The sequence below is a fragment of the Desmodus rotundus genome, chromosome 4 (genome assembly GCF_022682495.2).
Source record: "Desmodus rotundus isolate HL8 chromosome 4, HLdesRot8A.1, whole genome shotgun sequence".
Taxonomy (NCBI): domain Eukaryota; kingdom Metazoa; phylum Chordata; class Mammalia; order Chiroptera; family Phyllostomidae; genus Desmodus; species Desmodus rotundus.
In genome coordinates this window covers 27,498,860-27,787,217 of record NC_071390.1, presented here as the reverse complement: position 1 = coordinate 27,787,217, position 288,358 = coordinate 27,498,860, and the positions used below count along the sequence as shown (strand labels likewise).

Sequence of the window (288,358 nt, the reverse complement as noted above, 5' to 3'; positions counted from 1 at the left end):
CATTTGAAGGATATACATGTAACTTGATTTACAATTGAAGACAGGTTGTTTAATACAGGAGTGAGGATTTCAAAGGGATTTGGATGTGTGAGATGCACTGGTCAATAAAGAGATATGGCTCAGGAGAGCATGGGAGGGCTCATGGGAAATTTGGGTTGGCTTCTCAGCCCTAGTAAAGACCTAGGCTAGTCCTGGGCAAAGGTGTCAAGTAAGTGAGGGTTGTCTTCTGGGCCATGCCTTGCTTTTCACTGCCCCCAAGCATTTACAGGTCTCATGGGTTTCATGGGGATCTCTGGCTCCCATGGAGCCATCTGCTCAGGCTACCTTTTAGAGAAGGCCCTGTCGCAGGTTTTGCTCTCAGACAGCAGTCCGTAGGGACACTAAGGTTATTTTAAGGATAAAACACCTTCCTGGGACTAAAGCTGGTATTTGAGGCTACTTAGGGTGAGGAGTGGGTAGCAGGGTCACCAGAAGAGTGGCCAGTGAACTACAGGACACTCAGTTAAATTTTAGATAAACAACAAATAATTTTTGTAGTCTATGTGTGTACCTTGAGTACATAGTCTATCATTATATCTCTGATTTCTCTTATCTTTTGAGGTGTTTTTCTCACACCTAATTTCAAAGCTTTTTCATCTTGAATTTTTCCAAAGCATTGAAAGGAGATTCAAAGAAACAGTGACTCTCTCTTATCACCCCTATGTGTTTGCTGTACCTCACAGTTAATTAGAGCACACACTGTAACAGGGACAGCTGACCCTTGCACCAAACGGGTTTGAAGTACACAGGTCTACTTCTAGGCAAATGTTGCTGCTGTTGATAAATGCAGTTGGCCCTGTGTATTGGCAGGATTCAAATCTGAGGATTCAACCAACTAGGGGTCTATAACACTATTTTTGCATTCCCAACTGCAGATTCCCAACCATGGGTGGAAAATGACTGTTTTTGGTCCCAGGTTGTTGTGTTTGCTGATGGGGAGGGCCCACCATAGAGTCAAAATTAGTGGTGGTGGGGGCCGGTGCCACTAACCTCTATATTGTTCAAGGTCAAATGTACAGTGGACCCCAGCAGGCTGGGGACAAGCACATCTTACTTTGGAGGAGCACGGAACTCACTTGTAGGAACAGGATGCAGGAGTCTACTGGTGAGAGGCCAACTAGGCTGATGCTCAGCTTGCTGCAGGCAGGACGTTTGACAGTGAGGATGGGCTGTGGTCAGTCAGTGAGTTTGTTAACTGGGGACAAGCAAGTGAGTGACTGTCCTGCCAAGTTCTTGCCACCAGGTCCACTAAAGTGTTCAGTGAATGTTTTTGTCGTTATTATTATTAACTAATCTGTTGTTAGAGGCTTTATTTGTTTATAATTTATTAAGTTTATAAATAACAATGTGATGAGTACTCTTATAGTTTAATCTTTGCACAAATCCTTAGTTATTCCTTTATGATAATTCCTAAAATTTTGTAGATGAGAATAATGACATCCAGAGCAGCAGTGTTTTGCTGGGGCCACTCTCTTGTGAGAGTTGACTGCTAAGTGTTCAAGAATTTTGTATACTGCTTGTTAAACACAACCATTATTAAAAGTAAAATTGTGTGCACATAACTAAGTTATAGTTCAATAAATTATATATTAAATAAGAAAGTAAATAAAGATCATCAATACTCAAAACTCATCACTACCCAATTATTTTACTATAGTTTACCATTATTGAAGCTCTTATTAGCATCTGTTGTATGAGTGTGGTGGAAATTCTAGCAAATGATGGACTACTGCATGCTTCTTACCACTTTGTGTCCAAAGTGATTATCAACACAGGTATTAATGACAAAGTGATATCACGTTACCAAGAACTCAGCCACGTTAAGAGTATTTACACCACAGGAATAGGCAAGTGATACAAATTAGGGCCATATTTTACTGTTGTCAAGTATTTACACCACTGCATTTATACCACTGCAGAGAAATGAAATAGCTAAGTAGCTAATGACAGAAATGGAATTGAAATCCATTTTTCCTGACTCTATCAGTGCTTTTTGGGCCATGTTTCGGAAAGTTGGTGTTTTTTTAAATCCTTACTTTATGGGCATACTCTAACATCTATTAAGCAACTGTACAAAATCCTCATCTAAAATTATTACAGTGTTTACAGGCTGCTGGGAAAGTCATGGAACTTTGTTCAGCAAGCACTTACTGAGCACCCGCTGTGTGCTGAATACAAGACACAGATGAGTAAGATATGAACAGTGTTCTCCAATAGTGGTGCCCCAGGCTGTGGGTCACAAGAGTCAGTTAAAGCGCTTAGGTAAATTACCTTGTATTAAATTAAATAATATAGATCACAGGATATCTACATATATGATATGATATAAAATATTTTATTAATATATTATATAAACTATGAATATGGTAATATAAATTAAGCTATTACATACAGTTGTTTTACTATCATATAGTGGTCTACACTTTTAAAAAAAAATGTAAATAGGTTCCTATAGTAGAAAGAGTTAAGGGAAGCAAAAAAGTAACGAGAGCATGAGGTTTGAAGTCAAACTAACTTCAGTTCAAGCCCTGCTAGCTCTATGACCTTGGGCAAATTCACTTCTCTAAGCTTTGTTTCCTTGTGAGAATAAAACTAGTAATCCCCTTGTAAAGTTTATCTGAAGATTAAATAGTAATCTATGTAAAGTGCTCTATGACTAGTGTAGCACCAGCATTCAGTAAATATAAGCTTAAAATAAACCTGAAAGAAATAAATCTTAAAAGAGAAGAATTTAGTTCTTTGGAATTACAAACAATTCATGTATTTCTGAAGTTTGAATTTCTATCCCAGCTTACTATGGGAATGATCTCCTCCAAACTCAGAGTGCAGGCTTATATGAACCACATTTGCAGATGCACAAGGCACCCTTGGGCCTCTGTGCCTGTCCTGGTGCCCTGCCCACACCCTCTGGTGCACTGACCCCATGTCTCACGTCTCACTCATTGCTCACCTCCCCCTTGCTCCTTGCTGCCATCCCACTTCCAACCTCGGTGAGCCATCGAAAGATCTCTTACTCAGGCCACCGAAGACTTTCAAGCTGGTCTTTTTACGGTGTTTGACACTCTTTTGACTTCTTCCATCTTCACTCCTTCCATTGGTAAAGTTTGGCCAACTTAGCTTTTAACTATATGTTCCCAAAAGTGGAGAAAGTGAAGGAAGGGAGTCTTGAGGGAAGAAGTAAGAGGGGTAAAGATATTTGGGGAAACTGTCTTTCACTTTGTTTTTCTTTTGAAATTGTATTTTATTGAGTATGCTATTACAGTTGTCCCAATTGTTCTCCCTTTGCATCCCTCTGCCAAACACCCCCCACTCCCTCAGAATATCCGTACACCATTGCTCATGTCCAGAATCATGTGTACAACTTCTTTGGCTACTCCATTTCCTATACTGTACTCTACAGCCCCATTGCTCTTCTGTAACTACCTATTTGTACTTCTTAATCTGCTCACCTCTTCACCCATTCCTCCACAACGCCCTCCCATCTAGCAACCATCAAAATGCTCTCATTACCCATGATTCTGTCTCTGTTGTTCTTGTTTGCTTAGTTTCTTTTTTAAGATTTTATTTATTCATTTTTAGAAAGAGCGGCAGGGAGGGAGAAAGAGAGGGAGAGAAACATCAATGTGTGATTGCCTCTCACTTGCTCCCAGCTGGGTACCTGGCCTGCAGCCCAGGCATGTACCCCAACTGGGAATTGAACTGGTGACCCCTTGGTTCCCAAGCTGGCACTCAATCCACTGAGCCACACTAGTCAGGGCCTTAATTTGTTTTTTAGATTCAATTGTTGGTAGATATGCATTTATTGCTATTTCCTTGTTCATAGTTTTGATCTTCTTTTTCTTAAGTCCCTTTTAACATTTCATACAGTAATGGTTTGGTGATGATGACCTCCTTTCGTTTTTCCATGTCTGGGAACTCTTTATTTGCCCTTTGATTCCAAATTATATTTTTGCTGGGTAGAGCAATCTTTGCTGTAGGTCTCTGCTTTTCATGACTTTGAATATTTCTTGCCAATCCCTTCTAGCCTGCAAAGTTTCTTTTGAGAAATCAACTGACAACTTGTGGGAACTCCCCTGTAGGTAACTAACTGCTTTTTCTCTTGCTGCTTTTGAGATTCTCTCTTTATCTTTAACCTTTGGCATGTTAATTATGATATATCTTGGAGTGGGCCTTTTTGTATCCATCTTGTTTGGGACTCTCTGTGTTTCCTGGACTTGCATGTCTTTCCTTCACCAAATTAAGGAACTTTTCTTTTATTATTTTTTCAAATAGATTTCTAATTTCTTGCTCTTTCTCTTCTCTTTCTGGTACCCCTAGGATGTGAATGTTGGACTTCTTGAAGTTGTCCCAGAGGCTGCTTTCACTATTCTCACTCTTTTGGATTGTTTTTTCTTCTTGTTTTGATTGGTTGTTTTTTGCTTCTTTATGTTCCAAATCATTGATTTGATTTTCGGCTTCATGCACTCCACTGCTGTTTCCCTATAAATTGTTCTTTATTTCAGTTAGTGAATCTTTTGTTTTCAACTGGATATTTTTTTGTGCTGTCAAGTCCTAAGTTCATTGACCATCCTTATAACCAGTATCTTGAACTCTGCATCTGATAGATTGCTTATCTTCATTTTGTTTAGTTCTTTTTCTGGAGTTTTGATCTGTTCTGTCATTCGATCCATGTTTCTTTGTCTCCTCATTTTGGCAGCCTCCCTGTATTTGTTTCTATGTACTAGGTAGAGCTCTATAACTCCCTGTCTTGGCAGCATGGTTTAGTATAGTAGGTGTCTTGTAGGGTCCAGTGGCACAGCCTCCCCTATCACTCAAGCTGGGTTCTCGAGGTGTGCCCTTTGTGTGGGCTGAGTACACCATCCTCTTGTAATTGAGCCCCTTGGTTGCTGCTGGCAGGTCAATTGGAGATATTTACCCAGGCTAGTCAGCTGCAAAGATTGGCTGTGACCACTAACCACCAACCTCTACCTTCCATGAAGGATCAGCTGTGCAGGGGCAGGGCTGTGGTCTGTAGCTGTCCACTGGGTGTGTAGGCTCTGGGTTTTCCCTGGTGGGGCTGGCCACAGTTTGCCCGGGACCACCCTGCTGACCTATAAAGCAATCTGAGATGACTGCTACTTGTGCTGGGCTTGAAGATTCCTAGATAAAGCCACTGTGTGAATCTAGGCTGGATGCTGTTACTGCCAGGTGTGGGGCCACTGTGCAAGAGATATGGGGGTTGGGGGCTGGGTGATCACTGATGCTGGCTATTGCTTGAAGCATAAGCTAAGACCAGCCATTCATATGAAAAAACACTGTTAACAGCTGTAAGTTGGGTGGGTTGGATTCTCTGGGCATCTCCAGTGTGGGGCGAACAGTGTTAGCCAGGTTGATGGAGACTCAGTTATGGCACCATCCTGCTGTCTCTGTGGCTCTGTGTGGGGTAGGTTCAGAAAAGGGACATTGGTCTCTGCCTGACTTTCTGTCTGGGAGAAAGCTGTCCCTCAGCTTTTGCCTTGATGCCAGACACTTCAATTCCTCCCCGTATGCCACTGGTACCTTTCAAGGTGCTACCCCAGTGCTGGAGCTAAGAGGGAGTAAGTATGAGTAAGTCTGTGTGTGGATTCTTTAAGGGGAACTGCTTGGGACTCTCAGAAGTGTTTTGTACCAACTCAATCCCCTCTTGTTTTGCAGCCAGAAGTTATGAGGACTTATCTTCCTGGCCCTGGAACCCTGGGCTGGTGGGTCTGGTGTGGGCCTGGGACTCCTTGCTCCTGAGACATCCCTCCCAAATATTTATCCATCACACATGGATATGGAATCAGCCCATTCTGCACCTGTACCCCTCCTACCAGTCTGGATGGATGTGGTTTCTTTAACTCCGTAGTTGTCAGACTTCCATTCAACTTTATTTCTGATGGTTCTGAGTGATGGTTGTTCTATATTTTAGTTGTGATTTTGATGTGGTTGTGTAAGGAGGCAAACTGTGTTTACCAAATTCACCATCTTGATCAGAGTCCTTATCTTGTTATTTTAAGTGGGATTTCCATGTTTTGTCTAACATTTTAAGCTTTTTTGTTAGCCATAGTGTTTCAGGATACGCAGGCCCCTATTTTCCTGGAAATGAAGTGTGTGCATTTCTTTTGATTGCCGACATGGGGTGTGCTTGTATTATAACTTGTAGCTGTTATTGCTTGCTAACTCAAGCACAAGTAATTTCTAATACTGGAAACCAAGAGAATGGAATTCACTTAATGGACATTCACTTTCTAGGAAACTTGACTCTTTTGGTGAGCTGCAATCTAGCTAACTTACACAGCAGTCATTCAGCATGTATTTACTGAGCACCAAGGACTGCTAAGGGATGGCAGAGCTATCTAGGACACAGAGGGCAGCTCCTCCTCTTGATAAAAAATTCACCAACTAGCAGTATAGGTTCCCATGATGTTTGGATAGAAAGGGCGAAAAGGCTCCCTTGACTAGCTTCTCATTTTCAGATGGTGAATTGGTGGACAGAAAGAGCATTTCACTCAAGGTCACAGAGGCTGGTTGGCAGTGCCTGGGGCTTGTTTTTCTAATATTAATGCAGAAACTCATTATTATTTTTTGAAATTTTCTTGTGAATTCATTCCAAGTTTAGTTCACTGAACATTAATTGAACCCCTTCTCTGTGCCAGGTCCTAGAATGCCCTTCAGCTAGTAGCTACTCAGTAAATGGGTAATATATATACACATATTTGCCTATATGAAAAAGTAGACCCTTAACAGCTTATAAGTATCTCTCTCCCCACCTCTACCTCCTACTCCAACACTTTGCTACATACTTTCACATATAGGTGAGATGGTCTGTGGCTGGTGGGGAGGTGAATGATGGAACAGGAAAAGCCATTATAAAGCCTGTGGGACATGAGTAGGATTTGTTGAGGTCAAAGCCTTTATTCTTGGGACCATAAGCCAGGGAGGGAAAGAAATGAGTGAGAACTGGCCACTGGCATGTATTTGAGCCTTGACACTGCCACATACTAGCTGTTAGACTATCTCAGAGCCTCCGTTTCCTTTTCTTGTAGAATGGGAGTTACTACTACTGAGTGCTAAACACTTTAGTGACACTGTCCTTGCTGTTAAGTACACATGTGAAAAAGAGTCAAAAAAGGGATTTCCACAATGTCCTAAGTAACAAGAAAAAAATCATCTTCAGTCCATAATGCCAAGAAGTCCGTGTGGATCTATTTAGTGAGGACTGATGTTTAGCTATTTAGGATTGATGCTTCTACAGCCTGGCTTGCCCTGGCAAAGATCAACAGTCATTCCTGTGAGTCCAAGTCTTGTCTTTTGCTCTTGTTCCTCACATGGAGGCTACTATCTGGCCTACTAGGGGGCCAGACACATTCATAAAAAGCTGCACTTAGCAATGAAATCATAAAAATCTTAAAATATCTTGAAGTTAGGAAAACTGCTCCTGCAAAACTAAATCCTGTTTGAGTGTAGAAGCCAACAAAAATAAACAACAAGAACAACAAACTTCTTGACACCGCAGGATAAAGCCATAGCTCATTGTTTCATGAACAAATGGATCCAACTGTGCCCCCGAAGACAACTCTGCTCATTTAAAAACTGTCAAGGGTAATTTTTCATGACTTCAACGTTAGGTTTTAATCTCCTTTCCAGTTCCCCCTATGGAAGCTGGATTTCTGGACAGGTCTATTGAAACAGCCTAGGCATGAATTAAGTAGTTGACATAGGGCAGGGAGTTGGCTGGCTGGGAAGGGTATGTGTGTGAGGGTGGGATTTGGACACCTGTGGGCTACGGGTGGGGTGAGGTGAAGGGCTCTCCTGCAGTAAGAACCTCTTCTGCCTCGTGCATGGGGGTGGCATCCCAGCTGGACCTGTGCTTGGGCAAGCCTGTGAAATGGTTCAGCCTGATCTCTGCCCCACTCTGAGGCGAGGAAGAAAGTGTGCTTATTGAAGAGAGTGAATCAGATGCAGATGCTGCAAGCCATGGGCTTGCCCTGGCTTGCTTGTCTTCCTGGCAAGACAAGCAGTTATTAGAGGCTGGGACGACTCCCTGTGTCTGGGGATGAGCTGTCTGCATTTCTAGGAGCCAGCTCCTTCCAAGGGGAAAGAAAGGTGCCAGGCTGTGGGAGGGTCCAATTGTCGGTGGCTCGATTTTGTAGAATGATTGTCTTTGAGTGAAGTCCATGTTACGGAATCAAACTTGGCATTTCTTATTAACATAAAAGACTCTTGGTTCTTACATGCTGTGTACATGAATTAAAAAAGAGGAGTTCTTCACACACTTCTCAGGAAATGACTTCAGAGCTGCTTTGTTGCTCTGAGAGTCTCCTTGGACCATGACCCATGGGCAATTGCAAACACTGATTTCATAAATGGGGTTTTCTAATTCATTTGTCTTTTTAATGATACTTTTGTTCAACTTTTTAAGGATTTTAGTATATGTGCTGCTGAAGTGAGCACAGCTTTTTTAGGACTTTAAAAAATCTTTAATATTACTATCAAAGGTAGCTGTTTCTGATAACATTGTTGCAATCAGATCTGAGGGTCTGAATGAGCCGTGGGCATCTCACAAAGACCACACACCTGCGACTGTAGAGTTTTCCAGCATTACAAGCTGGAAAACTGGCACCCGCATTCCACAGTCTGAGAGTGGGTCTGTGTTTGGTGGCTAACAGTTCAGAGGACGATTCTGACATTGACCTTTGAGTCAGCCAGTGAGCTAATACCATTGACCTAGCGCTGTGACTGCAACAACAAGCAACTCTGGAGTTTGGAATCCCATTTGACTTTTTAAACCCTAGTTCTGCTACGTACAAACTGTGTGACCTTGTACAATCTAATGAACTTCTTTAAGCCTTGTAAAATGGAAAAATAACTTCTTCCTCACAGGACCGTGGGGAGGAGAATAAAATGAGATAATGTATGTAAATTATCAAATTTAAAACTTGTAAAAGGGACAGTCAATGACTGATAATGTTCCGATTACTTCCACCCCTTGAGGTCCGCCTCACTTTGAAAAAAGGGGCAATTCAGAAAGGCTTCGGGTTCTTTTTTTTTTCTTCTTGTTTTCTTCCTTTTATTCAAGGGCAGGGGAGGGTGGGCACAGAGAACAATTTGATCCTCTTGAATAGATGATGCCCAAATTTACACCCTAACCTTCATATCTCTGCCAGGCTTCAGGTTTATGTGGAATATTAAGCTCTATCATGTTAAATGCAAAGTGTCTAAATATAAAACTCATCTCTGCTTCTGTCACCTCAACCCCAACAAACACACACAAATCCTAACTAGCAAACATGGTTTTCCTTTCTTTTTTTTTCCCCTCAAAAATGACAACACCATGTTCAAGATCCAGACTTACATGTAGGGTCAGTTATCTCTGTCTCCTCTGTGACTTTTGTCCTTGTCCAATCAGCCTGTGATAGAATGCTTCTCACCCCATCCCAGATTATAAACTCAGAGCCTCCTCTGTCTCTGGCATTGGCCTGTCCCATCCACCCTGTCCCTGTCTGTCCTCAGCCTCCCACCCCTCCCCAATTCAGTGTCTCCTCAGCTTGCTTTAGGCCATTTTCCTGCTCATGATCCTTCAGAGGCTCTACTGGTCTACAAGAAAGATTCCTTGGTTTGACTGCCCCACTTTCTCTTTCTGACCCAACGTCTTACTTTCTCTGCTCCAGCTATAGATGCCCACTTCCTGGCACTGTCATTTCCTTTTCCAGACAAGCTCTTCCATCTTCCCGTCTACCCATCTCATCCTGTCGTTCCCACCTAGTCCAGGAAACCCCATAGACTTTTTATCAATTGCTTGGAACCATCATCCTTTCTGATGCTTGAATACTTCCTTTAATGTGCATTTCTTCATTCCATTCTTGGGGCTACTATCCTAGAGTCAAATAAGATATGACTTGTGAGGTACCTCAAATAACCACTCTGACACCTGGGAGGTAATGCAGTTTAGCAGTTAAGAATTAGCTGCTCTGAATGAACAAATTGAACTAACAAGCAAAATAGAAACAGACTCATAGATGGAGAGCAGGATGACAGCTGTGGTCGGGGGCGGGTAAAGGGGTGGAGGGATCGAGCCAACAGGAAAAAGAAGTCATGGGCATGGACAACAGTGTGGTAATTGGGGGAGAGGGTATTAGGGGGATACATGGTCATGGAAAGGATACAATAAAAATTAATTAATTAAGAATTTTTGTCGCTCTGGTGTCAGATAAATCTAGGTCCAGATGTTGGCTCCACTATTTACTAGTTGCATGACCTGCGCAAGTTCTTTAGCCTCTTTCAGTCTCTATCCCCTCAGCTGTAAAGCTGAGCAACAGTAGTGTCTGCTTCACATGGTTGGTGTATACGAAGGGGATAATGCACGATAAAGCGTTTAGCACAGTGGCTGGGACCTCACAAGTGTTCAGTAAATGCTATTATCTTTTAATCCTTGCTTCGTTTAACTTTCCATGGCTGGCTTGTCAGGAATGATGACTGATACCAAATTGCTTGTTCTAGGGCTGTGCAACATTTAAGATGGTGAGAAGAGTGCAAATGGAAGTCAGAGGAACGGAAGGGACACTTTACTGCTTTGTAAGATTGCCAAAGGGCCAGCATAATGTTACCTTCATCTCTGATGTCCAGCCCTAGCATGGGAATGTAGTGAGCATGAAAAAATATGCATTTGAGTCAACTAAATGTTGAGTTGCAACAACAATACTGCAATCACCTCTGGACAGTTTTCATTTCTGTCTCTATTTCTTATGGTTGTCAGACTGAACTTCCAGAGTGTTGGGATTCACTCTCAGACATTAAAAAAAGTGTGTGTGTGTGTGTGGTCTCTGTGTGTGTCTCTATGTATATGTATGGGCACATACATTTAAATTCTCACTATTCTAGTCTAGCTTCACTGGGTTTTAGAGTGTTTTTTTTCTCTCTCGCTTCTCATCCTAGACTTTTTGGGTTTGTGTTTATTTCTAGGTGTTACCATAAGTATGTTCTTGGATTATAACCAAACCAGAAGAGCCTTCCTGGCCGGAAAGCTTCCTGCATCTGACTTACCTGAGTTTGACCCTGGAGTTAAATCCTCAGGAATCCAGCTTTCACAGTAAGCTGGATGAGAAGCCCATTTGGGCTGAGGATTTACTGATGAGCTTTGCCATTTTCTTGAAAATCTACTACCTTCATTTCTGGGCCCTTACACTGGACTTGGCACAATGTGGTTCAGGTGCTGTGCGAGTTCCTAGTGTAGATCTATAGACGGGCATTCACAGTGCTTGCTTTGTTGGCACTTTTTAGGTTCTGGGAGCTTTAAACATAGATGTTTGATGTATACATTTTAATTCAATTCAAGACATTCATTGAGTTTTTATCATGTGCCAGGCTCTATGTTAGGTACATTTTCTGGAAGGATGAGACACTTAACATTTAAGTAGTTACTAGGGGGATGAGTGATTGTTCTTCCCCCTTCCTCTCCTTCTTTACTCTCCCTTCTCACCATTTCCAGCGTAGAAAAGGAGCCTTTGTAAGGAGGACAATACATCAGAGTTATGGCCGCTGTTACCAAGATCAGCAGTTTTCTGTGTTTTTACTGTGGAGAGAATGAAAGATCTGGTATCCCCTAGGGGTTGGAGGGCCTCAAGGACCTGCTTTACCCCTCCAAATGGAACTAAGACCTTGAGGGAGGACCAAGGTGATAGAAAAGACCCAGGCATTCATGAGGGTAGAGGAAGAAAAGTGACTAGTGAGGAAACAAAAGAATCCAGAGGAAGACCTCAGACTCTTCCTTCAGTCACCACCATCGGAGGGCTGGCCTCCTCGAGGGTTTGGGAAGGGGATGGTCAGAGAAGCATCTGTCGGTCTCATGGCCAGTACACTCCGGCCGCCATAGGAATGGGGCACACTCCTGCTCTTCACCTTCAGATAACACTTTACCAAGGTCTCATCGTGTCACTCTTTCCTGAGCCTCTCCCCCAGACTGTTGCTTTACGCCAGCTATAGGTTAACCTCGCTCTCGTTCTGCGGTTTTGGCTAAGCTGACATGGGTGTAACCTGTGAAGCTTTTGAACTTCCATGTCTGAATTTTGGGTCTGCAGGTTGACTGCTGACCTGGGTGGAGGGTTTCTGGAATGCAACCCCTCACTGCTCCTTGCCCTGCTGACTGCCTCCTTCCTACAGAGGGGGTGCATGAACTCCTGCGGGCCCATAGCTTCTCCTAGCCTTGTTAGGCAGAGCAGATTGGTCTTTTCAGAAGGATTTGTTTTGTGGAGAAGACTCCTCCTTCTTTGGTTGCAAGCTTAGCAGTTAGACAGTCCTGGGCCCTTGTCCGGGCCCTGTCAGCTATTGGCTTCATGGCTTGGAACCTCCCGCTTGGGGAAGAGTAGATGTCTCAGGACTGAACCTGGGAATGGAGCAGGCAAGGGGTATCCACCCAGTTACGTGTAGAAGAGGACAAGGAAGCAGCAAATGGGACTGAAACAATAACCAGAACTTCAATTGATTAAATAATAAGAATGAGAAAAGGAGTTAGGAGCATTTTACCATTTCTTAAGCCAAGGATGAGAAGAACTGCAGGGGTGTGAATCTCCTAGATTGTCCCATGGAGCCAAGTGGTCCAGAAGAAAGAGGGCCTGAGAGGGGTGCTGGGAGGCCACCAGAGACCACGGATGTGTGAGGATGCGGCACAGGGAAGAAAAGCACATATTAGCACTCAGTGGGGTGGGTGGATAAGAAGGCCTTTCCCAGGAAAACTCTGATGAAAAATTGAGTCCTTTCGCTAGGACTCATGCCCCTGAATTTACTAGCAAGGTCTGGAGCTCATTAACAAACCCATACAGACACATTTCAGGTCTGTCAAGGGGCGAGTCTGGAGCACGCAGAACGAGAATTCAGCTCCGAGAGAGACTACACATGTTTAAATTCTGACTCTGCCACTTGTTGGTTGTGCAACTTTTCCTAATCTTCTGACTGAAAAATGGATAGAATAATTGTACTCACTTATTATTGTTATTGGGACAATTAATGGCTTAGATTCTGTACACTGCTTGGCCTGGCAAGTGCTCCCCGAATGGCAGATGTTATATTCAGAACGCTAAAATTTCAGTATCATCCTGTACTTATCACCAGACACAGCTGGTTTAGCCATTATGTATTAGTCATTCCTGAGCATACTGAGCCCTTGCGCCCTGGCTCTGGAGTTAAAGCAGCATCCTGGGTGTGCTTGGATGGGTGAGGGCAGGAGGTACGCGCTCTGCTCGGGAGTGAGGCAGAGCTTCCTTTGTCCCCTCTCAGAGACGTCAGCACAGACCTAGGCCTCTAGGGACACTTCCGAACTATAGGCCTGTGGCTATTTCCACAGGGAGAGGGTGTCTGGGACTGGGGTGGAGATAACCATCTCCAAAGGGCTTCTGCATTCTCTGGGAGCAAGTGTCTCATCACAAAATGTGACGAAAACTTTTCTTTCATGGACTATTAGGAACACTAAACTAGAGGCCCAACTTCACCTTGTTTATTGGGACCTGGAGGGGAGGCTTGAACTTGGCTCATAATTTACCTTTGGTGGGTATGTTAAGTTCTGTCTGATAGCCTGGGGAGGGGAGTCTCCAAAGCGGGTCAGGCTTGAGAGAGGACCGTGGAGTCCCTAGAGAGAAGGTCACCTGGAGTGAAGAACTTTGGCAGAGACAGTCAGATTAAGCAGCGGGATGAAGAGGAATCAGGGGTCTCCAGGTATGCAGGGGCTCTATTTCCATGATTCCTCTCCCACCCTCTCCCCAAGGGGTGCTCGGGGAAAGGGGAGGGTGCTAAGGTAAGAACTGTCACTCAAGCCCAACACCTCTGCTGTGGGAACCCCAGGGGATGGGGGCAGTTCCTTGGAGGTGGGTGATGAGGAGGAGCGCTGTGGCAGTCAGGCACGGCCCTGTGGATGTTAGGACAGTAGCAGCCACAGCAATCACGGGGCAGGGAGGCACTGCAGCCCTGAGCGAGAGGCTGGACTCGTGGAGTCTGAGTTTCCTCCTCTCCATAAAGTACCTAGAGTGTGGAGAGCCTAGAACAGCACCAAGCATGTGGTAGGTGCTCGCTCAGTACATGTTAGCCATCGTTGTTGGAGTGCAGCCTCCCAGATGGAACTTCTGCGGGGAACAGCTGGGAGTGAAATCTTGGGGAAAGACGGGGCAGTTTGGAATGTGGCCATAAATGTGAGCCATTTGGGCTCACTGAGGGCCACAGCAGAGGGCATCTGAGTAATGTGCTCATAGGACCTGCTTCCCCACCACCTCTTCCCCATCAGCACTTTGGTCCCTGTGGTTCAGAGAAGACCCTGGTGTGTATAAAACTCATGGTCGATTCATCTGCATCGAACTGATGGCTCTGCTCCAGGCTTGTTCAAACAGCCTGATCTGGGGTGATGGAAACAGTATTACTAAAAAGCCCTGACTTCTCCTTGTGCTTTGCCTTTGGTGCAGGAGTATGTATGTTAGGACAAACCTTGCTTGGTTTCTTTTGGACTGTTCTAGCAGTGGGAAGCTTACTTGCTTCACTTCTTCACGACAGCAGCTCGTCTGCCTCCCCACCTGCTGATGTCCTCTGTGGGGATCCTCCTCATTTTTCAAGGCCCAGCTCATGTTGGGATAAATCATTCCTTGCTCCCAGAATTCTTTACTTACACATTACACTTGCTCATTATCCCATTTACTCTGCAATAATTCATGTGCCTCTGCTTCTCTTTGTGTTAAGTTTTTTGTAAGCACATATGCACCCGCGTGTGTCTTATTCATCACTTTATCCCCCAAAGTTCATGTCATATTTTATAAATTTAATACAAAGTTCCATGGAATAGGCAATATCATTATCCCCATTTTGCAGATGAGAAAACTGAGGCTTAGTGAAGGTAAGTGCCTTGCTCAGTGCCACCCAGCTCGTGGGTGAAGGAGCCAAGATCCAGGCGATGCATGGTGCTAGCCTTGCCCACTCCACCCTGCTGACTTTCATGAGAGGAACCTAAATATTCCATGAATGAACATGGTCTGCTTCACAGGCTTTGCTCTGAAGATGATCTACAATCCTTATTCCTGCCCTTTGGGGGGTGATAGACTATTTCTCCTTCTGAAAGAACTATGTCCAAAAGATTACCAAGATCAGAATCTTCTTGAATTGCCTGTCATTGCTTAAAAAAACAAACCAAAAATTTCTGCAAGATCAAAAAGAACAAGTCATACAGGGACAATGCTGCTTCATTGTTTAGCCCAGACAGGCCTCTGGGATTGCTGGATTCACGGGCAAAATTATCAGCCCTCCAGCTTGAAAGATTTTGAATGAGTTTGCTCGTGATCAGTATTTGGAATGTGTTTATTCTCTCTTCCCCCAGCTAACGCTGCAGTCCCTCTAGCTGTGTACTTTATCCTGGGGCATTAATATATTGGGTCTATTAATGTCTTAGAAAAATGTTCTAGTAAGTCATTTTCTCTTTTCTGTTAAAGTCATTGACTTCACTCCACCTTTCAATGAAACTCTTAAAGTTCTGTAATGAAAATGTTAGTACATTACCAGAGCACCATGATATCTATCTAGATTTGAATATTTATTAGGCAAACAGGAGAAATGATTAAATGCCCTTATGAAAATCAATCAAAATTGCCCCCTAAGCCTTGTCTTCTAAATAGTGTCACATACCAGCCACACTCACCCTCTCATCTGCTTTTTTGGCACTAAATTCAGTCAGCTGAGACCAAGCTACCATGTAAGAAACAGATTAAACTAACATCCATCAAGGTGAAAGATAATTATTACTTGTGTCAGACAACACCTGCTTTTGCCACATTCCTCAGCTTAGTTAAACTGGAGACAGGCTACACTTTCCACTGAATCTTCCATTTGACAGTTGCTCCAGGCAGTGTGTCTGCAGAACACCCTTGCTATGTTTACATTTTGAGGCAGATTAAAAATGTCACCCGTGAAATATAACCTGAAAATCTCAAACTGTAATATATTAACATATATAAATACAGGGGCGGAATGGGAAGCCGATTGAAAGAGAAGGCAAACCCTCAGCTGCTTCTCGAGCAGAAATCTTTCATCCTACATCTTTTATGATGTCAAAGACGCAGATTGGCCACAGGTCTTCATACTTCAAATCGCGGTGGCGGCGCTCACTCTTCACTTTACAGTTTGAGGTCTATTAATCATTTCTCTACGGCTTCTGGTGTTTTCTTACCCATGGAGAGCCAGAAGTCAGGTGCCATTTGGAATATGTGAGTTCTGGGTCTCCTTTTCACAGTCCCATTTCCATGCCTATGATGATATTTTTTACCTGAGAAAGGAATCTCTGACCTGGGGCAAAAATCTGAAATGAAGCTTTTTTTTAATTGAAAAGTGACACTGACATGGCTACTGCAGAAGTGCTAATGTCATTGCCAAGTACACTGTTCGGGTTGTCCCTTGATGGAAAACAGAACAAAAAAAGAAAGGAAAGGCCCTGGTGCACTTCCAGATGTTTAAGCTGGAACACGTTTTCGTACACGTCCAAGAGACAAAAAAAGAAAAAAGGAGACTCTGTTGGTTCCCTGCTCTGGGGGAAGTTTATGGACCCTGCAGCTTTTCTGGGCGTTAATCTTACTCTTAACATCTGGGTTGACTTCAATCACTGTTTCTTTCGACTCACTCTAAATATAGGCTACAGCCCAGCTGAAGGTGGAGGGGAAGGAGACTTGAAACTTCCCTTTAATACAGGTGTAAACATTAAAAGGCATCTAAAACACTTAATTCTTGGGATTACAGTAATGAGTATTGTTTTTAAACTCCTGTAGGCATCTCCAACTTCTCATCCTCAGCATGCACCCAGGTTCCCAGATCTCTGATGGGACCTGAATCTGGTCCCTCTTCAGTCTCCCCTTGCCCAGGTCTCCCCTGTTGCTTTGATGCAGACCTTCAGAATCCCACACCTGGACTGTTGTGGGAGCCCTCTGTTCTTCTCCAACCCAGTCTCTTCCCTGTCCCTGCTATCTTTTGTGCACCAGCAATCATTTATCTCTCACACAAGTTTGAAAGTCACTTCCCTGTTAAAAATGTCTATTCCCTCAAGCCCTGGCTGGTGTAGCTCAGGGGACTGAGCACCAGTCTGCGAACCAAAAGGTTGTTGGTTCGATTCCCACTCAGGGTACATGCCTGGGTTTTGGGCGAGGTTCCCAGTGGGAGGCATGCAAGAGGCAACCACACACTGATGTTTCCCTCCCTCTCTTTCTCCTTCCCTTCCACTGGCTCTCAAAATAAATAAAACTTTAAAAAAATGTCTAATCCCTCAGTGATAGTTGGCTGCATTTCTCAGCCCTTGTGGCCTTCAAGGCCTTTTGTAATCTGACCTCAAACTTTTAAATTTGCTGTACCAGTTAGGATGCTTTTGGCTGCAAGTGACAGAAACTGTGACTCAAGTGATACAAAAACTTATTATCTCACACTATAGGAAGTCCACTAGTAGGGCCAACTTCAGATTGTTTGTTTGAAGGACGCAGTGACATTGGTAAAGAGCCGGGTACTTTCTACCTCCCTTCCAGGCATCACAACCAGACCTAACAATGTACAGACGAAGAGAAGAGGAAACACTCCTCAGAGCCCCCATCCCTGATAGACTTCCCAGCGTCTCTACTCCCTGATCAGCCACTGGTGAGAGCCTGGCATTACTCCCAGGCCAACCAGTTCCTCCCCACCCCCAAGTGGGGAGTGGTGCCAGCTTCCCCTGAGGCATATGCCTTCATGGGGCAAGAGGGGGCACCTGACAAAGCCACAATTTTCTTAAGAGGAAATTAGGGGGAACTGATGCTGGACTGGCCACACACAGTGTCCACCACCAGGCTTTCTGGCACGTGGAGGAGTTTACTGTTTCCTCACACACCTCAGTCTGCCACAGCCTTTGTGTTTATTCTAAAAAATGTCTGGTTTCTCCACTTTTTTTTTCCTGGAAAATTCTTCATCCTTCATAACTGCATTAGATTCTTAATGTTGCTGTAACAAATTATGATAGACTTTGAGGCTTAAAACAACACAGATTTATCCTTGTACAGTTCTTGAGTTCAGCAGTCTGAGATGGGCTTTATGGGGCTGAAATGAAGGTGCTGGCAGAGCTATGTTCCTAGAGGTTGCCTGCATGCCTTGGCTCGTGGCCACGTCATTCTGACCACCGCTTCTGTCATCACATCTTCTCTCTTTCTGACCCTCCTGACTTTCTCTTAAAAGGGCCCTTGTGATTACATTGGGCCGACCCAGGTAATCCAGGATAATCTCCCATCTCAGCACCCTTCACTAAATTACACCTACATATTCCCTCGTGAGACAACATAGATACAGGTTCTGGGTATTAGGACATGGACATCTTTGGGAGGGAGGGACGTTACTTTGTTTACCACAATTACCTAGCACAAATGCCACCTTCTCTGCAATGTCCTTATCTCCATTCCAGAAAGGTCACTGTGATAGGAACATAAAGAAGAGATTGGAAAGAGGCAGGACATTCGCCAAACTTGAGGCACTTGTCTTGCTGCCACGTCTTCTGGTTGTCCAGGGAAGGCTGGATGGTGATATTCTCTGGCCATGGCTTCTCTTAAACCTGCTCTCTGGGCCTGTTCTCTCACCTCCCTTTCACTACTTTTTGACCTGTCATTGAACTTCCTTCAGGTATGAGTCAGAGATTTTATACCCAACACATTGTGGTTTGTGGAGGTGTTCACTAAAAGAAACAAAGAGGAATTCTACCCACAGGACAAAATATAGCCTTTATATGCTCCCAGGTTACAGTGATTTTTCTAGAGTGAGTTTTCTCTTCTGACCCTATGCTGTCCTGGCCTGTCTATGGACAAGAGTGGTTCAGGTCATACCAGAATTTCTCTCTCCCTGCCCCCACCCCCACAATTATTCATCATGCAACTACGTGCAGCATGGTGGTGGGCACCATTGTGGTGAGGCACGTGGTTCCCCAGAACAAACCCTGAGATGTGCAAGATCCTTCTCAAGTGATTTGTTCCCAGGGAAAGTCAGAGTGGAGTGGGGAATGGGGCACCGAGGGGAGGAAGGCCACCAAGGGCGCTCTATGAGGCACAGTCCCACAAAGAGTAAGTATGGGTCCACCCCCCAGGAGCTCTCTGAGACATGCAGGTCACTCCTGGATTGTCCTGATCATTGTTTAAGGGCTGCCTCCAGGGAGACACAAATTCCCAGGCACTTCTGTTTCTCCAGGGCGCCCAGGGAAAGCAATTCTGACTGAGGAGAGCCCTTCATCCAGCGAGGCACAGGTGCTGTTGGGAAGAAAAGCCCACTGGGAGCCAGTGTGCCTGGAGATGGCATTGGGATTCTCTGGGTCCCCTTGGATCAGCAGACATTCTCCTCTAGACCAAGGAAGGCCCTGTGCTCAGGCCTTTTCTCTTCATAGTTGTGCTAGTCATCCTCACCACCCCCTACCCCCTGCCAACTCATCATTTCAGCCACTCCCAGCCAGGACTTCTGTGACACCCTGGCCTCTGGAGAAAGCTGACCTTCCCGAGCTCACACACCCTGTGTGGGCTTCTGGTCACTCCATGCTTCTTCCCAGGCTGTCCAGGCCTCGGAATCCTGAAGGAAAAAGCCCATTTCCTTTCAGAATCCTAAAGTTTCTTGTGCCAGCTTCCCAGTCACTTCGGGAAAAGGCTGTCTCCACCAAAACTATGTCATTGCCTGAGGATGGTGCTTGTGTCCGTCTCTGAGAGAGGCCGGGGACCCACCCTCTCTGTCTGTCACTGTGAGCTGGCAGTTGGGCCAGCTGCCTCAGTGCCCAGGTAGTAGAGGAGCCCATTTTGTTCCTGTCTGGTCACCTTGTCTCCATTGAGGTTCTCCCTTTGCTCCCCCACCCTATGACTTAACCCCACTCTTGAGACTTCTCACATAATTTAGACTTCCCTACCACTCAGCACAGGCCAGTTCTGCATTTGAGGTAGAGAGTTTTACCCAAAGTTTCTAACTCCTTTTCTCTGAGGCTCTTCAGTCATTAGATGCCATAATATTGTGTTGGCCAAAAAGTCTGTCACATTTTTTCCTGTAAAATAAAAGGTGCATTTTTCATTTTTACCAATAATTTTGTTGATCTGGATATTTTGAATATGTCACCTGTCTCTTGCTATTGGCTTCTAGTGGATAGAGGCCAAGGGTGCTTCTAAATATCTTCCAATGCATAACATAGCCCACAGCAAAGAACCATTTGGCCAAATGTCATACCAAGAAACTTTGCAAACCACTTTTGACATGTTTGGTCACTCACAGCACCTTCTCCGTACCCTGCACAAATCTTTTGTGTGTGTGTGTGTGCTTGTGCTTCAGTTGTGTTTTTATCTTTCTTGAAATAATAAAAAGTAATACACCAAAAACATTGTGTATCTTCTCCCATTTTCAGTATTAAACTAGCTACACAAGAATTCACCAATTTTGATGGTTTTTTTTTAAATGCACACTGATTTGACAGCTGTCACAAACAACCTAACAAAATTGTTTCGAATGAAGTTAAAGACAACTAAGCACTATTAGAGCCATCCTATGGAAAAACCATAACAGACTTTTTGGCCAGCCAATACTTGCTTTGTTGACAAATGATGCTATCCACTCAGGTGACCCAAATAGAGAACTTCCCCAAAACTCCTCATTGTTTTTATGACATCATTGTTTTTAAAAATGCAATAGCGTATACCTGAAACCAGTATAATTTTATTAACCAATGCCACCCCAATAAATTCAATAAAAAATGCAATAACTACTTTAGTATAAGCCGATATATAAGTAATAATAATAAGTATAGCAATAGCTAATATTTGCATATTATGCTATATATTTTACATGTATCATTTTATTTTATTCTTTACCCTCCCCCCGCAACAATCCTACAAGGTGGGAACTGTCATTATCACCATTTTACTGGTGGGGAGATTGAGGCTCAGAGTGGTTAAGTCACGCCCCAGAGATTTCAGGGATGATACCAATGCTGTCCAGGTCTATCTGAATACTTAATGCCCACGCTCTGAATTATCACCCTCTATCGCCCCCTACCTTGTAGTGAGGAAGGCGTCTCCTGTTAGAGCTGAGGACAGCCAATAGGAATGACTCTGGCAAATGACAGTGTTTCTTCAGAACTTTGGATTCCACTGGTACTTAGTCATGCCATTTATTAGATTCCCTACCCAAGAATTAAGTAGAAAATAGGTTCTTTATCCCAAAATCCTTTTCAGATGTGTTGGCCACCAAAGCAGCCTCCATCACCCCAAATTGAGTCACTAGGCAAACCAATATTATTTCAATTGTGCTTTTCTGGAAGAGGGGCTTAGACCCTCCACATTAGTTTTTTTTTTAATTTTTATTTTTTAAGAGCTTTCCTGGAATCCCCACCCAGTAACTGCTGCTTTTGTCTGTTTGGCCAAAAGTGTCAAATGACTACTGACTCTTAGTTGCAAGGCAGGCTGAAAATAAGGTTGGTGTTTTGGTTGTTTTTTAAGCCTGGCTTCCTCCATGATATCAGTGTTTTATTGGGAAGAGGGGGATAATGGACATGGGGTAAACAACTCATAGCATGTGTTATTATGCCTTACTTTTACTGTCATTTCCTTTTTCTGATTGAGAGTTCATGGCCTATTTCAAAAAATCTTGGGTCAGTATTCTGAATTACCTGGTATGAACTCTTTCAACACATTTGGATGTCCCAAAGACATTCACACTCAATTTGTCCTCCAAAGAATTATCTTCTTCCCAAGTATGTTTCAACTCATCTGTGTGAATAGCAGCACTACTGTCAACCCAGTAATTCAAACCAGAAATTTAAGTGTCATCCTTATTTGTTCTTCACTCTTCATATTCAACCAGTCACCAATTTTGATTCCCGTTGATCTGATGTCTACTTCTGTATTCTTTTCTATCAATATCCAACAGTGTATGAAAAGCACAATGTGAGGTCTGTCCATAAAAGGTCCAGCCATTGTTAATATAATGATAACGGTTTGTGCAACATTGATTTAACCTGGCAGTCAAGGAGAGTGGACTGGAATGCACATGCATGTACAATGATGAGTTCACTGTACTAGTCAGTGGGGGTGGTAGACACCAAGTGAGCATGTGTACTGTGTGGCTGTTGTAGTCAAAATGACTGAATAGAGCAATGAATCTGCATCAGATTTTGCATTAATCTTGAAGGTTCCTCTGTGGGAACTATTTGGATGATTCAGAAGGTCACAGCTACGGGAAACTGGTGATTAGCAGTGATTGGCAGCTTCATCATAATATGCCCCCACCCACTCATGCATCATGTCTCGTGCAGAGTTTTTGAGAAACATCAAATCACCCAGGTGACTCTGCCCCATTACAGTCCAGATTTGGCACCCTGCAACTTCTGGCTTTTCCCCAAACTAAAATCACCTTTGAAAGGGAAGAGATTTCAGACCATTGATGATATTCAGTAAAATATGAAGGATGTAGCTGATGGCAATTGGGAGAACTGTGTGAAGTCCCAAGGTGCCTACTTTGAAGGGGACTGAGGTATCATTGTTCTATGTACAATGTTCCTTGTATCTTCTCCAATAAATGTCTGTTTCTCATAGTCCGTGGCTAGATACTTTCTGGACAGATTTCATATATCATGATCCATAATTGCCAGAATTACAAGGGTGGTTCAGTTTTAGGAAATCTACCAATGTAATTCACTAAATTAATGAATTAAAGGAAAAAACATAAAATCATAAACTGAGGAAAGCATTTAATAAAATTGACACCTGTTTCTGCAGATAAAACAAATAAGAACAAAATACATAGGAATTAATTTAGCTAAGAAGATGCAATACTTGTACACTAAAAACTATAAAACATTGCTGAAAGAAATTAAAGAGAATCTAAATACTTGGAAAAACATCCTTTGTTCATGAATTGGAGGGTTAATATTTTAAGATGGCAGTACTACCAAAAGAGATCTACAGATTCTATGCAATCATTATCAAAATTCCAGTGTCCTTTATTCATTTATTTATTGCAGAAATGGGAAAGCTGATCCTAAAATTCATATGAAATTGCAAAGAATTTTGAATAGTCAAAATTGAATAAGTAACAAAATTGAAGGGCTTACACTTTCCAATTTCAGGACGTACTTCCCAATTTCAAGGCTACAGTGACAAAAATCAGTGTAATCCTAGTATAAGGATGAAAATATAGATCAATGGAATAAAATTGAGAGTCTGGAAATAAATCCAACATCTATGACCAATTTACGTTTGACAATGATATCAAGATTATTCAGTGGAGGAAAATAGTCTTTCAACAAATGGTGCTGGGACAACTGGATATCAACAAGGAAAAGAAGAAAGTTGATCCATGCCTCACACCATATACAAAAATTAACTTAAAGTATGGATAAAAGACCAAAATATGACAGCTAAAACCATAAAATTCTGAGAAGAAAAAAGAGGACTAAATCTTCATTTTGTTGGATCTGGCTATGGTTTCTTAGATATGACATCAAGAAACACAAGCAACAAAAGAAACAACAGATAATTTGGACTTCATAAAAATTTAAAACTTTTATACATCAAAGGACAGTATCAAAAAAATGAAAACCTACAGAATGGGAGAAAATACTTATGCATTATATATCCGACAAGGGTCTAGTATCCAGAATATATATATTTAAAAACCTTGCAATTAAATAAGAAAAAGGAAAGGAACTCAGTTAAAAGCTGGGCAAGTGATTTGAATAGACATATCTCCAAAGAAGAAATACAAATAGCTAACAAGTGTGTGCAAAGACACTCAACATCATTAGTCATTGGGGAAGTGCAAATCAAAGCCATGATAAAATACCACTTCACATTTACTATGAGAGCTATAATAACAATAATAAAGGAAAATAACAAGTGGTGGTGAGAATATGGAGAAATTGGAATTCTTGTACACTTCTGGTGGGAATGTAAAATGGTACAAACACTGTGGAAAATATTTTGGCAGTTCCTCATTGAATTAAACATAGAATTGCCATATGACCCAATAATTCCATTTCTGGGTGTATACCCAAAAGAATTCAAAACAGGTGTTCAAACAAAAACTAGTACATGAATGTTCACAGCAGCACTATTCACAATGGCTAAAAGATGGGAACAACCCAAATGTCCATCAACTGACAATGGATAAGCAAAATGTGGAGCAAGAAAATACTATTTGAATAAAGAAATAAAGTACTGATGCATGCTACAACATAGGTGAACCTTAACATTATGCTACATAAGAGAAGCTAGACATAAAAGGCCATATTGTATGATTCATATGTATGAAAAGGAATATTTTATTTTTTAAATGTATTTTATTGATTGTGCAATTACATTTGTCCCAATTTTTTACCCTTTGGCCTCTCTACCCAGTAATCTCAAGCAATCCTCCTACCCGCTAATTCATGTCCATGGGTCATGCATATAAGCTCTTTGGCTTCTCCATTTCTTACATTATTCTTGACATACCCCTGTCTATTTTGTACCTACCAATTTGTACTCTTAATCCCTGTGCCTTTCCCCCACTCTCCTCCTTCCCCCTCCCAGCTGATAACCCTCCAAATGATCTCTATATCTATGATTCTATTCCTGTTCTGTTTGCTTAGTTTGTGGTTTTTTTAGATTCAATTGTTAATAGTTGTGAATTTGCTGCCCTTTTAATATTCATAGTTTTGATCTTCTTTTTCTTAAATAAGTCCCTTTAACGTTTCATGTAATAATGGTTTAGTAATGATGAACTCAAGCTTTCCCTTGTTTGGGAAGCACTTTATCTGCCCTTCCATTCTAAATGATAGTGTTGCTGGATAGGTTAATTTAGGTTGTAGGTCCTTGTGTTTCATCACTTTGAATACTTCTTGCCAATCTCTTCTTGCCTGCAAAGTCGCTTTTGAGAAATCAGCTGATAGTCTTTATGGGTTCTCCTTTGTAGGTAACTCTCTGCTTTCCTCTTGCTGCTTTTAAGATTCTCTCTTTATCTTTAAACTTTGGCATTTTTATTATGATATGCCTTGGCGTGGTTCCCTTTGGGTCCAACTTGTTTGGGATTCTCTGTGCTTCCTGGACTTGTATATCTATTTTCTGTGCCAAATTAGAGAAATTTCTTTCATTATTTTTTCAAAAAAGTTTTCAGTTTCTCGCTCTTCCTCTTCTCCTTCTGGCACCTCTATGATTTGGATGTTGTCCCAGAGGTTTCTAAGCTTATCCTCAAGTTTTGGGGTTTTTTAAAAAATTCTTTTTCTTACTTAAAGAAAAGTTACTTAAAGTTGTCCCAAAGGTTTCTAAGCCTATCCTCAAGGTTTTTTTTTTTTAATTCTTTTTCTTCCTGCTGTTCTGATTGAATACTTTTTCCTTCCTTGTGTTCCAAATCATTGGTTTGAGTCTCAGCTTCCTCCTCTCCACTGATGATTCCCTGTAGATTTTTCTTTATTTTGCTTAGTGTAACCTCCATTTCTTCTCTTATATTTTTGCCATACTCAATGAGTTCTTTGAGCATCCTGATCACCAGTGTTTGGAACTCAGCATTTGATACGTTGGTTATCTCCATTTTGTTTAGTTCTTTTTCTGGGTTTTATTCTATTCTTTCATTTGAGCCATATTATTTTGTCTCCTCAGTTTGGCAGCCTCCTTGTATTTGTTTCTGTGTATTAGGTAGAGCTGCTTTGACTCCCTGTAAAAGGCACCTTTCTGGATGAATGTGGCTTCTTTAAAGCCTTGGTTGTCAGACTTCCATATAGCTCAATTTTGTGATGGTTCTGGTTGTTATATATTTTGAGAAATAGTTACAATTCTCTCTGTGGTTGCGTAAGGAGGTGAAGCATGTCTACCTATGCCTCCGTCTTGACCATAAGTCCCAATATTTTATTTCCATATATATAAAGGAATATGATCCCACATATATGAAATATCCAGAATATGTAACTCCACAGAGACATAAAGCAGATGAATGGTTGCCAGGGGATAAGTGCGAGGCATCTACTTACTGGGCATGCATTTCCTTCTGGGGTAATAAGAATGTTCTGGCACTAAATGGTGGTGATCATCGCACAACATTGTAAATGTACTAAATGTCATCAATAGTAAATTTTATGTGTACTTTACCACACAAAAAGCAAAAAGTCCAAAAGCAATCAAAGAAATGTCAAACATTGAGTTAAATAATAACAGAGGCTAACTTCTTCAAACTTCTAGAAACCTATACTAATAATACTAAATGATAAAGCATTACAAGTCTTACCAGTATAGTTGGGAATATACAAGGATATCCATATTATTTCTACCACCAGCATTGGGCTAGAAATCTTAGGTAATGCACTAAGACAAGAAATAGAAAGTCCTTTGGATCTTTAAAACCATAAACGTTTTCAGTGCCCTCTGTATGAAGTTAATAATTAAAGCCAGCAGCACAGGGGAATCCCAAATAAGTTATTGAAGTGAAAGGATAACAAGAGGTGAAACTTTAACTTTTAAAAGTTCCCATGTGTGAGAGGGATAAGGCAGAGATTAAAGAATAAGAATCAGGAAAGAACAGAGAAAAAGAAACTAGCATAATACGTTACCATAGGAGCAAATGTTGGCAGTGCGAGAAGAGTTTCAGGAAAGTTGTACATTCTATGGTGAGGATGTAAATTCTGTGGAGAAGTTAGAGAGAACAAAAACTGAAAATGCCATTTACTTTGTTCAGTCTGCTTCAGTGCTGTGTTCCAATTTGTAGAATTCACTTGTAATCCTTTTGGTCCAAATGTTGATAATGATGTATGACCCCAAGAGAGCAGATTGTTGTAATCTCTTTTGGTAAAGAAATATTGTCCCTCATCATATATTTTACACAGCAGTTTCTGATTCTATTTATTTATGTATATATTTGGTACAGAATTCTGTAATGGATTCTGTAGGTGAAATAGCCCCAATCTCATTTCTCCTCAAGAAATGCTAAGAAATACATGAATATTTACCTTGTTGACTTTATGCAAAATTACTGTTGTGGAGTGTTCTCTCCACTGTTCTCTTCCTTACCCCATTCATCCACAGATTCATAATTATCCTGTTGTGCTCAAGTCATCCCTCTCCATGATGGTTTCTCTTACTTCTCCAAACTGTGTTCACCACTCTCTTCTTTGTGTATTTAACTTTTTTTGTAAATTGCATTTTACTTTTCTGGTATATGTGTTTGTGATAATGGCATTGGTGTTATTGCCTGCACTGGGCTGGGAGCTTCCTGAGAACAGAGACTCTGACTCTTTCATCTTCGTGGCCCCAATGCTATTTGCCCAGAACTTGGTTGCTCATAAAATATTCATCGAATAGGATTGCACTGAACCATTGTTATGGGGATACATGCAAAAAGCTCTGGGAGCACTGAGATAAGATAGGCAAGGCTTCAAATTCTCTAGGCATGGGGAAAGGGTTTTCTTGACAGAAGAAACAATAAGTGTAAAGGCACGCAACTATGAAAGACTATGCTTGTTCAGAAAAAGGTAGGAATTCAGTGTGATGAGAATGTAGAGATGAGACTGGTGAGGATGGTTTGATCCTGATCATGTGGACCATAAGATATGTGGACTTCACTAACAGGGGCCCCACCAGAGGTTTTTAAATAAGATAATGACGTGAGACTTGTTTTTTGTTTTTTGTTTTTGAAAGCTAACTCTAGGGCCCTAATGTAAACCATGGACTTTGGGCAATAATGATGTGTCAATGTAGGTTCATCACTTATAACAAATGCACCCCTCCTGTGGAGATGCTGATAGTTGGGGACGGCTATGCATGTGTGGGAGCAGAGGGTATATGGGAAATCTCTGTACTTTCTTCTAATTTTGCTGTGAACCTAAAACTGCTCTAAAGAATAAAGCCTACTTTTTTAAAAAGGTAATTTTAGCAATCGTGGGATTCTCATGGATGGCCTTTGTAGGTCACTTTCTTCATGTGTTCCAGAAGTAGGAAGAGCTGAATTTTTTTATTGGGCATACGGCTGTCAGTTGTCGCAGTCCTACAAATCACACTGAGTCTAGCCATGGTCTTCTGACCAGAAACCAGAAGTGAAAAGGAAGACCTTAGCAAAATGTCAGAAGTTTGAGCCTAGAAAAATAGGTCTCATGTTTTTCAGCAGGAAGTATTAAACTGAACAAGCAGAGGGCCAGAAGAACAAGGCTGTATCCAGAAGCCACCTGGCCAAGAGACAACAGAGAACTGGAAAGGAGGAGAACAAAGGCAAGAGTATCGTGAAGTTGGGAGGTTCCTCAAGTGGCCAGAAACAGTTTCTTTTAGGATTACAGATGTGGGTATGTTTAATGAATCTCTTTGTTGCTTCTGAGAGAATTCTTGAAAAAGCACTGTGGCAGGGCTTTAAAAGAACAAATACTCTTCATTTAACACTGTCCCCACCATGTCTAGTTGTGTTCTTTGGATGTGTTTCTTAATTTCTCCTGTCCCCTATCTCCTAATATGTAAAATTAGGGCAATGGTACCTCACACAATGACACATGATTACTTAATATGTGTGCAAACATTTAGTGAAATGCCTGAAAATAATATAGGAATTACTATTACTCTTAGCCTACGTTTAAACATTTTGACTTTCCCAAGGGAGGAAGATGTATTGAAGTCTCTTGTCTTTGGAGAATTGGCATGTTGCACAGTTAGGAAAAGCTATTCCTTTACCAATATGTTTCCTAGAGTGGGTGGGTCATGGTTCTCATGCTATATCTTGTCTGTAGAAGGTAGTGCTGATGGCTCTGCCCCCCACATGGGCTGCCCTGAGGGAAGAGGCCTCCACATAGTGTGACTGTGGGAGGCCTGGCCTTTGGTTTTGTGTGTGCCCAGTGTCTGCTGAAGCTGCTTCTGTTTGTGGTTTGGCCTCTCTGCTTCCTACTCCACCTATGAGGAGCCACACTGTCTGTTCTAGAAGCCAAGCCTGTCTGCTACTGCGGGTTCCTGGGAATCAGCCACTTCCCTCTTCTGGGGAAGCACATCATCACAGCATGGATGGCCACCACTGGGAAATCCACCCCAGCCTGAAATAAGACAGTTTCAAAGCAGTGACATGGAAAAACAAATTATGAACTGAACAAACTCTTGTGTGTTTATTGAGTGTGTCTTCCCAGCTCAGCTGTGGTGGATACCCACAGGTGGGCAGAGAGAGTGAGAGGACCTCAGATCACCATGAAGTCCTCCAAAGAGCCAGCTTATGGGCAGGGATAACACCCACCCTATAGGCTCATTATAATGCAGTGGTTCCTAGACTTAAAAGTTGCATGAATCATTAAACTTCAATATCATTTTGGGGTCTGATATCACACCAACATTAGTTTTTGTCAAAAGATATTAAAAATATACAACACCAAAACAAAACTTTCATACACTGTGATCACAATGAAAAAGGATTTTAATGCACAAGGAATTCTAGAAAGAGAACAATATAAAAATAAAGAATATTTTTTAAAAATTTGAAAACTTTCACTAGTGAGTCAATAATTGCAGACTAGGCAATTGGACCAACCCTCCTGTTGAGAATAACTAGAGAAGCTAAACAAAATATATTAAAAATCATTTTTAAGGTATCAAAGAGACAAAGAGCTACTGAGCAAACTACTGTTTCAAGATCCAAGAGAAGAAGTCCAGAAAAGGAGATCCTGACATTCAGGGTCTTTATGGGAGCAGGATGAGGTGGCTGAGAGGCTGACCAGCACTTTTAACAGTCTCACGTGGCTAAGGGAACAAAAGTTGGAATTCAAGACCTATGAAGGTGGTTGGCTGACCCCTCCCAACAGTGCCCCTTTGGTTGAGATCTTAAAAGGCTGCACCTTAAAAGTAAGAGTGAACTTTGGGTGTTCATAGCCCAGCTTTGAAGGGTACTAGTCCTTGAAATTGGATTAAGGTAAGCCTGGATTGCTAGTGCTCCTATGCACTCATAACAAACATGTGGAAACCTCTCTAGAGGAAAGTAATAGCCTAGGTCTCAAAATAATCCCACAAATAATTTCCCAAACACAACCTGTAGCACACAGTTGAAGATAACCAAGCACACATGGGGAAAAGATAACATGAACTAAAACCAGGGGAAACAACAGCTAGTTGAACTGACCCATATAGGCTCTAGATTCTCGAATTCCCAAGTACAGACTTTTAAAATAACTATGTTTAATATTTAAAGAAAAGAAAAGGACAAGATTGAGAATTTTGGCAGAGATCTGGGGACTATAATAAGGGACATAGTAGATTTGAAGAAGAATCAAATATAAAACCTAGAACTATAAAATACAATAACTCCAATTAAGAATACAATATGGGTGATAGTTTTACAGAAGATTAGACATAGGTGAAGAGAAAATTAGTGAAAAGGAAGATAGGTCAGTGGAGATGATCCAGAATAAAGCATAGAAAGACAAAAAGAATAAAAAACATAGAAGAGAGGGTAAAGGACCTCAAGGGTGAAAAGATCTAACATACATGAACTTGGAATCCCAGAAGTAGAGAGGGGAGAACATGGGGTAGAAGTTATATGTAAAGAGATAAAGGATAAGAATTTTCCTAAACTGATAAGATCATCAGGCCATAGATTCAAACCCAAATAAATTAAATATATAGAAACACACACCTGACTACATCACTGTAACACTGCTGTAAACCAAATATCAAATCTTGAAAACAGAGCAAAAGGATAGAAAAAAGGAGCAAAAAATAGACTAATATCAAATTTATCAAAAGATACAATGAATGACCTCTCAACAGAAGCAGTGGAAGCCAGAAAACAATTAAATGATATCTTTGATGTGCAAGAGAACTGCCAAGCTACTATTCTAAACCCAGGAACAGAAGTTTAAGAATAACAATTAAAAGTTAAGAAAATGTAGTATCAGCATACTGAAAAATGGAAATATGAAGGGTGTTTTTCAGGCAGAGAAAACATCATATCATATGGAAGCTCAGAGATGCAGGAAGACACGAGAGCAACAACAAAGGCAAATACATGGTAAATCTAAAGTAATATCAACTGTGACAAAATATAGGGAGAGTTAAAATAGATAATCTTGGCATAACATTGTGGAGGAGGAGTTCATAAAGAAGGGGTAAAAGTATCAAGTAACACTAGAACTTGATAAATCAAGGATGCATGTTATAATCTCTAGGGTAGCCCCTAAAATATACTCTAAGTGTATATTTCTAAGCAAATGATGGGATGGGTGGAGTAAAAAAACAATATTCCATTAATCGAAAAGAAGACATGAAAGGAGGCAAAAGGACCAAAGAACAGGTCAAACAACTTAGAAAGCAAATTATACAATCGTAGATTAAAACTCATATAAATCAGTGATTACATCCAATGTTAATGGATGAAATGTCCAATTAAAAGATAAAATCGTCAAATTAAAATTACAAAATCTATGTATTCTTTGCAAGAAGCACATATAAAATATGAGAGAGGAAGCCAGGTGGACTCCGTGTGTGTGTGTTTGTGTGTGTGTGCTTGGGTGCTTGGGTAAGGGCACCCATGTCCTTATTTTCGAAGCAGGGATAGTAAGTAAAAAGGCGGTAATAGATAATTTGGTTAAGTGTTTACCACAGGACTAGACTAAGCATTCTCTGCCATTCTCCTCAATTGTTAGTGTCTGGCAGACTGTCTCTGCTAGTCTTCCTAGGGGCAGCCACCCCCGAGGAGTGGTAGGGACATGGTGATAACAGGAGTTGGCACCACACCTCGGGAGTCTTCTCTGAGCACAGTTGCTCCCGAATCCAGGATGTGATGTTTTTGGTTTCAAAATAAAAACTCTGCAGAAAACAATTTGATATTCAGTCAAGCAAAACAAATCTTCCTTCTCCCCCACTCTGCCTGCCAACCCTTCTCTCATACTCAATCAGAAGTTGGGATGTGGAAGCACAGAAGCCGGAGTGGCATCACACTGACTTTGCAGTCAGGAGGTGGAAGAAGAAGAAGCTTTAAAATCAGAGATTTCACCCTAACTCTGCTCTTGGCAGCTGTGTGACCTTGGGCGAGTTAGTTAACGCACCTACATTCAATTTCTTCAGTACCGTGCGGGTAATCCCACCTGCCCCATAGGTTGTTAGGGTTAAATGAGATCCTGTAAATGAGAGTTTTTCTGTCTTCTGCACTGGACTTTCCCTCTCTAATTATCCCAGGTGTGTGGGCCAGCACCTACAATCTCAAATCTGAGGCCACCTTGTCCAACATTTTTTGCAGATGACAAAACTGAAGCACAGAGGGGTCAAATGCTAACTGTGTGATCTTGGGCAAATTGCTTAATCTCTCTGGTCCCAGTTTCCTCATCTATAAAATAAAGATGGTAATAGCAGCCTCATTGAGTTTTTGTGAAGATTGAATGAAAAAAATGTTTGTAAAGGACCTGGCGCTGGGTAGCCTTTTGGCACTTGGTAGAGCTACTATTTTTTAAAAACGAATACTGTTATTTTGTGTAGCACTCGAGAAGTCGTTCCACTCTGAGGTATTAAGAGCTGGCAGGCTGCAGCCTTTCGGTCACAAACCCTGGAGTTGGTGGGTTATCCTGGAGAGACCTTCCTCACGGGGTCAGGTAGAGTTCAGTGAACTCGAAGAGAAGCTTGATTTTAGACGCTCCAAGGTACATCCACTCATCTCCTCTCAACTCCCTCTGCCTGTTATTAAACTGGTAGTTTTTACAACATCAATAAAGAACTTTCCTACCCAATTACCCCAGACAATAGGCTGAAAAGCAGTTTCGACTATGAAAACTTCGTGTTGGGTTCATTTAGATTGTTTTGCTGTGTCAAATCCTCACTTGAGTTCAAAAGTTCAGCCGAACCATGAACTTTGTAATTTCACAGCAGGCAGTTCTACAAATATAGTGGAAAGTGAAAAAACATACACTATTTAAGGTGGGCTTGTCGAATTGTATATAATCTGGTTAGGAATGGGTGTACGTGAAATAACCCTTAATTTGCAGCGCATAGTAACACATCAAAAAGAAAGGGAAACAAAATTAAGCCAAACGGTTCCTTGAGTTACCTGACCTCCGAGGCTTCTGAGGCAACGCACATTTGTGACTAATCATTAGTGGACAAACTAAAGCCAGCTAATCTTGTTAATAAATTGTGAAGTCTTGTATACCTCCTGGCTTTAGTGGTGGCTCTCTGCCTGTCTGAAACAGGCAGCGTATCAAAACAAAAGGGTCATGACTTTATGTATTTGTTAAAGTTAGAATCCATGTTCTCATATAACTCAGGCTTGATTTGACCTGGTTACACAAGTGTAGGTGGAGCAAAAGTTTCACAGGAGTGAGATTAATGCTGGGCTTTCGTTTGTCTATTAATAAAGGCGCACACACACAAGTTCAAGAACCCTCATTTTGTAAGCCTTGTGTTTGTGCAGCTTACATTCAGGAGTAAAGCAAACAAGACAACAAACTCACTTGGGTTTGGGTGTCTTTCAGCTTGTTCCCAGCGAGTCCTCACTACCATGGACCGGGGTTTCCCATCGCATCAACATTTTCTGTCTTTGTTACACGGAATGGTGTTTCTCGTTGGTTTTTTAAGGTGCATGGAAACCTGAAAGGGCAACTTAAGGCAGAGAATTTGGGGGTGAGGGGGTCGGTCAGAGCAAGGCACATTTTTATATAGCAACTGTCTGTTCCCCTCTATTTACGAAAGGCTGGTCTGTGAGGTCACGAGAGGAAAGCTGTGCTTGGTCATTTGTGGAGGCAGAGAGGAAGAGAAGGGGTGAGAAGGTCAAGTCCTGTGACAGATGGCTCCTCATGAGTTAAATGGGGCTGGCTTTTTTTGAAAGCAGGTTCCCTTTTTCCTGACATTTATCTCAGAGTTGCCAGGATTTTAGCTCTAGCCAGCTCAGGACACTTTTTAGAAAAACCCTCCAGTGGAGAGAGTCCGGTGCCATCCTACTGTCTTTACTGGTGTTCATCTCCATGCAGGAATACCTTGTCCACCTCAGCCAGGAGTCAGTGAAACTTTCTGTTGTTTTTTTCCAGACGTAAATCATCACAATAAATGTAGTGCCTCCAACTGAGAACCACGATCATAAAGGGGGAGAGAGTGGAGAGAAGACTGTGAGTTTGGTTGACCTAGTTAAAGGTGGTCTGTCTTCCCGGGGTTGTAAGGCTGGGAGGAAAACCAAGGGTCACCGCCTTTGTGGCTGAGTGAACCGAGCTGCTCAGATTTTACAGCCCTGCCTCCGGCTGACCTACCCTCCAGAGCGGGGCTGGGTGTCTCCTGATGAGGCCAGGACAGGAGGGGAGTTGGTGGCATTCTTTTAAAGGGCTCATAACATATAAAGAGTGACAGGAGTTTTTGTTCATTCAGAAAACGTTTGTGAAGAATGCACGTCAGGGGAACAAGGGGGGTTGGTCAGGCAGAGGTCAGGTAGGAAGAGAGAGGCTTCTGTGGGGAGACACCAGGAGACGAACGCAGGGAATGGGAGCTGAAGTCAGGTCTGCACCCCTGGGTGCGTCTGCAGAACAGTGAGATGGGGATTTGAGCTCTCAAGGGGTAAAAGTGTGCATGGCAGTGACTCCAGAATAAAAGGGAAGCATGTGGGAACACAGAAAAGAAACAAGGCTTCTGGGGGGTCAGGCCGAGAAGGTCTGCGCAGGCTTTGGAAGGACTGAATTTAGGGTGTGTTTGCGGAGCAGAAATGAAGGTGACAGTCAGGAGGAGATGGCATCGCCTGCCCACCATGGCTCTCCGCTCTGTGCCTGTGACTTACCTGCCTACGTGCATCTCACGCTGCCGCAGTTTTTAGGACTCCTACAGGTGTCCAGAGGTCACCATAACTAGCAGTTACTTGTCATCTTCTCTGTATCAATATCTTTGTATATATTATCTGTAATCCATAAACAGTCCTGCATGGCATGTATTAGGATCTGTAGCTTATGACTGAGGAAACTGAGGCCCAGCTACAAAGTTGCTGGGATGGTCTAGAAGGCAACTCCCCTGACATTAGGCCTCAAGGGGAGGGGGGCCTCACTTGAGGCCTTGGGTGGTGGGGATAGAAATGGCTGCCTTTGTGGATGGCCATGGGCTACCAGCAGAATTACTTGGGTGTGAACTTCCATGCTCTGGAATGGATTTGAAAAGTCCCAGGCTGTCCCGGTGTGACATCCTTGGCCAGGAGGGTCCCAGCATCCCTTCTGTAGGCACAATAGGGCAAGGTTTTGAATCTGGATTCCTGTCCAACAGGAGTCTGTAAAACAGTATAAAGCTCTTTTTAAATGGACTCGCTAAGTCTAGTATAGTTTGTGAGACCTGTCAGTGATGAGAAACACAAAGGACAAAAAAACAGGTTCATCTGCTCTGCACTCTTCGACTCCGCTCCATTCCCAGGGTCGTTAGCCTGCCACTGCTGCACTGGAGGCACCCAGGTACCGTGTTTGGATTGTGTGACCCATCCTCCACTCCAGAGCTGATTGGACGGGAGGGCTGCCAAGCTCTGAACCTGGCTGGAAAAATAAGCTGTGCCCTTTGGGAGGGTTAGCTTTGGGAAACGGAGCAAAGAGTGAGTGTATAGGGGAAACTGAGGCTAAAAAGTCAGGATTTGGAAGAATTGAGAGAAAGGGGAATCCGTTCTAGATAATGAGAACAGCATGATCAAATTCACAAAGGTAATGGTCTCTCCGTCATCTTCGGGGGGCCGTCACTTGGCTACTTTGCCCAGAGTGGAAGGTTGGTGCAGGGGAGGGGTAGGAGATGGGGAGGAGTGTGTGGCCCACATTGAATGGTTGGGGCAGACCCTCAGATCCAGGCAAAGGACTTTGGTCCATGGACTACGTACGGGAAGCTATTGAAAATTAAGTATGGGGAGGGAGGCAGGAAGTATATTTTCAGAATATCAACCTAACAGCAATGTGCAGAATGGATGGAAGAACATGAATCTGGTAACTAATTAATGTCTGACAATAATCAACTGTCATAATCACAGTTTGGGCTGCCTCTTAAGCGAACACAAAGATGATCATTATATGAATAACTTGTGCGTCTGCAGCCTCCTCTATTCTCAAACTGATTACTGGTTTCTATGCACTCACTACATATTATTTAGCACTTCTATTCTAGCAGTGTGCTTGTCCCTCTGTTTAGCACTGACAGCCTCTGCTTCATATAGTTATTTATACGTCTGTCTCCACCACTCTAGCACCTCCCCGAGGAATCCAAATCTTCAATTTGAGTCTGTTTCCTAAAGCATGCCTGGACTAAGATTACTGGAGCCAAGGAGATCTCTATCAAAGAAATAGCAACCCTGCCTCCTAGTTCCTGAACTTGGCTTCCAGGGTGGAATCTATTATTAAATAAATAAGGTGGTACCCAAATCAAACAACTTTTAATGACCCAGAAAAAATAATTCAATTCACACACACACCAAAGTAAAGAGAAGATCAGACGTCTCAGCAGCCCAGATCACGGTGAAGTCCGAGGGGCTGGTAGCAATGTGATTTCACAGGTAATTTTGCAAGACACCCCTGCAGTTTCCTGGAGAAGGTGGACTCCTGCTCCCCAGACTTTGTTTACAAGTGCTCGTGGATGAGAAAGAAAGCTAGGGGTCATTCCCTCCTTCATTCATATGAATTGAACCTTTCTGGGTGCTGGGCACTGGGCTAGGCCCTGAGGCTGCAAAGACCAAGAGGACCTCTCTCAGCCCTTGGGATGTGGGAAGGTGAGATGTGCCAGCTAATCCAGTTCCGCAGAGGCCGGCTCACAGGAGTTTTTAGGAAAGAACCCTCAGTTCTGCCATTGGTGGAGTGCCGGAGCCTAGAAGCCTTCCTCGGGGAGATCAGTTCTGAACTATGCCTTTGAGGATGAGAAAGTTGGATGGGATGGAATGGAGGGACGTGAGGAGCATTTTAGGCAGGGAACATTGAAGGAACAAAGACAGAGGGGCTCAGGGTGTTTTAAGCAAAGCTGCTGTTGGCATTTTGGCAGGACTGTTACAGGACCCTGCCCAGTCCCCAGTAAAAATTTACATCCCTTCTCTACCTAGCACCCAGTAGTGACAACCAACGCTTTCCAAACACTTCCAAGGGCTCAAGGGGGAAGAGGGTGTGTTTGGGGGTGTGGGGGGTGTTCAGTGCCACCCTGCATGAAAACCACTGAAGGGAATGCTCAAGACCTGAGAGAGAGGGGCGCCATTCTGTACATAGGCCCTTGTTTGAAGGAGGTTGGACCTCTTCCTTGGAGTGTGGGGGACCAGTGCAAATTCTGGACAAGGGAACAATCTGGTCAGAGGGATCTGCGTTTATAAAGGTCACTCTGACCTCAGGGTGAGCATTAGATTGGAACAGGCAGTGGCTAAGTCCAAAGTAGATTTTCTCCCTCCCTTGCTCCCTCTCTTCTCCCCTCCCTCCCTTAACTTTTTCTCCCTTTCATTCTTCCTTTGGATCTATTCTTACCTACACACAATTAGTAAGTTAATTGTCCACTGCTTTTCTTTGGCCATTCACTTGGGAATCTCAAAAAATGGAGCCTCTTTCCCATGAACTGCCCTGCTTCCTGGAAAACCACTTTTCTGAAGTGGTTGTAATTTATCTCAGCTGCCACAGGCAGATCTTATGCTTTGGGTAATCTTTACGTTATGGGGCAGGAATGATTGCACCTATTATATGGATGAAGAAACGGAGGCTTAGATCTGAATCGAAATCTTAGGTGTTTAACCACTCTGCTATCGTGACTGTGGAGTTTTGCTGGCATTTCACTAATTAATTTTTTTTAAATCAGCAGTGAGGTACCCAAGGAAATATCTCTGAAAGTTGGGGACTGGTTCCTTTGCCTTGCTTTTCCATCAGCTTCTCGGGATACTGAAACCATTCCTGTAAGCCTCAGCAGGCCACCATGCTTTAGTTAGAGGCTTTGCTTGATATAAGAGACCTCAGGCCTTCAATTTCCCCTTTGGGGAAAAATTATTTTACTGAAAATCACACACTGCCCCCCACTCTCCCCACATCTTTAGCCAAGATGTTCTCATTTTCTTGGAGCCAGAATAAGCTGGCAGGGTGCTAGAGTCAACACCGGCTGGGACCCATGTGCGCTTCCGCTGGCTGCAGAGTGATAGACCAGGCAGCAGCATCCTTCAGCTCAGACGTTCTCCAGGCCTGATTTATTGCTCCCTGTCTCTTGCTCTGGCTTTTTGCTAAGATTGCCTTCCAAAATCTTCACTGCTAATCCAATATTGTCCATGTGCATTTTCGCTTTGCCCCTGTTGACAGAGAGCTCTGGGCTCACGCCCTGACACCACTCACTCCTGCCCTATCTGCAGGAGCCATCTTTTGTCTGTCAAAACCCAGATCTGTTCACATGCTACGAAGGTGGCTTCTATCCAAAGCCACTTCCGCCCCTTCCCCTCCTTCGGCCACATGGCGGCTGAGCACCTGGCTTCAGAGTCTTGAGGACTTGGCCCAGCATCTGTGAATCCTGACCCAGGTCTCCTAGTACGCTCCTTGGTCAATTGCATCAGAGATCTGTTGTGAAAAAAAGTGCAATAATGTTTTGTCAAGAGAACTAGAGTAGCCATTTATTTTGGCACTTCCATATCGATTCAAGGAAATCTCTTCCCTCTTCTTTAAATTGTTCCTGGAGTCGGCAGGGTTTTTGTGCTCAACCATTTGCCCAGGGCAAAACCCCTTCAATCCAGCCCTACTGGGTTGCGTTTGCCAAAGTGGGAAGATACTCAAGCAAAGTATCTTCCCCAGAATGAGTGAAAGACTCCTTTTAAGGATAGTTAATAAAAATCAGGCATCTCTTTCGGTGTAATTTTTCATTTCAGAAGCCAAAGTGTAGCCTGGCTTTGAAGACACGCAAGTAGCACAAGGCCTTCCGGAGATGGATCGGAGTCTCCTTCCCGGCGCCCGGAGCTCCGGAGCTCCGGCTCTGACAGGAGCTCGTCTGCGTGCGTGTCTGCCTCTCCCTCTTTCACATAGCTCACATTTTCCTGTCATTGGCATGTCACTCCAGCTGCCTTGCGTGAAACTAGTGTTTTCATTTTGACCTTTGGAATTTTTTTTTCTCCTACTGCCTAGAGATAGGAAAGCTGGACTATGAGTCTTCACTAGAAAAAAAAAATTCTATGTTTCTCCAAATTGTAGGGTGTCTAAGACTGATCTGAGGATCTGCTTATATCAGCAGCTGCCACTCAAGCCCTTTTCTTTAGGGTGGTGGAGAGGGCAGGTATGTGTGATTTGCCAGAATTCTCAAGATGATTCTGATAAACACCATTGCGCACCCATTGAGACTCTCAGATCTAAATAGAGGCACAACTATTTGGCTGCTTTGTCTAAACTCACAGGGCTCTTGGTCAAGGTTTCCATTCTGAAACATCAATTAAGCCATTTAATAGTTTTGATATGGTAAAAACGGTTGAACTGGTTATGCACAGATGTCTGAATATGGCTATATTTCCAAGTCTTCAGTCTTTCTGAGAATACTCTAAACTTTTGCACAATTCCTACAGTTTCTGCTCCATGGGGCCCACCCAGTCTACTCTCTACCCTTTTCCACCCTGTCCTGTGTCCTAGAAAGCAGACCCCTAGGAACTGTATCACCTGCCTGCTTTAACCTCTCCTTTGGCCCCCTCATTACTGGCCAGGTGTGGCCAGCAGAGATTAGCAGATAGGAGGAGACAGATGCTAGGGCATTTCTTCCCCATTCCCATTCTGCTTAAGCATTTCATTCTAGTAGAGGTTGCCTCCTTCAGAGACTCTGGCTCCCACAAGCTCCCTCTTCTAAGGCTCTGGCTCCTCCTGCCTCCCAGTAACACTTTTGCCCCTTCTGACCCAACGGTGGTAATGAATTCCCACTGTTGCTAGTTTTTAGTGCCTCAATTTCCCTTGTAGGTTCTCTCAACCCTGATTATAACTCTATATAAAGGGTCATTTCCCAGAAGTCTCCTAATTTGAACTATGTGGGGTTAATTCTGTTTCCTGCCTGAATCCTGAGAGGCCCTATACAAATTAGCGGGGGTTTTTTTTGTTTTTTTTTTAACATTGAAGAATGGCATCAAACACGAAAACCAACAGCTTTCCAAAGCATGGTCTTTTGGCCTTGGCCTGGTGGCTCAGTTGGTGGAGTGTTGTCCCGCATGCCAAAATATTGTGAGTTTGATCCCTGGTCAGGGCACGTGCCTAGATTGTGGGTTCAATCCCCAGCTGGGTTCTGTATGGGAGGCATGATCAATGTTTCTCTCTCATCTCTCTCTTTCTCTCTGTACCTTCCTCCCTCTCTCAAATCAATAAATATCCTCACGTGAGGATAAACAAACAAACAAAAAACACCATTTTGTCTATCTTTAATAAGTGAAAAGGCATTTTAAGCTCTCAAGAAATCTCAGAGTCATTGTGAATAGTGTTTACTCTTGTGGAGAACTGTGATCATTTCTGTGGCGAGGCATCTGGTGGTTTGGTTTCTGGAAAGACATGCCCTGGGATGTGACATTGATTAGGCCTCGTTGGGCAGGTTGTCTAGGAAGGGGCCTCAGTAGGAATATGCAGGTCTTCAGGGTGAGGGAAAGGAAGAGTTTGGTGGTAACTGGGGACAGGAGAGAATGGGTCTGGCTTCCTTCCCCCAGAGTCTCAGCAAGGAATGGAGAATGAGAAGAACCTTCAAGAACAGTATAGTGGGCAAAAGCGTGGTTAGAATTTCCTGTAAAGAGATTGAGTATGGTCCACACCGCAGATTCGCCAAAGCCCAATGTGGCTGCGGTAGCACTTACGTGTCAGCTCCTGTCTTCTCCTGTTGCTCTCCCCTGCTGGTATTGGCTACTCAACCATCTCAACCTTTACTTCTCAGTCATTGGATGCACCCAGTTGCTTACCCTCCTCCAGAAATATTTTTCCTTTCATTATCACCGCAAGGGCTAACAGACTTGAGTATTTTCTAGGGTTTTATTTCCAATCCAGCCTGTCTAAGGTGATAGATAGCGTGGTTGGTAGAATCAGAGGCAAGGCATAAACCAAACCACAGACTGGGGGCTAATTGGGATAGAAAGTCAGCATCCTGTCCCCAGGTGCAAGGCCTGGGGATAATGCATCCTGTCACCAGGGCAGGATAATGCATCCTGTCACCAGGGCAATGTGCTCTCTTACTGGTGGAAGTGAGTTCCCTGAGTGTAGGAAGCACATCTGTCATTCATTGCTGTATGCCAGCACAGAGCACGGTGCAGGGCACACGATAGATGCTCAATAAGTATTCATACAATGCATGATGGTGGCAGAAACATACTAATAGCTTATCCAAAACATCTTCGGGCTGAGTGAGGAACCTAAAGATCAGGTGGGCAGACTCTAATAAAAGGCATATTTTCCTAAATGTAAAGGACATTGTGACTCCAACGTGATCTACTTACATCTTAACTGGAAACACTTCACCAAAAACTAGAGCCTCCACTTAGGAAGTTCCTTGGACCTACAGAGGCTCATGTGTCCCCTCCTGCCCCACCTCCAGATGAAAGGGAGCCCATCTGGCTCATGCTACAAACCAGATGTGCTGTAGGAACCAGCATAAAGGTCTCCCTGTGCTCACAATTCCTGTCTAGGAAGTCAGAGAACTTTTGGGAAATGCAGAGAAATGGCCAAATTGGTTTGCCATGGAATGTATAAACCCAACTGACCCCATGATTGGATTTCATCCTCTGACCACAAGAGTGCCAGGCAAGGGAAATGACTGAAGTTTTTCCTCATCCAGGGCCCATGAAGACAAGCTGATTGACTTTAAACTTTCAGGTTTCAATTTGCCCTCTACCCAGATGGCCCCTCAGGATGCATGGAACAGCCCTTCCCCACCGAAAACTACTTGAACTTTTTCTCTTTGGTTTCTTTGAAGATGGTGTTATCTGATGGAATTTTTTAAAAAGTAATGCATACTATTTTTATAATTATAAAAGAAGTACATATTCACTGTAGAGAGTTCTGGAAGTCCCAAGAAAATATTAAAAATACCATTAAAAATCAACTGTAATCCCTCCAGCCAGAGATAACCTCACAGTGGATATTTTGGTATATTTTTTATTGGATTTTTTATAGGACTATATGTGAATATAGGTGTATATTTTTAAAAATCAGAACCAATATTTTTCTAGCATAAATGGCCCTGTTATAAATGAATATTCAGGAACATAAACATTCTCTCCACATTTTCCCAGGTTTGATGTCTACAAGAGGAATTAGTGAATAAAAGATGCAAATATTTTTGAAGCTCTTGTTGAAAATTGTCCAACTGCCCTCCAGAAAAATTGTACCAATTATTGCTCTACCTGTTGGATTGATTTCATTTTGGAAGGAAACTTGCTTCCTCCCCTCAGACTGTTCTCTGTGTTGAGGTTGTAGGGTAGGGCGAGGCTTTTTTGAGGGATGTGGTCCATCTGTGACAGTTGGTGGTGTTGCACAGGTACTTTTCTCCTCCAGAGAAGAGGTGGGTGAGATCAGTTCAGGAATGCTTTCCACCAAATATCCCATGACTCCTTGGGTCAAAGACTGCGTTCTCAGGGATGCTCAGCCTCCAGCTCTTCTTATGTATTTGAGTATCAAGGGTTTTTCTGGTGCTCTTAACATGTGTTTTGTTTATTACAAGCACCAATAAGTATACAGAACCAAATAAATACTGTATTTTGCCGTGTATAATGCACTTTTTTGTCCAAATGTTTAAGGGAAAAATAAGGATGCTCATTATATGTGGGTAATACCTGAAATACCTCATATCTGTTCTTGTGTTTTGTAATGATTTGTTACATAAAATTTCTGGTACCATAGCATGTTCAAAACTAAATGCTAAAATTCATTTATAATACCAAAAAATCAAGTATCTAAATGTAAATACATAAATAATTGAATTAAAAAATTAAAACAAAAGATTTTTTTTCCTGAAAGTTTGGGCCAAAAATGTGGGTGCACATTATATATAGCAAATATGGTACCTGTCGAAGGAAAAGTCTGGCAACAGAGAAATGTCTTCCATGAAGTCTGCTTCTGCTTAAATCAGTCTGCTTCCAGCCACCAGGAATGCTGACTGATACATCAATAGCCTCTTTAGACTCAGTGTGGTCATTTGTGAAATGGACTATCGGTGCCACCTCAGAGTGCAGACGTGAGGACTAATGAAAGAACATGAAGATACGTGACCCCCCACACCATGCATGGCACACAGTAGAAGCTCAGTACATAGTGGGTTGCCTCCCTTGTTTTGGGAGCCTTAGCTTACCTTGCCATCGAGATCCAGGTGTGTTGGAGAGAAAAAAAAAATCAAGCTGTTTTACTCTCAATTGTAAATATCCCTGTCATCACCTCAGTCAGCGATTTTCAACCGGTGCGCCACAAGAATTTTTAAACATACAATCAATATCTGACTGTTTAGTTAGGGGCACTGACCTCTTTTCCCGTAGACTGTCAAATTAAAAAATGACAACAGCTACCGCAACAATAACCATCTGGTGTGACTGAATCAAAATTATACCTACTTTTTGGTCAGATTGACAAAGATATATAATATACCTTTCATTTTACTTAAAAAGGGGTAGCTGGAATTCAGAGAATGGCCAGGATAGGCACTAAACGCTCTCATTCCCAATGTATGGGAAGTATGGAATCACTCAGAGCATTGTTCTCTGTAAGTCTTGCTAAATGCCATTTTATTGGTCAAACCTCCCAAGAATTGTAGGTTGGTGTTTTGTTTTCTGTTTTCCCTCCCACAAATGCTTTCTAAAAGTCATGGCTGGTTATCCCTGTAACATTACCATTTTTATTTACTCAAAAATATTTACTGGATACACACTATGTACCAGACACTATTAAAAATGGACCCATTTGCCCCCCACCCATCATTAGCAATCATGAGGATCATTTCACCTCCCATTTTTTTCAATGAAATTCTAAATAATTCTTACCCTTTGAACCAGTATTTATATAACCACATCCGCTTTACTTTTTGGTACATCTCAGTTTTGTTTAACTTGATAGTCTTTCCTGGCCAACTGAACGCCAAAGTCTCTAAGAAACTAACAGAAAGTTTACAGTTTTGTTTTTTGGACTAGAACTCAAGTTATTGATATATATATATCAGGGGTGGTGCTTTTGGTTCTGCAAAGAACTTCCAAAATAAAATTTGTTCTCAGTGAATGGAAATAATACCTCAACAAAAGTCCTTATTAAGAGCCTGCCTATATCAGTGACTTTCAAAATTTTCTACTGCAGCCCACAATAAATAATACACTTGATATCTTAACCCAGTTCCACAAAATAATACTCACCATTACCTTGTTTGAGGCATTCTGTTATTTTCCACTCCACTCCACTCCATTCCACTCCACTCCATCCCATTCTGTCTCTTTTTAAAAATGCTGAGAGTAACCCACTAAATTGGTTTTATACTGTATGAATGGGTTGTACTCTGAAGTTTGGAAAACATTGGCCTATATAATATCTTGAAACATTTAAAAATAGACCCAACACTAGAATCGATATTTGAAGGGTGGTTAAGATGTCCGAAATGTTTATTTTTTGGCCATCATCAAATGTGCCAGTCTCACCATTTTTCTTTCATTTTAAGAAAGCCAAACTGGTTTGACCAGTAGCTCTCCCAGATTCTCCCCTCACCTCTACCTCTGATCTGGCAGAGGGCCCTGCATTTATTGCCAGCTTGGCTCGTGGCTGGAACTGATTGGTAGCCAAGAGGGGCGGCTGTGGCTTACCAAACCATCTTCATAGACCTAACCAGTGTTATTTGTTTGTTTGTCTTAACCTGAAGAAACCGGCCTACGTTTGACTTACAGTTGTTGGGGAAAAGGTTTATTGCAAATATAGTGCAGGTGGTCCTCGGTAGGCACCTGACTCATTGCTGAGGGGTTGGGGAATTTCAGCGGGACTGGAATCTTGCCCCAGCCTGGAGACTACTTGGGAGGGGACGAGGGGGATGAAAATCACTGCTGCTATTCAGCAGGCACTTACCGTGTGTTACGGGCATTCTATAACTATCCAGTGAGTGGGGCATTGTGATCTTCATTTGAGGGTGGAAGGGAGTATTGCCACTTACATAGCAGGGAACAGGTTCCCAATGATCGAGCAGGAATGTGTAACAGAGCTAGAAATCAATTTTATCTCTTGCCCACAGTACTATAACATTCCCTCTTCTAGCTCTGGTCTGAAAAGAGGAGCAGGTAGATTTTTTTTTTTTTTTTTTTTTGGCTAGTGAGGCATTATGTGTGGGCTTTGAGGGATGGGAAAGTTGTTTCATAAGATTGCATTGGGAAAGATGCCATTCTTGTGTTCACATATCTCAGTTAAAATTTAAGATTCCAGGGGTGACACAAAGAAATAATTGGCAACTAGATGGCAACTAATATTATCATTCAGCTTGATAAAAACAACAGACTTCTAAGAACCACTTAGACTGTATTTGCTTCCTAACATGGTCTTTATGAAAAAAGAAGAAAGAAAAAAAATCAAGGTGCAAATTAAACATACTTTTGGAATACATTTAATTTGTGATCTGGTTAATGTGTGCATTTAATGTATGCGAAGTGTGATTCGGTGTCTGGGTGTTTTCTGCTCCCTCAAAGGGTAACGCGTTACATATTTACAAGGCTAGAGGAAGAGGGTACTAAGGCTACTGTGAAGACAAAGCAACATCCTAGGCTTGTACTATAAAGATTAGAGCAGATACAGAAATAAGAGGAGTGTGTGTGTGTGTGTGTGTGTGTGTGTGGAGTGCTTTGGGACCTTCCAAAAAAGACTCATGTGGAGGCCCAGAAAGAAAGAGGTTGGCAGAGACTCAACGCTGCGAACCAAGAAGGAATCAGCATGAATATTAAAGATATTGTGACTTTCAGCCATTTTATGGGTTACATAGGCTCAGTGTTAACATCTTGTAGTATGTTAATATGCTTTGTAAAGACCACCTCTTTTATTGAATAACAATAAAAAAAAAACACTTCTTTTGAAACTACTGAAAGGAGGCAAAGTAGTAGGTTTATAGTAAAGATCGGAGACCAAGTACATCTTTTTGGTATTGTACTGGACCTTTTTTTTTTATGTGATGTTGTTATAGTTATGTTTGATAAGTGAATTAACTAGAGATTTTTAGGCTGAATGGATGTTTCTCTGTCCTGTATAAACATTGGTGAAGTAGCTCTCTGGGCTTTAGCTTTCCAGGACTTAAATTGTCCATGAAATACTGTTTTGCTCATTACATTTGCCAAAAGGAAGTAAGATGAATCAGTTGATGGTTATAACTTGACATGAGAGTGAGAATAGGGCTCTTTTTGAGATATATCCCCCCAAATAACTAAATAATAAAGTTACAAAAATAGAAAAAGAAGACAAGAAAAAATTATATACAATTATCAAATGCCTACATTACTTAAGTAGTACAAGTTCTAAGGTTGTGAACCTCCAAAAATCAAATGCTAGTTGTACCTGGAAAGTAACATGTGTCATCAAAAATCCAATGGCTCTGGAAACTTCTTTCTGCGTTGCTACTCAGAGAGATGCCCCAAAGATTTGTGATTCCAACACTTGAGGCCATGGTTATATGCAAACGCTGCCTCTGAAAATTACTCATAGTGACTTTCTGCTTGGTTTTTGGCTTGGAAAACAAAGATGCCTCCATTAGATTTGACCCATTGAGGAGAAAGAAAAATGGTCAGCACCCTGGAGCCTCTCTCTCATGTCCAGCCCAGACATTCTGTCTTGGGGAGCAGACCATCATGGCTCTCTCTCTCTGCAAGCTGCTGCTTGGAAGCCAGAGACCCAGAAACCAATATTTATGTTCTCATCAAAGTTAATATTGAGGATTAAGTACCAATGTCTTGGGCAGCCCACAGTATCTGAGAGGTGGCTACTGGATTCCAAGCAAGTCCTATTTTCTTCCCTATCTGTGGTCTCGGTGCGTATGTATGAAAAAGGACAGAAAGCCAGGTTTGGGGCCAAAGTGAGGAAATGCTCTGTAGATACAAATGAATGAGTGATTAGAAGAGCCGTCTCTCATTAAACAGGATTTACTCTCTTCCAACTGGACATGCACAGGAGTTGTTTTTTTAAAAAGTATTAACTTATTTTTTTCCACCTTCAAGTTTAGCCAGAGACCTCACGGAGGTCTAAACCCCAGCCAAGCTTGATCTGTTTTAATTCAACCACTGTTGATTTATGGCTTAGCAAAAAAATGTCTGAGAATTTTTTTAAGCTAAAAAATTTTTTTTACCCTAACTTGACTCTCTCACATCTCAAATACAGCTGAAGGGATATTTCTCAGACTTTCAGAAGACAAAGCCATCTTTGGAATGGAAAGGAGCTCTGAAAGCTTCAAATCCCAGTGAGAAGCCCTGTGTTAGTTTATATACAAGTAAAAACAAATGCATTGAAAGGCCAACAGCACTTTAAATATGCTCATTTGATTCCTCTTGAATGGAGACTGGAACAGAATCAACACAAGGCCAAAGGGAAGGTGGGGGGGCGGGGGGGGGGTAGGTTGCGGGCACTCTCAGAATTTGCACTGGAAAAGGGGACACAAAAGTTCTCTCTGTTCTTTCTTTTATTCCCACTTTCCTCTTCTTACCACTTACCCCCCCATTTCAAAAACAAGATATACCCCCAAAACAAAAAAAAAATCCCCCTCCTTGTCCAGAAGAAAGCAATCATGGTGAGATTTCTTCTCTACCTGGCTCTGGAATGTATGTCATTTCGCAATATAAGCAGGAATCGGACATGTAAGAAATTACTAACCACAAGACGAGAACCAACCCAAGTTGCTTGTCCATTCCAGCTCCCACATTTTATGGGTCTCACCCAGTTCGCAAGGAGCAATTCTCTCTCTGGCCTCCTGCAGTATTCAGCCTGGATGGTGTCGTTTAACCATTTGTTAGCTGTGTGTGCATAGTTTGTACTTTGTTCTTTCCTGTGTGAGCATCCCTCTTTCCCTTAACATTGTAAGCTCACTGAGAGCAAGAAGTAATCATCTATTTTGTCTTATTTTGTCATATGTTTTGTGACCTCTGACCTCCCTCCCAAGCATTTACACATTAGCCCAATGACTGACAGAGTGCCTGGCTTCGAAAGAGCATGCAGTAGGAACAAAGATAAAGGTGTCTTTCTTCTGATGCTGAGGAAGAACCAGCCATATAGTTCGATCATTGCAATGCGCTCTTGTTTCCTGAGGCAGCTTTGAGAAGCAAAGGCCATCTCTGCCCTCATATATTTGTACGCTATGTGTTTCTCTGCTAAGTGCATCTCTTCACGAAAAAATTACTGCTTCTATAACAGCCCTGCTCATGAATATTATTACACTTCCACTATGTAGATTGCCTTGGCCCAAACCTAGAATTACTGATTTTACTTCTAATGTTTAAAATTTGTTTCACTGTTTTCGTTTTCCAATTTCATGACTGCCATTAACTCCTCCGAGACCAAGGCCACGTCTGTGCTGTGCATTCGCTTCCGTGTCTCAGACATCATCTTGGTTGCATATCAAGTAATGGATCACTGGGCAAAAAATAGATCTGATCATAAGAACAAGCAAGATAATGGACCAGAATCATGTTTTATTAAAAAAAAAGTCTGATTTTTGGCATATACACTTTTTGCCCAAACATGTTACCAGTGTTTATAAGTGAATTTATAAGAACAAAAAGCAGACATTTATTGACAATTTATATGGCTCTGTGTCCTGTGCAAAGCACTTCATAGGTATCATCTCCTTTACCCTTCACAACAACTCTAGGTGTTGTTACTATTTACAATTAGGCACAATTGTTGTTGAACCTCCAATATTCAGTATAATTCATTTGGTCCTTACATGAGTTGATGATGTTTTTGTGTGTGTTCATCTTGTACTATGTGAAGATTTTATAGTGTTTATTATACGTCTTATCTGTGTTTGTTATATTAGTTCCCAAGACCAGTTGCTTAAAAAGCAAAAACATTTACCTCTCATGTAGAAGTCCAGGAAGCAGGTTTCAGATTGACGGGTGGCTATACTCCACATGGTCATTCAGGGACTTTGGTTCCTTCCATATGTTTTCTCCACCAGCTCGCAGGTATGGCCTAGTGTTAGGGCATTGCACCAGAAGTGGCATATGACGTTGCTACTTACAACACTTTGAAGAAAGCTTAGTTACATGGCCATATCTAGCTTCGAAGGAGGCTGAGGAATGTGTCTGCTGGGCAGCCAGGTACCTAGCTTCAGTTCTCACTCTGAAAGAAGGAATGAATGGAATTCAACGAGTAGCTCGCTACGTCCATCACAATCTTCAATACATAGGTAGTGAACAATGGGAGAGCTAAGCCAATGTGTCATTCACATTTGTCCCTATCACAGGGTTAAGCACCTGACACAGAAATAACAAAAATAACAAATACTTGACCCATGTGACAGTACTCCCCACTCTGGTGTCTGGGGCAAACATCACTAATCAACCATGGCAATCTTTGTTGCAGAACCTGGATATGCTCCCAGAATCCCTTGCAACATGGTGTCCCCGGGAGCCACCAACAGTAAGTGGGAACTGATGCAGAATTTGCATTCTATTAACCCTCCCTAATTGTACGTATTCAAATATTGAATAAATGAAAGAAAGAACCATAGTATTTTCCCCTTCATTTCCACAGAAACAGATATGTTGGTTGCCGTGGTGATTTAAAAACATGTCTGCAAATTCTTTGATGCTCCTTTCTTCAAAAGGTACAGTTTAATTTCCTTCCCCTGGAATATGAGCTGCTGGTGACTCACTTCTAACAAACAGCATGCAGCAGAGATAATGCTGTGGCACTTTTGAGGCTATTATGAAGGAGATACAACTTCCACCTGACCCTCTCACCGTTGAAATGCTCACTCCGGAGGAAGCTAGCTACCTGTCACAAGGACACTCAGGCAGCCCTGTGGAGAGGCCCAGGTAGAGAGAAACTACCTTATTTTGCTGTGTGTAATATGCTCCTGTGTATAATACACCCTCATGGTTTGGGCCCAAACTTTCAGGAAGAAAATTTTTCGTTGTCATTTTTAAATTCAATTATTTGTTTATTTATATCTAGGAACAAAGCCAATGATCATATCCCAGGGCATTATTTTGCATACAGACATTGTTACTGCTTTCTAGAGTTACAGTTTTAATGCAGACGCATAAATAAAGAATTAAAAACACTTATAGAGATATGGAATTAGTACTACCCATATATAATACACATCCTTATTTTTCCCTCAAAAATTTGGGCAAAAACGTGCACATCATACACAGCAAAATGCAGTAAGTCCTCCAGGCAACAACCAGCGTCAACTTGCCAACCACGTGAGTGAGCCACCCAGGAACTGGGTCTTCCAGTCCCGGTCAAGCTTTCAGATGATGCGGCCACTTACTCTGGATCTCAGTATTATCTTTCTCTCCTACATCCACACTGTATTTCTGCCACACATCTCCCCTTCCAGTATGTGAGCCAAGTCTTCAAGAGTCATCCTCACTGCCCAAGGAAATCTTCCCGGGGCTGACCATCATTTCCCCCTGTCCCATCCAATTACTTTCCCTGTGTCCCATCCCATTACCCTTTCACCACACCTCAGGCTCTTGGGCCCCAAGACCCCCCCGTGCACCTGCTTCACCAGCCCCTGGATATGACTGAGAACATCAACATGGGGCACTGCAAGCATGTGATTTACAAAGATGGAGTAAAACTAGAACAATAAACAAAAAGATAGAAAGTAGATGCCTCTGGGATCAAGAATCGGCAGTGGGGAGAGATGGCACTGGTTTTTTATTATAAATCTATTTGACTTTTAAATTCATTTATTCAGTGTGATCCCAATCTTATTATATGTATACTAATATATATTACATACATATTATGTTGTTTATTTACATCTTTGTAAAATAATTAGCATTAAACATTAAAAAGTATAGAAGATAACATATAAAAGTCAACTGTGCATTCTCCTGGGAGGGGGAAGTTTAAGGCTGTTGGTCAGTTTTAGCTTTAGCTTTGACTGTTATCTCTATTTCCCAAGGTATGAAAAAGACACATTGGTTTATCATTACAAATGTTTTTAAGAGGGAGAGAAAGAGGAAACAGACAGGAAAGGGCCCCTTTCTGGGAACCGGAAGAGCTGCTTCAACCCCAGCTGTGCCCCTAATTCACTGTGATCCTGAGCGAACGGCCACCTCCTTGGGCCCCTGTGGATACGGCCATAAAAGCAGGATCCAAATGAGCTCTAAACAATATCAAGGCTAATAGTTGCCATTTATCGAGGACTTACTATGTTGCTGCCTCTCTGCTAGATGCTTTACGTACCAGTGATCCTCAAATTTCAGTGGCCATTAAACTCACCTGGAGGGCTTTTCAGAGTTTCTGGTTCAGTGGGCGGAGCTGCATCCTGATAATTTACATTTCTGACAAGTTGCCGGGTAATGCTGATGCTTTGGATGGTGAGCACACTTTGAGGACCACTGACTAAAACGAACTCATTTAAGACTTACAAAACCCCTGTGCAATATTAGATTCCCAGTTGTTTACATGGGGAAAGCTGAGGCTCAGAGAGGTCACTCACATAGTCAGACCTACAATTGGAATTCAAGAGTCTTTGGACCAGAGCTCCTGCTTGGACCACCGAGCCCAACTACTGCCTTCTTCTGAGGTTCCCTCCCAGTTTCAATTCCCTGTTTCTAGGCATGCAAGGCCAGACCACAGCTCTCCAGAAAATCCCAGGAGGAACCTGAGCATGGACAGCTTCTGCCTGAGGCAGGTGAATGGGTGCTGAACACAAGAGCGGCCCTGAGAAGGAGAGTGAGGGACTGCAGAGCCGTCTGGCCCGAGCAGGGCTCACCCAGGGCTTGCAGCCCCGTTAAGGCAGCCCCGCACTGCCTTGAACTTTCCTTTCCCTTTTCCAACAGTTTATTTGGCATTCTCTGAGTCTCTTGATGCACAGTCATTTGGGTGGCAAAAAAAAAAAAAAAAGTGGAAATGAGTTTTCTTCGGTGTTGACTTTTCTTTCAAATTCATGACAATGTGGTGTCCCCAGGAATGGTTATTTGCTTCCCTTTCTCCCTAGCGTGAATTCTCAAGTAAGTAGCAAACGATTTCAAATGCATGCCGACTACAGTGGACAGCTGCCAGGAGAGAAGTGAAAATAAACTGGTGACAGGAAGTGTCACAGTTCACGGAAAGGGCAGCGAGGACATCATGGAGCCAGCCCATGACACTTCTGGGTCCACATGCTGAAAGAGTTACCCCGACAGACTGGGCAGCCACAAATCTCCTAGTAATTCATTAAGTACGGGGAAACGCTCCCAGAAACATTTCTCTCTTTCCCGAACACCCTTTGTCTTTTAATTTCCAAACTGCGGGTTCATTCCTATGTCAAGCAAGCCTGGGTGAGCCTCTCTAAACAACGCCTTCAGTCCCTTCAGTCGTGACGGGGCGCACTGCAGCAAACCAGCGCTTTGACTCTAAGTGTTTTAACAGGCTGAGGCAGTTTCCAAGCTTTAGGATCACAAGATGGATATATCACAAGATGTGGTCGGTGAGAACTACAAAATAGCATCAAAAACAGCAGGAAGGACAGTGGAAACAAAGCAAACCACATGGAACTCTGCCCAGGAAAGGGATTACTCAGCCAGGAGGAAAGTTATACAGATAAAAAATTACATTAAAAGTTAGTCACAAGGTAAAATGACAGAGTTGAGATCGAGCACATCAATGAATATAAATGTGGGCTTAATTTACCAATTAACAATGATGTTCAGTGTGGCTAACAGAGCAAAATCCAACAGGCTGCTCTACACAAGAGATGCACCTAAAACGAGAGATCCCGGAAGGTTAACCATTAAAGGGTAGACAAAGATATTAAGGCAAACGCAAATTAAAACTTAAAAGCAGAGTTGCAATCTTGATATCAATCTTGACAAGATGAAATTCAAACCAAAAAGTGTTAAAGGAGACGAAGAAGGAGATGATGAGGCTGAAGGCGACAATTCACAATGAAGGTGTATTAGTTATTAATATTTATGCATGTAACAATAGGGGTTGCTGGGGAAATGGAAATCTGCTAATAATAGGTGGCTTTAATACATGTCTCTCATCCAAGACAGACCGAGTAGACAGTAAGGATACCAGGGGATTGAAATACATAACCAACAAGGTAGCTCTTATAGATCTATATGAGGTCTGTCTGGAAAAAGTCCAGCCATTGTTAATATAATGAGAACGGTTTGCACAACATCGATGTAACCTGGCGGCCAAGCAGAGTGGACTGGAATGTGCATGCATGAAAACTGCACTGGTCAGTGGGGGCAGTAGATGCAGCTGAGTGAGTATGTGTACTGTGTGGCCATCGTATTCAAAATGACTAAGTGAGTAGAGCAACGAATCTGCATCAAATTTTGCATTAAGCTTGAACATTCCTCTGTGGAAACTACTTGGATGATTCAGAAGGCCACGGCTATGGGAGCCTGGTGATTGGCAGCTTCATCACAACAATATGCCTGCTCATGCATCACGTCTTATGCAGACTTTTTTTGAGAAATATCAAATCACTCAGGTGACTCAGCACCCGCCCCCTACTCCCCCAGCAGCCCAGACTTGGCACCTGGCAACTTCTGGTTTTTCCCAAAACTAAAATCACCTTTGCAAGGGAAGAGATTTCAGATTATCAATGAGATTCAGGAAAATATATGGGGCAGCTGGTAGTGATTGTGAGAACTGTGTGATGTCCTAAGGTAACTAATTTGAAGCAGACTGAGGAGTCATTGTCTTATGTACAATGTTTCTTGTATCTTGTATCTTCTTTAATAAATGTCTCTATTTTTCATATCACATGGCTGGATACCTCTGGACAGACCTTGGATAGAAATCTGAACCCCAATACTGGAGAAATACCTTCTTCTCAAGTGACCGTACCATGGGCCATAAAGAAAACTTCAATAAATTCCAAAGAACAAAAAGAATGCTCTCTGGTCACAATACAATGAAACTAATAATTATTAACAAAAAGCCACAATCACCATTCCACTAAAAAAAAAAAAAACATGTTAATAAGCAGCTTTTGGTCAGCAGTAGAAGTGCAACATGTGATTATAGAATTTCTTTAAGCCCTGGCTGGTGTGGCTCAGTGAACTGAGCGCTGGCCTGCACACTGGTCCCTGGATTGATTCTGTCATGGCACATTCCTAGGTTGTGGGCCAGGTCCCCAGTTGGGGGTGTGAGAGATGTTTCTCTTGCACATTGATGTTTCCCCCTTTCTTGTTCTCCTTCCTCTCTCCAAAAACAAATAAATAAAATAAAATAAAGAATTTCTTTAAAATAATGATAATGGAAACACAAATAATCAAGTCTATAGTATTCAGCTAAAGGAGTTAATAGTGGAAGAACTTTAACATGAAATAGCTACATCAATAAAAATGAAAATGAATGAATCACTCGCTCCACTCAAAAAGCTAGAAAAAAACAATTAAGTAAGCCAAAAGAATCTAGGAAAAAGGAATCAATAAAGATGAAAACAGAAATTAATTTATTAGAAATAAAAAACAGTAGGGCTAATAAATGAACTCAGGACTGAAACATCAATGTGTGGTTGCCTCTTGTGTGCCCTCTACTGGGGACCTGGCCCGCAACCCAAGCATGTGCCTTATACTAGGAATCAAACCAGTGACCCTTTGGTTTGCAGGCTGGCACTCAATCCACTGAGCCACACCAGCTAGGGCTGAAACAGTCAATAAAATATATACAAACCACCAGCTAAATGCATTAAGAAAATAGATGGTAGAAAGTATAGACACACTAAGTTAGAAATAGTAGCAGTTGGTGGGTGGGGAAAAATCATTAAAGCAGGAGAAATATAAAATTAAAATGTAAGAGACTTTTTTCCAACTCTATGAAAAAATATTTTAAAACCTACATGAAATGGATACTTTTCTAGAAAAATACAACTTACTTAAATTGATCCTGGTGTAGACAAAAAGTCTTAATAGATCAATTTGCATAGAAGAAATACAGAAAATAATTAAAGAGCTCCCCTACACAAAAAGCATCAGGTCCAAATGGTTTTACAGTAGAACTCTACCAAACCTTTAAAAATAAGATAACCTCAGTGCTACTTAAGAGCAAAGAAAAAGAATGAAAACTTTCAGATAATTTGAGCATTAATAAGAATAATAACTAATAATAACTTCAATGGACTGAAACATATGTTCATTTCTGTCAGTTGATAATATATATACCAATGGGTAATGATATGAAAACAAAACAACAATAAAACTTGCTTGTCCCCTTTGGGGGATATTAGAGCTCTTTATAGAGCTAAAAAATGAAACACCTGACACTTTTTAGAGTATCACTATTTTCTACCTCTCACAAAATTCATGAGTCTGGTGTGTGATTATTAAAAACTACTCACTTCTCAAAAGGACAGATCAAGAGACGTTGTGTGTCTTCCAATGGAAGTTTCTGCACCATCCATAATGCATTCTTGGCCCCCAATCAAACCTAAATCTGACCAAACCTCTAGAAGTACTAATTTACAAGAAACCCAAAATCCAGAGGAACATGTGAAGCAATACCACAGGGATACAATCAGCAGAACCCAAAATATGGAGACTTTATAGGACAAGTAATTCAATTTCTTAAACAAATAGATTTCAAGGGGTAAGAAGGGATGGCAAGGGAATGCATAAATTATATTGAAGAAACATTCATTGATTCAACACATGGATGTAATTTGAATCCTGATTCAAACAAATTATGGAAGATATATATAAAATTGGGGGAAATTTAGACACTGACTGGTAGTATGATATTAAACACTGTTAGTTTTTTAAGGTGTGATATTGGTATTAGATCTCTAAAAAAGAAAGAGAGGGAATCCATATATTTCAGAGGCACATTCTGAAACATCTGAAGATGAAATGATATGATATCTGGAGTCTTCTCCAAAAGGTCGAAGGCAGGAGGGAAGAAAATTAGATGAGGCTGTCAATCAAACAAGACTGGACAGGAGTTGCTGTTTAAGGAAACTGGGTGATAGGACATGGAGGTTCACCACACTACCCTTTTTACATTTGTGTATATTTGAAACTTCACAAAAGAAAAGATTTTGTTGTTGTTGTTCTTAATTCTGGGTGATGGTTCTTTTCCCCTTACACTTTCCTGTCTTTTCTAAATTTTTCACACTGATAGTGATTTACTTTAAATAACAGCAACCATTCGTTTCTTGGAGGGTCTCTGCCCCATTATGCACCTAGGAGAGGTAGAAATGAGAGGGCCAATCAGAAACCCAGCGTAACCAAGGGGGACTAATGCAGCAGGACTTACTAGCAGGCCTATGACGCTGGGAGATTTAGACGGTGGCCAAGAGTCCAAGTGACCTAAACCGACATGGAGAACAGAGCAAAAGGAGAAAAGGAATTTGGACTGGGGTGGAGGTGGAGGTGTGGACACAAAAGGACAGTTTATGCCCTAGAACAGTGATTTCAACCAGCATGCTGCAAGAGGCACACTGGTGCGCCGCATTGATGTGAGAGAGAAACACTGACTGGTTACCTCTCGTAAGCGCCCTAAGCAGGGGCCAAACCCGTGTACCACCCAGGCACGTGTCCTGACCGGGAATTGGACACAGCATCTTTTGCCTTGCGGGACGATGCCAAACTGGCTGAGCCACACCTGTCAGGGCACTGCAAGAATTTTTGAAACATGCAGTCCCTGACTATTTAGTCAAGGACACTGACCTCTCTTCCTTTAGATGGTCAAATAAAAATATGACAGCAGCCAACACAACCATAGCTGTTCAGTGTTATTGAACCAAGATTATACCCATTTTTTGGTCAGATTGGCAAAAAAATTTGGGGGGCCATGCTGCAGAATTTTAGTAATTAGTTTATGTGTGTAGTGAGGTGAAAAGTGTCGAAAATTGCTGCCCTCGAACAATCTGCAATAGGAGCCCTGGGGGCTGGGGCAGACATCTGGGCAAACACACCAGTTACACTGACTGGGGTTTCCCGAAGTGGATGCTGTGGAGTATCAGCTCTTTAGGATATTAAATAGGTATTATGTGATGAAGAGTTTCTATAGCAAAATAAGCTTGGGAAGCAATATTAAACTGGATTTTATTTTTCACAGCAAGAACCTTCAATATACTAACATGGACTGTGCATTTTCAAGAATAGTAAATAGTAATGAGTATTCTTCAACTTGATTGGGCCCCAGAAACTTTTTTCTCAGGAGCATTTTGCAGGATGCATTTTGAGAAATGTTGAACTAGGTGACGGATCAGCCTGTTGGGAAGAAAACCACAGCGTTGGTGGATGCATTTCCATAACAGTACTGGAAAGTTCCTAACTTACATTGTTACCATCCTATAGTCCTCCTTCCTAGACCTTTCCTCTGTTGCTAGTATATTGGATTTCCTTGGTTTGTAGAACATATCTTGATGTTTATACCATTTCTTGAAAATGATTAATCAAATCCTCAACATCGATCACACAGCTGTTAGCAAAATTATTTCACATGATTCCACAGGCCTAGGACCATTTCTGGATACATATCCCACCTCTCTCAACCCCAGTCTTTCCCCAGCAGAGGCTCTTTTACCAAGTGTTTGTGACAGAGGCAGAGATGGAGTTACGCTGCCACACACCAAGGAAGGTCCAAAATTGCTGGCAGCCACCAGAAGCTGGAAGAGGCAAGGGAGGATCCTCCCTAGAGCCTCGGAGAGAGCATAGCTTGGCTGACACTTGATTTTGCACTTTATTGCCTCCAGAACTGTGAGAGAATAATATCTCATTGTTCTAAGCCACCCAGTTTGTGGTACTTTGTGAGGGCAGCCCCAGGAAACTAATACACCCCATAAGTTGTAAAGCCCCCAGAGCCCCCCAGATGCCCGAGAAAGCCTTCAGGCAGAGACATAGGTGCAGGTACCTGAGGTGGGATGCTCTCAGGGGTCTGAGACCACCCCAGCTATTGTGAGCTCAAGGATAGGGCATGGGGCAGGATATTAGTAGTGTCTGCTGCCATAAGTATTCTCATTTAAGGAGCAGAGGCATTATGTCATGGATAAATGTATGAGTTCAGAAGTCAGGTTCAAATCTCTGCCCTACCACCAGTTTCAAAACTTCGAGCATTACACGACCTCTGTGAGACTCAGTTTTCTCTCTTTGCACAAATGGGCATGAGGTCATTTCTACTTCATAGACATGTTGTGAATATCAATGAGTTCACTTTTGTAAAGCATCGAGCATGGTGCCAGGAACATGTCACCATTCAGTAAACATCACCTATTATTATTAAGTAGAAAGTGTGCAGGCTTCAGAGTCAAACAGACTTGAGTTTAAATTTCAGCTTTGTAGCTGCATGACCTTGAGTAATGACTTACTTAGTTTCATTTTTTCCATGAAGATAATAATACTATGTGTGAAACTTCTGCTAGTTTTAACTTTTCTCCACTGCTCCAGGAAACATCAAAGGACCGTCCTGGAGGTGCCATTCAAACTCACTGCGGGCCATGACATTCCAGGTATTTCTAAAATCCAGAGGCTCCCTGTCTCCAGTGGTAGAGCACAGAGCTGGAAGTGGATGTGTCCTCTTGACCTTGCTTTCTGAAGCAAATATTACTATTTCACCTGCTGTCCCTGGTATTTTGTCTTCACCACCTCCCCCACCCCTGGCCCCCATCACCCTGTGTCTGACTTGAGCTAATAAAGCCCACATCCCCGACATCACACGTAGAGTCTGGGCTGCAGCCCAGGCTGGCTGCCTGGCGGGCATTCCTTTGAGGAAGAAAAGGAAGCTCAGACGCCCGCCCGTGCCTTTGTGTCTGAGCTGGAAACGTGGCCTCCGCCTGTGGAAACGTTGGCAGCAGCTCCATGGAAAGGAGCTGGAGACTTTCTGTGGCCGAGGTAGGTCGGCTCCTTCTCTGGCTTCTTGGCACGCAGACAGTGAGATGGTGGGGCAGGTGATGATTGGGATGGCATTGGCTGTGACACCTTTCCACTCCCTGCCTCACTGTAAGCTAGCAGTTGGCCCAGTGCTCTGTGGGTGGGGGGTGAGCAGAGAGGAGGACACCACCCCCAGCAGCACCCTGTCCGCGCTCGCAGGGCCCAACCCCGCTGTCCAGCGGCCCCACACGGTAGCTACCAGCTGCATGGTGCTGTAGAACACTCGAAATGCGGCTGGTGCCACCGAAGACGGAAACCTCACATTTTATTCATTTTAATTTAAAAACAGATGCTCGATTCAGTTATTGGAAAATTTTAAAAAATATATTTGGAACAGCTTAGGTATGTGGATCATACCTTTCACTTTTACAATGGTAAATTTTTATGAAATCTAAAAACAGATTAAATTTTCCAATGAAAATCTAGCATTTGAACGGAGATGTGTTGTAAATGTAAAATACATACCAGATTTTGAAGACCTAGCACAAGAAAAGAATGTAAAATAAATCATTATAATTTTTCAAACACTGACTACTTGATGAGATGCTAATATTTTGGGTCTGTTGGGGTTAAATAAAATATATTATTAAAACTATTTCTCCTGACTTCTTTTGAAAATTTTTTTCTCTCTCTCTTTTTTTTAATGTGGCAAGTAGCAGATTTAAAATAATGTGTGTAGACTGCATTAAATTTCTACTGGACAGGGCCAGTCTAGATGCGTAGCAGCGTGAAACATGAGAGCCGGAAGGGGCCACAGGCATTGTCTGGCACATTCTCTCATTTTCGAAGTGAGAATCCGACACACGAGGAGTTTACGTGGCCTTCCCACGAACTAGAACCCAGACCTTTTTTGCTTCTGGCCAAGCCTGCACAGAAGCTGGGGCGTCACAAAGAAGCCAAGGTACATAAAATGAGACCGTGGATTGAAAGTACACGGTTAGAATAACATGGTGAAAATATAGGTGTTTCAAATGAGAAATGCTGTTTGCTCTTATTTTGGTCCTTCTCTGAGGAGCATAATGGACCCAGAAAGTATCCCCTGAGATTACTCAGAGGGGCAGGCTTTTTTTTCCCATTTGCTTAGAACCTGGAGGAACCTGGACACCTCAGGCTCCTTCCAGGAGTGAGGTGGCTGCTCCTGTGAGGGGCGTTCTCTTCTCCCAGGAGGACATTGAGGGAGCAGGCTCCGGGCAGGGAGGCCGTCCTGTTGCTTTGGGCTGAGTATCTCTGCTTCTTTCCTCGTCTCTCCTTCTTTCTCCCTTCCCCATCCCCCACGTTTGGGAGCAAGGGCATTTTTATTGGAATGCAGAGACCACTGTCTCAGTGCAACACACGGATACAGTGGAGCCTGGCCACCATTTGCTTCACTCCTTTGCTCAACTCGATGTTTGTACAGCAAATTGGAGGGAGCTTGGGAGTGCCATGGAGTTTGGAAGGTCGGGGGACACAGGGCGCTGTGGAGCGGGAGATCGGCAATGCCACCCTGACCCCAGCACGAACTCCTCTGTGAACTGCTTCTGAACCTCTCGGGCCGCAGGTTTCACATCTGCCAAAAGATAACAGCTTCTCAATGACTGTACAGGGTTTTCATTTAGGTGAAGTGAACTGGGCAATGTGAAAGGAGTTTGCAAAAGAACAAAAGGAAGGAAGGAGACAAAGGGCTCCTTGGCATGTACTGTATACCAGGAAGTGCATAGAGGGCAACTCAGTTTGGAGCCGGGCTCTGGAAACTGACAGGCTCCCCGACCCCCACCAGCCTCCTCTGCCTAAACAGTGCGTCTTATCTTTCCTCTTGATGTCAGTGATCCCCAAGGGGGGACCCAGCATCCAGTGAACATTTGTGCTAGAATATCAATAGTGGGCAGACAGCTCCTGGGAGTCTGGTATCCCGGGCCCCATTTCTGCTCCTGCTGCTCCCTGTGTGATTTGGGCAACACGCCCCAACCCTCTGAGCTTTCTGATCCCAAGCATGTCTCTGAGCCTGCAAGGCCCTCCCCTGCAGCCACACCTCCCAGGGTTCCCAAAGCCCAAATATGAAATCAGATTCCTTAACTTGGCATTCATCACCTCCATATTCTAGCCTCCATGTACCTTTCCCATTCTTGAGTTCCTCCTCCGGCCTGCCCTGGACTCGCCTTGTGCTCCCTGAGCCCTGCACTTTCCCCTCCACGTTGTCACTGCCCTCTGTGCGGTGCACCCAGAGGGCTCAGAGCAGTGCCCGCTGCAACTCTGTGCACCGCAAAGTGCAGCTTTTGATTACTTCTGCCTGGAGCACCGCTGCTGGACCCCAGTGCCTGCCGCATCCACAATAGCATCAGCCATGCAGTGGTCCAGACAAAAACATTAAACCAGACTAACAATCGAGCATATCTAGACTGAGGGACACTGGACAAGATCACTGGCCTGGGTCCTTCAAAGATATCCATGGCAGGGCAGACAGCAGAGAAAAGAATGGGGAAAACTGTTCTAGTTAATGAAGACATTCTGCACTGTTCTAGACTAGATTGACAACCAAATATAATGTGTGTCTTTGAGTGATTCCTGAATTTTAAAAATAGGTATAAAGAACATTATTGGGACAATTACAAAAATTTGATTATGTCTGTGGATTAGTCTGCTAGGGCTGCCATAATACAATACCACAGACTGGCTGGCTTGAACACAGAAACTTATTTTTCAGTTATGGAGGCTGCAAGTTCAGGATCAAAGTGTCTGCAGATTTGGTTTCTTCTGAGCCCTCTCTCCTTGGCTTGCAGACAGACGGCTGCCTTCCACCGCGTCCTCTCATGGTCTTTCCTTTATGGGCCCACACCTGTATCTTAATCTCCAGGTCTTATAGGAATGGAGCCCACCCATATGACCTCGTTTTCCCTTAATTAACTCTTTTTAGATTTGGTTCTATCTCCACAATCACATTCTGAGGTACTGAGGGTTAGGACTTCAACATGGGAATGCAGGTGGAGATACAATTCAGCCCATAAGAGTCTGACTATTGATATTATTGATCTTTAACTCATGGGTGTGGCAAGGCATTGGGGTTGAGTAGAATGTCCTTGTTCTTAGGATATTGATGCTGGAATATTTAGGAGTGAAGAGGTATAATATCTGCAACTTTCTCTCAAATGGTCCAGCAAAAAGAAAAGCGTGTGTAGAGAGAACAAATGTAATAAAATATTAACAATTGATGAATGTAGATAAAAGGTATAAGGCATTCCTTGTAATATGCTTGCAACTTTCCTATAGGTTTGAAATTTTCAAAACAAAAACTTAGGATGAAAGAACTCTATCTTATTCCCTAGGCCCCAGATCCCAAAAATACGATGCCAATTTTCCCCATTATATGCACAGAGAGTGACCCTTCTTTTCCACATTAGCATTATGTTCATTTTTTATTCTGTTTTTGTGTTTTGTTTATTTGGTCTTTGGGCTCCACAAAGGCAGGCATTGTCCTGCTTGGCTCATGTCTGCACCGTGAACAGGTCTGGCACTCAAACATATTGGTGAACTGAATGAATGAATGAATGAATGAACATACATGGGGCCCGATCAGAGACAGACCAGAAACATGGAGAGGACGGAGGAGATCCCAGACAGTGTCTCACAAGTTAACGGATGTGAGCCAATCCTTGCTCTCCAGTCTTCTCTGCCTCTTTTCCCACTTTCGCTTCCTTCTGTCTGTTGCTGTTGATTCCTGAGTTCCCCTCTCTTCCTCCCAGGCTTGTCTGCGCTGTCAACTTGGTTCTGGTTCTGGGGCTCCCTGGCCATCCCAGATCCTTGGGAGGGTAGCAAGTGGGAAGTGGGTGGCAGGAGGGAAGAGGGCAGTGGGTGAAGGTGCAGCTCCAGCAGGCATGGTGGCAAGTAGCTGGATTAGCACCACCAAAGGACATCTCATAGTGTGTCCTAAGCCTTGATCTTTTAAGGAGGAATTCTCTTTTTCAAAGGACTCTTAATTCCTCTCCCACAAAAGTATTACACCCCAAGGTATTTGGGCATTCCTTCCAAGTGCAGCCTGAATTCCTCTCTCCAGGTAATGATCCTGACCAGGTGGAGGCTCAAGGACACCCAGCTGGGTGGCTGCTTGCCCCTGGAAACTTGGGATCCTAGGATCCTGTGAATTGGGTGCACCTGGTATCCTTGAGGCTGCTGATTGGGTTCCTGTTGCCAGGGGAGGTGGGACCACCTGGGTCTCAGCGTTGCCCTGCCACTCCACAGCCTTAGTCTTAGGCAAGTGGTGGCCCCTCTCCCAGGCCTCAGTTTCCCCATTCCTGAGATGAGGCAACTGGATTTAACTGGGGACTCAAGCTGGGAGTGATGGTGTTGGAGGGGCTGCCATCCCCTAGAAGAATGTTAAAGTATGTGTGTGTGTAGGGGTACTTTTGGGTAAGAAAGCACCCAGCCCTGGCTGGTGTGGCTCAGTGGACTGAGTGTTGGCCTATAGACTGAAAGGTTGCTGGTTTGATTCCCAGTCAGGACATGTGCCTGGGTTGCCTGACAGGTCCTCATTTGGGGGCGCTCGAGAGGCAACCAATCGATGTATCTCTCACACATTGATGTTTCTCTTCCTCTATATCTCCCTTCCTTCCCCTCTTTGTAAAAGTAAATAAATAAAATCTTTTTTAAAAAGACAGCATCCATAGCTCCCCCAGGATTTTCAGACGAGATCGGGCACGTTCAGGGTGGTATGGCCGTAGACTCCCCCAGGATTTTCAAAGAGGTCGTCTTAGGGTCTCCCTACTTCACCCCTGTTCTCCCACAGCAGCCAGGGGATGCTTTTAAACCCGAAAGTCAGCCCATACTGCACCACCCCTACTGTAAATCCACCCGTGCTCCTCTGCATCCCCTCACCTCGTGGCACATTTGCTTTTTCTCATCACTCAAACCTCAGCTCAAAAGTCACCCCCTCAGAGAGGTGTTCCTGGACCTTCCTTTCTAATATCCACCCAATACCCTGTTCTCTATCATTTTTATCGCAACAATTTGAATTATGTATTTCTCTGCCTTCTGGGTTCTTGTCTTTCTCGCCTACTGTACTGTAAACCACATGAGGGTAGAGCCTTTGTGGGTCTACTATATGGCTTAACTCTTGTGACCGGCGGGGACATGGGAGGTGCCCAATCATTTTCTTGATTGAGTGGCACAATAAGTAGATAATTGTCTTGTGCACTTTCCCTGCCCCATCAGATTTAGAGCTGAGCAAACTGAAGCCCAGAGTGAAGGGTGGGGTGTGTGGAATGGGTTGTTTGCGCTCACCCCACACTGTCAGCCTGCTGGTGGCAGAGCCAGGTAGGTCTAGATCTCCCTCCACAGCTTTTTGGCATATGGCTGCCCTGCCAGGGATCCCCGAAGCTCTCAGATGTCCTGAGTTGTGGGTGACGGTTGGATGTTCCCATCATCCCAAGGAGACATGATCTGATGTCACATTCCAGACCCCTGACTTCCCTCTGAACTTGAACCTTTTAGGGAAATGAGTAAGAGAGCAAAACCACTGGGCATCAGGATCTAACTTCTTGCCAAACGCCACACCAAAGTCAGTCCTGATCTAGTTACTCTGACGGATTTGAGAAAATGCTAAAGTTACTAAAATCTTTTCAAATTAACTTTTTATCAAAATAATAATTGAACACAGTTTAAAAAGTCAAGTAATGCTAACAAGCTTGTAACTTTTAAAAAACCAAACACAGTTCATCTTGTTTAATGTTGAGCCAAGTGGTGTACTATTATGGTGGTTTTTTTCTTGTATAACTTTTTTAGTTTCCTGGGACTAATTACTGCCCACTTTTTTCTCTGTTTAGCTTTCTTTGAACCTTTGGCTAAGTCTTCCCACATCCTCTAATACAGCAAAAGTGTCTCCCAGTACAATTTTTTCCCATTAGGAAAACTGTCAGCTAGTCTCTCGGTTTCCTATTTTCCCAGAGATGGTGCTGCTGGAGCCTTCCCTTCTCTTGCTCTTCTCTAGGACCTCTGGCTCTCGGGGCCTCCTGGCCACAATTAAGGAAACCAGGGAGCTTAGAAGACAGTGCCAGCCCCATCTTCATTCTGCCCTGGGACTTTGGCTCCACACTCGTGTTCAGCCGCCTTCCCTTACCTGTCTCCTTAAAACAAACAGACAAACAAATAAAAAAACCCCGATGACAATATTTCACTGTCTATCAAAAAGCAAGTGTGGGTGGAGGGAAGAAGCGGGACATTATACTTTGCCTGGGCCCTACAAATACGTTGATCCGACGCTGTGATTAGAAGGAGTATCTTGAGTGTAATTGTGAAATTCTGATCTGACAGTTGCTGAAGTCAATTTCATGGTAGCCCCTGAATTTACTCAGGCCTTCAGGTTTTATGGTCGCTTCAAAGATTAAATTAACTAGGAAGAACCAGAGTCCTCCAGGCATCCCCCAAATTTGTCATTCCATCCAGAGCCAGACTTATACGTGGTCAGTGTCATGAGTTGAAGCAAGTCCTGAAAGTCTCCTGCCCCGAGTAGCAACCCTCCTGGGAAAAGCTGCCTGCATTTCCACCCTGACTGCTCTCACCTCTGCTGCCTGGGGGTCTGTTGTTGAAACACATGCTTCTCTTGGAGAGATCACACTGTAAATTACACCCGAGTCTTTACTTTAGAGAGAAAGTGTATTAACTATTCCAGCGAGCAGGTGGGTGGAGGGGAGTGAAGAGAGCTCTTCAGCCCACCAGATCTTGAAAGCTGATGAATGGCCCTCCCTTAGCGGGCTTGTCAGTGGAGAGCAGGACTGTGGAGGGTGGGGGAGGGGCATCTGCAGAACCGTGGAGCCTCAGCTGCTCTTGCTCCTTATCCCTCTCCCGGATTTCTCACTCTCAAGCCAGAGGTGGAATTTTGTGGCTTTCTTTGGGCCATGACAGCATAAAGTAGACATGGAAAGGATAGACTCAGCTCTTTTCCCTCTTCCCTGACTGTGGCATGACCCGTATAATTGAAGAGCCCTAGTTTGAGCTGACTCACACCCAGAAAACTAGGAAGTCTTACAGGGACGCCAGCACCACCCTGTGGCACCCGACAACATGGGCATCGGCCCTGACGCCCGCAGCTGCTGCTGCTCAGGTTTGTCCCACCGAGGTCAGACCACAGGCTTAGCTGATGTCTGCAACTGTGGAATACCAGAGCTTGCTGGGCTTCTCTCAACTGTCGAATTAGCCCAGACAGCAGGGCCAATCCTCCAGTTCAAACTCTCCACCTCCGTAAAGAGGAGGATTCAGGGAAGCTTCACCCAAGACTGATGCAGTTTGGGTTTTCAAGACCCTACACAGCTCTCGTTCTATGCCATTGTCTCCATCTCTGTTTTCTCTCTTTCTCTCCTCTGGCTTTTTCTCCCTCTCTCTTTAAGTCCCTTGTGCCCTGACTAGGAATCAAACCCAGTGACATTTTGCTTCATGGGACAACACCCAACCAACCGAGACACACCGATCAGAGCTGTCTTCTGATAGTTCTGAGTCACATGGAGAAGGAAGAAGGGTCTGGTTCATTTTCCTAGCAGGACATGGCCCACACTGCTCCCTTAGGAACTGAACGCTTTTTTGAGTTAGCCCTGAATTAGCAGCATGGGTCTTTGCCTTCTAATTTCTATAACCTTGAATTTGTTCTCAATATTTCTTTTTCTTTTTTGAAGATTTTATTTATTTATTTTTAGAGAGAGGGGAAGGGAAGGAGAAAGAGAGGGAGAGAAATATCAATGTGTGATTGCCTCTCATGTGCCCCTCACTGGACACCTTGCCAGCAACCCGGGCACGTGCCCTGACTGGGAATTGAACCAGTGACCCTTTGGTTCACAGCCTGTGCTCAGTCCACTGAGCTACACCAGCCAGGGCTCAATATTTCTTAAGAGCTTAGTTGAACCTATCTGTAGATCAAGGTGATAATATAACCATGCAGAGGAAAACAAAGAACCCATCCAAGAAACTTGTGAACACAGTTCTCTTACTGCACACACTTGGTGGGATGTAGGCCAAAGACTGCCGAACTGCATAAATCTCCTCTGTCAGTGGTTTGTGGCCAGTAGTGATTGTGGGGACATAGTTCCTAAATTATTTTGAGTATACTGTGGCAAATAAGTCAATACATTGGTATTTGGCGGAATGGGATTTTCCTGTGGGAGAAGGGAGATATGAATATGGAACGGGGGAAGGAGAGGAAGAGCTCTCAGTGTTGAATTAGAATTAGAAATATAAGTACACATGCACACTTTAAAAATAGATATGTACTTCTTGGTTCTGCTCACTCCAAAGGCCTAGACGCACTGACACGCCAGTGGTAACGAGCTCTGAATGGTACCAGAGCTCCTGGGAGAGATGGCTAATCCCAGGGCTATGGAAGAGAAAGTATGAACTGGGTCTGGATGCCTTGTTACTCCAAAAATAAGGAAGTGTTTGAAACTAGAGGAAATATTTTAAAAAGCATAGGAACTGTATGAAGGAGCTTACATTGGTTAAACTGGGTCAATTGAAGCATCAAAAGGAATAGTGAAAGTCATAAATAAATAAAATCAAATAAAAAAGATCAACTAGTCCACTGAGATACTAAATAATAATAACAATAAAGTGTGGACAGAATGGGAAAACTTTTTAATGAAATAATGCCACCAAATAAATGTAAAAGGAATGATGATATTAGGAAATCATCATTTTCCAACCATCACTTAATAACTGAGACAAGTAAACATTCAATGGATGCCCAACCACTGGGTAAGACCATTAGGGCCTAGAATAGTCACAGTCTCATCTTACAGATGTCCATTCATTAGAAGAAAGAATGATCACCTAAACTTAACATCACCTAAGAAGAGACCAACTGAATACATTGCCTTCTGGTTCAAGGCACTGGGGAAGACACAAGGTTACCTAAAGTATTCCCGCCAAAACGTTTGACTTGAATCTAATCAGGAAGAAACAATCAGACAAGCCTAAATCTAAGGACTATTCTACAAAATAACTGGCCTGTATGCTTAAAATATATCACTATCATGAAAGACAGAAAAATACGGAGGAAACTATATTACATGATAGTACTGTATTGATATTAAATTTCCCAAGTCTGATGGTAATACCATGTTCATGTAACTCGGGGCCCTGCTCTTCGGAAGTAAATGCAGACATAACTAGCGATAAAGTGTTATGAAATCTGCAACTTACTCCCAAATGATTTCTGAAAGGGAAAAATGTATTAATACATAGAAAATGGAGGATGAAAAGAAACAACCCAGCTCAAATATAATAAAAAGTTAACTGAATTTTCTAGACAAAAAGTGTATTGATATGCACTGCACTGCTGTATTCCACTTTTCTGTAGGTTTGAGAATTTTCAAAATAAAAGTTTGGGGAAAAGCAAGCTTATGGCTAGAAACAAATGCTTGGAGGCGTATTCAACACAATCCATGGAACCCATGTTTGAGTCTTGGTCCGTTTCGAGAGCCTCTGATAACCAGCCACACGTTCTGGGAACAGAAAAAGCAAAAGGATTCCAACCTTCCAGAAGACCCAGGCCTGACCACCGGTGGCCTCAGACTGAGTTCTCCCACCACACTGGGACCTGGTGGGGCGGGAAAGCCCACCCTGAGTGACAACAGCTCCAGCCCCTGCCCTGGAGTGGCTATTTCCATCTCCTCTAAAATGAGTTCTTCTAAATCAGGTCTCCGCTACACAGAGCACTGCGTTCCCACAGGAATATTCCAGAATTCCAAGATAAGGCTTATGGAAGTGTCTTATAAACCTACCTGCTCATTAGAGTCACCCACAGGGCTTGCTGAACCACAGATTGCTGGGCCCTACCCCCCAAGTTTCTGACTCAGTCAATCTGAAGCGTGCCCCAGAATTCAAATTTTTAGGGAAATGCCCAGGAGCATCTAATTTGGAAAGGGAGATAGAAACCTCAGGACAGGTGATCTTTTAGGAACTTTCCCACTCTAGCTGTATCTCGACTTAAAAATAGATAATAAAAATTAAAGAGACGCTTAAGAAACAGGAAGCAACTTTTCCTTGGTCAGTCTAGTCACACGATGGTAAATCTCTTCTGTCTGGTTGAAAGTCTGCAATGTAAGTAATACTGGCTGCATTGGAGTGGATTAAATAATCGAGCCACAGCTTGGGTCTTAAAAGTAGGAAAGGCACTTTCAAATGTCCCAGATGCTGGTGTCTGGGTCAGGAATGTGGTCTGGGTGCCTTCCAGGCAGAGCCTGCCTGTGCCAGGCTGGCAGGTTCTCCGCAGGGCCCAGCCCCTGTCTCCCCTGCTTCTGAGAGCTTTGTCTCTGCCATGTAGGAAGGAAACTGTCTAGGTCTAGAAATACAGCAAAGTACTGAATCCATTGGTGAAAGCTGCAAGTCTGGAATCAGCGGTGATTAGCTCTCAAAAGAAATTAGAGACTGTCCTGCCCCCTCTCTGACCGGTTTTAGAAGTGGGGGAGCTGAGACTCAAGCTTAGTCCCACGGCTGGGACGTGTCAGAGATGGGTCTCTCTACCAAGACTCAGAGTCTGGGGCTGCTACAGTGCACCCTCTTCAGATCATCCCTGTTTGGTCCAAACACCGGCCCCCAACCGCTTCATGCATTTGTGCAAATAATAAAAGTCAAGCATTGAGTAAAGTGGACACAGCTGAGGAAGCTAACTCAGAAAGTTTAGACCAAGTTCTCAATGGCAAAAATACACCTAATAAATTTTGGAATTTTTCCCTTCTTTATGTCTTACTTGGATCTTTCCTCCCCAATTAATGCCCTCAGTGTCTGCTTTTCCTTAAAAAACAATGATGTTTAGGACTCCATGATAATCGAATGATTTATTTTACTATCAGGCTTTGCCCAATTTGGGTAAACCAAGTACTAAAAAACAAAACAAAAACCACACATCTTATATGGAAAAATCCTTTAAAATTATTAACTTGTAACTCCATTTAAATATGGATATTTAAAATTTATAAATGAAATATTTATGTGCTGGTACTGGGGATACAGCAGTGAACAAAAATACTAAAAATCTAAAAGCTCTTTCTTCTTGGAAATTATCATTCAGTAGATAAAATACTAGAGGTGAGTCCAATTGGCAAGTTGTAGTGATTGCCTAAATAAATATAACTTTCATGTTAACTGTCAAACACAGTAATGTTAGGTGAAAACAATGCTACATTTTTGTTCTTAAACAAGACTGTATAATTATTATCCACTCTATAAATTATTGTATATATTTGCATGTCTGTGTTGTTTTTTAAAAGCTAAAACAAAACTGATTTTACTACTCTTAATGGGGCTTCCGGGATTTAAAAAAATTAGTGGCATTTTTGGGGGGCCAAACGCTCATGGGGCAGTAGACACTTGTCTTCAGAGTTTGGGGGATTCTACTCACAATCCTTTTGGCGTCAAAGAACAGAGACCAGCTGGAGTGTGCTCAAAAAAAGGGGCCTTACTTAGAGAACCCCAAAAGAAAACATAACAAATCTGTGGGCCAGACCCCAACACAGCCAGATCTCCCTGGGATGAGAACGGGAAACCGCAGAGTCATCAAGAACCGGGCTTTGTCTCTGAGAAGCATGTTTTCTCTTCTCTTCTCTTCTCTTCTCTTCTCTTCTCTTCTCTTCTCTTCTCTTCTCTTCTCTTCTCTTCTCTTCTCTTCTCTTCTCTTCTCTTCTCTTCTCTTCTCTTCTCTTCTCTTCCCTTCCCTTCCTTTCCCCTCCCCTCCCCTCCCCTCCCCTCCCCTCCCCTCCCCTCCCCTCCCCTCCCCTCTCCTCTCCTCTCCTCTCTTCTTTTCTCTCTCTCTCTCCTCCTTCTTTAAAGGCTTCTCAGCTTTTCTCAGGGCATCTACTCTTCCTCTCTCCTCTCCTTGGCTTTCTCTGTGTGGTCCCAATGTCTCCTCTCCCACAAATCTCATCTTGCACATGGGCCACCATGGCCACCCCCATCTCAGTTCTGCTTGGCTTTCCAAGGGGCGCTCCATCACCACTGTCCACTGACAATTTCCCTTGGAGCATCTCAGTTTAAAGTCTCAAGGGACAAACCTGACCAGTCTGACTTATTTTCTAAAGCCAGGCTGTAGGAGGTATAGCTTGCTGGCTGGATTATGGATGCTCTCATTGGGTCAGATGTCACTTCTGGTCCATTTGGTAGTGGCCAGCATCAGATGGTCTAGAAATGACCATTGGGAACAGCAGCACCTATGAATGAGGCAGACTCCTCCAGAAGGCAGAATTTGGGGACAAACACTCTGAAACTGTTTTACTATTGTGGTGATATTTCTACTCAGATCACAATCTTTGGGGAGACCTGTGGTTGCTCCTAACCCCCGTGGGTGTTGTGTCCTGGGTAAAGTGAGGAGATGGGGCAACCCTCAAGAAGCCAAAGCCGGATCCAGGAACTCAGCCTTAGTATTATTTTTTAAACTCCTCAGTGTCTGTGAACACAAATAAAAACAAAATAGGGAGGGGAGAACTACCCAGTTCAGATCTCCCGGCGTCCCTGACTGCCAAGTCCATATATAAACCCAAATACCTGGGTTTGGGGTAAGCTTGGGCCAGGTGGGCCATTGGTGGGTTGCATAATTTTCAGGCTGAGCTCATGGTGCAACATAAATCTGGTCAGCAGATTCATCAGAGGTCTGCTTAGAATGGAATCAAGGGAGTGAGTGAAGTGCAGATAGTAAGATTTGAGTTAATTGCTCTAGAGAGGACAGCCGAGACCACAGAAAAGCATAAGAGGCCAAACAATTAAGCCCAGCATGTTCTTCTTGTCAGCAAGAAGTTAGCTGAGAATTATGTCCTGAAATCCCAAGTGGGAGCAAGGAGATGGAACACTTAGTATTCCACGAATATAGGAGGGCCAATTCGACGGCTGCCGTGCTTTTGATTTCGGGGATGGTGGTGGTGGGGTGGTTTACATTCAGCAGGTTCTAAAGCCATAATTGACAAGGCCTGACCTTGACCATGAAGGCAGGTGAGCAAGGAGTTGAGTATGCAGACTTTGGGGTCAGACAGAAACTTCCAGAGCTGCATGATTTGGATAAGCCTCGGTTTCCTCATCAGTAATATGCAGATAATTGCTATTTCTCAAGGCTGTCAGGAGGTTAAATATCACGTTATCTGTAAAGTGGAAATGTTAGCTATTATTAAACGCACTACAGTCCTTGTCATCAGATTGTTTGCCATGACCGCTGACAAAACACCTCATTATGCAGTATTTCACTTGGTCTTAGCAATTGGACCTGCATCTCCTGACCGCGGCAGTGAGCGGAAGTGAGGAGAGAAGGAAAATGCTTTCAGTGCTTTTGTTGAAGTTATTTTTTCTTTCTGGAAGTCTTTTCAATCGCGGCTCAAGGCTTCTGTTCTGGGCTGAGAGCTAAAACTCCTAGGAAAGACCAGACTTGAATAAGAGTCCACACAAGTTTAAATGTCTGATAGAAATTTTTTTTCTGTGAGAAATGTTTCAGGTGGTAAAGGCAGGGGTGGGGAGGAGGAAGGCACAAAAATATTGACCGAGTCGATGAAAATAGGTCAAGGAAACCAAAGACCAGGTCACTGCTTTTTCTTAAGACCAGTTTGACCTAACTGTTTCTCAAAAGGTGCTCTGTGAAATTCTATGACCTCGCTCAGAAATTCATAGTGGGAACTACTTCTGAGAAGTCCTGCAGCCAAGAAAATGTCCTCACTTCAGTTAGCCCAGCATTCCCGAACTTATTGCCCACAGAACCGCTTTCAGAGTAGATCCCATCACGCCTCCCCAGGAACCAGGGAACTCTGCTCCCCAGCCAGCCCTGACTTCTCCGTCTTCTCACCTTGACTTCTCGAGGTATGTTGGAGAAATCAGGATTCCGCAGATCCGGTAATTGTCTTCAAATGTGTGGAGGGTTGGCATTTCAGACAGTGAGATTTAGATTTGCTCTGTTAGTGCCGAAAATAAAAAAAGTGAGAGTCAGTGGCTGGGTTCCAGGAAGGCAGACTTGACTTCTGAACGAGAGAGAAAGTTTTAAAATTGCCGAATTTTTGGAAAAGGTATTATAAGCACATAGTACAAAATGCAGAAGGTGCTAATATCAAGTTAGGATGTGGGTCCATAGAAATCCTTACACAGTGCCGGTGGCATAACCATTTGGAAAAAGTGACCATTTACATACTCCGTGACCTGGCCATCCACCTTGTACAATATGCCCCAGAGAAATTCTCACCCACGTACACCAGGAGATGTGTACAAGAATGCTCTGGGAAAGACGTAAGAGCCTTGAACTGGAAATGACCAAATGCCCACCAACGAGAGAATGGATAAATAAATTATCGTAGTTTCATACAGTGGAATAGTATATAGTGATGGGAGTGAAAAACTGCAGATATGTGCAACAGTGTGGAAACAGATCAGAAACTGAATGTCGATAAGGAAAAAGCAAGTTGTAGAAGACCATACATAGCATGCTACAGTTTCCTACATTCAAAATCAAGCCAGATAAAACAATATATTGCTTAAAGATATATCAATATAATAAAATTATTTTTAAAAGACAGTAAAAGAAACCCTGGCTGGTGTGGCTCAATGGATTGAGCACGAGCTGTGAACCGAAGGGTCGCCAGTTCCATTCCCAGTCAGGGCACATGCCTGGGTTGTGGGCCAGGTCTCCACTGGGGGCCACATGAGAGGCAACCACACATTGACGTTTCTCTCCCTCTCTTCCCCTCTCTCTAAAAATAAATATATAAAATCTTTTTTAAAAACCATTTTTAATTATTTTTAAAAAGATAGTAAAAGACAGCGTTATTCCTAATAGGCGGAAGTTGGAAACAACCTGACTCACTTTTGCCTGGTAAATGCGGTCTATCCATGCAATAAAATATTATTTGGTAGCAAAAATAAACAAAGCTCTGGTACCTGAAGCGACAGGGATGAATTTTGAATACATTATGCTAAGTGAAAGATGCTGGTTACAATAATTGCATCTAAAGGTAATTCCAGAATAAACAAATCCATGGAGACAAGAGGTAGATTTCTGGTTGCCTCGGACTGGGGTGGGGGACTCTTGAAAGAAATGGGGAGCAATGACTAATGAGTATAGAGCTTCTTTGGGGTAATAAAAATGTTCTAAAATTGATTATTGTGATAGTTGCACACTTCTACAAATATAGCAAAAACCATCAAACTGTATACTTTATGTGGGTGAATTGTATGGTGTGTGAATTATATCTCAATAAAGGTTGTATAAAAAGAGAATAAAGGTATTACAGCAAGAGAACAATAGGCATGAAATTCAGGAAGGTGGTACTTGGGGAAGTGGGGGGACACACGAGAATGGCGTGGAAGAATTTCCCACAGGGCCTCCGTGGAGCTGAGGACCGTCTAGCGGTGAGGTGCACTCTCTGGCAGGGTTGGTTGGTTGTTACTTTTGATTTCTAAAAATAATACTACATAACTTTCACATATGTTGCATGTATCCTTTTGAAGAAATAATCCATAATCAATTTTTTTTAAGATTTTATTATTTATTTTTAAAGAGAGAGGAAGGGAGGGAGAAAGAGAGGGAGAGAAACATCAGTGTGTGGTTGCTTCTAGAGCACCCCCTACTGGGGACCTGGACTACTACTCAGGCATGTGCCTGAACCAGTGACCCTTTGGTTCATAAACTGGCACTCAGTCTACTGAGCCACACCAGCCAGGGCCATAATAAAATGTTGATACAAAATGTACAAAAAGGCATATCATAAAAGTAGGTCTCACCCCCTCAGCCCAGGTTTGAAGGAAGCCTATATTCTGTTTCTTCTGCCAGAGAGAAAGATTGTCTGTCCAGAGAGTCTGCGTTTACAATTATGACATGTGTGTATATATCCAGAAGCCACTGTGTGCCGTCCACACCGTCTCACACAGACCTAATAGGTTTTGGAGAACTTTCCAAACCTGTGCACAGAGCAGCCTTGGCTGTGTTCACAGCTGAGAGACTTTCAGTCCTATTTGCAAAGAATGAATGTTCTGGATCCAAACTGCCCTTGGTTAGCTTGCAGCTTGCTCCTTTGCTGCACCCAGATCTGTGAAACAGAAAGGCCACCTTATCTAAAATGTCACCCCTTCATCATCCTCTGCCTCCCAACCTGCATTACCTCTCCCTAGCATAACCCAGCACAACATGTACACATTTGTTTTTCATTGTTCATTGCCCCCAGTGGAGCGCAAACTCTATGACAACAAAAACTTTGTTCTAGGGCCACAGGGGGTGCATTGCAGGAGGCACACAATACATGTTTGTTGAATGGTTGAATGAATGAGTGAATGCCTGGTTTGAAATGCCACCTCCATCATGTACTAGCTCTAAGATCTTGGGCAAGTTACTAAATCCCTCTGCCTCAGCCTTCTCATCTGCACGAGAGTATAGTAGACATAAGGATTAAATAAATTTATACATTCAAAAGATTCAGAACAGGGCCTGGCTCATTGTTATATTCATCATATGTTGGCTCTCACTGTTAGAGCACCCCAGTGCAGGGGTGTGCCATAACTTATTTAACTGGTCTTCTATTTAGATTGCTTCCAAAGAGAGCTGCGATGTAGAACCTTGTACATAAGGTTCTTTGCACATGGGCAAGTCCATCTGTTGATGAATTTCTAGAAATGGTATTTCTGGGGCCACAGATACATGTATTTTCTTTATTTTGAAAGATAATGTCAATTTGAAGAGACAAATAATGATGAGCAGAACTGGACCCACTGAAAGGTGCTGCCCCAACACTGGACATGCTTATTTAGCCACTGGTCTGTGTGACCGGCGTTCAGGGAGGTGGCGGCAGCGACCTCTTCTGTAGGTGGCAGGCTGGCCAAGCGACCTGCAAGGCCCCTGCAGATCTGGAACATAATGGCACAGGCCACACCATTGCTGGCTGAGTGCCAAGCGTGTTTACAACATAAATACGCAAGCGTAACTCGTTCCACTTTATGTCCAGTCGGGAATAAGGAGGAGACATACTCTTGTAATTTATTTTTAAACTAAGTCAATGTTTAGTTCACATTGTAGTGGGATCTTTTTGGTTTGTTTTTTGGGAATGGAGTTTATTTTATTTTTGGACTTTTTAAAAAGTATTTAGTGTAAAAAATTTTAAGCATCCAATGTACCATTTTTAAAAATGTGTGGTCAATTACTTGAACTCTCCCTATACAAATTAAATTTTTATATAATGATTAGGGTAGGGGTGGGTCAAGAAATATTATATTTCTTTTTTTAACTTTATTGGCTTTTTTTCCCCTGTTGAGTCTAGTCAATAATCCACATTCTACAGCCACTCAAATGTCAAAATGTTTCAAAAACATAAAAAAATAAAGAAATGAATAGAAGCGTCCTTGTTCTTTAAATTATTTCTGTGTTACCCTGAACTGTAAGTGAACCCTCCTTGCTTATAAAAGAAGCAGCTGTTCATGCAATTGAAACCATGGTTCATTACAAGCTGACCTCAGATTCAGGAGTAAAACTTCCTCTATTTTACTACGACTATTCAGACAGGGACTGGAGATAAACAATAATCAAAATCAGGATGGAACTTGACTGGGAAACCCTCTATGTTCTTTGGCAGAATTATAGCGGCTCTCGAATTGCCAGGAGTGAGGCAATGTGAAATGACCCTCAAACATTCCCCTCTGAAGTGCAGTGGGTCCAGGCTGCCAACTCCGAGCAGACAAAGGCTGATTGTAACGACTTCTTAAGCATATACTTATAGAAACATTAATTATCACCAACCCTATTTTAAACATTTATAGAAAGTCGAGATGAAAGGGCCCTTTCATATCCATTTTTATATTCCCCCATGCAAGAAACTATGATTACAGAGTATTTTATTTTTGTTTTTTTTTTTCTCCTTGGAATTCTTATTTCTGGTTCTTATTCTTAAAATACGAAGTCCGGTTTGAGGCTTGTGTGCTCAACAAGTCAGATATGGGACAATAACGGAAATGGAGTGGGCGAGTGGGTGTGATGATGGAGGTGTGAGAAGTACGGGCCCCTGAAGCATGAAAATGACCCACTTTGGAAAAGTGGGCATTTAGTGTGATGAGATGCCAAGGGGAACCAATTCTAAATTGAGGTGGCTTAACAGTAGAGTTCATCAGAATCTTGGGGTAGGGCTGTTTTAGCAATGACCCTCTGGGGTCCCACCCCAGAGAATTTGATGCACTGTGTCTAAGTAGCGTGTTAACCAACACTTCCGGAGATTCGGATGCAGGTGGCTTGAGGCCACGCTTTGAGGGGAAAGTGGCTTGCCGAGTAATTATTCCCAGCGAGAACCTTCAGCTGTGTGTCTACGCAACCTGCAGTCTCCCCTTCTGGAACTCAGCCCTACTGCCTCACTCCCAGGCCTCCTCCATGGCACACACTGCACCGTGGCTAAAGCTGGCCCCAAAAGGGTGTGGCAGGCCATGTGCCAGGCTGTTCTTGGCTGAGGCCATCCATGAAGAATGCTTTTGACCTCTTGAAGTGAACTGTAGTTCTTTATAGAGTCATGAAAAAGAAAAAAGAGGAGAGAGAAAAAGAGAGACCACAGGCCAACTATCTTCTGACAGGGAGTATGTATTATCGGCTTTCGGAGGCTGAACTGGGCATGGTGGGGTCGTGGAGAGACATGGGCTGGCCTGGTGGGGCTGGTAGCTCAATGGGCACAGTGCAGATGTGGGGACCGATGTAAAGAGCCAGGCCGCTTGTTTGAAGGATTCATGAGGCTGCACAGATTCCATTGAGCCTGCAGAAGGAGACTGGGCTCTGCTCCGGGCTCTGTCTTCTGCACTCCCATTACCAGGCCAAGAAAACGTGTCTGCTGGTACTTCACCTTCTCATCCTCTGTTCTGTGTCTGTGAACGCAAATAACTGCAAATCCCAAATAGGGTGTCAAGAGTCCAGAATTTGCTTTCCATCCGGTCCAATCTCTCTTCCATCCAATTCCGTAGTGTCTGAGAAGAGCCACTGGACCCAGGCCAGCACAGACTGTCGATCCCCCTCCTCACACCCCCACCCTTCTGCCTCCAGCTCTCTGCTGATACTGCGGGTGTTCCATTCAGAGTGATGTTCGCTCTGAAACAAATTTCTCTCCCAAGATGACCAAAGCCAAAGAGTCCTGGTTTAGGATTGGGAGGGAGGACTGTTATTTATTAGGTATGTACAATGTACCCAGTGTTTTGCATCTTTATTGCACTTACTCCTAACAATAATCCTACAGGATAGGCAACATTATCTCAGTTAAAGTGGGAAGAATGAGGCGGAGAATTTGACGGCTTGTCCAAGATAGTGCACGTAGGGCTAGAACATGAGATGAAGAGGGATTCGTGTTTTCTACGTCTTGTTGCTTTAATGACTTGTCTAACTCCCAACCATTTACTGTGGCTGCATTCATGCCCAGGTAGGAGGCAGCGGAAATGTTAAGAACTGGGCGGTGAAGGCAAACTGTCCAGAATCCTGCTGCTCATTAGCTGTGTTCTGTCCCTCATTTCTCTTGGGACAGCAAGAATAATGTTAATATAACACCTCTTAGAGTTTTGAAGATAAATAACAAGGGGCAATAAGTTGCTTAGCATGAGGTCTGATATAGTATCAGTGCCTCAACTAATATTAGCTAATTACTATCATTACCACCACCATCATCATCACTATCTTTGCAAACTGCCTTAAAATGCGGTATAAATGTATGCTGAAAAAATGGAGAAATGTGGCTGAGTGAGTGAACAAAGAATGAACCAGAGACAGTGCCAACTGGTAGGTCACAGAATTATGAAGGTGATGCCTCGACCCACTGATTTGATGACCTATTTGGTGGCTCCTGAGGACCTCCCCTTCCCCCTGAATGGCCCTGGCAAAACAGATCCAGGCTAGCACAGTTATGGTGGCCTCTAATTACCTCCCAGCTGTACGGCCAGCCTCTGGGTGGGGGACAGAGGGGTGTGATGAAAGAGCAGATATTTCTGACCCTGCCAAGCCTGTTGGGTCCTTGATTGGTTGTGGGTGTCCCAGCGCTGGCGCCAGCCAGAAGAGAGTTCACCCTGGCCTGGATACCCTGGGAAGGGAACCCAGGAGTGGGTGGAAGAGAGAGATCCTGAGTGGGTGTGCTTAGAGATCAGAGCAGATCAGGAAGGAGGAGGAGTTTCTGCCTGGGAGAGGAGTAGGGCAAGGGGGCAGCAAGAGACATTCATGATTGGTCTTCATTTCCCAGCTGGCACGTCAAGGATTAGAAAATTAAGTCATTTACAAGAGTATGAACTCAGAGAGGCTGAGTGGGGAACAGGACATTTAGAAGCTAGGCTCTGCCTCCACAACAGGGGAATCCTCATACCTGCTGAGCTCACCTTGCATGGTGGTATGAAGCCCACGAGTGATGATCTTGGACAAATAAATTGTAACAATATTTATCCAATATTTATCCAATCTTTATTATGAGCCTATGAGCCTGACACATTATTATTATGTCCAAGATTCTGTGAGGGATACACATTTTCCATCCATGTCCAAGAGTAATAACTATAATAAGAATAAAAGTGCTATCACTTGTTTAGTATCTACTATGTATCGGGCTTTTATGTTTATCTCTCTGAGTTGTTATAACAATTGCAGTGGAGAACCAAGATGGCGGCGTAGGTAGACACACTGCGCCTCCTTGCACAACCAGAACTGACAGAGAATCGAACAGCAAGGGGGACCAACACCAAGAAAATAGAAAATAACCATTCATCCAGACTGGTAGGAGGGGCGGAGACGGGCACCGGGGTGGAGAGGACTCGCGTGGCTGTGGCGGGACTGAGACTGGCGAAGTGTGGGACAAATGGCGCAGGCAGTCGGAGCACTAGCAGACCCTGCGGCCCCACATCTGCGCAGATAAACCGAGAGGGCCGGACTCAGAGTGGCGGAGAGTGGGGCAGGCAGAGCAGCGGGTAGCACCCCGCGGCACCAAATTCGCCCACAGATAAACCTGACTAACGGCGGGCAACGAAGCAGACCGTGCAACCCAGGGCTCCAGCTCCAGGAAATAAAGCCTCAAACCTCTGATTGAAAGCGCCCCTGGGGGTTGGGGAGGCAGCAGGAGAGACTCCCAGCCTCACAGAAGAGGTTGTTGGAGAGACCCACAGGGGCCTAGAGTGTGCACAGGCCCACTTACTCGGGAACCAGCACCAGAGTGGCCCAGTTTGATTGTGGGTAGCGGAGTGAAAGATTGAAAGCCGGAGGACAGTGAGGCGGGCGCCATTGCTCCCGCTCGGCCCCTCCCCCACGTACAGCGCTCGGCCCCTCCCCCACATACAGCGTCACAGCTCAGCGACCAGCGTTACCCCGCCCTGGTGAACACCTAAGGCTCCGCCCCTTAAAGTAACAGACGCGCCAAGACAAAAAAAAAAAAAAAAAAATGGCCCAAATGACAGAACACTTCAAAGCTCCAGAAAAAATACAACTAAGCGAGGAAGAGATAGCCAACCTATCGGATGCACAGTTCAAAGCACTGGTTATCAATATGCTCACAGACTTGGTTGAATCTATTCGAAAAACAGATGAAAAAATGAAGCCTATGCTAAGAGAAACAAAGGAAAATGTACAGGGAACCAATAGTGATGAGAAGGAAACTGGGACTCAAATCAATGGTGTGGACCAGAAGGAAGAAACAAACATCCAAACAGAAAAGAATGAAGAAACAAGAACTTGGAAAAATGAGGAGAGGCTTAGGAACCTCCCGGACGCCTTGAAACGTTCCCACATCCGAATTATAGGGGTGCCAGAAGGAGAAGAGGAAGAACAAAAAATTGAAAACTTATTTGAACAAATAATGAAGGAGAACTTCCCTAATCTGGCAAAGGAAATAGACTTCCGGGAAGTACTGGAAGCTCAGAGAGTCCCAAAGAAGCTGGACCCAAGGAGGAACACACCAAGGCACATTATAATTACATTACCCAAGATTAAACGCAAGGACCTACATCCAAGATTACTGTATCCAGCAAAGCTATCACTTAGAATGGAAGGGAAGATAAAGTGCTTCTCAGATAAGGTCAAGTTAAAGAAGCTCATCATCACCAAGCCCTTATTATATGAAATGTTAAAGGGAGTTACCTAAGAAAAAGAAGATCAAAAATTGGAACAGTAAAAATGACAGCAAACTCACAGTTATTAACGGCCACACATAAAACAAAAATGAGAGCAAACTAGGCAAACAACTAGAACATGAGGGGTGTCATTAAGGGAGTGGGAGGGGGAGAGAGGGGGAAAGGTACAGAGAATAAGTAGCATAGATGATAGGTGGAAAATAGACAGGGGGAGGGTAAAAATAGTGTAGGAAATGTAGAAGCCAAAGAACTTATAAGTATGACCTATGGACATGAACTATAGGGGGGGAATGTGGGAGGGAGGGGGGTGGGCAGGATGGAGTGGAGTGGGGGGGAAATGGGACAACTGTAATAGCATAATCAATAAATATATTTAAAAAAAAAAAAAAAACAATTGCAGTGAAGCAGCTATTATCAGCTTTTATAGATAAATAAACTGACGCTCAGGGAGGTTCAGCAACTTTCTCTGCACCCAGGACATACAGCTGTGGGTCAGCCCCAAAGCCGAGGTTCATGCCCGGACTCCAAACTCCAAAGCCCTTGCTCTTAATTGCTGGTCAAAGGGGGAGGGGAGAGGAGAGGATTTTTTACCTGCAGAAAATCACCCACTAATTGAAGGTGGATTTGGAGCCATCGCTTTCAGCCAGATCGGCCTGAGAAGGCTTTGCTTTGTCAAGGGCGGGATGCAGGAGGATTCCTCTGGCTGAGGGCGGAGGGCAGCCTTTCAGGCAGGGCAGCGGGGTCAGAGGAAAAACCTGGGCAAGGTAGACAGTGAGGATAGTCACAGATGCCGCTGCCTCCTGTGCCCCTCTCCAAAGTCCCAGGAGGGAGGAGGGGCCAGGGTGACACTTCCATTTGGAAAGGATGGATGCTCAAAGAGGTTATGTGACTTGCCCAAGGTCACCCCACAACTAAGTGGTAGAAATAGGCCCTCAGGTTCCTGGACTCCTTCCATGTTGCCAGCAGCAGGGAGCCATGAAAGCCGCGGGGGTGGCGTGTGGGAGATGGGGCACAGACCCTCTTGGATCCCTGACTGCGTGGTTTCCATTGTTTCCCAAAGAGCCACATTCTTAATTTCTCTTGTACCACAAGCGCCTTTGTCAGTCTGGTGTCTTCTGTGGATTCCTTCGCCAAATAACCTCTTTTTAAGTTTTGATTATGGTAAATACACATAACAAAATTTACCATCTCAACCTATTGTAATGTGGCATCAAATATACTTGCGCTGTTGAGCTACCACCCACAGAACTCTTCACCTTGCAGAACTGAAACTCTACCCTTAAACACTGATTCCCCGCTCCTCCTTGGCCCAGCCCCCGGCAACCACCGTTCTGCTTTCTGTCTCCGTGAGTCTGAGCACTCCCGGTACCTCTTGTACGTGAATCGTACAGTATCTGTCCTTTTGTGGCTGGCTTATTTCACCTGGTGTTATGTCCTTAAGGTTCATCCATGTGGTAGCATCTGTCAGAACTGCCTTCCTTTTAAAATCTGAATAACATTCTGTAATATGCTTATACTACATTTTGTTTATCCATCCATCTATCGATGGACACTTGGGTTGCTTCTGTCTTTTAGCTATTGGATATAATGTGCCAAATAATGTGTTAAAATGCACAAAAGTATATGTAGATGTATATATATGTGTATGTATGATGCATATAAGTGTGCATATTTAGACTAGATATAAATGACTACAAAGGAAAATAATTATGATACACAGTTATTATTATATATTTTAAAAACAAATTATGACATAAAAATATATCAGTTCTTTTACTAATGTAGATAATAAGGTCGAGGAGCAGGCCGAAAAAGTGCCTTAATTCTGAAACAATGATATGTATGAATGATATTTTGAGTCCTGTGCAGTAACTGGAATATGAATTGAAAATATTTGCAATCGCAGTAACAAAGTCCCAGGTTCTGCCAGCATTCCTGTAGTTTGTTGCCTACGTTGATAATTGAAAGAAACAATCAATTTTACTTAGAGAGTCACAGAAAGAGAGATGTAACTATTTTCCGCACACCTTCGTTCAGGAGGCCTGGCATTCTCTCGGCAGGCCCCAGGCTGTCACAGCAGCCTGGGCCATGAAGAACGGCCTGAGGAAAGGTTCTTCAGCCACCTGGCTGAAGTGAGGGCTCCGACTTTTAACTTTTTGGTTTGGAGTGATCTTTCCCTGGTGTGGTCCAGCTGTGTGAACTTGGGCCAGGTGTGTAGCCTCTCTGTGCCTCAGTTTCCCCACCTGTGGTAAGACACCAATATGCGCCCCTCAGAGGTTGTGTGGTTCCTTTAACAAGATGGATAAAATCAGATGAGCATTCTGGCCCAGGTTTATCTAAATCCCCAAATCCCCTCCTCCATCCAAGGCAGGAGGGCAGGTTTTTTTTACACCCATGTTTTCCAGAACCTCATTTTTCTTCCTGCCGTCCAGGGTAAACAACACAACTGAGCCAGACCCTGCCTTTCCCGACTGTCCTAGCCTTTTGGGAGCCAAGATTGGCTTCTGTTTTCACAGACCCTGAGTTGTCTAAAACTTTTACATACCAGGGGGTGGTCTGGGATCCTATCAGGGGCCATAAAAGACCATAGCCAGCACAGATAGGGGATCAGCAGAGATATTCTTGAACAATTAGCTAGAGAAAAGGAGCCACAAAGGGAGGTTGACATGCAGGTGTCCAGGCATCCCAGCAATGCGCCTTAAGATAACCAAGTCCCTGGCCAGGGATGATGGATGGGGACTTGCAAGATCTGTGCTTGCTGGATTGGCTTGGTTTGCTCTGTTTTAATAGTGACCGTCTCTTCCTTGCATACTTTTTAACTGTCTATGAAATGGGATGATGCCCGCTGGTTCACAGGGCTGCACCCTGATTGACGTGATGTTTGTGAGAGCTGCTGCCAAGCCGGCTGCGCTGGAGCTGAGACGCATCAGGGGCTGGGGGCATGTGGGTGGCCCTCCCCCCACCCCCCAGGTCCATTTGCATGAGTTGATGTGCACAGTGGTCTGGTTCTTGGTTGAGGGAGGAGGGTGAAGGGTTTTTCTTTTCCTCCTCAGGAGGGCTTGGGAAGGGGAAGGAGTGGAGGAAGTGACCACAGTTTCTGTCCCCATGTTGCAAATACTGGCCCTCTGCAGAGGGAAGGAGCTATGCTATAGGAGACTGTTTGAAACTGTGCCCAAGTGCTATTGGTTCAGACCCAAGAGACACAATGTTGCTTGAGTGTGGAGGGGGCTCCTCTCCCCTGCTACCCCAGCCCACTCTGCCTGTACTGCAGGCCCGAGCGAGCCACAAGCAGTGTCCCTGTGTAGGGCGGTGGCATGGTGAGGACGGGCAGTGGGGGGATCTGAGGGGGGGCAGGCAGGCAGAGGCAGCAGACCCAGGCAGACTCATTGTTGTGACATGAGACCAGACTGCCCTGGGAATTTTGGGAAATAAGAGTTGGGGGCCCCGGGGAGAGGTGAAGCAAAGCCTAATTTGATAAGCAGGTGGAGCTAGGAACTAGCAAGAGTCAACGATTAACATTACCTTGTTTGCACCCCTTTTATTCTGAGTCTGGGACAGAACAAGTAAATCCTTAGCCTTATATTAAAAAAAAAAAAAAAAACCCGCGAAGTTCCTCCTGTGTTTCTCACTCTGGGACTTTGTAAAGCACCCCACACAGAACTGCTTACTAGTGTTGCTGGCGGGGTCAAAGCATTGCTCTTCCAGGCCTGGGCAGGGGGAGGGTTAACAGTGCCAACCAGCTGCTTGTCAAAGACCTGGGATTCAGTCAGGTTTCTCTAGTCCAAAAGCTCATACTCTTTATTCCAAGGTAAATTTTGCTGAGATTTATCTTTGATAAAAATAAAACATCTTCAATAAATTCAACAGAACTACCACCTGCCCCAGCAATTCCACTCCTAGTCATGTACTTCAATGAATAGAAAATGGGCCCTGGCTGGTGTAGCTCAGTGGATTGAGCGTGGGCCTGTGAACCAAAGGGTTGCCAGTTGGATTCCCAGTCAGGGCACAAGCCTGGGTTGCAGGTCAGGTCCCCAGTGGGGGGTGTGCAAGAAGCAACCACACATTGATGTTTCTCTCCCTTTTCTCTCCCTCTCTTTTTCCTTCCCTTCCCTTCTCTAAAAATAAATAAAATCTTTTTTAAAAGATCTTTAAAAAAAAGAATAGAAAACGGTTCATCAGACAAATACTTGCACAGGAATGTCCATAGCAGCCAAAACGTGGAAGCCACCCAAATACCCACAAACTGATCAATAGGTTGTGGTATATCCCTGCAATGGAATCTTACTCAGTCGTGAAAAGAACGAAGACTTCATCCAGCACGGAGGAACCTTGAAAACACCATGCTAAATCAGTCACAAAAGACCACACATTGTAGGATTGCAAATATAAGTTATGTCAAAAATAGGCAAGCCCATAGAGACAAAAAGCAGATTAGCTGTTGCCGGTGGCTGGCAGGAGGGGGAAGTGGGGGGTCATTACTAATGGGCACGGGATTTCTTTGGGGGGGGTGGTAAAATGTCCTAGAATTCCACAGCAGTAGTGGTTACTCAACATCATGAGTGTACTAAATGCCATAGAATTGCACACTTTAAAATAGTTAAAGTGGTGAGTTTTATGTTATATTTATTTTACAATTTTTTAAAAAGAAAAGAGCAAGGAGAAAAAAATTTAATGGAAAACAGTAAACATACTTCAGGTGCTTTCTTTCTCAGCAACCTATTTTCTTGATTGTTAGTACAATACCCTCCCCTCCCCCGCCAGCCCTGGAACTTCATAGGCAACCTCACCCCTCAGAACACAGCTGAGACCTCCTGCAGTGCCTGTGAGCTGAGTCCGCCATGGGCCAGGCGCCTGGATCTCGGCGATTCCCTGAGATCGGGACAAGGGTAATTCCTCTCTGGGTTGCTGGAACTCAATACTAGGCCTCTTGATTTGATTTCTGCCTTGTTACATAGCGAAGTATATGTTCCTTGATCTGTTTCTGAGAACCTTGAAGAGTTTAAAGGAGGTTCAGCAACAGTTTTATTACTTTTGTGATAATAAATTCATGGTTTTTTGATTGCCTGATTAGGACAGAAGTCTGAACCTAGGACCGAGCATTGGAAGACCAGGGTTCCCGCTGTGAGTCACAACCTCTCCAATAGGATGCTGGCCCTCAGGTTCTTCAGCTGAGGGCAGGGTGGTCTCAGCACAGGGTCGTTAGGAAAGCCAAATGTGATAATGTGTGAAAAAGCATATTATGAATGACGAGATGTTATATAGACATAAGCTGCTAATTATTGTGCTGGCAGCAGGATCTCCCAGTCTAGCGCAATGCTAACGAGCAATACTAGCGCGTACTACGCACTGGGCAGAGCACTGAGGGTGTTCCCAGTTAGGCTCTTCCAGGCGGCGCTGCAGAACCCAGAGCTGCGCACTCCTGCCCAAGTGCATTCCTAGAGGGGAACTGCTGCGTCAACGACATTCTCATAAAGGCTCCATTTAAATAGCTCAAACATTAGCAAGTGCCCATGTGAAACCTCTGCTGATGACAGTTACCTCAGAGGCAAATACCTCAAGTACCTTTCCATGGACGTGTTATTTACCTGTTCTGCCTCAATACAAGCATTCACAATTCTTGTAACTCAGTTTTCCCTGAGATTGACATTGCAGTAAGCCCTAGGAATGGGGGAAAGGGGAAGACAAAGTCAAGGGCAGCCAGAAAAACAACACTGAAGAACCTGAAATAAAACAGATGGCTTGGGGCTGAAAGGAAGGTATGATAAAGTCAAAGAAAGAGGGGAAATACAACTAGTTTCTGCCTGAATAAGGATTTTGGAGTAGTTTTTCTGTGAAAAACCTAAAATGCCAGTACACGGCAAGCTTCTGGCAGGAAAAGCAAGGCTTTGGATTAGGAACAGATCCTCAGGGGCTGTCCCCTCGTGTTTGTAGATGAAGAAACAGGGCAGAGGGGCTCCCTGGCTCAAGGACACGCAGCTCGTTGGTGGCACTGCTAGGACCAGCACTCCTGCTTCTCGGCTGTGCCACATCGCAGCATTCATTTTTCCTTCCGTTTTTCTCCACTTATCCCTTTACAATGACTCCACTTAAGCAATATGGATTATGCATTCAGAGTCGAAACATTGTTTTCTCATTTCACTGAGTTTAAATAGAGATGACAAGGCCTGTTTTCAATGTTTAACAATCAAAACCAATTATGACTCTTTCCCTCATGCAAAAAACACACTGTCCTTTTCAGCATGTATTGTTTTTATTCTGTGGCATAAATAGACCAATGAGAACAATAAAAGGCAATAAAACCACCGGCGAAGACATATACTAAGTATAACTAAGTAAGCCCAGTCATTGAGGGTTGGAGAACTAATGCTATGGATACAAAATAAAGAATAAAAATAGCTCAAAGGACACAGTTCATGGGTATGAGTCAGGGCACACTCATGTGTGTTCAGCCCGGTAGTATGATCAGCTCCAACAAGCTCGATTTCCTTCTGTCTTTGCAGGGGACTACTAAGCGCCCAGACGCCTCCTGGGTATTGAACCCAAATTCCCCAAACAGCCCAAGCTCTGCTTGACTACTCCAGAAATTTCTCCCCCTTCGTCCCTGCTGCACAGGGAAGTTGAGTCAGGAGCTGCCCTAAGCTCTTCAGTTAGCTCTCCACCCATCTCGTCACCCACCCTTTCATTCATCTATCACACATTCGTTGAGCTCGCACCATGTTAAAGTTTAATTAGGGATTTGGAAATACTTCCTGACTGTGGAGAACAATCTCGACTTCTGGCTTTACAATGTCCCTGGGTATTTGTTCCTTGTTCATAGAAAGGGACAGCCAGTCCTCTGAGGCTTTTGTCCCTCTGTGGAATGTCTATGGACGTGGTTGCTCTTTTCTTTGTAACCCTGAGTAATAGAGCTAAAAAAAACGAAACAAGAAAAATAATTCAATATAGAAGGGAATCCTATTTTTCTTGAACTGCATCTTTAAAAGCCATTCTTTCAGAAACCCAAGGAGGAGGAGTACCAATGAGCCCTTCGATGAGGCAGAAAAAATTCCAGTTGTGTGGGCTGCCCCAGGAAGACAGCTCTTGTTGAAGAAAGAAATGCTCTTAGAAGTCCCTTCCTCACTTATTAATGCTCCTGGCCTAATTCAGCACTAGAGGCATTTGACTCCGGTGTCAGTGGGAAACTGCACCCTCAGGTGTCCGGGGCACTCCGGCCATGGCCCTGCCCTTGCTCTTCCTTGGCAAATTGCCTGTGCTTCAGGGACTAAGGAACCCAAACCAAGTACCTGCCCAAGCTCCTGGGATGTGTTCATAAAATACGACTATCTGAAATGAACATAAGTGACACAAAATGGCAAGATAAGCTACCCCCCTGACTGGGAACTCCGGGAGAACAGGGGATCTATTGATTACAATCATTGCTTTATCTCCAGTGCCTAGCTATATGATGTTCAGACTCAACAAAAAGTAGTTTAATTAAGAAATATCACTGTTGCAATCTTCCCAGAAAATATTGGAGCACTGAAACCACTAAGCAACAGAAAGTACATCAGCCATGGAGTAAGGAAGCCCCCTGAGTTCTCAAATCTTAAAAATGGGATCAGTAGCATGTAGCTCACAGAGCCCTTGGGAGGGTTAGATGGAACAGCATATTCAAAAGGCCGTGCCCCAAGGCTGGCATAGTGATATGTGCTTATGAAATGTGGAGTGTGCTGAATAAAACTGGAGGACTGCATACATCGTAGCAAGAGGGCTACAGTGACTCTGAAAGGGAGCACCTGTTTACAATGTAACCAATGGCTCTGGCTAGTGTGGTTCAGCTGGTTGGAGCGTCATCCTGTAGACTGAAAGGTCACCAGTTTGATTCCTAGACAGGGCACATACCTAAGTTGTGGGATCGACCCCCAGTTGGGGCACATGCGAGAAGGCAACCAATCACTGTTTCTTGCTCACTGTCTCTAAAAGCAATGAAGAAATCAATATCGTTGAGTGAGGATAAAAAAATGTATCCAATGAAAGAAAAGCTAAAATCATGACAATCCCAGCCTGTGCTAAGGAAGTGTTACAACAGCAGAAGCATTTGGTGATGGATATAGAGTCTATTTTAGAAGGGGAATCAGCGGAAAAAATTTTGCTAGTGTTCCTTTGGCAATTTTCAGTGCTAACTTTATTTTCATATGAACAAAGCAACTTTCCTGAGTTAGGAAGTGATAGTTTATTAAGATTTTCATTCAGAGTTCTTGTTAAGAAAAATTATCCAAAATTTGGAAATAAAGCAAAGAAGTTATTGCATGCTCTTGTTTTAACATCACACTAGAAAACCGTGTAACAAACTCGAGGATCACCTGTTGCTCTGAGGAGTTACTTTGTTTCACATACTATGTATTGTCTGTTACAGACTGTTTGTGGCACCCCCCCCCGAAATGTATATGTTAAAGCCCTAATCCCCGTTGTAGCTGTCTTTCGAGATGTGGTTTTAAGGAAGTGATTAAAAAATTCAGTGAGAGTGGGGCCCTGATCTGATAGGATTAGTGTGCTTATGAGAAAAGATGCCAAAAATAAATAAATAAATAAATAAATAAATAAATAATAAAGAAAAACTTTTTAAAAGCAGAGACACCAAAGAGCTTTTTCTCTTTTCCTGCCCCTCACCTCCTAGGTGCATGCACCAAAAAAAGGGCATGTGAGGCCATAGCATGAAGGTGGCCATCTACAAGCCAGGAAGAGAGCCCTCCCCAGAAAGCGAATTGGCCAGAACCTTAGTCTTGGACTTCGAGGCCTCAGACTGTGAAAAAACATTGTTTAAGCCACCCTATCTATGGTATTTTGTTGCAGCAGCCTGAACTGACTAAGACAACTATTGCTTAAGGTCCAGACTCTATAACTTTGGATATTAACTTGTAGAAAGTCGACAAGTTGTTTTTCCAGAAGGAGGTAAATGATTTCTGTTTGTAGAAGTAGGAGCCCCAAAGGTTACAGTTTTATTGACTTGTTGGACCTTAACTGTTTTTGTCTAATGTTGTAATCTGAGCCTCAATCCTCCTGCTCTGTAAAATGTCACTAATTGTAGTTTTTCCTTTATAGGGTTGCTGTAGGATTAAATATAAGGCATATAGTACTTGGGCACTGCCTCATGCATAGTAAGCTCTCAATTAAATTTATTCATTATAATTATTTACATCAGATGTCCACAGTTGTATTTTGTTGGGCTCGTATAGTATTAAAATATTAGTGGCCAACAGGTAAAAGTAAGGACATTTCACGTATTTTACATTTTGACTTCTCTGGAGAAATCAAAAGGTCAGGCAGCACAAGGCTTAATCTCCCACAAGGCATCCAACGGCTCTAAGTGGGTGGCATCTTCCCTTCGGGATGGGCAGGCACTGCCCCAATTTCCACAGGCACACCCAGGCCCCTTTGTTCCTTTACATTACCTGCCTGGCCCTTAAGGCTTCAATCTCTAGTTTAGATTGTAATTCCCTTACTCCCCAGTTAAAATAACCTTCGGTGCAACTTCCAGAGGCCCCAGAACCCAGGTTTCCACTCACTGGAAACCCAGTGGTGCTTTGGGGGAGACCATCAGGGGCTCATGGTCCAACCTGATGGTATGGGAGGTTTCCCTGGAGCATGGCCCCCTCCCTTCTCTCCCCAACCCTGCAGGAAGGGCATGACGTTCTCAGGGTGGGTGCTAGGGTAGGACATCTTCCTGAGGGTCTCTGAGATGGCCACACCCTGCCCGGATGTCCTCCATGACTCAGCAGCCTGTAGCACTGTGGCCAAGCAGTGAGCTAGGTGGTGACAACAATTAACTGTAGAATGGAGCTTCTACAAGTGCCAGTCACTTAATGTAGGCCATCTTGTGGAATCTTCCAAGCCATTGCAAGCAGGTATGGCAGGTTCATGATCTGCAATTTCAAAGCTCTAAAACCCAGACGTCTTAGCCAAATCTAAGGCTAGCAGTTTAGCAAAGTCTATCCTGCACCTGCATGACGCTGTGTACGTCTTTATTTCCCTCGCTTAGCGTAAATACTCTCAGGTCTCACTGCAGAAATACTAATGTGTTTGGTTACTGAGTTCTGCCCTAGATTCCCGCTGGAGACTGGTATTCACAGGAAGCTTTCTAAGGTTTGAATACATGGCTCCAAGGGTTTTAGATAAGGTATTGAGATATGTATTGTTCCCATTTAGTAAATGAGGAAACTGAGTCCTTGAGAATTTCTTTAAAAAATACAAATAAATGCTTAACCATGATGACCACCGGGCAGACCGTCCTTCCTGGGTGGTCTTGAGCAGTTCCTTCTCTGGACCTCAGCAACCCCGTTTGTAAAGTGAAGGGTAGCACTGCCAGCTAAGGGCCGTGAATTTAGTAGGCTTTAGGTCATTTCATTCTCTCCAAACCATCCTATAACATGGCTGTTATCATTGTTATTATCCCTATTTTGTTGATGAAGACACTGAAAATCAAAGGACTTACATTACTTACCAAGGTCACCCAGCCGGTCACGGGGCATGTGAACCAAGTCTGTCTGACTTCAACAGTCACACACGCTTTCTCGTGGGATCCAACGGTCCTCGAAGCTTTAGAAGGGGTCTCTCTCTCTCTTATATCCCTATCAGATTTCTTCACTGAAAAAATTCCTGGAGCATTTTATCTCTCAGTCTTCACATTCCAGCAGTCATCAGCTTGACAGGCCAGGAAAGCTTTGAAATGGTGTTTATGGTTCCCTACCCCTCACACCCCAGGGGAGGGTTCAAGCCACTTAAAAATGGCCACTTTCAGACTATTACAGGCATTTTCTGGGACTCAGGGGTCTGTCTCTCCCTCTTCCTGCTGTAAAGATTTCTGCAAGTAGGTGCAACATTTCTCTAGGGGCTTTTAGCCCCAGTAGGTCTGAGCCCACGAGGCCCAGTTCCTCAGCTCCTGTTAATGAGGTCTGTCCCTCCTCCTTCTTTCCATCTCTCCTGATGGCCGCTTGTCCTCTTATTCAGGGGACACAAGAAAAATCACAGGAGCTGCTGAGTCGCCTGGGCATGGGAGCCCTAGACTCATTGAAAGCGAGTCGGGGGCCCTGCTGGAGGGGCTGTCATCTTTCCACCGGTTCGAGTGACCAGGAAAGGTATGGCTCATCCGCATAATGTCTTGTTTTAAAACCCAATTGCTGGAAGGAAATGTCTTTTGGCAAGTAATGCAGTGGTTTGGGAAGTCAGCTGTCTGAAATGGGGGACTGGTAGATTCGCTATCCACCAATACAGAGATGCCACATGGGGGCAAAGAGCAACAGCGCCTGTTATCTCCCTCCCATTCTTTGCCCTTCTGGCTTTGAGCAGGACATGTGACCTCAACAAAACTGTGTCCCTATCTGGAAAATGAGGATAAGAACATCCAGTTCTGCCTATCTCAAAGGACTACAAAGAGAATCATCGTAGCATGGATGTGTCAACATTTACAAACATCACATACAATTATCACGTACTCCTCAGGGCAGCTGGTGACTTATGGCTAAGGATGAGGAAGAAAGGTCACAGGAAGTCAATGAGATGAGGTCAAAAGTGCAGTAGACTGAACCCTTGACAGATGACCTGGGCTAACATATATTTCCATCACGTATCCCCGCTTCCCCCCATTCAGATGATTAGGGATTACTTGGTTTAAAAATGATTGGGGAATTTTGTTTCTGTGTGTGATTTAAAGCATTTTTATCCCTTAAGATTGTGCTTAGCAGAAGGAATGCAAGAGAAGTGCAGCTCAAGAGAAACAACAGATAGCAGAAACAAACCTGCACCGGCTTTCAGTAGTCAAATGATCAGAGACAGATAATAAAACAAGTTTGTTTATTATGTAAATTATAAAATTGAACATATTTTCTGGGAATAACCTCTAGTAATGTAGTAGACATGAGAAGGAACCAAACAGAAGTTCCAGAAATAGAATATATAGAACCTTAAATTAAAAACACACCATCGACCTGGCTGGTGTGGCTCAGTGTATTGAGCACTGGACTGAGAACCAAAGGGTCACCTGTTCGATTCCCAGTCAGGGCACATGCCTGGGTTGTGGGCCAGGTCCCCATTAGGGGACTCCCGAGAAGCAACCACACATTGATGTTTCTCTCCCTCTCTTTCTCTCTCCCTTCCCCACTGTCTAAAAATAAATAAAATCTTAAAAAAAAAAAAAAAGAACACACCCTCATTCCGTGGACAAGTCTGAGGAGCGGAGAGGAAGTGCGAGGCAAGGACTTCCACGGAAAGGAACAGTAAGTTTGCTGTAATCAGAGCTGTGGGTGGTAGGGAAGGGAAACATAAAACAGCTCTGGCAACTGGACTTCTCAGGGCTTCAGGAATCTCCAAAGTGTTGAATTCTTTGACAACAATATGGCCCATTAGCATCAGGGCCAGAAAACCAGGCTGCAGAAGCCAGCAATTCTTTGGGGAAAATAGAAAAGGGATGGGAGAGGTAGGCATCACCAGCTCTTTCCACGTCATTCAGAAGCAGGGCGCTGTCTGTGCCTCATAAATTCCAACTATGATATAGAACAAGAAAGAATAATTAGCAAACTCAGAAATTATTCTTGAAAATCAGCTCTGATTTAATGAAGGCCATTTGTGTTTTCCAATTGCATAGTCTTAAATTGAAGCCAGGTTCATGCAATCTTTTTATTTATTTTTATTTATTTATTTTTAGAGAGAAGGGAAGGGAGGGAGGAAAAGAGGGAGAGAAACATTGATCGGTTGCCTCTCGTACATGCTCCAACCAGGGACCAAACCCGCAACCTAGCCATGTGCCCTGACCAGGATCAAACCAGCAACCTTTCACTTTGCAGGATGATGCCCAACCAACCTGAGCCACATTGGTCAGGGCCAGGTTCACGAAATCTTTTCAGGAAGTGAGACTTTTTATCAATATGAAAGGTTACATGAAATGAATGGATACATACATCCAAGCCCAGAACCATAAAACTTGGCAGCTGGAAGAAACCACAGAATAACTGTAGGGCCATCCCTTCACTTACAGAAAAGGGAACAAAGCCTGAGAAAGAGCAAGAGTGGCAGACACCGATCCTAACCTCCACTTTGAGACTAAAGCAGTAAACTAACCAAAGCAGTCGCCCTTGGCTCAGCTTTCCAAAAGAAAAAATATATATATTGTGGTTCATCTGGTGAATGGTTGGCAAAAATCTAAATATAAGGAGATGAGGGCTGGTCTGAGTAGAGGAGAGTGAGCCTGCCAGGACAGGCTTGGAGGAGATGAGCTTTGAAGCACTGTGGGAGGAAGGAAAAGGTGCTTCAGGCAGGAGAAATGTTAAGCAAAACCAGGTGGTGGGGGGGTGTGCAGATTGGCTCCGTTGATTCATTTACTCAACAGGCCTTTACTGAGAGTGGGTCATGTGTTGGGCACGTGTGTCCAGGCAAAGTGAACACGGTCTCTGCTCTCCTGCAGCTTATAGTCCAGTGGGCTGGGGAGGGGATGGAGGGAGATGGGACAGGTAGCAGGAGTCAACTGTTAAAGAAATTCTCGTAGATTCTTGGGGAAAGCGAAGAAACCAGCAAAAGGGTTGGCAGAGTAGGAACAGCAGCGACCTCTCCTGCAGGATGTGGACAACATCGGCTCTGGAGTGTTGGGGACGGGTGGGCCCTGCCCCTGTATTCCAGTCCCTGCCTGACGGCAAGGTCGTGTGCGGACTGCAGACAGCGCTTGCAGCAGCACCAGGCTCCCGCTGAGCGCTCACTTCCTCATTCCTACTGCTGCAGGAACCCCCTGCCGCTCAGGGCTCTGGCTGAACCCAGCTATTCTTTTAGGAAGGAGATCAGACTGGGAAGGTGGTATTTGGGGGTGCTTGGGATTGTGGGTGCTCCTGTTTCCTTCTTTATATGTTTATATGCTTACCAGATTTTTTACCTTAAATATGCATTGCCTTTAGGACCAGAAGAAAATAATTAAAGCAATTTTTTTAAAGCAGTTTTTTAGGCTACCGATATCATCCCTACGTATTAAATGCACAGATAGAGAAAGATATCTACAATATATTACCGAGTGGAGAAAGAGAGCAAGCAAATGTCATACAGGACAAAACATATAACACTATCTCATTATTGCAAAAAGCTCTGTGTATGTATTTGATTTTATATATATATGTATTTGAGATATATACACACACACACATATACACTTACAAAGTTTTGGAAAAAAACCTACACTAAACCCTGATGGGGGAGGGGGAGCTTTACTTTTATATGTTCTATAATGATTGAGTGTTTACAGTAAGTAGGTGTTACTCTTGCCATTACTAAGCCAAAAACCACATGGATACCAGGCATCACTGACTGGGTTTACTAGCTCTGGGTCCCCTGCCAGTGCCTTCCTTCTCACTTCTGGTGGCTTCCACTAGGCCGTGCTTGTGTCTGGGCAACAGGGAGCGAGACCCTTTAGCTTGCTCAGTCTGTGCCCATCCCACCCAGCTGGTAGACTCTTCAGACAAACCAACTTTTCAGACTGGGCTCCTCGGATCTTTCCTTCAGGGTTGAAGGTGCATGCCTCCAGGTCAGGTTTGTGGAGCAAAAGACCTGGGGTTGGTTATTTTTCTGTCTCCTCTGTGGCTCTCTGCCCATGTTTCTTTGCCTGGAGAAGTGCTTGTGTTGGAGATGGTGACAGGGGAGTGGGCTGCAGAGACCCTCCAGAGTGGGGATGGGGGACTCCCCTGGCTTGTCCTGCCAGTGGGAGGAGGGGGGCTAGGGAGATGTCCCCTTGGCCTCCACCTGTGGCCCACAGCCCCACCCAGGCTTTCTTCCTCTAACCCTGCCCAGCCCAGGAAGGAGGTGGAAATAATTAACACCTAAGTGGAAACTCTTTCACCAAAGATTGTGAACTCCTCTGTGAATTTGCATTTGCAACCTTCTGCCGCTGATTGTGGAATGTGAGCCTTTATCTCCTCTGAAAGGAAGGGCAGGCGGTGGAAATTAGGTGAAGCAAGGAGGGGGTCCTCTTTGTTAGGGTCTCCCAAACATTCTGCCTCCAGGCCTGGTGCAGATGAAAAACCTGCCTTGGGGCAGTGTCACCAGAACAGTTGGTTTCCTCCCCGCTCTCCACTAGGTTTCTGGAAGCGAGCTCTGTAACCCCTCTGAGATCGCTCTGTGACCTGGGGCCCTGCTGTCTCCTCCCGAAAGCAGGCACCCGAGGCCCAGCCTGGCACCTCACCCTCAGGATGGCTGGCCCGTGTGCCCTGGGGTTTGGGGACCCAGAAAAAGGTCTGAACCTGCCCGAGGGGGCAGAGCACTTCAGAGAGGGATGACCGGCATGAGTTGGAAGAACTTTTCAATGATTGATTAATTTTTTGAATGGATAGAACATTCACAAAAAAATTTCGAACGTTCAGAAGTGAAAAGCAAGAGTCCTTCTACCACTAGCTTCCAAGTCCCTCTCTGTGCCTGTGTGACTGTCTGTCTGTGTGTCTGTGTGTCTGTGTGTTTAGCTTTAATGGCAGCTACAGAACACATTCATCTTGCTTTTTTTTTCACAAGGCAGTACTTGCTGTGAGACTGGTTAATGTGATTCATTTTCTTGTGCTCAGTCTGATCTGTAACATGGGGAACAATAAAAATATTTAACTCATGGGGCTGTTGTGAGGATTACATGAATTAATTCAGGTAAAGTCATTAGACCAGTGCCCAGCACACAGAAAGCATTATGTTAGCGTTAGCTACTACTATTATTGTAAGCACCGAAAATTAATGAAGGGTTTTATGGTGTGTGAGGGGTGCATATGTGTGTGTTGAGAGGGCAGAGAGAGAGAGTGATGATTTAATATTATAAGAAAGAGGTGATTGATTCTGAGATTCTGATTGGGGAAGCTGGGAAAATAACAGGATAAAAATACAATTACAAAACAGCTTCTATTTATTAAATGTCAGCCGTGTGTCAGGTGCTCTTCAGGCCCCTGACCTGCCTTATTTAAGGTCTGCAGTGAAGCCTTGTGGACAGGTATTATTATTTTTAATGTACAGAATGAGGAGACTGAGGTCTTGATGAATGTGTCACAGGAAAGCAGAACAAGTAACATAAACTCGGCCCCTTGAGCGGCCTGTTGGCGCCGCCCTGAAGTGCAGTGGCCATCGGCTTTTGTGCGGGTCAGAGGTCAGTGCTGTGGGTTTTGTTCGATTCCACGCTGTGCGCTGAGGGTGGCTCCTCGGTTCTCACATTGTGCCAGTGGCACAGACTGTGCTTAAAACAAAAATCAGTAAATAGGGGAATTACGGACTGAGCCTCCCCAGTGCCTCATGTACTAAAATTCCACAGCGTGTGATTTTAAGGCGTTCATTGAGGCCAGTTCTCCCTCAGGGAAAGCATCATTTTATTTCTCAATGGGTGACACATTGTCTTGCCTCCTTAAACACAGCCTGGATGACCTCATTTGGCCTTTCCGTCTGTCCCTGAGTCATCACCTGAGTGGCGCCTTTGCTTTTTGCGCTTTTGAGGCCTTTGTGCCATCAGTGGGCTTACCACGACATACCCCCTCGTCCGCAGTGTTTGACATGCTGCCTCAGAGAAATCAGCAGGTGAGCAGTCTTGCTGGGCCTGTGCATAAAGCCCGAAGTGACAAGGACCACGGGAGAGTGGATCCTATGGGGTAGAGAGTGACAACCCTTGAAGAGGTGCCTTTTGCCTGTCCTCTGGGTTCTCTGCTTTCTGGGTGGCTGGAGTTGCAGGAACCTAAACTGGGATAAGTGCTTACAGTCAATTCTCTGTTCCTGGCTACGGTGGGGTCCAAGAGCAGGCGAAGGAGGTGGCATAAATGAATGTTTGGTGACTTTAAAATGTTGTGGATTCTGTCCCGTTCCTCAAGGGCAGGAGGCCAGCGAGGCACCTGCCTGGTGGTCTCCTCCTCCCCACCCCACCCCCGGCCCTCCAGCATGGAAGCTTGGCTACCAGTACCAGCAGGAAGGTTGGCACTGGTTGCGGGGACCGGCAGGCAGGGGCGGTGGCCCTTTGTGTTGTCCTAACTCCCAGGGCCGCGCCTGGGACTCTTCCCGTTGAAGAGCTGGTTCAGGGAGCAATAACAATCTTAAGCAAACACGCAGCTCAAGATCCCACTGATGGATTTTCTGATGAAGACAAGTCATAGGGAAGACTGTTCAATGAGCTGGAGCGGTGCCATCGTAAATTCTGCCAAGTTCCTCTGAATCTTCTGTTTTGTGAACTCCCTGTTCACCTCCTCTAGCTATTCTTCTACTGAGTTATCTTTGCCAATCTTGCCGATTGGGCTGCACTCCTTGCAAAACAGAAAACTAACCTTTTACCAGTCATCAACTTCAAACAGGGTCATCTTATTTCTTTAAGGCATTTATTTTTGCCATACAGAAGATACAGATTTTTATGTAGCCAAATGTATCAATTGCTAGGCTGCAAAGATCCTCTCCACTGAGATTATGCATTTCACTTGTTTGCTTTGAGACGGGCTTGAACAGCGTGGGTCCTCACGCAGGTCTTCTTTCAGTAGTTGCCTGTGCTGTCCTCTAGCTGCAGCTGGGGGTCGGAAAGGCAGAAGGACGGCTGTGTGCACTGTTCTATGGCATTTCATGTACAGACCCTGTTTCCTTTTAACAATTTAAATCTTTGATCCAACTACAGTTTATTTTAGTGATAAGGATTGACAGCTTCATGATCCCCCCCCAACTGATTAGCAATAGTCTGCAAATCATTTCCTGAACCATCTGCTTCCTCCCTAAATGGAAATGCCACTTTCATCATAAACTAAATTTCCACGTAATTTCACTCTGCTCATCGTCTCCTCCTCTTCTGTTACCCCATGTTTTTCTCCACTCTAAACCATTTTAATTATTGTTGTTTTGCCATGTGTTTTAAAACAAGCAGGGGTAGTGCTACCTCATTATTCTCCTTTGGACCTTGCCTAGCTGTTTCACATGTTTATTTTTTCAGATAAATTTTAATATCATTTTATCAACCCCCCATCCTCTTGGTATTTTAATAGATATTGAGCATATATGTTAATTTAGGGATAATAACATCCAAAACAGGGGGGGGGGGGCATGTCTTCCCATCTACTCTGGTTTTCTATATGACTCTCATTTGAGCATTAGAGCTTTCTTCTTATAGCTCCTATAAATTCTTCATTAAATTTATCCTTGTGAATTTTATCTTTTCAGCTGCTGGAGCAAATGAAATATGTGCTTCTCATATTTTCAATGGTCTGGGTGACTTTAGGCAAATCATACACCCTCTCTAGGCCTCAGTTTCCTCCCCTGTGGAGGGGGGAGAAGGCCCCTCGGACCACATCACCTCATGCCAGCTGAGCAGTTTGTGAAGCAGCCCTGAACTCTGTGCAAGATGCTGGCGCTGTCCTCATTGCATTTTCATGAGAAGGACACAGGGTCAGCTCAGTTTCTCTGGTCCCAGCTGTGCAAACATACCTGGGTCAACCCTAATTAATGCCTCTGTGCGTCCTCTGCCCCATCCAGTGACTCGCCAACAGTCAACTGCGCCCCGACTGCACTCTCCAGACAGGCAGGATGCTCCAGTAGGATGGGCGGAACCCCTACCCTCCCAGTCACCCTTTAGTGGGCATCTACCACGTGCCAGGAGCCGTGCTAGCCTCTGGATGGGGCCCTTGGCTGCTTATCTGACCAGGGTGGACAACCAAACGGCTTTGGATTTCATGCCTCCAAGAGCAATTTGAATTTCGGGGTTGATTCTGAGTCTGGTTTGGCCTCCACGGACGCTGAGCACGTGAACTAGTCAAGGGCCTTTTCTCCAGGGTGTGATGGAGAAACAGCCAGGTCGTGTTGGTAGTACTGGAGGGAGAGGATGCTCAGAGAGAGAACATTCTTGGAGAGACTACAACTCTGAGATGAGTCAGGGCTGGCCGAGCTGGGAAAGCCTGTTCAACCTCCCTCCTCCACCCTTTCCTGCTCCCCGGGCATCCCACTGTGTTGACCAAGGGTGACAGACTGCTACTCCCTGCTAATTCCAGGAGGGACACATGGAGGCATTTCTCGGTCAGCCTAATTGTTTCCTTAATTGAAAGTCAGCAGATAAGCACAGATTTCTTTCCCATGCAAAAGAGGCTTAGAATAGAAGAAATAAGCCACTGACATAGAAAAACAAATGCTAGCATTAGCCTGGCTTTGGAGGGAGGGCTTGGGGCCTGAGTTCTTGCATCATAATGTGTTTGAGTTAATTTGACTGGTGGGGGTGCTAAGTTAGCCACACACTTTAATAGGATTGAAGCAGGCTACTTGCAGGCCTTGTGAGGATGAGAATGGACTGGCTAAGCTCTCTTTTCTTTAAGGAAACAGCCCCCACTCTGGTACAGGCCAAAATAATTAAGTAATTAGCAAAGGCATTTGTCAAAATGCCCAGTGGGGCTGACGAAAATGACAGCTTTGAGAAGGATGAAGAGTTTGCAAATAGCATTTTCTTCAAGCTCTGGGCTGAGGTCAGGCCTGGAGCCTGCAAGGAAAAGGCCTGCCTGGGACTCCAGGGTCCCAGCTCAACCTTTGGGGTTCAAGTTCACTTCCCTGTGGCAAAAGCCAAGCTCCTATTTCTAAGGAGGCTTTCTTGAAAGGCCTTTGGAACATCAAAGGGATTTTAACGCACAGCAAGTAAGTGAAAAATAAGGGAATCATTTTCCTTTTCAAAGGACTGAAACCGTTCAACAGCCAAGTCTGTGGTGGAAAAAGCGTTTGAGGTTTATTGAAATTAAAAGGCTGGGGAAGTAGCTGGAAGTTATAAGGCAGTCATCACGGCTAGCAGTGAACTAATTCTGTACCTACTATGCACAATGCAAATTCCTGGGGTTTCCAGGGTCATCAGGATCTCTGCCCTTACGAGACTTACAGTGTTGGCTGTTGTAGGTGCATTAACAATTGGTGAGTCGAGCGGGTACTCTCATCTAAGAGCAAAGCAACACTAAGAGTAACAACCACTTAGGCCTCCCTTCAATATGTCAGGCACATGACGTTTCATTCAATGCCCTCAACCCTATGGTGTTGGCGTTCCCTTCTAGTGGACAGGGAAACTGAGGCTCAGAGAAGTCTGGAAACTTAGAGCTGATAGGCAGCGCAAAGGAAAGGTTAAGAACAGTAGAGTCAATAACCTGATTTGACAGCACGTTCTATTTGTTTACGTCAAAAGCAGTAAGAACCGAGGAAAGATATAAATCTAGAAACTAGAGGTTGTTGGTGGCCGGAGAGTGGCCTTTCTGTGAAGCAAAGTGGAAGGTCAGCCATCGTGAGAATAGGGCTTGAAAAGTCAGTCTTCCAAAGTCAGCGAAAGGGAGAAACATCACTATTAGAAACATCACTATGGTGTCCCCAGCCAGGGGGAGAAGCTCAAAGACAGGGAGACTTTGAAGAGGCCAGAAGGGAAGGAAATATTTGAGAAGTTCTCCTTAGAGGGGGCGGCCCTGAAAGTGACATGTGAAAAGGTAGCCTCGTTGGTGGTGGGGGATGGGGACAGGAGAGCCAGCAACCTCTCCTTCATTTTTTTCCTGAGAAGTGGGAAAAACGAAGGGGAGCTTGTGTAAGTTACTGTGGCATTTGACGTTGGAAAGGAGGGAGTTGATTCAGAGGTGCTTCTGGGAGCAGCGGAGGAGAGCTGAGAGGACTTAGGCTGAGGGGAAGTGGCTGGCATGGATGCTGTCCATAGAGGAAGTCAAGTTAGAACAAGAACCAGTGGGGCTGGGGTGAAGGTTGTTGGCTGATATGGGGCCTCGGAGCTCATGAATCTTGGGAGCAGAGAATTTCCACAGGTATTAGTGTGTCTGGGTGTGGAGGGGGGGTGCCGAGAGCGGGGCCAGGATTGAAAGTTACAGGATCTTAGAAGACCAGAGGTCGGGGGTCAGGAGACCTGTCCATGAGTATGGAATGAATGCTGGTGGGCAAGGTGTGTCAGGGACCATCATCTCCAGGAACAATGTCAAGGCGGGTAGATGAAGTGAGAACTGTGTAACTGGTCACAAGGGCTTCCAGAGGGAAGAGCTGGGGCAGCAGTGATGGCTTCACAGCCTGGAGGACAAAGAGCAAACCATCACCTCTTGTTTAAGAAATGGTGAGAACTATTGGGGCTTTCAGGACCAAGACCAACCTGGCTTCTAATCCTGACTCTCAACATACTAATTGTGAAGCCACCCAGCACATCTCTGAGTTTGAAACATCTACCCACTCATGGGATGTGTGTGAGCATTGAACAAGGCAATGATTCTAGAACAGCATCTGGCACACAGCTGGGGCTTGGTAAATGGCAGCTGTCAGAAGCGTCTGAACTGGAAGAGACCTCGGGCCATCTGGTCCAACAGAAGAGGAAAAGGAGGCCCAGCAAGGCCACAGGTTAGGGGAGATGATGGAGTGCCGAGCTCTGGTGGAAGCCGCATGAGTGTGGCAGTAGGGTGGGTGAGATTCCAGAATCTGCGAGGTGCCAGCTAGGCACTGGCTTGGGGACAACCCAGCTGCGACTGTGTTGGGGGAGCAGTGGTGTTGGCGGGGGTGCAGGTCACAGCTCTTCCCAGGGAGACAGTGCACCCGGGGACGGAAACCTTCCCTCCTAAGTACGTGTGACGTCTTCTAATCAGCAACCAAGTATGCTGTTTGTATGTGAAGGTGCTTGTCTGTTTGCTCTCAATCTAAACCCCAGGCATTGGCCTCCCGCTTTGGTGAGAGGAACATGCCAGGTCTGTTTACACCTCTGGTCTCTAAGCTTGGACTCATCACGGGGGCAAGTCCTCTTCTGGAGGTTAACTTGCTATTGACAGCGCTTGCCTTTGCAAGCCCAGTGTCTGGCACAGAGTGGGTGCTCACTGAATCAACAGGTGAGCAACTCCTCTTTGTTTTTGTTGGCAACACGTTTTTCCACCCACCTACACAGTTGGCTGTGGAGGGGTGAAGGATCTAGGTTCAGGAGTTTGACACGTGAGGGTTCAAAGTCCACCTTTGGAGAACCAGTGAGGTTCTCCAAACTGCTTAACTTCACGAGAGCCTCATTCCTCTTCTATAAAGTGAGGACAGCAATCCTTCTTTCACCTTCTTGGATGATTCGTTGGATGTGGCTAGGATGTCTTAGCATCCCATCTGCTTGGCACTCTCAGGATTAGCAGCTATTTTTTCCTGTCATTGTAGCATGGGGTAAGACAGCACACACAAGTTTACCTTCTCTTCCTTATTTAAAGCAGAGGGCCTTTCGCCTCTCACAGTCCAGAAAGTGGTATGAGGGACTAAAGACATATCCCTGTTTCCCACCTCCGAGCCCGACTCCATGCCCACTTGGTTTGGTGCTTTGGTGAAAGGAGAGCCAAGCAAACTATCTCCTAATCTCAACCCCGAGGCACCTTCATCCTCAGGTGTGTCTGCCTTAGTGGTGCAGCCAGGTAAATGCTTGCAGCAGAGAGCCCTGGCTTTTGGGGGTACTCACCGCCAGCAGGAAAAAACCTTTGCGTGGAAATTACTTTAATTTGCAGTTGACAAAAGGCAAATTGCTGGCATTTTTTGCTTGGAGCCTGGAATGTAACCTTGCACAGCTGCCCCAGACATTCCAGGTGACAGCTTCCATTAGCCCAGCCCAGATTTCTAGCTTAAAGGAGTGGGGAAAGGAACTGAAGTAATTTTACAGGGGGTGAACCCCCCACCCTGTTGTAATTCAATTCTATCAACTTCTATCACTTCAGATTCCCTCACTCCCATCAGCATACAAAGCAGAGTCACTGTGAATTTCCTATCACATAGGTTTTTCTTTGCTTAACCTTGAATCGTGTGTCACTACAGTCCACGGGCTTGTGATTTTTAGTTGGATGGAAGACTCCTTCCCGTGACCTACCAGCATTTGATTTGTGTGTGACTGGCCATGAGGTCTTGAGGGCAGGGCCTCCTTTGCTGTAGTCCTTTGCAGAATGCCTGGGATGCCCTAGGATCTCAGTTCATATTCATTGGAGGAATGAATGAGTGAATGAATGAATGCGTGATTTCTAGTGTTTCCCAAGGCCAGAGCGTCTTTGTATGCCCAGTCATAGACTTCTATGGTATTCCAGAAAAACGGCATCCTTTAGACGCGGTGCTGGTCGCCTTCCACTTAAAATATGTCTCTGAGATGCCTGTCTGGGGCGGGTTCCGTGGAATGCAGGCTGAATGGAATCTTTTAGCCTCAGTGAGAACCTGAGGCCGCTGCTGCCATCTTGTGGACAGTATTTGAAACACAGGAGAAGCGACAACAGCGGCTTTTACACCCTTTCACTTCTCAAAGAAATCTTCGCGGACTCTAGGACAGAATAGTTTTCTTTTCAATGTGTCAGGCCATATTTACAGGTCCATGCTTAAACTGTTTATATTTCTCTGTTAAAATCATAGTAATAACTCGCATTTATTGAGTTCTAGACACTAGGCTTTACATTGAAAAACCTTCTAATGTCCGTGCTATTATTATGGCCTGAACCATGGAGAAAGGAAGTTGAGGCTCAGGATGGCTGCGTGACTTGTACCTGGGGAGTAGAATGGAAGAGAACCGGGATTTGGCTCGAGCCCGGCTCAGAGCCAACTCTTGGGCGTTGTGCCACACTCTTTTCTACTGTTTGTTTTCTGGGGTTTTTTTTTTTTTTTAAGTTCTCATTCTTCCCTTTCCAACCCTCCGTTGTGACAGTGCATCCGCACCTGCGGCCACACCAGGTCGTAGTGACTTGTGTATGGGTTTGCTTCCCCAAGAAGACGCGCAGCACTGTGAGAGTTGATCAGAGCTGTTGAGTACGAGGAGTTATGTATCTCTGTGCAACCACTATTCACCGGGACTGCACTAGACTCGGACAACAGAAAGATCTGTTAAACGGCGGTGTGGGCATTCCGTATGTGTGTGTGCCAGGGGGTTGAAAAGCCACAGGAAAGTCAGGGGTATGTCCTTGGAATATAATTTGCAACAAAGATCTACAAAGGTGACGAGTGGAGGGATTAGGAATTTAACTAGTTATTTACACACTTATTTTTATATAAAGTGGCCTGCCCAGCAATGCTCAGGTGAACCTCAGCCGGTACTGAAGCCATTCGCACATGTTTTTCTTTGCTTCTTCCCCTGGAGCACTTGACACAGAGATGCCCCTGTGGGAAGCAGTTGACAGGCAGCTGGGGTGGGAGAGGGGAGGGGGAGTGACAGCCTCTCTCTTTGAGGGTCTCGGGATGGAAGGGGGTCCACAATGACAGGGGGTCATGCACTCCACACAGCCTAGACTTTGAGCTGGACTGCCCCAAACATGTCCTCTGGGTCTGGTGAGGCTTCATAAGTAGTTTTCATCTGATGCAGTACCAGACAGAGTCAAAATGTTAAACAAAATGATTGTGAAATGGAGAGCAAAAAGTAGAATAAATTTATAAATTAAAACTAGACTTTCAAAAAACTTCACACTCCCAAGTAAATCCCCAGGCTTTAAAGCCCATTTCCCTGTGTGTGAGGGTACTTTGGGGTAAAAGTCCGCAAAGTAGTACCATGTGTCACTCCTGTGTACAGATGCAGTGTCACACGGAGTGACTACCAGGACAGCTGTCCTTTTCACTTTATTCACGGACAGAGTAAGCATCACTCACGCTGGCCAGGCACCAGGCCAGGTGCTTCGCGGACATGCAGGTAGTGAGACAGGGTCTTTGCTCCTTTTGGGGCTGACAGATGTCTCAGGTCCGTGTACCAGTGGCCTGTGTAATAACACCTGCAGGGGCTAACGACATGCACAGAGAGCCAGGAGGCAGAGAGGGAAGGAGAGCCTAAGAGAGGAGACAGGAGGAGAGGAGGAACAAAGAGAAGAGACTTTAGAGGTGATAGAGCTGACTCCCCGAGGCCTTGAGTCCCTCCTGAAATGTCTACGTTCAGGCCTTGAACTCAGCTCCAACAAGCAAGTGCCTTCGCTTGGCCCTTCTGAACGCCTGGCAGCAACCGTCATCCACAGTTACCGCAAAGACATCTTACCAGCTTCCCGTGTGTCCCCAGCACCGGCATCTTTGTTCTGAGGTCAAGTGTTGCAAAGGAAGTGTGATCACTTTTATTAGTATCTTTAGGCCATCGTGAATGTGCCAGCCTTCAGGCCTGGAGTGAGAAGACGGTCTTCATGTGTCAACGTCAAGGAAGAGAAAACCACTGAGATGAGCACGGCTGTGAGGGACTGACCCATCACATGGCCGGGCCCTGGCTCAGCCTGCTTCTGCGCAGAGATGGCCGCGGCTTCCATCCAGGTGTGACTCCTGGATGCTATTTCACCTACCTGCAGGGCTCACAGGGACTTCTCAGCCCCAGTCAGCAAGGGGCCTGGAGGCCAGACCTCCCCAGACAACGTGGCTTTCATCTTTTCTTCATCTAGTTTGTTACCAAAAGTGTGGTGGGAAAGAAAAGTACTTGGGAAAGATTTTAAAAGCTATATTCTTCGTAATAGTTATGTATGTCAGCCATAACAGCAACATAGTCCTTTAAAGGACTATGTTGACCTAAAAAAAAAGGGGGGGGGGTAAAAACCAACAAAATGGCTTTATTCTGGAACAGCAAAGGAATGGATTTCAGAATACAAAAGCTATGGCAAAACCATAGGCAAATTGGGAGAACAAGGAAGAGGAGCATTCTTTTATAGAGGAAAGAGAGGAGTTGGGAGGGGCTGTTACAAACAGAGGCCATTGAAGGAAACTGGGAGTTCAAGTGTAGTGGCTTTTCATTGCCCGCCACCTCCCAACCCTACCCCACCTTGTGACAGTCTCTCATTGGCTGAGCTGTTACCTGTTAAGGAGAAAAATCTTCCTTCCTTCTGCTGGGTAGTAAAATAGTAAACCTGTTGGAGGTAAAAGGTATTTCTCTTCCCCTTTAGGGTAATTAAGGATGAGTGGTAGGGTGCGAGAGCTCCCCCTTCTGGCCTCCTGACTCCTTTTCAGTGAGGTTTCCCTTTATTAACTTTCATAGTATCATGCTCTGACTTTTATTAAAAGTTGTTACAAGAGGTATTTGTGCACTTCACAAATAATAACCAGCTGACATTTACTGGGGACTTAGCGAATGTCAGGAACTGTGCTAAGATCCCGGTGAGACCTTACTATCACCGTTTGGTGTAAGAATTAACTTCGCTTTTTTTCTGAGAACCTGGTATGTTTTTAACCAACCAGGTGAAAACAGTATGATATTTTCCTCCTCACCTTAGCTTCCTGGATGTTCAATTCACTTTTAAAACCTAAATAACAGCAACTAGATTGACTCATAGATTTGACATATTTCTTCTCTTCTCTTACCCTTGTCTTAACCTTGTGAAAATTCTATTTGATTGTTTGATTCTGCTTTTCATTTTTGGGGGGAACTAACTCAAAGCCCCTTCTTTTAAAAGAACATAGAGAAATGTTACTTAAAAGTTGGTGAGGTTTAAAGAGGGAATTAGATCTTAGTTTCCTGGTCGGGGACTCTTGCTTAGGTTATTTAAAGCACATTGAGAGTTCTTTAGCAGAATTCACATTTTCTAAGTGAAAAGAGTCCAAGTAGATGCTCTTTCTGGAGGGTGTTGGAGGATTTCTCTGCCTCTCCAGTCACAGAGGGGAGACTACTGTCCCCATAGGAGGTCCTTAGAACGGATGTATGGCAGCCTTATTATTAAGACCTGGCAGCCCCCGCTTCTCCCTGCACTTGCTCTTGGGGGTCCAGTAATCAGTGCTTGGGAAAGGCGCCCCATAGGGCTGGAGAGTGGCTGAGGCATGACCGTCAGTTCTGACTCGACCCCCCTCAGACTCTGTTGGGGGGTGGGTGTAAATTAGTACTACATTTCAGGAAAGCAGTTGGCAATTTTTCTCAAGGGCCTTAAATACATTCCTGCCCTTTCACTCAGAAACTTTTCTTCTAGAGACTTAACTTAAAGAACTAATGGGAAATTCATTTATGCAGTCAGTGCTGGCTGCTCTGTGTCATATACTAGGTTGGGTGACCATCACTGTTCTGCCTTTATAGAGTTAGAAGTTTAATAGATCTAGAGGCCCCCAAATGCAGGCAAGGACCTCTGTCCATGGATGTTTAAATAAAGCAGCATTATTTAAAATAGCAAAGAATTGGAAACAACATATGTCCAATAACAGGGGATTAGTTCATTAAAGCAAATACATATGATGGAATTTTAAGTGACTAGTATACGTTGGTTTCTTTCATGATGTAGACAAAGTGTTTATGAAGTACAATTTTAAGACGGAGAAGAAAAGCAAACGACAAAACTGGAGAGTTGTAAAGGCAAGGTCAGGGAGTTCTGAGGATGGGATCCCAATTTTACATCTCAGAAAAAAATAAAGACTAGAAGGAAGTATTGCAAAATGTTAACGGTAGTTAGCTCATGATAGTGAGATTGTGGGTTTTTTAAATTTTATTATTTATGCTTTTTTTTGCATTGTCCAAATTTTCTCTAATGAAGATAAATTAATTTTAAAATCTTAAAAGCAATAATGAGAAAAAAAAGGAAAAATTAGTAAGAAGTGTGTTCGGGCCTTCTATGCTGTAGTTACGTGTAAGGGGGGACTTATCCCTCAGATTCCTCCAATTTGCAACATGCCTTCTAGGATCTCCCCCCAGGGCTGCTGTGACCCTGTAGCCGGGGTCTGCACTGCACTCAGTGCATCAGCCCGTAGGAGCGAGGAGTGGAAACTCATCAAGGACCCAGCTGACCCAGGGCAACTGGGAGGGTGAGCAGGGTCAAGCTGGGAGAGAGGAGCTGCCCTAAGTCCAGAGGGGAGCAGGGCAGGGCTGTGGTGGCCGGGGTGGAGACAGGCTGGGATGACTACTCAGCAGGGGGCTTCCAGTTGCTTCTGTGCCTTGGTTAGAGACCCTCCTCTCTTGTTACTTGGACAACAAAATGTATCTGAGCCCATGCTCAGCATCTTGAAGAGTCGGGCAGGAAATGTCTGGGAAGCAGGGATGGGTGAACTGGCAGCACGTGGCTCCAGCCTGTTTATGTTCTGTGAAGTATTGACAGATCCTACAATTTGTCAAGGAAAGCTCAAAATATGACCCCCCTCCCAATTTCTAAACATCGTCAATTAATTATAAAAAGGAAATCTGGGCCAAACAAAGCATGTCTACAGGTGTGAATTTAGCCGCCAAGATGCCCCTTCGTGACCAGCGTTTGGTCAGGAGGCAGTGGGCAAGGGTCACCTGCCTCGCAGGGCCTGCGCTGGGCTCCCCAGCGAACGGCAGGGAAGCGGGTGCCCGACTTTGCAGAGGGGTCTGTCTGAGGGGAGGGACCTTTCGTTCTCTTAGCATTTTTATTTTTGTGGCAAAACATACATAACACAAAACTCACCGTTTCTAGGTGTCCAGCTCAGTGGCACTAGGCGCATTCACACCGTTATGCCCCCGTCCCCACCGCCCGCCCACGGAACTCCTCATCTTCCAGAGCCAAGACTCCGTGTCCATTAACCAGCCACCAATTCCTCCTTCTCCTCCCCAGCGGGCCGGGCTGCCTCCGTCATACTTTCTGTCTCCGTTGAGTCTGACCACCCCAGGTACCTCTTTTCAGCGGAATTCTATAGTGATTGTTCTTCCCCATCTGGCTTGTTTCACGTGGTATAATGTCTTAAGGTTGGTCCATGGCATCTGTCAGAATTTCTTTCCCTTTTAAGGCTGTAACATATTTCATGGTATATGTACATACCACATTTTTTTTTAGAATTTAATTCTTTATAATTAGAGAGAGGGGAAGGCAGGGAGGTATAGAGGGAGAGAAACATCAACATGTGGCCGGCTCTCAAGCGCCCATCACCGGGACCGGCGGAAACCCAGGCACGCCCTCGGACCGGGAATCGAACCAGTGACCCTCTACCATACAGTCCAGCTCTCAATCCACTGAGCCACACCAGCCAGGGCCATACCACATTTTTTTAATTTCATAAGTGAATTTTTAAGGGCTTTCAAATAAATTACATGCAGGAAATTGTTCATGTGAAGGAGAATTATATTCATGTTATAGAAAGTTTTAAAAAACTAGTTGTGCTCTTAAACCTGAGTAAAGGTAGTTTTCAATGGTCATAGTAATCAATGATGGTGATTGATGATGACAAAAATATTTCCCTGGCTGGTATAGCTCAGTGGATTGAGCCTGGGCCTGAGATCTAAAGGGTTGCCAGTTGGATTCCCAGTCAGGGCACAAGCCTGGGTTGTGGGCCAGGTCCCCAGTAGGGGGCACACGAGAGGCAACCACGCATTGATGTTTCTCTATTTCTCTCTCCCTTCCCCTCTGTCTAAAAATAAATAAATAAAATCTTTTTTAAAAAGTTAAAAAATACATTAGCCAATACTATGTGCTTGGCACAGCAACAGGAGCTTTATATGCACTACCATAATTAATTTTTAAAAATCTCATAAAGGATAGGTATCCCACTCTCCTCGATGAGGAAACTTGAGAAGAAATGGACACATAAAATATTGGGTTGGCCAAAAAGTCTGTTTAGTATTTTCAGTAAATGAAGACACATTTTTCATTTTCACCAATAACTTTATTGATTTGGATATTTTGAGTATGTCAGCTATCTTCCTGTATTGGCTTCTAGAGAGTAGAGGCCAGGGGTGCTGCTAAACATCTTCCAATGAGTAAGACAGCCCCACAGCAAAGAATTATTTTTTTAATTTAATCTTTATTGTATTTTTTTCCATTACCATTTAGCCCCCTCATACCTCCTTCTCCCCAGCAATCACCACACTGTGGTCCATGTCCATGAATTCTTTCTCCTTTTTGCTCAATCCCTCCACCCCCTACCCACCCCACCCAGCAGTCATCCTGTTCTCCATCTATGAGTCTCTCCCCCATAGCACATTTTCCTTATCCACTCATCTGCTGAGTCACTCTAACCTTTTGGCTATTGCGAATAATGCTGCCATGGGCTTGGGTGAGTCTCTGCTTTCAATTCTTTAGGATATGTATCCAAAAGTAAAATTGCTGGATCACATGGTAATTCTATGTTTAATTTTTTGTGTCACTGCCTTAGCACTTTTATCTGCTTTCACTAATTAGCGATGTACAGTTAGAACTTGTTGGGGCTGGGGGGAAGGGAGTCAGCATCGTTTTGGATAGCAGTGATTCCCATACTCTCAAAGGCTACATTTCAAAACGTGTCTGTCACTTTCTGACCTGTATCCATTTGGCTGTTCTTGTCTTACAGTGATGCTGCTGCTGCTGCTGATGATAATGTTTAGGATGATAAATAAAATACATGGAGTGCTACTTTGTCCCAAGCACTGTTGTAAACACTTTTGCAGTTTTTAAATCATTTTATCTTCATAATCATTCTTTGAAGATCTATGTCCCAATTTTATAGATGAGGAAACTGAGCTACAGACAAGCAGAACCATAACACAAAACAGATAAGATAATTCAATTCAGCACTGACTTTCACAAGGGAGAGGCAGGAAGCCAGAGAGGAGATGCCCGAAGTCACAGTGTTACACTGTGCCGGAGCTGGGGTAAGCTCACAGGCTTCCAGACGTCTGGAACCCCTGGCCCCGTGCTCTTGCCGCCTCTAAGACAGGATTCCATTCATTCATTTTGTTTATCCTGTTGACCCAGGTGAAACCTCATCTGAGAGGCTGCCGTGCCGCATCGGAATCCAGCTGGATATTCCTGGTCCTCCTCCTGATAATTGCTGGGGCAGGACTGAGCTGAAATATGACGGGGAGAGGATTACGGGTTTGGCTCTAGGATTTTGTGAAAACACATGGAAGTAGCACATTAATATTAGTCAAGGACTGAATGGGCCTTTTTAAGGAGTTGAGATAAATTTTGGCAAAATCAGGTTGCCTTGAGACGCATTCAGTTTATTCCATGGGAGTCAAAAAATATGATTTTTCTTTCTTGTTGTTTATTTAAATAGTGAAAATCCAGAGTCTACGTGTCCTACAAGGTTGCACTCCCGCAGTTACGAGTTTGGCCATACAGATGCTGGGCCTGTGTTTCCCATTATGTTCCCTTACCCGTTAGGTTTTGCCGTTAGTCTGCGCTACACGTTTCTCTTGTGTTTGTCTTGAACTTCATGAACTCTGGGCATGTATATCCAAAGGGAAAGCGGCCTTCCTTTGATCTTCCTCAGGACCCCATTATGTTTAACCTAAGAAAGATTCAACGCTAAACAAACACAAAACTCAGCTGCAAAGATGGCGGGTGCTTAATCTATTTACAACGTCGACTCCATTACGAACAAATTGCACATCAAGCCAACTTGGAAAAGCATCCTGGGGAATGGAATTCCCATCGGCCTGGGGAGGCCGCGTGCATATGGTCCAGACACTGAATGTGTTGGCCTCACAAAGAAACCTATTTAGCATGAAATATTTAAACTGTAGAGGGTTTTTAAACTTTGAAATTATTGTCAGGGTTGGTTCCCTATATGGTAGTCAAGTTGTACTTTCTCTGAACTGCACGGTCGTTTCTGGAAAGCCCCCTCGCCTTCTAGTTGTGTTTGTAATAACATCTGCTCAACAGTGTGAAACATGCAGCTCCAGGCTTTGGACAAACAACCCTCTGGGCCGGGGTGAACTCGGAGGGGCAGAGAGCCGCCGCTGGGCCAGCACCTGGAAAACCAGGCTGTGCAGCACCCCTCTGCTCTCTTTTCAAAATGGGTTTCAGAATGCCCACCTTTTAAATAGCTCTTGAAAGCAACATGCAGGTCTAATTGTGACATTTTTTTTTCTAGCCTTAAAAGGAGAAAGGAAGAACAAAACAAAATCAAGTGGGAGGCTGTCAGGGTTTTCAGTTTCCTGTCACCCTCGAGACATTGATGGAGATTTATTTTCCTAATGAAGGCTCCAGCATTAATGGTGGCACTTGCTAGAATCAGTTAGGACTAAGTGTCATTTAATTCAGAGTGAAGCGACAATCTGACTGGACTGTGATTAGTTCCAGCTTTTAGCTATCATTTATAGGTCACCAGGCGGCTAACAACCTCAAATGAGGGACCATTATCTTTTGACAAGACGGAGCTTTTCCTGGGGGGGATGGGAGGAGTATTACCCAGAAAGCCCAGCTCAATACTCTCTCTGGGAATTAGTTCATTCCTAATAGAGCTTTGCTGCCATTTACTCAAAGGAACTACACTGGCGGATTCCGGTTAGGAGTCCTGAAGAAAAAGGAGGAAAAGACTTTCTTTGTAGCCATTCATTTATCTGCTCAGCAACTCTAAGTTGAGTGAGGCACTATGGGAGAGGTCCCTCGAGGGTTAACACTCACGCTGCACCTCTTGGTATGGCTGTTTTAATTTAAAAAAAATTTTTTAAATCCTCACCTGAGGACACACTTACTGATTTCAGAAAGGGAAAGGGATGGAGAAAGAGAGGGGGAGAAACTTCCTTGCGAGAGAGGAGAAACATTGATGGGCTGCCTTTACACACACCCTCACTGGGACTGAACCTGCAACCCGGGCCTGTGCCCCGACAAGGAATCCAACCCTTGACCTTTTGTTTGCGGGATGACGTCCAACCCACTGAGTTACACCGGCCAGGGCCGTCTGAATTTTTTTAGAGCCCTTGTCCACTGTGACAGGGTGATGCATCTGTTCCGATCGGAGTGTCAACTCCATAATTATTGTTAAGTAGTCCAAAGAGCAACTTTGCCTGAAACAACTTTGCTTTTTTGTGGAGCTACTTTTTTTCTCCAAGAAAACACCATTCTAAATAAAACTGTCTCCCTTTCATCATTAGGTGCCCCTACATGAGATAAAAGCCATAGACCTTTGTTCATTACTAGCAAGATGGCATGACGTTGTTAGAGAGTAGTGGTTTGGTGTAGGTACAACGTGCCTTGAAAGGGTTGGAAGATTGCGTGGGACGTGACCTGAGCGGATAGGGAAGAGCCTACAAGGTGCCCGGGGGAGCAGCAGGTGCTCCAATTTAGCTAGTGCTGTGTCTCAACATTTTTACCTACGGAGCACCCTTTGAATGCGGGGATTTTTGGCAGAAGCTTGAAGGGAATTAAAACGTTCAAAATACGAAGCAACTCAGCAATAATGCCAAGACAGTCACCATTGTGGTATAACGTTGTGGAAATGCTCAAAAGCATCACCATTTTCACACCACTTCCTGTTCCCCTCAGTTCTGGGTTGCTCTTGGAACAGAACCTGCTGATGGTCCGGGACCGTAACAGGACAATGTCCTCGCTCGTTTTAGAAGACATGCTGTCTTTGGTGTTGGCACGGAGCCACACTGGGCTGCTGCTGTCGCTCGCTGTGTGACCATCTCAGCTCCAGGCTCCTCTTGACAGTCCTCCCCCAGGTGGTGTTGTATTGTGGTTAAAAGAAATTCAGAAGGAAAGAAGCCAGACTGCCTGGGTCCGAATTCCGGCTCTACCATGCATTGGTTGTGTGGCCTTGGGCAAGTTACTTAACTGCTTAACCTCTTTCTGCCTTAATTTCTTCAACTGCAAAATGGGGTTAATGATGTTACCTACCCTTATAGGGTTACCTTGAGGATTAAATGAGTTACACGTGCAGCATTTCAAACAATGTTGTGCATGGAATCAATATTTTTAGTAAGTGTTAGCTTTTCTTACTTATTATATTAGCCTCCGTGTGACCCGCTGGCCGTGATTCGGCAGCGCACGTACAGACGGTCTGTGGCCGAGTGCTGTGCTGCGGAGTCTCGTCCACTGAGACCCAGGAGACTAGAAACTGTCCCCTTCCCGAGTTAACACACAGCGAGGTGTTAAAAGTGAAATGCTTTTATTTGGGTTTATCAGAGAGGTTGGACAGATTCTCATGACATTTATCCTTATAAAATATAATAATGGTGGTTGCAAGCATAAATAAGAATGACTCTAACTATTCTATTTTTATAAGGCATAGTCCTTTTTGTTGAATACAAATGAGAAGAATATGAGGTCAAGATGCAGGAATCTTCAAATTCAATTTCAGCAATTTCCAAAAATTCAATTACAGAACTAAGGACACATACAAAAAAGATGATTTTTAAATGGAACCAGCCACCTTGAAAAATATTCTGAAAAACATGGTAAAAATTACAATACTTCAAAAGATAACAAGATAAAAGTGTTGCTAGCTGGCCTGACGTTCCCGGGCCTGGACCCTCCGGGAACTGCTGGGCCTCGGTGAAGGAGTGTGACCTTGCCCCTGGAATGTAGTCTCATATGCAAACAAAATCACTCTTGAGTTTGGTCCATAAACACAGACAGGATTCCCCCCTTGCTGATGCCTCTTGAAAAGAAGACTCTGCTTTCATTTTGCATTTGGCCTCACAATCTTCATGGACAAATAGTTCTGAAAAGGAAGCAAAACCAGTGTAAAAAATATGTATATTTAAGTTAGGGTTTCTCAACCTCGACACTATTGACACTTAGGACCAGATGACTGTTTCTTGTCGGGGGCCGTCCTGGGCCTTGCAGGCTGTCCAGCAGCGCCCTGGACTCTCCCCTACCCACCAATGCCAGCAGCACACCCTGGCTGTGGCCACCAAAGTGTCTCTGGATATTGCCCAATGCCCTCTGGGGGGCAAAATCTGCCCCCGCTGAGAACCACTAGTTTAAATCAATAGGATCTAAATCAAGAAAAACGAACTAACTATGAGGAATTTTTTAGATGGTCAAGACAGATTGGACTGCCTCTGGTTAGAAAATAGTGGGCGTGGCCTTGAGTTAACAAACTGAAAGTATCACGGGGGACAGCAAAGACACAAAATCTCCGCTAGCGTGGCTGTATGCCTATGCCACTCAACACAGACAAATCTCTATTATTATCCATATGAATCGAAATAAGAGCATTTGAATGCCTGGATTATCCCTTCCCCACTTGGCAAACTGGTCTGAAATGCCCCCTCCTTACTGAAACCATCCTCAGCAATAGGCTTATGATCATTTATTCCTATCTTTTTTTTTTCACTCTAATTTTATTGTTGTTCAAGTACAGTTCTCTGCCTTCTCCCCACCACCCCAGCCTAACCCCCAGCCCTCCCCACCTCCCTCCTGTTTCCATCTCCTTCCCCCCCCTCCCGTTATTGTCCATGTGTCCTTTATAATCGTTCCTACAAACCCTTCACCCTTTTCCCCTGAAATTCCCTCCCCTCTCCCCTCTGGTCACTGTCGGCCTTTTCTCAGTTTCAGTGTCTTTGGTTATCCCTTTGTTCCTATCTTTATAATAGCTTGCCTCTTGGAGAAGTTTACTTGTTCGTACGTCTGCTTGTGCCCGGGCTATAAACTGTGTAGGCAGAAATCACACCGTGGTCATGTGTACACCCCAGTTCCTAGCCTATAGTAGATGCTCAACAGATTTCTTCTTTTTTTTTAAACAAATTTCTTGAATGAGGGAATGAAAGCACTACTTCTAAGCCCACTGGCAAAATCCCCGTTTGGACTGGGATGATTAAGGGGAATTTAACGGGGAGGTTATGTGATGTGGATCTTAACGAATGAATATGTTGATAGGCAAAACATGGGTGAAGGAACGGCACTGGCAAAGACGTCCTAGCAGGTAAGGGCCATACTTGTTGGGGGAGGGGCAACTCTCTAGACTGGGTGGAGTTCAGTGTTGTATAGACCTATGAGAGCCCAGATTTGGGGATCTGTGAATAACAGGACAAAGAGTCCGAGAGCAGCAAGATCAGTTAGAAATGCTGGCTACAGTCCATTGATAAAGCCCTGAGAGAGTTCTCCTAGAATTCCTGACACCAAAGCGTTTTTCAGACCATAGAGTTTTGCCTGAAATTCCTGAAACCCTAAGAATGCCATTCTAACCACAGGACACATTACGGTAAATTTTCCAACGGCTGAAGGGTTGTGAGGCCACAACTCCTAAGTCAGTCACTCTTCTTAAGAGCAACAAAGGCAAGTACCAAGTTAGATGACCAAGCACAGTTCACAAAAACATGCGCAGACACACGCCCGCCCATGCGCACATACACAACCACCACAAGGGGCCCGGGACACGCACCGGTAAGGAGTAGAGGAGCACGGCCACGAAGAGCAGCAGGACCAGCAGGAGCAGCAGGCCGATGATGACCCACTTAAATCGGCGCCACACGATGAACTTCATGGTCTTACACGGGTTGGTGAACCAGAGGAAAGAGGTTTCTGGGCGGCTGCATTGCAAAGAAAGGGTTTACCTAGCCAGCTCATGAGGGACAGATATTTTACCGCAGGGCATAACACCATCTCAAGAATAATTGGTAACATTTATAAGTCAAGAAAAGATATTATTCCCCTTAATTGGCCAAGAAAGATTCTTGAACCTTCCATAGCTTCCTAAGATGTTAAAGGCACAATGGACTTTGGTTTCTTGAGAGAGGAGCGTGGATGAAATAGAGCCACATCACCAACCTCTCCACCCCCCACTATTAAGTACAAAATTAGAAGGACAAAAGCTAATCCAGTGTATTAAGCCAATTGGAAGGGGGGCTTTCTGACTGCAGGTGTCTGGGGATGAGACAAGGCTGAGAACAAAGAAGGCTCTCACTTTGGCGGGTCCAGCTTGGGGTTCATGTTGGGTTCATCCCGTCCCTTCCCGGCTGGCCTCTCGTCGGCCTCCTTCTCATTAAGGATTTCCAACGTCATCTCCACTTTCCCCTTCAGTAAAGCAGAACAGGTTAAACACATGACATCATGTTTCACAAATATTTTCAGTTCAGCCCAAGGAGTATTCCCTGAGCAATGATTTTTATTCTTGTAAAACAATCCCGCGATTGCCTTGAATTTTCCTCAAGAGATTTCATCACATTTCCTCTTCCGTGTGTTTCTGAACTGGCTCCTTGTGGGAACTCAAGAGGACAAATTGCTTCCCCTGCTCCCTGCTTGTCACTCTTGTTTCCCTGTCATTCTAGCTTTCTCACATCCATCTCCTTGCCTTTTCACACACCTTCCTTTGTAACTTTACTGGGACCCAGGCTAACCTAGGTACTGCTCATAACAATGCCTAATACTTAATGAGCATTAACTGTAGGCTCCCAGAGAGCCCCCACACTTCGTGCTTACTGTGGGCCCCCATGGCACAGCACAGTGCCAGCACTTAGTGGGTACTCAATGTACACCAGCTGAATAAATAAGTGAGCAAATGAATGAATGAATGCTGCCTCTCTGTTCACAGGTTCCTGAGTGATGCACTGGGCCCTGCTTAACCCCGACTCGTGGATAATCAATCGTGTGCAGTGCTCACCGCAACCCTGTACAGCAGGTACTGATATTACCCTCGTGTGCACACGAGGAAAACGGAGGCTGAAAGAGGTCTGGAAACTCACCCATCGGTATAGCTAGGCATAATGAAGGTTGCAATAGTCTTTCTAGAACCCCAAAGAGCCAGACTAAGCACCAGCCATTTGAGAGCCCCGCCCAGACATTCATGTACGTGGTGGGGCGCTGATGACTCCTGTGCTGACAAGTCAGACAAAGCTGGGTTCTGACTACGGCAAGATGCTCTGTCTCTCCAAGCCTGGTTTTTGAATCTTATAAAAAGGGAATAACGTCTACTTGGGGTTGTCAGCAGAACTAAGTGAGACGATGGGCAAACTCATCCGTAGAGACAGAAAGCAATGAAGTGATTTCCTGGGCCAGCTTGGGAGGGGTGATGGACTGCACAGGGCACAAGTAAACTTTTGGGGTGTGGGAATGTTCTAGATCTTGGTTACAGGAGTTTCACGAGTACATACATCTGTCAAAACACATCGAATTGTGCAATCTGAATGGGTGCAGCTTCTTTATATAAATTATACCTCAAAGTTGTTTTAAAAAGCAAAGTGATGAGTGTAAGGCATTTAGCACGTTGCCTGGTTTGTAATCAGTGATGCAGACTGTTAACTAAAATTAATAATACGTGATGAGTTAGGTAGTCTTTGTGGCATGGTTCTATATCAGAATATATCTTGAGTTCTCCAAACTTGCTTGTAAATTATGGTCTTCTTGCTCAGTGAATGTCTGAATCCCCACTTCCTCCATTCTTTCTTTTTTTTTTTTTTTTTTTTTTAATGAGAACAGCTCAAATTTGAAGTTTCCTTTTCTGTACTAAACTGTACTAGTAGCTCAGCATAAATATTAGCCTTCTTGGTAAAGGAGGGTCCTAAAGAAATACTGTACAACCTCTCTGGCGTCCGGATTTTTGGACAATTCTAGTGACTTCACCTTCCACTCAAACTCAAACATGTGCTCGTGGACACCTTCTCTTGTGATCCCAGGTACAAACTGTTCCCTTAACCTAAATCCCACCAATTTGGCACTTCCTTGTCTTATCTGGAGTAAATCTATTGATAAAGAGAAAACCTAAATGATGTAAGGCCCGAAGGACCCCCAGCCACAAAATGCTCGTACAGCTATCACCCGGGAGCCATCTTTGTCTGCGTAGCACGGCCACCATCCTCTCATGGACTTCTGTTCAAAGAGGGAGGCGGTTTTCACTTTAAGGGGGTCCATGGCTTTGAGGTCCGGAATCATGTCCAAGCTGCATTTCTCTGGTGATTTTGCTGGAATGATGGCGCGATGCAAATCAAGTTCCAGGAAACCTAGCCAGGGAAATATTAAATTCCAATAAGCTTCGACTGGATCGGCCGTTGTTTGCAAGGGAACAGAATGTTCCTGTCAGAAGGGAGGCAGACGGTGATTCTGACCAGGTGATGAGTGCGCATCAGAGAAAGGGACCCTGGGAGACGAGCAGAAGAAATCCCCGTCCACCTCTCTGCATCTCATGTGGGACTGCATGTTTCATTTCTCAACAACAGGAGCATAAACAGAATTCCTCTACAAGCTCAAACATCACTAAACCTCGATAGACAAAATTTCCACTGCCCCTGGATTTGAAATTCGCTCGTATTAGTTCTGAATTGCCCTGAACAGCTGTGTGGCTTTGGGCAAAGACACCTGGTACTTGGAACATGGAACCCTCCATGGAACAGTCATCTCCTAGTGAAACCTCACAAACAGGAGTTTGAGAAAGAACATTACAGATCAACAGAAAAGTCTTGCCAGGAACTAGGAAGGCCACTCGGGGTTCCTGGAGAGACACACTTTGTCTTCCGTGATGGGAGGCATTCGCGCGCTGGTAGCACTTTCACTGGCTTCCCTCTGGGCGCGGGACTCCCGTGAGCCCTCTCCTTAAGGGAACAGTGTACGTGCTGTGGGGTCAAGTCTATGGATTGCTGGGACAAGAGCTGGTCTTCAACAGTGACAGCGAAGAGCAAGAGGGGGACAGTGGCGGATTCTCTCTAAACTGTCTGGCTAGGAAATAGCCGTTCATCTTATGTGGACCCATAGCCTGCAATTTACTCAGCCCTTCTTGAGCTTATTCCTGCTTTTTTCTCAGCTCTCCTTTGGGAGATAATGCCAGTCCTTTGCCCACTAGCCATTTTAAAATACGTTCATTCTTTTTATGCGTTGTCAGACTATTTTGTTTAAATTCCAAGGAAAAACCCTCCACTATTCTGGAATTTACTGCCCATATGCTGTATAAGTTAGCATCCTAGCACGCTCAAATCTGTTTGTTCATCTCTTATAAGCACTAAGTCACAGCCACTGCTCTCAGGGCTGTGACAGGTAAAGGGACAAACAAGTCACAGCCATTGGCCACTGTGGGCTTTTCCTCTGCCAGGGACCTGACCTAGGGGCTGCTGTAACGGCTGGTCAAGAGAAAATGAGGTCTGAACTGGAGAGTGGCAGAGATTGTGGACATGAGAAAACAAAAGCACATGATAAAGCAGATTACTGCTAGCCCTGAGTTGGGGGAAGGGCAGAGGACACACAGAGGACTCCTTGTGGGACAGCGAGGGGCCCATGAGGAGAGCAGGGATGGGGTCTGGGAAGAAAGGCTGAGTTTGACTTTAGTCATGGTAAATCTGAGGTGCCAGCCAAACAAAAAGGTGAAAGTTTCTGGTGGAGAATTGGGGATAAGCATCATAATGAGTCTTTTTGAGGTATAACTGATGTATAAGACCGTGTGAGTTTAAGGAACAGGGCGTGTTGATTTGAGACATTCACATAGTGCAATGAGTCACTGCAGCGGTTTCTTCTCACCCTGTCGGGCACTGTGGGCGGTCAGGCTACGCCTCCTGGTTCAGAAGTCACACCTCGCTGAAAGGTGCCCACAGGAAAGGCACCGAGGGGCCCTGGGGAGAGCCAAAGACCCCAGGGAAGGCAAAGGGCTGCATTTAAGGAGCGGGAGGGAGAAACAGGGCCAGCCGACGAGACAGGCCCAAGGCCTGGGAGAGAGAAAATCAGAAGAGCGCTGTGCTTCAGGGTTGGGGGGGGGCGCTGTGTGCCAAGAAACCGAAAAGCCCAGGGTGTGTCTGGGGGAGGGGGTATTTAACAGGGGCTTTAGCCACAGAGGAGGATGAACCTGGGGGAAATAACAACGGGTAGGGACACTAGGGGACCTCAGCAGCGTTCGAAAGCAGCGTGGAAGAGGAGGGAGCCATGATGAAGTGCTGAGGAGAGAGAGAGAACAGATGGTTTGGAGGTAAAGGCAGAGGTGTGGCATTCTTTTGTGGAGACGGGCTTTGAGTCTTAATAGCAAGACAGAAGCTGGTACCAGGGCCTCCAGGAGGGCCCTCGAGCCACAGAAAGGAGTGACACTCACTGTGCCACGCTGTCCAGAGGACATGCAGGCTGTGGCTGTGCCCCACCCCCAATTCTCCACAGTACTGGAGATTTAAATAACTGACTCAAGTTTTAATTGATTTCACTAATTCCAAGTACAATTTCTTAGAGAAAAGTATCCGAAGGTAAGCCCTACCCAAGTAGTCATCCAGAGAAAACTTGTCATTATCCCATATCTGAACGATCAGTCGGGGTGGCACCCGGAATTCAGTTTGGTCAATGCTCCAGAAATGCTCCTAAAATGACAAGAGAAACAGACACACCAATGACAACGATGACTGGATTCTGAAACCCACCCCTTGGAAATCCCAGTATCAAGACGTGCGGCCTTTCCCTCCTGTGCACCCCTAACCTAAAACCCTCTCCCCTCAGCCCTACCCCGCCCCCACTGTGTATGCAGGACAGGTGGGCTCCCCAGGACATCTCAAGGCCACCAGCTGGGTGACAAAATGGATGTCCCAGGCAGTTCCCAAACAGAAGGCTTCCTGCCATGTTCCTATCAGTGTGACTTCCTGAGGCCACTCCTGGAGTTTAGGGAGTGATTGTATCTCCCCCTAGAAGACCACTGCTGCTTGCTTGGATTATCGTCCCAGAGCCAGGATGTCCTAGGCCAGCCCACAACATCACCTGCTGGGGCGTTATGCCTGCCCAGGCACCTTCCGCCCTGCCCACACAGACGGCTGGGCGGTCATTTCACTAGGGCACAGATGTTCCTTTTTCATCACTGCAGATTTAAATTGTCCCGGCAGGCTGACTTTTGAAAAATATTGCTGAGTTGTCCATGCTGTGGTCAATGAAGAACTCCCAGATTCCTCACACTAGTTAGGTGGGGGGAGGCCTGGTCCCTGCCTCTGTCTAGGCAATACTAGCCAAAAATAATCACACCCCCACGGCCTAATTACATCTAAGCTCCTCTAGCCCCAGAAGAAAGGGACATTCCCCAATGCTCCATGAATTTGAAGGATGATTGTTGGGTTGTTCCTCATTTTTCAGATGACATTCCAGGAATGTTCCCCCTGGCAGGACCCAGGGGGCCTGTCTGTGAAGGGCGTGGAAGCCCCCTCTGCTGTTGTCTGGCCCCTCCTGGTTGTCATGTGGGGGCTCAGGCTCCAAGTACCACTCAGGGCACTGGGAGGTCCAGCTGCAGATGTGGGCAAATGGGAAAGGAACCTTAACTAAAGGCCTAACTGACCCCAACTCCCTCACCTTCCTCACCCCAGTCTGCCTCTCCATCTGAAAGTGCGCATGATTTGACATCAGGTTGAGCACTGTGTCGCTAGAAAATGCCCTTTGAAAGCATTCATCTCACCTGGCGCAGAAGAGTGCTCACTATACATCAGCGCTGAGTAGGACTGGCAGGGGGTAGGGCCTGGCCAGATGGGACAGAGGCAGGTATGTTTTAATCAGGTGTTGGGGAGAGGACGTGCCTGGGAAGAGCTAGGGAAAGTTTATAGACTGTGGGGGTAGAAACAGGATGGAGGACCTACAGAAGGCATCTGTTGCTATTGCCTGCCCAGGTTTTGGGCCCCTGTTTTGGGATGAAAGCACCCAGACTTTTCTTGGAGTCCCGTCGTCTGGTCCATGCAGTTTGGGAAGAACTGTCTCCATCCTTTACTCCAGAGCCAGCTGGAGCACTGCATCCCCAGGGAGCACTGGCCGATTCAGGAATGGGCACGTGCCCCGAACAAGCAAACGCAGTGTGGTTGGCACCATAGGGGAGTTGTTCTCTTTCTGCTGAGGGTGCTGAGAGGGCAGGATATGAGCGGGGCCTCCACCAGGGACGGAGGCCCACAGAAGGCAGCGCAGAGGGGCAGAGCAGTGAGAGCCATTTCTAAAGACATCAGTCCAACCTGGGACCCAAGCATTGCTTAAAGCCAGCCAACCCTGGACTTTTTTAGTAATGTGAACCCACAAATCTCTTTTTTGGTATAAGCCAGTTTGAGTTGAGTTCTGTAACTGAGAATCTTACAAATTAAGACCTCCAGGGCCCTAAACCCTCACAAAAATTCTTCTGAAGGAAGGAAATTTTACCTACTTGAATATTTTGCCACTGTTTGGTTACTTAGTCAAACTGTTCTGCTTATCGTGGGGAGACATTGGTTTCCCAGGGACATAAACATACCCTTGGGTTGTTGTATATATCGTACAAGAACCCCACATCTACCCTTTACCAGATCCTTCCCACTGCGTCCAACGTGTTAGGGAAAGAAAAGTTGTATCCCATGTACTTCTCACTCCACAAAGAGCTCTCATAGCTGTGTGCCCCTGGGCAAGTGCCCACACCTCTGTGAGCCTCGTAGTCCCAGTCTGTACCAACAGGGAGCTGAACTCATGACCGCTGAGGTGCTGAGTGGCTCCAACATTCTGAGTGTCTGCGTTAAGAAAGACCCATGACATCCACTTCCCATTGGCATATTTCAGAGCTTACTTTTTTAGCAACAATACAGAGTTGTTCAGCTGGGAGGTAGTCAAACGGGAAAACAAATCTCCAGTTAAAATTCCCCTCGCCATCCAAGGACCTGTAATGGACATCTGTTTTCTGTTTGTTTTCCTCATTGCCAGGAATCCAGCTGAAAAGCAGAGGCAAACAGACTTAGCTTCGTGTGATTGACAGGTAATCTAGCCGCAAAATTGTGCAGTGATTAGGGGAGTGAAGGGCAGGAGAATTAATGCACTTTTCTTGGGCAGCTTCCAGTTATCTACGGAGCTGGGCGCTGATTTATGAAAGGGAGGTGCTCTGTTGCATCCAACACAGGTTGTAGCCAAATAAAATATAATTCCTCTAAAACCAAAGCAGGAAACCCTTTAGACTTCACTTAACAGGGATAAGGTGAAATTTTCTGGAAAATATCAACAACTAAGCTTCTATTTTGGGAACGTTGGAGCTGGCTATGATTTTAGTCTTCAACACTATAACTCATCATTATCTGTCATCACTGCTGATAGGCTCAATGAATATGACTTAGTTCTGAACTTTAGCATTTCCTTTTCCACATTTTACATAAGCAAACAAAACAGGCATGACTCCAGTAATCTTACAGCTTCCCTTCTTTATTATTCTTAGATTCACTGTGATCATATTAATGAGACTAGCAAGGGAGATTTGAGTGGTTATTTCTCAACTTTTGACATTTGAAAAGTTTTCTTGACTTGTGCCTGGCATGGAGCAGACACTAATTAAATACCTGTTGAAGGAATGAATGAATCTACTTGCCTGAGAAGCTGTCACATCTGCCTGCTACTGGGAAAACTGCTGGTTTGGAAGCCAGGAGAACACTGGATTTTAGGCTGGTAAAGTGGTTGAATGCATGATTCTCAACCCTGACTGCACATTAGAACTGCATCAGAATCAACTGGGGAGATTTTAAAACCATTGATGCCTGGACCCCACAGACAGAGATTCTTGGTGGGAGGCAGGCCTGGCTGTGAACTTGCTCTGCCACTGACTCTCTAAGCTTCATCTGCCATCGGTTAAATGAGGCTAATGATATGCACTCCCTTCACAAGGTCAACCTGAGGACAGATCGTGACTTGGAAGGGCCAGAATGGGTAGGGGGAAATCCTTAACTCAAGTTCACCATCATCTGCTCTGAACCAGGTACTTCTCATGCCTTTTTTTATTCTTCCCAACTCTCTACATATTTCCATTTCTCAGATGAAGAAGCTGAGGTTCAGAGAGGCTATCTAACCTGAATAAGCTCACACAGCCAGTAATGTGAAGAATTAGGTATAACTCCCAGTCTGTCTGTCTCAAAAGACCATGAAGATGACAAAGTGCCAATATGAGGTCCCATTATTAGTAGCCGTATTAACATCAATCAGTTACATTACTTTTACTTTTTGCTGCTCAATTAATTGACCAGATAAGTTAGTTGAAAAGTTCCTTTTGACAATTAACTTCTAAGCCTTTGAACTAATTCACCAAAGAGAGTGAACACTCTCTGGTTAGGACCTCAGTAGCTTCACACCTTGACCCCTCCCCAAGTGTCAGCATTATCTAATCCCAGACCACTCATCCACTGCAGCTCCCCCTTCTCTTCCATTATTCCTCCCTCCCTCCCTCCCTCCCTCCCTCTCTCTCTCTCTCTCTCTCTTTCTTTCTTTCTTTCTTTCTTTCTTTTTCCCCACTGTGCAGCCCGCTTCAGTGCCTGCAGCCGGCAGGCTGGGCCAGGGTGCTCTGCCATGGGGCGCTGTGAGAGTCCTCTCTCTTTTATTAGTGAATCTTTTCACATTTAATTTTATATAGGAATCTTTTCATATTTTAATTTTAAAACAACTACCCGAAGTTTTTGTATTTGTGTACATATATGTGTAACTTTGTAGGTAATACCCATATATAGGTATTAGTAGGCATATTATTTATCATTTCACATATAGTATTTAGATTTTAATTCCAACTATGACATAGTACTTTAGGGGGAGCTTTACTCTTTGATTAGAGGAGTTTTCTTTCGGTTCAGTATCACCTGAGTTGTTTTCCCTGATTGGAAAAAAAAAATGCTTATGATAATCAAATAAATTTGCATATATGCAATTAGCTGGGATTAGTTTTCCTTGGGGATTGGTAATAAGATTCTGAAATGAGAAAGAATAACAAATTTGATGAAACACTCCCTGTTTACAGCAAACCTAAATGAGAGTAATAGTGTTTTTAACAAAGTTTTGATTGAAGACCACTTGGGATCCTAAGTGAAACTTTGTTCTCATTTTATGAATACATTCAATTCAAAAGGTCTTATCTTTTTAAATATCAAGGAACCTAACTTGGTCTATGTGGGATATCAATAATACTAGTTAATACATAGTGTAATAGTTAATTTTATGTGCCACTGTGACTTGTTATGGGGTGCCCAGATTAAACAATCTTTGGGGGTATTTTTGGATGAGATTCGAATTTGAATCAGTGGACTTGGTGAAGTAGACTGCCTTCTCCAATGTGGGTGGGCCTTGTAAGGCAGATGGAGGAGGAATTCACCCCTTTTTCTGCCTCGTTGATTAAGCTGGGATCTCATTTTATCTTCTCCTGACCTGCAGATGGCAGATTGTGAGACTTCTCAGCCTCTGATAACCATGTGAGCCAATTCTTTACATTCTCTCCACATACACACACACACACACACCACACATCCTACTTGTTCTGTTTCTCTGGAGAACCCTAATATACATAGTTCTTACTGTCTGCCAGGCACTATCCTAAATGCTTTGAGTAACTCGGTCTTCTGAATATTCCCGAGCAGTGGGTACTCTCATTATCTCCGTGTCGGGAACGGCAAACTTACTAACTAGTCCAGCTAGTAGGGAGAGTACCAGGGTTTCAACCCAGTTAGTCCAACTCCAGAGTCTGGCTTCTTAATCACTTTGCCATTCTGTACTTAACATCTATGGTCAAGGCACAACACAAAACTAACACCACCATGAACTATGTGGAACTCAATTATGCACGTGACGGAAAAATGAACAACTATGACTCTTTACAGGTTGGATGCAGGCACTCAGTAAAGGTTGGTGGAATCAGTGGTTTTTAAAAATTCTGCTAATGCTTCCTCTTTTCTATGGACATCAGCTGCTGGTAATAAAATGTATAGCAAATAAAATCTTGGAAGATTTCCCTGTTTCTAAAGCCAGTTATTCCAGATATAAAGAAGTAATAAAAGTGAACTGCATGACTAAGAAGTCTCAGAAATAACAAATATGCTTAATGAACTCAATAAAATTCACTTTTAAAAAAGAGAAATAAGGATATAGGTATCAGCCCTGGCTGGTGTGGCTCAGTGGGTTAGAGCATCGTCCCATACCTGAAAGATTGTGGGTTCGATTCCCAGTCAGGGCACATACCTTGGTTGCAGGTTCATTCCCCGGTCCGGGCACGTACCATTCCCGGTCCAGGTGCATATGGATGGCAACCAATCAATGTTTCTCTCTCTCCCTCCCTCTCTCTCTAAAAGCAATGAAAAAATGTCCTTGGGTGAGGATATAAATAAATAAATAAATAAATAAATAAATAAATAAAATGTATCAGCTCTTATAGTCATTAGATGCCTCTGCTCGCAAACAAGATTCATACAGGTTTTCTTTTCCTTCTGTTCTCTCTGCCTTTGTCTCTGGAGCTCCCTAAGCAGGTTGCACTAATGAGATACTGTCAAGTAACCAAGAATCATATGGTGTACACCTTTAACAGTGAAAACTAATTACGGAGAGGGACATTCCCTGAGTTTGTCACAGGTGCTCCATGCTAGCCTTACCCTTTAACATAGATGTCACTCATTTCCTCTCCTGTGATGCTTTTCTCGTCCAAGATAACATCCTTGGTGTTCCAGATGATCACACGGAGGTAGAATCTAAAAATGAACACATGTTGAAGGGGCTTTTTGCTCTTGTCCTGCACCAAGGCCCAGGCCAAGACAGCAGGATCTCAAGATTACTTACTTTTTGGCTTTCCGGGGTTTGATGTTGAAAGGAGGGCCTGGTGGCCCCAAACTCTTGGGGAAAACATCCACCCACATCTGCAGTTTTCCCTAAGCCATTCCAAAATGAAAAGAGAAATAAAATTATATTACAGGGGATAGAGACTACAATTTTCATTCACATTTCCTAGGTGAAACTATTTCTTTGGGCCTAAAATTTCTTAGTCCATGTAGACAGCAAAAAACAAACAAACAAACAAAAAAAGAGTAGAAGAACAAATCAAGATGAATCTTGTGCATTCAACATCATTTAGGCCACCCACTCCCTACTCTACCCAGGAGTCTCTACTGGCTGCATGTGTCTGCCTGTATCACAGTCTGAGTCTTCCCTGGTCAACAAGATGAGGGGCTTCCCAACACTAACACCACCTCCAACACACGCATGCACACAAACACACGTGCACACACAGTTCCATTCACATACACACCCTCTCTTACAACCACTTAAAGTCGGGCCCTTATTCTCAGAATAGGTCTCAAGAGGTCACTCGATTCATCATCCCACTGTCTACTTGATATCAGCCTCAGTGTTTTGACACCCAAAGGTTGTTTGACACTTACCTCAAGGCAGAAAATCAAAATGATGTAAAATGGTATTTAATTTTGTAAAAGAAAGACTTACAACATGGCATTTCCAAAGCAGAGACTCAAACAGTGACAAGAACAGTACTGTTCCCCAAAGTTGAGGACTCCCTGACTTCGGCTCACTAGTGCCACAACCCAGGAAGAGGCTGCAGGAGGGGAGGGAGGAAGCTTCGCTGACACCATGGCGCCATCTTGGTGAGGCCCTGCCCAGGTCTTTGATGGCCACAGACGAGGCCCATCCATCTGACTGGAACGTTCTTCCAGACAGACGAGGAATGCCATTAACAAACTCTATCAACCATACGAACCGATTTAAATTCCCCAAACTGCTTTTGGAGGTTCTGTACACTCTGCCTTCATGACAAAAACAGACTGGTCTTTAAGAAGGTTGCCAAGGAAACCACTAGATTGGCTTCCTAATGCATTGTGAGCGAAATGAATTAACTAGAGCTCTTGAAATAAGCTATATTTCACTGTGATCCTGTCACTCTTCCAACTAATTTCTAGGGCTCAGGGTTTCACAATGCATCAAGCACACTGCAGAACATTAGGCACCCAGGTTTCTCCTAAGACCCAGCCGCAGTCTGCCCAACGCGTTAGGTAGAGGTGATGGGGCAGGGAGCAGGAGGGATGGGCTACTGGATTCCCTGGGAAAGATCTTCCTTGCTTTGTAATTTCTTAAGACTGTATTCAGTTGAGGGGTGGGAGGAAAGAGAGAAGGAGGAATGGAGTCTTTGGAGGAAAGAAGAAAAATAAGAGAAGAAATGAAATGTGAAACAGAATAAAAATGTCAAAGTAACCTAGTAAATCCCGGCCACTTGTGGCCACTTTTTAGAGACAAGCTTGTCCACAATTGTGCTGTCTGTGTCAATAATATTTGTATCCATTAGATTAATATTTCTGAAAGTGAGATTTCCTAGCCAGCTGCATCAGAATCCTTCCAGGTACTTGTTAAAATTCAGATTCCCGGCCTCACCCCCGACCTATTGAATCTGAATCTCTGCAGGCACAGCCCGGGAGTCTTCATTACAGAAAGCTTCCTCTTGGATTATTTTGTCATTTGCCGTGTCTCCCCTTGTTTTTCTGGAAACTGATCGTCCCCATCACTCTCCACACGGTCCTTATGATGAGCCACTTTGGGCCCCATGGCCCAGCTTTTTCCCTGCTTCTCCTGGATCCTTGTTCAGATGGCACCACCTCACCCAGACTGGGCTGAGCACAGTTGCTTTCCCAGGCCCAGCCCTCCTGGCTACAGCTGAGTGGCCCAAGGGTGGACATTTGGGCCAAGTTGGGGGAACCTCTCCTTTCCACATTTGGAAGTAGATGGGACCATAGAATAACCCAGAACACTCAGAGACTGTCTGCATTATTCTCACAACATGGGAAGGTACCACAGGAGGAGTGCTGACTGAAGCCGACTCAGAGAGAGGGAGACAAGAGGCAGGGAGAAGTCCTGGTCCCAGTTTATTCTGAGTCATAATCACTCTCCTGGCTGGATTTAGTGAGTTACCTGAAAATTCTTACAATAAATTCTTCTTTGGGATGAGTTTCATTTCTACTCCTTATGTATCTTACAGCATCCAAAAGAGAGAAAAGAAACAAGTCTGTGTCCACGCTGCCCCTACCCTTGGTGTTTGGATGATGGGTCTTCAGAGACAGGGAGCCCCTTTACCTGAGAGATGTTGGGCTGGAAGGTGCTGTGCAAAGTCCTTGTTTCCACGTGTTCGGGGACCAGCCCCTGAGTCCTGAGGATGTGAAGGGCAAGACGCTCTTCTGGGGCCCCAAGGTGCTGGTGCAGGGTCTTGTTGGCTTCTGGAATGGAAAGCGGCATTGAAACAGGGATGGGCCCCGGGAACAGCTCCGCCAGACTGCCTGAGGGGCTTCCAGCACTTCCTCCCAGATTCTGCAAAATGGTCAGGCAGTGCCCCTGTGCGAACTTTGAGTTGAGAAGGAGTCATTGACAGAAATAGCCCCTGACCAGGGGCCCGGCCCAACCAGGTTCACACCTGACTTGTAGGCTGCCAAGAGCAAAGGGACCAGAATACTCCCGGATGTGTAAGAGCAGCCCATGTTTACTTCGTGGCAGAGGCTCCCAGCCAGACTCTGTGTCCCTGTGCCTTGCTCCTCTGGATTCAGAAGAAAACCACCACTTGGACACCTGAGCTGAGGAATGGCTGGGCTGTAAGGTGGGAGGGACTAAGTGCATGAAATGCTGCTTAGGAGCGGGCCACTGACCTGTAGGAATGCCTGTTTTGAATTTATGAGAAATAAACTTTCATTGTGTTAAGCCACTAAAATTCGTAAGTTCAATTGTCACAGCAGGTCATGTCACTTTGGCATTTAAAATACACAGCCCCCAAATTTTCTGATACTTCTCCCATTGAGGAGGGGCATGTATATCCTCTCTTTGAGTCTGGGGACACATTTGACCACTAATGAAAAAATGCCGTATGACTTCCCAGGCTAGGCATAAAAGGCCACACTGATTCTGCCTGGTGCTCCTGAGGCGCTTGCTTTGGGGGTGCCACTCACCACGAAGGGAGCTTGGGCACCTAGAGGCTGTCCTACAGAAAAAGCCTGAGTAGGTAGGTGCTCTGATCGTCAGCCCCAGCTGAGCTCCTGGCCAAGAACCATCATCAACTGCCAGCCACGTGAGTGAGCATCCTGGACACGCAGCTCAGTCCAGCCTTGGCACAACTGTGGCCCCAGCTGACATCTGACAGCAACCAACTCATGAGCAGCTCAAGTGAGAACTGCATGGCTGAGCCCTTCCTGAATTCCTAACCCACGAAACAAATGGTTGTTTCCAGCGGCTAAGTTTTGGAGTAATTTGTTATGTAACAACAGTAACTGGAACGGTCCTTATGGCTGATACAGCTTTGGGGGGTTACTTTTTGATTGTTTGCAGGTACTCTCATACACGAGGCCATGCTGCTTGCCAGTTTATTCCCAGTCCCTTTTGCAAGTTCTCATGTTCACAGGAGCACCAACATTTCTTAAAAATCTAATTATCCCTGATATTGACTAAGTCTTCTTCAAAAGGAAAGACAAAATATAGTTTATCACAATGTCAAGAACAAGCAGTTGTGGTTCCGGAAGCACTTTCACTCCCATGTGTCTTTGCTCAGCTTTTTTTATTTTAGATTTTATTTATTTATTTTTAGACAGGGGGAAAGGGAGGGAGAAAGAGAGGGCGAGAAACATCAATGCATGGTTGCCTCTCATGCATCCTCCACTGGGGACCTGGCCAGTAACCCAGGCATGTGCCCTGACTGGGAATCGAACTGGCGACCTTTCAATTGGCAGGCTGGTGTTCAACCCACTGAACCACATCAGCCAGGGAACGCTCAGCTTTCTTTGAATATCCCACGAATCCTCAAGGCCAGTCCCACCACCACCGACTCTGGGAAGCCGTTCTTGCCTACACAACACTGAATTATACCACAGCCCTTGTGCTCACTTAAATTAAGCTACTTCAGTCTCTGTCAGAGTGCAGCTAGCTCTCCATGTGTCAGGACAGTTAGTTTTATAAATTACGGTTGCGAGAGAGCAAGACCCAAAGTTCGGACGTGAGCCAGATGTGAACTTAGCGGATTCTTCGAAGCAACCCCGTGCCATCCCTGAGCCTTCTCACAGAAGGGCTGGAAGAATGATGGAATAAACTTGGTAAAGAAATTCTTGAGTTACCATCTGAGCACTTTGCATTACATGAAAATTAGTTAATTACTACAACTTTGTGTTCAAAGCTTGAATGCCTATGACCTACAAAGGTCAAGTGAAACATAAGACAGACAAGAAAATGTGTCCACATTGACACTTGACATGACAGCAAACCCTAGCATAATGGGCTTTTGTTAGACAGTCGTGTGGGGAGTCCCCTGTGGTGTAATTAGGGCCCTGCTCTGCCGGAAACCCTCCCCTAAACAAACCCAGGAACAGAAATGGGTTGTTATCACTTTGTAACCAGCTTGCAATCTATGGCAACGTGCTTACCAAAGTCAGCCAAACTGTAGTCTCGTCCTCCGTATCTGATTCTACTTCCATCTTCGGAAAGGATGGGTGTTGAGAAGCCTTTGAATCTGGCTACATTATTAAGCAACTGTGTTGGTCTCAATTGATCTCGCCAGGTATTTACTCCAGAGCTGTGAATAACATCACACACCGAGTTACTTCAGGCCACACAGGTTCTCCCCAGATTCAACCACACACTCACATATTATAGGAGCCCCGTGTAAGGAGGGGGCTGGGAATGTGCTCTACAGTTTGGATTTGCCTAGAAATCTGTTTCAAAGACCTAAAATCCACAATTATTTTGGGCTCAACCAACTCACCCTCTTTCCCCTCTCAACTTCCTCTTCTGTAAAAATGAGTTTGACTGAGATTGCCATCATCGTAACTCAGAGGCAAACTCAGAAAGTAGAAATTGTGAGCTATATCCCAGTAGGTACTGCAGAAAAGCACTCAGCTAAAGAGGGAGATCACAAAATTGATCTCTTGGGGAGGAAGTGTCTGGGAATCCTTGGTTCCAAAGGGCAGGGAATTCCTGCCATCACACATTGCCCATTCTCAGTCCCTGGCATCACGGAGGGAGGTTCAAAGAATGGGACCAAGGGGGCTGGTTCTCCAAACACTGCTCCTCCTGCCATCGCCACAGAGCGGCGCTCAACTCCAAGGGCCAGTGTTTTACACAGACTCCCGTGTGAATGGCGCCCCGTGGAGATGGGAATGCTTTGGCCCTGACTCTCTGGAAGATAACCCTACCATGGAAACCAGTAGGTGTCTGACTCAAAGGAGCAGGAAGCCAAGCACCCAGGGAGACGGAAAAGCTTCCCGGGTGCTGACATTAGAAGGAGCAAACTGTCTACATGTGTGGCCAGCACAACTGTGGGACTGAACTCGTAGTTTTATTCATTCAACAATAACTTGATTCAGTTATTAGAAAACTTCTAAGTGCATGAGGCACTTCGGATGTGAATCTAGTTTTTGAACTGTCGATTTTATGAAAACCTAAACGCAGATCAGGTCTTTCTTGTGAAGACTGCTGTCCACACTGAGATGCCTGAGATTTGAGAATACAACATTGGGCGTGAAGACAATACCAAAAGTGTAAGAAGTAAAATACCTCACTGTTAAAAACAGTTACATGATGAAGTGGTAACATTCAGGGAATGATGGATTAAATAAAGTACTAAGGTTTGTGAAAACCAAGCTTACACACAGTACTGCTCAGGGATGCCGCAGTGGGACCCAAACCGGGAAAGGAACCGGTTTTCCAGATCGATTATCGTTTCCCCCACTTTTTCATCACGGGTGAAGGTGTCGTAATCGTAGACAGAAATTTTCAGGTCTTTTTCTTGAGGTAAGTAGCAGCTCAGTTCATACATCCTAAAAAGACAAATGCAAGGTTAGACTCTGCGTGGTCCACCCAAGTCATGTCTCAAACGCCCGGGCTCTGCGGAGAAGCCCCAGGCAGGGCTGTGCCTGCCGAAGAGGAACGTCCTGACTGGGTGACCGGACGAGGGGGAGCGGGTAGGGTACTTGGTAAGTAGTACGTCCTTCTAATGAGAACAAGAGATTATATACACCTGCTCAGGAGAAGATCACGGGCTTTAAGCACCTAAGTTCAAACCCCAGCTCTGCTGCTTACTAGCTGTGGGACCCTAGGCCACTTAACCTCTTCGTGCTTAGTTTTCTCATCTGTAGAATGGTGATGATACCTACCATGCAAGTCAAGTGCAAAAATGTTTAGAAAGCAGTTGGCATGTGTGCATTGCTCAAAACCCAAGGGCTGTAATAATAATTATTATTTTTTAAGATTTTATCTATTATTAGACAGAGGAGAAGGGAGGGAGAAAGAGAGGGAGAAAAACATCAATGTGTGGTTGCCTCTTGTGCGTCCTCCACTGGGGACCTGGCCCACAACCCAGGCATGTGCCCTGACTGGGAACCGAGCCAGCGACCCTTTGGTTCACAGGATGGCACTCAGTCCACTGAGCCACACCAGCCAGGGCATAATAACTATTATTAATTATAATATTAACACTACTAACACAAGCCTATCAAGTGGGGCACCCAGGCATCCATCTCTGCCTAGCTGGGATATTAGTAAGGTGCAGGCGCCCTGACTTACAGCCCCTGACCTGTGCCCCTGCTCTGCTCCCTCTTCTGCCTGAGCAGAGACCACCGCCCCATAGAGCACGGGGGAGGGGAGAGTGAGAGCGGAATCCACCAGCACCAGGCGAAGTGCAGGGTGCCGAGAAGGCTCCCACTCTCCTCCCAGGCCCTCTGATCCACCACTGGTTCTTAAAGCCTTTCCGTAGCATCCACATTAAAATGCAAACACTTCTATCTTTGGTCTCAGTGGCAGAAGCGAGATGACAAAAGGGACGTCATCATTCGGCAAGAGCTGCAACAAGATGCACACACTGGGCCACCGCTGTGGCCTGAAAGCCTACCACCTGCAGAAGTCCACCTGCGGCAAGTGCCAAGCAGAAGAAAGGCTAACCGACAAAACACTACTGGTACTGGTCACATGAGGCCCCTAAAAATCGTGCACTGCAGATTCAGGCATGGAGCCCCATGGATTCCGTGAAGGAACACCACCTAAACCCAGGAGGGCAGCTATCGCAGCAGCGTCCAGTTCATCTTAAGGATTTCACTGATTACTCCCGCAATAAATGTTCTGGTGCCCAAGAAAAAATGCAAACACTTCTGAGGTAAAAATAAAAATTAAACAGTGCTTTCTGTGGAAGGCGAGCAGCGTGGTACAGGTTCTGTGAGGGAGATAAACCCAATGGAATAAGCTCCAGGAGGACGGGTTTGCTTCTGTGTTTGCACCATCCACAGAGGTACGGGTCCCCTAGCAGGTGCCCAGTGAATTTTGTTGGCAGAAAATTGAGAGGCCTCTCCCCTCCTTTCTCCTTGGGCCTCCTCCCCTTCTCTTTGCGCTGGGGTGTGTAGACTGGTTCCTGCCCGAGGAGCCGGGATTGTTGATTAATCCGTATGAGCAGAAGGGTGTGTATCAATGGGGCTCTGGAGGAAAGCTTCCAGGACGTCTCCTGGATAAATCTCAGCGACTCCCCCAGACTGTGGCAGCCGAGCAGGCGCAGCAGGCACAGGAGAACAGGTGCTTGAATCCTGACCACACGTGAAGCACTGTGTCCACACGCACCCTAACACCACAGTCCCGACAGCGGATTCCCAGGGACAGGTAGTATGTGCCACTGGATTAAAAGAATTCTTGGGTTCAATGTAAGATTGAGAACCACTTCCTTTGACATCCCCCGAGCAAACAAAAGGCTCTGAGAGGTCCATCTTTGCCAGCCCAAGCTTCTTGGTTTGATAAAGAAATGCTTTTTTTCTTGGAACACACCAATTAACATTTTTATGGAAGACACTGACCTTCCATTGAATGTGAGCTGGTCATGATGTGGTTGGACACAATGAACAATGGCTAAGGACGGGAATTTTGTCTCTTCCCAAATTCCTGCCCCAGAGTCCCTGAGAGTCTTGCTGAGAAGACCCTCAGCCCCTAAGACTGAGGCCAGGGACCACAGTCGTCTGAGGGCTTGCAGAGCTGGCATCTCCTTGGCCCCACCTGGCTGGATGGGGAGAAGTCTGCAAGCCTGCCAGGCAGGGATTGGCTGAACGGAGCCTGACAGCATCACTTCCTCCCTGGGTGGCTTGGAGCAAGACTTTTCCTGTCACTTAATTAAGCTTGTGCTTGGCTCCTTTGAGACAAGCGATTCAGACAGGGCCGCCTTTCTCCCTCAAAAGCTGGCTTTCTCCGCTTCCCTGTCTCCCTCACACGGAGCCCTCCTTCCTGCCCTGCGTGCCTTTTCCTGTCTAGACCTCAGGGCTGGATCTGCAGGAGAAGAGGAAAACCATCACTTTGCCGTGCCAGAGGATTACTTCTACTCCCTGGCCCCGGCACGGGGCCTCGGGGTGTGCAGCACAGAGGGTGAGCGCGCATGCGCGTCCCGGAGCTGAGCGAGGGCAGGGTCACCTGTGCACGGGTATCACAGGGTGTGAGCGAGGGGACAGTGGTGTGTGCGCACCTGACTTTGAGTGACAAAGACTTCCTTGTGTGTGCACTCACGTGCACATTCAAATGCACACAGGGGAGACAGAGAGGGGATGCAAAGGGTGTAAACCAACAAACATGAGTGGGAAAGGAGAGGCTGGGTGAGAGGATAAAGCCAGAAATGAACAGGTAAGGCACACGTCAGACAAGACCGAAGTATTCTTCTGCTTGGCAAGATTCTTGGAAAATAACACTGTTTTCACAAATGTTTGGGTTGAGGAACATTTTTCTATAAGTAGTGGCTTTGCCATGAACACGAAACATTACCAAGGGTTTTGGAAAAATCTGGGGCTTGGAGTTGGGAATTTCTGCCTAAATCTCAGTCCCGTAACATACTGGGTCTGTGGACAGAGCTCTGGGGGTCTGTTTCCCTCACCTGTCAAGTGCGCCCCTCGTCCCTGACTGGACATGGGATGGCAGTCACACAGGGGCAGCCACAGAGAGCACGGCGGGGACACCGTGGGGATGCTGCAGTCAGATGCCCGGGTTTGAGTCCTGACTCTGCCTCTCACCAGCTGAGCACTTTAGACCCCGATTTTCTCTGTGCCTTTGTTTCCTCTGATGTAAAATGGGGCTAAACAACAACAACTCAGAGTTGTGAGATTTTTGAGATGGTTTATATGAACGGCTCAGCATGGTGTCTGCACACAGAAGTTAGCTAATAACAGCTATTATTAAATATGAACACAATTCATAACTGCAACGTGCCAGCCCTGTGTAGAGGTCACTTGCATTCGCCTTACCCTTGAGAAGGTTCTGATGAGAACTTCAGACAGCCCAGAAACAAGTCTAAAGTGGCAACGATGAAGAAAATGATGCTGTTTCAAGAATCTTTGGGGACAGAAGACAGAGGGGCAGGACAGTGTGACCCCACCACTTTCTGTCCCCTCCTTCGTCTTCATCGGGTCAATAACACAGGGGTGGGCAAAAGTAGGTTTACAGTTGTAACACAAATAAATGATACAAAAATTAAGGAATAATGACACAAAATTAACTCTGCGTAAGCCTCCTTTTGCCCAGCCCCGTATACTCACTGGATCACAATGGTGGAATTCACACATCCCAGAAATCAGGGCCCAAACTGGATTCAGGGAGCGAGAACCACATTGTCACCACAGGTAAGGCACCTGTTACCCAACTCTCCCTTCTTGTCTGGAACCCAAAGGTATCCGATTCCTGGGCCTTGCGCCTGCCCCTGCTCTGGCACCCGTGTCCCCAGGACTGACAGCAAAGCTCTCTCAGAGGAGTCCCTCTCATGACTTGCTTTATTTTCTTCCTGGCACTTTGCACTCCTGTGGAATTCTTCCATTTGCGCATTGTCACATTTATTACCTGCCCTAATGACTAGAATATGTGTCTAGTTCACGGTCACAGTTTCAGAGCCTAGACCAGAGCTCAGCACATACCACATTCTTAATACGATGCCACAAAGAAATGAAGTGTCTGCCGAAAGCAGAGAAAAGTGTCTTACCTGCCAAAAACCGGGTTGAGAGTGTTGGGTATGTAGTGGTCCCGATCCTCGATTACTTTTTTGCCCAGTGTTATTTTTATGTAAGGGTCACACTGTGAGGACAAAACAGATGGTGTGTTATGGCACCATGAGGGGCAAGCTCAAGTCACTTCCTGGGACAGGCTCAGGCGTGCCTCTGCAGCCACTCCCAAACTGCAGCGAGGGGGCGACGTGGCACCCATGCACCTCAGACAAGGTCTGAGCAATGTCTCCACTTGGGTGGCACACAGCCAGCACGCCTCTGAGAAGCAGAGTGGGGGAGGGGGCAGTGGCAGGGAGGAGTGACAAGCAAATCTCCTCCAAGGGCACATCTGTAAATAGAGAAGGAGGACCCAGAGGATGGAAGCCCCTTCAAGCTCTTAGAGAAATGCGCATTGGGACAATCCTCTCCTGAATACATTGTTTTGATAAAGTATCTTTCCCCCAGTGAGATAACAGACGCCCCAAAAGAAAGAACATGACAATTACTGTGGTTGATGACTGTAATTATTTTGCTGCTGGAGAAGAACCCACACCCAAACTCTTACCAGGCCATTGTTGTCCTGGGGCTGGAGATCTAAGCCTCGAACAATGTAAATCCTAACTGTGCATTCCTGCGGGATGCTGTCAGGTAATTCCCGAAACTGCCTGGGAGGGGCTGGCACGCTGGGGTCATCGGGCAGGGGGTAGATTCTAAAGGAGCCCTAGAAAAGAGACATACACAGATGTACTCACAGGGCCCTGGGCGACCTGGGCAGAGGGCTCTGGGCAGGGCCCTCCTCCACCAGGACACCCCAGGACAGCCACAAGGGTTGTGCAGTTGGGTGAGGATGGGCTGCCTTTTGTGAAAATGACAACATGTATTTGTACTTTGCACACTTCCAGTAGGGAAAGTGAAATGATAATGTAATTATTTAACAGATTACAGGGGAGAAGAAAGGACAGGGCAGAAGCAGGGAGACCAGGCAAAAGGTGGAGGTGGCTTGGACCAGTATGATGGCAAGGGAGGTGGTAAGAAGTGAAATTCTGCACATATTGGGAAGGTAGGAATAAAGGGATTTTTTTTTAAATCCCATAAAGTACTAGGGTGATTTTCCTTTTCTTGTGTCACCCCATTAGCGGCCCCCACTCCAAGGCAAACACCTGTTCATCCCTCAGGGCCCAGCTGAAAGGTGTCTCCTCTTCCAGGAAACCTCCCTGACTGCCCTGGGCTAGGTGTGTCTCCTGCATGCTCTCATCTAACGCTGCACTCACCCGTCTCAGCACCGCCCTCTGTGTGGTGATTGTCTATTTATTGTCTACACTCTTCACTAGGCTGCGAGCTTCCTGAGGTGAGCAGTATGTCTTTTCACCCCTCGATCTCCAGGACCTAACACAGGGCTGGGCATGCAGCTGGGGCACAAAGAATGTTTTTGGAATGAGTGAGCCACCAGGCCCACTTGAGACGCCACATATTTTGTCCTGAAACCAGTTTAACTACCAGAGAAAACACTAAAGTTGGATTCCGAGCACGTGGGTGTTAGTTCCAGCTTTGCTCACTCAGCAAAGAAGCCTGAAGGAAGCACCTAATATGTACCACACACTGGGAACCTGGAAATAAACTCAAGGAGCCCAGTCAGGTGCAGAGATAGCTCAGGTTTGACTCCCATGCCATCTTTGACTGCTTGGTGGGAAGTTGTAACCAGGACTTGGAGACCTCCTATAGGATTTAATGCTCCGATCAGTTAGCAGTGTCCGCTAGTGGAAAGGAATGGGGAGCAATGGCACAGCTGCCATGGATTTGCCAGCTGCCATGGATTTGCCAGCAGTGGTTGGAGGGAGGAGCCGTGGTGAAAGCAGAAACTTACAGAGTGAAAGATGCTTTCACAGGGGCGGGAACCCAGATCTAGGAGAGCCTGGAGCAGGAGTGAGTCACTCAGCCGGAAGCAGTCAGGGAACACTTCACAAAGAATGTGACATTTGAGCTAGCTTAAGAGAATGAATAGGAGTTTGTCAGACCATAAAGAGGGAAGAAAGGGCATCCAGAGAAGGAATCAGAGCCTGTCCTACATCTCGATTGTGAGAAGCAAGGTGTGTCTAGGGCTTGGGAGAGGTCCTCCTGAGCTGGAGGGTGTGGTGGCAGGGGAGACAAGTAGCTAAGTAGCTTGCGAAACACTGGCTCACCTTAGAAATGAGTTGGTCTGGTAGGAAACCACAAGGTGTCTTCAAGCAGACAAGAAACATGATCAGATTTGGTCACATGGGGGAATGGACTGGAGGGGACGAGAAAGGTGGCAAGGACGATCACTTGGGAAGTTGCCACATTGGTCCTGCCGAAAGCCTGGAAGGGCAGTGAGCCTGGGGAGGGGCACTAGAGAGGCTGAATCTATAGGATTCAAGGCTGCTTGGCATGAGCAGGGAGGAGAATGGCTTTGAGTGTTCTTTTCCCAACCCTGCCACCCTTTTTCTAGGTAGCACCTCCTAGCATGTTTCAGATGTCAGCGGACATGAGCCTACCCTGCAGGCTGGCTGTCCTTCAGCCTAGTCCTATAAAGAAAACAAAGGTGGATTTTAAGTAGGACAAACAAATACACATTTTACTCACCTTAAACTCTCCTACCACAGAAGGATCTTCATTCTCCTCTGATTTGCCCCGATACAGCTTGAAGGTATCTGAGAAGTCCGTCAGGCCCTCAAACTCTGCTACATTCTCGAGTTCACAATTATATATCTGAAAACCATCAACAGGTTCTTAATTTCTCATTAAAGTACAGGTGGAGTCTAAAAATCGAAAAAGACTGATAATACCAAATGGGCATGAGGATGTGGATGGAGCCATTGGGATTCTCATCTCCCTGGCAGGAGTGTGGAAAGACACAACCACCTGGAGCTAACTAGCCACCTAGTCTGTGATGCAGAAATTGCAATCCTACGTAATTGTCCACGAGAAATGAAAACAAGTCCACATGGGACGGGAATGTCCGTAGCAGGTTCAGCAGCAGCAGAATGGACAAAGTGGGGCATATCCACACAAGGACAAAAAGGGAAAATCACTGTGCACACAACAGGATGGATCCCAAAACCACTATGTTGGGCTAGAGAAGCCAGACACACACAGGATATGTATTGTATGAGTCCATTCATACGAAGTGTAAACACAGGGAAACTCATCTGTGGTGATGAGTTCAGATCTGTTGTCACTGGGAGGGACGAAATGTTGTGGGGAACTGACAGGAAAGGGGTACAAAGGAGTTTTCCATGGTGATCGAAATGTTCTTTGACCTGTTTTGGTGGTAGTTTACATAAAAGTATACAACAATCAAAACTCATTGAATGGATTACTTCATGTATGGAAATTATATCTCAAAAAAACTGGAGGAGGAGAACAGTGAGGGGAAAGGATCAGAAGGAGGGAAGAAGAAAGGGAAGGAGAAAGGAAAGAGGGAAAGAGGGAGTCTGGACTATGGGACAGATCCATCAGACCAGTTTGGCCATTTTTCTCAATTAGTGGTTCTTTACATGCTGGTGTTTCTTTTTTCTTTTCTTTTCTTTCATATTTTTTTTACTGTTGTTCAGTTACAGTTGTCCCCATTTTCCCCCCATTACTCTCCCCTGCCCTACCCACCCCCTAGATGCTGGTGTTTCTTAAGCTGCATTGAGATGTTATGACCATAACATGACAGAATACAGGTTTTTCTACTTTGATGGAAGCCCATCAAGTTTAAAAGTTTTTTTTTTCCTCCTATGCTTTGTTCTGGAAACTTTAGCATTTGCTCCTACTTCAGTGTATTATAGTCTGAAAAACTGAATGAAGAATTGGAAAACCCAAAACATTAACGGAAGAATCATAGTCAGACCTGCCTAGCTTAAGAGCTTCTCTTCCTCCTGGACACGCCCATCCATGGCTGGGACTGAATGTTGCATATGTGTAATTGAATCAATGTATTAGCTACTGAAACAGATGACTGTTTGGAGGACTGAATGAAGCATGTTGACATTTCATGCTGCTCTGCAAGAACACTGTGACTTTAGATCTCCCTGTGTCAAATGGATAATTGTGGGCCTAACTAGTGTGGTGTCAAGCCATTCCCAACCCTCTGCCAGATGCCCCAAAGTGGCACTCACATAAACATACATCAACCACTGTCCTCAAGCCCCTGGAATCCTGGAAAGCTGAAAACCATTGCAAGAGGACTCAAGAACAGGCCTGAGTTGCTCCTGGCCCCTCCCCCCATCAGCATCCACCATTGGACCTCCCAGTCTTCTGCTTAGCTCTGCCCGTGTCAGTTTTAGTGATGTTGTTCCCCACCCACAGCAGCACTGGCCCAGGTACCTTGAGCTTGGAATAGCCTTTCTGAATATATTGTCCACATTTTTCAAGTTCCCCTGTGGAAGCATAAAATTTACTCCACCAGTCAACAACTTCTTCCTCCTAAAGAAAGACACGTCAAGATGGAAACACCTTTAGTGATGACCTAGATTTCCAATCAATGCAGGAAAACCCATATGTAAGAGGTACTTCAGAACCCGAAACAGGCAAGATTCTCTGACTTTTGTTTACATGCACAATGGATAAAGCATTCATAATTCCACCCAGAAGCTGGAGGTGAAATGATACTTGGCCAATTAAATGTGTTTATCACTTGAAAAGCTCTTTCTCCTAATGATTTTATTTGATTTCCAAAATAAGCCTCTTGTCCATATAGCTGTGGGTTTTAATGCCCACAGCTATAATGGATAATTTTCTTGCATCCTATAGCCACAATCAATTCATTTGTCTGTTTTTACTTTTTTATCCCCTTACTTGATAGTTGCATATACAGATAATAGTTTAAAGTAAAACCTCCAATATACATTTTCTACTATTTCATGTCCTTAGCCTTTTAGCTGGCAATGCCTTGTAAAACAAAGCTCACTAAGTTAAGAGTCGGAGAAACTGGTCCTAATTCAAGTTCCACCCTTCACAGGATAAGCCATGTGCTTATGTGAGAAGCCACAGCAGCCTGAGCAAGTCGTTTAATGTCTGTAAGCATCACATTCTTCACCCACTGACTGGGGTAATAACACTACCTGTCTCCACCTACCTCAGAGGCTTGTTTTGGAAATCAAATAAGATCATTAGGAGAAAGAGCTTTGCAAGTGATAAAATGTGAAACAAAAGTAGGAAGGTGTTATGGTTCATTTAGACCAATGGCTCCCAGCTTATCCTGGGGGATTCTGATTCAGTCGGCCTGGGGTGAGACCTGGGCGCTCAGTGTGCTTTCCTAAGTCTCCAGGCGATTCCAATGTGCAGCCAGTGTGGAGAACCTCCGATTTAGCTGGGTGGTTCTTAATTGGGCAGAAGAGACAGTATATTAAGAGTCACTTGTGGAACATTTTCAAATGGCCAAAGGCTATAGTTTATAGAAGGCTGATATAATTTCCACTCAGATTTGTAACAAGAACAGATCCTCATCAGGCCCACCAATTGCTTATTTTAATCTACCTGGGAAAGAGTGCTGATGCCAAAAATACAGTGTCACCTGCAACACAGTTTCCTATTCAGTCTGGGGATGGGGGAGGTAGAAGGAACACTAAAGAAAGCTACTTCTTATCTGTGTAAAGTATGTGTATATATACACACACGTGCATAGTTACTTCCCCTTTACAGGTCAGTAACCTGACCCTGGATTTTCAAAAATTGCCGTTATATATCAGCTATAAGCAGAAAATATATGAATCTTAAGTCTAGCAAAATGTGCACAATAGTTACCTTTTCTGTCAGCTGCTCATCAGACGTGTGCGCAGGAAGAGGGCAAACCACGTAACAGGTCACACAGTGTGGAGACCCCGCGAGCATTAGGGTTAAAGAGAGAGGGAGAAGGAGAAATTATTTCTCATGTGTGCTTATATTATCAACATTTTGGTGGATCATTTAAATTATTCAATTCAAAGTCATCTCATAATTAAACAGACCTTAATGGTTTCTTCTCTGAAAATGTGCAGAAGGGTTACAAATAGTGTTAAAATGAAAGGCTCAGAAGGAGCCACCTACATCCCATGTTTTCAATGGAATTAGAGGGTCTCATTGTGGCCAGCAGTCGTCACACAGGAGGGGCCCTGCAGCTGCTCATCTCCCTGTCCCAAGCCTCTCATTCCATTCAGCCCCGGAAGAATGTTCCCAAAGTGGCCTAACTCGTATCCCTTCAAAAACTCCTGTCACAGGGTGTGGACGCCTAGCAGCTCCACAATATCATCCTGTAGGTACCTTTTCTTGGGTTCTTCCCGTGTCTATGCTATAGCACCAAATGTAGATCCATCTATTAAAATGACTCTAAGATGTCAAGTTTCTCATTGGCCAGACCCTTCCATCTGAGTTTTTGCATGGAGCATCCAACCCTGATCTCGGAGCCCATTCAGGAGATGAGAGAACGGGGAGCTGGGATGCTGGGGCTTGCGTTTTCACTTGGCACCTGCTGGAATATTAGCTAAGCTCACCCTTGGGGGCAGTTTGAAGAACTGCTATGCAGACCTCCTCTCTGAAAACCTAACTTCAAGTTCATTTCTTTTTTAAAAATTCTATTCATTTGTTTATCTTAGAGAGGGGGAGGGAGAAATGGAAGGAGAGAAACATCAATGTGTGGTTGCCTCTCGTGCGCCCCCCTACTGGGGACCTGGCCTGCAATCCAGACATATGCTCTAGACTGGGAATTGAACTGGCAACACTTTGGTTCACAGGCCAGCACTCAATCCACTAAGTCACACCAGCCAGGACTCAAGTTTATTTCTAATATGAGGAGAGAACAACCCCTCACAACAGACACTCCCTGCAGCTGTTGCGTGGGTTGGCCACAGGGCTGCTTCTTCTAAGTGCTCCTCACCATTTTCCAGATTGACTTGCATTCAGCACACAGAATTGCCAAGAGAGGCAGAGAGGGAGACAAATGGATGTAACAGTTCTTTCTATTAGATTCATACCAAAGCAGGGATTAAAGGTTAAATTATCACAGCCAAATTGAGATTTTGGAGAGAGGGATTTTATGCCAAAAGCGCTTTCATTTTCTGAACGGTTCCTGCATTTAGATTTTTAGTCTGCTTATTCACATCTATTTTCAGCTATTCAAAACCATTTCAAAGAAGAGAACAATTCATAACTGAAAAAGCATTCTTCAAAACAAACTGCTGATTTTAAAATTTAGGATTAACATGGGAGAATTCATTCATGCCGCTTGCTCATCAGTTCGTATGGAAAAGTAATGGAAGTAAGTAATTTGCTTTATCACATCCAAATGGCACAGAAGATTCCCCCTTTGGCTTAAAATGATCACATTTGTTTAAAAATCAACTTTCACTCCAAAATCTACTAATAGAAAGAATCCAAAAGGAGAATTCAAGCAGACGGAGGTCCCCACGGCCCCAGGCAGCCTCATGCATGTTCTTATCATACATACATGCACTGTCGTTGGAGAAACCATTTTGCCGAGTGCTGCTGACACACTGCTTAAGCACTGGAATTGGAAGGCAGCTGTTGAAACGGCCATGTAGGAATGTCCGTACTATCTGGCTGACACTTACCAACTGGCCCCAGACACTTATTTTTCACTTTTCCTGTGGTAATGCTGAGCCCCTTTGTTAGGAGCTCCCACAGTCATCACAGGGTGTGGGATTTTGCGGGGGCGAGACTGTCACCCAAAGCCACAGCCTCCAGCTTCCATCAGCGGCAGTTACTTTTGACCCATCCCCTCAGTTTACCCATATAAAGGGCCTGCACTGAGCTAGTGGTAGTAGATGTACATTACACACACATCACATGTACATGTAACTCACACATACCATACATACATGTACATGGCATGTATGCATGTATAAGGCTACATGGACATGTCATGTAGGACATCAGCAAGCTTGTTATCGGCTCTTCCAAAGCTCAACTTGACTCATTTGACTTTGCACAGATATGCACCTTCTTGTTTCCCTTATGAATGGGTAGACACAGTTTTTCAGATTCCGATCAGTCTTTTTTATCAACACAGTGCACCTCAACTAGGTGTTAGGAAAGCAAGCTGATCAAAGTCATGTACAATACAATGGGATACTACCCACCAGTGACTGCTACTATCATCCCAAAGCCAGCTAGCTGGGTCACCCCTGAAAATCTATGATGGAAACAGAACTTTCACAATGTGTTGCTATAGTAACCTAGTTATCTGTTAACTGTTTTAAAGAAATGAATGAGAATAGTGGCACGATTGGCTTTATTCTTCTTCTTGACTGCCCCCCTCCCCCAACACCTAGGGCTACTGACTACACAGCTGGCACAAATGGGAACTGATTGACAACGGGAGGTAAAAAAAACTTGCAGGCAGATTATAGAGCAGGATCTTAAACCACCTTTTTCCAGAGTATTGTAAAAATGTACATAAAGGATCTTAAGTGTATTATATTTAACTTCTCCCTGGGCTAAGACTGTTTCTGTTTTATTGGGAAAATTTGGGGTCGTTTACAAGTGGACACAATAGTTGTGCAAATTTGATGTCATTTGGGACCGTGGAGGAATCTCAGGGAATAGAATCTAGCACTCTGTTACACAGGGCTGGCTGTGGAGACCACATCTAACACAGTCTGATTGTTGGTGAGTTTAATGCAGTGGGAAGGAAGTTGACCTTTTTTTTAAGGCACTGTTTATGGACATAACACATTAAAATGCAATCATGTGCATTTTTTGGCCAGTTTGCACATTAAAACATGCTGTGAAAGTCCACCACAAATGCCAACAGAAACAGGGAGATATTTGATGTTTTCTTTTTTCTGGGCTGAGACCCCCCCTTCCTTTCCTTCTTGTACAATTGGCTGGAATAGTATAAAAATAGGGTCTGGAGTGAGCATTTCCACCAATTTCTTGACTTCAAAACCACAGTGAATATAAAAATCAGGGCTATCCCATACACTGATAAATAGGGTCGTTAAAAATCCATGACCCATCTGCTTCATGCAGGGAAGACACTGCTGTGCTACATGCATCCGCCTTCTGAATGTTGTCATGCTATTGATCTGCCCTTGAAAAGTCTTTCTCTAGCAACTGATGTCACTCAGACTGCCCACACCAATGGTTCTCAGGCCTGCCTGCAAATGAGAACCACTTGGGGAGATTTTAACCTCACACCGATGTCTACGTTCTTCTTGGAGGGTAGACTCTGGGTTTGGGGATTATTTTAAGTATCCTGAGTGACTGAGGGTAGAGAACATTAGTCTACTCAGCACCATCATAACTTTTGATGCGTGCAAGATTCAGATTCTTTACCTTGGAAAGTTGGTTTGATTATTATGATTTTAATTGCATTGAATGGTTGTTTGACTAAATGCACCTGAATACTTAGATATCTGGAACATAAAATTGACATTATTCAATGGTCAGTTCTGAAGCCTACCTTTGAAGCCAGTAATGGTTTGGTGTCTTCTATTTCGATAATGATGTCCCGGCAGGGTGGGGTAGACATAAAGGAGGCTGCAAGACAATTTCGTAATCTGAGATGCTACGAAAATACAGTGGCAAACGTTCTACTCCAAGTTCAACAGACACAGAGTGGATGGTAGAGTTTACTCCTGGATAAGACTACTGAATAGAGAGGACCACACCTGAGTGTAAAAAATAACCCACCAATTCATCTCTTTTACCAAAATATAATGAGATTTTAGACATTTTCAGGGACTATATGGCCCATTTTTCCTTTGCCCTGGATACTTAGGCCAATGCCTATACACAGGAAATGCTCCAAAAAGAATTATATCCATACATGTCTTTAGAGGATGCAGAAGTAGGGGCGGTGGTTCGGTAAATCTATATCTAAAGGAGCCTCCTTTTCATGGAATCTGTTCTCAGGCACAGAAAAGCAAAGCAGGGTGACCAGGTGCACATTTGGTGGCACATTCAGCCCTGGCTGTCATAGTGTACACAGAGGGAAAAGGCACACGCCCTGACTTTATGTAATTTCCAGAATATTTTGGGGGTGACAGCAAGGGCTCAGGAGCAGCTCCTGGGCTCACTAGGTTTTGTTCAGGTAACGGGGTGCCAAAGCCTCGGCCTAGAGCAGGGGTGAGGGTAGGAGGTACGTGTACCCTTTACAGGAGAAGCATTAAGCAGTCAGACATTCAACAGGAGGCCAGAACCCAGACAGAACGAACTCCACGAAGCCAAAAGAACTTTCTGTATAACTCGCCCAGCAACCGACAGAGAGAACATACAGGTGTGTAGGGGAGACACATTTTCCAGGTAAGTACCATGCGCCAGGCAGTGGACTAAGCCCTTTACAAACATGATCTCATTAATCCCTCAATAATACTGTAAAATATGTACCATTAGCCCCATTATAAAGATTAAAAAACAGAGGCTAAGAGAAAGCAAACCACTTGCTTTCAGGTTAAACAATCAGTGGTACTCAGAAATAACTAACCTCGGTCTGTCTGAACCACAGCTTGTGTTTTAACCATCAGACCAGAGCCCTGAGCAGAGTAAACACTCAATAAATGTCAGGGAAAGGGCCAAGGCGACACTGTGGTGGCAGGCGTCAGCCACCCCATTCACTGAGCGTCTGTGATACACCAGTTGCTATGCGAGGTCATTGTGTGTGCATGGGGCACCCCAGTTCTACCAGCAGTCTCTGCACTGCCGAGATAGCCCCCCACAACCCTGGATGGCTGCAACACAGAACACGTGAGCCAGATGGGTAGGCATGTGGGAACACAACTGTAGGCAAATTCCTTCCTAAACTATCAGTCCTCCACGCTACCACCCTGCAGTAAACAAAGCGTCAGGGGCAGGAGGAAAAAGTTATCCCATGTGCTTCCAACATGAGGCCAACCAGGTACTTCCTCAACTATTAACCTGGCATTGTTGGTTTTAAGAAAGTAACCAGATTGATGTAAAATAATAGACTCCAGTCTTGGGCACATCATGCTCCCCATGTTCCTTAAGGATTCTTCTCTGTGGGGCCTCTCTGAAGCCCTGAGCACACTTCACACTAATTGCACAGAATCACTCAACGCAGCCTTTCTGCCTGGAGTGCAGCCTTTCCCCAAGCGACGCACACACACAGGTCCACACGGGGGCTGGGGCCTGTGCAAGCCTGCAGCACTTGTTCCCTCCTAGCAATTTCACATACTTGTATCAGAGAACTTTCTCTCACGAGAACAGAAAAATGCAGGAAAATGGTCTTTCTCTATTTGGTAACCTCAGATAAAACAATGCCTGCAGTTACATTAATCCTTGCTGTTATAAAAATGTTGCTATTTCAGACGCCATCAATTCAGCACAAGATGCTTGGCCTGGGAAATTTATGGATAAACACATGTAGGGTTTTTGCTCAAGTGTGACTGTGGATTTTATTCTCTCCTCCTCTCTGAATCAGGGATACAGGATGCTCAGGCCCACACAGCAGATGAGTTTCAGAGGCTCTGTAATATCTTCACCAAAAGATTAAATAGAATTGGTTAGGGGCACAGCTGCTTAAACAGAAGACATCTGCTTCAGTCTTGAGGCTACCAATGATCAGCTAAGTGACTGCCAGTTCTCTGTGGAGTCTAATCCCACAAGGTTCGGGGCCCTGGGATCTTGTTCAGTGATAGAACCCAGTCCCGAGCCCAGCACAGTTCTTGGCACATGGTAAGGTAAGAACAAGTTATTACTGAAAGGACAATAGCAAAACACTATGCACTGACTATTTATCATGGAACTCTGAGATAAGTACCATGCCTGCTCTATCATTTCCTTACTAATTATGTAAGTCATATAGACTCAGTAGGGGTTATTTCTTCCTGATGGATAACAATGAGATAATATCTTTCAAATTATATCTCAACAATGCTGTGATGCATTAATGAGACAGAACAACAGATCGAAAGCAATTTAAAATAAAAATCCCCGCTCAGTGCCCACATGGGGGATGGAGAGGGCCCTGTATTTCCTCATGAAAACACGAGCCACAGTAGACTGCGAGCACCCATTTCCTTGTCTGTCTTCCCCGCTGCACTATATAAAAAGTTCGTAAAGCACTTCCATTGCCAGAAAAGCAGCTCTCCGTTCCCGCAGGAGCAGCATGCCTCCGAAGGTAATAGCTTGAGCGTTGGGCACCCCGAAGGCAAGGCCAGGATTCTAGTCCAGCTCTGCCACCCACTAACTGTATTACTTCGGGAAAGTTTCCTAGCTCACTCTAACTCAGACAGTGAATATACCTGAGAAGGTTTGTAAAGATGAAGTTGGATCATGCATGAAAAGTGCCCGGGTGCTATTTATAGACTTCATTTACCTTTGAGCTGTGGCACAATATCCTCCTTTCCTGCATACGGGTCACAGCGAAACCGGTCCAGGTGGTCAATGGTGCACTGGCCGACGACGGGCTTCCGTCCGAACTGCCTGTGGTCAATGACCTTGATCACCAGCGGAGGCATGTACAGTTCCTCTTTGGGCAAGAACTGGGGGGTCACAGAGGTAAACGTCACTTCTCTGTACAAGACCTGACAAGAACAGCTTTGCCAATAAACACCTCCTAAAGGACCAGCCCAAGATCTTTTTGCCCATTTGGCGCAGCCCCGGGGGACTCAAAGTCAAGTAGTTTGCTAAGTTACCTGCTATGCACGCAGAACTGCTGAAGGCAGGGGCTCTGCGCCAGACCACCTGGGATGGAATCCTGGCTCCGCCACTGGGAGCTGCATGACCTCAGGGAACTTTCTATGCCCCAACTACCTCCTCAATAACAGCAGGGTTGTTGAATCAGTACATGTGAAGTGCTTAAAATAGCACCTCACTACCTGGCTGCGCTCTGTGACAGGATGCAGAGTGAGCATTTGGTTGGAATTTAGAAATGATCACACGAAAACCGAACCTTCAAGGGAAATAACTGTGGCTTGGGAGTCTTTTAGCCCTGGAAGTTCAGTGTCAAAACGGGATGCTCGGTTTTCCTCAACCCCTCTTGGCTCACCCACGTGGAATTGGGTGGACTTGGTGACAGTGGCTAATGGGGAATCATGGGCTGATCTCAGGGGAACTTCTGCCTCTGGCCTGCCCCAGGAATAGAAGCAGCTGGGGTCAACTGCGTGGCTTTCCTCACCTTTGCCAACCAAGGCTAGATTCCAGACTAGAACTTGGGGGGCGGGGAGGGGCTGAGGAGTGGACACAGATGGGTGGAGTGGCCTGGCAGAGACCACTCTGGGATTCTGGTTCGGAGAATCCAGGTGGTTCTCCATCTACACTGTTGTAGGCAAAGAACATGGGCTTCGGAGTTGGTAAGACCTAAGTCCCAACTCTGGCTGCCCACTTGCTAGCTGTGTAAATCACCTAACCTCTCAGTTTTCCCCAAAGAGGGTGTAAGAGGGTTAGAGTGAAGACTGCAGGGGGTATGAAGGCAGCTAGCATAGAGCTGTAGCTTCTGCTGTTACAGTTTTGACACTCGGTACAGGGCCTAGGTAAGACATCTCCCCTCTCTCAGCCCCAGTTTCCTTGTCTGTGAAAGGAAGTTAATGCACAGAACCCCAGAGTTCAAGAGTGGGTGTGTGGGAGGCACCAAATGACTGGGCTGGGGAACAAGAAGGAACAAGAAGGTTATGGACCTTCTACCCATCAAACTGAAGATGGGCCTTTATTTTTATCTCTTTTTTAAAACAAAAAGATTCTTTTTAAAAAGTTGAGGACTATAGGAAGAACGGGTGATCTCTTCTTCCACAGCGTTCTGGGGTGCATGATGGAGCGCTGGGTACGGGGGCGGATGCTGTCACACTTCTAATAACTGGAGGACAACTTTGACACAACCAAGTAGATGCCATCGCAGGGGCCCCTGGAGGCAGGGCCCAGTCACAGCCCATACGGGCTCCTCTGTGACTGCCCCCTCCCCAGTCAGCCAGTCCCTCTCTGGAGGGTTCTGGTCCACAGACACCTGCGGGGCCACAAGGGCGGGCTCCTATTCTGCCCTCGGGGCACTGACCAAAAGCCTGCCGTAGAGAGCTGAACAGCTGGGAGGTTTTTTGGAGAAACACATTGGTATTGCCCATAGATATTTCTGTCAGTGGGGTTGCTTGAAGCTTTAAGACACCATCACAACAATGTACGAATCTAAGGGGGAAACGTCACTGACAAGCTGAATCCAAGACTGTTTTCCTGTTTGTTGTCAGACTTTGGAAATATATAAACCATGTGTAGGTGAGTGAGGTGAATATCTATCATAGCTCCAATAAAGTTCAGCTACTCAGCACTATTGAACTATTACATGAACTATTACAGAATCTTGATACTGTACCACTTTCATGAAGAGAACAGAACCCGGGAAGTTGGGGGTCTTCTTAAGGTTTTTGATGACCACTGACTCGACCCTCTCCCCACCGCACTCCACAATGAGACTGGGGGACGTGACAGAAGCCATCTGGTAGTTCTTCATGTTTCTTAAGCCCCAAGCTAGAATCTAAGAGAACGATGTAAAGAGAAGGGAGGGAAACCCAGCATATTAAAAATAATCTTCAACAGGAAAAATTCTCTCTTAATAACCAGTAAATTCTTTAAGTGTGACTTGTGCAGATTTGCTTAAAATCTCTGAGAGTATTATCCTAGAAAGCCTGTAGGTCACGCAAAGAAAGGCAAAGACTCGCGTCTTCGCTCTTCTGCCTGACCTGCTAAAACAGCAGAGCAGTTCGGAGTGTAGGAATCAAACCCTGGCTGTGCCGAGGGACAGCATGTGAACTCCTGCAAGTCAGTTAACCACTCTGTGTCGCATCCATAAACAGGACAGAGAGCATTATCTCTCACAGGGTTATTTTGAGGATCAAGTGTAAACTTCTTAACAGTGTCTGACAGGCAAGCAATGATAGCTGTTGCCTGAAGCCATCTGCTCAGTTTTCGAGGACTCCTAGCAAGACAGCCTGAGAACAGAACTCCCAAGGTAACAGCTGCTGGCTAAACGAAGGGGAGGAGGCCTGACACTGTCCATCGAGCTGCCTGGTGAGCTCCATCAGCCTGTACCTGCTCCATGGTGTGACGTGTCCCCATTTCCCATGTCCCCCTTCTCACGCCCCACCTCCGCCTCCCCCCTGGGCCCCTTCCTCTCTCTCCACATACACAGGCATGTTGTTCTGAGTCTGTCTTCCCCTCTCCCAGTTCTCCAGTTGACACAGGAAACTCAGAAATCCACTGGCTCCCATTTAATAAGATTCCCTCAGAATTGCTAGCATCCACCTGTTCCTATTGCTTTGACCAACCTTCTATTTCCCTATTTCAAAATTTTGGGCAAATTCTATAAGAAATTAGAGACAGCAAGATCTCATTTCCTATACGAAAGATTCCAATTCTATAGCCACATCCATTTGATTTGATCACAAAACATAGAGCGTAGCATACCTCAATAGCAGTGAGCTGAACCACAGGCCTGATCCCCTGGGGCACCATGTACAGATTTGGGGCCCTTTGTGAGGGAAGAATGGGAAGGTTGGAGCCATCCTGTGAAATAAACATGCAAATGTCAATGCCCCTCTTTAGCCCAGGTAGTGCCCAGAGTTACTCACAGGTTTTAAGCAGCTGCTCTGAAAGCATATGTGAGTGAGGACTCAGCAGGTACCTTGTGTCTCAGAATCAGCTCTGCAGTTACAAGGACGTCCCCACAGGCCTTGTCTCCATTCATTACCGGGTACCAGAGAAGTTTGGGCGTGATGTCTGTTTCTGAGTTTAGTTTCACCAGAGGAGAGCACGTGCTTCGGCCTAAAAATTCATCTTTGCCCTAGAGGAACAAACAATCCTTTAACTCCCCAAGCAACAACCTTATAAATCTCCACCCATCCCCCAAGCCATCTTAGAAATTCTAAAGTACCTACCACTTGGTCATTGTCAAAAATTTCGATGATAACTTTGGGTGGGTTCTGTAGGACTGTTTGGGGTTCCCCATAGATTTCAATTTCATCGAATATAATCGTTTGGTCCCATGTGGGGTTCAGAGTGGAGTGGATGATCTCAGTGGTTTTGCTTCGATGGAGGAAGGAGACATGAGCATACGGGTCTGAAACCGAAATAGAGGGTAACAGTGGGGACATGGCCAAAGTCAGAAGCCATAAAACTCCTAGAAAAAAACAGCTCCTTGACGCTGGCTGGGCCGTGATTTTTTTTTAGTTTGACACCAAAGCAAAGGCAACAAAAGCAAAAATAAACAACTGGGACAACAACAACTGAAAAGCTTCTGCACAACAAAGGAAACCATCAACAAAACGAACAGGCAACACATGGATGAAGGAATAAAGGAAATGTGGGAGATTCGTAGATATTGATACATATGCACATGCAACGAAATATAATTCAGCCTTTAATAAACAGTAAATCCTGCCACTTGCCACAGCATGGATACACCTTGAGGGCACTGTGCTAAGTGAAATAAACCAGACAGAGAAATACTACACGGTATCACTTAACTGTGGAATTCGCCCCCTACGCCCCCCACTGAAAAAGTCAAACTCATGGAAAAAGAGAGTAGAATGGTGGTTGCCAGGGGCAGATGGGGGCAGAGATGGGAGAAGTCAGTAAAAGGATGCAAGTTTCGTTATGAGATGAATAAGATCTGAGGCTCTCCTATACAGCGTGGTGATTATAGTTGATAGCAATGCATTGTGTAATTGAACTTTGCCACAAGAGTAGACTTTAAATGTTCTCACACATAAACAAAAGGTAGGTATGTGAGGTGGCAGATGCGTTCACTCAATTTGACACAATGCACACACATATCAAATCATCACACTGTACATTTTACATATAATTTATTCAATTATATCTCAATAAACCTGATAAAAGATAAGAAAAAGTCCATTTCTCCTCCGTGCTAAATAATTTCACCAAAACTTTTTGCAATTGCCTGGAGCTGACCTCTCTGAGCAATAACCTAATCTCTAACCTAAAGCTATTTTACATAAGCCAAAAGGGTGCCTGGTTTTTAGCATTGTAGCATCATCTGAATGGGACTCTTTGCTTTTGTTCCAATGATGTATCTTATATCTCCAACTGCAAAAAATGTACTTTGAGTTTTATACAACTTTAGTTGAGAAGATTCTCTTTGACTTTCAATGATTGAGTGCCCCCTGGTGGTGAATATTTGAAATGTCTTCAAAACCATTTTGCAGATGTGTATTATGGGAATAACTTTGAATATGCTCTAATTTGCAAGAAAAAGAAAGAATTTATATGTGCTTGGAAGGCACCTCACAACCGATGTGAGTACGCCAGAGTGTCAGGCAACTGCTTTAAGAGCTGCTTCCAAAGACAGCCCAGGGAAGCTCTGCTGGCCTGCAGGCCCTGAGGTGGAATTCAACCACAGAAATCCCCAGACCGGAGGTCCCCTGACTTTTCCCCTCCCCCACCCACAGCCTTCCTAGAGCCAGTCCAAAGGTGACCAAACTAACTGAGCCATCAGTGTGAAGGGTGATGAAGCCTCATGGGAATTTGGAGAGCAGGAGGTCAAGATGGACTTCAAACTCCTTCAAGCCTGTGCTGTCGGTAATAGGTGAATTTGTGATCTTTTTGTCAACTTGAAAGAACTACACATATATATATGATTTTAAATGCATGTATATGATCTTAACTTCCAATCAACCTAAGAATCCAGGGTATATGTATATAGCTATATGTATAAACAGAGAGCAGAAACTGCTTTTCTTCTTGGTGTTTTTCATTACATAATCAATTAATGATTATCAGTATTAAAAAGCCACATATGTCCTTTGTATCTCCAGCACCCAGCAGCAGTGCTCGGCATTGTAGTCGGTGCTTATTGATCCAGTGACTGAATAATTTCTGTCATGTACAGGGTCCGGCACAAATAACGCCCCTGTTTCTTACAAAATCTTTTATTACAAAATCGTAAGCATGTAATTCTGTAACATAACAATACTACACTCAAGCACACCATAGGACCTTTTAGGTGAAATGTTCAAATTAAAACTATAAATTATTAAACCCATATTATTACCCTACCGACCACATTCAAGCAGGCGTTAACTTCCGCTGGATGCTGCATGTCAAACTAATCTCAATATGGAAATGCTTTTTGTTGTTGGTAGAAATAACTGAAAGCATTCACTTGATGAAAAGTAGAATCACACCAGCCTGCTATGTAATAACACATGAGTTGGAGGGGTTTTTTTCTTTACCTGAAAAGCTATCCTTGTCTAAAGCCATGAGGTTTCTTGCTTGGTAGATATAGCAGCGCAGATGGTACATGTAGAGTCCTAAAAGGAACAGGATGGAGGTTACGTACAAGAAACATAATATTGCAAACTTCTATTTTCCTGGAATATGTGGGGATAATACACATTTCAGATAAATAAGCCAACCAAATCTACTTCTCCACAGTAAAGGACATATATAATGGTGATAGCATGTCCTCCCAAGTAGTTCTGTTTCCTGTAAAATGAAATGTGTTTTAAAAATACTACAGTAAGCCCTGGCCAGGCGGCTCAGTTTGTCGGGGCTTCATCCCATGCACCCAAAGGCTGCGGGATCAATCCCTGGTCAGGGCACATACCTAGGTTGTGGGTTCTATCCCAGGTTGGGGCATGACGGGAGGCAGCCGATCAATGTTTGTCTCTCACATCAGTGTTTCTCTCTCTCAAATCAATAAGCACATCCTCAGGTGAGGATTTAAACAACAGAACTACAGTAAGCTCAGTGCAAGTGTGTCAATCAGGAGATCACCACTCCTGGTGCCAGCTCCCTGGATTTAGGGCACTGCTTGTCATCACCAAACTTTAAAAGGAGACTGAGTGTCCACGAGTTACAGAAATAGGGCTTTCTATACTATGTCAGCACCAGATCTGGGAAACAATTATTTGCTAAAAGTTTCTTTGGTGGTTCAAAATCTTTATACTCCACATCCTTATTACAGTAATGCGTAGAGCCCCACCCCACTCAACATGCCCCCGCCCCCCTCCCCACACATAATTAAGAGATAATAGAGCACTGTGGCTCACTGCACAGATTCTGGGAGCCAGACTGCACGGGTTCAAATCTTGTCTCTACAAGATATAAGTGCTTACAAGCTGTAAGACCTTAGTCAAGTGATATAATCTTTTTGCACCTCAGCTTCCTCACCTGTAAAATGGGGACAATAATAGCACCTACTTTCTAAAGATTTATAATGACTTGCTATTATTATTAGAGAGTAGGTCTGCCTCATTCCAACTCCTGAAGGTTATCGTGGAAACCAACATTTACTTAAATTTTTGAATATTTTTTTCTCATTAAAGTCATCTTTTGGGGGGCTTAATAGTAGGACAAGTATGCATTGAACAGATTATGTTAAAATTAATGATTTGACCACCTTCTACCCCAAGTATAATTTTTAAAGCTGTATTTTAAAAAATCTTCCTCAAGTGATAAAAATGAAAGTATATTTTCATTATATTTGGTGATTTGAAGCATTTTCTTGAGATAAAAATCATAATGTCAGGACGCATGAACCCATGTGCAAGACTCACTGTCAAAACTACAGGAAACGATGGGAGTGTTAGCTCCAAACACGGTGGTGGCGCTGTGCTTCTGTTTCTCCTTGCCTGTTTCTTCTCCGTCCTCACTGGTGTCTGCACCCTAAGGAGGCAGAAAATCAATTAACGGTGCCTAAAAATGAAGAGGCAAGAATGACAACTATGGCGATAGTAGCAGTTAAAAGAGATTTTCCTCATCCAATCACTTCATTGTGAGAGATGAATACAGCCCGGGACAGTGGCTGTCACTTAGCCAGAAAGTGATAGAGCAGGAAGTTGAAGCCGAACCTTCTACCTCAAGTTCAGGCTTCCCAAACCCTGACACTGAAAGAGAAAAAGGAAAGGAAGAGTATAAAGGAATTAAAGTAAAGGAAGAAATAAGGGAATTAGAAGGATGGAAGGAGGAAGCGACAGCAGCGGAAGAAGAACACAGCTGGTCAGCGTGGAGAAACAGAACAGGCTGTTCCTGGTCACCACATAGTTTTTTAGATCAACCACCATCATTTTATTATTCATTCCTTCTGCTTTTTTTCTTCCTCACTGCCTTCTTTATTGCGCTTCCATATGAATTGCTCTCTATCCCGTCAGCCATCCTTCTCTCCCTCCCCCTCCCCCCACGTCTGCATATTTAATTTTCTTGGTTCATTGAACAGCTGCAGTTTACAAGCTACGATCCAAGACCCTGTGCCTTGGACGTTACTAGATGTCACCTGCAACAAGGGCGCGGGAACAGATACACTTGGAAAACGCCAGGTGAAACCACACTAAACAGGTGTGTCTGCAGCAGGGCTTCTCAGCACTTTCATATGTTAATGGTGTATTCATTCCTCAAAAATGTCTGAACACATAGCATGTGGAGCTTTCTCTCAAATTATATGCAGTCTCGCAGTACCGGAGGGACCTCTGTGAAATCAGTGGTACTGTATCCAACACCCACCTATTCTCCCTAGACCAATATTAGTTGAGATTCGGCTCCTTGGTACTTACAAGGGCACCTTCAAGTTTAAAGATGGCAGCTGAGCCGTGTGTTTCTGATGGAGCCATTTTTCTCCTCCAGCGTCTGCGGCGAAAAGTATCTGAACTCCGCTGTTTCCAGTGAAATTTCCAGCCAATTAAAGAAGCATATTCCCAGCCCTCCTGGTCTTTAAGTTCTTCCATGGCCTAAAGTGGGAGTAAAAGTTTTAATGATGATCACCATCATCCTGATCCTTACATTGATAAAGCAAGTTATTTGGTCAATCAACACATAAGTACTGAAAACCAATCTAGCACTGGGCTAGGGGCCCCAGACACGACAAACGACAGGACGGGCAGGCCGCCTGCCCTCGCAGAGCTGACCGGCCGTGGTACAGAGAGAGCTGGACAGTTACGGTGGGATGGGTGTTGCCAAGGTGGTGGCTGGCCGACCAGGAGAGGCACCTTATCAGACTTTCAGGGTGGGGTGGGTAGAGTAAATCACTTCTTTCTCAAGTTGCTTTCTGTGTTCTCACTTTATTAGCTCTTAAGAAAACATTGCTATTCTGATATAGTTTGGAAACCATTATTATCTCCATTTTATATATGGAGGAAAGAATTGATAACGCCCTCCCCAGGGTTTCAATGTCTTGTCTAAGCTAATAGCTGCCATAACTAATAATTACATGATAGATAATTACATGATAGATAGGTCAGGGTATATGACTTCTGTGATAATTAATAACTGAGTATAGCACTTTTTGTCTGAGAACTATTCATATGTAAATGATCTCAGTTTGCTACGTTCTATTCAATTCACTGACCAAATAGGAGTGTCTGCTATGCAATAGGGCTTGTGTTAAGAGCTGAGGAAGCAGGGAAGGGAAAGGCACAATGAGTCTTTGTCTTCATGTAGCTGACAGTTTAGTGGTGGAAATTTTATGGAAATATTTGAAAGGTATGACTAGGTTTAATAAATGTAGAATAATACTGAATAATGTATATCATAATATACTATTATGATTATAGAAACAAAAGCTTCCTCTAGGTTCTTATCATTGCAGGTGCTATTTTTTCAACTTTGAATTAACAGAAAATCCAGGTCGAGCGTGCTCTTATCATTGACCCTCCAGTAGTGTTGACAGTGGCACTGATATAGTTCCTGCAGCCAGGAGGTGAGGCAGGTTAGGGAATGTGATCAAAGTCTCGACAGTGCCCGTCGGTAGGACAGGGTCAAGTATCCAGTCTTCTGACTGGTGGCTCCGTATTCTCCCCACATCACCTTGGTGCTCTCACGTGGAAGGAGAGAGTCAAGTGCCTCTAGAAACTTCTCAACCCATCAGGACAGGGATAATTAAGTAACAAATACTCACTGATCAGCAATTTCAATCTGGGCTGGCAAGAAGGGCACAGAGATGACTATGGACCCATCTCTGTGCCTAAGAAGCTCACCATCTAATGCAAAGAAGCTTCATTCACACCACCTAGTGTGAGTAAGGAACGTTGTGGAATGGAAAGAGTTCTTGTTAGGATGAGCCTACCCTGGGCTCAGACACCGGCTGTATCAGTTACTAGACATACGGCCCAGAGCAAATCTATTTAATTTCTGTGAAATGGGGATAAAATGTTAACCGCGCAGATTGTAAATAATGCATATTCAGTATCTAGCATTATAAAAGACACACAAAACATGCCACTTATTACTGCAATTAGTATTATTGTTCCACTTAACTTATTATTATTGCATTTAAGCCCTAACGCTCCCTAATTAGAAGCAGGATATTGTACCCATTTTGCTGATGAGAAACAAAATGAAACCAGGATTTGAATCCTTGTATGTCTTATTCCAGGTCCTGAGCTACTATTCCATTATGCCACCATAATGCTGTTCCGCGACTACCTCTTGCGTGGTTCTCAGAATCACCCGGGGGACTTGCTCCTGGGTCCCCGGCCAGGGTTTCTAAATCAGTAGGGCATTTCTAACAAACTCCTGGTGTTGCCCCTGTGGGCGAGGAGCACACTTGGAGAGCCCTGGAGCAAGGCATTAGGTCCCTGGTTGGCAAACACCTTCTGTAGAATAAATAAGTGGAATTCTTTGTGGTCTGGAAGGCAGAGCCCCAGCCCAGCTCCCTCCCACTGCCCCCCTGACCTTGGCAGTACTTGACGTGGTTTGTGTTGAATCTCTCTTGCGTTTTCGGACCAGCCTTCGCCGTCTGTGAGTATGATACATTTTCTCTGCCGCAACCCAGGATTTGGGCTTGTTATCAGGAGGAATGGTAATTCCATACTCCCAGCCTAGAACAGTTTGTGAATGGTTATCCAGAGGAGATACACTTGTGCCAGATTGCCACATAAACTTCCCAGAAACATTCCGTCACTCTCTCTACCCCCCAAATACTCTCTGCGATCACAACTGAGTGCTCTTGCTCCTTTCACTTTGCTGCAATTCAGTCAAACTGAATCCAGCAGTATTCCCCTGGCTCGCTCCCCTAAAAGCTTCCTCTGTGGCCATGGGGATCCCACTCTCTTTTATACCTCCAGTCATTTATGGTCACTGAATGCATCTAAGAATAAAGCCTAATGCAAGAGGCAGGAGTCAATGGTTGTTAAAGGCGTGTGGCCTGTGTAGTCACACAGCTTGAGTTTAAATCCCAGCATCCCTATATACTCTCTGTGTACTAAAAAAGTTTCTTGCAAGTTAGTAAACCTGCCTATGGCCCAGCTTCTCCAGCATAGTGGTAAAATACACCTTTTAAAAAAAGAATGCAGGCAAATAATGCATGCAAAGCACTAGATCAGTGCTCAGCACGTAGTTTATGCTCAGTGTTAACCATCATTAGAAGGCCTGGTATGTGCATCGGGATTGGTGAGGGAACTTGAAATCTGCTTTACTCGGTGGGTGTGGGGCGGGGGGTGCAGAGTAGGGGGTATAATGGGGACAAATGGTAATGGAAAAAAATACAATAAAAATAAACTAAAAAAAGAAATGTTTATCAATGCTAGGTCTTTCTTTGTACTACTCCATCTTAGAAAAAAAAAATCAGATTTCCTATTTTGACAATTCCGAACGTTACAGTTCATTTAAACTTTAGATGAGTGTTCACGGAAAGGGATAGGCACCATTAGCAGAGGCCACGTCAACAGTCTGCACTATTGCGGAACAGGACTTTGAAGGTATTTTACAGTCTCCACGGAGGGTATGGGGTGTGGTTAGAAGAGAAAATGTACACTCCGGTTCCCTTCCACGTTCTCATCACAGATCCCCAGCATCTCAAAGTCCAGCTGCCCAGCCCCCTTGCCTCATATTTTTTACTCTTGACAGTCCCCCAACCCCGCACCTGTCCAGGCCCTGGCTTGTCCTTTTGATTTTGCATCTGAATCACTGCAAGTAAAATCCACATGACCTGGCTGTCACAGACCAACCAACAGGAGCAAGATGCCTCCCTCCCAAGGAAACGTCACTCTGACTAACCAGGGCAGCTGCAGAACCCGTGGTCAGGTAATAGATCTAAAATGTTACCTTCCTCTACAGGCCTATTGGGGTGATCAGTTTATAAGGCATATAAATGTCTAATCACTATTTTGTACACCTGAAACTAATGTCAACTGTAACCAAAAAATAAAAAATATTAAAATAAAATATAAAATGTTACCTTTCTCATCCACTGCACGATTTATGTCGTATCCCCATGCGTCATCTTCCCATTTCCAGCCTGGAGGGCAAGTGAGCTCACTGGGTGATGCTGCTTTGTCACCATTCTTTAAAGAAACAAAAAATGACAAGTTACCACTAAGCCATAATGTCAACTAAAACGCAAAGGCGAGATACGATTCCTCACACTTGGCTGTGGTATTCCCATGGCAACTGAGATACCATCTTAGATATCAGTCTTCCTCAGAAAAATCTGTATAATCTTTATTTAGACACAACTGCTATGTAAAAATTAGGCTTTTGTTTTGTTTTAGAATACCTTTGTTTACACCATTAGAGAGTGTATTAGGTTGAACCATGGGAAATTGTTTTTATAGGTCAAAAATGGTGAACTATCAGCAGTTTCACATGATTCAATTTAATATTATGAAATGGTGCTTTTTATGAGGAATTATATTGGAAAAGACTCATCAGAAATGGATAAAGCATGAAAAACACATGTTTTCAAGTATGGAATAATGGTGCTAGAGGTTGTAGATACTGATCATGTAAAACTGAAGAAAGTTTATGTTAAATACTGACTTCACTTCTGCACAAAAACTGAAGTGTTATGGAAAAACAGTTCATAGGAAAGGAAATGAAGGTGGTCCATAGACACATGGAAAAATACTCAGCTTCACTTTCAATTAAGAGTGTGAAAACTAAAATAGCAACAGAATACCATTTTTTCAAGTTGACAAAGATGTTAAAGGGGGATAGTGAGTGTTCAGAAAACAGCCCTCTGATATGCTGCTGACTGAACTATCAACTCACGCAACCCCTTTGAAAGCAGGGTGGCAATATTTATCAAAACTTTATGTGTGTGAAAACCTTGGCCAAGCCAATCCAGGGACCTCTCCTGCAGACGAACTTTCAAAAAATGTATGTCTAAGGACGTTCATTGTTACATCTTTTATAAAAACCAAGACTGGGGAAAAGAAACTATAAGTCCACCAAAAGAGGACCCGTTCAATTATAGTGGGTGCACGTAAGGAAATACCGCAGACACTTTCCAAGCTCGTTGGAGCAAGGGGACCCTAATAGGGTTGCACAGACCGAACACAGCCCATTTCTTTAACTTGTAATAAGACACCTTTTAAAGATTCCAAAATCGGATAAAAGCAAACTTAGATTTTAAAGAAGAAACGTCTTTTTTTTCATAAATATTTCAGAGCTACTTTTACAACTATCTTTTCTAATAAAGGCTAATTAATATATATTAATAGAAGAAAAAGCTTCATAATAACAGCATTGGATCTGGCAAAGAAAAATTTACAAAAGATCTATATGTACATAAAAGATGTCCAAGATATATTATGTGAAAATTACAAGTTGTAGAACTGTGCGTATAATTCATGTGTGGGGGGGTGGGGAGTGGAATTTATATGCTTGTATATAAACAGAAAACTTCTATCAATGGTTATCTCTGGGGGTTAGAATATAGATTATGGAAAATTACTTTTTATTTCTTTTTATGCTCTTTGAATATTCTAAAGACATGAACCTTCACTTGGTAATGACTTTTAACATTAATTAAATAATAAATATTTACACTTTTAAAAATTGTACAACTTTTACCATGTACCAACATCTAGTTAAATAGGTCCAATGTCTTGTATTTTCTTTTTTTTGTTTTTTAAAAATTTTATTTCTTTACTTTTAGAGAGAGGGGAAGAGAGGGAGAAAGCGCGGGAGAGAAACATCGATGTGTGAGAGAAACAGTGATCGGTTTCCTTTCATACGCCCCCTACTGGGGACCTGGCCCACAACCCAGGCATGTGCCCTGACTGGGAATCGAACTGGTGACCTTTGGTTCGCAGGCCAGTGCTGAATCCACTGAGCCACACCAGCCGGGGCCCAAGTGTCTTTTCTTCTATACAATTATTTACAGAAAATAATTATAGGTATACTTGTGTGGTTTGTTATGAATGAAGACTGTTCAGCATATGAGACAGAGCAGAAGAGAAGAGGAAGCTAGGCCTGAGGTTAGTGGATTTACAGACCATGGACCCGAAGAGCTAATGTGTAAGGCTCTGTCTTAGGAACGTGCCACTCACCGCATCAGTATAGGTGTCTTCGGCCGGCTTCCACTCGCCCCCAGGGTAGCGACTCTCATTCTGATATACTTCATCTGTGAACTCCGTGTGACCCGCATCTGCCTCTGTCAGCAAGCTGCAGGCAAAGCTCGTGTTACCAAGAGAGAAATGGTAGCCAACAACCCCAGCTCTTTCCAATGGTCCGGAACCATCTACAGCCTGGATGGCACCAGTTCCCTCCTCATTCTACCCTGTGTGTTGTCCACTCCAAACTCCTCTTTGTACTAACAGCATCCGGCATTCCTCTGATGAAGGGGCCTGCTGGAACGATGAGACCTGAATTATGAGACCTGCTACTCCTCAGACTAGCAGGGTTGCTACTCTCAGTCATTAGGGTGGGAACTGGGAAAAAGAAAAAAGGCAGCTTCTTTTGGGGACCTCATATTCCATATATCCATTTCAGCTGAGGGACGTCCAGCTTTTTCTCAGCAAAGCTCTTGGCTAGCAGTTCAAAAAGATGGGCAGTCATCCTTCTGCATTCACCCTGTTTTTAAAAACGGAGTGGAGACAGTCTCAAGAGGCCGACGTGGACATTTTTACTCATTGCTCGCTCAGTCTATGTATCACAAACTGAAGAGAGGAGTTTAAATTTTCTGTATAGTTCCTAGGTAGGCAGCCAAACCAGGCCATTTAAGAGTCCAGACTCCATGTGGGCACTTGAGAAATCTATACTGACTCTCTGCCATGCCAATTGTTCCCTTGGATATGGAGCTATTCTGACAACCCACAGAGGAAAGCACGGGGGTTCCAATGTTGACTCAAATCTTCTGCCAGGTAGCCACTCAAGTGAGGTTTCTTTTTCCTTTACCATTTCTACATCCTTTCCCTGACATATTCTCCCCTAGAATCAAGCACTGGAAACAAATCAGAAAACAAACAGTCCAAACCATTTGTATAAATTGGGCTCATCCATCACTTCTCTGGGCCCCAGAGGAGGGGACAGAGCACCTGGCTGCTGCCTGTGAGGTCCCATCCAGGCCTGACACGCTTTGGCCTTCCTGCTTTTCCAATCATAATGCTCCCTGCCTTCCCCTGTCCTCACTAACCTTCCTCCCGTCTGTCCAATTCAAATCTCATTTCCCTTCTCCCTACTAGCGACCCCAGTTGCATCCAAAGTAAGCTGCCATGGGTTAAAAGCACTCATGGGCAAACACTGGGTCTTAACCGACCAGACACAGCACACTCATGTCCCTCCTGCCCCAATGCCCGTGTGATGACAGGAAACAAATGTGGACAGAGATCGCAAACTACTTGGGGTCTTAAAATCCAAGTCCACAGCTCGTTTCCTCCAAACTCAAGTATGCTGTCAGGAAGTGGAGAGAAGGAGGACCTCCGGTCTGCTGCTGCTGGCAACACTCAGAGACCAGGCTCTGGTTTCTCCCAGACTCCAGGGAAAACACGTTTGCCGCTCTCAACTGTTTCTCCTTTCTTTCCTTTTTAATAACAGCTTTTGAGATATAATTTACATACCACACATTCACCCATTTAAATGGCTCCCTCTATTGTTTCTTACGGATGTTCCAGCATAACAGTTGAACGCTGGCTCTAATGCCCAGGCTAGACTTGTAACACAGCCTGAGTGTCTTTGGATAACTTAACGCCTTTAGGTTTCAGTAAAGAGCATATAATACTATTATTTGTTGGGAGATAAATCTTTGTGTGTGTGTGTCCTGAATTTCTGCACACAGGCCCCATAACTTTTGTTACAGGCTATCTTTTCAAGGATGTTTACATGGGAAATTTTGAAAGTCAGAGATGGTGTTTTTGTCTGGAGCAAAGAGCCAGCATGCTTACTACCCATTATAAAATATTTGGGTTCCCTAAAGTCAGGGTTCCTCTCTCGTTACATAATCCATTGCATATGCAAGGGTCATGTGACTGCCTTCTTGCCTCCCTGCGGGAACAGGGGCTCAGAGAGGTAGAGTAAACGTTCAGGCTCAGGAGCTGCCATTGCTGTGGGCAATAAAGTCCTTATTCTCTGGAGCAGGAATCCTGTGTCTCCTATCAGTATCCAGCAGGTGACGTTGTTAAACTTGCAAGAAGGTAAAAATCTCAGATCCTTGACAATTTTTGACACTACGTATCTTGTAGGGCTGTAGTCTGTATTCAATAAGAGGATGTCAGTGCTTAGCACACAGCTCGACACATTCACACATAGTAAGTTCTTCATAAATGTTAGTACCAGGGTCTTTTTATATTTGTTTGTCTTACAATAGAACAATGATGACATGTTTTACATTTCCATGAATTTCTATAGACTTACTCCTGTTTATTGGGTGTCACATAAATATTATCAAAAACAACAGAGAAGACTCATTTACCAATTTCTGGGAAAAGCTTCATTGCCATCATTTTTCTCAGAAAATGGAAAACTTACCTTCTTTCAGGATCAACTGTCCAGTTTCCTTCCCATTCCCAGCCTTTTGGAGGCAGAAAGTATTCCCTCTTGAGTTTTATTTTTCCTGTGACATCAGAAAATTTATGGCGACTCACTAATCCAGAGGTGCCCCATTTTCCAAACATAAGAGCTTGATTTTCATACTATTAAATAAAATAAAAATGGAGAAACACCATTAGGGAGCAAGAAACAGAACCAGTCCATGAATTTTCAAGTCTATCTAGGACTTGGGCTCAACAGCAATGGAAAGAGAAAAAGCTTTATACTCAGAAGGTATGGACCAAACTTGGTCTGTTACTGATTATGCAATTTAGGGTAAGTTTTTCATTTTTCTAAGACTCGGTGTTCCCATCTATAAACTGGGGATAATACAATACTATCTTCCTTATAAAGTTGTCCTGGAGTTCAAATGTGCACACAATTGTGAAAGTGCTTTGTAAGCAGTGGCACATCATGCTGGTTGTTTCCATTATTATTTTGGATGGCTCCCCATTGTTCTCTGAACCTCATCTTTTAGAGACCTGTAAGAAGTCCTCAGTTCATGAATATGCAGGCTTCTAAGTTTATTTGCAAGTCTACTGCCTAGAAGTTGGGGCACATTTCACCATAGAGACAATATTGTAACTGATGCCACATTTCCCAGGCAGCCCACACAGAACTCATATGAAACATGAAGGTTGTTTGGCACCTAAAAGTTCTGAGCCTTCATCCCCAGTGGTGGATAGACCGAGACCTTTTTGGAAGCAGGTTTGGTGGCAACAGCAGACTCTGGCTCACAGGGCACCTCTTTCTAAGTTAGAATTTAGAAATCTACAGTGATCTGCCCTTACCATGTCAGCTATCAGAAGAGTTGAGATTTGCCAGGGTGAGTGTACTTCTTTGGGTCCAAGCTAAAATTTTCATTTGTCTGCTGATGAGCTCATTGAAAAGATGATTTGTGTAAGTGATAGGGGAGTTTTGGCTGAAGGAGGAGGAGAGAAGTTTGAGTAAGGGGCTGATGGGGAAACTGGGTTCAAGGACACATTAGTACCTGCCTCAGATATTGACTCTGAGCCCTGAGAGGAGATGAGTGTGAGGAGCAGCGAAAGGAGCTGTTGTCACAGAGGCTGTCCGACTTGAGAGCATGTGCACAGCTTCTTTGGTTTCCAAGTGACAAAGACACAGAATGCAGGAACAAGGTGTTCCTGCCACTTCTGCTTGGAAGCCAGCATGGCTCTAGTAAAACCCAGGTAAGGAGCTTGGCACAGACAACAGGGCATCCGCAGCCGCGGAGATGGGAGCTTCACACGGCTTTAATGCTGTGGCCTTTAACCAGCAGTCTGTGTACCCAGATGCCCTCCACTTCACATTGCCCATCTGACTGGTCATCAACATCCGCCACTCAGGGCCACCTCTGCAACTTCCAGCACACCCTCTATTTACATCCAATTGCATTTCTAAGTCTGCACTGTAAGGACTTTCGTGTCTGTCATGTGTTTGTTTTTCAAAGTGGTCCACTGATGGTCCATATCCACTCACACTGGCATCATCTCTGGTGCTCATCCCTAACTCAGCTACAGAATGAGAATCCCTGGAGAGGCTCTGGCAGTGAGCGTGCTTAACAAGACACCCAGCTTTACAATCATTGCACTAGATAATGTGATCCGTGAGGACACATCAGCACCTGCCTCCGTGCCTGGTATAAAGCCCCCCACTGTTCCCTAAACACTTAGACGGAGAGACAGATGGATGGATGGGCGGATGGATGAATTCTGTTACCATGTATTTATTTATTCATTCAGTGAATATTTATGTGCCAGGTACTGCCAAATGAATAAAGAGCAAAAACAGAAGATGGCCGTGGGTTTCTTGCCCAGCAAACAGATCGGAACCCCAGTCCTGAAGCAGCTGTCAGGTATAATGTCAGGCAGCAAGAAACATGCACACATTAGCTACAAAGAAAACAGTCTCCCCACTTAACTGAGCATGAAGGCCCATCTGTAGAAGAACGGAGTTCATCCGAAAATCATCAGAAGAGACCCACCGAATCCATCTAATAAATTTACAGCGATAAGCACTTTGAGTTAAAAATAGTACATAAAAAACAAATCCAAATAACTCTGCCTTTAGCTGTGAAGTTTGTAAAAATTATTTTCATTGGTTTCATTGTAATGAGACTTTTAATAAGTAAGTATACTTTTACCTCGGCAAAGGTTGCACAGATTATCTCTATTGTCTCTGAAGTATTCAGGCAGCATTTTCTTTGCCCTCCAGCAAACCACCTGAGGCTCCCCTTCATGAGAAAGGGGGTTGCTGTGACTTAAAGACTCCTGACCCCAAACAGGCTCTCAAGCTCTGAACCTCTCCACTGCCCTCATTCCTGGGTTGTCGGAGTGTGAATCACTCTGCTGTGTCCCAGTGTTGACAATAAAAGCCCAAGTCAGTCTCTCCCTATCCCCTCAGATTCAGAACTGGGGTTAGGCAGTAATGATGAGGTTGGTGGTTTAGATATGTGAATGTTTTCCCTAAAGATGAAAAGTAAGCATACCCCTCCACACATACACACACACACACACACACAGGAGAAAAGAGCAATGACATTAAATGTACCATTTCAGCAAAGACGGTGAATGTTCCTTCTGCGAAGCTATTGAACTTCTTCTCGACAGCACTTAAGCCCAGCCAGATGTTCACTCGCAACTGCGCCGGCACCTTCAGTCCATTGTTTTTATCCTGTGGATACTGCGAGATGCACAATAACACCATACATTACGGTGGGCACAGCACAGGCTGGGACATTAAGTCCAAGCCAAAAGCAGACCCAACATCTAATCGTTGCTCTCACCGGTCTAATTGCATGTTTGCACAGTTAAAATATTTCCAAATGACCCTACAGCAGAGATTAAATAACAGCTACATCAGTGAATGGTCCTCTAACTGTGATCCACAGAACCCTGTGTGTCCCTGAGACCTTCTCAGGCCGGCCACGGGTCAAAACTGTTTTCCTGATCATGTTAAGATGTCACTCGTCTTTTTCACTGTATTGGCATTGGAATTGCTGGTGCAAAAGCCAGACACTGTGGCAGGAACCAAGGCGGAGAAGCCAAACTGTACTGGCAGTTAACAGTTTTCTTCATCACTCCCCATGAAGAAAAGAAAACGCCAGCATTACTCAAGAAGTTCCTTGATAAAGCAGTAAAAACACTAATGTTATCAAATCACGATTGGTGAGTGCATCTTTTTCAGATTTCGTGTGATGAAAGGGGAAGTACACACACAGTGTGCTATTAATAAATGTACTTCTTGAACAAAAGCTTGTGCAATTGCTGAACTGAATTAGCCTTTTAAAAAAAATGAAATACCTTTCTTACTTGAAACGGTGATTGACAAACAAATGTGGGTTTGAGGCAGACGTTTTCCTGAACATACACAAAGCAAGCCTTGTTATGTCAAGGACAACAACTGACTGTATTTTGTTGCCAATGATAAAATTCTGACTTTCAAGTAAAAATGAGAATTTTGGAAAACTTGTACCTGTCACAGTGAGCTTGATAGCTTCCCGACACATAAAGGCCTTTCTTATAAGTGATACTGATGGTGACTTTTTGACATTATATGATGAGATGTGTCAACATCAGGAAGATCAGCATACCTCAGTAAACCAGTATTTTCCAAATGCTCAGTGTCTGCTACAGAACCATGCATGCATAAAAGCACCATTCAAAGTACCAGATAGACACTGCATCTAAATGTAGCAGACAGTATGAGGTTCATTGATGTGGTTTCTGATTCCACATTGCAATTAACCTTTGTAAAGCTACCACTTGGGTTTGGTGCTGTATCAGAGATGAGTATCACAATTATCTGGAAAAGTTTCCTCCCTTTTTAAACTATATACTTATGTGAGGTCAGATTCTCTTTATATCCTTCATCCAAACAACTTATTCCATCAGAACAAATGTAGAAGCAGATATGAGAATCCAGTTACATTTCTGTGAAGGTAGACATTAAAGAAGTTTGCAAAAATGTAACACAGTATCACTTTGCTCTCTGATTTTTAAAGAAAGTACAGTTATATTTTATGAAAACATGGAAGTTACATTAACATGCAGTGGATTTATTATTGTTATTTTAAAATTAATTAATAAATATTTTTCAATGTCTGTTTTCATTTCTATTATAGTAAATATTAATAGATATAACCCACATAAACAAAAGCTCTCTGGGGTCTTCCAACAATTTTTGTAAAATTATTATTATTATTATTTTGTGGAAAGGGGTCCCAAGACCAAAAAGAACCCCACTGAATTAAATAATTCTCTAAACTAGATAATGAGTATTAACAAAATCAATAAATATATAAAACATTCTCTTAAAAGCACTTTGCTGTTTATCCACTGAGTTCTAAAATCTAACACAGAGAAAACCACTGTGCCTCCTCTCCCACCCCCTGTGAAATTTTATTTATTAATCAGTTTGCTTCCACCCACTGCTGAGGTCAATTATAATTGTGGTTCTATCTTAAGTAAAACTTATCCCACCAAGAGGTACTTGAAGGAAGATAATCACTCTGGTTCTATTTTCACTCTCCTGATTACAGGGCAATGAGTACATTTATTAAAAGTTAGCAGATATCTCCTTGCTTTAAGAGGACACTCTCCCCTGACTGTTATCATTTCTCCTCTTGCTCTGTATTCCTGTCCCCCAAATCCAAAGCACTCAGATGGGGTCAGCCGTGGAGAGGGATGCTAAACGTGCAAGTGGGACCATTCTGACCCCCGTTTCCAGCCCCGGGGCCTCCTTTGGTTTTGCCTATGCACACAGAGAGCAGTTCTTACTCCAGGATCCTGGGTTGGACCTGCACGTTCTGGGAAGCTCCTGAATCATATGCAAAACACAGGCATGAGAGATGTGCATTCTTCTACAGGACAGTACCAGTAGCTTTAATCAGGCAATTAAAGGATCCAGTGACTCTACAAATGTCCCCAATTCCTGCCCTAAAGTATGAGTAATTCTCAAAATTTTTCAACTTAAGGACCCATTTGGTTAGGGAATAGATTCCATGGACTATCTATATGATTTCCTTCCACCCCCCTCCCCCCGCCTATTTCCAATCACCCCCTAGAAGGGAAGGGAAGAAAGGCATTGCTTTGCATGGGACTTCAGACATTAGCGGAAAATTCAAGCCAGAATGCAAAGCATTCACAATGCCATGTTAATATCAGCGCCACAAAGACCTCTCCAAGAGTCCTTGATTGAATGCCAGCAAACCTCTCTGGGAATTACTGCCCCGGAGGAATGGCCAGAATGGGCTGGAATTGATCACATTCAAGCCATTCAATGACTGGCATATTATAAAGCAGCCCCTTCTCAGGGATATGGGTTTTGCATTTAACTAGTCCACACTGCACAGTGATGAAGCCATACCTTCAGAAAGATTGTCTGGATTTTCCCGCAGTATTTCCCACATGCACTCTCCCCGCTGGTGGAGTATAAAACCTGATGTGCAGGGATGCGCGCATAGGCCAGTCTTTTCTCTCCGCGGATCATCCAGATGATAATGTCAGGCATACTGTTCTGCGGCTGGTCGTGGGAGTGGGTGGAAAAGGAAGCAAAGCTGGAGTTAGTCTAAATGCAAAGGGACTTGCAGGCTGAACCCTCAGGGCTCCACTGGGCAAAGAAACACTGTGTTGGGGCTGTCTGTCCCACATTCCTGAGTCTCACATCTTCTAGGACCACACTGTGAGCCCACAGGGCTGGTAGCAGGCTGTGGCTGGCCCAAGGGCATGGAGGGAAGGGGGCTGCTTCACGCGCCAGAAGGCCCGCCTACTCAATGAGCTGACAGATATTTTAGGGAATACTCTCTCTTATCTCGCCATCATTTGAAGAAAGGCATCAACAGCAGTGACAGGGTTACAGGTGTCACATGTTTTCCAATATTTGCCAAATCTGAAATCCTCATTTAGTTTTTAAAAACCACTTTTTAAAAAACATAAAGGTGATTCAAGTTCACTACAGAAAATTTAAAAGCACCAAAGCACGGAAAGTAGAAAATACAAGTGACCTATAATCACATGTGTTTTTTAAAATGTATTTCTATTTACTAATACATTAGTCCCCCACCCACCCTCTGAAGGCCAGTAGGAGGGGTCTTCTACTCCCTTGTTCTTCTGGTCTGCAAAGGCTAATGGCAGTCAAAAGGTACTCAGCACTCACTGTGTGCCCTGCACTGTGCTGAGCCCTTTCCACTCATCCTCCTCTCTAATCTTTACAAAACGATGCTGGGAAGTGAGTACTACATCTACATCCATTTTTCATATGGGGAAACTGAGGCTGAGAGAGTTTGAATACTTTGTCCAAGGTTACACATGACAGATCCAGATTCAAAGCCAAGTCTTCCCAATTCTAACCAAAGATGGCATTTAATCCATATCTGCTATGTTATCACTCTACTTGAAATACTCTGACTGTATCATGATTATGATAATAATTTGTCCACTCTGAAGACCTTCCCAGGACAACCAACTCAAAATTTCCTCTTCTGCCCTGACTTCAGTGACATTCACCCCACAACCCATTAGCATCCCAGCCCAATAACTCCTTGATTTCATCATCCATCAGATCTGGTCAATATCCAAGGTAATGTACCAGATTTTCCAACTACTATCTCTATCCTTGCACCATTCTGCAGAATCCTTCTTTCATATCAAGTGATATTCATGTAGTTTAAAAGTCCTACCTCTTCGGTCATTTGCATTAATTTATCAAGCCAGTCTTCGATTTCCCCCAGGGTGGACTTCACCTCTGTGGCCTCAGACCTCATCCTCACAGCTGCCTCCTGAATCTGGGAAAGAGATCTGGACCGCAGCTTTCGGATCTGAGTATCTAGAATTGTGACATTAGCTTTTCCTTCCACGAGAGGCAATGTGTATCTAAAACAAAACAGAACAAAAACAGAAACAGAAAAATACAGAGTTTGCAGAATAGCTTTTTAGGCTTCAGAACCATTAAAGCCACTTATATTTGGTTGCCATCCTTCAAACCACACCAGTTTCCTAACTGACTCCACAGCATGAGCAGGTTTAAACTGACGTAGATTTGCATCTGGCATGGGTAGATCAGGTGTGCCAGCTGAGACTCTCCTCATTCTCAGGAAGAATGCAGAGCGATAAAATCTCAAAGCAACTCCTTGAGTTTGACCCAAGGCCCATGGCATCACTGGAAAGAAGACGGAAACAGCAGCAGCAGCTGGGAGCAACGGCCTTCCCTTCCTTTGCTTCCTGCAATCACTGTATGGACCCACAAAATGAAGGAGTGACATTAGAGACCATTTAGTCAAAGGGTTCTTAACTGAGGGACACCCCAGGTCATCTGTGAGTGGGCCTCCAGAGGGCTGTGAATCCCTGGAACTTTTAAAGAGAAGTGTGTATTTGTGTCGACATGCAGTGAGGTGTAATGATAAAGAACACAGGCTTTGGAGCCGACTATCTGGGTACGAATCCTGACTCCACCATTTACTAGTTCTATGATCTCAATAAAGTCTAAATAATGTTCCATCATCATCTCATTGTTGTCTTCTTCCTTGTCATTGTCTCCTTGTCATTCAAAGGGGCTCCCAAGAGGTTAAGAACCTCTTAAACCTCTTATATGGGGAAATTGTGCTGGCCTTGTTCCCATTCAAAATGAGAAGTCTGGACCAGCTGAGCTGGAGCCATGGCCTCCTTCTGCCAAGGCTTCCCTGTCACCATGGCAGCTGGCGGTGACACAGGGTGAAGTTGTCACCAATTCCAGGAAGTTCTCACAGTGTCTCTACCTGAAACTTCCACTGGTTTGAATTTCACCCAGCTTCTTAAATGAAGAAAATCCTAGCACGACTTCTCTTAAACACAAATTTCCTGCTACATGAAGTATAAGAGATTCCAATTGAATTCAAGAAATAGTTCACATGAATCTGATTTTTCAAAAACAATTTTTTAGCAAACCTTAAAATTCACATTTTCTACATGAAAGGTATTACCAAATGTTTCCGTTTGTTTGCATTAGTATATGACAATGTATTGGAAGGATTAAGTCCCAGGAATGATTCTTTGAGGCACAAATATATAGAGAAGCCAATAGCTCAAGTCACACGTAACGCTTTCAATAGTTAGATGTTGATGGTGTGAAACAAGGAGAGGGAAGAGGAGTTGCCCTCTGGGCATCGGATGCATCATTTCACCTCCTTGCGCCTGTTTTCTCATCTATAAAATACGGAGACTGGAAAAGATGACCTCTTAGGACCCTGACTGAGATTCTCTGAATACTAATAAACAGGGACCCAGCAGTACTTTCACCTCAGCTGCATGTCGATTACCTGCTTACGCCACTAGAAGGCACAAGGAGACAGGGAGACTCAGGGCATCAGCCCAGAGTGGGGAAAAATACCTCTGGTTCTCGCTGCTTGTGAGAAGTACTCAATAGGCTTTTCTTTTGGAACTTCCCTATCCTCTGCTTTATTAGCCAACATGTAAAATGAGTTTGGAAAGAATCACTTCCCCCTCTGGTTTCCAAATACCCAGAGATCTGAGCTGGCTCCCCAAGTCACAGTTATGAAATGTTCTCTAGCGCAAGTCAAATCCACTGGTTTTATATCAAGGAGGCTTGGCCAGAGTGTTGACTGGGCATTCAGTAAAAGAGTAACTAAAAAAGGCTGTTTCTGGAATGTGCTGGAATTACAATGTACTGAATGGTAAAACTGATGCCCGACCCCCAGATCCCATTCTCTGTGGGATTCCGGAGTCACCTTTTTTCGGAGATGGATGTGAGGCAGAGGCACAGCCCTGCGCCCTCCTCACCTCCCCGACCCCTTGCTGAGGTTGCCCTGGGATTGCCTCCTGGAGTTGGGCCTCAGCCTCTCTGGGCTGCTTTAGACTTGGCACCAACTCAGAAAGCAGAGCTCTTCCTGCTGGTGATTCAGAGACTCCTCCCAACTGAGAAGCTTGACTAATTCAGGTTTATTTTTCAGGTGAACACTGGGGACAACTCTAGAGGCTCTTCTGGTCTTACTGCTTAAGGGAGGGAAGCATGGCTGGGAATTCTGATACACACAAAATCAGTATACCTTGTGTCTTCTATAACTTCATCGATCAGCTTCAACCATATTTCAGCCAACTGGTTTGCGGGAATTTTACCTTGTATTCCTGATTTTAGAGCTTCTATGTTTGATTGCTGAAGAATTTGGAAAAAGAGGAAATAGTTGGTAATTGTGTTCTATGCCATTATATCCAGTAAAGGTTTAAGTTTAATTTTCAAGAAAAAAACCCCCAGAAAAACCTTTTTTTTTCTTTACTTTTAATAGTGCTCACTGTAGCTTATCACTATTTATTTTTTTTCAAAATACAGTCAACACTGATATGCTTAGGCAATAGGATGCCCTTTTCATATAGCTTTGACCTTTGAAGTGTGGATGAATAAGGGGCCAGATACTTAACCTGACAAGCTCAGGGGAGGCCTGCATGGTGGTCTCACGAACACAGAGACCTAAAGGAACCATATGGATGTTCTGAAATGAACACCTCCTAACAGAAAGCGGGTCATGGTGGTTGGTGTGTCCTAGGCTGGTATCTTCCTTGACAAAGGTCAATCTTTACCTTAACTGAGCCTGTCTAATGCCAAAGTAATTGCCCTTCTCAGACCCCTCTGGGCACTATCTCCCAGAACACAAGAACACAGAACCCCTCATTATTAACTTCTTTCCCTCATTCCACCTCTATGCAAATGTTCATTGTTAATGATCCTGTACCCACCAGTGTAAAATAAGTACCTGTCTTCTCATTTTACTTTTTGCCCAATCTCAGAGTTTTACCCCCACCCCTTTGCTTTCTCCAGTCTCCCCGATCTACCACCAGTGAATTTCAAGTAACTCTTCTTATTCCTCCTCCTTTGATTCTAATGTATAAAATAAGGTGCAAAACTGCCATTCTCTGGATTTTTCTTCCCAGCAATTGTATCACTTTGGTTCAAATAAACCCATAAAAATCCTTACAGGTTTGGGTGTTTCTGATATCAACAAAACAATGTAAATATTTTATGTATTCAAAAGGCAATAAAATAACACCAACAGAAGTAGGGGAAGGAACCCTAAAATGGAATATAAAATAGAAACAAATGACCTAACTGTATTTCATATGACTAAGATAACTACACTTAACTAACCAAAGTCACTTTTCAACACGATATTTTGACTCAGTTTAAAGGAAAGAAAAAAATCAAACATATCAAACTGTAATGAGGCTTTTTCCAAAATAACGGTTTATCTTTGGATTTCAGGGCTGAACAAATGACTAACGTGCTGAGGATAATGAAAGCCACGTTTCTCACTGTCGGAGAAGGGAGTTCTAAACACAAAGACAGGGAAGGCTAGAATGAAACCTGAGGCATTAGCAATGGAACTGGAGTTATCCTTACAAACTCATTGGATCCATTTACTTCTGTATTGACACGTACAGAAGTAAATATGTACATGTTTATACATGTGTGTGTGTGTAAGTTTGCTCACTTAGAAGGCCTGAAAGCAATGACATCTAAGTTAGCAGTGAGCACTCTTGTTTTTTACATGCCATCCCCAATACCAGGGACCAGGGCTCCCTGGAAAAATGGCGATTCCAGGGCTGGGGCAGCGACAGCACGAGATAAGCCCAGAGCATATTATGTCACCTTGAGTGTCTGCCAACAGACCGGTTGAGAGAACACACAGCGTGATTATCAAGAGTCCTAATCATGGAAAGCCACCATTCTGTCCAGATGAGCATGGAGTTAGAACACTGGTCAATGGAGAAAGCTGATGAGAAGAAATAGGGTAAAAAACGCCGAACACCTGTCAGGGAGGAAGAATCTCCCTCTACCCTTCAAGATTCTTCTGGCAGAACTAATAACCAAATTAGCACGAAACAGGTTAGCAGGAGACAAACATATTAAACTTTTTTAACATGTATACTTCTGTATACATGGGCAAGAGCCAGGAACACCGAGTAACTCTCTAAAACGATGGAAGACATCACCTTAAATGCCACCTTCAGCTGAAGAAGAAAGAGGATGTTGGGGGCGGAGAGTCAGTTATGGCGGGTCACCAGGAAAGGCACAGAAAACAAGGGCCAGATGGGCACGCAGACTGCAGCCCAGGCCTTCTCCACGGTGAAGGCCGACCTGACTGCTGGGAGGGAAGCGCCCTCACAGAGGGAGACTTCCTTACAAGTGTAAATGTTCTATTTCTACTTGGGTTTCAGAGCTTCTCCCAAATCTACTGCTTCTTAAAATTAACCAGCCCCAAACACTCAATACCCCAAAGAGGCATGTGTTGGGGTAGCAAACTCTGCTCCCCTTCATACTTAAAACATAACTAGATGGAGGTATGATCAATTCTCCACCAATCCCCTTGAGATAAGGGATTGGGAATTGATACCACAACTATAATGCATACCAAATGCAGCTTTATTATGTGAACAATTTACTTAACTTAAATCTAAAATTCTCCTTTAATATTATCTTTATACCATAAAACAATATTGTTAGATTTTCCCATGGAGTCTTAGATCAGGTATATTTCAGGACCCCCACGTGTCTTGTTCCAGCCCCGACAGAGGTTGACTCTCAGAAAAAATTAATACTAATGTAATTTGAAAATCAAAACCCTAATACCAGATGGATTTTATACTGATACTTGAGAGAAGTAACTTAGTATCTTTATCCCAACCACGTTCCATTTCTCCTCATCAATGTCAACTAGATGGATGATTTACAGATACCACAGTGAACCCCCACCCTCCAAAGGAGGAGAGTTCCTCTAGTCTACAGCAACAGGCTCTGGTTCCTCTGAGCCCGCCTCTTCCCACAGTAGAGATTTTTACTACTTTAACAGCAAAGCTGTAAGGGTCATATATTTCTATTGGAATGAACCATGGTCCACCCATATTCACATACAAATTGTGGCAGACACTGTGAGTTACCTTCCCCCCTCACCCCTTTCAATATCCACCTCCCTATTCCATCATAAGAGAAGTTTGATCTGGCCACCTGCCAGCCCAGACATAGACCGCATTTCCCAACTTCCCTGTGGTGAGATGTGATTGTAGGACTCAATTCCGGCCCATGGAAAGTGAATATAACAAACCAAGGTGTGGCTTCTGGGTCTTTTCCTTCAAAGGAAAGACCTGTGTCATCTTCGCCCCCTCTTCTCCCCTCCCTCAGACAATGACAACTCTTTAGGGATGGCAGAGCAACAAGAGGGAAAGGGCCTGGGGCCCTGATACCACTGAACCTCCACACCAGCCTTGCATCACCTACCTCTGCTACAACTAAGGAAACTGCTTTTACCTCGCTACAACTATCTTCTGAGGTCTGGTGTTATGGTGGCCTAGGCTGCATCCTAACTAATATATAGTTCACTGTCCGGTGAAGAGAAAATGTAGCAAAGATAAACTTACCAGCCGTTCTGCCATGACTAAGAGAGTGTTTACTGCATCCAGGCGATGACTAATATCCTCCCAATATGAAGTCAGGGTAACAACTGGCTTTGTGTGGGACCAAGGAAGGTAATAATAGTAGTTCCCTGGTGCAGAACATTGAGGGTCAGTGAACAATGGACACTTAAAATAAACATGTTCATTAAAGAGATGTGCAAACTGGGCTACTATTTAATTGTATGTTTGGGAAATGGTCTGGGTTGGTTGGGTTCTTTAATTTTATTCATTTAAGCAACTGAGAGACAGTTCTTATTCATTCAGCCTGTTTTGAAAAACTCCCTAAAATACTCAAGTAAACCAAACAAAACAGCCTTCAGGACTTTTAGTGGTTCAGGATCATGTGTCCAAACATCACTGATGATTACATAGCAGAGAGCACAGAGAGCACTGGACATTAGCGTGCGTGCGTTTGTCCCTGAAAGCTGCTATTCCAAATGAGTATTTTGTTGGAAGTGGGGCAAGAAAAAAGAAGTTTCTGTTTTTTAAAAGCTTTAGCTGGATAGATGGGATTTGGCATTACTTAGAATCTTAGAGTGATTAAGAATTATTAGCCGACATTTTGTAGCACATTTTATATTTAACACTGCTTTACGAAAATTAGGTAAAAACTAATTGTTGCAACATTTTATCAGAATTTCTCTCTCCCTTCTCTATACTCTTAAATCATTTGTCAACATTTTTATGACAGCATTCTCATACTCTGCCCTCCATTATCATTTATTTTATGCACTAGAATATAAGCTCCTTAAAAGCAGGGACTGTTTCTCATCCATCTTTGTTCAAACGCAGCTACATAATCCTCACAGCAACTGTGCAGAAGATGAGCAGACTGAGGGTTAGAATCCAGGGATGTGGCTGAGAGCATAGTGCTGGGGAGTGACAGAGCAAAGGCCAGAAGCTGGATTTTCCAGGCCCTGAGCCCAAGTCCCATACACTCCAACTACTCAGTCTGAGTGACGGGGGCCTGGGAGGGCAGAGGTGGGAACAGGCAGGAGATGCTTTCAGGCAGCTCAGCGTTTAGCAAGTTGCCATCTCGTGACTTTACAAAACAGACCCAGTGTTAAATTTGGGCATGGGATGGGGCGTGCAGGTTCAGCCCCTGGCACAGAGCACGTGGCTTCTTTGGTTTGACTAGTCTTAAAGGGGCCTGAGCTCCAGCCACCTCTCTTCCCCACTCAACCTTTTTTCCCCACTAAGCAAATGTTGGAGATAATGGCTGCCAGAGGCAGGATTCCTGGCATGCTCCTTGTCCTGTGGTGCACCCACTCTAAACATGTACAGGACAGAATGTCAGTCTTACCATCAAATATAGCACGGCTGTACTGAGTGGTTGATGCCAGAGGTTTACAGGTTGAGTCAAACTTGTTGCCATAGTTCCCGATGCTGACTTCAAACTGAATGGCCTCGCCAACGTCTTGCAACATGGTGGCCGAATGGAACACAGCACAGAGGCTGTACTTCCGCCGCCGCTGATATTTCTATAAAGTACAAGCAGACATAAGGCTCAAGGAAACTCCTTTTGCTCTAATTTGCATGCAGATTTCTAGCGAACATAACTCTAAACATAATAATTAGTGTTGAATTAAATCCAGTGAAGAATGTTCTGGAATCTAACAGTTGATAACCTTGTACTCATACAAACGGGCCAAGATAGAATGTTCACTGCAGCACTGATGGAAATAGAGAAAACAATGCAAACAACACAAATACCCATTGGCAAGCTCCTGGATAAACACATTGTGTTACAACCATATAAAGGAATGAAAGTTTATAAAATATTTAGGTAGATCCATATGTGCAAATATGGAAAAGGGGTATTTAAAAATGAACCCATTCAATATATATTTTAAAGATTTTATTTATTTATTTTTAGAGAGAGGGGAAAGGAGGGAGAAAGAGAGGGAGAGAAACATCAGTCTCTTGGTTGCCTCTCACGTGCCCCCACCCCAGGACCTGGCCTGCAACCCAGGCACATGCCCTGACTAGGAATCAACCAGCGACCTTTCAGTTTGCAGGCCAGCCCTCAATCCACTGAGCCACACTAGGCAAGGCCAATATATATTTAATACTGTCAAATGCATGAAGAAAGTCTGGATTAATATAAATCAAATTGTTAACAGTAATGGTGGGGCATATAAAAAGATTATGGTTAACTTTACTTTCTAAGTTATACATTTTTGATTCTTTGAACTGTTTAAGTATTAGTTTTCTAATCAGAAACAATAAAAACTTTTAATGTAGAATTTTAAAATAAATGAAATTAGGTGTATTTATTTTTCTGAATAAATATCAAACAACCTTTCTTCCTTTCCTTCCTTCCTCCCTTCCTTCCAATTACTGGTTTACTGAGTGTATGAACGTGTGAGGGAGTTGAACATATAGCCAACAATGACCACACTGAGTATCTGTCAGTCTAGGAGAAATGACCAGAAGTCCTTGAAGTTTTCCTTCACTTGGGCACATAAAATCTCTTCAATCCAAATCCGGTCCTAAACCCTTTGTTACTTACTTTTCTTACTTTTTTCCTTCTTTGTGGATCATATCCCTACTTTGCATTCTTTATTCTAACAGAGCAATACGATGGTTTAAATTGCTGTACTTGATTAAGTCCTGGGCATTCTGCCATTTAATACTGTCCACACCTAGAGTTTGTTCTGGATCCCTGTTGGCAGACCCAGTCTCCGTATACACTGGCCCAGCTTGGGAGTGGGACACCAGCGGTTACCATAGTGCAGCCGTATTGGCTATGGGCTCCACTGGTGAACTCCTGAGACCCATGAGTGACAGTATTCAAACTGCATGACAAATTTCTCACCACAGTAAGTTTAGTTCAAAAGCCTCTAGAGAAGGAACTCCCAGCTCTGTAGTCTTTCAACTTAAGATTTGGAGGCCACGTGGGTATCAAACTTTGGCATATGACGGCTTTTTTGGTGTTGTATTTGTTTTGTTTTTTTCGGTTGCTGCCTTGCTACTAATTGTGTACGATTATCTGAACAGTAAAGTAGTGATAACTTTCACTTCTAGGAGGCTAATAAAAATGACTTGATCCTTACAGGATATTTATAACTGATTTTTCTTTCCTTCCTTATTCATCCATACCGCAGCTTTATTCTACAAAATGAATCACAATCATGGCTGGGTCTTCTGACCTGTGTGATGCAAGAATGTGGTCATCCATTCACAGAAGTGCTCAGACAACTGTTCTGAAATTTATGTTATGCAGTAAAACACACATAGCATAAAATTCACTCATCTTAACCGTTTTTAAGTGTACATTTCAGGGGCATGAAGTACATTCACATTTTGTGCTACCATTGCCACCATCTATCCACAGACTTCTTTTTGACTTAAAAACTGAAACTCTGTACCCATCGTACACCAACTCCCCATTCCCACCTACTTTCTGTGTCTGTGGGTTTCGCTACTCTGGGCACCTCATGTAAGCGCAGTCAAGCACCATGTGTCCTTTCGTGACTTAGCATAATGACTTCAAGGCTTAGCCACATTGTAGCACATATCGGAATTTCCTTCCTTTTTAAGGCTGAACACTGCATTGTATTGTTCAAAGATAAACTGAGGCATATTAAAATGTTTCAGTTTATTTGATCCAACATCAATCAGAATCAGGCAGCAACAAGCCAGACGTGGTTAGGAATGCTCTACTGACAAGAGAAAGGGGAAAGGCTTTATAGAGCAGATGTAGAAGGAAATCATTCGATTGGTTACAGCTTAACTGGTTGCATTTTTGGAAAAGCCTCATTGGTTATTTGTGAGTTGCTGGGTTTTGGTTTCCGTGTCCTAACTGTGAGGCATTTACAGGCTTAGGTTTTGCTTGCTCATATAGGCTGCCAAGGCATTATGGCCACTCAGTGTGATGGCCCCCTTGTTTAATTAACTTAACAGTACGCACACACCACATTTTGTTCACCCATTCCTCTATCAGCAGATGCGTGGGTTGCTTCCATTGCCTGTTGTGAACAATGCTAATATGAACACAGGCGTACAAGTACCTACTTGAGTCCCTGCTTTCCATTCTTCGGGGTGTCTGCACAATAGTGGATCACTGGATCATATAGTGATTCTATTTTCAACTTCTTCAAGATCTTTAACTTTTAAGAATGTCTGACAGTGACTGCAGCGTGTTGTTTTGAAGAACCCTAGGACACCCCATGGTTACAAAATCTCAATTTTGGTGAAAGGAATTTTCAACCTGGTATAACTGAAACCTCCAGCAGGATTTCCTCAGAAACCCTTCTGAGTCACAATATTTTTTGGAAGTCTTTCTAAAACACTGGTTAGTAACCTTAGCTGCATGTTGGATCACCTGTAGAGCTTTAAAATATACTTATATCTGGGCCCCACTTCCCAAGGTCCTGCCAATTTTGTAAAGTTAAAAGAGTCCCTACCTTAGTCCACTGTCACTTTGGTAGAGAGAGGCTAGGGGGAGTTTTGTCACTTGTTAGGAGTCCCCTTAACACCCCACAGCCACACCCCCTAAACTATCCATGGTTCAGGAATGTTGTTGGAAATTCTGGATTTGGTTTGAATTGTTTTAAGAAAATAACAAAGTAGGAAATTATTTGTATTAGAACTTATATATACAGCATAACTTCTCTTTTTATAAATCATTTGGATGGCATCAGAGAAGGGAAGGAGCAAAAATATAAAACACAATTTGGGGCTGAGTCAGGGTCAAGGAAAAAAAGTGATCAGTTAATGGAACCGTCCGTTACTGCAGGGGCTGCAGGGCACGGGGATGGTGCGTGTGGGGCAGAGATGCTGCCTCCAGCTGGTTGGCTCTGTCCTGGTTGGCTCTGTCCGCACACCTCCACAGGGCCAGGATTCCATTAGAAAACTCTGGTTTTCCCCATGAATAACTTGAGGTACCTGCAGAAGTCCTGATAGGACCCTCACCTGAGAGGTTCTGGACCAAGACAATAATTCAGGCTCTGGCCATCACTACAACCCCAAAAAGAGTGGGTACACACTGTGAGCAAGTTGCTCAAGATGGAGCCGCTCCTGGGACCACTTTGCCAGTCCAGACTCCAAGAGGAGGGCCCCCTTCCATCTGCGTACCTGCCCCAAAGCAAGCTGTCCCAGAGTAGTGCACCTGAGAACTCTGCCCTGCCCCCCAGCTCTTTCCCACTTCCCCTGTGCCCTCAGGACCCAAGGGGTGAAGAGAAGAAGGAACAGTCAACACCATTTAGGGAAGTCTGGTGACTTAGCTTTTGTTAGGGCCCTCCCTTAGGAGCGCTGGGGCACAACTGCCTACAACGAAGCTAAAGCATGCAAATAAATCACTGTCTATTGGACACAGAGGGGTGTTCCTTCCTCTTTAGGGTCTTGGGGCTCTCTGGGTCATCAGTGACCATTGCACTTCACTTTGTAGGTGGAGTTGGTATAGGGAGGAGTTTCAGAAGTGAATTTAGGGAAGGGGGTGATTTTTGTCAAGCAGGATAAAGGGTAGCAGGTAACACCATAGTTCTTGAAGTTGGCTGCGAGCCAATACGGCATAGAACATTAAGGGTCAAGGAGGCTGTATGTCAAAGAAAATTGCCCAACTTGCCATCTTTGCTCTGTCTACTAAATATGGCTAACACCCTGTGATGAAACAAGTCTCATCACCTCCCCCTCCACCCCACAGTGGGCTGTTGTGGAAAGATCAGAGGGCGCTGAAGGGCACTTGCTGTGACTCAGGCCTCTCTCTAACTCTGCCACAGCTCACTCTTCAGTCCCTGGATGTCCCCTTCAGGCCCGCTGGCTCAGGCAGGCCAGACCCAGCCAGCCTACCACCAATCCTCTAATACACCCTTTTCTGTACCAAGCATTATCCTCACTCCAACATTTACCTCAACAACCAGCAGGTCATCGTTTGAAATGGGCTGAAGCTTTTTATCTGGTGGTGTCTTCTCAAGAAAAGTGCTCAGTTCCACCAAGATTCTGCCTCTGTAGGCAACTCCTTCTCCCTGAAAGGCAACAACACAAGATTATTCCTCTCCGCACAAACAATAGCAAAAAGAACAGTCTCTCCACTCCAGTAATCCAGCTACAAAAAGTTTCTCCTTCCAGAGCCCAAACTGCCAAAATGAATCAGTCAGCCACCCTCGAGGCTGGGTTTAGGTTTGGTATCTACAGAAAAAAAGAGCCAATGATTTCAGGGAGCATCCCAAAGAGAGCCAGGGGAGCCAGGACTAAAAGAGATCTTAGCCACACCTGAGGTCAGAGGCTTTTAAAGATCCAGAGGGGTTCCTGGGGGCTGGGGGTTGGCAGTGGAAGGAACTAAGGTCTCCCTCACCCCATGTCAGCAGAGCAGTTCTGTGTTTATCTACAGTAACGTGGCTCCTTTTCTTCTCTTCGCAGAATGAAAAGGCTGCTGTGTTGGAAACCACAGCAAGCCTCACAGTACCCAGGAAGTAAAGGAGCAAGGTGTTCTAGGTGCAGCCGAGTGTGAGGATGAATATCAGATACCCCACCCCCCACCCCCATACCCAGCAGCCCTGACAACGGAATCTTCCGGTGAGGAAGGGAGGTCTCCCACTCCCACAGCCGGTCCTCTGCCTTCCTCTTTCTGGGGCATTTTCTTTCTACCTCGGTCCCTTTCTGGGTTTTGGGAGCTGACTAAAAGATATTCTTCGGCTTCTAAGGTACCAGAAAGATCACTTCCCACCTCTGGGCCTCCATGTCCACACACACAGAATGAAGAGGTTGGATCAGATCAGAGGCAGCAAAGAGTTTCCTCAGGCCTGTCGCCTCCAATAACTTGGTGAATTCCTCGCACAAGGCATTGAACAGAACTCTGAGGCAGCACACTTGCTTCTTAGCAAAGAGAGCCAGCATTGCTTACGGACACCTGTTGTAGGAGTAGGGGATGGCCGCGCTAGGCATTGGCAATGACCAAATCAGGTGGCCTCCAGGATCCTTTCCTATTCTTCTTTTTAATAGATTTTATTTATTTATTTTTAGAGCAAGGAGAAGGGAAGGAGAAAGAGAGGGAGGAAAACAGGTTGCCTCTCGCACGCCCCCATCTGGGGGCAACGGGGTACCTGACAGGGAATCAAAGCAGGGACATTTCAGTTTGCAGGCATGTCAGTGCCCGACCCACTGAACCACGCGAGTCAGGGCCTCATTCTTGTATTCTAAGACTTGAGGCACGTGAGACTTCTGTCCTTCGACACTTGATCAGTTATGGGGTAGGTCTGTGTGTGTGTGTGTGTGTGTGTGTGTGTATGGAGGAAGGTCTCCTAAATATGAGACTTCACTACAACAATCATAAGAAGGAATCTCATTAACAGTGCTCATTAATAACAAACCTTAATTGAGACACTAACCTTCCCAGTATTTAGCTCCTCATAGGGGTCTGGGAATCCCGTGTACTCTCTGGGGCTTCCGTAAAGGTTCAGATAACAAGGTCCAAATGTGGGGATAAAGCCCACCTCTGTTTCTCCTGTATTTGCTGAGAGATAACATCATCATTAGATTTTAGGCTGTTTAACACTTAATCTGTTGAAATAAACATTAGTTATTAGTTAGCTGGGTGAGACTGTTTTCCTCCACACGGTGAGTTAGTTGTGTTAGTGGGAGTTATAAGCACTTGGGAGACGGGCCATGGTTCCCTTGCCTTACTGCTATAAAATGTTAAACTAGAATAATTGGGGAAAGTTCAAGTAAACATGTTATTCTTTAAAAAAGATAATGTTATTCAAATGAAAGAATAAAAAGACTTTTAAGATGATCTTCACATTTTTTGCAAGTTTATAATTGTCATCATTAAATATGTCATTGGCAATCGGGATAAAAATTATATAATTTTGGAAAGTCATTTAAATGATGTATGTCAGATTAACTTTGTCCCCCAAAAAATGTCATTTAGTCTCAAGTTAAAATATATAAGAGACTTAAAATCTGTACATGTAACAATGAACTGCCTGTAGCTATAACACCATAGGATATTCATAAGCAACATGAAGTCCCCGTTCACTACGTTCTGTCTCTGAGGAACAATCAATATGCTCCTCATTTCCGCTATCTGATCTTAGCAAGAGTACCCCCCAATGAGGGGCACTTAGGGCAATGCTAGAAAATAGCAGGGGTCAAAGGAGATTGTGGGTAAATATGGAAATGTAAGAGCTGCATGGGTTTGAGAGAAGGGAAACCTCTGGAAACCTCAGCAGCCTCATCTGTCAGAGGAACTACATCTGCCCCAGCGAGTTGTGAGGGTCAAGTGTGAAAGTATTGCGCAAACTTGCAAAGAATGGCGAGAGCTGCGAAAAACCAAAGGACAGGTTAGATCCCTCATATGTGGAAGATGAAGACCTTCAAGGTACAAAGGGGAAAACAGTATCTTTCAACCTAGAGAGCCATGGTGAAAGTGGGGGAAAGTTATTTCATACATTTCAACCAATTGATTTACTGCCCCCTATCTCAATGTATTGAATATAAACAATAACAAAAAAAGTTATATCTCACAAACAGTCATTTACAACGAAGCCAACTAGGGTGGTTTGCATCTAGGTGAAAATGCGAGACACGTAGCAATGCCTGGTTAGCACAGTTGTTTTAAGCTTAGTGATGCAGCACAACTACACAGCAGTAACACAAAAATTATTTTTAGGACAGCACAAGGTCAAAAAAAAAAAGGCTCTAAAGGCAACCAACTGATAAAAAAATCTTAACAAGACAATAGCAAATAGGAAGATTTAGAAGAGAACAAAATTACAAAGCATAAACCTGTATATGGCGCAGCCCCAGATCCCGAAGATGACAAATCTACATAGTAAAAATACAATTGGTTAACAACAAATGAAACACAGCATTATAAAAGAGATGTTGAAAACGTGAACCAAACCCAGTGCTTGGTAAGTGGTTTAGCAACACCAGAAAAATCCTGAATTCAGACCCAAGCCACAAGACCCTTCTGTAATTTACACAAATCTCACTGGTTAAATGCAAAATGGCTCAATACTTTGAGACAACATGAAATAACCCAATCCCTCCAGTCCCAGGACCACCAGGTGTCTGGGAAGAGTCAGCTTCTCACCCCTAAAGAAGGCCTGGTGATGGTGCCAACATTTCATGTTTTTAATAAAATATTTACTTGTCTTATGTCTGCCTTAGTTGGGACCAACACCAGAAAATATAAGTTAATGCAGTCTGAGGCTGTGTAAGCAAAGGCCTGTATTTTATGTTCATTATTTGTTTCTTTTGGGGAGATGCCTGCTGCTCGATGTTCTTTTGAGACCCTGTAACAGACAGTCCGCAGGGCTTGCAAGGAGAAAAGACCTCAGAGACAGCGGCTGAAACTGTAACAGTTTGTGTTTAATGGATGAATGGCTATTACTACCATACCACTAAGAAAAATGCTTGTTTCAATATTTCTTGAATAATTACCTTTAGGTAATTATTATAACTTCTTGCTAATCATAAATGAATTTAATAATTAACAGTTAATCTAGTCTTTAACCAATCTTTATCTAACCAATGCTTTCATCCAATCTTCATATTTGAATTCCTCACTTGATAAGGAGAGGCTATAAACCCACAGACGTTTTCCCTCCACTCCTCTTCCTTCTTTCACTTCTAATCTCTACCTTCTGAACTCTTACTTTTACATTGTAATGGGCGATGAAAGTTACATTCTGTTTAGAACTTTGACTATAGGCTTAATAAAAAATAAAAAATTAATAGTGCTTACATAACAACAACCATATAAACATTGTTCTCTGCAGAGAAAAGGAGACTTGCAATTACCTTTCCTTTGCTACTGTTCCAGCAGCATGGTCCCTTATGCCACTTGGCAGACAATGTTCAGATGAAATCTCTTAACTTCTACCATTTGCTTAAAATAATGACACAAGTGACTTTATAATTGGGCACCTTCTTCATTCAGCTCTTTGTTTTTTCTCAGAATTTCTAAAGGCCTTTTTTTTTCTCTTGAGAGAGGAATTCTATAGCCTCCTCACCACATGTCTATTATCTTCCAGATTCTTATTCCCGCTGTCTACTGCTTGGTTTAACAATATTAAAAAAATAAAGTCCTCTCTTGAACAAGATAAGGATGAGAGTCATCTTAGGTTTCCCAAGACAAGATTGTGCCTCAAATGCTCTCACTTTACTCAATATGTTCGATCTATTAGCAGATATAAGAATTGTTATTATTTTTATTTAGGCAACAAAAAATAAGATGCTGATATTATTAATGTATTTCATTATTCTTTTCTCTTACAATCTCATTTATTCCGTATTACAATCCCTGACATATGCACAGAACCGTAATGCCAGATAGAGGCAATTAGTCCTCAGTATGGAAAACAATAAAAAGCGTATTGGTTATTGATGACTGTTAGCATGAAAACAAAATACACATTATGTTAGGGAGCAGAAATTACATGGTTCATTGTCATTTGACCTCCTTGTTCCTTCCAAGGGAGTCAATTAAGAAAGGGACTATTATGGTGGAATTGTTTCAACGCCACTCTAAAAAAATAAGGTGTTAAGCAGTCTATATTGACACTGAAAATTTTATAAAACAGCTACTGGGAAAGAATTTTTGGATGGAATCAAGAAAGTTAAAATCTTCAAACTGTTAGCTGCCTTAATTACTAATTAGTTGCTTTGCTGGTCATCCCGAAAACATCCCTGAAATGGTTCACTAAGCTTGCTCATCACATTTGGCTTTTAAGAAACCAAGTCCATTGCAAGATGGCTACCCCAGTTTATTCCTTCTCTGGAAGTTCTGCACCCTGTCCTGTTCCAGCTGTGCTGTGTGACTTACCTTCCACCTCCCCACCAGAGGCAGCAATTTTCGAGAGGTGAAGAAACGTTGTTCCAACGACATCATTTTTGGTAAGACGGTCCCTGTGTAAGAGAACAGGTTACAGCCTCCACCTGTGAGGATGTATCTTCAGTTCAACAACAGTAAGACAGAGTTGGAAAAGACCCTCGATCTCGGAAATCACCCTGTCCAGTGGGCCTCAAGCTTTACTATACTTCAAATAAAAAAAATCACTCAGAACCCCCCCACACTCACCTCCCATTCAAGCTTTTGATTCACTAAAAGCAGGGGCAAAGAACAAATCTGCATATATAACAAGTGTCGCGTTGGCCAAAAAGTCTGTTTAGTTTTTTCTGTAAAAGACACATTTTTCACTTTCACCAATAACTTAATTTTTTAAATATGTATATATATTTTAAAGATTTTATCTATTTATTTTTATAGAGAGAGGAAGGGAGGGAGAAAGAGAGGGAAAGAAACATCAATGTGTGGTTGCCTCTCACATGGCCCCCCACTTGGGACCTGGCCCACAACCCAGGCATGTGTCCTGACTGGGAATCAAACTAGCAACCCTTTGGTTTGCAGCCCATGCTCAATCCACTGAGCTACACCAGCCAGGACACCAATAACTTTATTGATTTGGGTATTTTGAGTATGTTGGCTACCTCCTACTATTGGCTTCTAGTGGATATAGGTTAGAGGGATGGGGGGGGGGGGCTGCTAAACATCTTCCAATGCATAAAACAGCCCCACAGCAAAGAATTATTTGACCAAAATGTCAATAGTAACAAGAAACTTCGCAAACCACTTTTAACAAGTTCCATCAGTCACAGCACCTTCTCCATACCCTGCACAAATCTTTTTTTGCATTTCAGTTATATCTTTATGTCTGAAATAATAAAGCTGAAAATGTTACATATTTTTTCCATCTTCAATATTAAAATGGCTACACAAAAATTCACCAATTTTGGTAAGTTTTTTTTAAATGCACACTGATATGACAGCTGTCACAATACAATCTAACAAAATTGTTCAAAAGAAGTTAAAGAAACTAAGCACTACTAGAACCATCGTAAGAAAAAAACTAAATAAACTTTTTAGCCAACCCAATATATTTCCTAATGGATTCTGATGCAGATGGTCCTCCAGACATCCTTTAAGAAACAATGATCTAGTCGGACAACTAATTTCAGTTATGGAAACTGAGATTTTTACAGAGGTTATGAGATTGCCTATGGGCACATTCAATACTGTTGTCATAAAACGGATGAATCAATTACAGGCACATTACAAATGAGTATAATATAATCATACTACATAGAATAAGTACATACCTTATTTTATCATGTTCATACTAATTATTCAACACCATGATGCTTTAATAACTACAATGGGCTACATCTAAGGGTTATTTTCAATTCAATTCAAATATTTATTGAGCACTACTGTTTGATCAATGCTTTTTTTTCTGACGACAGTTGCTTGCCTGGAACCTAAATCTTATTATCTGTATGGTAGGGTCGGATTTGCCCTCTATAAGTATGTATAACTTTGTGTATATTTTGTGGGCATCTTATCTTCGAGCCTAACTCATGAGTCTCTGGCTGGACACATAGTAGGTGTAAAAAATAAGGTTTATATTACTAACATCCTCTCTATTTAATTCTTCCTCTTCTTTGTTCTATCTAGTAGTGCACACACACTCTGAAGTTTAGGAGCCCATGGTAGGGAGGAAACATTCAACTATAGCATGATATTATATATTATAGTAATATATTGTATGTGATATACAAGATCAGGCAAAGATAGGTTAACAGTTGTTCGTATGAAAAAAAATACAATAATTAATAAATAATAGTGTAAGAATAAGCCCTGTGTTTCACAAACCTACTTTTGCCTCATTCTGTATATTTATAATATATAATATAATATATAGTATATGATAATATTAGGTTATAGAAAGTGACTAATTAAACGCAGTTGGCATGAGAGCTTGCATTTTTATCTCCAGCCAGAAGGGTTAAATTTAAAGCCTCCTTAGCTTTCACTCAAGGTATTGTGCAAATATCCTGCAGGGTATGCACCCTAAGACCTGGATCCCAGAGTCCCCAGTTAGGCAGGGTCCCTCTGGGCACTCTAGCCTGCACTGTGGCTTTGGAGAGGGCAGGCTAGGTCCAGACAAACCATACACTCGCAGTGGTCACAGGCAACTCCGAGACGGCTCGGACAGCAGTAAGCCTGCAGCAGAGCCTGTGGCCAGATGCTCACCTGAGCTACGCAGGGTTCAAACCCACACTCTTGAGGGCTCCCGAGGCTCCTGAAGTATCTTCAAAATGTCACCTGAGGGCCATAAGGGCCTTAAACTCACTGGAAAGGACATTTTGTCCTCGGGTCCTTTTATGGCTCTCAATTAACTGAATAAATTAATTAACTGAACAAAACAAAGCCTCCTTTCCTCCTCCCAAACTGCATTGTTGCCATAGTACCAAGAGAGTATTAACACAAAAGTCAAATACACTTGGCTAAGGAAAAACTAAGGCCAGACAGTAGGAGGCCCAACTGAGTAACTATCTGAGTGACTGTGGGCAAGTCACCTGACCTCTCTGAGCTTCAGTGTCTCCATGTGGAAAACAAACTAACAATAGAAGTCTCTATGCAATAGGGTTACTCTAAAGACTAACTGGAATGAGGTAGGTTAAGGCATGAGGCACAGCACCTGACACTTGGTAGCGCTCAGAAAACAGTAGCCAACATAATAAACACTGATAATGAGGATGAGGATGATGAGGATGATGATATTTGCCATTTCCACCCTCAGGGAGCTAAAGGCTGCAATTGAATGCCTCATCAAACTAGAACACACCCAAGAATGGAGGTTGGTCTAGTAAAAATTCCATCAGCACCTTTCAAACAATTTACTGCATTCAAATAGGTAGCTGTGTCCATTTTTCCTTTCTAACAACAATCATAAAATGTTGTAGTGATTCTTCCCAAACATGGTTTACTCCATTTCTGAGGCCTATTTTGAATGGCCTAATGGTATTACATTCCTTATCTTGGGGCATTTTCAGATAATTTATTCCTTCTTTGTTTATGAGCAGTTGAACTAAGATATTCAAAACTTTTATGCAACAACACTATTATTATATTTAAAAGAAAGCATCCAATTCCAAGAACAGTTTATTCCTTCCCTCTGGCAGAAAAGAAAATGTACTGAAATGTAAGAGATGATCTAGAGTAATGTCCCTTAATATCCAAATGTTTAATTCTTTAATTTTGAATTAGACACAAGTCCATTTTTTTAACTCACCAGTCATAGACTGTTAGTTTTATTTTTTCACACACTGAAGGAAACTGTTAAAATAAAACAGAAAAAAGTAGTTATTTCTCAATTTATATAGTAACTGTTAAAGAAAATATTCTTACTTTTTCTGAAAGAAAAGAAAGTCAAACCTTGATCTGAAGATTGACAACTTGATTCCACATGGGGTTTGCATTTTTCTCAATTATATTTGTGCAAACCTGTAAAATCATCAAAGCAAAACAGTAGGTATTCAAGCTTCTGATTTCTAAGTTTGGAATATAGGCATACTAGGTTATGCCTCTAGCAGTTTACTTACAACTTATATACTTAGTACCCTGGGTAAAGTTTATTTTTCTTGATAATGATTTAGTGAAATACGACATGGGTTTAATAACGATCTTTGCTTCCTCTATACACTAAAAGTTTGTTTTTAATTGCCAGATTTCTGACATTGTGCTAGTGTAATGGTGCCAAGATTAATGTTTATAGTATAGAGCATTTATTACATACTGCCTATTATAAGCATCTCTTCATTAACACGTCCAAACGGGTCTTTTGATCCTGCCCACTAACCCCTCTCCCAGTCTTTCCATCATCATTCACCAGGTGGCTCAGGCTTACCACAAAGTCAGCCATCCATCTCTCTCTCTGTCTCCCTCTCTCTCCCCATCACATGCTTCATCCAATCCATGAGTAGATCCTGCCACCCTTATCTTCCTGTGGATCCTGATCTTCCCCAGGGTCCTGTAGTTGGCTCCTATCTGGATCTTCACGTCCTCTCCTGCCTCTTCACATTCAGGTCACTCCACTGGGTAGTGTCTGCTGTGAGCTCCCAAGTTACGCTTAGAATAAAGTCCAGATCCTTCCTCTGGTTGATAAAGCCCTACTCCCCAGCCCCCACCCCCACATCTCTCTGACCTCACCTCTTTGTTTTCCCCTTTGCTCCCTCCACTCCAGCCACCTGGATGTTCTTTGGCTGCAAACATGTCTCCTCCTTGCGGCCTTTACATCAGCTATTCCTCTGTCTGGAAGCTCCCCTGCCCCAGCCCCCACATTACCACCCCAGGTCTCTGCACCATCCAGGCCTCTGCTCAAATGTCACTTCCTCAAAGGTATCCCCATGGTATCCTACCTAGCTAAATACCCCTTCAACTTCCCACGCCAATCACTTCTTGTTCCCTGCTTTATCTTCTGTGTCGTACTTAGCACTACCTGAAATTATTCAATTACTTGTTAGCTTGTTTCCTGCTGTTCTTCTGTTACAAAGCAAGCTCCACGAGAGCAATGGCTGACTGTCTTCCTCAATTCTACTTCCCAGCACATGGGACAGTAATCTGATATTAAATAGGCTCCCAATAATTACTTCTCAAATTAATGACCCTTTCAACACTCCTATGAGATTATTATTATCCCAGAGTGGGGTGATATCTGAATTTAAATCAGGCCTCATCTCACTTCAGAACTCAGGGCTTTTCTGCTGCTCTCCATTGACTCCCCTAGGAAATAACACTCAGTCCACGTGTGTGTCATTTGCCAAATCTCTTTCATAAATAAATGGTTCAACTACATAGAAGATACTAGTTTTTCATGTTTACATTTGTCCATGGTGGGGTGTTATGCTTCTAGGGAATCCCACTCTCAAATCTTTGACCATCTCTATAGGTAAAAGTGTTGTTTATAGGTGTTCCTATACTGAGTCCCCCAGTTTTCCCCAGAGGGCCAGGACGGGGTTCCCCTGCCTGACTCTCCAGCTCCAGCAGCTCACTGGGGAGTGGGAGAGGAGACCCGTGACAAGAGTGAGTTGCTGGGTATTGGGGGGCTAGATTCTAGGACATTCACCAGGGAGTATGACTGCTGGCTAGGGAGCTTGCCTAAGATTAAGATAATCTTGGACCTGGGAAATAATCCAAATAATTCAGTGGTAGCTTTCACTATTTTAATTTTTCAAAAAGAATGAATTTTCCAATTTGAGCCCTGCATACTTTCCACTCTAAGTTAACCGGGGGAGAAGTCTGGCACATTCAGACCCAGATAATCTGTGTCCCTGCAGAGTGCCTGGCTCACCAGGGGGCCGCTTCAACACAGAAGTAGCAGGGATTCACTCCAAGGAAAGCACAGTGGTTTGTATGTTAATTTCTAGAGGAATCCGCATTTAGATCACATACAAACCTTTTTTCCAGCAAAGGAAACTTCTACAAAGGGATCCACTAGGTTCTTCTTATCTGCGTCGCCTCCAAATATTTCCTTTATCGTCTGAGAGAAGGCATCGTCCACTGGAAAATAACACGCCACACGGCAGAAATTAAATCTAATTCTCTTAAAGGAATAGAAATTACTCAACAAAATTAAAAAATGTTCTCCTCTGCATGAACACAGGTGTCCCCAACAAAAATTATTCTCAAAAGCAGCACTGAGCCCTGGCTGGTGTAGCTCAGAGGACTGAGCGTGGGCCTGCGAACCAAAGCATCACCAGTTCGATCCCAGTCAGAGCACATGCTTGGGTTGCAGGCCATGCCCCCAGTATGGAGTGTGCCAGAGGCAACCACACATTGGTGTTTCACTCCTTCTCTTTCTCCCTCCCTTCCCCTCTCTCTAAAAATAACAAGTAAATAAAATCTTTTAAAAAAAAGTGGCATTGTATTGTAGAAACCCTTTGTGTCTTAGCTGAGAGAGAAAATGTTTTTTCCCCAACAGAGTTTTAAAACCATCAGGAGCACCTTGAAAGTTAAACTGATAAATTATTATGTTGAGAATCAATCATTTATTGAGGAAAAAGTAGAAATAAAAAGTTCATTCAGAGACTAAGAGACAATTCTTAGAGTCAGGCCTGGTTTCAATTTGGAAAAGGTAATTTAGGTCAAAAACGATATAGCCCTAGTCTGAGTTTTTCGGAGAAGTTCATGAAAATTTGACAATCATAAATCATTTATTCAATTATGAACAGCAGGTCGTTGTTTTAACAAACTTAAAAGTAAATACAGATCAACTAAACAGGAATTTTGATGTGAGCTTTAATTTATTTACTTCATCTAAGATATTTCTGAGGAAAAGTTGGTATAGGGAGGCATTTTAGGGTCTTTAAAAAGGGAGGGGTGTCCCCGGGAAAAGGAGCCAATCCTGAAGAGATCCATGGCCCTCAGTGGGTGCTGCCCCCTGGGGACTTGGAGAGGAGACCTTTGTCGTAGGGTCCAACAGGAGGCACACCGGTGGGCCAGGCAGGCAGGATGCTGGGTCCTGGGCACTGACAGGACTAACTGGACTAGTCTCTATGCACCTTAAATGCATCCAACCTCTTAATACACACATCTCATAAGACAGACTTCTAGCTATTGGCACTTAACCACCCTTTGCTCAGCCATTTTTCATAATCCAATAGCCAACACATTCATTTGTCTATAAAATTTCACATTTTCCTTTGGGATGAAAGGAGTTGGAAGTGCTGACTGCCAACCTCTCTTTAGTATTCTCTAGAGCAAAGAGGAGGTATGGAACGTTGATGAAAGAAGGGATGGAGCAGAAGGGTCAAAAGGCTCAACAAAAACCACATATCAGTGACCAACTGGCTACCTCGTGAACCAGCTCAGGTAGCTTGCAGTGGGGCCAGAATGAATGAAAATAAGTTCATGAAGGTCTTTAAGAATGCAAATAAAAACATGTGATAGGGAGCACCAATCCCTATTGGGAGCATGATTTTAAACAACACACCTAATCACGCAAACAACTGATTGCCCCGGGGCAGGGTGAAGTCAGTACGTACTCTGGGGGATATCCTCTGCTCGGTAGATTTTCAGCATGAAGGTCACCCAGCGGAGGGCGATGCCAGCAGGGAGTAACAAATTGCTCTCCACATCGTCGCTGTCATTGTCATAGTCTTGTTTCTCAGGCTGTTGGTGACACACAATAGCAAATTACACACACAGAAAAGCAGTGCTTCTGAGAACCCAGGCTGAAGCTTCTGAAACCCCACTGATCACAGCTGTTTCAGGCTTCAGAGTTCAGCCGTCAATCCAGGAAAACTGCTCTACGAAATCCACGTGCATGTTTCTTCAATCAGTACACCATGAGCAAATAATGTGTTCTGTGATTTTATGAGCACTAAATAGTAAAGAGAGAGATTCTGAAATTCTCCCAATTTCCCTCTGGCCTCTCACTAGTCCACTATTCCTGGCTTTGCTACCCGGTTTCTTAGAAGGACAACTGTCCTTTTAAAAAGCAATGTCTGATTCTGCAAGTGAGCCATGCTCTGTAGATAAAATCGTGCAAAAATGTCTTAAAAACACAGACATATCTATACGGATTGAAAACCCCACTCAGAGACACCAGGAAGTGTCTGAGTGAGCTAGAAAATAATTCTGCAATGAAGGAAAAAAGAGCTTTTGAAAAATAGGAGAAATTGGAGGTTTGGGGTTATTAATAGAAGCTGTGCTCCATTCCTCAGTCCTGGTGCCCATTTGCTCAACCCTTGGTCCTAGTTTCTGTGAAAAAATGTAGATGGTAGCAAATGGAGGGGCTCACAGGAGGCTCATCTCCGGTTCCCAGGACAAACATGCTGACTTTCATGTAACCTTTAGCACCCGAGCTGGTGTCTTCAGGGTCATTGAGAAGAAGCCATTTTCTCATGACCGCGTGACCTAAAATAAAAAAGGAGTAAAAGGACAAGGACACTTTAAAGAGAAGCTGACGAGCCTGCAATTCCATCTGCTGTAAGATAAACAAAAACATTTCCTTTAAAGTGCCATCATGGCACGCCAGCCACCCCAGATGAGTGTCTCCATTAATGCCTTCCACTTTGCACTGCCTCCACCCCATCCTGTGACCCAAACAAGACCCTCTAAGCTCTATTAATGGGTTTTATAATTTGATCATGATAATATCAAGATATATGCACAAAACAGAGAAATTACCTAATTATGAATGTTAAGATAGTCACCATTAGGTTAAAAAAATTAAATCTATGTCCTAAGCTGGTGTGGCTCAGTGGATTGAGTGCCAGCCTGTAAACCGTAAGGCTGCCGGTTCAATTCCTGGTTGGGGCACATGCCTGGGTTACAGGCCAGGTCCCCAGTTGGGGGCGTGTGAGAGGCAACCAGTTGATGTGTCTTTCACACATTGATGTTTCTCTCCCTCTCTTTTCCTCCCCTTCCCCTCCCTCTAAAAAATAAATAAGTAAAATTTTTTTAAAAATGAAATCTATACTAAGCTACTGCTATTCATTCTTACTAAGCATTCTTCCCCCTTCTTAATCAAGAAAAAAATATTTTTGATTTCCTCAATCTTCCAAATTTTCTTGATTCCCAGAATCTTCCAGTTGATGGAAAGAACATTACTTACCAGGTTCATCATACACGAATCCAACATCAATCTGGGAGAAAAATAATTACAGGAGTTTAAATAGATTTCAAAATCCGTATAGTCACTTCAAAGAAACCATCAATATATTTTTTTAATTTTTATTGTTATTCAATTACAGTTGTCTGCCTTTTCTCACCATCCCTCCACCCCACCCCAGCCAAACCCATCTCCCTCCTCCACCTCCACCCTCCCCCTTGATTTTGTCCATGTGTCCTTTATAGTAGCTCCTGTAATCCCCTCTCCCCACTGTCCCCTCCCCACTCCCCCCTGGCTATTGTTAGATTGTTCTTAACTTCAATGTCTCTGGTTATATTTTGTTTGCTTTTTGTTGTTGTTGATTATAAAGAAACCATCATTATTAAATTTAAATATAATGCTCCTAACCAAACTAAAATTTCTTTGGGACTCAACATTTCTACTCCGCCCTCGCTGTCATCACCAATGCTTTGCCTGATGTGAGACATGTAGAATAGAAGAACTTCATCACTCTGAATGAATTAGCTAGTCTTAGAGCCAGAAGGGACCAATAGTGTAACCAGTGGATCCCTGTTTGCTTGGGACCTTCCTGGTAGCACAGAAAGTTTCATTGTGTGAAACCCCTCAGCCCCAGGCAAACTTGGACTGGTAGTTACCCTAAGGAGATCACCTGGCCCAACTGCCTATGCAATACTCTTCTCCAACTAACATTAATATAATCATTGATTGGACACTTTAATGTGCCAGGTGCTGTGCTAGATGCTATATATTCTATCTCAGTTAGTCTCCATAGTGACCCCATGTTACAGATGAAGAAACTAAGGATCAGAGAAGTTGACATGTGGCTAGTTAGTGGCAGGAAGGGCATGAACTAGGTCTACCTGACCCAGATCATCCTCCAGGACTTCTCATGCCTATAAGTTCCTTCCTTCGAGATGTGGCCCATTCCATGCAGAATAGCTGGGAAGGCACCAAGTATGTGTCCTTAATTCCAATGTTTGGCTTGTCTTTCATACTCCAGCTTTACAATAACTGGCCTTGCAGATGGTGCCCTGGGGCCACTGGTGAGTGGAGCTGTGTGATGGGCTTCTTGCCATAAAGCACCCCTTCCCTTTGTAGCAGTGGGTCGGCCTCCACCCACAGCTAGAGAGCTGGGATGGGCCCTGACACGGCAGATTCAAGTTATCTTGTTTCAGGATGCCACTAAGGGTCGTACTTTGGAAGTCGATGAGACTCAGAGGATACTCAGCTGGTTTTTGACCCCTGGGGCATTCATATCCTGCTGGTACTCCAGCCCTCAGCAAGGATTATGGCATCAACCCCTTACATATAACACTGAGATGTCACTAAGATGGGCATCCTGAGACCTGGACAGGAACCTGATCCCTACTGATGAAAGTGCCCATCTTTGGTGTAAGTTGAATGAAACTGATAGTAGACACTCACCTTAAATTCCCCCATCAGACAATCTGCCCTCAGAGAATGGGAATTATAAACCTGGAAGAAAGAAGAGAGGTGAAAAGATCATTGGCTTTATCTGGCAGATCGGGGGCATGACCTTCCTCCTCTGTGGTCCCCTTACCCGAATGCTGATGATCTCATCCATCAATTCAGAAGGGGTTATGTGGACATTGTAGAAAAACAACTGTCGAAACAAACAGTAAATTATTTGAATATTAGCAGGAGTGGACTCAGGTTTGGTGCGTATTACCAAAATTTTGAGGACCCTCCCCAAAAGTATAACACACAAACCCCAAATTAGACTTAATCATGTAAGCACATTGCAGGACCTTAGAAAAGTCCCCAAATCTTAAGCTTCATGAGCTTATGGTAAACTCACCTCTGCATGTTGGAAAAAGGAAAAAAAAGTAACAACTATAGTGTTTATTTAAGTAAATAAAATTTTACTTTTGGGACCAGATATCTACCAGCTTAATTAAATAAAGATTTAAGGTTACATGATATGCTTAGGGCTTGCAAGACCTGGAAAACTGAGTTTAATTCTACAGTTTTTAGCTCTATCAGTTGTGTCTACTGACTCTCATCCTCTTCTTTCTAACAAAACACCTTCAAAGCCACCTTTGCTCATTAGGTAATGTTAGCGCCTCAGTAGTCAGTATTGACCACGTTTTAACTTATGGTAACTTATGGTAAGTTTAAGAAGGTTGATTCTTGGGATAAATACTGGGTACCTCGAGGTTGTACTGTAAAACCAGATTTATGTGCCACTAAACTTTACTCCTAAGAGAGAAATATGAAGCATTTATTTAAATTGAGACTTTTTCTCCTACTTTTTATTTACTTAAAAATATTTCAAACCTACAAAGAAATTGAAATTTAAAAAACAATAAAATAAACACCCTCTCCCACCTACGTTCACTAATTGTTATCACTTTGGGACATTTGAGGTTTAGTGAGAATGTCCCCCTTTTTTTAACTAAATTATTTGGAAGTTCTAGATTCTATAACACTTTACCCCTCCAAATAGATCCTCATGCATCTCCTAAGAGCAAGGACATCTTTGTACACAATCACAACACTGTTATCATACCCAAGAAATACAACATCTAACAGACAGCCAATATTCAAACTTCTACAATTGTCCTGAAAAGGTTTTTTTTTTTTAATTAATTTTTTAGAGAGAGAGGGGAAGAGAAACATCGCTTTGTTGTTCTACTTATTTATGCATTCATTAGCTGATTCTTGTACGTGCCCTGACCAGGCATCGAACATGCAACCTTGGCATATCAGACAATGCTCTAACCAACTGAGCTACCCCACCAGGGCTGAAAAAAGTTTTTTAAAATCTAGGAACCACTCAAGAATCACACATTGCATTTGGTTGCTTTGTCTAGTTGGTCTCCTTTTACCTAGGCTCCTGCCAATTTTTGTTGTTTGTTTTTTTCAATCATGACTGGCTGTTTTGGAGAACATCCCACAATCTGGATTTGTGTGGACGGGATCAGAAAAGACACAGGTGATGTTGACTACTTCCATTAGATCACACCAGGACAATAGTGGGACGTAAGTTTGTCCCACTATTGGTGATACCACATTTAATCACTTGGCTAGGAAGATGTTTGTAAACTAGGGATGTTTCAGTAAAAGTCTTTTCTTGATTTATGAATTGACTCAATTAGTTGACTCTTCCCTTTTGCCAAAAGATCTAATCTCAAAAAAAAAAAAATCATTAAATTGGGAAAATTCTGAGGTGGTTCCTGAGAATGTAGTAGAGTAAATATTTATCCTGCATCATAAATGCATTGATAGGCCTCATGCCTTAGGCATCCAGTATCTTTCCCTCCCTGTCATCCAGGCTTGTCCTGCAACATAAGTCTCCCAGACTTTCCCGAAGTCCATTCAAGGGCCCCATCTCAGTGCCCACCCACCTACCTCTTAAATTAACTCTGACACTCCTTATCTGCATGCTGTTGTTTGCCAGTCATCTATGGAGAAGTTAGAGGTGAAAAGGAAATGAGGCCTCTGGGAAGCTGGGGGCCAGCTTGTACAAAGGGGAAGAAATAGGAACACCAAACAGAAGAAGCCAGTTCTTTTGTGAATAGAGGTAGGAAAAAAGAACCAAAGTCAGAGCTGGGGCTGGGATCAGAAACTGTAGGGAACTAAGAGGAACTGAGATAAGAAAAGGATCCAGGGTGGGTGGTGGGGATGGGTGGTGGGGAGTGGTGGGGGGGGAAAGGGAGACAAGTGTATTTGAACAATAAAAAAAGAAAGAAAGGGAAAGAAATCTCCTTGCAAATTATGGAACAAAATAAAAATAAAAAACATATACATATAAAGGAAAACAAAAGCAGCTGTGGTAGAAAAGGCCTGGGCTCAGGGAAGAAAGCATGAGATAGAGGCTGGAGGAATCTCAGAAATGCATCCATCTCCTCAGTAGAGCAAGTCTGGACGACAAAAATCCCCCAGACTTATCATTTCTCCTCACAGTCCTCATTGTGGAGTGTTGTGGCCTTTGACAGGACTGTCAAGATATTCAGTATTTTTGAGAAACGTATTCAGTAGTTTTGAGGAGTGTTACAGAAGAGGCCAATATAGGGAGGGGGAAAAAACATTTTTACTCATAATTGCTTTCCTTTAGCATGTATTATTTCTGCAGCAAAGTAAATTTTGACACCATTAAAAAGTGAGGTTACTTAGTCACACAGAGTCCTTCCTCAGAGCATCCTGCTAATTAGAAAGACCAAAGGCAGAGGTAGGCCACGTCATGGACTCCATCACAGGGGTACAAAGACCCATTAGGAAGGGCTCTGTCAGGAAGTTGTTGCAAAAATACCACAAAGACCCCAGCAGCCTTGGGAAGCAGTGAGGAAGCAGGCCCTGTGATTTCAAAACCCAGTGGTTCTTCCATTTAACTCTGGAACATTGTGTTGTCTTTACCACTTGAGTCTGTACCTGTGCTCCCCTCCCACATGGGACACTGGAGAGCGGGTAGAAGGCAGGAAAGTGCATATAAACAGAAGAGACTCGCCGATCCCATTTACCTCATCAAAAAACGGATTGTTCCCTCGCTTGATTCTCGTTCGGTGTGTCTGGCCACAGATGTGGACTTTGACTACAGGTTTTATGTTGTTGCCACTTAACTGCCGACCCTCGATCACTCGGACCCGGATCTGCAAGCACAGAAGGGGTGGTGTTACAGATCCTTTCCCAGAACGTGGAGTAAGAGAATCCTCAGGTGTTTCCTCACCTCGTTCACCTGTGAGGATGGTGGAAACCCAGCCAGGGTAGCTTTGCAATGTACGGGTCCTAAGGGATTGGTGCAGCCACCTGTGCTCACCCCCAGGGTGGGGACCGGAGGTGGGCTGCAGAAACCAACAGCAAGAGTGGGGTTGAAACAGTTGAGAGCTGGCCTGGAAAAAGGGCAGGCAGGGCTGAGGCCACTGCTCAGACCCCAGCCTCTTTCCTGGTCTCCCGAGCCCTGGGGTGTACTAACTCACTCCATAGCCGTCTCTGAGACTGAGGCAGTGCCCAGAGCTATGAAAACTCAATGCCTATGCTTCTGTTACTCAAGTAGCTCTTTCCTGCCACTGAAGGGAAGGAAAGGGATGGTTTTATTTCTCTGAAGAGCCTCATCTAGCTTCACATCTATTCCTCCACGCAGAAGAAAAATGGAGAGCTCTTCTTATTGGGCTTATGACCTGATGTCCTATTTTTACTAACTGAGCCACTGCCAATAGGAACAGGTCCTTTCCGACAACACTGTAACTGCCAGAAGCTGAACAACATGGTAGTAAGACAAGGATATGGGGCACTTGGGCTCTTCCTACTTGGAAGTCCTGTGGCTTGTTGGACAGCATCCTTCGGGTATTCTTCCCTTTCGTGAGTCTTCGGGCAAGCTGAGCTTCCGACGCCATCCCACCTGGCACCTTGGGACCAGGGCCCCTGACCATTCGGTCCAAGCCATCTTCCTCACCTCCGTCTTCTTCCTCCTCTCCTAAAACACCCAAAAGAAACCCAGTCAGAGCTGGCCCTCCCTCTGCAAATGTCTGAACACTCTGGTTTCCTGGACACTGAGAGTTTTCAGTGTTCCTGAGGTGTCAGGTGAAGGAGATGCTTCTTGGTCACACTGACTTGGGCCTGTTTTGACTCGGATAATGACTCCTTAGGAAGCTTTGTTTGTGGTGCATTAGGGCGCTTATTTAGGCTGTCTTCAAAAGTGAGAAGGAGACTGCCAGAGCCCATGGGAGAGGGGGAGATGGCTCAGTCAGACCCAGGCGGACATCACCCAGTTCTGATCTCGGAGCCCAGCCTGGCATTAAGGGGCCTTTCTGTGGTGAGGACGGAGGAAGGAGGACACGCCGTGGGAAACTGGAGCCTTGCAGAGGGGGCTTCAATTCCACCCTTCCCACTGTAGGTCTCTTCTCTCGAGATGCGCTCCTGAGGTTTGTACTATCTCCTTTCTGCCTGAGTCTCCTGATTCACACCCTCATGGCAGATAAGAAGCTCATCCCCAGTTTGCTTGCCAAACAGACCATGGTGATCATCCTCCTGTCCCTTTGTCCTGGTTTGTCATTTCTACACGCCTCTGTCCCTGCACGTATCCCCCTAGCTTCCCTTCACATTCAGGGGACCACAGCTTTTCCTGCTTGTTAAAGTGACCCCTCCAAATACATATCTCTCTCCCTCACCTCCCATGGCTCCTTCTCCATGGCAGCCTTCCCTCTGCCTTCACATATGCACAAATCTTTCACTCCTTAAAAAAACAAAAGTCAACTCTACCTCTGTGTCTGCCCTTCTTTACATCCACTGACAAATAGACAAAAAGTTTGAATTCCTAGTAATCTGTGCAATATAATTTAAGAGAGACTAGAAAAATACTTGCATTCCTACTCCTTACTTTGGATTCTAAAACTCCTCCTTCACAATGCAAAATCATGTAGGAGATTTAATTTCCACATGGAGTCATCTATCAGTCACTCAGTATAGTATGAATTAGCTTAGTGAGCTTATGATGTAGCACAGCTGTTAAAGCTTAGGCTCTGGAGTCATACTGCCTGGGTTCAAATCCTAGCATTGAGCCATGTGAGTCTGAGTAAGTTTCTTACTTTCTGTTTGTTTCCTCATTTGCAAAAAGGGGAAAATTACTGTACTCACCAGACTATTGTAATGATAAATTTAATCTATATGCGAAGCCTTCAACACAGTGCCTGGCACAGAGCAGCACCCAATACATTAATCTTATGTATGTATGTATGTATGTAAGTTTTGCTGAGAAATCAGTTTTGGTTGGAGCACAGAATGCTAGAACATTCTTGGAGAGCAGCAGTGGGTGGGGGTGGGGTCTAAGCAGTCAGTGGCAGCATGGGGGCAGGAGGCACAGAGTGAGGAAGGAGCGACCATGAGGAAGTAAAAGGCCTCCCTGAGGTACTGCTTTAGAGTCTGGCCCAGCGTGAACCCTCCTCCTCAGCACCCTTCCATTCGTGCTCAGCCTGTCCAGCCTGGCATTTGTTCTGTAAAGGTCAACCATGACCTCTTCTTGTTAATTCAGGCACCTTTTCTGAATTCTCATGCTTGATCTCCCATGGCATTGGACGCTGGGGCCCAGACATACTTCTCTGAATCATGCCGCTCTCTTCCTGGGGCTCTGACTAAACCTTTTCAGGCTCTTCCGGGGGCCCCTCTTTTTGTCTCCCACTCACCAAGTGTGACCGCCCACCCTGTTCCTCGGTGCTCTGCTCCTTTGACCTGACACTCTGGATCCACACATCATTGTCCTTCAAGGAGTCCCAGACCCATACAATCATAGACTTGAGGGGACCTTAGAGATCCTTGGTCCAGCCTGCCCCTCACCCCATTTTACAGATAGAAAAACTGAGGTGCAGAAAGCTGAAGCAAACTGTTTGGTTACTAGGAGCTGAGCTGAAACCAGGGCCAAGTCTTTCCCCTACCTCACTGGTGCAAGAGTGGATCTAAAACCAGGCTAAAGATGAAGGAGATGCTGTCCTCCCGATCCTGGGCAATCCCATAAAAGCCAAAGGTAGGGAATAGCTACCTGTGCCCTTTGAGAGATAACCTGCTTCTCTTCTTCCTTATTCTTGAGGAAGCTTCAAAAGAAGGGCTTTCCTGCTACCCATAATGGGGCACATGGGTCTTAGAATGTCCTTCCTCCTACTTTCCACCAGGTGAGCTCCTCAACTGCCTCAACTTCCAGATGAAATGTACTGTCTTGGGACAGGCCCTTCCCGCCTCTCCCAGAGGGAGTGAGTCACCCTTCTCGTGTCTTCCACACATTGTTCCACCCAGTTCTCACCACAGAGACTTGCATCTATTGTTAACCCGTAGGCCTCCCCACTACCATCCACTCTCAGAGGCAGGAGGCTCGTCCTTTTCTTCACTGTATCCGCCCCAGTGCCCGACACAAAGTATACAGCAGGGGTTCGATGAATGCAGAATGAGTAATAAACGAGGGCATCCTGACCCCTACTCCTGCCTTCTCAAGTTCTTCAGCCATTTGGCAAAACTCCTGCCCAGGTCTCAGGAAAGAGCACCCAGACACTAGGGGGGCTGCCCCTCCCAACCTTGGCACCAGCCTCAGGGGAGCAGAGGGTCAGGCTTGCCTTCTGCAAATCTGGTCCAGGCTGGGCAATGCACGGCTTTAAGCTCCTGCACCAACTAAGACTAACTTCCTGGGCTGCTGTGGATTGTTCCGTTTGGGGTTGGCGGTTGATTAGGGCGGCAAGCAGGAGAAAGAGGAGGGTAAAGTGTACCCCTCTGTGGTGCCGGCCTCTGAACAAGCCCACATTAAACTCTTGATGGACGCTCCAGAAACAGACTGCAGGTAATGAAGAGCCAGTTTCTTCTGGAAACAGCTCCTGTCATCCAGACTTCAGGCTGAAGGGATGGATCAGAGGAAACCAGCCTAAGTCATGAAGATCGTCAGCATCTCTGCCTAGCAGTGGAAGGATATTTGAACAGGAAATCACCCTTTTATGTAGCAGGAAGCTGCAGAGGGTTAAACAATGCTACCCTAAGTGCTCCGCAAAGAATGAGGGGGGCCCTCGCATTGGCAAGCATGCCCTTCTGCACAAGCTGTTTTGTTACTTGGATGTTAGTGGTTGTGCTGGCATGCCCTGTTAATGAGACCCAGGCATGAATCTGAACAGCAGCCACTTGGATCTCCAAACAATGACTCTTTCATGACCACAGAGGGCAAATAAGTCTGGAGCCCCTGACTGAGTAGGAAGTTGCTGGTTATACAACTGTGTTTGCTTTGTAAGGCCACTGTAACAAAGTACCGCAAACGGAGTGGCTTAAACAATAGAAACCAATTCTCTGACAGTCCCAAACCCCAGAAGTCCAAAATCAAGGCATTGGCAAAGCCATGCTCTCTTGGGAGCCTCAAGGAAAAGATCTTTTCTTGACTCTCAGTAGCTGGAGGCTCCTGGAAATGCTTGGTGTTCCCTTGGTCTGCAGCTGCATCACTCCGGTCTCAGTCTCTATTGTCACACGGCCTGCTCCCCTGTGTGTCCGTGTGTGCTCGCCTCTTCTCATAAGGATACCAGTCACTGGATTTCCGGCCTTCCCTAACCCAGTACAACCTCATCTTAACTGATTACATCTATAAAGACCCTATTTCCAAGGAAGATCACATTCTGCGGTTCCATGCAGACAGGAATTTGGTAGTGGGGGGGGGGGACACTATTCAACCCACTGCAGAGAACATCCTTTGTGTCTTTCTGGTCTGTCCCATTTATGACTCCACTCCACAAGTCTGCAGCCACAAAGGCAGCCCCAGCCTATTGCCTGCTTCACTTCTGTGCCCCCCACCTCTTCATGCCCCTCCTTTTCTCCTAACCTGTGCTAGATTCTCTGATCTAACACTGCCCTTGCTCCTCTGTGTGCCCTGCAGCCCCTCCCTGCTCTCACTTCTTTGACCCACCTGCTTCATTCACTCCCTCCACTCCTTCGTCCAGGTAGCTGGACTTGCCTGAGAAAACCACACACCTTACTGACTAGTCTCACTTTAATTTCATGATCACAAACCTCAAGTGCATTACAGGGCTGCCCAGCCATCCTACCGCACTTGTAAGGCATCTCCTTCAAAGTTTTCCTGGATCCTGGTCTAAGATGGCCACTGATTAGCCAACAAGGTCAAATCACTTTCCTTTTCTCAACTCCCACCTATTCTGCACCTTCAAAGCTTCCCATACCCTCTCTATCCCCCTCACTGTCAACAAATGACCTTACTTCTTATATCACTGAGAAAACGGACAATCACAAGAGAATTTCCACATCATCCCAACTCCAAATCTACCACGCTACCTGCATCTGCTGTCTGCCTTCCCTCCTGCTACAATCCCTGAACTGCCTGTGCTCCCCAACCTGAGGCCAACCCTTCCACTTGTGCATGAATCCCATCTCCTTTTGTTACTCGAGGACTTTGTTTCCGCAACTTCTGCCTCTGCATCTGCTCATTCAGTTCCCCCTCTCTGCTGGACCATTCCCATCAAGATATAAACACGTTGCACAGTGAAGGAAACCATCAACAAACTAAAAGGCAACCTACTGGATGGGAGAAGATATTTGCCAATGAAACATCCAATAAGGGGTTACTATCCAAAATACATAAATAACTCATATAATGTAACACCAAAAAAATCAAACATTAAAAAAGGGGCAGAGGACCAGAATAGACATTTCTCTAAAGAGGACCTACAGATGGCCAAGAGACATGTGAAAAGATGCTCAATATCACTAATCATCAGGGAAATGCAAATTAAAACTATACTGAGATATCACCTCACACTTCTCAGAGTGGCTATTATTAATAAATCAACAAACAAGTGTTGGCAAGGATGTGGAAAAAAGGAAACTTCATGTATTGTTTATAGGAATGCAGATTGGTGTAGCTACTATGGAACACAGTACGGAGATTCCTCAAAAAGTTCAAAGTAGAACTACAACATGAACCAACAATTCATATTCAAATTCAACAATCCAAAACACTAATTCGACAAGACATATGCACACCTATGTTCACTGCAGCGGTACTTAAAATAGCCAAGCTATGGAAGCAACCTAAGTGCCCATCAACAGACAAATGGATAAAGAAGTTGTGGTACAGATACACAATGGAATATTATTACTCTGCCATAAAACAGATGAAATCTTGCCATTTGCAGCAACATGGATGGACCTGGATGCTATTACACTAATTGAAATAAGTGAGACAGAAGATGACTACCATTTGATTTCACTTACATTGAATATGTAAAATACAAAAAGCAAAATAAATGAACAAAAGAGAAAAAAACTCATAAATACAGAGAACATTTTGATGGGTTGGGGAGATGGGTGAAAAGGGCGAAGGGATTAAGATGTATAAATGGCCAGTTATAAAAATAGCCATAAGGATGTGAAGCATAGCATAGAGAATATAGTCAGTAATATTGCAATAACCAAGCATGGTGTCAGATGGGGACTAGATTTATCAAGGTGATCGCTTTTGAAGTTATGTTAACGTCTAATCACTATGTTGTATGCCAGAAACTAATACAATACTGTATGTAAGCTGCAAATGAAAAAAATTGTTTTAAAGATATAAACATGTGGAAATATGGCCCACAATTTTTTAAAAAATCTCCTGCACTCCAGAGTGCCCCCCCCAGAGCTACTGCCCCATTTTTCTGCTCCTCTCCACTATCCCTCTCCAGCTGCAGAGTCCTTCACAGACCCTTTGTATGAGTGCCACCTGCCTTCCCAGCAATGACCATGTCACGCAGTCAAATCCTACCAAGCCTTTGCCCGCAGCCAACACTGACCTGTCTTCCTTCCGAATGTCAGTAACTCCCTATGTGACCCACACTTGCTCACAGAGATGTTTTAATTCACTTAGGAACGGCTCTCCATCACAACTCCAGCAACTTAACCTCACAAGTCTTCATAATTCCTGAGCTGTACTGTTGGCCCCTCTCCACGAGCTCAATGGCAATATTCCTGCAGACTGCCCCGGTGTGCAGTCACTTGTGACAATGACTTCCCTACATGGCTGCTGTTTGCCCACCCAGTGCTAAAGAGTTGGTGGCCTGCCCTGGCCATGCGTGGCTAAGTTGGCTGGATCATCATCCCAAAAAACAAAAGGTCACAGGGTCAATTCTTGGTCAGGGCAGAAGCCTAGCTTACAGGTTTGGTCCCTGGTCGGGGTGTGTACAGGATATATCTTTTTCACATTAATGTTTCTCTCTCTCCTCCTCCCTCCCCCTCTCTCTAAAATCAATAAGCGTGTCCTTGGGTGAGGATAAAAAATAAAAATAAAAAGAGCTGGTGACCTTATCCTACAGTCAAGTTTACCTTTGGCACGCTCAGCAGTGCCTTTCCCCAATGGGTGTCAACCTCTCTCTTTCCTCCAGTCTCCCACACTCTCCTCATCTAGCATTTCTTCTCCCTATCAAGCAGGAGCCACCAGATCTGCAAGCCATTCCTTCCCTATATCCCACACCCCCATCTAACCAGAGGAATGTCCTGTTAGAACTTCCCAATGACGAACCAGCCTAGGAATGGACGAGGAAGAGCCCAGTCACCACAGGCCTAGAATACAGGCACTCCCCTCCAAGCTCCACCCCGCCCCTGGCCAGCAGGCACCTTTATCCAAACACTCTTCCCACTCATTTTTTAGATCCTAGAATGCCAACCTCAGCCTGTAATATTCAGTTTGCTTCTCATGACAAAGTTTCATTAAGGGGTGATACCGGCTAAGGCAGAATTTAATTACCTTGGGCCAAAGGTCATGGGAAAATCAGAACGAAGGGCTAGTATAATATATTCAGTGTAAGTTAAAAACTACAAAGCAGAATAGGAGAGTGTAAGTTTCTAAGCATGAAAACATTTTGGAGATAACAGCTGATTTAGCTGGAATATTGAATAATAACTTTCTAGGTTTCTAACATGCTAGAAGTATATAAATAAATGTCTGTGTTCAACCACGAGCTGATGTATGAGGGAAGAGGAACAACAACAACAAAAATAACACAAGCAATTCACTAAACTTCCCCCAGACTCTTGGGTAGATGATACCCGTGTGTGCCCTAAGAATCTTCTGACACAGTTCCAAATCAGAGAGCAGAACGAAAGCACCCTTGCGAGCCTCTAACCGACAGCACTGCAAACGCCCGTCTAGGGGATTTGCCCAGAGAGCTCGGTCTGAGTCTGGGCAAGATAATGCTGATGAGGCAAACGCTCAACTCCACTGCTTCTCAGACTGAGCTCTAAAATCTACCTTCATCAGGATCTCCTGGAAGTTCCTGTTAACCATACAGATTCGGGGCGGGGGGGGGGGGGGGGGGAGCACATTCCCCTTAGATCAGCTAAATTAGACTTTCCAGAGGCAGGTGACTGAAGTCTGCACATTTAAAGATCTCCCTTGATAATTTTGCTGTGTCTAAAATTTAAGAACCCCTTGTCTATTATGATCACTTTGATTTTCCTAAATATCTGGGGGGAAATCGGCCTAATACAATCAGTTTGTTGCACATAGTCCGTTGGAGGCTCGATCCTGGAAACTGTGGCTGTGGCCGTTTTCTAGCACACGGATCGTTTTCCAGTTCAGCTCTGACCACGTCAGTCTCTGTTCAGAAAACGAACAAGGGTGTCTATCAAAGACATGTCCCAGCCTCGCAGCCCCCAGGAACATGCTTCCCTTTTATCACACCTCTGAATGAACCAGTCACTTCTGTCTACTTATTAGTGTTCCCCAAAATGACTTTCTTGAAAAAAAAAATAATTAAACCATATCCATTGCACTCCCCCCATCCATTCATTCATGCATTCACTCAACCAGCCAGGCATTTATTGAACAGTTAGGACTTTCTAAGTACTGCTCTAGGCACTGAGAATCCACAATTGAGCCCTGGCTGGTGTGGCTCAGTGGGCTAACACCAGCCTGTGAATGGAAAGGTTGCCAGTTCCATTCCTGGTCACGGCACATGCCTGGGTTCTGGGCCAGGTCCCCAGTTCGGGGTGTGTGAGAGGCAAGCAATTGAGATGTTTCTCTCACACATCAATGTTTCTCTCTCTCTCTTTCTCCTCCCTGCTCCCTCTCTCTAAAAATAAAATAAATAAATAAATAAAATATTTTTTAAAAATCCACAGTTGAAATAGATAGCTGAAAAAGTACTTTCTCTAAAAAATTATTTCCCATGTAATAATTTGCTTAGTCTTCCTTTTGAGGAATTTATTATATTCAGTTCTGACCTATAGTTATTCATTTTGATACCTTCCCTTTCTCATGAAATGCAAGCTCTGTGGTGGCAAACAGTGCCTTTCTCACCTCTGCGTGCCCCCCAAACAGGTGTCAGTAAACGCTTTCTGAACTGGATTGAATTTGATTTCAAGCAAAGTGACTTCAGTGTTTGTGGAATGAAATAAATTTGAAGCACCAAGTCTGGCTATGCAGGAATTTTTGCATTTCTATCATTGGACAAAGCACAGTTTTAACAGATGGTTCTTTAAAAATAGATATGAGACTTTAAAAATAGTTTAAGCTGAGCATGGGAACGTGGACTCCAGTCAAGCTAACTGACATCTAGTGAATCAAGTTGACAGGGTAACAGGTTTTCAGGAGGCCAGGCCTGCAGTCTGAGTCAGCCCACCTGTCTGTCACAGGAACGGTCTCAGGTGTAGGACAAAGCAAGGGGTACCTTTAACACCACACTTTTAGTCAACCCACCAATGCCCTAGCCATTTGTGACCTTTGTTATTTTGATAAAAGAGCCCCAGGAAAATATTCCTTAAAAATGAACCCCTTAGATAGGACACCAGCGACGCAATCCATGAAATAATTAGCACTGGCTGGTGACTCAGTAGACTGAGCGCCAGCCTGAGGACCAGAGGGTTACTGGTTCGGTTCCCAGTCAGGGCACATGCCTGGGTTATGGATCAGGTCCCCAGGTGGGGGGTTGTGAGAGGCAACCAATCAATGTATCTCTCACACACTGATGTTTCTCCCCATCTCTTTCTCCCTCCCTTCCTGTCTCTCTAAAATAACTTTTTTAAAAATCTTTTAAAAAATAATTGATAAACTAGACTTCATCAAAATTAAAAATTCCTGCTCTGCAGATGACAAGCCAAAAGAATTTGAAAACAAGTGATAAACTGAGAGAAAATATTTACAAAAAAACACATCTGATAAAGAACTGCTATTTAAAATATTCCAAGAACTCTTAAAACTTAACCATCAGAAAACAAAGAGATTAAAATGTACCAGAGACCTTAACACACCTCACAAAAAACATATACAAATGGCAAGTAAGCATATGAAAAGATCCTCCACACCTGTGTCACCAGGGAAATGCAAATTAAAACGAATTACCATTACGTTCGCATTTGAAAGGCTCAAATCTGGAACACTGACAAAACCAAATGCTGGTGAGGATGCTGAGCAATAGGAAGTCATTTGTTGTTGGTGGCAATGCAAATGGTACATACAGATGCTTTGGAACACAGTTTGGAAGTTTCTTACAAAACTAACATATTCCAGCAATCACCATACAATCCAGCAATCACATTCCTTGGTATTTTACCCAAAGGAATTGAAAATGTATGTCCAAAAAACAAACAAAACAAAAAAAAATGCACATGGATATTTATAGCAGCTTTATTCATAATTGCCAAATTTGGAAGCAACCAGTATGTCCTTCAGTAGGGGAATGGATAAATAAATTGTGGTACATCCAAACAATAGAATACTATTTAGCACTTAAAAAATAAGCTAGCAAGCCATGAAAAGACATGGAGGAATCTTAAATGTATACTACTAAGTAAAAGAAACCAATCTTAAAAGGCTACATGCCGCATGGTTACAACTCTAGGACACTCTGGAAAAAGGAAAACTTCGGAGACAGTTAAACAATCAGTGGTTACCAAAGGCTGGGGTGGGAAAAGATGAATATGCAAAGTACATGGGATCTTTAGGGCTCTCAAAATACTCCATGTCATATTATAATGACAGATACATGTCATCATATGTTAGATATTTGTCCAAACCCATAGAACTACAGAGATTATATTATGTCAAAGTAACTTCATCCTTCATAAAAAATGTACCCTTTTGGTTAGTGATACTGATCATTGGAAGGGGGGGCTCTGTACGTGTGAGGGCAGGGGTGTATGGGAAATCTCTGTACCTTCCTCTCAATTTTGTGGTAAACCTAAAACTGGTCTAAAATTGTCTTTAAAAAAACTCACATGAACCCCAGAGGTATTCAATACCTGTGCCCCATGGTCATATGTTTGTCCTACTTGTAGGCGTGAATTTTCCTGAAAATCTTCACTTCTACAACTTGTTCTATCATTAGTACTTCAAATTTCTTCTTTGCAGGACCCACCATGTGGATGATAACCTTTAAAAATTAATACCGGTAGCTGTGAACAATCATTATCGGAGAAAAATGAGACTGTGAGTGATTTGAACTTTCTGTGTCTTACATGTCCGTGATATTTATATTTTTACAAGCAGCTATTGCTTTTGTACTCAAGATCAACAAGCTCAATTTTTTTTTAAATTTGAAAAGATCTATATAAATTAGACAAAGCATACTCATTACCTTTGTATTGAATGGTGAAGGTTTTTTTGTTTCTTATTTTTAAGGGTTGACTGTAAGGAAGGGAAAAATATTCTGGGCCAGATGTCCCATTTAGTCGTTAAGGTATGCGACAGCAGGAGGTGTGGCTGTCTTGCTACTATTTCTGTCTCAGGTTTGTTGGTCTTACCTTCTCCTAAGACTGTAAGTTGTGTTGTGGGGGGTGTGTTCCCTAGCATGTGATTGTAGCAAGTACTCAAAGGTGTCTCTGATTAGTTTAATTGAATTGTCATATTAAGACAAAAAGTGTTTTCCCCTGAAACATCCATATAATCTAGGATATTGAAAGATTTTTTTTTAATGCTTAAGAAAAGTTTCCTTTAGCCAGATTATGAAGCCAACATTCAGAATGTTACCGTTGACACAGCCTTGGTGAATACTCACAGAACAAAAAAAAAACACTTCCAAATCAAAGAACCCTGCTCATTTTTTAAATAAGGAAATTTCACTATGTCATCTCACACAGCTCGTTGGGAGGCCAGGACTTGGTAAAATTCTTTGTTTGAAACCCAAACAAAAGGAACGTAAGTTCGGGTTCATTTCCTATCTCCATCCCGCAGTATCAGGAATTCTAAAGAGCTGAGGAAGACCTTGGCCAACGGCCATCATGGAGCCTGCTGGGAGTCAGCTTCCTGAGAGGATGGGTGACTCTCAGTCCCCAAACACTGCTGGGAAATTGGTGGCGATCCAGGAAGTGAGAAGGAGCCTCAGGCAAAGGAAGCCCAGATGGCAAGGATTTTCTCCCCAGTGGGTTAGAAGTTCAAGAGTTGGTGCTTTTCTCATTTCTAAGGAGGCAGCCTTTGCTCCAGGGAAATTGTGTGCTTTCTGAGCTTGGGTTTGCACAGGAACCTCCCCTACACTCCCAGAAATATCATAAATTGGTTATTCTCAAAGTCTTTTGGGTCCATTAGGGCACAACCTTTTTTTTCTTTAAGAAAACTTTAAAATAAAGCATTTAGTCATTTCAACACAACACTGAGCCAAAACAGATCATTCTTTTCTAATAGTTCTGCTTTTTATTTTTTTTTTAAGATTTTATTTATTTTTAGAGAGAAGGGAAGGGAAGAAGAAAGAGAGGGAAAGAAACATCAATGTATGGTTGCCTCTCACATACCCAGTACTGGGGACCTGGCCCGCAACCCAGGCATGTGCCCTGACTGGGAATTGAACCAGTGACCCCTTGGTTTGTAGGCCCATGCCCAATCCACTGAGCTACACCAGCCAGGGCTAATAGCTCTGCTTTTTAGAGGAAGCAATTTGAATGTTCATACAGAGCATGTAGGCCACCTGACCTCAAACTGCAAGCCACCTGGAGGGTTTTTTTTTTTGTAATAATAATAATAATAATAATAATAATAATAATAATAATAGCCACCATTAAGGTAGTGCTCACTGTATGCCAGACAGTGGCTGAGTACTTTCTATTCATTATTTCATTTACTCCTTGCAAAAACTTTATGATGTAAATGCTGCCATTATGTCCCCACATCACAGGAAAGAAAGCTGAGATTCAGAGAGGTTAAGTGACTTACACAAAGTCACACGGCTTATGAACCTTAGACACAGAATCCAACCTGGGCCAGTCTGACCCCAAAGCTCCTGGTCTTATCCCTAATGGTGCACCCTCAGGATAAAAACGTCTTGTATCGAAACCTGTGAAGCATTTATCACCCCCAGCACTGCAGCATCGGACAATGGGTTAAGAAACCCAACAACTGTACTCCATAAATACGAAGAAATGACATAGCACCAATTTACTATAAAGCACAAGTTTACTCTTTTCATTTGAATGAACCACAGTGTTATTTGTTCACTAAAGGCCTGGCTGAACAGGTGACACAAAAAGGCCCATTTAACATTTTGGCTTTTGAAATGGGATACACATAACGAAACTGCCCTTTATCTACCAGTGCACTGGGTTGAATGGTGTCCCAAAAGGCATGCCCATCCGTAACCTCAGAAGGTGACCTTATTTGGAAATAGGGTCTTCGTAGATGTGATCAAGTTAAGGCGAGGTCATACTGGATGAGGATGGGCCTGTTGCAAGGACTGGTGTCTTTAAGAGGTGAGAAATGTGGACACAGACACCGGAGACTGGGACACCATGAGAAGGCAGACACACAGGAGAGCACACTGTGTGATGACAGACACAGGGACTGCAGGGATGGCCCGACTGCCACGGGACACAAAGGACGGCCAGCCCCCACCAGAAGCTCAGAGAGAGGCAGGAAACAGATCCTCCCTCTAAGTTCCCAGAAGGACCCAACCCTGCTGACACCCTGATTTCAGACTCATAGTCTACAGAAGCATGAGAGGATACATTTCCATTGTTTAAGTCACTCAGGTTGTGGTCCTTTATCACAGCTGCCTTAGGAAACGAAGACACAAGGTCCAGCTTAGGAAAATGTCATTGTGAAGAGAGGTACCCTGATCCTCCCCATGCAGAGGTGACTCCAGATATCCCACCAGTTGGGGCTGCCTTTTGTGGGCCAGAAAGTACCTGTGACCCTCCCAGGCCGATGCCATGATCAGTGAAGGCGGTGGGGAGGAAGTGGACAGAGCCACACAGCTCAGCCCCTGAAGGCGTGCTGTTCAAGACCAGCAGGTTTCCTCTGCATTTCATGTGTGATTACTGCTGTGGCAGCAAAAGGGAGCCACCACAGAGCTCTTGTGGGACTGAGAGTGTCTGAGGACCCAGCAATAGCCCATGGTGCTGCTGGGCACAGGGTGACTGCAAAACATGTTGCTGATTTGCTGGGGCTATGCCAGCCCCAGCTGTCCCCAAAGAAGGAGCCAGCTGACCGAGGCTGGACACTCACAACTACTTGGTCAATAAATGGGTTAAAAGCTGAATACTGGGCCATCGGTGGGGTGTGAGTGAGTGGGGCAGTGGCTGGGGTCAGGCTGCCATGAGACAAGAAGCCAGGAAGGCGCAGGGCAGCGATGCTACAGGGCAGAAAGGGAGGTGCTGCTGCGGATGCTGAGCAGACCACTCAGGCGAGTTCAGAACCAACAGAAACGAAAAGAAAATAGAATCTGAAAAGCCAGTCCCAGCAAGGAAAATTACCAGGGTGCCCTCCCAGGAAGGAGTATTTCAAGGCTGCAAGTGAGTGTGTGGGACAGGGGCCCCTTCCTTCCTGGGGCACATGCCAAGGCTGGGGAAACAGGGAGGGGTTTGGTGACGCAGCTCAGGACAGAGGAAGGGACACAGACACTTTAGCATCACATCACCCTGGAAAGACTAAGAGGAGTTCGAACTCGGCTGTGTGAAAGGCCTGATTGTCCTGTAGATTTCCTTCCACCTGTGAGACCCAAAGCCCTCTCTCAAGCTCCCAATGCCAACTCCAACCCCATCCAGAGCAGCACCTTGATGGCCCCAAATGACTGACAACTCATGTCAGAGAACAAGGAGAGGAAGGTGGGTTATGCAAAATTTCAGTTGTTTGAAGGACTGAGTGGCTGTATTGGGGGGCCGGGAGGAGTCAAGGCCAAGGGCACTGACCAGGAGACTGGTGGCTGAGAGCACAATCTGGTGACTGCACACTTGGAGGTGAAGAGACACATGAAGAGAGTAGAGGCCACTACTGGAGCCTCATAGCCATGGGACATTGTATGAGGTGGAAGCTACAAACCCTTGTAGCAAAGCCTTGCTTAGAACCATCTATTGGCATCCGTAAATACTGGATCAAATCACACTGAGGCTGGTCAGTAAGGGGCTTTCTCACCCTTCTTGCCCTGGAAGATCATTTTGCTAACAGTTGTAATGTCCCTATTCAGGGCGGCTCCTCCTGCCTCACAGGGCTCTGTCTAGGTGGGCGGAGCTACAGACAGTGTAAGCTCTCTGCCCACCTTCTGTATCCTTCTGAAAGGATACAGAAGGCTTTCTTGGAGACTCCTTATGTGTCTTTAGTAGAATCCCCTGGGGTAAGCTAGGCCTTCGGCAGGGTCAACTTACCTCCCATGCCTGACACACTGGTCCCACTAGAGTCATTTGGATGTGGAGTTGAAGGTGGATCGTAGCCAATCACCAAGTCAATGGTGGCCTGGGTAGAAAAATGCATTGCAGACAGAGTCAGTGCAGGGCATTGGAATGCTATGGACCCAGCACAAACCAATTCAGCAGGAGTAAAAGTTCTAGGCGGGGTAAGCAGGGGGATGGGAAAGTGAGAAGAGAAAGAAGGACGACACACCCACTGTCCATGTCTTCTCACATGTGAGCCCAGGGGGAGAGGGAAAGCCTGGGAAAGGAGTTGCCTGTTATAGGTTGCCAAGAGTCTCGTTGCTACAGGGCAACCTCATAAACTGGAAGTTGGGACAGGCAAGCAGGAACTTGTAATTAAACTCCAATCACAGAATTACAGCCACAGAGGCTCCATTTAAATGATTATGTTATTTGTTTGCTCATTGACTTCTTCATTATTTGCTGAAATTTATTTTCATACTTCTCTCTAAAAAAGAACTTTGAATGACTAATAAAAGATTATATAATAATGTGATTCATAAAATAGAATTAAAAAAGGAACCAAGTCTGATTAAAGAGGAAACAAATATGCAAATCATGAAGTTCTAGATAATCAACTCTTGCATAAAATATGACCCCAAGATAGCTAGGAGCCAAAGCAAGACTGGAGAACTGAAAACGTTATGTAACTTGCATTACCAAAAAAAAGAAAACATGCTAATTCCTTATAGGAGATAAAATTATTCCTACTTTTAAAATCTGAAATAAATATCTCACATGGGGTATTATTTTATGGAAAAGTTTCCTATACTTTTATATTTCATTGACATGCAAAATTTCAAAAAACTTTGCTAGGGGGAATCACCATATAGGTGTGAACACATGCCCACAGTTACTATCAACCAAAAAGAAATAAATTTTAACACCAAAAATTGAAAAGTACAAACCTCAGAATAAAGAAATGCCTTCGCAAATAAAAATTGTGTGGGCGCACACTCATACCCCACACCCAGGTTACCAGTTAAAACGCAGACAAAATCTTTAGGATATACTTATACTAAAAAACCATTTATTGTTTGTCTGAAATTCAAGTGTAAAAGGGCATCCTATACTTTCATTTGCTACTTGGCTACATCTGATTCCCCCTCCCTCCTTTGTTTTTTATCTGTCTGCTCTCCCGTGAGTATTCCCGCATTGATCAGCACGTTCTGTGGCCAACTAGGACCTATGATCCAGGAGACACTGAACAGGATAATAAATGGCGCCCCCAACAACAGTTCAATGGCAAATAAAGACTCGTAGGAGGAGCATCTTATGCTAAAGACCCAGGCCACAACAAGAAGACCAAATGCAGGGAGCATTGAGGGGCTCAGTTGCTAAACTTAATCAAAGAATCAAACTTTCAAAACCTAGAAGAGTATGAATGGCTCAACCTTGCGATCAGTGGTTTCCCAATAACCTCAGGATTCCCAGAGGTGCTCCAGGGACCTCTAACAGGGATGAGAGGATACCAGGGAAGCCAGACTTGAGGCCTCTGATCTCCCTTACTCTATTCAATCACCATAGTTCTGCCTTTGCAGGGTTCAACCTACGCTTTCTTCTCTGCTTACAGGAAAAAGGTAGCCAGCAAAAAATCACTGACTTGTAGTATGTTTCCTAAGTATCATTTCGCTCAGTCAGGTTTCAGGTAGACAGATGATAGCTGACATTCTGAATTTATGTTTTATGGTTAGAATGCTGATTCATAGAAAACCCGGAAGTTTGGGCGACTAGATCAGCAAAATCGACATTCTCAGTGGATGTTCAGAAGCCTAACCTCTGTTCTTTCCCACAGAGATGCCCGCTTTTAGTATAAAATTTTCTTCCTTTGCCAGGTTCCCAAGCAAAATGAATTGATTGGAAAATGAAGGTGTCAGAGGTTAATGACATCGAATGGTAGCTTCATGAAAGCTTGTTAGCAATCATGTTATATCTGAGAGCTATGATGCTTGAGTCAATTTCTTTAAGCCCACTGGAGAAAGAGAATTCTGGCCTCATATCAGACAATATCAACATGGACTTATTTAGAGAGATTGTGATCAGAAAACATACAGCTGCTTATGCAATGATAAAGATCGTGCTATTAACACCTTGATATTCCAAGGTAATTAAGTTACCTTCCATAGACTGTTTCAAAGAGCGTCGAATACACTGAGCTACACTCGCCACACAAATGTGAACACCCACGTGAACGTGCACAGGGCTGCACCGAGAGAGGGTATCACTTGCTCTTTAGCATTCTGCTGTAAGAAATCAAGTTTACCTAATTTGCTAGTTCTGTGATTGCGAGTACAGGATAAGGCGATATTATCTGCAAATGGACTAGTTTATCTCAAAATCAGTAGGTCTGTGTGTTTGTGTGTAGTGAGCTAATTATAATTTCACATTCTTTTCTTAATAAACTTCTGCTTAATCATCTCACTATAAAGCCATTCATCAAGAAGGCGAATGCTTACCCCAGTGTCCTGCCCCCTTTCATTTAGCAGGGAGATCAGTTTGTAGGGCAGCGATCTGCTCTGCTCGCCAATCAGGTCCTTCAGGGACACAGTGGCTGTGCCAATTAATCTGCAGAGGAAATGAGAAACAGTAACCTGAGTATGAGGCATGCCTCCGTTTACTCATCAGACCTCCCAATTCCCTTCCTATCCACCTGTTATCAATAAAATCACTCATAATAAACCGTGGGCCATTTTGCTCTCACCCCAGTAGAGTATTTTGGCAGTCAACACTGCATGCATATCAGCCATCACTTCTCCATAGCAAGCAGTCATTTCAAGAATCTCACTATGGTGCCTATGAAATATTAAATCATGAATGAGATGGATGGGTGAGAGGCAAAGACTGAATTCAGCCCTCTCTCCCCCCAGAATGCAAGAAGAGAGAAAAGCAAGACAAAATTCAAGCGTTCTTCTGTAATGAAAATTTAAAAAGACCCACAAAATATTGCCCACTGTAAAAGCATTCACCCAAGTAGACACTGAAGTGTAAACAGGTTGCCAGTTTACTGACGGGGCCACCTTGCTATCCTATATACTCTGGAGCAGCATTCAAAAGGCGGATGTGTATGCTTCTCTGTCTTCCCGGAGGAAGGGATTGCATTTTGCCTCTAGCACCCGTCTACCTCTGAGTGCACTCGACACTGGTACACAGGTGTCCTGGCTCACTGAGTAAAGCTCCTTCATGTCAGGAATTGCTGCCTGGTCTGTCCACTACTCTAACCCCAGTGCCTTGAACATGGTACATTTCTTAATAGAGATTAACTAAATGAAGGAAAGAATTAACTCATTTGAGTCTACATATATTGAGAATAAGACCCAAAATATTTTTTGTAGTTAGGTCACATGATCAAAAACATTTACTGGACACACATCCCCAGCGAGTTAGTCAGTATAAAAATGTAACCCACAGACCAGTCTGTAAACTGAGGGTTCTAACACACGACACAACCTGAGGCTGGGTGGATTGAAAAAGCTCCCTTTGTGAAAGCAAAGAGAGCCTGGAGGTGAGCTCTCAGTATGGATACTGAAAATGGGAAAGAGAAATAGTAAGAATTTTTAAATGTTATTTACTTACACCTTGCCTACATTTGCAGTGACTTATACCGATAAATAGCAGAGATGATAGCACAGAATATCACTAGCATAAAAATAGAACACTAAGCATCAACTCCTCAAAGTGACAGAAGAGATTCCTTGCATCAAAAAACTCAGGGTGAAGAAACTGTAGTTCAGTATAACATAACTCTAGGCTTTCCAGCAAAAATAATAATCAGAAAAATTCACCTTATGGAGAAATATTCACTTTATTTTTAAATGTGGTACATTTTCTTTAAAAATCAGGAAGTGAAAGTTTATGTCAACACAGGCACATCATTTTTGAAGAGACATATATTCATATCCCCTCCCCCGTCAGATCTCAGGAATAGGGCCACTTGTAGGTCTGGGGTCTGTCACTCAACCACATACATCCAGTGTGACTCAGCAATATTAATACTATTAATTAATATTTTATCACACAAGACCAGAATGTTGCCATGGCACCCTGTTTCACCGAATTACCCAGTGATGTGAACTATGTGCATATGGTTTCTTGGAAGAGTACACCTTCTTGGACAGCACCCAAGACAAGACACTCGACAACCATGATGGACTCTAATCTCTCCTAATGACACATGTAGAGTCGGTTATTGTCAATGGAAAAGGAAAGTTCTGCCTCCAGAGAGATAAGAGTGAATTTTTCAGTCCTTTTAGCTCAATACAGAAATTAGATCTCTCAGTCAATGCTGAGAATTGGTGGGACCTTTACGGGATAATTTTTCAGAGGAGTACATTCACTCAGTATGATTGTCAGATTTTACATGAGTACGGTTTCTCCTCACTTGGATTTTTATTCCCCTGACATATTGAGGACAAGAGTCTACACACAACTCCACCTCCGCCAGAGGAAACAGGTAAATCCCCACACCAGGTGAGAACCCCTGGCAAAACCTCTTCCACGTCTCCCTCAGCGCCACACGGTGTGAGCCTGAGGAAAACTTTCCATGTTTTGAAAATAGAACAATAGGCCAAAGGGTTGTCTAGTTGAGTTTTTAAGAACAAAATGTGAAAACTGCAGTTTTAAAAGTCATCTGACTAGTGTTGAATGTCTAAATGAGGTACTCTTCTTAAAAGACATGGAAACACACTGGATTTTATTCCTGACAGTTCAGTGATTCATAAGCTAACTTTGTGATTTAAGTAATGACACTGCACCCTTAAACGTGTACTGATCTGCTTTTGCTAACACCAGGATGACTTGAATCTCCACCTGCAATAAATAATCCTTGGAACAAAACAGGAAGCACAGCATGCTGGGACAATGCTGACGTGGAAGAAGACTGGCCTGGGCTGGACCAGCATTTATCAATCTCAGCACTCCTAACATTTTGAATTAGACAACTCTTGGTTTGGGGGCTGTCCTAGGCTTTGTCAGATGTTCAGCAGCATCCCTGGCCTCTACCCACTGACAACTCTACATATTGCCAATTGTCCCCTGGTGAGCAAAATCACCACAAGTTGAGAACCATCGGTTAGAGGATGCCTGTTCTAGCCTTAACACTGTGTCCCAACTTCCTTCAAGTCCTTGGCTAAGTCACCTAACTCTCTGAACCCAACTCATTATCTAAAAACAAGTAGATTGAAACAAATAATCCCTCAGACCCTTTCCAGCTCTAAAAATCTGCCACTAGGCCTATATATGTAACGTCTTCTACATATATCTTGGTTTTTAGAAAACCATCTTATGTTAAATTTTTCTTTTCTCTTCTCTTAAAGTCTGTTCATTGATTGGGGGTAGGGGGAATAACCTAGATGTGTCCATAAAGGACAATCCAGAACATTAGGCAAAGTTTCTGCCTTCAAAGGTAGTTTGAAATCAAATTTCAGTTTACACAGGGTGTCAGGAGGAAAGGTTAGGCCAATAACAGAAACGTGAAACACAGTGAGTGGCAGGTAATACAATAGGGAGTGGTGGGACTTGTGGCTAACTGGAGAGAACAGGCTTGCCTAAAACACAAAGCCCATCTGTTGGCCTTTTATGGCCCTGAGTGGTTTTACAACTCCATTGTGACTCAACCACTATCTGATGCTTTCCTTTCCCCAGGATAGGGTGTGAGAGAGTGATAAAAGATAACTGGCCAGAAATGGAATAAAATAAATGAAGCCAATTAAAAAGTCTTGCCTCAATCCCTTCTTTAAGAAACCTTTAGTCTCATTGCTTTTTTTTTTTTTAAGATTTTATTTATTTACTTTTTAGAGAGAGAGGGAGGGAAGGAGAAAGAGAGGGAACCATCAATGTGTGGTTGGTTCATGCGCCCCCTAATGGGGACCTGGCCCACAACCTAGGCTTGTGCCCTGACTGGGAATCGAACCTGTGACCCTTTGTTTCACAGGCTGGCACTCAATCCACTGAACCACACCAGTGTGGGCTAGTCCCATTTCTTAAGATTCATTTTTTCATCACAAATCTCTGATGCTTTTGTGTGTTGGAGGAGGGGTATGGGGACTGTAAAAGAAACTTGAATTTTTTTTTTCTGAAGTAAAGATAAGTATGTTTAAATGAAATCACCAAAATACTTTTAACAGCTAGGTTGAGCTGAAGACAAATGCAGTTACGACTTCTAAGAGCTTTCACTATAAGTTGCAGAAAACAGCCTCTATGGGGAAGTCCTAGCCTGGAAAGCATGCCTGCCAGGCAGGGCCTATTTTCTATGAGGTTGCCTGGATACAAAATACTGTGAGTCCACAAAATGATGACTTGGCCTCCTACACAGGGGATAGGAACAGTTCAGTCAGATCACAAACCAAATTCCTTTAAAGGATGTGACACTAAACCAAGAACCCTTTTTCTTTCAGATTACTAACACCATAAATATGTTAAAATGTGACAGCAATAGAGAGACTTTGCCCTGTATTTTCATGGAAAAATAAGAGTCTCCCCATGAACTCCACCCACCACTAAAACAGATGGACCACGTCTCAAATGAAACTTTATAGTGAAAGAATCTCAAGGCCCTTTGGCTCTCCAGCTTTACTTGTGGAATTAATAAGACACAGATGTATTCTGACACACAGAAAAAGCCAGTTTTGCTCCTGTTGCATGAATGTCCACAGTTTTGGGTTGGGTCTCTATGTGACACCCAACTAGTTCTAAGCAGTAGAATTAACTACTTGAAAATTAGCTGTTCTGATTGGGGGAACAAAAGAGTTTAGTTGTAAACTAGTCAGCTTAGTCACGCAAGTGTTTGTTAAGAACTTCTTCAACTGTTTCCTTCTTGCTAAAACAGATTCTAGTGTGTTTGAAAAAGAACATTAGCTTGGACGCAAATGTTAACAGCCACATGCCTCTATGGTGAGTAAGGGCTTTGCTGGCTGAGGTCTTAACCCAGGGAGTTCAAGGCTATGGAGTTGTCTGCACAGCATGGCTGGGCGCACAAGGATTACAGGAGGAGGGATTACTGGAAATGCCTTCATGGGAGAGTGGGGGGCGGGGAAACTATGTCAGAGGCTGGTCAGTAATCACATGTCCCACTGTTTCTGCCCCCAGGGATGTCTCAACTTCCCATCTTCTGAGAAGGAATAACAGTCCCCAGCCGGGCTGGGGACAAATACTTTTTTAAGCTGCTCCAATGTCCCCTGTAGAAAACCTGAAAGGACCATTACCTACCCACTCTTTGAAGCACTGGGCTCCGAGCCAACTGAGTCTTGCCAGGCTAGTGCAGGAAGGTGGGGAGCTGTCGCCCTTCCCCAGTGCCCCTTCCCTGGGCCAGCCAGTATCCTGCAAGCTCCTCCCCTGGCCCCAAGGCAGAAAGTGGAGAGCCAAGCAAAATACCCTCCAAGGGTGCTCCCTGGGTTGCCTGTCCACTCCACCAGTGGGACATTCTCCGGAGTCTCCGCCCAGCCCATCTGAATTAGCTCATTGCTCACAAACCCTTCCTCAGAATGCGCCCCCCCACCCTCCCCCAACTGCCTTGTAGCAGAATCACCAAGGTGGTTGGTTACAGACCTCCAGGATGCTGAGTTAAACTTTTCCTTTAGTTAATTCTTATACCCAGGAAGTTTGAGAAACAATGGTCTTAATGGGGCAGGGAAAGGTGGAGGACTGGGGGGTGGAAAGGCCACTGGCAAAGATCTGGACAGAAGGGATGTGCATAGTTTTGAAAAAGTACATTCAGTATGACAATATAGGTTCATATTTGAAAAATGGGCATAGATATTCAATTGTTTAATTGAACAAAGCAGTAAGCAAATCTCCATTAAAATCTATTTAGCAGGCCTAGTCACATGCACCCTTCCTATGGCTTCCTCTCCTAACTTCACACCAGGGTGGTGAGAAAGCCTTGAGACCTTTCTCCTGTTCTTTGAAAGGGGGCAGGGGTTTCAGAAATCTTGTCAACACTGGTCTACGAATCGGTTCCCAAACCTGGCTGTGTACAGCCCCCCTGGGGGTGGGGCTGAGCCCTGTACTTTTTACAAACTTCATTCCCAGGTTTTGGAATCACCTACCTAGCCTGGAGGCTGTGGCAGGGTTTGCAGGATTCAGGGCCAGCAACAGCTCCCTTTTTGCCAGGCCTTCCCTACTCTGTCACCCTGCTGCAAATGGTGGTCACTTGGACAAGGAAAGGAGCCCAGTGGAAGCCCAGGTCTGCATCAAAGCCTTGCTGGCCAGTGAGGCACAGAGGCCAGAGTCAGTTACTTTGTGGCTGCAGAGGGGCAGGTTAACTAGCCTAATGCCTGGTGTATATGAGATGCTCAGTAATTGTTTCTTGAATAGATGAATGTAACCTGCTATTTTGCTATTTGCACCTGACAATCTCTCGCTCACTCAGTCCTCAAAGATATGAACCTGTGCTTGCCTGTTGGGATGGTTTAGCAGAGCTCCTAAGCTCTGTCTCTGTCTAATCCCTTCTCCATTAAAATCAACGTAGTAGTTGTCATTCATTCACTCATTCATTCATTCATTCATTCACTCACTCACTCTCCCATCCATCCATCCATCCATGTAGCACTTGGACCTTATAAGGTAAGGAGGACAGAGTGACATAGTGATAAGAACTTGGAGCTAGGCAGAACTGGTTAATTTGTACTCCTCCTTGTACTGCAGGTTAAATTCTCTGAGTCTCAGTTTCCTCACTGGTAAAATGGGCATGATGAAAACTCCTACCTAATGGTGTTGTTGTGTGAACGAAAAGGGAGGCACATACTAAACCTGACAAGCTCAGGGAGGCCTGGGTGGCAGGCCTTACAAACTTGGAGACAGAAAATAACCACATTGAATGGTATGAACATAAAAACTCCTGACCAAAAGTGAGTCTTAGGACATAGAGGGAAGTCATGTCCTCGGCTGGTAGATTCCTTGACAAAGGTCAATCTTTACCTAAGATGAGCCTGTCTGTTTGGTTTTGTTTGTTTTTTGCATCTAAGATAACATGCCTTTTAAATGTCATAGTCTTTTCTCGACCCCTCAGGGCATCCCCACCTCACCAGAGCAGGAGGAGATCACAGAACCCCTCACTGTTATCTCGTTTTTCAAATACCATCTCTGCCGTGCTGTAAATGTTAATTATTAACTATCCTGTACCCACCAGTGTAAAAGAAGTGTGTGTCTTTTTGTTTTACTTTTTATCCAATCCCAGATATTTCCCAGCTTTGCTTTCTCCTGCCTCCTTAATCTACCACCAGTGAATTTCATGTACCTCTCCTTCTGTCTCCGTCTTTTATTCTAATGTATAAAATAAGCTGCATTCTCCAGAACATGTTCCCAGTCCCTTGAGATTTTGCTTCCCAGCAATTGTTGTCAGTTTGGCTCACATAAACTCATAAAAATTCTGTACAGGTCTGGATGTTTCTTACCTGGACAGTTGTAAGGATTAAAAGGATGATGTGGTAAGGGCTTAAAAGTCACTTTTTATAGTTATTTCAGAACCTGCTCTAGAAAAAGGAACCTAAAAAAAGGCAGGTGACTCCAGGCCAGGACTTGCAGGGAAAGCTGGCCTGAACTCATGCACAGCCTAAATCACAGGGTCTGGGCCTGGGGAGGTGGGCATGAATGAATAGATAAGAACCTCTTGTGACTACCCACATCCATTTCTATTCAGTCACTGTGCGAAGTTCTTCACACCAGTCCTTTCTTTTACATACATCAAATAGTTCCCTTCCTCCCCTCAATGTTATATATACATACCAGGAATCTGTTCAGAAATAATTCCTATTTTCAAGGTTAGATCAGAAGTAAACTTCAAGCTGTAGCTTGAATAAACTCCAATTTTAGTGGAACCTGAATGAAGTTTTTAAAGATTTTATTTATTTTTAGAGAGAGGGGAAGGGAGGGAGAAAGAGAGGGAGAGAAACATCAATGTGTGGTTGCTTCTCTCCTGCCCCCTACTGAGGACCTGGCTTGCAACCCAGGTATGTACCCTGACTGGGAATCGAACCAGCAACCCTTGGGTTCACCGCCTGCTCTCAATCCACTGAGCTATACCAGCCAGGGCTGAATGAAGTTTTTAAAGCCATATGTCTCATAAGATGTTTCATTATAAAACAGACCCCAAAACAAAAACCCTATCTAAACCAGACACCCCTCACCTTGTCATTTTCTTGTGTTCCTTGTTTTATTTTTCTTCGTCATACTTATCATCATCCAATATACTATACATGGATTTACATTTATTATCTGTTCCCTCCACTCAGATGATAGCCCCATGTGAGCCCCATGAAAGGCATGGAGGGAGTACCCCCAGTACCTAGAACAATATCTGGCACACAGTAGACATTAGCAAATATTTGCCAAATAAATAAATTAGCTGATATATCATTGAAGATAGACCAACGACCTTACAGATGATTTACAGGTTATAAAGCTTCCTCTTCTAAGTGAGGGTCTTCCAAGTACAATTAGAAGATAATTATAAAACCCCTTTCTCTTGTGGTCTGTCTGGGTGTCTTTGACCAGGGCTATGGCCCACATTTACTTAAGAAATGTTAGCAGATGCCGGCTGGACTGCAAAGCTACTTAATTGGCCTCCACAAACAGTGGGCTTCAGCCTCTCCCACAGCCCAAGACGGCCAGCCCAAACCAGCTCTGATCTTTGCATAGCTTTGCCGCTCTACTGAAAGTATGGAACTAAAAAGAACTCACAACTGAGAATCCTACTCTACAGTGACATCTGCTTCTTGTTTAGACTTCCACGCAGCCTGACAAGCTACTCCAGTTGGAATACCTGCCTCAACCGTGGGCTGTCCTCCCCTCCTCGCCTGCCACATCAGGAAAAGGAAAGGTCGGGGGGCCACCTCAACAAAAGTGATCCTGCTCTCAAGTTTACACCCAGCAATGCCAGAAGTGAGTCCCATCGCTAGGAGAGATGAAAATAGTAAATGCTTGGAACTGAGGTCTTTTGTGTACATACCAGGACATAAAAATTTCTCATAAGCAACACCACACTATTGCCCACCAAATTAACTCCATTCAAATCAGTCTTTCTGTTTTCTCTAATTAAAAAATAAATAAAACCTTGGCCTGGGGAGTTGGTATTTTCACCGTCCAAGTGTGTCCCTTTTCTTTTTCTAGTTCTGTAGCCCCCAGTATCACCATGTGTATATGTCTATGTGTTCTGTTACCTTCTCACTTTCACATCCTGACTCACTGACCTCAACCCCCCCCCCCCCCCACACACACACACACACACAAGTGGAATAAATCTTGGGTGCTCCGAGCTCTGTGTGAAAGGACTTTAACATAACTAGGTTAAATACATAAGCTTCCACCTAAAGAGCTGGGTGATTTTCAGCAGTTTGGTGAACCTCTCTGAACCACATTTTTCTCATCCATTAGTTGGGAATAAGTCTGTCTCACCATCATTATCAAAATTAAATGCAATTATGTGTATAAGAGCATTAACACAACACCCAGTACACAGTAAGTTCACTATAGATACTGCCTGATATATTGTTCCTCAGAAAACTTAAGTAATGTTTTCATTACTTATATTAAATTTGCCCTTACGTCTACTGTTTACTGAGGAAGTATTAAAGTCCCCTGATCAAAAGGAATAGACTTGCCAAGAGTCACCCAATCAGTAAGAGCCAAGATCCAAACTAATGTCACGATCATACAGCTGGCCACTTGCCCAGACTTCCTCTTACGCAGGAGCTTGGGCAAATCTCTTCGGAGGTATGTCGGTAGGTCTTAGGCAGCTCCCTCGTACTCACTGTACAGCAGAACAGATGCCTCGCTCAGTGGTTTATACCCAGATGATGCTTCTAACTGTGCTCTGCATTTATGTGGGGGTGTGACGGTGGTTTTGAATGCACAAGTAGACTCATATGGAGGGGAAAATATGAGTACTAGAAATACAAACTCTTAGATAATTATGGTCATTTTGTCTCAGACATTGTAATTTGCATCTCTAGATGTTTAATTTGGATCTTTTTTATATCTTCCATGTCTCTGCTTAACATGCTCAAGCATTCTTCTACCTTCTTGAACCACAGAAATAATTATAATACGTGTTTCATAGTCTATGCCTACTATTATCTATAGTTCTTTATCTATATTACCTATTAATATTAGCATTAATATTATCTATTAATAGTACATCTGTTTTTTTCTTCACATTACTAGAGTAAAATCCTTCTGGGTACTCTACCCAATGCTCATAAATTAGGTTTTTCCACTCTGGCTGGTGGGAGCATTAACGATGCTCAGCCCTGTGTGTGTTGCAAGGACTATTCTGTCTGCTCCTTTCAGATGGTTCTTTTCCCTGCCTCAGTTTCTGCACTAACACTCAGCTGAAGAATCAGGAGAACCCTCTGTAATCAGGAGCTGGCGCTCTCTCTCTCTCTCTCTCTCTCTCTCTCTCTCTCTCTCTCTCTCTCTCTCTTTCTCTCTGTATCCCTCTAGACCCCTGCCTGCACCTGCCCAACTCTGGGAGATGACCAGGAGGGATCTGCCGGTTCCTTCTCCCTGCACTGCAGCCTGGAAACGCTCTATAGGCATTAAGTTGGGCTCACACAGGGCTCATCTCAGTTATCTCCCCCTCTCTGGGGATCACTGCCCCGTGCTGCTGATGTCCAATATCTGGAACCATTGTTACATATGTTTTATCTAGTTTTTGGTTGAGTCAGACAGAAGCTCCACATCTCCCTACAAAAGGGCATGAGCTTTGGGGCAGGTGTTTGTTTCTCTTGTGATTCAACTCCTTTGTATTCTGACTCCTTTGCAGCTTAAACCCAAGTTGGAACCAGAAAGCTATTCCAGAGGGCTGAGCTGGACAGAATTCACATAAATGGCCCAATATCAATGGGCTAATTGCCAGGTGCAAGGTGCTTTGAAAATGTTAAATTTCATTCATGTGGTTGTATCATAAACACACTTATTCATTCATTCATTCATTCAACAAACATTTACTAAGAGCCTACTATGAGCCAGGCTAAGTGCTGGTGTTAGAGCATGCAACACAATAGCTGTGGACCTTCCTGTCTGGTAGGGGAAGGTCAAATGAGTAAACAAATTGATAAGAACATTTTAGATGGTGGTAAATGCTGAACTAGTTGAAGCAGATGCATGGACCAACACATACCCTTGAGTACTTGTCTGAAACCTGACCCAAATATCCCCATACCTAGGTGGACCTGCTCCACCATTTCCTCAGAGGAAAGAAGACAGAGCAGTGAGATAGAGAGTGATGGCAGGGTGGGTGGTCAGAGATGCTGAGGCAGAATGACGAGAGTCTACATCTGTTGCAGTCGGAGGGAAAGCGCTTTCCAAGCAGAGGAAACAGCAAATACAAAAGCCCTACTTCAGTATCTCCCTTTCCTCCCTGGCACCCGTGCATGCACCCACACACACCTGAACACTTGTTAACACTTTTCATTCCTACCTTTCCAGGCTCCTGAAGATGGTCCTTGTTTAGGAACTCAAATGGAGTTCAACAGGGCCAGGATGCCAAGGGATCAGGGTCCCAGCCTCAACCCTTCTGAGGCTCATGTCTCATCTCTACTTCTCAAGGTCAGTGTGAAGATGAGATATACTCTCTGAATTTATCTCGCCCACTGTGGAGCAGGAGCGTAAGTGGTTTACTATTCAATAGTATTAAAATGCCAGCTTAAAATGTTTACCTAGGATGGTGATTGCTGGGGGGAGGGGAGTATAAGGGAACTAAATGGTAATGGAAACAAACACAATAAAGATTATTTTTAAGAATGTTTACCTAGGGAGGAGCGACCAATTGACAGTGAGTAATCTTTATTTTTTTCAAAATTAGAAAAATTACTTCCATTTTAGCAAAAAGATAATCATTCCACCTACATTTGGGTTCCTGTAGCTGGTTTGAGGTTATCAATGTAATGGAAAGGTCAAAAGTACAGGCCTGGATGTAAATGCTGTCTTTGACCCATATCTGCCTTGTGACCTTGAGCAGATTGCTCTCTGAGGAAAACCTGGACCTGCCTCTTTGGGTGTCTGAGCATTAGGTGGAATAATGCCTCCAAAGGGCTCAGCGTAGCCCTAGGCATCCCTGAGTCCCCACTGAATGATAGTCACCGCCTGTCTGCAAAGGGAACTCTCAGTCACTGAGAAAACCCTTCCACTCTGACGTTTCAGCTAAAAATATCATTTCATGTTCATCATGTGACCAAGAGGCTCCTCTGGCTCTTCTCTCTCCAGTCTGCATGGCTGGCTGGACGACTAGAAAGTGAGGAAGAACAGTCCACACTGAACGCCCAGCCCACTCCCAGTGCCCGAGGAGGGACGCTGCTGACGCACCAGCGCTGTGCCTGCCTGGCTCGGATGTGGGCAGTCGCTGTGGGTGCCAGCATGGATGCATAGGCCCCAGAGGAGCAGACACGAGAGCCATATGTGCACAGCCAGTCTCCACAGCAACAGGAAAGTCAAGGGGCAAGACATTCCTTAAACTGGTAGAAAAATCCTCTGCCCCCACCCTGTGCTTTCAGTGAGGAAAACATTTCGATACTGAGCAGTGAGGAGGTCCTCAAACGTCAGACTTTAGTAGAAAAGCCAACCAGAAAATCTAAGGCCAAAACACACATAGTTTGAACAATACAGCTATGAGTGTGACTTTTTTTCCTGCAGATAATGTGACCAAGGTCTGTGCATTGTTTAGTTGGTGGAAACAAAGCCAAAGATCATCCTTTCTGGCTGGTGGCAAAGAAGCATGCAGCTGAGGACAGTAAGGGGACAGGCAACACAGAGCATTGTCATCCACACTGTTCACTCCAGAGCAGCTGGGGTTGGCCTTACCCTGGAAGACGGTAAACAACTCCTCAGGGAAATCTGCAGGGCAGAGAACTAACCTCCTAATTAGTAAAAAGACCAAAGACCTCCCCCAATGATCCTGTCACAGAGCCCGAAATTCCCATGCTGTCCACTCCTTCAGATAAGTCACCAGTGGTCTCAGTCCCAAAGTCATTGTTCCTAGAAGTTACCACAGTGAACTACTAGGAGCCATCACACCACCACTCGGATCTGTCTCTTGGAAGCTCCTTCCAACCAGCAGGACCTTGAAGACTGAGACACAGGACAGATGAGTTCTGCTGGGGAAAAGAACTGGCACACGCAGCTCCCAGGGCAGGCCCAGGGGGAGCCGGGAGCTTCAGTAAGGACACTGGGTGCCTGGGAGAAGCCGGGGGGAGGAAGACTTCCCAGAAGAAGGGGAGGGAAAGGTTGAAAGCATAGTGAAGACCAACTTCCTGTTTTGCCTAGAATCTACCTTTTTTTGTTAGGCCTAAAAATTCCTGTCATAATAACGCCATAGTAACAGCTGCTCACTTTGTCTTTCTGCTCAGCAGATACCACGACACCAAGTGCAATATATCTCAGCAAGATGCATGGAGGCCCCCAACTTCAGAAAGACCCTTATTCAAAGTTGCAAAGAAAAATGTCCCGGACCAGACAGACTACACATTAACCCTCTCTCCAGAAATACACACCAAATGCCCAAGGTAAGTGCCAAGGGGAGTCTTAGGGTGGGGATTCGTCCCCTTCCTTCACTGCTGTAATCCAAGGACCCAACTGAGTTTTCACCAAATGTAAACATACAACAGTCACCAGCATTGTTTTCTTGCTTCCTAACTGGTGTCTACATCCAGTCTTCACATAGAAAGCATGAGATTCTTTAAAAATATAAGTCAGATGACATTCAAAACCCTCTAATGGATTTCCATTCCACTAGGAATGAAAGCCAAAGCTTGTGTGGTGGCTCACAAACCATGTGTGGTGTGGCTCTGCAGTTCTCTCTCCTCCCCCCATCCCAGCCTCTCCTGCTCTCTGTGCTCCATCCTGACTGGCCTCTCCAGTGTGTCTCCATCACCCCAAGTATACTCCTGCCTCAGGGCATTTGCACTTGCTGTCCTCTGTGCCTGAAATAATCTTTCCCCCCCGACAGCTGCACGGCTGTCTTTATTTAGGTCTCTATTCAACTATAGCCTTATCACCATGTCATATAAGACTGGATCTTCCCCCCACCATCAATCCCTCTCTAGCATTTTACTCTGCTTTATTTTTCTTAACAGTTTCCTCCTTAGCTTATGACACTTCATAGTACCTGACCCATTAAATATTTCTTCATGTACTTGTTCATTTTCTGACCCTTCCTCAACCATGTAACCTTTAGGAAAGCGAGGGCTTTGTGTGAAACATAGATGAGATCTCTCAGGCCAGCCTGCCAGGCGTTGTCATCTTGTTATGTTAGATGCGGCACAAAGTGATAAAGGCCGGCGCCAAGCTGGTGGCTGTGGCCATGAGTGAGAAACACAGGACGCAAACAATGGAAAGGAAGAAAAAGGAGGTTTTGGCAAAAGGCTGGATAGGATGTGAAAGGGAGAAGATCCAGAGAGAACGGAGGCGGTGAGCCCAGTGGTCTGGAACTGTGAGTGCTCTCCAGCACGGTGACACCAGCCACGTGTGGCTGGGGAGCACTTCAATGTGGCTAACCTGGATGAGACGGGCTGAAAGTGCGAAATGCACACTGGATTTCAAAACAAAAATGCATGTAGAATGTCTCAATGATTTTTAAAATATTGATCACATGTTGAAATGATAACATGCTGGATATACTAAATAAAATATATTACTAAAATTTCTTTCACCTGTTTCTTTTCGTTTCTTAGCTACCAGGAAATTTCAAATCACATGTGTAGCCTGCACTGTATTTCTGCTGGAGAAGGCTGGTCTAGAATACAAATAGTGGTGCCATTTGCAGAAAGAGGAGAGCAGAGACGAGAGGGAATATTATTAGTAACAACATGAGGCTATAGTGAGGCTTGACCACCAGCTTTCCAAGAACTTAGAAACATGGGAAATAGAGCTGTCCTTGGGGAATGGGGGTGGGGGACAGACTACCATCCAATTGGTTCAAAGCTGAGATACGCAGCATAGCCTTCAGAAACTAGAATGGTTTTCAGTCCGAGAGAGTGGGACCAGAACTTGCCGTAATGTATTTATACAGCTCGAGAAAAAAATGCACCAGTCACAAGGAGCATTTGTTAGCAGTGGGTCTTGAGAAAAGTGATCTTATCAAAGGTGAACGTGGGCGCTACCTATCAAAGCACTGCCCAGGGGACAGATGTCGGTCCAGGCTTTCTTAGTCTGGAGCCATTAAGCAGAAGACCCCAGTGATTAGGGGACCATCTAATTTACTGGCCAAACCAAGCCACTGTTGACAGCAAAAGGGGCACTACTAATTATTGTGCTGGGACAATACAGCAGACTGTCCCAAGCAAATCTGAGCATATGGTCACCCTACCTCAACTTATTGCTTTCATTGCAGCCTTCTGATTATGTACCAAGTGTGCCTAGGACTAAGACATATATTTTTTAATCTATTTTTTAGAGAGAGGGAATGGGAAGGAGAAAGAGAAGGAGAGAAACATCAATGTGTGAGAGGCATATCAATCCGTTGCCTTTGGCATGCACCCTGACCAGGGACCGAACCTTCAACTTGGGCATGTACCCTGACTGGGAATCGAACCAGTGGTCTTCTGCTTTGCGGGACGATTCCCAACCAACTGAGCCATATTAGTCAGGGCCATTTTTAAATGTATTGACATTACTGAATATTGGGATGCTTCTTACAGTTGATATGGGCACTTAATATGAGGTTTCTTTCTCTCCCCAAACCTGTTAATTTAATAGTATATCTTATGGTCAATGACATCTTACAATCAAGGTTACAGAGTAATTTGGTTTCCAATGTGGAATGACATAAAGGAGAATTCACTGATCAGAGAGTAGGAATGCCCTCCCCCAAGCATTTATTTCCAATGGAAAATAACACGCGCTGGTTTCTTGTGAGCTAGGTTGGTTTGAACTGTTTACTAAGACTGGGTTCTGAGTCTGTGTAAAGCCCAAGGCCAGGTCAGGGACCGGGGAGAATTTACTGAGGTCGTGCTGTCCCATGGAGACTATTTGGGAAAACCCCAGCTTTACCTAGGGGACAATCCTCGGTGCCACCATCATGTACCATCATAACCCTGCCCAATGGACATTAGTAGAGGCAGTAAGACAAGGAAACTGGTTTAGATCTGTTGGGTTTAAAAGGCCAGTAAGACATTAAAATGGAAGTGGGGCTGGAGGTATAACTCGCATGAGATGTGTACAGGTTACACATAATCAGGAAGAGAAATTATTTTGCTTGTGTCCAACACAGCCGCAGTTCAGATAAACCACCAGAGGGAGGAAATGACTGCATGCAATTAACAAAGAAGTTTCCGGGGTGCAAACAGGCTTCACCCTACAGGCCATATTGGATAGACTAGTGTTGACTTAGTGTTTTCAGCCTCTTGGGAATATAGAAGTCTGGGTAAAAGCACTATGATTGATTAGCCACATTTGATATTGGCTCAGAAGGGGGGCATGACATGGAATTAAAGGATAATTATATTGAAAGGATTATAAAATGTTATTAAAGATGCATTCCTTCAACAAAATAAATAGTATGATAATATGTAAAATGAGAAAAACAGTTGAAATCAACTTACTTATTTTGTCCTATTGTCTCAAAATCTTTCACAACAATTCCGAGGGAAGACGAAAAGTCCAGTGGCACACCTCTCAAGTCAAACTCCAGAATCTGTCCAAAGAAAGGTTATAAAAACAAAACAAACCAAAAAAGAAAACTGTTAAAAGGATCAGGAAATACAATGAAATGTACCAACACTGAAAGCTGGGTCATCATCTTCACCAATGACAACCCTTCAAATCACTCAATTCTAAAGTTAGATGGAAGTGATTAAATGATAAATTAAACTCTAAACCGGGAGGCTGCTGAGGGTTGTGGGAAAGTAAACCAGACTTAGCCTCAAAGGACCTGGAGGCAGCTCCTAGCTTCCCATGTTCCAAGCTCTGTGGCGTTGGGCTGGTCACCAACCTCTCTCCCGCATTAGAGAGCCGAGTGCCTACCACGATTGTAGCAAGAATAAAATAAAACATATGCATGAAAACGTTTTCTTCAATGGTTATTTTTAAATTACTTGCTCTTCTTAAACATATTATTATCCAAGAGATGAATAATCTAGAAAACACTTTCCAAAATGCACCAGTCCCTCATTTGAGGTCCCGCAGTGGTCAGTGCTAGAGTCAGATGGGACCTTCATCTTAACGCAGCAAATTGCTGTCTAATGACAAATGTAAAAAAAAAAAATCAACATAGCACCATTGACGCCTTTGACTGACTATGTAATAAATGACTTAAAGCAGTGTCTACTGACGACTTAATTCTCTTTGTAATGGGTCTGGAACAGATGAAGAATTGTCTCATAGTTCATGTTAGAACACACCCACTAATCCTAATGGGTTTGGGGTTGGCACTTCATTTGGTTAGATTTCAGTTGTAAAAGTGCAGTTGGAAAGTTTACCTGGTAAATACTTTTGCAGTATGAGAGGTGAAACCTGATGGAAACAAGATGGGGTGAGAAGATGATGCCCAGCAAGGACACGCCTGCTCACGTGATCACACACCTCTCTGCCGTCAGCCACGTGGACTGACCTCTGATAGAAAGAGGCATGCTAGGATTCCCCAAAACCCGAAGCGCTAAACACGCATGTTCATGTACTTTTGGTTATTTCCTCCTCGGAGCTCTGTGTGAGGGCTTTTCAGAGAGGCATTAAGAAGTTTTTTGTCTTAACCTTAAGTGAGAAGGTGTGGTCTTTATCTTTTAGAGATTTTGAAACTAGTTGGGAGAGGTCTTCACAGTCTCCAGACTTAGTGCAAATATCAAAGACATTTATCACTGCACTTATCCAGGGAGGCGTGGCTGGCTTTTGGAAAAAATAATGGGCCTGATGACCAACTTTTCAAAACTTAGCACAAGAAAGTCCTACTCAGTGGAAAGAATTCAAATTTTCACATGTCTATAAATATATTAAACACCGGCGGAGGTGGTAAATAAATTTCATTATATCCCTTCAATACCATATTATATCATATTAAAAATGCTTTTGAATGAAATGATATGGGTATGTGCTCAGGATATAATAGCAAAAAAAAATAGAATAGGAGACTGTACTTGCTTTATATAGCTAATTTGATAATTTTAAGGCATCAAATTTTATTAAACATATTCACTCAATAAACATTTCTTCATATACCCCAGATGTTAACAGTAGTTGCTTCTGGATAGTGGGACCAAAGGTAATTTATTATGCTGATCTAAAGTTTTCAAAATTTCTACGTTAAATATGTATTATTTTATCAACGTAAAAACAATAAATGTCTTGACTCAGCCAGACACCCAAATTATCATGTGATACACTCTTGGTTAGTCACATGCAGACATGTTCTTAACTATGGAGCTTCCCCTGTGGGACTCCGGAGATGATCTAATACCACCACTTGCTCTACAGATGTGCCTGCGTTGGCAACAGGACTAGACCAAGGTCACAGCGCAAGCTCAAGGTCGCTGCAGGCTAGAATCCAACCCTCTTCACCGCCATCCAGGCTCCGCTCACCACACCTCTACTGTACAGGAGATGTCACTGTGTTTACATCTCCTTGAACTGCATTGCAGGCTCCATGGCCACAGAGGGACACATAGGGGTGGGGGTGAAATGCAGCTATTCTCCTTCCAAAGGGAAGAGTTCACCTCTCACCAAAGATGGGACAATCAGATGTAGCTTATCCATTGAAACAAAGTTAAAAAATAAAAATGAAATCACCTCATTCCAGACAGGATTGAGTTCACTATCAACTTTTTTTGTTTTCTTTTTCTCATCTGCAAATAAAAAATAAGAGATATCAATCAATTAGAAATATTTATAGAGAATGTACCATTCCGTAGTTCAAAGAGCATTTCCCCGAGGGCCCACAATCTGCCTGCATTTCCCTGTCCTCTGCCTAGGTAGGGGCTGTCTGAATCAAAGTGTCCCAAACTGAACAGCATTTTTTGGTCTAAAACGTTTTTCCCACACTCAAGTCTAGGGATGGGGGTCTCAAAATTATGTAAATACCACGATCCCCTGACCCGCCCTCCCCAACTCCTTCAGACCAAGATTACCCAGGGCCTCCACGTCTCCAGCTTTTTTGTAGAAAGAAGCCAACAAAGCTAACCTTAGCGTGCAGGTGGTGCCATTTTACAAGTGAGGACGGCGAGACCCAAAGGAGTTAAGAAATGTGTCCGAGCTTGCCGGCAGCAGGAGTGCCCCAGTAGGGCCTGGAATTTCAGCTCTGATGCCCATGCTGCCTCTGCCTGTGATAAGACCCCAACACAGTTTACGGATTAAGCTAGACTCCCTCCTACAGGCCTCTGCACAAGGTAATTCATACATAAACTCTTTCTAGGAGCCACAGAGAGCTGGGGGTTTGCTTTACTCCTGGCCCACCTTTTCTGAAGACACGAGGTCTTCTTTCTCTGTGTCGAAGACTACTGTCTAGTACACCCTCCTGAGTCCACCTGGTGTTTACGTTTTCTTGGATCAAAGGTCACAGAGCCGGGGCTTCCATTAGGCCTCTGAGTCTCCAGATCCTTACCAAAATAAAAGCTAATGTTTGAGCACAGAATGCTTTAGCATTAGCTCATCTGTTTTCAGAAAATCAAACTTTTTTCTCTTGTGTGTCTCTTTTACTATTACACAAAACACCACATGCATGGGTGGGGGTGGGGGCGAGGGGAGTCCCCCACCAAGCAATTTTCTGTGACACCAGATAAGTGTTGTAAAATTGAACTCCATTGTGACACTAAGATAGTATCGGGTTTCACTGGTTAAGGGCTCAATCCCACAAGGATGCTGCCTCTCCAAGGTCAGACACCAAAAGCAAAGCCAGGTTGACACCTATTGCTTCTGACATTCTGACAGTCTGGCAATCAATCTGAGGTTTTTATGACCCTTTCTTGGGTTCGATTACTTTTCTAGAGCACCCCATAGAACTCAGGAAAACACTCATGTTTACCAGTGTATTAAAGGCTGTGATAAAGGATACAGATCAACAGCCAGATGAGAAACATAGATAGAGCAAGGTCTGGGGGGTCCAGAGCTTCTGCCCGCATGGAGTTAGGGTGCACCACCCTCCCAATGCGTGGATGTGTTCCCCTACCCGGAAGCTCTCCGAACCCCATACTTTTGGGACTTTATGAAGGCTTCATCACGTAAGCATGATCAATTATTAACTCCATTTTCATCCCCTCTCTCCAACCGCAGGAGTGCGGGGTGGGGGTGAACATTCCAGGCTTCTAATTCCGGCTGGGTCTTTCTGGCGACCAGCCCTCCCCCAGGAGTCCACCCAAGTTGCCTCATGAGAACAAAAGATGCTCCTAGTGCTTTTTAGGAATTTGCAGGGGTTCAGGAGTCCTGTGTCAGGACAGGGTCAAAGACCAGCTGTCAGGACAAGATATGCTTTACGCTTTAATCGCCTAGGGAATCACAAGGGTTTTTGGAGCTCTGTGCCAGGGATGGTGTTGCAGTAGGAGACCAACATATGTATTTTCTACTGCTCACTATTCTTCTTTAGAACCCTAGGAGGTACGTATAATCATTTTAATCCCCCTTTCACAGCCAAGGAGACTGAGAAGCTGAGTAACGCATTCAAAGTCACCCAGTTAGGAAGTAGCAGGGCTGTTTTGAACCCAGGTAGTCTCCCGTTGGTGGCCACACTTTGAACTATTCCTCAGCTTCCCCTCTACTAACATGAAACGTAGGAGGTGGCGTGTTTAGTTAAGCCAAATGTCACATTGCTAAGGCTCCCAACACACACCAGCAGTGGGACTAACCACCTCATTCTCCCAAGACCTCAGCATAGCAAAGCCATGAATCATCACCCTCCCTCTGCTATGCATGAGTTTTTCCACTTGAGTGGGCTCCCACAGCCTCACTGGCTTCCCTTTTCAAACTGCAGCGTGACCCCACTCATCGGCTTGTGCCTGGACCTACACAAGTGAGCTCTGACTGTGTCCTTTCTACGCGGCCTCCACAGCCCCTCACTGGATCTGACTCTGACATCGCCCGGCAGCTGTCCTGAAATCCTCTCCCACACTTCCACACTGAGCCCACTCACCCCTCCCTTCATCCGACAGAAACCTCTCAATCTTCCTCTCTGGTTACAGTACCAGAGTGTACTTGAGAGAAACAGGATCCATGCAAAGGATTTTTAACCTGACGGAGCTGGACAAAATGGCTTCTTATCCACAACTACAGCAGCTTCCTCCAAATAACCACCGACAGGTGCCAGGCTGTGCGTCCTATTGCATGTCTCTAAATCCTTAAGATGACCCTGCAAGGTCCGCGTTTTACAGACGAGGAATTGAGAAGCTGGTTTACTCATCTAAGGTCACACAGCAAATAAGAAAACAAAGCAGAATCTAAGTCTAAATCTTTTTAGCTCCAGACCTGAGGGTGTGTTTGCTCCCACATCACAGTGACTCACTGGAAGCTGCCAGAAACATCGGATAAAGACGACGCATAAGATGAAACATTCATTCAAAGTACTGATTTTAATGTCTAGTTTAATATCCATTACTGTAATTACTTAATTAATGACTGTGCTATAAACTCAGTAAAGAATTGTATTTTTTTAAAATCACTGTTTTATCCTCAGTACAAAAAGTGATGGCTGGTATAAAATAGTTTCTCAATAAACTATTGGTAAATGAATTACTGAGTGAATTGTCACATAGTAAGAACTCAATAAACTCATAATAAGAACTATGGAAGGGAAGAAGATACATAAATATCATATGTGTGATGGGCTTGGTATCCTGGGCAATGGCCAAACTGAAGTCCAAGGTCAGGTTTCAGGGCATTCTGAGACTCTCTAAGACTTTTTGCTCCAACACACAAAATATTAATTACACCTGTAAGTTTTGGGGGGAGAGAGTTTATTGCTCTCATCAGATTCTCAAATGAGGTAGTGACCTTGACAAAGGCTAGGAATTCCTGCTTTCTACACTATGAAATGATACCATTAATCTCCCTCCACTCACCACTGCCCTTGCTGCCATAACCAGGGCTGGGTGGTTAGAGAATCATGTCAGGAGGGAGTGAATCTGGACCCTGAGACCATGGCAGACCTTTAAGAGAAAAGACGGGCTACTGAAAGAGATCCCAAGTAAGTAAAGCAAGGAGAAGACAGCAAATAATTTTTAGAAATTGGGCACAGGGGCTCGTGGTGCTGCTCAAGTCACTGAAGGATGGTACTGAAACTAAATTTCACTCCCCAAGAATCCAGACAGGGAGCTAAGGCAGGGGCAAAGTTGCCAGAGTGGTTGTGGAACGAGGCAGCACTTGATCATCTGAACTGAATCCCAAGCCGGTACTGACCTGGGAATCACAGTAGGAGAAACACCGCAAGGCTATCTTGATGCAAAGGCTGGTATTACTGACCCTCCCACCCTCTGTAGGGACAGGCGTAGTCCAGAGTCAGCAGTTGAAGAGTATGAAAAAGGTTCCTTGTTTATTCACTCATTTTTGAAATACTTATTAAGCACCTACTGTGTGCTAGTAACTGGGGAAACAGAAGAGTGTAAGATAATTCCTGGTCTTGAAATGGTCGACAGATGGAGTGGATGACCTACAGAACAGGGGAACCACACAAATCCTTATACATGTTTTCACCAACGAGCAAAAAGCCCCACTGCGCTCTTGCCTGTTTCATTCTCTTATTGGAGTTTCCAACATTTCCAACATTTCCCATGACCCTCTTACACGAGGGTCAGTAATGGGAATAATGGCTGGCCAAGTCAGGCTAAGGGACCTCATAGCTCAGCCCATCGGAATGGTCCAGTGAGTGAGTTCTTACAAACCTTAATTCACATCTTCATTCTTCCATCCAACAAATATCTTTGAAATATCACTTGCCACGTGACAAGTAAGCTGGACACTGTGGGAGATATGAAGATACCCAAGACACGGCTTCTGCCCTCAGGTGGTCTAGTAGGGCCGTAGTTGTGGCCAGGTGACTGATATAGACAAAAGGCTTCAGTTGTCATCAGAGGGATACAGATGAAAACACAAATTCAGAAGAAGGGGAGGTGAAGTTAAGCTGTGGGCACCAGGAAAGGCCTCCCAGAGAAAGCAAAGGCTGAGCTGGGGATCAAAGGACAAGGACCAATTAAATGTGGAGCTGGGAAGAAAAGGTCACTCCAGGTGAGGGGAAATAGCAGGGGCGGGTCAGCCATGGAGGTGGAGAGAATAGGTCACGTCTGGGTGCACAGCCCAGTTGGCTGGAACCAAGGGATGTGGAGGGGAGTAAAGGTAACCAGGCTGTGTGGAAAGGTTATGGTCACACTGTGAAGCTGTGAATGCCAGGCTAAGCTTCATTTGGCTGGTACAAGCCACTTAGGAAGGAGGGTGTTAGAAACCAGACTTTATAACATCAAAAAGTTCATAATCCAGCAAGAAAAAAAAATCAAGCTGCCCAACAACTCCAACATATGTTCCCAAACATGTGACTCGGTAGTACACTGAGAACAAAGGGGACCGTCTGAGTCCAGGCAGATGTAGGTTGACCACAGACAAGGTGAGACTAGTCAAGCTGAACTTCCTACCACTTGCACACAGTGTTCATGCTAATGGCGCTGCCCTATAGGGGGCGCTCACTCCCAGCCAGACATGCAGTAAATCCTTCACTTCATTTAATCCTCCTAACAAGCCTAAGTGGTAAGCTCTGTTATTATCTGCAGTTTGCAGATGAGCAAAGCAAGCCCAAAATGATTAGGTGAATTGCCTAATGTCACAGAGCTAGGAGGTGTTAAAGAGGAAAACCACAGGTCCAAAATGGCATCACTCAGGCTAAAACCCCCTGATACCAAACCTAGATTTAATACCTGATGGAACTGCAGTTTCAACCTCTTCCAGAACCATATGCTTAATCAACCAGTCTGGCATGCCTGGTCAAGCACCAGCAATCTGTCACGTGGGCCCCAGAAAAGATCCAGCCCCCGCTTCTCCCCAAAGAAGAGGCAATCTTCCTGTCAAAACACTCTGCTTCTCTTATCTCAAAGAAAAGATTTCTGTGCCTCAAAATAATCTTTTCTTTCTTGTTGTTAATAGCTCCCTTACACCCTTCTTCCTATAAATACATCCTATTTTGCACAGCTCCTCAGACAGCCCTTCTGTATAGTTGCTAGATGCGCTGTCTGATTCCTGAATCACTTAATAAAGCCAATTAGATCGTCAGATTTACTCACTTCAATTCACTTTTTTAAAAGATGAAATGATCTAACTCGGGACTAGTCTGCTTGTGGACTCCATGCACTGAACCACTGTATCTCTTATCTCCCTAGCTAACAGGGGAAGATTAGGTCTCTGGCATTAGCTCCTATCCTTCTGGAAAAAAACCAGTTCTCCCTTCTGGAGAATCCCTTCCAAGAAGGAGACTGATTTTTATCAAAGTGTGCACTCATTGCATTTTTGTTGAAAGCCTAGTCTTACAAATAAACACGTCAGCCAAAAAAAAAAGAAATGTAGATGAAAATTCCCTTTCTTTTTAAAGTAGATAAATTCCTTTCTTAGCAGCCAGAAAATCACACATGTATGTTATTCAATTATTCAATCCCACCTCTTTAAAAAAAGGTTGGAATAGCAGGGACTAGACATCAGATTAAATGATGGAAGACTCCCCTTCTCCATCTCCCATGTCCTCCTGCTCCCACTCTAATTTCATTCGGATGACTGTTTCTTCCTAAAAGGAATTAAATACTTTCAACCCAGAACATAATAACAGACTCTAATCCAGAATACACCCTAGACCAGCACTCAAAGCATTCTTTGGGACATTTCCTGTTTTCTGATTAGCTATGCCTGCTTCTCTCTCAGCTCTGTGAAGGTCACCATCACAGTAATTGACCTGCATGCCAACTTCTGAGTAACGTTTCCCTGAGCACTGAACAAGCTCTCTTTGCCAAGCCACCGTGCACCCTCTTGCACGGAACCATTTCCTTTGCTATTCACTTACCAGACAGAGTGTTGGACTCACACTGAAAAGACTCAGGAGAAAGAGACACCGTGACTCCTAAGCCTGGGTTACTGTGAGGACCAGTGTGAGGGGTACTTTTATGTGTCAACTTGGCTAAGCTGTGAGATCAGCTGTTTGGTTAAACACTAGTCTAGATGTTGCTATGAAGTCATTTTATAAATGTGATTAATACTTATAATCAAACTGTCTTCAAGTAAAACAGGTAACTTTTCATAATGTGAGTGGGCCTCGTCACAATAGTTGAAGGCCTTAAGATCAAAAACTGAGGTTCCCTGGAGAAGGAATTCTGCGTCAGGACCGTAAGGGGGGAAATCCTGCCAGAGTTTTCAGCCTGCTAGACTGCCCCACAATTTTCAGACTTGCCAGCCCCCTACGATCGCATGAGCTATCTCCTTATCTCTCTCTTCTTCTCTGTCTCTGTCTCTGTCTCTCTCTCTTTAGGTTCCCAGGTCACACACATACACAAAGTCACCCACTATTTGGCTAGAATTTCACAGGCCTCCTCCCCAACCCCCACTCCTGAAGCTCATTTATGTGTGGTTAACAGTTATTAAGTATTGCCCTGGCTGGTGTGGCTCAGTTGGTTGGGCATCATCCCACAAAACTAAAGGTCACTGGTTCGATTACAGGTCAGGGCATGTGCCTGGGTTTCAGGCCTGGTTCCTGGTTGGGGTGCTTGCAAAAGACAACCAATCAATGTTTCTCACACATCCATGCTTCTCTCCCTCTCTTTCTCCCTGCCTTCTCTTCTTTCTAAAATAAATAAATAAAATCTTCAAAAAACCCAAAAGGTTATTAAGTACTCTGAACTAGTCACTGTTCCCAGTGTCTTCCAGGGACTGTCTCATTTAATCTTTACAACAATCCTAAAAAGGTAAATTCTGTTATGATCATCCCCAGTTGCAAAAGAGGAAACCAAGACACAGAGAGGTTAAGCAATTTATCAGAGGTCACACAGCTAGTAAGTGGTAGAGCTCGGATCCAGACTGGCAGAGAGAGACACAGAGCCATCTCCAAAGTTGGAAGATTAAGACTAGTGACTCCTTGAAGACTGAAGTTGTATTTTATTAATATTGTTATTCTCTCCAAAGTGCCTACTACATAATAATTCCTCCATGATTTGAGTGCACTGGACTTCATAAGCTCATATAAGTATTATTACTAGAGTTGCTTTAATGATTAAGTGAGAGGATGAATACCAACTGCTTAGCACAGGGCCCAGCAGGCTCAAAACCAATGCGGGCTACAATTTCTTATTGCAGTACCTGGGCAGCACCCCTTGCGGACCCCAGGGGATTTACCAGGTGGTGGAGCCCTTCCTGCAGGGCAGGGCCCCAGAGGAAGTGCTCAGTGGCACTGGGCACAGCCCTGGTGGAGCACTTCTCTCCCATGGCTTCGCTCCAGACCTCTGAGGCCTGCCTGAGGCAGCTGGCATGTGGGCAGTGACTGCTTCTCCTTGGCAGTCAGCCTGGCAGCCACCAGCATCTAGGATAATTTCCATAAGAACCAGGAAGGCTCTGGGAAGGAAGGGCCTGTAGGAGAGTCCTCTGTCCTCAGGACTTAGAAGGACCTGGGGGAGCTCGAAGACATGCAGCCCACCCAGGTCAAGCTGGCTACCACCGTATCTCTGCCTTTTTGTTTCCTAAACCTGGCTGCCCTCCTGCCCCAGGAAAGGTTGCCAAACGAGTTCTACGGTAAAGGCATTTTGGCCAAAAGGCAACTGTGATACAAAGCAAGGCTGTTTTTTATACATTTCTGAAGCAGTCACTGATACTGCTGATAAACAGGGACACCCAGGCAAAAAGGCAGGCAGGGCCACTGCTCTGCTTTCCGCACCCAGTGCCCCAGTGGCCTCTGGAGGTGCCCTTTCAGGTGTACAAACTCTTGAATCAAAACAAAATCCTCCAGAAGAACTGTGGTCAAGCCCAATAGATCTGAGCAACCCGTACAGAATCTTCTTCCTAAAAGCTGACCCTGGGGAACGGTCATGTTCCAGTTCTGCCTCCTGCCCAGCTGCAGGTGGAGGAAGCCCAGGTAGGCCAGGCACTCGGATTGGCTGCCTCGATGGAGAACTGAACCACGTGCCTCTTTGGTTTGTTCATTTATTTTGCATGTGAGCATCCACTCTGTGTGGGGCGTGCTAAACACATTCACATCTAATCCTTACAAAGGAGCTATTAAAAATCCCCATTTGACAGATGAGGAAACTGAGGTTCTGTGATGTTAACTGACTTGCCCAAGATCCTGGAGCTAGTAAGTGGCAGAGCTGAGCTGCAGCCCCCAATCAGTTTCATTTCCAAACCTGTGCTTTTCACCACCTCCGAGAGCAACATTCCAGGCAGTGAATTCCAACAGTGGGGAGAGATAAGCAAAAGGGAAATTTATTTTTTTAGTTACAAAAGAGAGAGAAAGGAAAAGATTTTTTAAAACTTATTTGTTGTTTTATCGGGATATAAAAAGTGAGGACGGTTATAAACCAGAGAACTGAAGTGAGGTGGAAAATACCCCTGCCAGGCAAATATTACATTTTTAACCCTTTACATATATAGTAATAAGTTAAGAGTTTTAGTCACCACTAACGAAAAGGCTCCAACTTGGTTTTCAGAGGAACTGATTCACTGCTAAGCTATGTCAGCTCCAAACTCCTCGGGCACAGCATGTCACAAAGGCTTTCCTTGCCCTGTGGAAACTTACCCCAGGAGGGCTGGGTTTTCTTTCTCTCTTTTTTTTAAAGTGCTTTTGTTATTGGTACACATTCTTCCTGTTTCAAACTGGGTCCAAATGACCCCAACACACTGAACAACTCAATCCTTTCAGAGCAGGGAGGAAGCATTAATAATTTGACTTGGTTGTTTCAGGCACAGGTTGTATCTCTTCTCCATCGTGACCTCGGGGGATACACGAAGAGGTGGGAGTCAGCCAGTCCTGAGTCAAATCCTGAACTGTCTCTGCCTCAGTTTCCCCATGGGTAAAATAAAGATGATAAAATACCTACTTCCTAACAGTGATGGGAGGATTACCTAAGATCACATACACAGGTTGGGGCATAGTGTAAGAATTTAATAAAGGGCAGCACAGGCACATAGTATGTGGTGGTCACTCAAGCTGTCCACCCGTGCCAGAATCCCATGCACTTTCTTGTTACTCCTCCTCATTGTGGGACTACTGTTCTCTCCATTTTGCAGATGAGACAAGTAAGGTATGGAGACGCTGGGCAGCTGGGAGTGAGAGGAAGCTGAACCCTTAACGGTTGTGGCTGTTCTCCGGCTATGCGTGCTGTCCAATACGGTCATCAATAACCACATGTGGCTTTGCATGTTTAAAGTAACTGAAATCAAATACCATGTTTTGCCATATATAATGAGCTTTTCTTTGCCCAAATTTTTGCAGGAAAAATAAGGATGCACATTATATATGGGCAGTACTAATTCCGTACCTGTATAACTGTTTGTAATTCTTTTATTTATGCTTATATGCTAAAAGCATAACTCTAGAAGGCAATAGAGATATCTGTATGCAAAACAATACTCTGGAATGCAATAATCAGTTTTGTTTCTAAATATAAGTAAATAAATAATTGAATTAAAAAATTAAAACAAAAGTTTTTTTTCCCTGAAAGTTTGAGCCAAAAACGTGCGTGCACATTATACACAGGAGTGCAGTACACACGGCAAAGTACAGTAATATACATCATCCAATAATCCCTCAGTCAGAAACACCGAGGCAGAAGCTGATGTAGTCAAACCAAGTCACCTTCGTGGTGAACCAAAGCCCCACGCAAGCTGCCAACGGCAGCAGAGGAGGAGGCCCCACTGAGCAGCCCACGTGCAGGATACCCGAGCAGGGAGCAGCAGAGGCAGGAGGCCACACTGTCCCGCGGGCAGAGACCATAGATGCCTCCCTGCCTGATGCGATTCTGGCTCTTGGGAGGCCCATAACTCAGATTCTGGGAGATTTCTCTTTAGCTTTAAGTGTGTGTGTGGAGGAGGCAGGGGACGGGGACAAAATAAAAACCCACATTTTACTGGAGCAAGCTTGAGGGAGTATGTGCTCCTTGCAATTAAACAATTCCTGACCAGGACACCTTACCCTTCAGGTGGGACAATGGGGTAGGAAGAGAAGGGCCTTCCCTGAATGAACCACAATTCAGCTGGGTTGAGGAAATGCCCCCTTTTGACCTTTGGGGAAACAGTCAACTTGTCTTTCTTATCACTTTCTATTTCTATGCCTTCCCTCTAGCTCTCGGTGGCCTCCCTCCCTCTATCTCTCGGTCGCCCCTCTGGTCTCAGGTCCTGATGCCTCCTCACTGGCCTCTTGCAGAGCCACCCCACCCAGCCCACCCTGTACTCACCCTGAGGGTAAATACTCTGGTTGGGAGGAAGGCAGTCTGATGTCCCCATTCACCAAAGGGTGGGAGGAAGGGTTGCCCGATTAGCCACCCAGGGCCCTTTTCTTATCAACGTAATTCAATCAGGCTGCTTCCTTGGAATCTCATATTTGTTCTTCCTTCTGATCCTAGTCTGGAATGAGCTCCCTCTGCCCTGGAACGCATGTGCCTCACCAGTGAACCCTCTGATTAGTCTCTCTGACTGGTACAGCTGACCCCTGAACAACACAGGGATTAGGGGCACCGACCCCAGGCTGTCAAAAATCCACCTGTAACTTTTCATTCCCCTGAAACTTAACTACAGCCAGCTCTTTGCATCCGCAGTTTCAACAGTATTTTCGACCTGTAATTGGGAATCTGTGGTTGAGAATGCGAAAATACTGTTTTCACTCATTCAGTGGATCAGGTGAATCCATGGGTAAGAAACACAGCTACAAAAGGCCAACTGTACTTACTGAAAGCAATCCAGGTATGTCTATTGTAGTTTGTGAAAGGACAAAGGCAGCGCCACTTGCTACTGTGGCACCATTTGCCTAGCAGGCCTATGACCCTGTTAACCATGACTGCCATCTTCCTCTTCTGAGCTTGTGTCTTTAGGACTGGAAATTACTGGAAAGCAAGAACAGAACTAACAGCTCCCTACAGCCACAGGCAGAAGATAACATCGGAACAAACTGCAGCCTTGCGTTACAACACCCCCAACAGCCCAGGGGCCACACAATAGCACACCCTCCACCCTTCTTAATCCAATTATAACTCAATAAAAGGTCAAGCCCCGCCCCTCAATGCTGGTGTATCTCTCCACACCCTGCCCCTCTCCTTTCTTGGAGAGTGAATAAAAACTTTACTCTCCACTTTCTTCTCTGTGTGAATTCTTTCACAGCCCGTGTCACCAACCACCTTAACAGTTTGTATCTCATTGCTGTGTTCTAACTTGTTGGGTTCCTAGGCCTAGACAACCAAAGGATGTTATGTATACTTTTCTAGACCTGATTCCTCACATGCTATCTAGTGCATTACAGGGCCCCCTTAAAGTAAACAAGATCAAAAAGGAGGAAATTTAGGGATTCCCATGTGCAATTTCACATATATATTCATTTAATCCTCAAATGACCCTGCGAGGTAGGTTATTAAGAACGTTGAAGCTGAAGATGTTCATTCATTTCCTCGTGAGTACATAGGGAGTAACGGGTAGGAACTGGGGTTCTCATTCAGGCACTCCTGGCTCCCAAGCCCAGGGCCTTTGCACCTTCATACCATGAGGTCTTGCACTCATGCCCAATGCTCAGTCAGCTAATAAGGCTTAAAGTGCCAGATACCCAAGCAGTTACTTATTTTTCTTTTAAAAAAAATGTTGATACTTTTTTAAAAATCCTCACCCAGGAATATATTTTTATTGATTTTAGAGAGGAAGAGAAAGAGAGAAGGAGAAACATTGAGGTGAGAGAGAAACATCACTGATCAGCTGCCTCTCACATGCACCCCGATCTGGGATCGAACCTACAACCTAGGTATGTGCCCTGACCGAGGACAGAACCCATATCCTTTTGGTGCATGAGATGATGCTCCAACCAACTGAGACACCCAGCCGGGGCCCAAGCAGTTATTTCTGACTGAAAACTGCTCAGACCCACTCAAAACACACCCCTACTCACCAAAACAGCTGTTCAATAGAAACTACTACACAGTGGGGAAGGTAACCATCGCCTTGTCATGGCATATCAGCATGGACCGCTGAACGTTTCATGCACGAATTTTCAACATAAAAACTGGCAGCTTCCTTGCAAAGATCAAGCATGCAAACAGTTCTATGACACATACTTGCCCCTGGGTAGCACATACTAGATTTTTACATTCAGTGCTCAGGAATGTGTGAAGTGGCCCTTGGCCAAGCCCCATCCGCAAAGTACCTGAGAGGATATTAAGTGTAATTTTTCCTGAAAGAAGGGAGGTTGGCTGATTTCTGATGGTCCTGTTCAGAACCAAGAATTAGTGACTTCATGCACTAAGACGTCTCAAATCTCTTGTCGGCTTCTTTCTTCCATGGTCAACATTTAAAGTGTATATTCGACAATTGTATGGTAAAGGATGGAAACTGGGCTTTTGTGGCGGTGAGCACAATATAGCATATACAGATCTCAAATTATAATGCTGGTCACCAGAAAGTGTCGTGTTACAAACAAATGTTACCTTCACAACAAAAATAAACTAAACTAAATTTAAATTAAATGTATATCCAACATCAGTGATGTGCTAGGTGTTACAGAGGATATAAAAGTCCCATGCCTCTGGAATAAATCACTAGTAAACCCAAACCAGACAAGCACCGGCACCCCTGGACTAGCCTTAAGGGCATGTGCAGAGGACACATAGAGGAGGGGAAGAAAAACCAAGCCACATTGGTCGGCTTTGGAAAGGCAGCCGTGGCTTTATAAATGACTGAGAGCCTGTAAAATGTGCCTTTGAGAAATGTACCTTTGAGAGTTCCCAGGCTTCAACAGGGCGGGGCCACTCTCCTTAGGCCGTGAGTCTCTAAAGCCAGTTCTCCCGGAATTGATGGGAGTGACTCAGTAGATTAAACACTTTTGCCTTCTGGACTGTTTTGTAAATACGTGCATATCTGGGGTTTGCTTCCAGACCATAAGTATCACAGGAAAGAGAGTCATAATCTTGTTGGTGGAGGGCCTTGCCTTTAATTTGTAAAAGAAAAGCTAACTATGTAAAGCACAATGAAGCAAAGCACAGTAAGATGAGGTATGCCTGTACAATGCAGTGGTTCTATGAAAGTACCAACTCGGCAAGGCTGTCAGTTTGAGCCAGCGGGAATCTTCGTGACTAGTCAGTGCTGTGGTGCACCCTGGGTAAAGTAGGGTGCCCTGTGGGCCATTCACCGGGTGCCTTCATAGATGATGGTGGGTGAGGCCCCTGGATCTCTCTCCTGTCGTCACTTCACCATTCTTGAAGGAAATCTGATAGATTCTCTGCTTATTTAAAATGTTATTTTTAAAAATTCAACTTTTCAAATAGCAAAGTAGACTTTGCTAAGAATAATCAGAAAAGTATCTATTGCATAAATCACAGCCTTTGGGGATCTCTACAGATCTACTCCCTTTCAGATGTGGGGGAGGAACAAAATTTCCTCTGCCCCCAAGGTCCTTCTGGCTGGTCTAATAATCAAATAGAGATGAGACAGACTAGCAAGAGAAAATAATCAAATGTAACACACATATATGGATGGGAAGCCTTCCTACATGTGAGAGTCAGAGACCCCACAAGCAGGAGAAGTTCGGAGACAGAAAGGGGGACTGAGGTGTGAGACATCCTGAGCCAGGGATGAGGTAAGGCACTTTGGGGGTTTCCAAGGGTCATTGCGGGGTGATGAGGGCAGACCTGCAGTAAAAACAAGTTTGCCTGCCATATAGGTCAAAAGAAGTTATCTCTGATAATAGTTTATTATGGGCAAGGTCCCTAATTCAAATTCTTCCAGGTAGTTGAGGTGGAAGGATGGGGGCAGAAGTTTCTTTTGAGCCTGTGGCTAAAGTTGCCTTTAGCTCAAAGTAATCTGCATACCACTGAGGCAGATCTTGGGGTGACTTGTTCTGGACCCCCACATCAATGAGTCATCATAGCTCCATTTTTCAAAAGAAGATAAGTAAGATTTTCAGACAGGTGAAGTGGTTTGCTCAAGACTACAAAGTTGATAAGCTCATTGCTGGGGGCTAGTCCTAGAAATACCTAGGGTTTCACTCCAAAAACATGTCCAAATGAAATAAGAGTTACTGGAAAAATAAGTAATAACATGACAATTATTTGACGACCATCTGGACAATAGCAGTAGCCATGCCACAAGGCAAAGATCGGCACAAGACCAGAAGTGACAGAAAATTCCACCTGATCAAATGGATAATATTATAAGGATGGAATGAGAAAATTGCTATAGTTGCAACAAGATACTTCCTAGGAGTTGGATGTTTCATAAAATGCAATGCTGCCACATTGTAAAAGCACAACTTTATAAACATGTGCAAGAAAATTTCCTCTCAATCTTTTCAAGAGTTTTGACACAGAAGCAAGAGCAAAAGGAAAATAGAACTCAATGGCAATATTCAGCAAGCCCATCTTTTAAAGAAAAGACAAGGAGGGGAACCCACAAAAAGACCAGGGAATCTGACTTCAGAAAGACTCACAAAAGCATGTGTTATAAGGATGTCATCCGCTGCAGCATTGAAGTAGCAGGAACTAGTTGGAACCACTCACAGCTCTGTACTAGAAAGTCAGCAACAATTCAAATCAAACTGTTCAGAGCGGTTACCCTCAGGTAGTAAGCATGGGCAGAGAAAAAGAATGGGAGAGAAGTGATGAGAATTTTCACTCTGTAGTTGTATCATCCCTTCTAGATTTTAACTTTTCTTGTTGTTTGTACATTTTAGATTTAAAATGACAATTATATATTGGCTATTGTGATATATATGTATGTATGTATATGCATATATATATTACATATATGTCCTCTCTATATGCATTTTCTTAAAAGTCATTGCAATTTATGATTGTTGTTATATTGTAGAAATGACCTCTTGTGTTTCAAGAGGACTTAAAGCCCAGAAGAACTTAATATTAGCTAATTTTACACAGGGGTCCAATTGGGAGGCACACCTGGAAAGGGTTAGCCATCACCAGAGTTTTAAAAAATTGGAATAGTTAGAAAGCAAGAAAAACATTATTCATTACTGTATCTGCTCTAACGTGTAAGGCTGTGCCTTGCATAGCTTGCTGAGAGCAGGTATTCAGTACAGCACTGTAAAATGACAGAATCTTAAAGCCAGAAAGAACCTCTATGAGATCAGTTCCCGTGATTCCACAGCTGAGAAATTTAAGAACTAGGCAGTCAAACATGGGTTATCAGATATTTAGTTTATACCAGCTATAGTCCAGATGTTCCTACTCTGAGTTCACAGTTGTTTCTTCTGCCAGGTTGCTTGTCAGATGAATTAATGAATGAAGCAATGAATGACTTTACCATTCGGTTTGTACAACCAAAGGAGACTGGAAAAGAGACTAGAGTTAAGTAATGTAGTACATGTAATTGTTTGGAGAGCCTATATTTGCCCAGTTTTAATGAAGTTTTCTACTTTCAATTGAATGGTTATAGCCTTAGACATGTTTTTAGTCATTTAACACTTTTAACCAGTGCAATATATACCCTAGACAAATTACAAGTCAAATTTTAGTATATTGTTACACTCTAATTCCTTTATAATCCATATAACTTGCCTCAAATAATGACATCACCAGGTTGAATCCAATGTGTTCACATGTCTTTACATGTCAATGGTAAAGGATCAAACTTTTCATGTTATGCCCTATTATGTAATAGCTTCAAGGAAAAAATTTTAACCTAATGCATGTCAATGAACTCTGACATAACATGACTACATGATATTTACTAACCAGATTCTCAAAATACCTTGTCCTTTAAGAACACAACTTTTGCCCTTCAATTTTTTTTTTTTTTTTTTTTGTAACTAAACAACCATTTGGCAGGTTTGGGTTTCGTTTCTTTCATTTTGTTGCTCATCCTCAGAAGAGATTTGAGAAGAAAACTAGTGAGATAAAGCACACAAAGGAAAGGGGAAAGGCACAGATCGCCCAGAAACGGGAAGGGAGAAGTCACCAGGTTCCTGGAGGAAGAGAGAAATGGGCCCGGTGTGGTCAGGAAACCAGGGCCCATTAGGCTCCCACTCTTTCCACCCTCCCCTCTCACGCTCTCCCCTCTGCCAAGAAGTGAGCTGAAAGTCCTACCAATGATCTTGGGCAAACAGCAAACGATAAGGCTCTTAAACTTAGATTTAGACACATCAATCCAGCCAAAACTGGAACCCATTTTACAATGCCAGGGACAGTACCATCACACCAACCATTCCTGTCCCACTCCACTGCAATTCACTGCCATTGAATAGTAGCCCATGAGAATGACAATGGGCCTTTTAAAGATGATCTAGTCTCCAACCTCCTCACCCATTTTACAGAGAGGAAACTGACATCCAGAGACATGAGGTCACTGGCCCAAGGCCATTCAAACTACAAGTAGATCCCCACACTGTGGGCTTGCTTTAGTCATAGTTCTTTACTCTATGAGCAATTTAAGAGCTACTAAACATATTTTAAAAATCCCAGCTTTGGAGAGATGAAGAGCAAAGAGGCAGAAAATAACAGAAAAACAAACTAATCCAAAATAACCACTTTACCCCACCTATCCGGAGGCCAGGGACAGCGTGGAGTGATGGTACCTCAGACAATTTAATTGCACTTTTTCCTCCTTTGTCCATTTCTCACTATCACAGACTAAAAAAATGCACATTACTCTTACTTTGAACCAACACAGACCTTTTTGATACCTGAAATCTGGGGATTAACAAATACATTTTTTCCCTCCAAGGGTTTACAAAAATCACCGTATTAGAATTAAAGTAACTGGCCACTCAGGGAGTCTCAAAGACTTGGGGAAAATCAAATACCTTCCACAAAAATCAGCCCTCTCGCCTGACCAGCATAGGTAACCAACCCCAGCTAAAGCCGCAGAGACTGGGCTTTATCAGTCGCCTAAACGCAGACTTTGAAAGAACGTGATTCCGTAAAACTAACATTCCCAAACAGGACTTGAGAAAAAGAAGAAAACTTTTCCTTACCCTTAAAAATAACAGAAACAATAGGATCCGGTTTCCCAAATTTCGTTTTAGGAATATTGCTGGCAGATTCCACAACCACACGAAGCATGGCTCTGAATGGGGAGAAAGCAAGTTGCAGCAAGAGAAGTTTGGCGACGCGGGCGCCGGAGCTACGAGCAGCACCGCCCGGGGAGAGGAGGCTCCAGAGGACTTCAGAGCGGAGGGAAGGGGAAAGGCGATGGGTGGATCTCCGACGGGTTATTTACTGAAGGCTGGTGTAAACTGATATCCACACTCCCCAGCCTCCGCAGTGCCGCGGGCACCCACTTATGAATTCGGGAAATGTGGAAGTGAAAAGGACCAAACCCCAACTAAAAATAGTTACGTGTAACAAATGAAACTGTAATGGACTTGGAGCTAATAAATGTTGGCAGGTCAGACCACTAAAACAGCTGCTGCCTTTTACCAACGATTCGTGAAATCGAATTAACTGGTTTTCTGTCACTGCTTTTATTCTTCTCTGAGCCTCACGGAGTTTTAAAACTTTACTTCGTCGTGTTCTAAAATTTTTTACTTTCGCTGTTTCTTCTCTTATGCTTTGAACACACCCACTCAGCAACCACAGACAAAATTTATAATCAGTTAACGGGCGCCCCCTCCTGTATAGCAGAGGAATAACAGTCTATTTGAAGGGAGCGACTGAAATATACCACCCTCTCTCTAATACTCCACTAGAGCCAGTTCTGTGACCACATCTGCCATTAATCTGGAGGCAGTAGTAATATAATATAATGGGTTTACAAAATTGGTGTGTTGGGGGCTGATCCTTTGCTTTCCAAAAGGATTCACTATAGGATTTCTTTAAGAATTCTTAAAAGATGAGAGTTGGGCACCTAAGTTTTCCTGGTGCATCATATGCTGCTAAAAGTGTTCAATAAAAATGAAAAGCAGCTCTCCACTCTTTCAGGATTTAAAGCCGAGCAATGTCTTCCCTTGTTGAAGGAAAAAATATGTAGTCAACGACACTTGTTAAAGCTCAGTAAGAAAGACTTCATTCAAGGGAAGGAGGACTGTCGAGATTCATATAGGGACCACTGCAAAGCGATTTCGCAGTGGAGGGCAGAGATTAGGCTCAATTCCAAACAGAGCATGCGCAAGTGGGAATTTATAGCCAAGGAGCAGGGTGAGGGTCCGTGGACAGAAAATTACTGTAAGGAAGCATCAGGGAGAAAGGGGATTCTGGCTAAACCAACCTAAAAGGATTCTTGCTGAACATGGGTCAAGGTGACCAGAAATCACCTTGGGGATGGTAGCAGATGAGAAATGCCATCACATAGCAAGGGTGATCAGATGTGGAGGGTGTATGTGTCCGCTCGGGGATATTCTGGTTAAACTGACTTAGTAGGGTTCTTGCTCAAACTCAATTTTACAAGAAAGCGCACAGATGGGTCTAGGAGAAGTTTCAGGAGTCTGGCTAACATTCAGTCAAGCCAAGAATCTTTGTCACCTGGAGGTCACGGTAGCCTGTGGACCTAGTGATTAAGATCACTAGAGGAGACCTGTGGTTAGTAGTCAACCAGACCTGAGTGTGGGTCCCTGCTTCACCACTTTTGATTAACTGAATGTTCGCATTTCTTAACCTCTCATTTCTGCAGTTATTTTATCTGTAAAATGAAGGTAAATGCAATCCCATAAATTTGTTTAGGACAAATGTTTACATGATTGTGACTATATGAACACTATTTACAAATGGGCCATAAGATATACTATGATGTACTTTATACATTTTGATTTTTTTTCTTTTGTGTGTGTGTGTGTGTGTGAGTTAATACCTCATGGTTGCCTTTTCTACCTTAAACGCTCCTCAAATTGTGTAAATCCCTCAATATGTTCAAACACATTAGGTATTATGTCAATTTCATCTTCTTGAAGAAACCGCTCCCGGAGTCTTCTGAATGGCTCTGATCTGAGATGATTTTGCTGTAGAGCTACTGCTCAGCTGCTCTCCTGGGACTTCGCTTCCCATCATCTCCCCCTTTGCATCTCTTATTAGAAACCCCATGTCCTCCTCTTTTTTAGTTTACTTCCTGTATTGGTGGAGCATATACCTTCCTTCTCTGAATGACTTTATTCTACTGTCATACTTAATTGGCAGTTTGGCTGATATAGAATTCCAAGCTCAAAGTATTTTCTCTCATAAAGTATTTTTCTTCTATCTGCTGGCTTCCACGAAGCACCCCCTTCTCTGGGTGAGTACATTGCCAGGTGACTTGCAGTGCTTTTCTATGAAGAGTATTTCTGCTCTACCCCACTAATGGCAGATGTGGCCATGGAACTGGCTTTAGTGGAATATAAGAGGGCGGTGTATGCTGCAATATATTATCTAGACCGCCCTCCAGGAGTGAAGAACTTATGACCCACAGCTGCTGGAAAAGCTGCCAGAAAAGTCTGCCCATGCTGAAGTAAACTGCCTTAACCAAGGTCACAGTGTCTTTCAAGAGCAGCCTACGTCCAATGACTGATCAATGCAGGAGTATAAAGTCCTGGCCCTCTTGCCCCAAGTGGTGACAATCTACAGGGCCATCCGAGCACCTGGGCTCCCCATTGGGTCAGCTGAGGCTGGTGTTGGGACTGCATCACTGCAAATCCTGCTTCCTTCTCCTCCCTTCTGTGGTGTTGCTCTCAAGAATATTTCCTAACAATTAACCTTCACACCTAACACCCATCTCGGGATTTTTCCCTGGAGAACACAATTTGCCACAGTTGCTGCCAGGAGTGGTCCAAGAAAGCAGATGCCAAGATGGGATTTGTGGCTCAATCATTCACGACCTAGCTAGTAATGAGGTTCCCATCACTGGCCATGAGTGGAGCACTGATGGCCCCTGGCACAATGCAGTTGTAAACAGGGTCACCAGTGGGGAACTGGGCTGGTATATGAATGGTAGGGAACGATTAGTTGGTGCAATATGCCAGGTAGTTGAGATATATGGAGGAAATAGTAACTCTAAGGCTTGGGTGGCTATTGCTAAACTCAGTTGACACTCTGGAAAAGCATAACAAAGAGTTGAGAGTGTTAATCAGGAATAAAAAGCTAAGAATGAAAGCCAGAGGGCCTCCTTGGTAGCATACTCAGAAGCCCACTCTCCTGCAGCAGGAAGGTGTAGAAAGCTCAGGATCAGGACTAGGACTTTGTCATAAAAGAAGCCAAACTCCAAAGATTGAACCCCTAACCAACACAGCTCTCCTATGACAAGGTCAAGGCCATACTTGGGGAGGAATGGGACCCTGATATATCAGATGGGAATGTCTGGGTTGATGCCCTTGAAAATCTTAAATCCCCAGATTCCCTGAACCCTCTGAACCTGCAGGAGTGGCATTCTTCTCCCTCTTAAGGACCAACACCCTGCCACCTGATCTGGAGATGATGCAGAGGCCTCTCTCCTGCAGGAAAACTTGTTCTCCCTCAGGATCTTCCTTTACTTCCCCTCCCGGCAACTAGGACAGTATGAAGGGTTAAATCCTAACATAATTCTGCCATGGACATGCTAGGCCTGCTGAAGACAGAAAGGCACTACAGCCTGAATAAACTACGGTGCACAGCCACTGTGTCCTGGCAGGTGATGGAAGAATACACATGGGACTGGTTCTAAGGGTGCAGGATCCAGGGGCAGAGCAGGACATACACTTGGATAAGAGGGAGCTTGTCAACATGCGTATGCTCTCCCAGGATACTGGGTTTTACATGCTGCAAGACCCCCTAAAGTGGTGTGGACACACTGTACAAGGGCTCCTAGAAGCGTGGAAAAAGTGATGGCCCACCTTAAGTATGGGGGAAATACCTGGCTTGTTCTAGAAGATAGTGGAAAGGAGGGATTAAAATGCCCACAGATTGGGTGTGATAGAGTGAATATACTATGTAGGACCAGAACACCCAGTACATGACTCTGTCCTGCAGAGGCCTGGAAACCACAGCATTTACCGAGACAATCAGTTTTTACACGTAAATCTACAAGATTCCAACAAACACTATGAAAAACACTTAAGCCCTGATCAGTGTGGCTCAGTTGGTTGAGTGTCATCCCAGAAAGCAAAGGGTCACTGGTTCGATTCTCAGTCAGGGCACATGTCTGGGTTGCAAGGTTAGTCCTATCAGGGCCCATGAGAGACAACCAATTGACGTTTCTCTCTCACATCAGTGTTTCTCTCCCTGTCTTTCTACCTCTTCTCCCCTCTCTCTAAAAATAAATAAATAAAATCTTAAGCCTTGGCTGGTGCGGCTCAGTGGATTGAGTACCAACCTGAGAACCAAAAGGTTGCCAATTCAATTCCTGGTTGGGGCACATGCCTGGGTTGCAAGCCAGGTCCCCAGTTGTCAGCATGAGAGAGGCAACCAATAGATGTATCTCTCACATCAATATACTCCCCTTCTCTTTCTCCCTTCCTTTCCCTTCTCTAAAAATAAATAAACAAAGTCTTTTTTTTAAAAATCTTTAAGAACCTGGTGAATACCTAAGTCTCTACCCCTTACTACGTGACAGGTGCACCGAGACAAAAAAAAAATGGCCCAAATGAAAGAACAGATTGAAGCTCCAGAAAAAATATAAGTAATTGATGAAAAGATAGCCAACCTATCAGATGCACAGTTCAAAACACTGGTAATCAGGATGCTCACAGAATTGGTTGAGTTTGGTTGCAAAATAGAGGAAAAAATGAAAGCTATGAAACGTGAAATAAAGGAAAATGCACAGGGAATCAACAGTGAAGGGAAGGAAACTGGGACTGAAATCAAAGATTTGGACCAGAAGGAAGAAATAAACAGTCAACTGGAACAGAATGAAGAAGCAAGAATGCAAAAAAATGAGGAGAGGCTTAGGAACCTCCAGGACAACTTTAAACATTCCGACATCAAATCATAGGGGTGCCAGAGGAGAAGAGAGCAAGAAATCAAAAACTTATCTGAAAAAATAACGAAGGAGAACTTCCCCAATCTGGTGAAGGAAATAGACTTCCAGGAAGCTCAGAGAGTCCCAAAGAATTTGAACCCAAGGAAGCAGACACCAAGGTACATCATAATTACATTTCCCAAGATTAAAAATAAGGAGAGAATCTTAAAAGCAGCAAGAGAAAAAGAGTTACCTATAAAGGAGTTCCCATAAGACTGTCAGCTGATTTCTCAAAAGAAACCCTGCAGGAAAGAAGGGGCTGGAAAGAAGTATTCCAAGTCACGAAAAGCAAGGACCTACATCCCAGATTACTCTATCCAGCAAAGCTATCATTTGGAATGGAAGGGCAGATAAAGTGCTTCCCAGATAAGGTCAAGTGAAAGGAGTTCATCATCACCAAGCCCTTATTCTATGAAACGTTAAAGGGACTTATCTAAGAAAAAGAAGATCAAAAATATGAACAGTAAAATGACAACAAACTCACAGTGATTAACAACCACACCTAAAACAAAAACAAAACAAACTAAGCAAACAACTAGAACAGGAACAGAATCACAGAAATGGAGATCACATGGAGGGTTATCAGTGGGGGAGTGGGTGGAGGAGAGAGGGGAAAAGATACAAGGAATAAGCATAAATGGTAAGTAGAAAATAGACGGGGTGGTTAAGAATAGTATAAGAAATGGAGAAACCAAAGAACTTACATGTTCGACCCATGGACATGAACTAAATAGGGGGACTGCAGGTGGGAGGGGGTGTGCAGGGCGGAGGGGAGTGAAGGGGGGAAAATGGGACAACTGTAATAGCATAATCAATAAAATATATTTAAAAAATTAAAATAATAAATAAAAATTAAAATCTTTTAAAAAAAGAAAACCACCTAAGGAAAAACATATTTTGGGAAAATCATGTAAGAGTAAGAGTTAGAGATGAATAAATTAACACAGTGATCAGCCATTTATTCATTACTAATATATTTGTTTAACAAATACTTGAGAGTCTGCACCTACCAAGTGTTGGGTGCTGGGGCTTCAGTGGAGAAGCCAAAGTTCTGACCTGATGGAAGTCCCTAGCTAGTGGGGACTGCATGCCGGGTGTCACAAGGCTATCATTCACTGCTTTCACCAACTTTGGGAGCTCAGAATCCTGGGTTCAACTTTCCAGCTGACGAAGCTGAGGCTCAAAAGAGTAAAACACTCGAGCCAAGTTTCAAACCTGCTGTTTCCTGAGTCCTATTCCCTTTCTAACATTACATCAGTTCAGATCTCATACTTTGCTGTTTCACTATTCCTCACCTTTTTTGTCAAATAAACTCATGCATTAATGTAGGTGAGTGGACTTAAGCTTGTCCTGGAGCATTGAGGCAAAAGGGACAGAGAAAGAAATATTTAGAGGAGAGGCGAGATGTAGCAAAAAATCTAGACATGAGGAGCAAAATAATCGAGGTAGCAAAGAAGATTTAGCAGAAGAGAAATGGAGATAAATTTATATCTATTCCAATTCCAGTTTTACAGAATCTTAGGTATTACTTAACAGCAATTTTCCAACTGGCACACACAGAGGGTCTCTTGTTATAAGATCTGTTTGATGAAATACTTTTTTAAGAATTATTTTGGTTGATAGTTAAACTGATTTTTAGAACTAAAAAACTATTTTAGTAGCTTAATTATAGGGTTTTGCATAGCTGTAGATGCTATTTTGAAATAACTTAATATATAGTATATTTAAATTTCATCATTTTGAAAAAGTACCTGGCAGTGACTAAGGGTACATGGGGGGGGGGGGGTGGGCAGGAAGCAATAGAGTATTTTATGGCACTTGGCACCAGCATATTGTCACTATTCAAAGCAACTGAAAGAGCAATAGAAGACAGGAATGAATCTGAGCTTCTCCAAGTAGTATAAACATATTTTCTAAAATAAAGCTGGAAAAATGAAACAGGAAACAGTAGAGTAATTTCAAGCTCTGAGCTCACTTTTAATTCCTCATCAGAATGTCTGGTAGACAAATGTGCGGTCTTCATTCATTCCTGTGCACGTGCCTTTCTCCAGCAAACACTTACTGAAAGTGCGCTTGGTCCCAGGCCCAATGCTAATTACAAAGATGAGTAAGATACATTTCCTCTCTGCTAGAAGCTCACAGATAGGACAACACGATGGAGTGCGTGTAATGATGGAGGAGACAAAGACAGAGCAGGGGTAGGAAAGCAGGGTAGGCTCCTGTGTGTGTGTAAGTGTGTGTGATCTCAAATGGAGTTAAACAAATACGCGTAGTGATCATGCGGAACCTTAAGACAGTTGATTTTGGTGGACTATCATGTGAGAGGTGAAACAGTCCATCAGTGAGCCTAGGCAAGCAGGCAGGCAACAGCCCAAACCCTAACAATTAACATCTACCCAGTGCTCGCTACATGCCAGATGCTATCCTAAGCATTTTATTTTGTCTCATTTAATTCGTCCACTGTCCTATCCTATGAAGTAAGTACTATTTTTTCATTCCCATATTACGGATGAAAAAAACTGAGGCACAGGTTGGTCAAGCAGCTTACCCAAGTTCTCACAGAAAGTGGGGCCAGGACCTGAACACAGACAGGCTTCCTCTTGAGTCAATGCTTCTAAACTGCTTAAACCATGCTTCACTGGCAGTGGTGACTTATCAGAGATGCATTTTCAGCACGATAGCAAAATGATTGCATTGCATACCAATACTCTGAATACAAATAAAACATTCTGTGGGTGCAAAGGGGCTCTGTAATAAATCTAACCAAAAATAACCTCACAAGGTGATCTGATTATAAATTCTTAACTGGGATAGTCATGATGAGTAGTCAAGCCTCAGGCCTATAACTTCCCTAGTAGAAGGTTATCTTTGCCTTAAGCAAACACTGTCTATTTGTGTGTGTGTCTGTTAAAGCACCTTTAAAATGCCTCTTTTTCAGACTCCTCAAAAGCTGAACCACCCTCAAGAGAGCACATAATCTTAACTATCCTGTTATCCAATCAGAGGGATTTCCCTGCCTTGCTTTCTAATCCTTCTTCATTTCAAATGTATAAAAGAAACTACAAAATATCATTTGGAAGAGCATTTTTCTCTGTCTGTTGAGATCTTGCTTCCAGGAGTGTCTTCTGTTTGGCTCAGATAAACTCATAAAAATTCTCTATGGGCTTGGATGTTCTTACTTTGATAATTTTAATAACCCCACAGACTTTAAATTTTAAAAGGAGCTAAAACAAGCAGAGCAGTCAGTGCCCAGAGTGCCACCCTCTCCAAAGAGAATGCACCCTGAATTGAGGACCAAGTCAGGAAGCATCACTTACGGGCTAGGCTAATCAGAATTCTCCCCTGTGAGATCAGTCAGCAAGAGAAAATATCTAGTCTGTTTGGCTGTTACATATCTCTCTGTAAATGAAGAAAGATGAATTGTGAAGCCTTGCCTAGGATTCCTCAGAGGGGACTCCAACATCAAAGTACTATCACTTTGTGAGGTCTTGTGCAAACTACTACTCCTCACTCGTCATGCCTGGCAGCACCCATCTGCAAAGGGCAAACGTCAATTTTCAGGCCTAAGAATGACAATTACAGAATTAAGTAAGTTACCAGCTCAATGAGCCTCCTGCCTGCTCCTCTTCCTCAGGGGTCCCCAGTCACACGTGTTGACATAGGAAACATGGAAATCTGTAGAGAATTTTTGTAAGTTTATTTGAGTAAACTGACAACATTGCTGGGAAACAAGATCTCAAATGATCTGGAGAATGATAGCTTTTCCAGTTTCTTTTAGACATTCAGAATTAAAGAAGGAACATAAGAAAGACTGCATGAAGGTGGGAGAAAGCAAGGTACAGGACAGTTAACAAGATTATTGTTATTATTTTAAAATTTACTTTTAGAGAGGGTGGAATGGAAGGAGAAAGAGAGGGAGAGAAAAATCGACCACAGCTGCCTCTCCCACACCCCCAACTGGGGACTGGACCTGCAACCCAGGCATGCGCCCTGACAGGGAATCAGACTGGCAGTCTTTCAGTTCGCAAGCCAGTGCTCAATCCACTAAGCCACACCAGCCAGGGCCCAAATTATTTATTTGCTGTCTTGAGGGTGGTTGTGACTTATGCATAATTTATGGTTAACACCTAGATGCAAAAGGACGATGGATAGGGCTTCCTTAAGGCAAAGATAAGCCTTTTACTAAAGAAGTTATATGCCTACGATGAGACTACCCACCATGACCTGCTCAGTTATGAATTTATGATCAGATCACCCTGTGAGGTTACTTACCAGATTTAAATCTGGACTTATCAGATTTATTATAGAGCCCCCCCCTTGTTTTTTGTCCACACAGGAGCTCCCACCAGAAGAGAGAAACCTGGGGAACAGATGTATAATTGGGGTGTCTGGCCCAGCAGGCCCAGGCACCAGGACCCCGGGTGCCGGGTGCCAGGTGCCACACTTCTGTACACAGCCTCTCCCTCTCCCTCTTTTCTCTGTGTCCCATTTGGCTCAAAATTGAGCAGGGAGATTTCTCTCTATATGTCATTCTAAAAATCTTTGTAAATTTCTATGGAAAGTAATTTTGCCCTTGTTCTCAACACAGGGCAATGAATAACATTCACAACCTCACTTCCTTTTGCCCCAATTTCCTCCCACCTCAATCCCATTTCTACACAACAGACATGAGACAGCCCAATTCTTTTCGTCTTTTCATGTGATGTCTTTGGAAGCAGGGACCAAACATTATCTCCTAACATTATATATATGAAAAAATTATTTTAAATTCTCTACATGGTTTCTCATCTATTCTATTCAGTAACACAGGAGTTTGTTGCTTTATGTGTAGTAATGGTTAACATCAATTGAGCATTTACTAAATGCCAAGCATTTTGCATGGATTTTCTCATTTAATTCTCACAACCACCCTATTTAGTTGATATTATTTGCATCCTTTTACAGATCAGAAAACAAAATATCAGAGAGGTTAGATAACTTATTCAAGATCAAATAGATAATTAGAGGCAGTCAGGAGCTAAACTCGGTCCTAATCTAGAATTTAACCAGTGAGCCACATTGCTTTTCTAGGATGCTTTGTTCCTGCTTCCTTTATCTATTGTTTTAAATCTCTGGTGTGTTTAATGCTTGGTCTGAAAAGTAGGCCTGGCCAAACAACGCCTAACCATGACCCAGACTTGGCCAACAGATACATCTCAAGCCAGAGGGCAGCAATCTGGAGCAAAGGCCTGACTCCCTTCCTCCAGGGCCCATAAACTGTTTTCAACCTGAGCGTAGCTGTCCTGCTATACTTACTCCCCACTGCTGCACCCTGACAAGAATCAGCCCAAGAGGAAGATTGGCAGGCTGTGCTCCTTTGTAGAATCCACTTTTCTCATTTTATACAGGGCGAATTATGCTCAAGGACACAGAATGAATTAGTTCCAGTTCAGTCACTGGGTTTACCTCAGTGAGCACAGGAATTTGCTTCATCCTCAAAGCCGATAAACACAAATCAGCCCTTCACAAAGTAATACCGAATCTGAGGTCTGAGCCATCAGGAAAACCCAGAGACAGCCCCAGAATACCCTGGCGAACCTGGGAGAAGGCGTTTCCATCCTCCACCCACCCCGCCCCACCTCCGGCTCGCCCACCCCCTGCACTCAGGTTCCAGGCCCCGCCCCTCGAAGGTCCGAGCGAATCCGGGAGCAGCGGCCCCACTGTCCCTCCTCCCGCCGGCTGCGTCCCCGCCGGCAGTGACGTGCTCCGCCCCGCAGCCGCGGGATTCAAACTCCCGGAAGCGGCGTTGTCACCGGAGGTGTAGCTGGGCACACGCGAGCTCCATTTTTCACCTCAGGTGCTGGCAGCCTGCTGGGAAGCGACCACGGAGGTTGGCGACGCGCAGCCAGGTGCCCCAGCCCCGGGACAGGGCCGGACAAGCGGGCGGTGGGATCAGTGAGCAGATCACGTCCGCCGGGACTCAATCTCTGCCCCCCTGATTTAAGCCGGCTTTTCCTGGCACCGGGCTTGGCGCCTCACGACCGTTGTGGTTTCCATTCCTCCTTTCAGCTTTGCGGTGGGTATTATCACCCTCTCACAGACGGGCGCAGTGAGACCAAGTGACTTGCCAGGGTCTTTCCTTAGTTGAGCATTTTGTTGATTAGCAAGCATTTCCATGACTTGAGAGAGAGAAAGAAAGTGCCTCTATTTGCAGTTTCATCTTGCCTGTCTGCCTCCCCCGTGAAGTCTTTAGGTGAGGGCTTTGTAAGATTTGCCTCCACTTGTAGATGATGTAGCCTGTAATCGATGCCGTTTGCAGTTTGCTGGGTCAATTTAAATGTTTCTTTGGTCACCTGTCCAGCATGTCCTAGATCACTTCCGCACATCTGGAAGTATTTTGTGAGCACCTGCTCTTAGGCACTGTGGGTGACGAAAATAGTTCAAGATTCGGTCCCCATTTCCTCTCCCAACCCTAGTGGTTTGGACACATCACTTATTTTCATAGGAAGGTTCTTCCATTTAGCAAACAGGTTATTAGACCTTTTCAAACTTGAGCTTTGACCTTGTAAACTCAGATTTATAAGCTATAATTTTTATTTTTATGGTTTCAGAGATGTCCTCCAGAAGTCCCAAAGATTTAATTAAATGTAAATGGGGATCAAAGTCTAGTAGCTCCAAATCAGAAACTGCATTAGAAAAATTTAGGGGAAAAACTACAGCCTTGCAAACATCAGTGGATGAAATCACAAGCGGAAGAGGAAAGCTGACTGATCAAGAGAGACACAGGCTTTTGGAGGTAAATGACCTTAAAACCCTTTCGATTGTAGTCAGCTTTATGGTAGGAAATGAGACAGTATTTCCCCATTAATGATATAACCTAGCTTTTCTGTTAGTTTACGAAATGTAAAATATCAAATGTAATTATTTCAAAGGGTTAAATGGAGTTCAGATTTTAATATGAATGTTTAGAAATCTATTTTATTGTGTGTATTGGCTGCTTTCCAAGTAATCTTTGTTTTCAGGTTCTTTTGAGATAAAATCATTACATATATTGACATTTTGCATTCTTTCAAACTATATTTCAGGTTCTCCAATTTTCAGTTTGTTGTGTCATAGTAAAGCAGTTGGGAATTTATTAGAACTGGAAAAATTAAAAAATTTAATCATTAATTTGTTTTAATATATTTTATAATAGTACTTTTATTATTAAAGTTAGAAAATAAGTGACCGGTATTAAATAGCGTCATTGGATTTCTTTAAATTCTATTTTATAGGCATATCATAAAACCCAATGACTTATTATTTTTAACAACATATATTGAGGTAAATACTTATACAAGCATTGAAAAGTGATCTATCACCAATTCTTAGCTATAAAGGTTATTTTGCAATCTGGTGAAGGAATCTGATGGCTTCCCTGAAAGATCTCTTTCCAGTTCATTCCACATTTGCCAAGCACCAGTTATCGAATCTCTACTCCTTTATAATCAGTTGAAACTAAACTTCCTGTAACTTCTACCCATTTGTTCTAATTGTGCCCATTAAAGCTTCACAGAACAAGTATGTTTTTAATTCAATTGACAACTTTTCCGATATTTAAGAAAAACTTGCTTCCTCTTACTTTTTGGTAGACCATCCCCATAGTCTTCAGCTTTTCTGGCTTCATATCATCCTGGTCACTTTCCTGAATAGTTGGTGGTGTGTCGCGTCCTTTCTGAATTCTGCACCCAGTACTGTTCACAGTGGCACACACAGGTGGAAAAGGTACCCTTATTTCCAGGTGGGATGCTGTCCTCCACGAAAACCTCAAATCGTACTGGCTTCTTTGATAACTGCAGCATACGGCTGCCTTCTCTTAAGCTTGTAGTTGACTGAAATCCCTCATCATTTCCACACAACCATCCAACTCAATTTTCCCTATTTTACATTTGAACAATTGCCACTGCCCTGATCCCATGCCACCCCCCTCCGCCAAACAAATGCAAGTTTTCAGTTTTATGATGTTTTTACCTTGTTAGCATGTAAAGTCAGCCTGCTGCCTTTTCCTGTCCTCTCCATTGGTGCTTTCTCCCTTACGCCAGCAGCAGTACACCAAGCATGCCTTCTTTATCTTCCAAGTACTTGAAAATGTTGAACACTCCTTTGAAGACCACCTTCTAGATTGGATACCAAATCATTTATTAACAAAAAGCAAGTTAATGAATGCATTTTTATCCAGCTGTAAACGTTCTGTAATTTTTAAGTTCTGTTGTTTCAAGTTCATCAGTGAGCATGCATCTCATATGAGTGTTAGCCCTCAAGATTATTAGCACTGGTATGATGAAGGGATGATGATCAGATGCTCATGTGAGAACGCCAACTTTTCTGTACCTTTCTCTCGCCACTCTTGACAAAGTTGGTTTCTCCTTTCTGAGTCCATGTCCCATCCATTTTATTCATATCTTAACTACAGCACTTAATCATATTGTATTAATGTATTAGTTTACCTCACTGAGCTCTCTGATCATAAGACCTTGGCTTCATCATCTTTTTGGCCCTGGTATCTAGTACAGTGCTGACTTGATAGATAGTAAACACTTCATAAATGTTTGTTGTAGTATATCATTTACTTTCATGTTTGACCTGGCTCTGCTCTAAGATTCTTCTTAGTTTATATCTAGAAAATTCAGTTCCTTGAAGCTGAGAGGGAGAAGGATGCTTATCATCTCACAGAGAAGGACAAAGAGATACAGAGACTCAGAGACCAGCTGAAAACCAAATATAGCACTTCCGTATTGCTGGAACAGCTGGAGGAGAAAACAAAGGAAGGTGAAAGGAGGGAACAACTGTTGAAATCCTTGTCTGAAGAGACAGATCTATTGAAAAAACAGCTGTCTACTACAACTGCAAGACTCGCTGAACTTGAAACCAAAGCAAGTCATTCATCACAGGTACTAATCATTTCTTTAAACCCAGGTATTTTCCCTTTCTGACACAATAAAATCTTTAAAGAAAATAATTGTGTGGGCTATCCACTATTAATTTCTTTTTAAAAATTTTTCCTTACTGATTTTAAAAAAGGTTTTATTTATATTTTAGAGATTAAAGGAGGGAGAAGGAAAGGGAGAGAAAGATTGATATGTGAGAAAAACATCGATCAGTTGCCTCTCGCGTCCCCCCAGCCAGGAACCTGGCCTGCAACCTCAGCATGTGCCCTGACTGGGAATCGAACTGGTGACCTTTCAGTTTGTAGGCCGTTACTCATCCCCCTGAGCCACACCAGCCAGATTATATTTATTGATTGTTTTTAAAGAGAGATACATCAATTTGTTGTTCCATTCACTATGCCTTTATTGGTTGAGTCTTCTATGTGCCTTGACTGGAGATCGAACCTGCAACCATGTCATATCAGGTCAATGTTCTAACCAACTGAGCTATCTGGCCAGGGCTTCACTATTAATTTCTATATTAGTCAGCATGTCTAATTGCTATAACAAACCACCTCCAAATATCAGTCTTCTACAACAAATGTTTATTTTTCCCTCAGGTCACAGTCTAGTGCAGGCTGAAGTGGAGGAGGCTTTGCTCCACAAAGTCATTCAGAGATCCAGATTATTTCTTTTCCCCCACCCCTCCCATCCCTTACAGTGGAGTCTTCCACCAGATCCTTTTTACACAGCTGTGAGCTAGAGAGAGCCTGTGGAGAACTGGGGAGGGTTTGGAGCCAGGCATGGTTTTGGCATATATCACTTCTGCCCACATTCCACTGGACAGAATTCAGTTTCAGGGCCTCACTAACCACAGGGAAGGCTGGGAAACATTGTCTACAGTGTGCCCAGGGAAAAAGGGAAAGAGATTTGGTGACCTATCTCTGTTATAATTTCCACCCAGACAACTAAATTCAGAGGGAGAAAGGGCTACATATTAGGATGAGTGTCTAGAGCACCTTTGGAGAAAAGAAATATTTTGAATTTCCTTGCCAGCATTCACGTAAGGACTGGAATACTGCTTCTGGGAGTTTTGTTGGCCAGCCTAGATACCTAACTATCTAGTTCCCCTCTTTTCTTCCTTTATGAGAAAATGAAGGAAAAAGAAGTTATGTTTTAAGTTCTACATAATCTATATGAACTAGTAATGATACTGTTACTAATATAAACATAATTCTTAGAAAACAACTTTTACCTTTTGTTTGACAATTTACTGTTTTCCAGATTTCGTTTAAGTAGCCCAGTTTTGTCTCCTTTTGGTGACAAAACACTGAGCTACTCATATGCCCTGAGGGCTCTTTGGCGATCCTAGAGTCTAGACGCCCTCCAAAGTCACATTATATATGAAATCTCAAGGTTTCCAGTCCACTTAGGGCACTTCTAGAAAATCTTAATTCTGCTGTGTACCCTTCACCTGGCATGAGGTTCACAGGCACGTATAAGGTCTGGATTTTGGGAAGCCCCTGTGAAGTAGAATGAGGAAGCTTCTATTATTAAATTTGTGATATTAACTAACACTGGTTTATTTACAGACTGAGACAACAAACTGCTTCAACTCATCAATGAATAATATTCATGAAACAGAACTACAGCTGAGAGATGTAAGTTCCTTTTCCTCTCATTAAGTTATGGCTAAAGAGGACTAATTTCACTCATAAATTTCATGGGATTTGATAGCATTGATGCTGTGAGTTGAAAAAAACCTGTTGATGGAGAACCGAGTGGTTTGAGATCATCTCTCTAGATGACTGACTACCTTCAGTCTCCAGGTACTCAAGAGGACCGGTTCCTCTATTCACAGTTTCATTGGCTAGAAAGCCCTAGAAGTCACCCATCACCTCAACGACACCCTTCTCCACTTAAATCTAATTTGCCCAGCTATTCTGTTACTATAATGTAATAGTTTGAAAAGGAAAATACATTCTTTGTATACTCAATACTTCTTTTCTCTAGAACTTGATATGGAGTTATGTTCAATATATGGTAAAGCCATATTATTTTAAACTTATATCTTAAATGGATTGGTAGGTTTCATTGGGAATTAAATTGAGGGCACAGGACTACTATTCAAAGTGTATTTTTTCAAGTTTTAGGATTAGATATACAAAGTATGAAATTCTTGACTTAATTATTACACCATTAGGTATTTTATACCATTATTACACCATTTAATTATTACACCATTAAGTATTTTGATTCTAGAAATATTACTGGTATGTCTACCCTGACCTAAGTATGCTCTTAAGATTCCTGTTTTATTTTATCTAGCAAGTGTACTTTGTGGTCTATTTGATCTTCAAAAGAAGAATTTAAATCCGTTGAGTGTCTGTATAGTGGAGTCCTGTAGTACCCTTATCAAAATACTTTACTTAGAGGTATCTAAAATAAAGAAGAAACATAGTTTTTAAAGAACTATTAAATACGTTTTTTATCTGGTATATCATCCCCAGCATCTAGAACAGTTGAAAGAATGACCAAATGGAAACTTGTGTGAATTTTACTGGTGTCTCCTTTAGCAAAGTACCTGAAAATATATGCTATTTTCTTAAACTCATATGTAATTTTTAGGCTTCTCAGCACTATCTGCTTCAAATATAAACAAAAGTTATTTTTAGATAATGGTTCTTTTTATGAAATTCTTTTTAAAAATGTTACATGCTTATACTCAGTTTTTTGCTCTTTTTTATGAAATTCTTTTTAAAAATGTTACATGCTTATACTCAGTTTTTTGCTCTATCTTCATAGATTATTAAAGGAATACATTGTACTTCTCTGCTCTATTTACCTCAGAAAGGCTTTTAGACAAAGGGAGTAAAATTAACCCAACTCACCTTCAAATGGTGATGTAGACTGAGCAATGGCTCTCCAACTCCAAAGTGCACATGAATCTAGGGGACGGTCATAAAATGCAGATTCTGATTTCCTTGGTCTGGGGTAGGACCCAAGATTCTGGACTTCCAACGAGCTCCCGCAGCTGCTGCTGCTGCTCTTGTTGGTGGTTCAAGGGCCATCCTTTGAGAACCAACAGCTTACCTCTAATAAGCAAGAGGTGGTTTAGCTCTGGCTGTCACTTTGCAATCTCTGCAGACCTTTAAAACAGGGAGGAAAATTGTAATTGGAGGACTTATGGGAGGAGAATAGAGAAATCTCAGTTCCGATAGTCCACACATACTTACATTATTCGGCTTTTGAGAGCTCAGCAATTCTAGTCCCATACCCCTCCTCAACGCTCCCACAAAACTTCCTGTGGGAGTTTGCCTACCTATTTTAAGATCAGTGTTTGTTATACTAAAAGAAACCCCAAAATCCTGTTTGCCTTCCTTAAGGCTACTTGTATCACTCCTCAGCTACATTTAGGTCTGGCCAACATTTTGAAATAATTACATTAATGATGTGAGCGTCTGGCATCGGCAACTTTTGAACTAAATCAAACCAAATAACTAAAAGCCAGTTTTCATAGGCATGTCTTGCTCTTCATTTTTTTAAAAATCTCATTTTCAAATACAGACTTTAGGGAAGATAAGTAATTATTTTCACATCTTTTATTTGGAAAAAATTCAAATTTATAGAAAAGTGACAAGAATGAAAATGGTACATGACATGCCCACTTTCCAAGTATACCAAATTCTATCGCTGTTAATGTTTTACCCTGCTCTGCGCTTTCTTTCAGTCCCCACCCCCCGCACGCACACTTTATTTTTATCTAAGCCATTTGAGAGTGAGTTGCATATGGGTATGAAGAGTAAAACTAATAATATTGACATTTACTGATAGCTAGCAAATCCATTTATTGATGCTATTAAAGAGAAGAACGCGGATGGACAGGGTCGGTGAAAAGAGACCGGGTGTGAAGTGTTTGCTACTTTAAGGGACGTCACCATCATGTGACCTTTCAGAGTGGTGCCCCTCAAATCTTACTATCTTATGTCATCCTATAGTTTTGTTTCTCACACTTAACTAATATATGGACAGTTGTCTTTAAAAGAAGAAAATGTGCATGACCATCCAATGTTGACTTGCCATATTTTTTGGACTATAAGACGTACTTCCTCCCCCAAATTTGGGAGGAAAATGGGGTGCGTCTTATAGTCCGAATGTAGCTTACCTGGCTCACTTATGGTCCGGTGCATCTTATAATCTGAAAAAATATGGTAAATTATTTATATTAAAATATTTCTTAAATATGGAAAGGCTAAAATTTGGTATAAAATTAGGTATTTTTCCCCTCAAACATAGGATTTGTAAGTATTTGGATAAGTGTGGGCTTTTTGAGTTATACAGCGCTACATCTCTTTATCAACTAAATTTGAGTATCCTGTATAATGTAGAGTGAATATACAGTATCTTCGCTTGATAAATGAACTTTAAAGTCGTACGAGAAGAACAAATATAACTGCCTGACGGGTGCGGAGAGAAAAGTGGTCGAGTGGCTGGAGGGCCCTGGACTAGGTCTTTGATTCCAGAAGTTGCCTCTGTCGTCCTGATCCATTTCCTAACTGTATGGAAAACAGTCACTGGAAATCCCGCAAGCCCCACCCCTAGAAGCTTTGCTCAGGACTTTGTAGGATGGTCGTGAACGGAGCCTAGCAAAGGTTGGAGGAACTCTCTAGCCTTAGAGTTTTCATACATATAGATCTTTTTTGGACATGCAGTTCAACTCCCTGTGTCTTTAAAGAGTAGAAAGTCTTACCTGAAAGAAGATGCCTTGATATACAACCAGAACCTTCCACTATATTTCTTACGACTTATCCCATCTCACCCCTGTAGAGTGAGATGCCAGCTTGTGGAGGAAGGGAGCCCTCCTTTTACAATACACCTACAACAAGTGTAGGGTGATTCAAAAAGAATCGAACACCTTGGAAAATATATTCCACTTGGTTTGTTTTACTTCAATCAGGCTTTACCATGCAACGTGTGTTAAGAACTCTGTGCTTGTACCAGCTCTTTCTGGTAGCCCTGAAGCCTATGAAGTTAGGCATCCTGGCTGCCATTTCAGCCACTGATAACAATAAATTACAACAGGTCGGCGATGAACTGTGACATCAGGGGTACATGTTAAGAACTTGTGAGATTACAGAAATAGCTATGATAGTTTTATTACAAAGGGTTTGTCAATGTAAGAAACATCCAAACCTGTAGAGAATTTTTATAATAGTTTCTTTGAGCCAAACTGTCGACATGCCAGGAAGCAAGATCTCACATTAACTGCAGATGACAGTTTTGCAGTTTATACATTTAACTGTTTATACATTTGGAACTAATGAGGGAATTCTGTGAGCCATAAGAATTTCTGTGTGTTAGAGAAGACTACATCACTTGGGCTTCCTTGCCCATTTTCAGATTTTGCTTTTTTAATTTCTATTTTGCTATTATTGTAACAATGTTTATAATTGATTTTCGTACACTTTCACATTGAGGCTCTAGAGAAAAATCAGCAATGGCTTGTGTATGATCAGCAGCGAGAGGTCTACGTAAAAGGACTTCTAGCAAAAATCCATGAGTTACAACAGAAATCGGAAACAGCTGCTCATTCACTCCCACAGCAGACAAAAAGGAATGAAGGTACTGGTATAAGTATGGTCTTTTGGGATATTTCTGCATGACATTTTCCAAAAGGGAGAGATTCCTCAATTTTAGATTTTATATGTGTGTTAGAAAGAAAAATAAGCTACCTGGCCAGGTAGCTCAGTTGGTAAGAGCATTGTCTCCATATACCAAGGTCATGGGTTTGATCCCCCGTCAGGGCACATACAAGAATCAACCGATGAGGGCATAAATAAGAGGGGCAACAAATTTCTCTCTCTCTCTCCCCCTCTTCCTTCCTCTTTCTAAAATCAATATATTTTTTTTTAATTTTTAAAAGAAAGGAAAATGAGAGCAAGTCTTATTAAAATGGTTTTCTGAAGAAATACCATTTTGGCCAGTCTGTTTTATTTCCCATTGTTTTCTGATAAAAGAAGGCAAAAGGCACCAGGGTAAAAGGGATCTTCAGCAGCTCTGAAGACACATTACATTTTCTCCACTGTGCATGTCCTCCCCTCCCTCAAAGCACTTCTCCAACTTTATTGCCCCCAGAGCTGCCTTGTCATCAATGATCATACCAGTCCCAGGAGAAAACGCATATTATAGGTGACACTTCAATCATTTGAATCTCACCACAGAATTGAGATGAAGTTTCTTGTTAATGATGTGTGTGTTTTGGGGGGGGTTTTTTTGCCAAGTGCTTTGCAGTTTCCCTAACATTGCTCTCAGCTGAGTTTCACAAGAAGCCTAGGAGATGGGGCAGAGAGTCATTACTCATCTTACAGGTGACAATCTAGGAACAGAAGAGAAACCCCATGCAAATCAATCACTAAAGGCCTGAGCACCCTAACAGGAAGGAAGCCTTGAATTACACAGAGAGAAGGCTAAAGAAAGGCGAGCAAGGCTCTTGAATATTTAAAATGAAGCCAATGCTAGAAAGACACTATAAAAGGAATGTGCCTGGAGATAATTCAAAGCTGTTTATCCCTAAGGGACAAAGTTACTACTGTAATGCCTTTACAAGGTTACTACACATGAAAGTAGGATTTTAATTATGGACTAAGTCTAATTTTTTGTTGGTAACCTAGGGGTGTGTTTGTGTTATCAAAGTAATAATTGTTTGCTGAAATATTTAATAGTACAGAAGGGTCCTGCTCTGCCTTTCCCATCTCATTCCTGGTCTCTGTTTCCTCCTATCAGGGCAGCTGCTGTTAACATTGCTGTTTTTTAATTTTGGTAATAATCTCACCTATAAATAATGAGCTAATATCCCTATTTGTTGATTTATCTTCTTTAAACATTAGTGACTTTCCCTCTCCATAGAATAGTGATGTGAACTGTTTTTAGTCCTTTTAGTTATTAGTGTCGTAATTTCAAACGACGTACCTGGACTTGTGTTTTTGTCCCATCAAATATCAACCCTACCTCTTGACCCTCCATTTTGTAAGGTGAGGAAATAATGTGACCTTGTTTGTAGAGCCGGGTTTACCTTTATCTTTTCAGGAGTATTAGATATTTCATAAAGTGAATCTTGCCCTGCTGTGTTTGTCACAGGTCATCTTCAAGAAGAAAAGCAAAGACATTACCACTCCCTCTTGGCAAGTGCGAAAAAAGATCTTGAGGTTGAACGACAAACCATAACTCAGTTGAATTTTGAACTTAGTGAATTTCAAAGAAAATATGAAGAAACTCAGAAAGAAATTCAAGATTTAAATAAACTGTTATGTTCACAAAGAAAGGCAAATATACAACATCTGGAAGATGACAGGCATAAAACAGAGAAAATACAAAGGCTCCAGGATGAGAATGATGCTGCCAGGAGAAGACTCGAAGCAGAGAAGACGAGATCTGAAGAGCTCTTATCTCAGGTGAGCCCAGCCAGTAAGGGTTCCCATGATTCATAATTCAGGTTTTTCATTGTACTTACTAAGTGGCAGGGCCTACTTTAACCACTTGGGAACCAGCAAGGAACAAAACAGTGCTGTCCCCTTTGCGGGTGTTCATATTTAGAATGGAAATAGGCCATAAACAAGAAACTAAAGAAAGTAACACTGGATAATCTGACAAAGAGGAATTGGGGGCCAGTGAAGGACTCACAGAGGAGATGGTATTTGGACAAAAAGACCTGATGACAAGAAGGGACCAGCATGGTGAGTGGCTCTCCAGCCAGAGAAGCTCACATACACTTTAAAGGCCCTGAGAGAGGAGGTAAGTATGTGTGAGAAGCCCAAAGATTTACAGAGAGGAATCAAGGCTGACTCCTAGGCCTTGACCGTGGCACTGCTTACGTGCCATTCATGTGGTCCCTTCTGTGTTCTCACCCTCCCAGCTTTACATCAGGATGTTGAAGTCCCTGAGTCTGGATTTTGAGAACGGTATTTGGAGTCTATACCTGGGCTCTAGTCTAGGATGTGTGTGACCTTAGGCAAATCCCCCAACTTCTCTGACCTGCAGGTTAATCATGTGTCAAATTAATAATTTCTTCTCATCTCACAGGGTTTTTGTGAGGGGCAACTGAGAGAATGTAGAAGAGCTTTGTAAACCAAAGGGACATGTTAGTGATTGCTACTGTTAGAACAGTAATTTTAAAAATCCTTAAAGTTGAGGGGGTGGGAAATAATCTGTGACATGTGCCCTCTTAGTCTTCACCACGCTCACTTCTGCCTACAGGTAAGCAGTGATATTTGTGAAAGATTATGCATAAATGACTGAGAATTTTGTTCCGACTCTGTGGCAAGGAAGCGAGGCCCTGCCAGCTGTGATTCTACTCAGAGATATTAGTAGATTAGATGTCAGAACCTCCAGAACAGTGGGCGTGGCCACTGCAGAGTTTGTGCTGTTCCTCTGCTTTCAGTCTGTGCCTGGGGGAGCTCGCAGCCCATGTGGCACTGCTCAGCTGCTGGCATAGATAGCCATCAGCCCCCAGATGGAGTGACTCACTGAGACTGGCAGGTGGTGTTCTGGTTAGAGATGTGAGACTCCAGAGTGCTCATGCCTCCGGGTCAAGCAACAGAAAGGCTGGATGTGACCACACTGTTTCTGTTTACACCCTGCAGGTCCAGGTTCTTTACACGTCTTTGATAAAGCAGCAAGAGGAACAAACAAGGGTAGCTCTGTTGGAACAACAGGTACTCACTGGGGTTGCTTCTAAATCTGATATCACTCATTAGAAAATGGAATTTTCCCTCATGTTTACACTGTCCTGTGAAGAGCCATTTGAAGTTGTGAGAAACGTTTTTTTTAAAAAAAAAACTATCTGTGCTACCATATATTCCTGTTACTGTTGTTAGGCTAAAACAGATTTGCTGAGCTGAGGTAGCAGTTTTCTTGATGGGTAGATGTTCACCTTGGCAAATGTTATCCTTCCCCAAACAGCTTTTCTAGTTCCTACTCTAGCCTAACAGGGTCTCCTTAACAGGGCTGCCTCATCACTTCAAGCAGAACTCAGAGACACCATGTAGTCTGAGAATAGAGACTAGAGATCTTTAGTACATTCCAAACCTGGGAGTGGCCACCTCTGGCCTTCTCTCCCTTCCACATCAAAAACAGTGGTGGGGGAGACACCTACACCTCAGACACTGGCTTTTTGCTCCTTGGATCAACCAAGTCCTCAACCATAAACTTCTTTTTTATTTTAATTTTTTAATTGAATTTATTGGGGTGATATTGGTTCACAACACCACACAGGTTTCAAGTATACAACTCAATAAAACATCACCTGCACACTGCCCTGTGCGCTTACCACCCAAAGTCAAGCCCTTTCCACCCCCCTTATCCCTCCTTTACCACTTCCACCTCCTGCTCCCTCCCTTCCCAGCCAGAGCTGTCACCATGCTGTTGTCCACGTCTGTGCGTCACGCACATGCATTTTTCCTTAACATCTTCCCCTTTTTTTACCCAGCCTCCCAAACCCTTTCCCCTCTGACAGCTGTTGGTCTGTTCTATGTATCTATACTTCTGTTTCTATTTTGTTTAATTTGTTGCTAAGATCATATTTATCAGTATCTCACTGTGCTCAGTTGACTTCTTGCTCTGATAGTACAACAACTGTTTGCTTCTTGTGCTAATTTAAAAAATGCAAGTATCCAGTCAAGAAAACTGGACAGTTTATACCAGCTGTAACTATCTTGTCCTGGGCATTTCTCCAGATTCAGGCATGTACTTTAGACTTCGAAAATGAAAAACTTGACCGTCAAAATATGCAGCATCAATTGCATGTAATTCTTACGGAGCTTCAAAAAGCAAGAAATCAAATAACACAGTTGGAATCCTTGGTGAGTCTAGAATGGTTAAAGGTTAAACTTAAAGCTTTTTTTCTTCTTTCTCTTTCTGCCTTCTTTCCATTTATACACCCACCCCGTTCCTGCACTGGGAGGGTATCACTTAAAGAACAGCCGCTCCTCCATCAGCAGGCAGAGCCCCTGCCCCACTTGAAGCAGCTGCCCTTGGAGCATCAGTTCAGAGCAAGAGAAGGGGACATTGCGTAGCTCTTGGTAATCATTAGATTACCGGTGCCTCTAGGGTTATCCCCACCCCCCGGGCTGTGACTCGAGAGGCACAGAAAAGTGCCTGGCCTGAAGGAGGGAGTGGGACAAGGGAGGGAATTATATTGTTCTATTTAAAAAGGAAGAAAGAAAGAAAGAAACGCTGTTTTTTAGGATAGTGGACTATTACTGTTAATACACTGTTTTAAACATATTGAGTTAAGCACATTTTGTGGGTTACCCGGAACACATAATCAATATTTTTTTGGAACTCTTAATCTTTTGTCTTCACTTTTTTTACCGAATTAATTGGAGATGACATTGGTTAATAAAATTATATAGGCTTCAGGTGTACAATTCTATAATACATCATCTATATTTATTGTATTGTGTGTTCACCACCCCAAGTCAGTTCCTCCATCACTATGTCTCCCCTCTTTACCTTCTTCTACACCCCCTTTCCTTCTGATAATCAGCATGCTGTTGTCTGGGAATACATAGTCTTTAAAAACACAAGCCTTTTACATAACATTGGTTCTCTGGGGAAATGGTTTTTGACTTGCCTATTGTCATGTTGCTTAGGACCAGACCTGTGTGTGTGTGTGTCACATAGCACATACTTTACATGTCATCCTCGTACTGCAGAGTGTTTGCAGATGGTAAAATGTTACAAATAGAATTACTCAGTTTTCAAAAAAGAAAAAAGCAATTGTTTTTTAAAAAATCATTTGTGACTTCTTTATACATATAAAGAAAATATATTTTTGGCTCTGTCCTTTAGTGTGTTACTGATTCTGACCATTTGTAATATTTGAAATTGAAATTTTTCATTTCTGTTAATGACTGTTTTTCAAAGTATAGGAAGCTGGAGGGCTTACATTTTCCTGTACTTTCATTCTGTTCCTACCATCTATCTTCACAGGATGTTGTAAAATACTCATTTTTTAGCTTTATTCTAAGTTCCTCAGAAAACATGAAAAAGGAAAGTCTCACAGGTATTATTACACAATTAGTCATTTCTGTGTTTAACTTGTTTGGTCTGCTAAAATTCTGTGCTGCTCTTAATCCCATGTAGTTCTTTACTGCAGCAGTGCTCCTGTTCACTAGCAAATTCTGTCCGCCTGCACACAGGCCGGCCTTTACACTCGGCTCTAAGCATTTTAATAAAACCTACTCACTTCAGCACCCGACCCCAGTTCTTCCTGGGTAATCTGGGCAATTTATAACTACATCATATGTTAGCACCGTGATACCCACGAGCAGAGATTCAAAAGAAAATCTGTCTGCAGGGCTGAAGCGGCTGGGCCACCTGTGGAGCAGGTACAATTTACATATAAATGGTGTTCATTTGACATTTATTTTTCAGAAGCAGCTTCCTGAATTGGCCTTCACAGAGCCATTAGTCACTTTCCAAGGAGAGACTGGAAACAAAGTAAAAGCTGCCTCACCAAAAAGCCCCACAACTGCACTGAATGAAAGCCTGGTGGAGTGCCCCAAGTGCAGTGCCCAGTATCCAGCCACCGAACATCGAGACCTCCTTGTCCATGTTGAATACTGTTCAGAATAGCAAGATAATTGTTCTTTATTTTTGCCGAAAGATTCAATACTGTATCTTACATCAGTAAATGAACATTTTGAATTCCTTATTTTACCTCTTATATAGGAAACTGCCTATCTATCTACCTTGGAGACTCTGGTATAGAAGTTTATCACTGTATTTTGGGGGCTGCTTTGCATTTTCCTTGGCAGGGAATACCTCACTGAGATGGTTCCTGTTCAAGCTTCAGCACGTGCTGAGACAGCTGACAGGTTGCACTGTTAAAGTACTTGATGGAGGAAAGACAGTTCAGGTTATTGTTTGTGAATTAAATCTAAACACAGACAAGCAAATATTCTGTATGTTGTGGGTCTTTAAAAATCAAAGGTAATTAACCAAGTATCTTACTGTATGAGCACTTTTTATCTAAGCACTTGATATACAAAAATAAATGTACCTTCAATTGAGTCCACTGTTAACAGATGGTGATACTTTAATTTTTTTCCTTGTTATTATAGAGAGGTTATTAGACAAGTTGGGAATTTTCTTCATCTTTATTGCTGCCTACTGTTGAAACTGTAAACCTAGCAATGTTCTAAGCACAAAGTAGGTTCTGCTTCAGGAATACTCCCAAGTAGCCACACACACAGTGTTTTCTGTTGTGTTAACTGGCCATCACTTTAAGTTCAATTTCAACAGCACGACGTATTGGTCAGTTAAAAATGTTAAAATCTAGCACTCTCATTTTAATTTACAGGTATTTTATTTACTATTTACTTTTTTTTTGGCATTCTTAAAGCTGGGCAATGTTATGAGCAGATATTTGCTTATCTGAATATATATTTTTATACGTGTGTGTAAACCAAAAACATATTTATTTCTTCAGGTTTTATAAAATGCTTAACATTAGGCTACTGTTAGTAATATAAAGAAGGAAGAAATAAAATGATTTAATAATTTTTAATATGTCTAGCATGTATGTATATAAATGGGTATTCTAAGATTTCTACCCAGAGAGAAGTGCCAGAGAGTTACAGATTAACAGACAGTGTAAAATAAGGTAGTTAAGGGCACACTGGAATCAAAAACTACATGAAGGTCAGAAAAGTTAGGCAAAATACCCACAATCATTTTTTTTTTTTTTTGAAGATATTCTTGGGTTTCAAACCCCAGGTCAACTTCAACACCCATGTTCTCTCCACCATGCCAGAAGCCCTTATGAATTCTCCACACACGATATGCTGAATTAAGTGATATCAAACTGGAATCGTGGGATGTTTTTTGCGTGGGAGAGAAAAATGGCAGAACACACTACCTGGTTTCCTGCATCCCTCTGGTCTGAGAAGTTCTGCCTTTTCAAATCCCTCCACCTATTACATGGATCCTTGCTCTGCCAGTTCTCTACACCATCTTTAACTTCAACTCCAAATATGTATTAAATGCTAACTATATGTGAGGCTCTGGCCTAGGTATTAGTAACACAGTGATAATAAAATACAGTCTAGTAGAAGGGGAACAATAAACAGGTAAGTATAATACATTGTAGAAAGTGCTATAATGAAGTTATACATAGGGTGAAGGACCTTATTCATTTAAACATTGCATTATTCTAATACAGGTTGACAGTCTGACTCTTTAAAGATAAAAATCTTATACTAAAATACAAGTGAAAAGAAGTAGGCAAAAGCAATAGGAGAACGAGAATAAGAAGTAAAATGGAGTCACTCATTAGGATAGCTCCAAGGCAGGCCATGAACTGCTTCTGACAGGTGAGCCCTGAATTGGGTGCTGAGCTTTCTAGATGTTTGCACAAAAACAATTCTGTATACATTCACATGACTTAGAAATACAGCTGATCTTCAAGAGAAATGCTACTATAATGATCCTGGTACTTAGACCTTAAAGATTCCTCCAATGTGCCTTCATAGAGAAACCATGTAATGCAAAGGTCGATAGACTCAACAACAATCTGATAAACCCAGCAGTGAGTTCCACTCTGGTTTCTTAATGTTCTCATGCATAGGTGAAAAATTTGTACAGAATCATGCCCATAATCCTCAAGTGCAGTCAATTCCATACTCCCAATACGTAGCTCTCTGCTGATACTCCAGAGCAAGTTTTAGAGCTAGGAGAGCCAACTCAAAACCCTCTCACAGCCAACCGGGTGGACTGTGGAGACTGGGAAATGCATGCCTTCGCCCAAAGGGGGCGCAGCTGCTCAGCTCCAGCCAATGTCCTATGTGGATGAGTCCAGTATGGCTGATCTTTCAGATTTTCCAAGACCAATCTGGTTTTCAATGTGACATCTCCCAACTTCTAAATGTTGAGGAAAATTACCACTGTGTGCACCAAACACATTCCCAGTTTGTGACCTTTGCAGGGCTGTGCAAGATGCAGCCTGTGGGCCACATGCGGCCCAGGATGGAGATGAATGTGGCCCAACACAAAATCGGAAATGTACTTAAAACATGAGACTTTTTTAAAATTTGTTTTTGTTAGCGTTTGTGTATTTAATGTGTGGCCCAAGACAACTCTTCTTTTTCTTGGTCCAGAGACGCCAAAATTTTGGACACCCCTGGAGATCATCCGAGTGGGGCAAAAGGACTGGGTAGTTCAGCCTGAGATGGCAGAAAGCTGGGGCAGGCTCAATCCTGCCTGCGGTCTTAGGACTGAGGTCTCAAATCTGGTTCAAACACACCTGTCTAAGGGACAAAGTGAATATGACCCTCCTGAACGTCCCATCCACCTGCCATCTTCATTCTTGGCTACACTTCCCAAACAGATCTGGCTGGCTGCTAGCACTTCCTCACTACCCTCTACTCCCCAATCCAACAAGAGAAGGAATGTCACACCTGGAAAGGAACTAGGGAGTCATCTACCCTATCATCTTTGGTCCAGGAAGTCTGCCTCACCTTTGGAGTGTGTTGAAAATGTTGATTCCTTGGCCTCCCCCAGACCTCCTAAACTGGAATGTCAGGGTAGAGAACATGGAATCTGCATTATTAACAAGCTTTTCAGGGCATTCTGGTGGTTTACTGAAGATTGAGACCCACAGAGCTAGTCCAACCTTGACTTCCTGATGAAACAGAGTCCCAGAGAGAGGAGTGTCTTATCCAAGGTCACATAGTGGGTTGGCAAGAGAGTAAGGGAGGCGCAGGCTCCCAGAGGCAGTGGTTGTGAGAGCCCCTGTACTTCAGCTTGTGTGCCATGTTCCAGCAAAAAGTACTCTTTCCAAGACCCCCAGTGGTCTAAGGTAGGTCCCCAGTGGCTCATTGGCCTGGTTCTCTTTATTTTTCCTTATCTTCTGTGATGTGCTCTCAGCTTTAAATCTAATGATATTCTGACTTTAGATGGTCAAGTGGGAAAGATTAGTAAGACGTCCAAGGGGCAAATGTAGTAGTGGCACCCAAACAAGGGTGAAAGGTCAAGACCAAGCTAGGGGTTTGCATAGAATCTGGAGAAATGACAAAGAAAGGAGCAGAAAAGACTGAGCCTGGGAAGCATCTCATGGTCCAGAAGTAGGTAGGAGCACTCAGCGAATCAAATGAAAGTTGTGCTGCAATCAATGCAATGAAACCAGAGAAAAAAAGGAATGACATGTACCCAAGAGAATGAGTTTGCATCTGATAATAATCTTCACCTTCTTGCCTGCAAGACTCACTATATTGATTTAACCGCAGGACCAAGCACAATTTCTACCAAAATGTTTTAACAGGCATTACAGGTAACTCTCCTGAAGAAATCTCACCCACTGCAGGGGACTGTACCAACCACTGATCGCATTACTTGATTCAGCACACGTGTAGCTCATCTGCAACAGGCGAGGTGCCATGCCAGGCACTAGAGGTGGACAGGAGCATACAGCTGAGCCCTCCTTTAGCAGAGGCTAGGGAAGGTGGACATCAGTGCAGATCAATGACTGCACAGTGACGTAAGTGCCCCATTAGAAGGCACCCCTCAGTCAAGAAAGGAGAGGCTTTCCAAAGGAGGTGATGACTGAGCGAGGTTTAGGAAAGCAAATAATATTTGAATTTTAATAGTATTTGTTCCTGGACTTATGTTGAAAGTGAACCATTAAAAAGTCATTAAGGAAAAACATGGCCTGAGTAATACTGGTCACTTTCTGATAACAAAGGATGATGATGGTATAGAGATAGGGCAGGAGCAAGGGTCAGATTGTCAAAGGCGTTCCTTCACACCCCATTAATGACGTTGAAAGTCATGTAACTACGATACAGAAAGCAAACTGTTTTGAATGCAAAAACATCAAAGGAGATAATAAACTAAGGTTTTAATGAAGAAGAAAATGACTTAGAAAAACAGCAACTTTGCTGCTCGATTCATAGATTTTGCAGAATGGAACCCATGCCACCTTGCATGGGTTTGAAGGTGTGCATTTTCACTCAACTTTTATAAAGTAGAGGTAAGGGGGGTGGGGCCAGTAGTAGCAGATTAAGAGATAACTTACAGAAAATATTATTTTCAGGATAAATGTAACAATCTCTCATATTTGTTCATGTTATATAAATGATTCCCTTCTCATGGAGTGAACTTTATGGAAATCACTGTTCATTGGAGATCAAAAAGGAAGCATCTCAAAATTTGAATTTTATTTTGTTTTGCTTCTTTGGCAAATTCAGGGGAGCATGTTACTGTGGAAACAGCCCTGGAATGGGAACCACATGACCCCAGTTTAAATTCTACTTCTGACTTTGAGCAAGTCACCAACCTCCCTAAGCCTCAGCTTCCCCCACTCTATAAATAGACATGTTAATGCCTTCCCCAACTATCTTCCCAGGATGTCATGAAAACAAAAATCCAATTTACTTAGGAGCCCCTATATGTTAAGTATTTTTAGTATACCAACCAATATGCTAAATACTTTACAACTATCGTGTCATTTTGTCCACACAGTAACACTATATGAGAGTTTCTATAATTGCCCCATTATACAGATGAAGCAGCTATGGTTTAGAAAGCTTAAGTCCCTTGTCCAAGGTCACATAGCAAAGAGACTGGCAGAGCCAGTATTGGAACTCCAGTGTATCCACCTCTGGAGACTGAGCTATTGGCCCCTACTTTATCCTTTTCTATCATAAAGCCAGAAGTTATATGTGAAAGCACATTGAAGATGGGAAATATTGTCCAATATTTTTATTTTTCAGCAATGTTTATAGTGTGGATGGGGATGAAGAGAAGATGAGAGTTCCACTACCTATTTCCAAGAACCTCCATTCATTTTACTCATCCATTAGAACTCCTCATCCTCGTTTGCAACTAGTGACAGTGCAGATGAGTTCAGATGCAAAAAGGAGAAAAGGCTGACACTATTGAATCATTCATTGCTCGTTTACAAAGAAGTCAGGAATCGATAATCCCTATTTAGGTGAACAGTTTCACAATGTTTAGGTTCTGGGCTGTCATCTCGACAATTTTCTTGGTCCCCTGCTCATGCTCACATAAAGGCTGCTGCACTTTCAAACATCACAAGCTAATGAGACTTTTTTCCAAAACCAAGAAGCAGACAGCTAGCCAGGGTAATGAATGAGCACTCCTTTCTTCTTTTACCCAATAAAAGGAAGGAAGTTTACTGGAAATGGAAACATCCATCCCGAAACTCCACAGTGCGCTTCCCTTACATCTCATGGACCAGAACTGGATTGCACAGTGTATTCAGATGGGCCGAGTTAGGTTCCAGTAACAAATAAACCCTGAAATCATCATGGCTTAACACAATAGAGGGTTTTGTTTGTTTGTTTTTAAATCTTGCTCACCTCCCAGTTTTTGCAAGCTGGCTCACCTCCTTCATCTCATAGCTACACTCGCGGGAACTCGAGGCCTCCCAGGTCTCTGCAGTAATGATGAAGACTGTAGCACGAGCTCCTAACTTCCGCGGGCCGGAAGTGACGCACTCTCCTCACATTCCTATTGGTCAGAACTTGGTCCCGCGGCCCCACTTCCGGCAAGGTCGCTGGGAAGGACAATCTTCCCAGCAAAGGACACAGGGTGCAAAATCCTTGCTTAGCATTGTGTGCGGAGCATAGCCGACCCTGGGTGTCAGAGAAGGGAAGGAGGAACGGCTGCGGGGTAGGAGTCTGTCCCTCATCTCACGTCCATCTGCTCCGTCTCCATCCCAGGAAGATTGCTTCAAGATGCGGCAGGAAATGTCCTCTGGGCTTCCATGATTCTAATGCCTCCCTCTCCCACAACCCTTTTCTCTCAGTTTTAGAATCATCTTTCATTTGC

The 288,358-nt window shown here is 43.7% G+C and overlaps 2 protein-coding genes and 1 pseudogene across 3 annotated transcripts; 2 read left to right on the top strand and 1 right to left on the bottom strand.

Annotated features, from left to right (window-relative positions):
* Positions 1–114,613: 114,613 nt before the first annotated feature.
* Positions 114,614–257,029, bottom strand: MYOF (myoferlin). 2 transcript variants are annotated; one of them, XM_024563408.4, is made up of 54 exons: positions 256,702–257,029; positions 239,376–239,431; positions 237,200–237,291; positions 221,126–221,234; positions 218,625–218,712; positions 203,861–204,027; positions 203,075–203,203; positions 200,155–200,217; positions 200,019–200,069; positions 198,576–198,606; positions 197,760–197,875; positions 197,002–197,128; positions 195,414–195,517; positions 193,394–193,462; positions 193,251–193,294; positions 189,941–190,023; positions 187,897–187,935; positions 186,498–186,622; positions 185,019–185,135; positions 180,470–180,647; positions 179,131–179,255; positions 175,770–175,876; positions 173,409–173,601; positions 172,097–172,252; positions 169,280–169,411; positions 166,670–166,833; positions 164,254–164,368; positions 162,159–162,264; positions 160,655–160,800; positions 158,539–158,712; positions 157,546–157,654; positions 156,220–156,297; positions 153,904–154,085; positions 153,651–153,809; positions 153,434–153,532; positions 152,343–152,504; positions 150,360–150,525; positions 147,486–147,562; positions 143,831–143,842; positions 142,412–142,510; positions 140,684–140,809; positions 138,648–138,803; positions 138,082–138,173; positions 133,742–133,912; positions 132,521–132,669; positions 130,200–130,339; positions 127,905–127,993; positions 127,721–127,816; positions 123,907–124,048; positions 121,615–121,714; positions 119,202–119,392; positions 117,361–117,470; positions 116,839–116,986; positions 114,614–115,173 (listed from the first exon to the last, which is right to left on the bottom strand). In XM_024563408.4, the coding sequence occupies exons 1-54, from the start codon at positions 256,787–256,789 to the stop codon at positions 115,132–115,134; spliced, it is 6,189 nt and encodes a 2,062-aa protein (XP_024419176.2). In that variant the 5' UTR covers positions 256,790–257,029; the 3' UTR covers positions 114,614–115,131. The 2 variants fall into 2 exon arrangements, with proteins under 2 accessions (XP_024419176.2, XP_024419177.2); XM_024563409.4 differs by lacking the exon at positions 187,897–187,935.
* Positions 134,902–135,177, top strand: LOC112307345 (large ribosomal subunit protein eL37 pseudogene; annotated as a pseudogene).
* A 10,353-nt stretch (positions 257,030–267,382) lies between the features above and the next one.
* On the top strand, positions 267,383–283,042 carry CEP55 (centrosomal protein 55). Its single transcript, XM_053923540.1, has 9 exons — positions 267,383–267,678; positions 268,214–268,398; positions 270,263–270,532; positions 272,101–272,169; positions 275,986–276,136; positions 277,646–277,959; positions 279,148–279,219; positions 280,240–280,365; positions 281,942–283,042. Exons 2-9 carry the CDS (start codon positions 268,216–268,218, stop codon positions 282,140–282,142), a joined length of 1,386 nt encoding a protein of 461 aa, XP_053779515.1. The 5' UTR covers positions 267,383–267,678; positions 268,214–268,215; the 3' UTR covers positions 282,143–283,042.
* The last annotated feature ends 5,316 nt before the right edge of the window (positions 283,043–288,358 follow it).

Coding starts and splice junctions, on each gene's coding strand:
- MYOF (XM_024563408.4), bottom strand. CDS start 256,789: ATGCTTCGTGTGGTTGTGGAATCTGCCAGCAATATTCCTAAAACGAAA. Junction 237,292..239,375: donor TCAATCCTGTCTGGAATGAG/GTGATTTCATTT, acceptor TTCTTTGGACAG/ATTCTGGAGTTTGACTTGAG. Junction 197,876..198,575: donor ATTCGTGTATGATGAACCTG/GTAAGTAATGTT, acceptor TTTTTATTTTAG/GTCACGCGGTCATGAGAAAA.
- CEP55 (XM_053923540.1), top strand. CDS start 268,216: ATGTCCTCCAGAAGTCCCAAAGATTTAATTAAATGTAAATGGGGATCA. Junction 276,137..277,645: donor AAAAAGGAATGAAGGTACTG/GTATAAGTATGG, acceptor TGTTTGTCACAG/GTCATCTTCAAGAAGAAAAG. Junction 277,960..279,147: donor CTGAAGAGCTCTTATCTCAG/GTGAGCCCAGCC, acceptor TACACCCTGCAG/GTCCAGGTTCTTTACACGTC.